General features: G+C 38.0%; 3 protein-coding genes across 6 annotated transcripts in view; 2 read left to right on the top strand and 1 right to left on the bottom strand.

The window, feature by feature from the left end:
• Positions 1-23,367: 23,367 nt before the first annotated feature.
• LOC145985050 (KICSTOR complex protein kaptin-like) lies at positions 23,368-90,374 on the top strand. The gene is made up of 10 exons (XM_083118571.1): positions 23,368-23,454; positions 38,108-38,346; positions 39,642-39,724; positions 42,134-42,313; positions 45,205-45,371; positions 48,280-48,470; positions 51,304-51,394; positions 69,859-69,994; positions 75,685-75,858; positions 85,681-90,374. The coding sequence occupies exons 2-10, from the start codon at positions 38,133-38,135 to the stop codon at positions 85,759-85,761; spliced, it is 1,317 nt and encodes a 438-aa protein (XP_082974697.1). The 5' UTR covers positions 23,368-23,454; positions 38,108-38,132; the 3' UTR covers positions 85,762-90,374.
• Positions 90,375-90,981: 607 nt separating this feature from the next.
• On the bottom strand, positions 90,982-238,639 carry Pli (E3 ubiquitin-protein ligase pellino). 3 transcript variants are annotated; one of them, XM_083118569.1, is made up of 10 exons: positions 238,372-238,639; positions 169,342-169,482; positions 144,933-145,062; positions 142,055-142,156; positions 140,618-140,812; positions 136,205-136,393; positions 135,032-135,130; positions 111,544-111,762; positions 108,000-108,115; positions 90,982-101,589 (listed from the first exon to the last, which is right to left on the bottom strand). In XM_083118569.1, the coding sequence occupies exons 1-10, from the start codon at positions 238,389-238,391 to the stop codon at positions 101,463-101,465; spliced, it is 1,338 nt and encodes a 445-aa protein (XP_082974695.1). In that variant the 5' UTR covers positions 238,392-238,639; the 3' UTR covers positions 90,982-101,462. The 3 variants fall into 3 exon arrangements, with proteins under 3 accessions (XP_082974695.1, XP_082974694.1, XP_082974696.1); XM_083118568.1 differs by lacking the exon at positions 238,372-238,639 and adding an exon at positions 218,609-218,827; XM_083118570.1 differs by lacking the exon at positions 238,372-238,639 and adding an exon at positions 207,087-207,452.
• An 8,614-nt stretch (positions 238,640-247,253) lies between these two features.
• PolI (DNA polymerase iota) overlaps positions 247,254-250,087 on the top strand; it is a 20,596-nt gene continuing 17,762 nt past the window's right edge. Inside the window, exon 1 of one of the 2 annotated variants that reach the window (XM_083119871.1) lies at positions 247,254-247,307. Coding sequence is in view for 1 of the 2 variants with exons in the window: in XM_083119870.1 (XP_082975996.1) it covers positions 247,466-247,526 (61 nt within the window). In the remaining variant the exon portion in view is untranslated. Of the gene's footprint in view, positions 247,527-250,087 lie in introns of both variants that reach the window. The other variant, XM_083119870.1, reaches the window with a different exon arrangement.

The following is a 250,087-nucleotide window of genomic DNA, read 5'->3' as shown; positions in this document are numbered from 1 at the left end:
CTGCTGAGTTGCGCATTCCTCACCAGAACCCCGTAGTTAGCACTACGGCGGTTCCTCCGGAATCAGCACCTCGGGCTAATCAAGACATGACTAATCAGCTGCAAGCCTTGCAAGCTGAATTGGACCTTGTCAAAAGACAACAAACGTCTCTCCCAACTTCAGAACCGTCCACTGTAGAAGCTTTGGCTAAGCAGGTTAGTAACCTAGCGTTAAAAGTCGAGGAAGTTATACAGTCACACGATCACGAAAATTTTCAAACTGTAGGCCAAAATTATCAAAGGGGTAATTTTAATCACAATCGTGGTTCAAACAACAGACGAGGCTTTCAGGGCAGGGGAAGTAGAGGCTACCGTTCAAACAACGGTCGGTTTCAGAATCGTTCCAATTTTCAGCGTGGCCGGGGGCGAGGTTCACCAGCCCCCCGCGGGCGTCCCGATCAAGGTGACCGGCGTGGCCCACAACTTTGTTATAAATGTGGTTTTCCTAATCACCACCAAGAATTTTGTCTTCAAAATCCAGAAGATTTAAACGCCAATTAACCGCAAGTAATGGAGACATACCTGCGGGCAGTAAAAAGATTTTAGTCTCTACTTTCCCGTCTGAAGGCCTCATTTATGTACATGCCAGTGTAAATGGGGAACGTCAAAGGTTTATTGTCGATTGTGGGAGCCAAATAAGTGTAACAAGTGATAAGGGTATTCCTGCCCATGCTAGGAGGTTTAAAATCAACACTCTAGTTAAAGGTGTCACGAATAATTGTTTAACAATTAAAGAAATTGTACTTTTAGATTTTTCTCTAAATGGATTTACATTTAGGCACCCCTTCAGGGTGATACAAGATTTTGGTCTTAATGCCATCCTTGGTAATGATTTTCTCAAAGCCCAAAATGCAACTTTAGATTTTGAAAGCAATAAATTGGCTTTGAGCAGATTTGGCACTCCCCCACGCAACCGCATTCGGTTTGAATCGAAGAAAGCTTTTGATGTTTCCGTTAAATTGGCAGGTTTGCTGGTACATACTGTTGAACCTGAATATGTGGCTTCTAAACGAATTGTTGTGAAACGAAGATCACATTTGTGCATCCCTTTAAAATTAGTCAATACAGCAAATCAGAATTTAATTTTACTTGAGCCGGATGCAAATTTTCAGGCTAAATCTGGCATAATGGTACCAAGGTCGATACTCAACCCTGCCACACAACTTGTTTGGGTATCCAACCCTTTGAATTATAGAATTGTAATTCGCAAAGGTACTCGGATCGGTGGCGCAGAATCTTGTGAGTTGGCAACGGTGGATCAGGAAAATAGTTCTGTAACAGTTAATTTAACAAAGGAAGAATCAGAAAACGACGATATCCCACAAGTGGATATATCCAAATTTGACATTAATCCTCAATTGGAGGAACATGAGAAAAATCAACTTTTAGAGCTTTTGTTAAAATACAAAAATATTTTCAGTTGGTCCGAGAATGACATGGGCCTTGCCACCAATTACAAACATAGGATAAAGCTTTCTGATCCTACGCCGTTCCATAAGCAGCAATATCCGATCCCGGTACATTTGCGAACAGAGATCAAGAAACAAATTGAGACTTTGAAAAAACAGGGAATAATCCGGGATAGTACAAGTCCTTATAACTCACCAGTTATTCTTGTGAAAAAGCGTGACGGAAGTTACCGTTTTATTCAAGACGGTCGCTTTTTAAATAAACGCTCTGTGTTCGATGCGATGGCCATGCCTTCCATTCAGTCTATCTTGCACGATATGGGGGGAAAGCAGTACTATTCTAGTGCCGACTTACGTTCAGGATTTTTTCAGATACCATTAACAGAAGACAGTAAACAGTACACAGCCTTCTCTATTCCCAACCTAGGTCATTTTGAATTTAATGTTTTAAGTCAGGGTCATATTACTTCTCCAGCAGCGATGAATCGAACACTTCAATTGGCTTGTAGCGGAATGCAAAGTGATAACTTCGCCTTTTATATGGATGATTTATTTACCTGGGGCCATACCTTTAATGAAATGTTGACAGCACTGGAAAAATTGTTTCAGTGTCTACAAAACACTGACTTGAAAATTTCTCCACACAAATGTAAATTTGGTTATTTTGAGATACTCGCCCTTGGACATTTGGTAGGGCGTTATGGCCTACGCTTGAGTGACCGTATTATTTCTTCTATTAAGACTTACCGCACCCCCTCCACCACAAAACAAGTTAAACGATTTTAGGTTTATGTTCATATGTCCGTAGATACGTCCCATCCTTTTCAGAGAAGGCCCAACCTCTCCAGTCCATTTTGGGCAAAGGCAAAAAATTTGTATGGGGGGGAGGACCAAGAAACAGCTTTTACAAACTTAAAACACGCTTTAATAACTGCCCCAGTTTTGCTATCCTATGACCCTTCTAAAGAAACACGCGTCTACTCTGATGCAAGTCTGAAAGGCCTTGGTGCTATTTTAACTCAGCCAAATGCAAATAATGATTTCCTTCCTGTAGCATATGCAAGTCGAACACTCAAAAAAGGGGAAGAAAAATTGTCCATCATGGAACTAGAACTATCAGCGGTTCTGTATGCCCTCAAAACCTTTAGGTTTTATTTAATTGGGAAACATTTCGAAATTGTAATAGATAATAAAGCAGTCAGTTATTTGCGTACCACCCGTAATTTGAGCTCGAAGCTCTCGAGGTGGAGTGCAGAGCTTGATTCATACGATTTCACGGTCGTTCATTGTAAATCTACACAAAATATTTCCGACGCTATTAGCAGGGAATCAACCAACCCCCCGGACGACGAATCGCCAGAATTGGGCGAATCTCGTATATTTCTCCTCCAGGATGAATCAATAGATGTGGGAAAACACCAGCGTGACGACTCATTTTTTTCAGAAATCATAAAAGTTTTGGAGGGGGCAGATGACGCCCAATCCCCCTTCGAAAGACAGGCTTTTTATTATGTGCTGGAAAATGGTCTTTTATACAGGAACCATAAGATGGGTGGGGGAAGTAAGAAATTACTTTGTATACCTAAGTCCTTACGTCATACTGTAATAGAACAATTACATTCTCACCCGTGTGGTGGTGGTCATTTAGGGTTTACTAAAACATATTACAATGCGCTCAATCGCATATATTTTCCCTATATGAAACGTTTTATACAGGACAAATGTCGCCAGTGCCTATCTTGTCAAACAAACAAGCGCCCTACAGGGTTGCCACAAGGTGAACTCCAGACCTTTCCAAGCTGTCGCCCTTTTGAACGCCTAGCTATAGATTTCGCGGGACCGTTCCCTCCCAGTGGCCCAAATAAATGTAAATATATTTTATCATGCATGGACTTTGGTACCCGATATATGATTGCTGCTCCTGTGGTCGATACCACTGCTCAAACGGCTGCTAACTTTTTATACGAGAACATAATATTAAGATATGGATGTCCAAAAATTATCAACAGTGACAGGGGTGGCTCATTTAATTCCTCTGTATTTAAAGAACTTAGTGGTAAACTCGGTATTCAGTTAAAATTTGTTACTGCGTATCACCATAATACTTCCGGTTTAGAGGAACGAGGTATCGGTATTTTGCAAAGTATAATTAAGCATTTTGTAACCCCGAAACATGATGACTGGATTACCTATCTACAACCAGCTGTGTGTACGTATAATGTTACACGCGGCGACTCAAGTCGTTTTAGTTCTTTTTACCTGATGAATGGGTTCGAAGCCCGTTTGCCCTGGGAAAGTATGCTTCACGCAGATCCCTGCGAAAATAGTGCGAACACAGACAAACTTGAAAGGCTAAACAAGGCACGAGACGCGGCTCATGAAAATTTACGTAAACGATTTGAGTCCCAAAAGAAGTATTATGACAGACGTCATCAAGCAACAAGTTACGCTCCTGGTGAATTGGTATTATTATATAACCCCACTCAGAAGGCAAAAACGGCTAAGTGCTTTTCAGGTGTTTATTTTGGGCCCGCGGTAATAGTAAGAAAGGAAAATAGCAATGTATATTTAGTGGAATATGAAAATAAACGCGGCAAGATTGTGTCCGATTTAGTGTCTGTACAAAGGTTAAAACGCTATCACCTCCCTTCAGGGGGTGAGGAAGAAACGAATATCGTATCTCTTCAAGAGGAAGATTTCGAACCAGTAACCGCCCATACGTAGCCTAAAGCACATGTCGTATTTGTTTACTTTCTGTGTGGACCTTATTTTTATAATTTTTATATTTTATTTTAATTTTATTTTTCGTTCCATTTCCCTAAAAGTATCAATACGTCAATTCGTTTTCTCGCCAAACGTATAAAACCTAATGTACGCACCATTGCTGTTTTCTCGTAGATGTAAAACTATTTTGTTAGGCAATTGCATGTTTTATATATGAAGTTATTTATAAACAAGCTCTGAAATATATGTGCATTTTTTCCATCCATGCATGAGTTATAAAAAGAATTAAATATGTTGTCAGTGAGCTCACTTAGTTAATTAAAGCAACGAAAGTGCGGCACGAGCGTTATCTAGTGTATATTTGTCTTTTCTATTGTGTATATTAAACCTACCGGTAGTGTGTGAAAAGACCCGTTATTATAGTTAATAACGTAAGAAATGTTAATGTCCCCGTGACATTTAGCCTTAAATAAAGAAAGAAGTCTGCGTAAGCCGACTAAAATGAAGCAGAGAACCAAGTTCTCATTTAGACCATGTAATTTGTGCTAATAATAAGCAAGGTGTGAAGTTTCATACGTTTGACGAGATATTTTTTTTATCTATTTTCAGTTAAAAATGTTCCTGGCCGACAGTTTGACTTTTATCTTCTTGACCCCTCCTTGAATAATTCCTATTTGCATTGCACTAATTGCGTTGTTTCTAAAAACGAACTAAAATACCCGAGAAAATTTTAAGTTAAATTTATTTTGTGTAAAAATATGTGATTTATCAAATTTATTGATTTGATACTTATTGGCCGAAAAGTAATTCATTTATTTTCAATAATAACTAAAAATAACAGTTGTGGTCATTTTAGCAAGTTTAGGTTCAATAATTGCTACATATTTCAACAAGATGCAGTTTTCCTATATTTATTAATTTTAATTGCATTTATCTCTCACGTCAATTCCCTGTCCTTCAAGGAAGTGGTCATAAGATCCTTCCAATACCCGTACATCATTTGTTCAGTAATTACGTTAACACTAGTTTTTATTAGTATGTTAATTATTGCCTTCATTTGTTGTCAGCGAAGATGTAAAAAGTTTAAAGTTTTGGAAAATAATTGCCCAAGGGAAATGGAACGAGTAAATATGTCTTCAAGTGTACAATTTTTAAATATATCCCAGTCGGATAGCGACTCTTGGCACAGTGGTCCCACCCAACCCGTTACATGTCGAAATCTTGCGTCAGTTTTTACCTTTTAAGACCCCTTTTATGACCAAGCAGGTACTCAAAACGAAATTTTCCCACTTGAAATTTCCCCCGTCCGTCTAGATACATTTAATGTTGCATGTAAAACTCTTAATCCATTAAAGTTAGATGATGTTAACACCTCATCTCGCTCTGTTCAAACTAATCGTGTTAAAGTAAAAAGAGTTAAAGGAGTTACGGTGAAAACACAAAACGTAGATGTGTCTCGAACCGACGACCCCCAGCCCCACTCTGAACCAATTGTCCCTTTCATTCAAAACATGTTTTATGACGACATATAATCAAGCTGCTTTTCCACGCACTCCCCTAGCCGTTATGCAACCGAGTTCGTACTAGCCTGGGGCGCCGAGCAAGCTTCTCCCCTTCTTTTTATTTCCCTCCGGTTCTGTCTCGAGGAAATCCAGGTACATCCAGAAACAAAAGTTCATGAAAGGTACTCTCTTCCTCTTCCTATTTGCCCCTTGGCACCGCCTCCCTCGTTACCAGTCCTAAGTTTCTATCGTCGTGTTCCTCGCAGAGGAAGAACACGTTCCTGTTATTGGTCATCACTCACGGGGGGCTCCGCCCATCCAGAACGGCCTCCATTACTTTTTCCCCTTTCCTTTTTCCCCCGACTCAGATCACACATCCAGCAGAGTTGAACGATGTCTTTAGCTAGACTCCTCGAGTTCCTGCTTTATGCTGAATTGCATTTCCCTCGCAGTTATCATCGTCGAGGCCACTTCGGTGCGCAGTTTCTACTCCAGATTCGAGTTAGCGGAAGAAACATATCCTATTTCAGTCTCGGAGAGAGAGAATTTGATGACACCTTTCTTTGTTGTAGATGAACTTTACACTCGGGTGGCTTCGACACTGAAATTCCTAGCCTCCCAACGAGGTGTGAATAAGACTCTCTTCAAGGGCGCTTATTTATGCGTTTCTCTCGTTCCTTCAGAATTTTCAAAGTTTCCCGAATGAAATTTAATTACTTCTTACAGATTAATTTCATGTTAATCTTCGTAAAGTAGGTAATAGCGAGTAATTGTGCTTATATTTTAATCTCCCACACGTCATAGACTTTAGTTGAAGTAATATCATACGAAATCCTATACTTTTCTCCCGGCCCGGCGTCATGATGTTCATTTACGGTTCCGTTTCAATTTTTTTCCTAAGGCGACCATAAAAAGTAGTTTTGTTTACCTTATTAGGCTAAAAACTCAAAAGAGTGGATTTAGACGCCTACAGTTGTCATGGGTCAAGTGTAATCTCTTACGCGACGAGCATTGATGCTAAGTGACGAAGAAAATACACGGCGGGCTATAGAATGACGTAGAGTAGTTTTTCCCTCTTTTCTGTTTAACGCAATGCTTTATATTTTTTTCCCTTTATTCTCAGAACCGTAAATTTACTTAACAGATAGCCAAGAAATGTTTTCTAAATCAATAACCCAGATTAGTTTCAGTTTTGAATTTACATTTTACCTAAGAGAGACAAATGTGCCCCCCCCCTATTTTGCCGACCGGTCAAGGCAACCTCCTAGGGTCACACCCGGGATGTTTATGGTTTGCTTTGAGCAATTTTAATTTGATTTTTTTTGTTAGAATTTTATACCGTTTTTTTTTTTCATTTTTCTCAGTTTATTTAGATTAATTTGTTCACGTCACAAACATTTTTTTTCTCTCCCTTCCAGATACCAAGAATGGCTGACATCGCGCAATTTTATTGGAGGTGTCTTTTTCTATTCCTGACAACCCTTCCCACCTATCAATATACAGTTGCAAATGAAAATGAGGATATTTTTGTAAGTGGGTTGGGTTTATTTTACGAACAACAAGGCCTTATGGTTCACAGTTATGATTACATATATACAACTGCCAATATTCATATTGATATTAACATTCGGACTGATAACCACTCAGGCTGTGTTAAGTGGTCAGCTATTCAAAATGATACCCATGATCGTATTCAGCAATACTTACGCGAAATTTTACTTTACCTCCCTTGTCGTTTTAAAACCAGCGATAGCCGGCCGAATTGCCATGGGGTGTGGAAAATTGTATCTGGGAGCACTCGAGGGAAAAGATCGATTTTCTTGAATTTAATGAATTTATTTTCGGCAGGCCTTTCAATTTATAACTCCTTTTCAATTCATCACCTTAGCTCCTCTGTTCAAGCTCTAAAACATAATCAAGATCAGATTCAGGCAGAATTACAGGAAATAAAGAAAGACGAAATCCAGACTTTCGGAGTTGTTAATAACATTTTGGTAATCTTCAAACGTTCTCTTATTGCTCTTAAAGCGGATTTAGTTTCGAAATTTTGTGACATCTATACGGAAGAAAAGCACCTAATGGCACTTTTGCACGCGTCAGGATTATTTGCCCGTATTGATTTTATGGTAACCGATCTATCGATGAATAAACTGTCTTATCATATGATTTCTCCTGATTGGCTCCGTGTTTTTCTGAGTCTTCATTCTGACACTAAGGACACCCTGTATATGACGGATCTTGGTCTCTTTTACGCTTTAACCAATGTATACCTTGTCAATTATGACTTATCCACTCATTCTTTTCATATTTTGTTAGAAACTCCAAATTTACCCCGTAATGCTATTTCTCCCGTTTATCGGACTATAAATGTTGGCACTTTTGTTGATAATAAATGGTTCCGGGTTAAGGTTCCCCAATTATCATATAAAATGGAACATAATGGTCAAACCCAAATCGTGGAAATTCTTGATAGTCATTGTAAATTTAATTCCTTTATTTACGTTTGTATTCATACGGAGCTTTCAATTCACAATAATATAAAATGCTTAACAAATATTCTATTTCATAATTCCACTATTTCCTGCTCCACAGAAATAAAATCCAACGTCGGGGGCCACCTCACGAAAGTTCGCACTCGAACAGGAGTGATAGTTTCCGGCACAGGAAAATTCCTCCAATCACAAACTTTAAACGGCAATTTAAATACACACAAAACAATAACAGTGTCTGAAGGAACATCCTTTTTCTGTAATTATAAGAATTTTGATCAATTGATTTTTGATGATGAAATCATCCACACTCGTAGAGTTTTAGATGCAGAAATAGCTATTCGAGCAATTTCTCCACTTTTTAATACCTCTGTAAATTTTTCAAATGTAATTCTTCCTGATTGGACTGGCTTTCGACTGGCCATGGAGAAATTAAATCAGTCAATCGCGAACGAACCAAAATTTCATGAAATATTTTTGTCCCATTTTCCCGTTACTGTTATCCTATTACTAATTTGGAACTTCATTTTAACTGTTTATTTATGCTATACGTCAGGCGTATGCAAGCGCAAACCAACCTTGACTAGTGAGCGTTAACAGTGCGTCACTATGTCGCCTTGATTTATTCATCCATTTTTATGTATCTTTCGTAATTAATGATCTTAACGTCATTGGAGCCATGTCATTTACTCTTTTATTATATCTTAGTGATCCCGAATTTACTTGTGGCTAGGTCCGTTTTAACAGTTGTGACGTTACCAAATTTTGGGTTAATTATTTTTTTTTCGTCAGTTCCTCATTTTTTACAACGCTTTGACATTTCTGACATGATATTAATGGATTTCGTCGGGTTACTTTTCTGATACCAGGGGATATATTTTATACCATCTGCATATTACTTTTATATATTTATCAATATTTAATCCTAGATATTTTCGTTTATTTTATTGATCATGTGGGAAAAAAAGGCATTTAGTGCCATGTCATAACTTTAGTTTTATATTGCACATTATTTTATATTATGGGAGAAGCCAGGGGCTATATATATAATTTAGTCAATATATACATATATTACTTTTGATGGTCATATTTTCATTTTAATGGTGTTCCAGTGTTAAGGCGTCAAATGACATTTTCCGCCTTTTATTTTATTTAGCCTTCATTCAAACTTTGTTTTATAATTTATATCACTTATTGGGCAGTTTATTTTATTTTAGTTTACTTATCTTTACTCAAGATTTTCACTTGCCTATAAAAGACGATTACTTTACAAATTTTTTTTATATATTTTAAATATTGACTGACTGCGAGCAATGTAGTCTTTCCAAACCTACCTGTTTCCTACCCTGTTCGGAAATTCCACGAGTTCAAGGAATTTCGAAAGTAGTCCAGCGATTTTTATTGAGGTCGGAAGAAGAACGCATTCCTGAAGGCTTTGGAGCTCACCAGCCTCCTTTGGATTTCAGCGGTGTATGTCACTGGTGTGAGAGCTGAAATCGCCAGGGATTTTCACCTCAAGACGCCCCTGCTGCTGTTATGCATCTTCGATAATCACAATCAGAACGACCTATCCCTTTTTGGTCGGCTCCGCCCCTGTTCCCATTATCTACCACCAATTGGGACCAGCGTAGCAGCACCGAAAATCCTATTCCAAGTGACATCCCAGGATCGGAACAGCGTCAGAAACATCAGAAGAAATGTCATCTTACAGAGCAACCCCCCCCCCCCCAAGACTCTAACCCCCTTAAGAAGAAGCATGAACATCTTACATGTACATCGTCCCCTTTTGCTCTGTAAGGCCAGGCAGTATACTTCACCACATATTGGAACTTTCCGGGTACAGTCAACGACCCAAATGTGTTGGGACCCACCCCTGTGGATCAGCAACCTACCAGGCCACCTGTGAACAGTTTCATCCTACCAGTGGCCATATTTACTGTTCCCCTTCTTGGAGTGATCGCAGCACGGTACACCTTCCGTTTTCGCATGCAACCAGCGTACGAAATGTGTCGCCATTCGATGTGTGCCGGAAATATGCAATGGCGTCTGCTGTGAACTTTCGGGGGCCTATCATAAATACCCCCCAGTGTTCGCCATTGGACAACGCATATTTTGGGGCTTGGAAACGGTACTTGGAGTGGCTTCCCATGGACTACCCTGTGTTCGCCCGCCCCACGGCCAACGTCTTTTCATCTGACCTTTGCTGAACAGTATTCCGGAACTTTCCACACCGGGATTCGAATCTGGTCCCCCAGTGCAATTGTGATCGGTCAAGGACCGTGTATATCCCGGAGCAGTGCTTCGTACCCCAGGACTCCGGGGTTTGAGTGTATTTGGATTGCCCTGCCTTCTGATTTCTCAGGTCATAGTGTGCACACATAGTGTGCTACGAACGTCAGTGGCAAGTGAAAACATAATCTTCAACTATTTTTTTAATCTTCGTGTGGTTGTGCGCAGTCCAGTGGAGATTGGTGTTTACCACGGTCTTTTTGCTCTCGCCTCGAACTGTCATCCTGATGAGGCGGAAGATTGCGAGCATGCGGCCTTAAGCTTTCTCACGGATTACGTTCGGTGCTTAGTTAGCACTTGTTCAGAAGCCATTCGCATGTCTCGCGTTACGATGCAGTGTGTTGAACTTTCCGCTGACTCCACGGACCTGCGAACAACACTTGCTATCGCATGTTGACCAAACGTCAGCATTGTTGATTACGAAAGACTCTTCCAGCGTGTGGCTAATGAAAACAAAATACTTTATTTCAGCAGTCAAGCCTGAGCTTAATTCTGTTCCATTTAATTTTCGATGAAGGGTCTCCGACATTTTTGTATTATTTTATTTTTATGTAACTTTTTTTTCATGTAATAAACAAAAACCTTTTAAATTTTGGTGAATGGCAGAAGGTTCAATTTAAACTTTTAATGATTACAATTTCAATTTTGGAAATTGTCTCGCAAGAGGGAGTGTCGTACCATGCCCTGTTCGATTAAGAAATATTGACCCTGGCAGACCTTGTCAGCTCCTGTTCAGAAATGTGTTGGGTAAGCCTTTCACAGGAAATGGTAAGAACACTGGCTTTTGGCAAGAGGTGACGAGAGGCCAAGCGAGGGTTTAAATAGGTGCGCATGAGAGCGACACGAGATCTTTTAATCTGGAATCATCGGAGAAGCAGGAGCTACTGGCCTTATTTCTAAACCGAACAGGGTAAGCTAGTCTACACCCTTATCTGCCATTCGCATTGCTCACTTCAGTCTAAAACGAATCATGAGTCTATTTTAATGAATAGTTAGATATTTGTACCTGCCCGTTCAGGGCTGTCTCTACCATCAACAAGTATTAATCGGGAGGGGCAAGTTACATCCCTATTTAAGATCCCCGCGTTCAGGTTGGAACGCTACGAAATGAGCATTTCAATATTACGCATTTAAATATAAATAAAGTTCAGGAACGTATAGTCTTAATAATTTCTTCTTGCCCACCCGATTCCAGAACATTTGTGCATCCCGAAGAAACTATTCGGGACACCAGGACAAATTATATCATTCCGGGATTGTCTCGGAAAATCCGGGACGTATAGCAGGAATGATCAGGCTATCAAAATCCAATCTATCAACTAGGCCATCCAACATTTTGACACGCTGATCCAATGAATGAGGAATAGCCATTTCAAATTTTTGGAATAAGTTGTTGCAATTTTGCAATGTGTTCACTGTGTTCAGAGAAACGTAAGTTCAATTCTACTACAAAATGGTTAAAAAATAAACGATATTGTTAACATTCTTTTGTGCTCTCAGCTGGTGCATTATTCCTCCTATTGACGGCTGGGAGTTCTAGGTCTCTTCATTTCTTCATCATAGCCTCTTTGTACTATCTCTGCTTTGGAATAAATTTCATAAAAGTTCTCAGAACTCTCTCTTAGTCTTTTTTTAATATATCTATTAGAATACTGACATGTTCACAGTACAGAACAGTCTACCTTTTGAGGTGCCCAATAATCTCGCACTGCATGAAAACAATTTGGTTAGAACAAATGGAGATATTTCAAACTCCCCACAGGTTACACACTGAAGAAACTGAAGAGCTTGCTGAAATATTTCTCTTCTACTAGTAAATTTTAAAGTCTATAAAGTTTCTACAATTAGTTAATACAATTCCGCAAGTCACGCTATTTAGTATTGATACTTTTCTGTCCATCTTGTATCAAACAACTTGAGGATGTTACGGTGTTTCCCTGGTTTTCCTGCACTGCGCTTTTTTAAAACAAAATTCCTTTAAGAAGACTCGAGGGGAAAAATATAACTGATTTGACAGTCCCAATGCAGTTTCTTATCGCAGAAAATCCGAAACTATCAAGAAATTGCAGACATTTGGTCTGCAGTGCCATCTGATGTGTTTACAGTCGTACCACATATAATTCTAAAAGTTGTGGACCTTCTCAACAATAAGTTCAGATGACGTAAAATCAGACGTATTTGACCGTAATAAGCAGTGATGTAGGCCTAAAATTTTCACAGGGTTTCGTGAAACTTTAGGTAGGGACCATGTTTCCATTAACTATATGGCTGAAATAATTTAACTTCTAGAAAACATGTCGATTGACCGATTTGGTTTATTCTGCTTCGCTTTTTCGGCCACTTTTGGCTAATCGCGAAGACAAGGATGAGTGATTATATGATGAAATTGACAGGAATTTTACAGAGAACACCCATGCCTTGGACATGATTCGAACCTAGCGTGCTCTGTTAACCACTCCACCACCAAGGCTGGCTAGAAAACATGACATTGATGGTAGAATGGTGGTGATGATGATGATTTACTCATACTTGCCATAAAAGAGGTTCAGTGAAGGTATTCTTAAAACAAAAAAAGAAAATAATATGAAACAAGTATTTTAATGATTGCATTTAAGCATAAGAGCTACAGTAATTGAAACTAGAAGGTATATGCATTCACGTAGAAAATATAGGTTAACCAGAGGATATAGCTACAGCGAATACTGCAGTATACCCTCGACTACAGCCCTGTATAATTGTAAATCACGAAATAATCTTGTGAGTTGAAGAAGATTGCATTAGCAATCGGGAAAGGGATAAGTGAGAGCCTATTTGTGGAAGAGTTCTGTGAGATTTATAAAGTGAAGAACTTCTTCTTTACAGTATGACATCGTTTTGGGGAAAGAGAGAAGAGGTGATGTATCTCAAGTGAAACGAAATTCCTTTCTTTTTGAAACACGGATATTAATCCATTATTTTAATGTACTTTCTATATTTTCTAATTTAGAAATCTTATTTTATTGTAACCAATTCTTACATCCTTTAGCTACAATATAAAAATGATTAGGATAATATATGCTGAGAGAGCAACTAGTAATAGATTGTTTGAAATGAAAGATGCAGTTTTTAAAGTACTTAAATAGTACGCCTAAAATGACATCGTAAGTGGTGGTAAAATGACATACTGTGTCGTTAACCCATTAAAAATAGTACATGAAATATTTTTCTTGACCTATATTTTACATATGTCACAAGGGAAATGATTTTGTCCTTTCCGAAGTCCAACACATTTTGTATGGCACCAATTTGCATTCATCTGCCATTGGATCCATGACTCAAGTGCTCTCGAATTGGAACAGAGTTCGTTGCAATAGATGGATGCACTGGTATCATCAGGTGCCACACAGATATCGTCTGTGATCGAAGGGTCTCTTGGTCGCATGTTGGCGGCTCGATTTCCTATGTTCAACAGTTGCTTTCTCTGCAGTTTTCTGCTTTTGTTCATTGATGGATTGACTTGCTGTGTTCCTCTATGTTTCTGTTTCCATGGCTCTCTATTCTGACCAGATACAGAAGGAATTGGAGAAACATCTTCCACTGAAACACTAACAAACGTAGGGATAGATGCTGGTTAGACAGGAGAATGAATTCTGATGCACAGGAACACTGTTAGTCATGGAAAGAGAAATCGTCAATATTAATTTTAATATCATAATATACTGCTGGACAAAAAAAACCGGACACTTGCATTTTTTGTGATAACGCAATGGGTCGATAAAAGCTCTGGTACAAGGGCTAACTAAATGTTGCAGAAACTGAATTAAGTACGAATGCATAAACAAAGTCCGAGCCTATGAATGGTGCATATGGTACTACATGATCTGCCGAACATTCTGTAATATACCTGCGAGCTGTTATTGCAATTCAGATGTCAAATATTAAAGTGTCCGGTTTTCATTGTCCAGCAGTATATAACAAAATAATATCAACATTATTGACGATTTGCAAAATATTTTGTAAAAACTTCCTCCTCCGCTGATAATAGTGAACAAGAAGTGAACATTTGCCTTCACCAAACAAAGAAGCCGATCCGACTACCACATGCAGAAAATCAGTTGTAATCTATCAATTATTTCTAATGACCGAGCGACCGAACCAACAAAATCAAGCGAAAGCAAGAGAATAATTTATATTTAAACAATAAAGCAATATAAACAAGAAAATAAAATACAATAACATGCTGTTAGAGTACTACTGTAACCTTTACGTATATTTAAATGCAATCATTATAATACGAGTTTCATTTTTTGTAGAAGTTATACGATTTCATCTATTTTTGAAATATATTCAAAAGTTAATAGAAACATAGTCTCCACTTAGATTCACGAAACTTAGCGTATACCCGTGAAAATTTTGGGACTACTGTACTGTTTTTATGATATATGTCATGAAATATAGGATGAAAGACGTCAATTTGTTTTTATTTTTCTCTTATCGCAAGTAGCCAAGTTGAGTTGTGAGATTTTTAAAATGCACTTTCAATTGTATGGCTATCAATGAATATGCTGATTTCCATTCATATGTCATTTATATTGCAATTCATTGACAACACAAAACATTTATTTATTTATTATGCTGCACACAACAAGACATCTCCCCTTTTACAGTTCATAGTAAATTTCATTTGGCGATTTATACACATAAAAATAATATTTATACATATTTTAGAATATAAAAAATACATATGGAAGTTTCATATCATCCTTATACATTACCGTGGATAAAAAATTAATCAAATTTTACACAATTACATTCATATATTTATGTGAATTGTATGTTTTTATTTTTTCTCTTATCGCAAGTAACCAAGTTTAGTTGTCAGATTTTTAAAATGCATGATAGGCACTTCCAACTTAAGTCAAATACTCCAGTTTTTTGCACTTGCTTTTGAGATATAAAATAAAGCGCATTTACATGTACCTGGTGGCCAGAATTAAAGTTAGCCAACTCAGAGCCCTCTGTATCGTAGAACTCTGACATTTGGTGAATCCACTATGCAGACCATGGAGAAGAGGATGGCGATAAAATAAAATGTTCAATTTTCCGCCACCAGGTTGAAATGTGGCGCTCTACTTCCATAACGAAGAGAATGGTGGGTAAACATGAGTGTTCTAAATGTACTGTAATATTAAAATTTTGGAACAAAATATTGTGACGAAAATAATTGTGATTCCAGAAAAGGCATTCTTGTAACAAATACTTGCTAGTCAGAACATAAGGCCGTGTCCGAAAGGTGCAAGACCGTAGGGTCAAGTGCACATAATTCGGATAGGTTCCTAATTTCGGATACCAAGAAATTTCCACCTTAGAACAGTAGCGCCGAAGTGCAGGTAATGCGAACTAACACGTTACTTTGTCCCCAGTTGCACCCTTGTGCTTGACCTTGAGCAATGTGTTTTTAGTGTGTGGCTGATATGTTTTACTTTTCCGGAGTTTTGATGTAATATTTCACCATCCATACTTACGGTCTACAACTAGAAGGTTAGTATTTACTCAATGCTGTCTAAATTTTATATAATCTTGAGAGATTCAGCAAATATTTTTACGTAGTTTCAGTCACGTAATTCCAGAGGGTGAATGCACAGAATCGCCATATTGAATATCCGAAATTGTGCACCCTTGCTAAATACTCATAGATGCCTGGGCGAAAAAGGTAAAACTGGTCCAAGAAACAATGAAAAATGCTATTGAAGCTGTGAAGAAAAAGAAATTGGATTTCTAAAAGAGGAGGTAATGTAAATCAAGAGAAAGTAGTATATGAAATTGAATCTCTTGCACATGTCTCGACTTTGGACCTTCGGCGTCCATCAACATTTCCTTGCTCCTCCACGATCAGTAGACACAGTGGCGTACGCAAGGGGGGGGTTACGGGGTTTAAACCCCCCCCCTTGAGCTTGTGAAATATTATGAAAAATGTTGAAAAAAATTAAATGGCCAATTTTTCACGTCAAAGATCTGGGACAATAATATTACTATTACTACTTCTAGTACTACTACTACTACTAGTACTACTACTACTAATAATAATAATAATAATTTGAATTATTATTTCCATGCAGCATGGAGAAAAACACAGCATTCCAAACACACGCGTCTTTCAAAGTGATGCCTTGAAAATAAACACGAGTTTATGAGGTTAGGTTAGGGTAACTATAATTTAAAAGAGAAAAAAGTTGTTTTCTATCTCAGTTGCAACAATGTTCAACACACTGGCGTACGCAGAATTATTTTTTCGGGAGGGCTGAAATAGTAAATGTGGATAGCAAATGGCTTCGATTTGGAGGGCAGGATGCATAACAAAATATTTCGTATTTTTGGAGCTTTTCAGTCTATTAAAATTGTATTCAAAGACAAAAATGGTAATCGGGATTCACTTTAAAAGAGGTTTCGCATTTACACATTTTGATTTTCTTAAAGTTCTTAACGGATTTTTATTTGAAAATTCTGATTTTATCAAAATTTCGGTAGGGGCTGGAACACCATCGGCCATCCCTCTACGTACGCCAGTGTTCAACGAACATGTATTTCTTTTGTGTGTGAACAATGAGAATTAACTAAATAAAGTTATTGGTACGTTGTAAGAGGCTAATGTATAGACAAAGGCTAGGCGGACAAGAACACAGTCACCAATTCGCCTTCCCATTGTATTGTTTACCGCAGCGCGTTTGAATGTCTCTCTTTAAAATGTCTCACCTTGTTGACTAGACAATTATTAAAACGACAATCAGCTTAACTATTGTAAAATGTTTTGTTGGTAAGAACAGCGAGATAATCCAGATGTGAATTATCGAGGACATTCATGCAGGGAAAAAGCCGGAAAAATTTCAACCAATTTCGGGAATCGAATCCGGATCTCCCGCGTGATTGTCACTTGTTAGACACTCTACCGACCAGACCACCGCATCTCCTTGGATGAGTTCCATACTTTGATTATTTCAATTTATTTTAATATATTTTCTTGTATTTATGGATCTTCTTCACCATTGAAATGTCTCACCGCGTTGACCAGACAATTATTTCGTAACAAAAAAACAAAACAATGCTCCCAGGATTTGATAAAAATCGAATGACTAGAAAGTAATTTCGTTCTATTGTTTTCATAAATACTATATTTATGTATATCTCTACTACTTAATAGTAGTAGTAGTGGTATTTGTAGTATTATTAGTATTAATTCAGCTAATTAATTAATTATAAGTATTATTAATTAATTGTGATTATTATTATTTAATTAAAGTATAATAAAACAATGGTAATGTGAATTTGGAAAAAAAGTTTTAGAAATAACACCCCCCTTGATGAAATCCTGCGTACGCTACTGAGTAGACAAGCTGGCAAAGCAGCTGTGATTACTGCACCTCCTTATCAGAAGGAACTAGTTGGATAAAAGGGGCAAATAAGCGAAACAAGCAGTAATAAGAAATTGAAATGCAAGAGAATAATTGCAGAGAAGAGAAAAATGCCGAAGGAAAGAGCAAGAAGAAACCAGCTCTCTCAAAAAGATCGAGAAGAAACAAGCCAAAATAGATTGATAAGGATTCATCCTCATATGAGGGAAGTGTCTCCGAAGAATCTATCCAGCTCGTTTCCACAGACGATGAAGACAGTGCAGATGAAGAATGTATCTATTGTTCCGTTTCCTAACGTGAAGATACATCTGGAGAAGATTGGATAAGATGTGTGCAGTGCCTCAGATGGGTCCACGAGATGTGTGCAGGAACAGACAAAAATGGATGGAAGACAGGAACGTATCTAGAAATATGTTTTTGGGGGGCCGAACCAAGTGTCTCAGGAATAATAATAATAATGTTTAAATTAAAATAATTATATTAAATCAAATTAATAATAATTACAATACATAAATTAATATTATATTACTATTACACGAATAGGTAAAAAGACTGTATAAGAATATAGATATAACAGCGCATATTCATTACGTAGCTTACCTGTAGTTAAAATCGGAATAATTTACATAAAAGCAAGTGACCTGGCAATGAATTAATGCCCAATAGATGAATAATTCAATATTTATCGAATATCAAAAATGATGTTACATGTAGTTGGAGAAAAGTAAGTTTCTGATTAACATTTTGTGCATATTATTTTGAGTAGTAGTGTACATAAATCATCTTTGTAATGTCATTCAAAGTCGTATGATCCCAATATAATCCTTGCCTTCTAAAAAGTTCAGAGGAAATTAATAACCATCGATTATGCAACAAATGCTAATATTTTCATTACATAATTTTAGTACTTGGTAAGTCCTTCGGAGGGTCCGGACCCCTGGACCGCCCTAAATACGTCCTTCCTGTCCTTCAAAGCCGTATGATCCCAATATAAATCCTTGTCTTCCAATAAGTTCAGAGGAAATTATACAACGAATGCTAAACGAGTATATTTTCGTTATTTCATTTTCGTACCTAATAAGCCTTTCGCGTAGGGGGAGGGGGGTCCGGACCCCCGAAATACGTCCTTCGTGTTCTTCAAAGCCGAATGATCCCAATATAATCCTTGTCTTACAATAAGTTCAGAGGAAATTATATAACAACGACTAAACGAATAATTTAATTTTATTACTTGATAAATCTTTCGGGGGGTCAGGACTCCCTGGACCCCCCTAAATACGTCCTTGATGGAAGACTTTCAAGTGTGAATACTGCCAGTGACAAAGAAAACTAAAAGTGATTTCATGATATTTTTTTCAATTTGTAAGAACATACACGTCCTTTCTATACAGCCTGTTGCTTTCAGTTTATAAGTTTAGCAAATATTTTGACTGTATTGTATTTTCCCTAACATATCTTACTTTCACACCAGGGATGGCCAAAAATATCAGGATTCCGGAAAATCTAAAAATCTCGATTCAAAAATTCTACTACCCGGATTTCGGAGAGAGAAGTTCAACAATTTTTCATTTTTTTTTTTTAAGAATAGATTTAGCCATCTCTACTTCACACGTCATCTACGAACACTGTTATCATCATTATCAATGTAGGAGTGCCCCCTCCCCCTTTCCCTTCCCGGGTTGAAAGATTGACCCTGACGTTTGGCAAGTCTTGCGATAACTACGTAAAAATGTCACGCTTCGCCACTGACCTAAATGCTCTCGTAGTTAGGTTCTGTTAGCATTAAAATAAATCGCTAAATGCTTTCTAAAAAAAAGTTTCTAAATTACCTGTACATTAATTCCCACCAGTCATAAACTTGCATTTTTCTCGTCTTCATCTGTTCTTAAGATTTATAACATCCTCTTAGCAGACGAATTACGTGGCAGGCAGGCACGTATCCAGAGGGGGGCTTAGGGAGCTCGAGCCTCCACCGAAAGTTTTAGGTTTACACTAGATAAAATGAGGTTTTTGGTATCTTGTGGTGTGAAATAAAATAATGTGACAATAATTTAAGGAGATAAATAATTACCGAGGCAAGACGGAGAATGTTCCGTAACCCTGTTATTGATAATAGTACGTATCCAAGATGGGGCACAGGGGGCTCGACCCTCTCCCCAGGAAATTTTTCAGTTTACGTTAGATAAAATTAAGTTTTTGCCTTCTTGAATAATGTGAAAATAATTTAAGGAGAGAAATAATTATCGAGGCAAGACTGAAAATGTTTTATACCCCTATTATTGTTAATAGCACGTATCCAAGGTGGGGATGAGGTGGATCGAGACCACCCCCTCAGGTAATTTTTCAATTTTCACTAGATAAAATTAGATATTTGGCGTCTTGAATAATGTGAAGATAATAAATTTATAAATCTGAGAGAAATAATTATCGAGACAAGACGGAGTGTTCTATAACCCTATTATTGTCAATAGCACGTATCCAAGGAGGGAATCAGGAGGCTCGAGCCCCCTTCAGGAAATGTTTCTGTTTACACTAGATAAAATTAGGATTTTGGCTTCTTGAATAATGTGATGATAATTTGTGAGAAATAATTATCGAGACAATACGGAGAATGTTCTATAACCCTGTTATTGTTAATAGCACGTATCCAAGGTGGGGTTGAGGTGGCTCGAGGCCCACCCAGGATTTTTTTTTATTTTTCACTAGATAAAATTAAGTTTTTGGCTTTTTGAATAATGTGACGATGATTTAAGAAGATAGACAATTATCGAGGCAAGACGGAGAATGTTCTATAACCCTGTTGTTGATAATATTGCACGTAAACTTTTCTTGCTCTTTCGTTGTTATCGCAGTGCACTTGAGCACTATGTAGAAACTTGTCAGCATTTGGAAGCTGCACAACAAAGGTAGCGCCCACAGGTAGGGCGATTCGTTGTAATTTCTAATCTCTGGAAGGCGGGAGAGGGTACGTTCTTGAATGAGAGAAGGAGTCAACTACTGGCCATATTAACGAATCGTTTTATCTGCGGAATGTTCTAGAATATAATGAGGATATAAATGCGTGGATTCAATTTTTCGGTTCATCTCTACAAAGAATCGGTTAATGAGATTTCAGAGGTAAGTGTGACAATTCATACAGTTGATTAGTGATCAGTCAGCGTCCTCTGGTTGCTTGATTCGAAAATGAAGACATTGACGACAGTAGGACTTCCAGGGCCTCGATGTAGTGCTAGTTCGGGTCGAGGGCTGAAGAGATCAAGGCCTGCCCCTCCCCCTCTCTCTCTCTCTAAAGTGAATATTTCAGCAGTACCGGATATTGGAGTGGTTTATTAAAACAGAAATAAGCTGCATAGATCAACTGAAAATCAAAGTTTTGAGTGATGATTTAGTTTTGCCAGAACTAAATTTCGTATATGCAGTCCGAGAATTTCCTGGTATAAAAAAATACTTTTGTTTAAGCCTACTGGGTTCAAAATACATTCAAAGAGACAGCCGAAAATTTTATGAATGTCGAGAAGAGAAAGCAACAAGATGTTCCATATGTAGACATTTTTATGCGGAAATTGCAGGCTCTACCAGGACCCGAATCAGGGTTCTACCAACTGAGGCACCTAGCCATCCTTGACCGATTTTTCGTTAAAATGTCTACATAGTATATGTCCTGCGTATATCAAATCGTAAGGTGTCGCTTGTATAGTGAAGAAGCACAGAAAATATAGGAGAGAAAAGAAAACTGAGGAGCATTCCCACCTGTTGAGGAGACATTTTTTCTTCTGTGGTCAACAAGAGCTACTACTTCGAAGTGACAATGACAGTGGTCTAATAAGGGAGATTTCACACCGTGTCGCCTGAGGATTTCACAAGTCGAAATTAGGTTTCTGCGGCCTTTTGTGTCGCTACGGTGTGAAACGTTGCTGTTGATTGGCCCATTCCAATCGACATGTATCGCGTGTCCCTTCGGTCTGAAACCTTCCTAAGTTTTGATAATCCAAGTCACAAGGATGGAAAATTATGGCCTTGTTAAGGTTGGGTGTGAAGGCAGGCAGACGACAGCACCCTAAAGGATCATATCCAAACCTGCAGGAAGAACGCATCTTACTTCAATTTCTAATACGGATTGATAAAAACTTCTGGTGAGTTGATTTTAAAAACTGTGTCCAAGATAAAGAGTGACGTGCCCAGGATTTTCGGAAGGGAGAGGGGTTATGCGCATACTATTTTTGGTGGTCAGTCCTGATTGTGCCATTTTTATCCTGTCTTTGACGTTCTTCTTTTTTTAAAAGAAAAGGAATACCGGGTCAAATGGGGTTATGACCTCACCAACCCTCCCTTGGGCACGTCACTGGAGATAAATGAATAAGCATTTGATCATACAGGGAGACGAAACATTATATGTGTTGGGAACGGAAGGGTTTTCATTGTGCATTAATTGTTTCGTGATCCAGCTATATTCGAGAAGACTTCCCTTGTTTCGTGCCGATATATGACAAGACTCTGGAAGCTGTGACAGACATTTGTGAACACTTGTGAGAGCTAAGGCCAGAATCTGAACAATTTGGTGGGTTTCGGCTTTTATAAGAGCTGCAAACATGGGAGGACAAGACACGTTAGTGGTGTTCAGGCTCGAATCAGAGATACATATTCGAGAGCTGTCTGCGTCCAGTTGGCAGCCCACAATTTGAATCTCGCGTTGTCGAGTGGATTGTCCATATCGTGCATGTCTAACAGCTTCGTAAAAACACTCGAAGACACCATAGATGTTTTTATGCCTGATGAGAAGAAATGGACAAACACACATTCTGAGATGGTTCCGGCACACAATGTTAATGCATGGAAACAGAGGAGTCGAGTGGTAAAAAATGTTCCGATTTCACGTTCTGATTAAAATGACAGCCTTACAGTGGCGACAATTTAGGGGATAGTTGCCCCCATTTTTTTTTGCCTCAACATTATGGCCTCTTAATGTTAAGCCTCGTCTACAAAGAGAAAGTAAACTTTCCTTGCGCCGCCCTCCGCCCCCCCCCCCACCTGATTTGGATCCAAATTGCCACCACTGGTTTTAAACATACAATTGTGAGGTTCTTACTATACCCCTTTAAAAAATGGTGTTGAGCCCCCCCCCCCGAAAGGAATTCCTGGATACGTGCCTGGTGGCAGGAGCAAATTTGACATTTATTCTTACTGCTGAGTGCTGACACACGCGTGCAATGTTGTTCCTGTTGTGTGCAAATAACCATCCCGCACATTGGAATGGGTCTCACTTATCGCACAACACTTGAGCAACCTTGCGTCACGGCAGGAAGCTATTTCATTTTAGGATAAATGTTAGGTTAGGCTAGTTATACTTAGTTCTCTTAGCCTAAATAATGTTTTTTCATTGTTTTAAGATAATGCTAATGGCAGGCCTAACCTAACCTCGTACGTACGTAGGCATTCCTAGTCTGACGTCAGAAAACAAGGTAGCAAGAGTGTTGTGCGATAGGGAACACGCCCATTGGGATACCGCCTCACAGATTATAAATCCCACCCGCAGAAATGGAATCCACTCCCCTCCTGCAGAGTTGTTTACTTGTAAAAGTGTGCAGACGGTTTGCGTGAACTTTTACTATTTCGGCGTAAGTGGAACATATGTTGACAATATTACATATTTTGTTAAAAAAAATAGTACATTAACAGCACATGTTATTTGTATGTCCCTTTTTGATTATATTTGTCCTGTTTTGGGAACGTGAGTTAACACATGGTGTCATGCTTCTGTCAGTTGTAATCACGCATGAGTTCATTAATTTTAAAAATGATTAAATTTTTGTACTGATCATTAAAAAAAGAAGATCGAGAAAACGGTGTGAGGCCCAAGTTCCTTTTGTTTTATTGAGATTTCATCATGCTACGAATGCAATTTTAACATATTTCGATTTACTTCTGTTAACACATAGGTACTGCGGAGTTTTAGCGATTACTTAAGATTTTGTTCAATATATGCTTTCGTAGTTCGGTTAGGTATGTTAGGTTCTCTTAGCATTAAAATACTCACTAAATGCATTCTACTAAGGTTCCGATTTACTTCTAGGTTAAAACACTCACTAAATGCATTCTACTAAGGTTACGATTTACTTCTACATTAATTCCCACTAGTCTACTATATTTACAGTGGGTTTTCAACGGAAAATACGTTGTCCATGGGAAGCTCGCATTCATTGCGTAAGGTAATTTGTAAGTGGGTTTTTTTCAACATAAATAACTTTTGGTAACCGTTCCGGTAAGACTCTAGTTTACGTCCTTTTCCTAAGGAATATTACGTGTCATATATCGTTGGAAAGCTTATTTTATAAGGAATTCAACAACGTAAATCCCAAAGCGAGGAAAAATTTCCTAAAGGAGTATATCGAGAAAGAACGATGTTGTCCGGATATGCATATTTGAACGTACTCAGGAATTTTTTCGATGATGAAGCACATATTTAGGGGTGAAATGAGTGCTAATGGAACCTAACCTAACCTCGAGGCATACCTCATCCCCGTGAATGGTTAGTGGGGCTATCGTGAATAGAAAGTGTAAAAAGAAAAAGGTACTTACCTGAAGAGATGCCGGCTGCCACACCACGAACGTGCACCGCGAATGCAAAGAAGAAATCACCATGCAGATAAGGACGTAAAGTAGAGTCTAGCCACGGTTCCGATTGTTTTTATGATTTCTCCTAGCACAAAGACTAATTATCGTAGAATTTTGGAAATCATTGTCACACGAAATTTGAACCTTCCTTAAAGTAATGAGCACTGTTTGGACTCGAAAATAAGTTATTTATGTTGAAAAAAAAAAATTGAAAATTACTTTACGCACTTCTCATGGACAAGATATTCTCCGTCGACAAGTGACAGTAAATATCGTAGAAGTGTGGGAATGAATGTAAAAGTAAATATTCGTAGCATGATGAAATCGCAATAAAACAAAAGGAACTTGGGCCATTATGTGTATTAGTGAGATGCGGAGACTGACTGTACTTCCTCGAAAATAACTTATTTATAAAATTTCTGGAAGGGCAGTACAGTGACTACTGAAGAAACAGGGGAGCAATTCCAGAAAATTGTCAACCTGGAGTGTGAAAATCAAAGTGCAACCAAGTAGCATGTATTATACCTTGTTGGAAAGGAAACTTCATGTAGATTAATGTAGTATAATTATCTCCTAATGTAACTGATTTTTGCAGCTGCAGTATAAAAAAAAATGATGGTACTGCTAGTCGAAGCTCGCATTGTATAAGTAATGGTTTTATTTCAACACCTATAAAATCATTCAGAAACTATCTACCTGAAAGTTAATTATATTACTAGAATGTGCATAAAAATATCATTATTTTGCACAGAAACTGTATACTAGAAATTTCATGTATGAAGAAGTAATGCATGCTAAACTTCGTTAAGCGGTAGTCTCAGTCCGTTACCAGAATATTTGAAAAAGGTTTTTTTTTATAAGAAAATCCAAAGTGACAATTTCATAAAACTTTATATCCTGTGTTAGGTTTAACCAAAAAAAAAATAATTTCACAGTTATATCTTAAGGCATTAGGGTATTATGGGTAGGTAACGGACTGACTTTGGTAACAGACTGACATTATAAGGAGAAGATATATAAAATATTAAGAAAGTTTCATACATGCTATCTGACAGTCCTGCTTGAACTTTTATTACTCAAAATGATTTTTATAAAGTTATAAAATAATGTTAGTTATATTATATAATAATTTTTATTGTAAAAATCATACTTAAATATATTTTAACAAATTATATTTTCTTTTGTTTCGAGATGTTAAGATTAAGCAATGCTGAGAAGCAGCGGAATTATAGACAGCGTACGAAATAAAAGGCTTGTTATGAAGAAGCAAAGAGAAAATATGCTGAAAGACAAAAAATAAAAAGAAGTGCACTTAGTGAGAGAGCTAAACGGCAGCTTAAGAAGAAAAACCGTGAATGCAAACGGAAGGAAAGACAGAGGAAAAGAGAAACTACTGCCGCTGTTCCTCCTGAAACACAAACATCATCTGTCATTGAAACACCGACAAAAGTGTATTCATCACGTCAATCATTTGGGGAAAAAAAAAAAACGTGCATCATCTGCCTTACCTGCTTCCCCCAGAAAGCGACGAGCTCTTATAGTTGATTTTGCAAGGAATGAAGGACTAAAAATTGATAATAGCTCTACAGCTCCCTCAAAAGCCCAATCAGAATCAGAAACTAGAAATGTTATAAAGAATTTTACTCCATGGATGAAATCTCTTAGCAAGCCCCTGGAGCAAGAGATTGTAACTGTGTGTGAAGGTGGAGTGAAAACAATATATAAGAAACGGTACTTACTTACAATCCTTCAGGAAGCATATGCAATATTTTGCTTGAAGCATGCTGAGATAAAAATAAGTTTTTCTACTTTTGCTGATTGCAGGCCCAAGTTTGTGTTTCTTTTATGAAGTATACCTCAAAATGTTTGTGTTTTCATGACACATGAAAACATTAAACTGTTATTAATCGCCCTCCATTCTTCAGGTATACATGTTTCTACAGAATTTTGGCCATGCCATTTATAGACCAGATAGTATGTAGTCAAGATAATGAACGTTGTATGACTGGCGAATGTAAAATATGTCCAGACTTAAATTCCATAACAGATAGTGATGAAAGTGAAACAGATCTTTCAGAGTTCTGTAAATGGTATGAGTGGGGAAATACTACTAACAGTGTTGAGAAAACTGAAAAGACTGGAAGTGTCCAAGATTGTTTTGAGTCTCGGTCAGGAAAAATTCCACACTTTCTGCATCATACTTTCAAAAATGTAAACAGCAGATGACTTTCCAGGGAAGGATTCAAAACTTTCATGAAGAAGAAGCTGGCTTACAAATTGACTTTTCTGAGAACTTTACATGCAAGGAACAGGATGAAATCCAATCTGCCCATTGGAGCAATAAACAAATTACCATTTTTACATCTGTAACTTGGTTTCACGATGGAACTACATCACAAGGGAAGTATTTTGCTATTATATCTGACTGCCTTAATCATGATAAATACAGTGTACATGTATATTTACAGTATATTTTAGATTGTCTCCAAAACAAACTTGAATTACCAATTTCCAGTCTTCATATTTTCTCAGATGGCGCAACTTCACAGTTTAAGCAAGGTACACTTTATGTAACATCACATATTTTTTTGCAGCAGGAACAAACAACAACGTTTTTTGTTTTTTTTCAACTTCCCATGGTAAATGGGCTGCAGATGCAATTGGGGAAGAAGTAAAGAGGATGGCGAGGGAAGCTGTAATGGCTGGGAAGACTTCAATTCACTGTGCACATGAATTTGTCACATTTCTTCAAGAAAAGAAGACAAAACTTGTAGTAGCAGAAATCCCAATTTTCACCATAGAAGACGTGAAAGGAACACTAGATGAATGCTGGGTTAATAAACAACAAATTCCAAACACACACAATATTCACCATTTCAAAGTCATCTCTCAAAATGTCACTGAATACTCCAACTATACAGGATCCACTGAGAAATTTGTTCATTCCTTCTTGAAAAATCAGTGTTCTGGAAGTTACGAAGTAGCTATTACAAAACAGTGCTTTGGAAGTTGAGAAATATTATGCAGTATTTTATGATCAAACATTTTATATTGGCAGAATATTAACCATGGACAATGATGAAATATCGTTAGTTAACAGCTTTTTCTGGCCACGACCTAATGATATAGAAACTGTAAACAAGAAGTTTTAATTTTATGGTCCAGTTGAATTGCAGGGTGCTGGTCCTTTTGAAATTCCACATTTAAGAGAAATACAAAAACAATTTAAAGAAGCAAGCAGTGTAACATTGTCATACAGTATTAGCACAGTTTATATACCTTATTTCCTTTGTACAGTGTTTAAATAGTTTGTGTTACTTATTGTTAGTAGTTTTAGTGTTACTTTAACTAATTTCAGTTATATAGTAAAGAAAAACATTTTTCATAGTAGGAATATGTTAGTCTGTCGAGTTTATGAATATATTACAGAAGGTGTCAGTACGTTACCATACATGTTAGTCCGTTACCAAGCTTATTTTATTTTTTTCTGAACCACTGAATAAAACTGAAGCATTCAGATTTTGCTGTCTTACTGTACCACACCTTCCACTATTAATCATTGAAAAAGAGAAGTACTAAAGTGTCCAACTTTCAAAGAATTTTGTCAAAACCTTCAGTAATTTGAAACAGTGGGTTGACACATGTGTCAGTCCGTTACCATGCAATTTTTTAATATTTTCTCCATAGTCAGACAAAGTTGTGGAAAGTTTGTTAGTGGATTAAAAAGGACTCTTTTTGTTATCTAACATGGTGATGTTTTGGAAATTTAATATTGCATATCTGCCTAATTAAAAATTTAAAAAGCTGAGGAAAATCTTCTAAAGTGTCAGTCCGTTACATCTGGAATCGCTCAGGGATATTACGTATATAAATTACATATCCCTCCCCCAACCAAATATTAGCAACCAACCTCAAAAAATACCACCCTTATTATGGTTACCAGATCGCTATAAGGGGAATGTAGGACATGTTGCCCCAAAATGTAGGACACAAAACATTCTCAATAAATAATACGGAGCGAACGTAGAATATAGAGAATATCTCCAGTTTCATTAATAGTTATACTAACTAAATTTGGCCTTCTAATCACGAATCTGTTGTTAAAATGCGGGGATCACGTCTGGAAATCGTGAAAAATGCTGGGTAAATGTCTGTTATAGCGGAGACACATTTCTTCATTTTTACAGAAGAAACTACTTACGGAAATGAGTTTCTGTAGCATTTTGAAAGTTCGTGGAGGTATTTTCTCACCGTAGAATGCTGCACAACAAGAAATAAGCACTTTTGATATAATGAACTTGCATTTTGTACAAAGCGACAACATGATGCCATTGTTTCCATTATGTACCTACAGATGGCGCGAGCGTCGAAAGTCACGCAGTCTCGCCAGTGTTTCCAAACGTGCCTGTTTTTTTAAGAGATTTTTTTTAAACTATGCTTACTTAACCTAACCTTGCCGGAAATGGTCTGTTGGGCTACCGTGAATAGTTTTGGGGGCTATACGTCAATGGTTCATGGGGCTGTCCATCATTGGTGTGTGGGGCTATCCATCAATAGTTCGTGGGGATATCGTGAATGATTTTTGGGGCTATCTGTCAATGGTTTGTGATGACATAATGAACACCAAAGTAGGTATTTTTCGATTATGAAGGTTGAAACCCTGCATACCCACTCCAAATCGACAAAACACAAGCACGACACGTGATAATCCACAGCTGTGCGTGCCATATTGTATGTTCCACAACTGAAGAAAGGACCCAAAAGAATTACTCGTAATGTGAAAAATCGAAGTTATTTTCGTGTAAAAAGCATAATGGCACCTTCAACTATGTTCCGCAATACACAATTGGGGCACAATTGCGAACCATTTGAAACTGAAAATATCCGATAGAAATGTGTCTCCGATATAACAGACATTTACCAAAAGCTGATGTAAGTTGAGCATTTTTTTTTTTTTAAGCTGTATGACTTTGTTTTACGAACAAAATTTTAACTAAGCTTGCCTAACCTAACCAAACCTTACCGGAAATGGTTCGTGGGATTATCTGTCAATGTTTTGTGGGGCTACCCGTTCATAATTTAGTGATCAGAAGGCGAAAATTAACTCTAGCACTAGCTTCCTCACTGCCCAAGATGCCATTTTTCTAGAAGAACGCTGTTTGCCAAACCTACCTCTAATCTAAGCCCGCATTCCACATGCTCTTCTACCTCATCGTTCTCACTGTTGACGCAAAAACTAATGCTCTGCAAGTAATGAAGGACCAGTGTGGCAACGCTGTAGACAGCCCAACGTATGCCGAACGTCACTTGTTCATATCATCAAACATGGTTGTTATGTTTATGTATGGAGAATGATTGTGGTAATGAAGAACGTAATTTTGCAACATATATAGACGTAAGTGTAAAAACAAATGAAAGTTAGAAACCTGACGTGTTGTGGATGAGTGGTGAAATTCGTACCGGGTGTGGAAGATTCAGTGGATTTTTTAATTTAATTGAACAATGATCGTGAAGGAAGCAAAGGAATGTCGAAAATGTGGCAGTGAATGTAAGCTACTCGTTAAAAGGAATGGTCTGTGGGTATATACCTAATATGACGTGTCGTGGATGCGTGGTGAAATTCAGGTAAATTTTCCGTATCCTGGAAACTGATTTCTTCAAATTTAAAAGTTTGGGGCTCATTTGGGGGCAGATGACTCCGGCCAATTTCTAACATGCCTTTAACAGGGACTCTATAGAGAGAGCCGGGTAGCCGGAGTGGAGGTGGGGCCATGGTAGCGGTAGGGGGTGGAAGGTAAATTACACCAGGCGGAGCCCGGAATCAGTGGGAAATTTGAACTCAAAAATTTCAAACTAAAATAATTTTTTACTTTAAATTTCCCACCGATTCCGGGACTGATAGCTCCACGAAACATTTCAATTTTCTTCGTAAAACAATGCGAAAAAGTTTAAGAAAAAAAAATGGATCAGATGAGCATTGTTCACGGGTATTTCTTGGGTTCCGAAGGTTGAAACACTGCATAACGAATGAAAATCGACAAAACACAAGCACAACGCATGATTATGTAGGAATGTATATGCGCCATATTGTGTCTCAGGCAAGCGAAATGACTACAAGAAAGAAGTACTCGTAGTGTGAAAAATTGCAATTACTTTGATCAAAAAAACGTCAATACACCTTAAGGAATGTTCCGCGAAGCAGATAGGTAAGTACGAATGTCAAAAATTGACGAGACGAAGAGATTATAGGTGTCTGACGGATAGTAAATTTTTATCAAATGGTGTTTGTGGTCCCGAAATTTGCCCTCCCTGCATATGTGAAATGACTTGTATCCAGGAGTAGTTTTAATGTTTATTTTTGTAAAATGCTGGTATTGTACATGCGCAAGTAAACCTAGCATGCCAAATCTATAAATCGTCCAATGTGAATGCAAATGTTCTATCTCCAAATTGTAAACAAATAAGAGATATTTCGGCTGTGGTCTATTTAGAATGCAATTGTTTCATCTCTGCTATTATCTGATGCCTCCATACAACCAATATTGATATATTGAGAGTCTTTCTGGACCATGTACAGAATTTGGAAGCAGCTACGAGAATGTAAACTTCAACAGCCAATGAAAGCTTATGACAATTTCCTCAACCAACAACAAGTACCATCAGAGTATGAGATAAACCACTTGCATTCAAACCTCAGTCACTTTTGGGAACTACTTAGAAATAGTAGTGATCTTCGGTTCTTACTTTTGTTGTTAACAGACAAAAATGTTGAATAATAGTAGAATCAAAGTTTGATTCTTTTGACTATTGATTTCCCAAAATATGAATTATTTATTTTACAATGAGAAATTTATAATGAAATTGTTTCATCTCCATCTCATTTCCAGAATGCATTGTTCTGTCTGAAATTTCAACAATTAAGGTACTTTAGTATTATATGGACTACTTCATTTGTCTACATTAAATTATATTCCCTCGCAAACATGAGTCATTTAGGTTATGTTAGGACAGAAAAGAGATGGCCTGAAATAAGGTAGTTTGTATAATACTAAAGCACCATAATTAATTACAGCACAAGTACCTATCGAAACAAATACTTCTTTTTCGAGACACTTCAATATATCAGCCTTTGCAATGATACAAACTTTCAGTGCAATGGTGATAAAGAAATATATCATTTCAAACTTTAAAGGGCTCTCCTGAAAAAATGAAAAATTCTACATAGAACATTTACATTCTCAGTGGACGAAATGTCAAATCACTATAACCCATGGCGAAACACACTGTGAGGGCCCGGGCCTACCTATTGACTGCTGGCCAGATCATCCAACCAGTTTCTGGGTGACGTGTGGTCAGCGACAAACTCCCAGTTGATATTGTAGGTTTCCATGACCGGGTTACACTACTCATTTGTAGCTCCTCAATTTCCTCATGATGGTGGGTGGCTAGCGGTCCCAAACACTGGCGGAAATCTCAGATGAAAGTTGTTACGCTTTCCCCAGGAGCCTTGGACCTACGAATGTCCCGTAGCCGGAGCCCAAATCATGCCCGTAGCCAGGAATTCTTAGTAGGGGGGGCGAAGCCAATCCTAGAGGGGGCAAACTTTCAATATATTGTGTTGCATCGACAGATATAGTAGGGTACAGAGGGGCACTTGCCTCCCTCCTCCAAAAGTGATAAGTAACAGTAAAGGGATGATATCTTGAAACTCCAACGAACAAAAAAAGTTCGAGCAACATCAAATAACAATATTTCAATAATAACCTTTCGGACTACCAAAGAATACAAATATAAAGTTTAACATAAATAGGCTAATCGGGACTCCAAATTTCATTCTAAGATTTATTTTCAGGTTAGTATAGCAAAAGAAAACTGTTCAGCTTTCGGAAAATTCTCACGTCTGTTTTCATGTGGGTCTATTTGAAGAATGGGCATAATTGCTGCAGAATCAATAACACCCGCCTTAATCCGGCCCTGATAACACACTACGGAGCCAGGGGTTCGAGCCTGGGCATGAGTGTTCTTTGTGAGCAGAGGCGAAACCACAAATTTTTATCTCGAGAGGGGGGGTGAAGTACCAGGACAAACGTGCCAATAATAATAATAGTATTACAGTGGTGGTAGTGGTAGTAATAATAGTAGCATTAAAATCCGTTATTATTGTCGTAAATCATGGAAAAGGGGGTAGAAGTCGGTGATAAAGCATTTGTGTTTGAACAAATGATTTGAAATATTTTTCCAACACGTTCAGTTTCATATTAGCTACAGCTAGTAATGGAAAACAAGCACACAAACTGTATTTTTGAAAGACAGAATATGCATGACGAACATTATTCTTTTTGTACATATGACACGTATAACTTTCATGTACAACATATATTTTACACATTTGCAACATGGAGCAACGTAAAATAAGAAAACACATGTTAATGCTAAATTGTGCACGTATTCAAAGTTTCTTTAATATAATATATATAACAGTTGGGCTGAAAAGTTCGTAGGCTAACATAGTAAAAAAAAATTTTTTGACAAAATTCGATTTTATTATTCAATATAGTTGCCTTCGAGGGCGATACAACGATTATAGCGGTCATACAATTTTTCGATGCCATTTTTATAGTACGATTTCTCTTTAGCCTCAAAATAGGCCTCAGTTTCGGCGATTACCTCTTCATCAGTGCTAAATTTCTTTCCAGCGAGCATTTTTTTAAGGTCTGCAAACAGGAAAAAGTCACTGGGGGCCAGATCTGGAGAATATGGTGGATGGGGAAGCAATTCGTAGTCTAATTCATATAATTTTGCCATCGTTTTCATTGATTTGTGACACGGTGAATTGTCGATTGTGACCACGCGCAGCACCCATTTTGCACACAGCTTTCGCATGTTCAAATATTCATGCACAATATGTCCAACACGTTCCTTTGATATTTTTAAAGTCTCAGCTTTCTCGATCAACTTCACTTTACGATCATTTAAAAGTATTTTGTGGACTTTTGTGATGTTTTCGTCGGTAACAGCCTCTTTGGGGCGTCCACTGCGTGCATCGTCTTCGATGCTCATTTCGCCTCGTTTAAATTTAGCAAACCACTTCTCAACGGTTGATTTTCCTGGTGCAGAGTCCGAAAAATGTTTATCAAGCCAAGCCTTGGCTTCAACAGTATTTTTTTTCGCCAAAAAGCAATGCTTTATTAACACACGAAATTCTTTTTTATTCATTTTTTTCACAATAACAAAAGCTGCTTCACTCACAATGCTATATCTCACGAACTAATTATCCGGCAGCTGTGAAATTTATACACGTATCTTTTGAAGGTTAGTACTAAGTAAAAATCACATGGATTTAATTCTAGTAACGCCATCTATGAGTCAGCCTACGAACTTTTCAGCCCAACTGTTATATATATATATATATATATATATATATATATAATTTATTATTTAAATACATTAAATGCTCAATTCCTCCGCCAAATTGTCTCTCAAATGTGTGTGCTCCTTTTTCTCAAAAGAATTGTTCATGCATTTAAGCAGCAACAACCTGAAGTATATATATCTGGCCTTACTTCTCTCTCGGGTAATTTAGAATGCATTACAGAAAAGAATCGTATTGGCATCGAAGCGAGCAGGAAAATCTTTAGATCCAAATATTTGCAAACTGAAAACAATATTTATTTAATAGGGTGCATATAATTTCACGGGGCACCATGGCATACTCTTTAACTTTTCTTTATCTCATTTAGATCGTTTTGGCTCCCATGGCTGACTCCCGCCGCCCCCTACCTATAGCTCTGAACTTGGACTGTAAGGATAGCAGACATTGTTACTGCGAGCAAGAAAATTTTACGAAATGTACTTTTATTTGTATAAAATTTGAAATCGAGGGTGCAATTGCCCCTCTGTGCCCCCTGCAAGTGCCCTTAGCCATCTGGAAAAAAAGTGCAAGAAACACTTGAAAATTAATTCCATTTGTCCTGCTATTCTTAGATTCTGCTAATCATGTTTCTTTACTTCAATGTTTACCCCCCCCCCCCCCCCTAGATTGGACTTCCATCCAAGATTGGAGGCACAATGCCCCTGCTCCCTGTGGTTGCAGCACTGTTTGTGAGTGTCTCTTCATCAATTTCACGTCATGGCGCATTGTCACGATTAGCTAGATGTGGCAGAAAAGCAACGCTAAGTAACAAAATTCAAATATCCACTCCCTCTCTATATCACATGAATCCCCAAAAGGTAGACTTGGGAAACAAAAAATTATGCAGTTCAAACTTCATAGCAACACATCCAAGAAAAACATCCAAATACATTAGGCACCTTTAATACAAGACTACTCAAAATGTCTGAATCTGGAAGGGAATTTTTCCCCACAATCCTGATACGACATTATACGGAATCCCCCACACCTTCATAAATCACAAAATCAATAAATGTCTTTGTTATGTTGCTAGAATAATACAGGATATAATTGTAAAGATTAGTGAGAATTCCAGGTAGGAATGTGTTTTGTATTTTTCACAGGGGGGGCAAGGCATTGTCTCAGGGGGGGCAACTGCCCTCCCTCTAGCTACGGGCCTGGCCCAAATCATGATGCCTTGCACCACAAGTCTGTGGTGCAGGACAATGTTGAATCACTAACACCATAAAACCTGCTAAGAACTTCATCCTCATTGTCACAGTTAACTCCAAGATGTAAATTTGTGGTATAAAATAATTAAAGCAATGACAAGGATAAAGTATTAACAACATTTAATGTAGCATCCGCAACATACTTCTTAAAACCTTCCTAGCAGCGAATGATTTAAGAGATTCAGGAAATAAACAAAGCCAGTCTGAGATAAGAAGCAAGAGCTGTTTGTTGGGAGGAAAAGGAAAATCTGATCAGGGACAAGGAATTTGGACTTGGCTGGTGATTGTGTACCAAAATATTGAGATACAGGTACGTAATAGCACCCTATTGCCCTTCCACCTAACTCTGGACCACTTGTAACTGTGCACTTCAATCTATGATGATTGACATTTGCTCTTGAAAGCTTGGAAGCCTATCAGGAACTTATCTAGCCAATATCTGATGAGAATCTCTTCAATGAATATGCCTAAGAACAACATATTAATTCTTTAAAAATATATAAAGAACTATAGATACATACCATCAGTTCATTCCTTTCATGCTACATGCTTGCAAGGTTAAGCGCATCAACTAGCACACTACAAACACACTGACACTAATATTCCACTTTCCGCACCCATCCTCATTTTTAACCAACTCTGTTTTAGGAATGATTTTATTATGTTTACATGAATTATTAATTCTCTTATCTCTGTTTTAATGTATTCTTCTCTCTCATCAAATTTGGATAAGCAAAAAGATAGTAAAAACTATAGAAATTAGTTTTGTAAAACCATAATTTTGGCACTAAATTAATCTTTTCACCCCTTCTCTCCAATGAAATATTCTGACTAAATGCCTGTTGTAATGTAATGTAAAGATTACAGCAAGAAACATTTTAGAATGCCAGAAATGCTGTGTTGATTGTGATAACCTTTACATTGCAATATTCATGAATAAAATAGTACAGACAATGAAGTATATCATGTACATCATTCAATAGAAATGTTTGTGGAATCATTTCAGTAAAGTACAAACTACAATTTAAATTCTACAATGATTATTCTGAATTTCATCTTAATACTGAAATATCAGCATAATATCAATTCCCAAGAAGAAGGAAGGGCCTTGCAAATTTACCCTAAGAAACTTGTTAACACTAGAACGAGGAAATAAACCATCTTAGTGCATCATTTTGAGCACCATAAGTTTTTAATGCAATTTTGAAATGAAAGCTACAACATGAAGAGAGAAAAACATTTTACTGTATTGTAGTACTTTATTTTTGCACACACTACACAGTCGACATGGCATCTGACTAGCATGCAAGAGACCCGGGTTCGATCCCTGGTGTGGGGGAACTGGAATTTTTTCCACCTGTTCAAACGGCTCCGACACCCACCCAGCTTCGTATAAAGTGAGTACCTGGAGGAAACTCTGGGGGGTAAAGGCTGCCAGAAGCATGGTGATGATCACATCACCCCCCCCCCCCCCCCCCACCTTCGGCTGTGAAGAAATTGTTGGTCCCTAACTCCAGACCACCTATACGCCTTCATGGTTTGGTACAAAGCACAGGGGAGCACTTGACTTACTCTCTACACACTCTCTACATTTTATTTTCTAAACTTCTGTCAGCAGTGCAAATTTGACGGTCTTTATTTAGTCTTTTCTTTCGAGACGTCTTTTCGTCGATACACAATTATCTGAATAGCTCCTTGAGGCGATCTCTTGACATTGTGTTTCGGAAGAATCTGACTGCCCAGCTTTGAGACTACATATTCTCAACTAATATTCACCTTGCACAGTGAAAGCCCCTCACATACATCAGAGAGATTGCAGCTTCTAGTTCCTTCAACGTTAGGGTACATTCGTTTGTTCCAAGCTGACGTGTGCCTGTTAGGGTACATTCGTTTGTTCCAAGCTGACGTGTGCCTCTAGTTCTGTACACGTCAGAACTATACGCAACATGGCTTCATCAAACAGTAGGCGAAAAACGCTTGAAACTTCCCCTTCACAAATACTTCTATTGGCGTAGCTTGTAGGATCACCTTGTACTTTCAGTACATTTATGGCAGCTTCTCTGCCAGCCACGGGATCATTACCTGTGACGATCTCCCAAACCGAAGTGTATTTTCCAAACTATGTCTTCCTTACACCAGCCTGTGCAACTCCTGCTTCTTCTTCGGTGTGTGAAGACATTCTTGCCGCTGTCTGAAGGACCATGGCGTCTTCTTAGTCACTCACCACTGCCTGCTCATTGGAAGATGATGGCAGAGGATGAGACAATATTTTTGGATCCGACCCTTCTGAATCTTCACTCAAAAACCCTCTTCTTCCTCAGATTGCTCGAGAAACTGCCCAATTACCCCCCGACATCCTATCAAGACGAGTACTGACTTGTGAATGAAAGTTCGAAGAACAAAGGAACATTGATAGCTCTAATCGCGACAATTTCATATTGAAAACAAAGCTGCGAGCAACAACCGTTGCATGCAATCAAACATGTTACAGAGAGAGAGCAGCTGTCGAAAATAACAATAACATGAGAGTGCAATGGCACTTTAACCAATGGATTTCTTATGCCATTCAAAATGACTGCTCGTTGTCGTTCTAGGGTAATGACCTCCCATTGCCCCCTAGTTTTAGAAAATTGTTAAAACTAATTACACTCGTCAAAAGAAGGTATGAAATAATAAAACGTCAAGTTCTTTCAGAATTTTTGCGTTGAACTTAAAAAAATGTGGGGGAAAGAGAATTGAAAGCAGTCAAAATAACCACTTCTAATGTTAATGGTCCTGAACGTAAAATACTTTTACAGGGTCATAAATTTGCCAAGTTTTCATGTCCCCCCCCCCCCAAATCTTTGTAGTCCAATAGCTTTAACTTATACTACTTAAGAAGTATAAGTGGTAATAATCATAAGTTGTAGTGTACATTCCACAAAGGAATGAGGTATAGCAGGTAGAAATATGGAAAAAATAGCATATTGCATTGTATATATTTTTTCAACTTTACACTGCATCAAGAGGGTTTCTCTGTATTGTATCTTGCAGGTTCCTAAAAAGCTAATGCAGCCACATGACAAATTTGCTCAATGTGATCGATGCCCACTACTTTGTGTTGCCATCTCAAGGAAATGTCTACTCTCTCACAAGGCTTTGCATGTCGGAAGGAATAAACAAAATCCTAGTGGCATCACTTAGGCGCAAAATCTTCTCGTTTGAGTTCATAGAAGATGCCGAAGGATTTCTGAAGCCAGCTGTGAAGGAAGTTCTTTTCACGTACATTCCTAGTATGTATTCATAATTTAATTTAGCATAGAGTCTACGTATGTAGTTGCATGATGATAGTTTATTTATGTTAAGAACATGCTAGATTGATTGATTTGGTTTACTTCAGTTTTCTGCCACTTTTTGACTAATTGCAAAGATGAAGATGAGTTATCGATATGATGAATTGATGACTACATGTAACACTCCCAGGCCGGTATTTGAACCCAGAACCACTGGCATCGTAGCATGCTGTGCTAATCACTCTGCCACGGAGGATGGCAAGAAAAATATGCTAGAAACTACGAACATTGGCTATTAAGAAAAAGTAAGGATATATAATGAATTCCAACAAGGATTGTGGCAATGGCTACCAAAATTAATAGAAAATTACTTAAAACAGCTTCGCGGAAAACTTGAGTACCTGTATTATCTATTACCTCGTCTCTCATTCCCATAGTACGAATATATTTATATATATATATATATATATATATATATATATATAAAATCATGTATATTGTCATTTGATGTACATATGATACACTACTTTTCACTACAGTTACCACCATTGTAGCACTTCTCAGCGTTGTTAATACCCCTGTCGTAGCAGGACACTAATTTTTGTATCCCTTCATCATAGAATGGTGTTGTCTGTGATGCAAACCATGTGCTGATTGCTTCTTTGATGTAGTTGTGATCTTGAACTTCAGGCCAGCAATAAAGATTTCAGATGCAGGAATGCATGAAAATCACCTGGCGTAAAGTCAAGAAGTCATCGTCTTGCTCACTGTATCGTATGGCCTTCCAGTTAGTTCACTTTGTGTTTACCCGTATAATACGCACATTGGCTTATGTGGTAATTTTATATTGATATCGCAAGACCTCTCAAGACCACCTGACTTAATTCAGAACCTTTTTTCAATGAATGTGCCAAACTGTTACGACATAGGATCAACCAGATTTCTAATCTGCAGTGTCTGATTTTATCTCTTTACCAGGAAAGCTTAAGTAGTCATAAAAATGTCACTATTATATGCTGTGGGTCTTCAACATTGTAACTAACCTAGAAAATAACTACAATACCTTGCGTTTGTTATCCTCTAAATTTTTGGACCAACGTTATTCCTTCTAAATGGCTGAATGGATTATTAACAAGACATGGTAAAAGATATGGAAGGATCAACTTTGATCTGAAAGTATTCAGAGGGTAACAAAAGGAAGGTGCTATGTTATAGCTTTGTCTGGATTAATGGTGGTAATAAGAATACATGTAGTATCTTTGTGTTGCCCTCTTACACTTTTTCTTTTTCTTTAGGTGGAGCTGAAATAATATCAATCGATGCATTTAATAAGTCTGATACCAGTAATGACTTTGTGATAGGAATTACAATTATTAAGGTTTGTACTTTCTATCAGCGTGTGTAAAATATGTATAAGTACATTGTCAATGTTAGTTTTATGTTAATGCTTTCTTACTATTTTTGAAAAAATTATATCAGTTATCCCTAGTAAATATATCAGGTTGGTAAGAAAATAGTGGCTCAAAAGATGCCCACATTCCACACCAGCAAGCTGAGAGAAGAGTGAAACCCAGGGCTGGTAATGCATGACTCATGCTGCATAGAATCGTGTGTTTTGGTTTGCGAAAACCGACCAAGACACTGGAATGCTTGCAGTGAGTTATACTGCTCTACGACTTAAAAAACAACACTCCTGCTGCAGAATGGTTTCAGATGTTGTGTATCATATTTGATGATGGTTGCAACTGTCCCCAGTGTGGAGCAATTTGTTGCAATATTTTAAATAAAATTAACTTTTCAAATGTTACTTATCACATTAGTATATTCACAATTTTTTACGGTCACTATAGTAACGAATAACAAACAAAATAACATCAAAATTGAACAGAGTAGCACAACAGAATTTTCTTCATTCTTTTCAGATTATGCTCAAAACTAAATAACAAAATATAATTGTAAAATGTCTTTGAATTAAAGAACTGTTGCATGGTGACATCTCTAAATGGACCTGGTACAGATAGTATGCAAAGTTTTAAACAGGTGATCATAATGTGGAAAATCAATGAATGTCCTGCAGAACTGGATCAGGAATACATAAAAGCACTTACAAGAAGATGGGGAACAATTCTCCCAGGTACCAATACAGGTACTTCAGGTGACACTCCACAGTGATTACTGGAGTACTGCATGTGACCACTTTCGCTTGCTCATACTCGATCGAATCCCACATGCTCAAGTGTGATACGCTCGAGTATATAGAATATCAAATATTATTACAATATGACAATAATCATACAGATATATATGTAGAAATCGTCCTCTTAGTTTCAGCCCATAATCATCTATTCATTTTCATATATTGCTATGTATTTGTAAGATAGACTAAAGTACATTTTAACATGAAGATGATGCCTTTGTTTCACTTCACGATCCATATTTGAAGCCCATCACTACAGACAAATTACGGTTTAGGGCTTTGAGTGTGTATCGATCATTTGCCTGTTCGACCATTATTCGCTTGAGTGAAGAAACTGTCAATTCCGTAAGCCATCTAACGTCGTCCATTCGAACTTTTAGACGATCAAGCAAAAAGGCCTCGATGCAGCACTTTAGTGCTTACACATCTGCACAAACTTACCTACATGTGTAAATTGGACAAATAGGTACCATGCTCCCTCTGCTCAGCAAAAACTCGACCCGAACAGGAAACTGCTCTGTATTTTGTAGTTGTGCAGGGGTGTCGAGCATTATGAGCTGCTGCCATTTAATCAAGTGGTTAGTTCTGCTATATTCTGCCAGTAACTATACCAGCAAAACACGCAGCTTTATGGAGAAGGGAACCACCATTGGTGAACTGGTGAGGTGTTATTCTGTACCAGGATCATACAAGACCCATTTGTCATTGCAAACCCAACAGAACTTCAGCTTGATTGGGAACATCTTGGGTCACCTTTCATAGTCAACATATTGTGTTGTTGCCCACTTCATTTATGTTCTATCTATTTCCTACCATGGCAGGACTAGTTGATTGATTTCCATTATTTACCGGAACAATAATAAATCCAACTCATTTCAATATTGATTGGAAGCATGATTCCATCAGACAAATGCATCTTCTGAAGTCTGACCACTTTCCTCTCTGGGAAAAACATTCACTAATGCACTCCTCGCCAACTTTCTTGTGGTCCTACCAGTAATGATGTGATGGCATCTGCAGACTTGCTGATCTTTGGGAGGATTATGTTTCATAACATGGTGAATTCTTAGGGTGTTTGTTGGTGGTGTATTTCCATGCTATTTTCCATTATTTCCTTACCACTCTGATAATAAAAAAATGATTCTTAATTATTCCTTTTTACAGTCCAGTCCTGTGACTTAAAAAATCAAATGGCAGAATGATAATTTAGAAAACTTTTGATGTCACTATGTTGTAATTATAAAACAACTTGTAAAATACAAATTTGTATTTTTATTAGTTCTATATCAATGCCAATGTATTGGAATATGCCAATATACCAGTGATATTAGTATTGAAAAGTTCAGTGATTATTTATTCACAGATACCAGTCAATACTTATCCAAGGTTCTACTGTATTAATCAATATTCCGGACAAGTTTTAACAGTTACAATTTTCAAGCATCTTGTATCTTTGAGAATGTGGAAGAGTTTCAGTATCTTTTTATAGATGTATCAGCGCATGCCTAATTATTTATAAATATTTTGAGGAAAATGTGAAACTTGAGAATTTAATAGAATGTATTGAAATGATTGTTATTTTGTTCGCAGTCAAGTGGGGACAATTCCCCAGAAACCTACCTCAATATTTATTCAGACTGGGAACCAAGTTCGGAATTTAATTTGGATAGTGTAGCACAAAACTGCCTCTCACTAGAGCTACATTTTGTTCCTTACCACTTGTATCACACAGAACTCCCAGTGGAAGCTAAAGATAATCCAAGCAGGGAGGTAAGTGAACATGTTTTAATGTACAACATTGAGCTGAAGCATACAAGGTCAAAGGATGTTTAGGCCATCCTTGTTTCTTCCTGCAGTTTTATTTTTTATTTGATTTTCCAAAAATTGAGAAGTGTATTTTTCTTGCACGTTTTGTCATGAAATTATGCAAAATAAAATCTTAAGCACGAAATTTTCACTAATTTTGCCAACAACACATTTCCTAAGTCTGGATTATACTTTGTTTTACCCAAAATCTGAGAACATTGTTTAGTTCTTTGGCAAAAATGTAAGATGAAAAATAGACTTCTTGAAGAAGAAAATATTCTACAGGGTGGTCCATATGTCTTGTTACCCCCATAATTTTACATAACTTGATAATTATACAACTTTATAATAATACAATATAATATAATGAAGTGTAAGGTAGCCATTCATTCCATATGTCGTGTGACACCAACAATTGTACATAATTTTATATTATGATAATAACAATATAACAATTTGTAAGACGTATGGATTCAGCGTCAACCAGGATGTTGTTCACGCATCCAAAAGGTCAGTATGACCACCATTATTTTCATGGCACAAAATGACACGGCGCCATGACCTATGTGAGATTTTACGAAGCAAATTTTTTGTGATTGTTGTCTGAAAGGCTGCCCTAATAGCGTCCTTTAATTGTTCTGTTGTTTGGTATCGTTCTTGTGATACCTTTCCTTAATAATGCCCCAGAGGGCATTGTCACAAGACGAGAGATCAGGGCTTCTGGGAGGCCAATCCAGAGGTGCCGGATGATGTACCGATCCGCGTCCTATCCACCTATTGGGAAACACTTCACTTAAATATTCCCTGACAGCGATGGCATAGTGGGGCGGTGCTCCATCCTGTTGAAACCAGGAACGTCCCAGGAGATTCATTCTTTGGAGCTGTGGAACAAAAAATCCCCGTAACATGGCGAGATAGGAGTGTTGATTGACTACGCCATCGAAGAAATAGGGACCTATCAAGTGTTTAGCGGACATAGCGACCCAGAGCATCACATGTGGGGGGTTGTTTTCCAGCTCTTCGTAATAATGCGGATTTTCCTTGGACCAGAAATACACATTCCTTGCATGTGCACTTCGATATATTGCGCATTCATCGGAGAAGAAAAGGTCAGCCCGCTGCGGGAGTGTCAGAAATACCTCCAACATTCTTCCACATGCTGCATGTCGTCTACGCATGTCATCATCACTGAGCTCGTTGACGCTTGCTGGTTTAAAGGATTTCAATCCAAGATCCTTCTTCATGTGTCGTAACATTGTTGTTTTCGGGATTCCAAGCTCAGCAGACCGTTTGCGCAGTGACTTCTGTGGTGACCGAAGCACAGATGCCTCCACTCCTGTACATGTGCTTTGTCTTTTGGTTGGTGCACCAGGCCTCGGGTTGTCTTTGATACATCCCAACATAAACAGTTTCTTTTCCCAACGCAGTATTCTCACTTTTGGTGGTGCATTTTTTTGGAATCGTCTTGTGAAATCTCGTCGCACATCCTCCATGGTCTTGCCGGTATGTGGACGTTCATGGGCCCAAACACTGACAACAAGGCGCTCTTCTACATTGTAGGAGCTTGTGTCAGCCATCTCTGCAAAAGAAACACTGAATTAGAGATAACAAGATATTGATTCGGGGGGGTAACAAGACATATGGACCACCCTGTATGACTTTCACATAAGTAACAGAAGGTAAAGATTATGAGTTGTATCCATTTTAGGATAGGGCCTCCCTGATGGAGCTGTGGTAGCGTTGTCACTTTGTAATCAAGGGGTCCTGGGTTTGATACCCGGTGGGGCACATATTGGTTCGGATCCCACTTTAAATTGTAGGTCCAGTCCCGATTAGTCTTACTGTGCATAAAATGGACTTAAAACACCCAACTCAATGGAAAAAAAAACATTTTTGGATGGAAAGTTTTTCATTTTGTGTAATAAGGTACAGAAGAACAGCATTTAACAGGTCCACATACCTCCCATTGATTTAGTAAACATTTTTTACTGATAGTATAATGAAATAAACATCTGAAAATTGGAGAAAGTTACATTAATGTCTCACACACAAGTGGATGTTTTGAATACAAAACCCATATTTAAGGAAGTTAAATGTAAAAATAATAATGTTCTGATTAATATGATTAATGAATGTAGATCAAGCCCATACTTACATCCAAATTATTTAGAGAGAAAACGTTATTGTACTATTTGAATTGTACCATCATTGGGCATCTGTAAGTTGAACCCCAGCCATTTTTTCTGTGTATATACAGTGGAACCTCAATTTTACTTTATTCATGGGACCCACATGGAAAAATGTGAAAAGCATGAAAATGTATAATGGGGGAAATTGTAAAATCGTGGTACCACTGTATATTTTGTATATTGTGGTCATGAATGATTATTCACAATTGGATGTTTATTTATGGATTTCAGATGCAGATCACAATCTATTTGCAGTGATTTCATGAAGAAGTGTATCACAATTTAGACCATGGTTGATACATTTAATTCCAGACAGGTTCATCCGATATTGTTTATGTTGATACAGTAGTGCAATGCTTTTAAGACCTTTTTTTCTCTCCATACTTTACTTTCTTTGAAATTCGATGCCTAACTTGATGGACTTGTCCTTGGTTTGTGCGTAGAGTTGGATTACTGTAGACAGTATCATAAAACGTTTAATAACTCATTGGGTTTTCTGCTATATTTGTGTAATAGTAATGTAGGCAATAATATGTTCTGATGTTTTGATATGTTGAGGGAGACATGAGTCTGGATCTTGTCTCTTGAGCTCTGTGGGGGAAAAAAGAATCATATATATAGAGTTTTTATCCTTATGTCTGTTCATTATACTACGCTCAATTTCAGATTGTGTGGTTGCTCTCTGGAAGTGATGAGGAAATCCACATGTTTAGAGAAGACAAGTTAAACCATTGTTATAGTCAGGTAGATGTAACCGAGTACTTTCCTGAATTTGTTGACATGCCGAGCATAGTTTTATGGATTGATGTTCATTATTGCAAGGAATACAACAGGTATGTGGTTCTTTTATGTTATTGTTGGCAGTTACAAATTTATAAACCTAGTTGCTAGTAATGATCATAACATAAATTGTATGCTTTCCTGTATATATGGTATAATTATCATGCTAGTGGCAATACTGTAGAGATCAGATGTAGCAGTGAACAAACAAAAAAAAAAAGGATTAAATTAATTTAGTGCTGCAGAAGAGGATTTTATTTTTAAATGAAAATAATGTAGTTTGAAATAAGCATTGCAACTTGTATTTCTGTGATGTGACGAAAATATTGCCTGAATTTAAATGTAATAAAACGAGTTGTAATACAAAATAAACAAGAATGTTCCTGTACTGAAGAGTGCCTCCTCAATGGCATAGTAGTAATGTCATCAATGTGTAATCATACGTTCCCAGGTTTGATACTACTTTAAACTGTAGGTCCAGTCCTGATTAGCCTACTTGTGCATAAAGTGGACAAAAGTCACTCCTGTAAATTAGATGTGGGGAACAAGGAAGAAAACTGAACATGTCAAATGGTGGTATAGTGTGGTTTACAGTGGAAGTCCGATTTTATGTTCCATGATTTAAAAATTTCCCCATTACACATTCATGATCTCAACATAGCAAAATGTTATAAAATTTTCCCCAATTTTACATTTTCCTGGATTTTTTCCATCTTGGGTCTCCTGAAAAACATAAAATCGAGGATCTACTGTATTAACTCATGTTAACGTGAGGACATATTAGTGTCTCATGGATAATCTCAGACTAAAAAATGAGGAATGCAGCTGTATGAAGTTCATGGTGAAGCTGCAAAAATTTATGATCTGAACTTTCCAGCATGTGACCAAAGATTACTGCAGTGTCTAGGATCTATTGATAATCAATATTCTACTGATCCAATAGAAAATTGTAAATGCTCCATGAAGAGTATGTATGGTTCCTTCATCTTCTTGATTAATGTTTTTCTCCAAGTTATTTCAATTTTTTTTTCTCTGAAAAGGAAACTTCATATTTACTAGGGGTGGGACAGATTAATTGGAACTCTATCGTTATTGGGCCGAAATAAGCATATCTGTGTATTGGTTTATTGGTAAAATTAGATTATTTTACCGATCGATATATCTATAAATATCCTTTCTATCATTTTGCCATAATTTTGGTGGATAATCTCCATGCCCTATTTTTTAATAAAGTAAATGTCTAAATATGCAACTTCTCTTGCACTGCAGTCACCTTGAAACACACATTTATTCAGGAGGTCAATGAACCATTCAGGTCTTCAAGGACCATTTGGAAATTTATATTGGTATCAGCCAAAATTACATATCCCTAATATTTAGACTGAAAAAATTATTGGCAATTATATTGGTAAACAAATACATGCCTATACGAGCTGATACTAGTAGAGTACTTAAGAATGCTGATGCATCCATCATAAATTTTTAAAAATAAAGCAATAGAGGACCAATATGCCCCTAGTATTTTTTATACTTTATGGTGTTCCTTCCAAGGTTCCTTTGTTCCTTTAAAAGCATGAAGATTAAAATCTAGAAACACTATAGTATGTACGAGGGTGATTCAAATGAAAACGTTAATTAATTATTTATTATGAGGCAAATTAGGAAATACAGAAAAATTATACATACATCATTTTTCGACTTAGTCCCCATGATGTGCAATGCATGTATTCCAGCACTTCGGAAGTGCATGGATACCTCGTGAGAAGAATTCTTTTGGTTGTGACTGTAGTCACTCATGCACCGTGGTTTTCACCTCATCGTTGTTTCGGAAATGCTTGCCTCCCATCGCCTCTTCAGCCATCCAAACACATGAAAGTATCTGGGGGCGAGGTCTGGTGAATAAGGTGGGTGTATGGGACATTCAAATTTCATATCCTGGATTGTCGCAACCGTTAAACGGGCAGTATGCAGTTGGGTTGTCATGCAGTAACAATACACCTGAAGTCAGAAGTCCTCATCGTTGACTCCTGATTGCAGGGCAAAGGTGATTTTGGAGCAGATCTGCATAAGAAGTGCTGGGCACTGTTACTCACTTTTCCATTTAATGTTCAAAAATTACACCATTTGCATCCCAGAAGAGAGTGAGCATGACTTTTCCTGCTGATGGTTGGGTGCAGAAGTTTTTGGGTTTTTGTGATGAGCTATGGTGCCATTCCTTGCTCGATCTTTTTGCCTCAGGTTGCTGATAGTGCACCCAGGTTTCATCTCCTGTAACAATTCTTTCCAGAAGTCCATTACGTTCGACCTGGAAACAATGCAAAATTTCCTCACAGTCATCGACGCGATGGTCTCTCTATTCAGCAGTCAACTGACGTGGCACCCATCTCGCCGACACTTTATTGAATCGCAGCACATCATGGACAATATTGTGTGCTGAACCACACATCCAAAATGGCAGCTATTTCTTTCACAGTAATATGCCTGTTTTCCTTCACAAGCTCTTCCACTGCAGCGATGTTTTCGTTCGTCACTATACGGTGTGCCTGTCCTGGTCGCGGGGTGTCCTCCAAAGAAGTTACGCCGCTTTCAAACTTTCTACACCACTCGTACACTTGTTGCAGTGACACACAGGAATCACCGTACAGCACTTTCATCCTGCGATGAATTTCAACTGGTTTAACACCTTCACTACTCAAAAATAACACGTCACAGGTCGCTTCTCTAATGCGTTGCATGTCGAAAATGGGGCAGCTTTGCACTGACGCTGCTTCCTTCTTCAGTGTTGCAGCATCATGTTGCCATCTGTTGGTCATTCTTTCAACCACAAGGATAACTCCTGCCAACTTACAAACCAATCGTACAACTTTTCGGAATTTTATTGCACTTTTAAGGTTTTCACTTGAATCACCCTCGTATTTCACATTGATAAAACAAGTTTCTTTTGTTTTCTCTTACCCATAGAAGACTGTCTGCTGTAGGCTGTGAGTGTGGCTATGTGAGGATTTCTGTTGTTGATGTACTGAAAAGAGAGCTGATATCTTCATGGTCTGCAGGGTATGAAGGACCTGTTTCTACAGTTCGCTTTTTCACTCTTGAGCCCCTTGTGAAGTGTCCGGAGTTCCTTTTCAACCACGGGAATCCACAGAGTGAAGGTACATTTTTAAAATTTTTTTTGCATCTTACAGTTTATAATAATTATAAGTTTATCAACTGATAATTGGATCACTTCTGTGTGATCATAACTTGTGAACACTAAACTTGAAACTACTAAATGACGAAGAACGTATCACAAGTAATATTTTTATTTCAATGGATAACATTAGTACATGGTTCATGTAAATTTCGAATCTTAAGATAATAGGACATATAACAGTGTTATACAGGGTGTACACGATGAACTTCCAGGATTTTGAAGTGATGGGAAATTAAAATGAACACACCTGCACATTTTTTGATAATTTTATTGCAAAGAGCAACTCAAAAAGTTTCTTACAAAAAATTACCACACTTCTATGTTAGCACCTTTAGTGCCATGAAGAATATCTAGCTGGTATTCCACTTCGTGCCACATCCTTAATGTACCCCCAGAGGAGTGACATCTGGGCTACGTGGTGGCCAGGGAATGGGGCCCTTTGCCCAATCCAACAATCTAGAAAAGTTTCATTTAACACACGGGGAACAGGTACACTCTAATGACGATAGGAACCATCTTGTTGAAACACAATATTTTGATGATGTGCAATTTGCATAAAGGCAACTGTTCCAACATGTCCAGATAATTGTTCAGAGCACAAAGTGTCTTCACGAAAGAAAAATGGGCCTACAATCTTGTTATGCATCAGTCCACACCAAAAGTACAGTTTCGGGCTGTCCCTGATGTGCTCCAGAACGAACATAGGGGTTCTCTGATCCCCATATGCGAACGTTGTGTTTGTTAATTTTGCCTGAAATGTGAAACGTTGCTTGATCTGAGAACATTATTATGTTCAGAAACTCGGGGTTATCATCAATGTGAGAAAGAACATCGTTTGCAAAGTCAGTCCTTTTGGACTTGTCATCCACTTTAATTTCTTGACAAATCTTTTGCAGTTCTTTTGCAGCTTGCCTGATCGACTTCCGTGGGTTGCGGATGAACAAATCGCAAACTTGCTCAACTGTCTCATCGGAGACACGTGGCATTCCTCCCCCTGGCTTCTTCAACACACTCCCCATTTCCAGAAAACTTCTGTACCATGCCCTGATGCTCTTGTCCATTGGTGGTGTTTTGTTAAAGATACGCTGAAACTTTTGCTGCACCGTAACAATTGATTTTGACTCCGCAAAGCATACTACAGTGTGTGCTTTCTCTTGAGAAGATGCCATTTTCACAAAAGTGATGACAGCACTGCCAAGCATGACGTGCGCAAACTAAAAAAAACATACACACACAAACTTGAGTGTACATGGGCATACCCAAAAAAAAACGAACTAATTTTGTGGTGGGCAGAGCTTTTGTAGTACCACATTTTGCCACTAGGAGCGCATAGAGCAAACCTCCCTGAGTCTGTAAGCAGAGTTCCGTCGCTGAAGCAGGTCAGGACACGTTTTGGCGTAGTTTAGAGTGACAGCTGTTTTGTGTGATCGTCGTTTTTGCAATGGCTGATTTTCGGGAACAGCATGCAGCTGTGAAATTCTGCTTTTTGCTCGGAAAGAGTGGAACAGAAACTCTTGAAATGTTAAAAATGGCATACAAGGACGATGCTATGGGGAAAACTCAAATGTTTGAGTGGTTTTCCCATTTCAAGAATTGTGAAATGTCAATTGATGACAAACCTCGTTCTGCTCATCCTTCCACGTCCCGAACACATGACAATGTTGAAAAAATTCGTGAAATCATCAACGAAGATCGACGACGGACCATTGAACAAATTGTGGAGCTGTCGGGAGTGACTTGGAGTTCAGTGCAGCGAATTTTGACAGACGATTTGGGAATGAAAAGGGTGGCTGCCAAATTCGTGCCATGACTGCTGACTGCTGGACAAAAACAAGGCCGCGTGGAAGCAGGCCGTGCTTTGAAAGAAGTCCCAAAGTGAGAAGTCGTCCATTCAGAGTTTGTTCCGCAGGGTCAGACAGTTAACCAGGCTTTCTACTTGGAAGTTTTGAAACAATTGCAAAACAGTGTGTTCCTCACCCCCCTTACTCACCCAACCTTGCCCCGTACGACTTTTTTTTGTTTCCTAGAATGAAAGGTGACATGAAAGGAAAGCATTTTGCTGATGTTGCTGAGGAGAGAAAAACGACGGAGGCTCTGTCACGCATCACAAAAGATGACTTTAAAAAATGTTTTGAAAAATGGAATCAAAGATTGGACAAGTGTCTCAATGCAAGTGGAGAGTACTTTGAAGGGGATTGAAGGTTTGTACTTAAATTGTGAATAAATAAGTTCACAAAAAAATTAGTTTGGTTTCTTTTGGGTATGCCCATGTATATGGCACCAAATACATAAGACGGGATTGTCGTAACTTTATTTTTTTATTTTTAACATTGCGTCGAAACCCCGGAGGTTCATCATGTACAACCTGTAGTTTTGTTTCTCGTAATTTACATCTACGTAGACAAAGTTTTTTTAGAGGGAAGTTAATATTATTTCTAAAAGAAGAAAAGAATTGTTAATAAACAGTTGAGGGGCCAACTTACAATTCTGTGCTTGAATGCTGACCAGCTGTTTGGTATTTCATTATTTTTTTTCATGGACTTCATCTAAGCATCACTCATCTTCCAAGACATGAGGAATGTCATTTTTCTTTATTTATTCATTTCTGTGTGTTTGTCATGTTACTAACTTAAAGACTTAGTGGGAAAAAAATAGGACACATAAGAACATGGATTATTGAAAAATTAACAGCAAAGAAAATAATAGCATTAAAAAATCAGGGTTCTGCATATGGGCAGGCATCTTTCTTAAGATCTACAAATGCAATCTTAATTTTCAACTTTTGATTTTAGGGTTAAGCAAGAAAGATGAAGAACGTAATATTGTGGACTTGGATATTCACTGCCTTGTGACAAATACTCTTCAGTCTTCAGTCGTATATATGTAAGTTCATTATGGGCATATTTATTCTTATTCTACATAATATTACACATCTTGTATATTCATATATGATTAGCATATAGTCAAAATTGGACACTATGTGTCAAAAGAGCATAGTTTTTATTTCTTGTGATATGGTGGGGATTGAACAAACCTTCAACAAATAATAACCAGTTGAGTTTGCTGCTTTCAGAATTTAATTGTTTGTAGATCGTCTGTATAGTCACATTCATAGTAGCACTAATGAAAATTATATTTTTGCCTTGTTGTGACAAAACTTTTTATTAATCAATGTTTTGACAATTTTACAAGCGTCTTTTTAGAGTTCCATAAATATTAGTACTGAGCCAATACTGATGCTGTATATCGGTATCAGCTGATATCAGTTAAAATGGTATCAGGAAGTAATGATTGGAATTTATTTACTGATACTGGCCAATACTTTTCTGGAAAACAAAAAAAAAAAAAATTGTGATTACATAACATGTATTTTAATATTCTGATGTAATTCTTGAATACTTTAAATTAAGGATGGGACAAATTGATCAGTACTCTATCGATATCGGCCGATATAAGCATATCGATTTATCTGTAGAATTACTGATTATTTTACCGATCTGATATATCTAAATATCTTATAATGTAGTGCAAAATTCTGCCAATTTTTTATAACTTCATGGATAATCTCCATGAGTTACTTTTTAAAAAGTAAATATTCAATGTCTTTTGCATTGCAGTCACCTGGAAACACATTTATTAAGGAGGTCAAGGAGCATATGGAATTTTATATCTGATCAGTGGAATATCAGCTATCGATATCGGTAAATTTTATATCCGTACTTTATCGGTATTGGATAAAATTGGCCCATCCTTACTTAAATTGATTCTTATAATTAGATACTTAAATCGATTCTTACAATTAGAATGGAATAAGTAGAGAGGCAGCACTTCATTCCTACGCGTCAGCAAAAATTCGATGCGACTGGTGTTATGTTACATCCGGTGTAGCGGGGTACGAGCTGCTTTATTGTTGAGTCAGCAGAACGTGTCTGATCACGTTGAAGACATCGGAAGCGGTGGGGGGAGGGGGTCAATGGATTTGTCACGTTGTTTCTTGATGTATGCTAACCTAACACGTGCATATGTTTGTGTGTGTGTGGAGGAAATGCGCGCGCAACCATTGCGTATGATTCAAAGACATGAAGAAATGATTTACAGATGGCGCCGAAGGTGCTTTACCCCGAAAGCTTAGCGGCTAAGGTTATTGCTCTGTAAAACAAGAGGCGTCGAGGGTTCGATTCCTGGTAGAGTCAATATTGATTGATTGATAGATTGAGTTAGTTTTTTTAAGTCCGTTTTATGCACGGCAAAACTAATCAGGATTGGAGCTACAGTTGAAAAGTGGTGATTCGGACCACTATGTGCCTCCACCGAGTATCGAACCTGGGACCCCTTGATTACAAGTCGACGATGTCAATATTGAATGGTCTCGATTAGCCTGTGTGTAAATAAAGCCAACAAAATGGTTGAGTTCGAAAATCGAGTTGGGTTAGTGGTTAATGTTGTCACTTGGCAATGAAGAGGTCGCGGGTTCGATTCTCTAGGTAGTTAAATTAGGCCAAATGTTTAATCCCGCCATTATAGGTTCCGATTAGTCCATCTGTGCATAAATAGTGATTGAATAAAATCAATATGGCGGCCTTGGGGTAGTGGTTAATGTTGTCGCCTGGTAATGAAGAGGTCACGGGTTCGATTCTCTAGGTAGTTAAATGATCCAATTGTTTTGTCCCGCCATTATAGGTCCCGATTAGTCCATCTGTGCATAAATAGTATTTGAATAAAATCAATATGGCGGCCGCGTTTTGTGTTTAGCGGCGGCGGCGACCGGGGTGCGGCGCGGCGCAGGACGGAGCGGGGCGGCGCGGGGGTGTTTTTTATTCCGCGAGATGTTTCAACCAAGTGGTTGAGGGTTCGATTCCCAATGTTGGTGAAAATTGGATATTCAATTGTATTTGTTTAAAAGTTCCGATTAGCTTTTTGTGCACAAAGAGAAAATGAACTAATTGGAAATAGGATGTTTATGCTGTAATGAAAAGGTCCCGGGTTCGATTCACAATGTCAAATTGGCTGATAATGATGTTGTTTTAAAAAAAAAAAAGAAGTGTGTTGAGTCCCCATTAGTATTTAGGCAGGAACAGATATTAAAAATCAAAACAAAATGCCTTTTGATTACAACGCAAAGACTTTACCGCTAATGTATAAAGATAAATTAGAATCTGTTGTTTTGCCGTGTGGGGCCCCAGTACCGATTAGCTTAAATGCATAAAGAGTAGGTAAAATAAGCAAGATGGCCGTCACTATTGTTTTGTGATCAAAGAGGAGTCACAGGTTCGATTCAATCAAAGGGGGCAACATTCTATGTTTCAATTTCATGTAAAAGTCTAAAGTTATGTTTCGATTAACCTCAATGCATAAAGAGGAATTAAACAAAAACAAGCAAAATGGCGACAGATGTGATAAAAGAAAAATTGAATTAGTTTTTTATAGTGACAAGAAAAAATAGCGAATCATTGTTAGAAATAGAATGAAAATAAAGATACTTGCCTTTGCGTGTCCAGCGCTGTGCAGAAAAGCTCTCATGCTTTATCTCCGACAAGTCCACAATACACATTTTTTTTTTTATTGTATAGTTAATTATTAATGTTGTTATTAACACAGATTCTTACCAGTGTGAAGAAAAGCTCTCATGCTTTATCTCCGACAAATCCACAATACACACTTTTTCATTATATAGTTAATTATTAATGTTGTTATTAACACCGAGTTTTACCAGTGTGAAGAAAAGCTCTCATGCTTTATCTTCGACAAGTCCACAATACACACTTTTTCATTATATAGTTAATTATTAATGTTGTTATTAACGATTGTTACCAGTAAAAATATAAACCATGAGGATTTTTTAAAGGGGTGATAAGTGAAAAAAAGCCAAGACATATATTTTATCCCTGTTTATTACCAATATTTACAAAATTCAAAAGAGCCGCACACACACACACACACACATACATATGTAAAATGTTTATATTGTGTCACCAGTTTATCAGCATGTTATTTAACAAGTTTTTATTCTTCAAGTTTGTTCACTCACCCACATAAGGAATTGTGTCACTATCATATCCATTTTCTGCTGCAACCACTGAATTAAAATGTTTCACTATTTTTTCCACAAGCATGTTCTCGCAAAAAACAAACACTTCTTTGGAAAGTCTTTTTCCGTCGATGTTTTGTATAGACAAAGGCTCAGGTTTTGTACATCCATGTAGATGGGAAAGCACAAACTTCTCCTTATTACATGCATGGACAGGGGAAATATCTGTGCAACCGAAACATTGTTCGCGAAGGTCGAGAATGCAAGATTCCACACAGTTTCCAAAATATGATTTCAGATACGGCGACACTGTTTCACACATAACTTTCGCATGCTCGATGCACACAAATATCTTAATAAAGTTCCGCCACGAACTTTCTGCGATGAACACTATCTCCAGGGAACCGTAAGCTGGTTTCTTCCTTATAATGATCTGACGGCGATTGTACAGTGTGGTTATCAGCAATTCATGTTGCTCACTTAGTGGGTAGGAAACACGAGGCTGCTCACCTGGAATAGCGATGTAATTGTCAATTACTGGAAACAATTCCTGAAGAGCGTGCCACTCCTGCAACTGTAGTTCAACACCGGCCGCCCCGCTTCTGTGTAGCCTGACCACAGGTTGGAAATCCAGATGAGAGGAAAGTCCGATTGAGATAACTTTTGTTTTCGAAGCATTCAAATAGTAGACGTGATCAAATAATATCGACTGGCGTATAAGACTAGTTACTTGTTTTTGTTCTTCAGGTAAATGCTGATCGCTCTCTTTCTGAAGAACCCCCTTGAAATTAGTGTACGGTTGAAATATTTTTTTCAGCGGCATCGAAATAGAGGATTCCATGACTAAGAACTGCGAGATACTGCATGTCGCAGCGTGCAGGTATACATTTGAAGAAATGCGTGGGTGTGTTTTTGAGACGCATGCGCGCGTAGCAAACCAAGCATGTGCTGGACAAAAAAGGTGGAGGGGGCGGGGCATTACAAAGATCAATGGTGAGAGAAAAATCAGCAGAATATCATAAACGTCATATTGAGGAAATTAATTTAATTAAAGCATCAACCGCATTGTCGATCTGAAATTATGTTTATAGACAGGGGGCAAAATGGAAAATATCGACGATGTTCTAGTATTGGATTGTTTCTGTATTTCCATCGGTATAATCCTCCACCACATTTGAAGCATACTGTTTTATCCTCTTTTTGAATGTAAAATAATCCTGCTTCGGACAGAGCTTCTACAAACGGGAATTCTTTTGATTGCCAGTTTCTGAAAGAGGACAATCTAGCATTGAAAGATCCCATCTCTGGATATTGCATCATTGTTCTGTAAAGACACAAAACAAGATAAATATTATAAGTAAGCTGTTGTAAACTGTAACGCTACAAAATTATTAATATACTATTAGGACTATATGTAACTTGTATAAAATTTCAAACAGTATTTACTGTCAATATTATCTAGTATACGTACCGAGTATTATAAATTTAATTTACGAGTCAGCAAATAAGTTGATATAATATTGTCGTTTTTTATCGGTACTGGGAATAAAATTTGAAATTTATGCATGGGTTTACCAGAGGCTCTATGGAATAAATACAGAAAACAGTAATGCCCACAGTACACAGACCCGTAACTTTGTATCTGATGAGTGTTGTACGTATAGAATTTAGAGTTATTTTCCAAAAATCGCAAATGGTTATGCACATGTGGAGGTTTTCCGTAACTATCAAAAAATTCCCCCCGGGAGTTACTGTCTATGTAAATTGCTACCCAGTGCTTCCCGGGGCTATCTTTGGGATCTGTATTTACAATCAACGCTGCTGGTAGTTCCACATGTACAGGTAATTCATTAGCTGCGAAAACCCCAACATGATGATTGTCAAAGGCTCTATTTGATATTAACCTGTGAAGCAAATTTAAAGTCGACAGCATTGCTGGACACTAAATAGTAATATTGTGCAACTCACCTTTTTATACTTCAAAGTAGACGGTACACGTCACAGTAGATTCCAGAACCAATTTGATCTGGGCCACCAAACTGTTTATCGTTGTTGAAACAATGGAGAGCTATCTAACACAACGCTGATGCTCGGAATATGTAGGCGGGGTTTACAAACGCGCATGCGTACAATGCTATCTGGCATTTGTTGTGCTGTTGTAAAATGAATTTTGTACTATAAGAAAATTGTCTGTATGTATGTGTGTGTGTGTGTATATATATATATATATATACAGATACACACGCATATTTATTTATTGATGAAGTGTGTGTGTGTGTGTGTGTGTGTGTGTGTGTGTGTATATATATATATATATATATAATACAATACAATATAATATATATATATGTAATTTGAAGATACAACATATCAGTAAAATCTAACAACTAGAAAAATATTCATAACATTCGACTTTTGTATTATATGTAATTTAAAACATTCTTCACAGTTTGAGAAATGGAGTGCTTGTGGAAACACCCGTTCTCTGCAATATTGGCTGGTCCATCAGGATGTGGAAAGACATATTTTGTGAAGCATTTTCTCCAGTGTTTACCCCAAATAGTAAATGTAAAATTCAACAATATTTTGGTGTGCTACGGGGAATGGCAATCTGCATACAATGATTTCCCTGGTTTTGTACAATTTCGGGAAGGAATGCCTAATATTGACCAATTTGTGCCAAATTCTGGACCTCATCTTATTATTATCGATGATCAGATGAGGGAATGCGATCAAAGAGTCACAGATTTATTTACAAAAGGGTGTCATCATCGTGATATTAGTCTTTTCTTTATCACTCAAAATCTATTCCATCAGGGAAAAGGGAATAGGGATATATCTTTAAATAGTCATTATATTGTATGCTTCAAAAATCCAAGAGACAGAGCCCAAATTAATTATTTATCTAGACAAGTATACCCGGAGAATCCAAATTTTATAAAAGATGCATATTACAATGCCACCGCTGAACCCCATGGATATTTGCTGTTTGATCTGAAGCAGAACACTCCGGAAGAAGTACGTTTTCGGTCGCGGATATTTCCCGACGATGATATCAATTATGTATATATTCCTACAAAAAAAGCAAGCATAATCACTAGTCGTTTATTCTGTCATCATGGCTCCAAGAGTGAAACACGCTAAAGTGCTCCAAGTTTTGTCGGATGCTAAACCAGCTCTTCGCACAGCTATATTACAAGCTGCTGATTCTTCCTTAGTTAATTCAATCTGTGAGTGTTGTTACAATGTTCTAAAAGGGAATGTTCCTCTTTCAACACCTCAGAAAACAAGATTGAGCCGGTACAAGAAGGTGATACGTAATCTCTCTGCCAAAGGACACTCTACAAAGCAGAAGAAAGAGATACTAGTGCAACACGGAGGATTTCTACCTGCGTTATTAGCCCCTTTAATAGGAGGTGTGTTATCAAGTTTATTTAAGTGAAAAAAAAATCTGAACATGGAGCATGCCAAAAAAATGGTTATAATACCTCAAGAATTTATGGATAACATGAGACATCCTGTTATGTCTGCACCGTCTACATCCTTATCGCAATTGGATCAGGATATGCAAGTAATTTTGAATCTCAAAGGTCTTTCGGATGATGAAAAATGGAATCGTTACAGTATTGTGCTCCAAAAATTTCTGTCTATTACTCGAAAACAAAGAGAACCTGTGTCGCTACCGATTACAGAATCTACTGAGAAGTTGACTGATATGAAAGAAGAAATTCTAGCTGCTACACCTAGCATGTATCGTAGAAAAGCCGAACTGTTGTATGAACGTCTTTTACATAATAGTAATATTGATTGGGATAAATATGGGGCAGTTTTTATTAACAATAATAAAATTGAAGGCTCAAATATTGTCGATCTAGTATTGGATATAATTCGACCACGAAAAACAAGCAATCCTGTTGGGTGGCAACTATTCAGTAGAGCTCTGGCGTTATCTAATATTCCTCAAGAATATATTGGAAACCCCCGGAGACAGGAGTTTATTCAACAGATTGTTTTTGGCAACCCCGGACGCCATGTTCCGCTGTCCCTAGCTAACCAAGAAGAGGCACAAGAATTAACAGAAGCAGAAGAAGAAGAAGAAGAAAAGGAACCAATTTCTTTTGTATCATCATTTCCAGGGCACAAACGTAAACGTACTGTTCCAGTTTGGTCAAGATACAAACCATGAGCGAAAAAATATTAGAGAATATCTGGTACAATCCATCTCATCCAGCATCCTATTCTAGAGCTTCAACACTATGGAAAGCTGTAAAAAAATCCATACCATTGTCAACAATCAAACATTGGTTGACAAAGCAAACTGCATACACTTTGCATAGACCTGTAAAGCGTCGATTTCCGAGAAACTTTTATTTTGTGCATAATATCGATGACCAATGGCAGGCTGACTTGAATGACGTGCAGAGTTTGCGGAATCACAACAAAGGGTACAGATATATACTCACAGTTATCGATATTTTTAGCAGGCATGCTTGGGCTGTCCCTGTAAAAAATAAAACTGGTGTATGTATAAAAAAGGCTTTCCAGTAAATTTTCAAACAAAGCAAAAGAAAACCTTTGAAATTACAAACTGACAAAGGCCGTGAGTTTACCAACAGTATTGTGCAGGAATATCTCAAAAAACAAAATGTAATTTATTTTACAACAAAGAATCCTGATATTAAAGCTAGTATTGTCGAAAGATTCAACAGAACTTTAAAGGAACGCATGTGGAAGTATTTTACTAAGCAAAGAACCAGCTGTTATGTTAATGTACTCCCAAAGCTTTTGAAAGCTTATAATCATAAAATTCACTCGAGTATTAAAATGGCACCAGCAGATGTTACTCCTGAGAAGGTTTTGAAAGTATGGCACAATATGTATGACAAAAAACTCAAATCTGATTCATCTCCACTATTGTCATTGAAGATGCCATTCAAAATAGGAGATACAGTGAGAATAACAAAAACCAAAAAACGCTTTGACAAAGGTTACATGGAAAATTGGACAAGAGAAATATTTGTGGTGGAACGTATTTTGAAAAGAAATCCTCAAGTGTATGACTTAAAAGATCTACAAGGACATAAAATTGATGGAACATTTTATACGGAAGAGTTGCAATTGGTCCGCTTACCGGATATGCATGAAATTGATAAAATCCTTGCGACCAAAGGTAAAGGAGCCAGTAAAAAGTTGTTAGTTCATTGGAAAGGTTACTCCAGATTATTTGACAGTTGGATTAGCGCATCGTTTTTGGAGTCAAAAAAAGAAAGAGAGAGAGGCATAAATTTTTGTAGGTATTCTCATCAGTGGTACAAATAACCTTCATAACACATCATGAGAAAAGCAAACGCTTTCTACCTTACTTTGCCTAGTAACAGTTCCATGAAATATTTCCCAAGTAATACTCTAACTAATTACACCACAAAGCTTCAGAACCGTGTGGAGTTGGACACCAACAAATAGGAGATGGCATTGGTAGAAGTGCATTATCCTTATTCAATACTAAACATTACAAGATTTAACAACTATATTCAATATAAATCTATGGATGATGTCAAATGGAACGAACTTCGAATATCCGAAGGCTATTACGCATCTATAAACAGCATTGTTGCAGAATCCAATAAATATTCTGAAACATTACATTTTAGTCTCCGAAATCATCCTGCGTACAAACATGTGACTGTTGATATATCTACCAAGCAGAGAAACATAATGTACGATTGTCACCTCAACTGGCACGGATATTAGGTTTTAAACCGACCGATGATCTATCAGAAGTAAAAATTGGACGCTCGCCTCCAAATGTTGTGAGAGAAATTCCTTCCCAGATGTATATTTACACAGATATTGCGGAATCACATATGGTGGGAGATGCTGTCGCCCCTCTATTACGTATTATAAACATTAATCCTATGGAACATACTTTTGGAAGTGATGGTGTGCAAATTTTCGATTCACCACATTACATCCCAGTGCAGAAACATAATTTCGAACAAATAGAAATTGACTTAAGGGATAGCACTGGTGCACACATCCCATTCTTCTTCGGACTAGTGTGTTTGAAACTTCATTTTAGACGTTGTGGTGAAAAGCTCTGATTATGAATGACCCATATTTTCAATACTACCATCAACAAGCTGGATCTGGTGTGGGTAACATATATTACGGTGCTGCCTATCAAAAAGGACATGGCATTGGAAGTTTTCTTGGAGGACTTTTTCGGTCAGCTTTGCCTCTTATCAAAAAAGGAGCGAAAGCTGTAGGGAAAGAAATGTTAAAAACAGGGGTAAATGTGTTAGGTGATGTTGTAGACAAAACACCCCTAAAACAGTCACTACAATCCAGAATTTCGGATGCCAGATCAAATCTTAAAAGAAAAGCTGAAACAAAGCTAAAGGAAATGATTGGTTCAGGTTATCAGGGGCATAAACATTTCAAAAGGAATCACTCTGCTTCGGGACAGCGAACTGGAAGGATCGCTCAGAGAAAGAAGAGATCCAGTGCCAATACAAACACCAAGAAAACAACCAAACGCAACCGTAAGAAAATTCAAATAACATCAGATATTTTTGATTAGATATGGCGCTAATTAGGGAGAAATCATGTGAGTGTTTTAAAAGTGAATTGGATATTTTCTCGGTAAAACCTACTCAGACAAGCATCTTAGAACACCACACCATCAGATACAAACCTGTTAGTTCTCTGGCAGATAATGCCCCCACCGAGTTTGTAATACCTGGACATGGTGATGATTATATGGATTTAGCACACACAATGTTGAATATAGATGCCAGAATTGTAAAAGCGAATGGTCAGTTATTGCTACCCACAGATAAAACAATTGGACCTGTCAATGATTTTCTCAATGCAATGTTCAGTGAAGTACAAATCTACTTAAATAACAAACTCATCTCGTTTCCATCTCACATGCACCCATACAGGTCTTATTTTGAAAAAGCACTGAACTATGACATATCTGCAAAATCATCTCATCTCCAAAGTGCATTGTGGTACAATGATACAGCAGGCACTTTTGATAACGTTTCGGAAGACAACAAAGGCTTTACAAAATGTAACCAACTAACAAAACAGAGTAAAACATTTGATATGTTTGGTTACTTGCATTCTGATATTTTCAATCAAGAGAAATTTTTGATCAATGGAGTGGAAATGCGAATAAAACTGATTCCTTCGAAAAACACTTTCTGCTTGATGGGATTAGATGACAGTGAAGGCAAAGTGGAAATTCTGGATACTACACTATATGTGAGAAAAGTATCGGTCAGTTCATCCATCAAACTTAGTCACAATCGCATATTGCAAAAACATACAGCAAAATACCCTCTAACAAAAGTACAACTTAAAGCTGTAACTATTCCAAAAGATATTGTTTCAAAAACAATTGACAATGTGATACTTGGACGTCTTCCGAAACGATTAGTTGTGGGGTTTGTTACCAACGATGCATTCAACGGCACTCTGTCTACAAACCCATTCAATTTTCAACATTTCAATTACAACTTCTTTACTTTATATGTTGATGGAGTCCAAATTCCCGGCAAACCACTTCAACCAGACTTTGAAAACAACAAGTACATAACAGCATATCACACATTATTCTCTGGAACAGGGATACACTATATGGATGAAGGAAACAATATATCGCGTGAGGAATACCCCCAGGGATACGCATTACTTGTTTTCGATATAACACCAGACGCAGCTGCAAGTGCCATATCCCACTGCAGTCTTCAACGGCAAGGGGCTGTTAGCTTGGAAGTCCACTTCAAATCGGCTTTGGAATCTACTGTGACTTGTGTTATCTACTCTGAATTTGACGCTCTCATGGAAATTAATAATCAAAGAGATATTCATCTGAATTAATTGTATAACAAGGTGAGTTGCACAATATTACTATTTAGTGTCCAGCAATGCTGTCGACTTTAAATTTGCTTCACGGGTTAATATCAAATAGAGCCTTTGACAATCATCATGTTGGGGTTTTCGCAGCTAATGAATTACCTGTACATGTGGAACTACCAGCAGCGTTGATTGTACAGACCCCAAAGATAGCCCCGGGAAGCACTGGGTAGCAATTTACATAGACAGTAACTCCCGGGGGGAATTTTTTGATAGTTACGGAAAACCTCCACATGTGCATAACCATTTGCAATTTTTGGAAAATAACTCTAAATTCTATACGTACAACACTCATCAGATACAAAGTTACGGGTCTGTGTACTGTGGGCATTACTGTTTTCTGTATTTATTCCATAGAGCCTCTGGTAAACCCATGCATAAATTTCAAATTTTATTCCCAGTACCGATAAAAAACGACAATATTATATCAACTTATTTGCTGACTCGTAAATTAAATTTATAATACTCGGTACGTATACTAGATAATATTGACAGTAAATACTGTTTGAAATTTTATACAAGTTACATATAGTCCTAATAGTATATTAATAATTTTGTAGCGTTACAGTTTACAACAGCTTACTTATAATATTTATCTTGTTTTGTGTCTTTACAGAACAATGATGCAATATCCAGAGATGGGATCTTTCAATGCTAGATTGTCCTCTTTCAGAAACTGGCAATCAAAAGAATTCCCGTTTGTAGAAGCTCTGTCCGAAGCAGGATTATTTTACATTCAAAAAGAGGATAAAACAGTATGCTTCAAATGTGGTGGAGGATTATACCGATGGAAATACAGAAACAATCCAATACTAGAACATCGTCGATATTTTCCATTTTGCCCCCTGTCTATAAACATAATTTCAGATCGACAATGCGGTTGATGCTTTAATTAAATTAATTTCCTCAATATGACGTTTATGATATTCTGCTGATTTTTCTCTCACCATTGATCTTTGTAATGCCCCGCCCCCTCCACCTTTTTTGTCCAGCACATGCTTGGTTTGCTACGCGCGCATGCGTCTCAAAAACACACCCACGCATTTCTTCAAATGTATACCTGCACGCTGCGACATGCAGTATCTCGCAGTTCTTAGTCATGGAATCCTCTATTTCGATGCCGCTGAAAAAAATATTTCAACCGTACACTAATTTCAAGGGGGTTCTTCAGAAAGAGAGCGATCAGCATTTACCTGAAGAACAAAAACAAGTAACTAGTCTTATACGCCAGTCGATATTATTTGATCACGTCTACTATTTGAATGCTTCGAAAACAAAAGTTATCTCAATCGGACTTTCCTCTCATCTGGATTTCCAACCTGTGGTCAGGCTACACAGAAGCGGGGCGGCCGGTGTTGAACTACAGTTGCAGGAGTGGCACGCTCTTCAGGAATTGTTTCCAGTAATTGACAATTACATCGCTATTCCAGGTGAGCAGCCTCGTGTTTCCTACCCACTAAGTGAGCAACATGAATTGCTGATAACCACACTGTACAATCGCCGTCAGATCATTATAAGGAAGAAACCAGCTTACGGTTCCCTGGAGATAGTGTTCATCGCAGAAAGTTCGTGGCGGAACTTTATTAAGATATTTGTGTGCATCGAGCATGCGAAAGTTATGTGTGAAACAGTGTCGCCGTATCTGAAATCATATTTTGGAAACTGTGTGGAATCTTGCATTCTCGACCTTCGCGAACAATGTTTCGGTTGCACAGATATTTCCCCTGTCCATGCATGTAATAAGGAGAAGTTTGTGCTTTCCCATCTACATGGATGTACAAAACCTGAGCCTTTGTCTATACAAAACATCGACGGAAAAAGACTTTCCAAAGAAGTGTTTGTTTTTTGCGAGAACATGCTTGTGGAAAAAATAGTGAAACATTTTAATTCAGTGGTTGCAGCAGAAAATGGATATGATAGTGACACAATTCCTTATGTGGGTGAGTGAACAAACTTGAAGAATAAAAACTTGTTAAATAACATGCTGATAAACTGGTGACACAATATAAACATTTTACATATGTATGTGTGTGTGTGTGTGTGTGCGGCTCTTTTGAATTTTGTAAATATTGGTAATAAACAGGGATAAAATATATGTCTTGGCTTTTTTTCACTTATCACCCCTTTAAAAAATCCTCATGGTTTATATTTTTACTGGTAACAATCGTTAATAACAACATTAATAATTAACTATATAATGAAAAAGTGTGTATTGTGGACTTGTCGAAGATAAAGCATGAGAGCTTTTCTTCACACTGGTAAAACTCGGTGTTAATAACAACATTAATAATTAACTATATAATGAAAAAGTGTGTATTGTGGATTTGTCGGAGATAAAGCATGAGAGCTTTTCTTCACACTGGTAAGAATCTGTGTTAATAACAACATTAATAATTAACTATACAATAAAAAAAAAAATGTGTATTGTGGACTTGTCGGAGATAAAGCATGAGAGCTTTTCTGCACAGCGCTGGACACGCAAAGGCAAGTATCTTTATTTTCATTCTATTTCTAACAATGATTCGCTATTTTTTCTTGTCACTATAAAAAACTAATTCAATTTTTCTTTTATCACATCTGTCGCCATTTTGCTTGTTTTTGTTTAATTCCTCTTTATGCATTGAGGTTAATCGAAACATAACTTTAGACTTTTACATGAAATTGAAACATAGAATGTTGCCCCCTTTGATTGAATCGAACCTGTGACTCCTCTTTGATCACAAAACAATAGTGACGGCCATCTTGCTTATTTTACCTACTCTTTATGCATTTAAGCTAATCGGTACTGGGGCCCCACACGGCAAAACAACAGATTCTAATTTATCTTTATACATTAGCGGTAAAGTCTTTGCGTTGTAATCAAAAGGCATTTTGTTTTGATTTTTAATATCTGTTCCTGCCTAAATACTAATGGGGACTCAACACACTTCTTTTTTTTTTTTAAAACAACATCATTATCAGCCAATTTGACATTGTGAATCGAACCCGGGACCTTTTCATTACAGCATAAACATCCTATTTCCAATTAGTTCATTTTCTCTTTGTGCACAAAAAGCTAATCGGAACTTTTAAACAAATACAATTGAATATCCAATTTTCACCAACATTGGGAATCGAACCCTCAACCACTTGGTTGAAACATCTCGCGGAATAAAAAACACCCCCGCGCCGCCCCGCTCCGTCCTGCGCCGCGCCGCACCCCGGTCGCCGCCGCCGCTAAACACAAAACGCGGCCGCCATATTGATTTTATTCAAATACTATTTATGCACAGATGGACTAATCGGGACCTATAATGGCGGGACAAAACAATTGGCCTCATTTAACTACCTAGAGAATCGAACCCGCGACCTCTTCATTACCAGGCGACAACATTAACCACTACCCCAAGGCCACCATATTGATTTTATTCAATCACTATTTATGCACAAATGGACTAATCGGAACCTATAATGGCGGGATTAAACAATTGGCCTAATTTAACTACCTAGAGAATCAAACCCGCGACCTCTTCATTGCCAGGTGACAACATTAACCACTAACCCAACTCGATTTTCGAACTCAACCATTTTGTTGGCTTTATTTACACACAGGCTAATCGAGACCATTCAATATTGACATCGTCGACTTGTAATCAAGGTGTCCCAGGTTCGATACTCTGTGGAGGCACATAGTGGTCCGAATCACCACTTTTCAACTGTAGCTCCAATCCTGATTAGTTTTGCCGTGCATAAAACGGACTTAAAAAAACTAACTCAATCTATCAATCAATCAATATTGACTCTACCAGGAATCGAACCCTCGACGCCTCTTGTTTTACAGAGCAATAACCTTAGCCGCTAAGCTTTCGGGGTAAAGCACCTTCGGCGCCATCTGTAAATCATTTCTTCATGTCTTTGAATCATACGCAATGGTTGCGCGCGCATTTCCTCCACACACACACAAACATACGCACGTGTTAGGTTAGCATACATCAAGAAACAACGTGACAAATCCATTGACCCCCTCCCCCCACCGCTTCCGATGTCTTCAACGTGATCAGACACGTTCTGCTGACTCAACAATAAAACAGCTCGTACCCCGCTACACCGGATGTAACATAACACCAGTCGCATCGAATTTTTGCTGACGCGTAGGAACGAAGTGCTGCCTCTCTACTGAATACTTATACACACTAATTTCAAGCAATATTTTGAAAAACTTCAATTGTAAAAAATGTGGGAATTGGAAAGAGAATTGATATTGCTGTGGGTATCAGTTCAAAGTAGTATCGGTTCAGCCCCAGTAAAAATTCTGTATACAATAATATTCTTCATATGTACAACTCTTAGGGCCTCCCCGATGGCGCAGTGGTAGCGTCTTCGCCTTGTAATTAAGGGTCCCGGGTTCGATTCCCGGTGGAAGCATATAGTGGTTCGGATCCCACTTTAAACTGTAGGTCCAGTCCCGATTAGCCTTACTGTGCATAAAGTGGACTTAAAACAACAAATCAATCAATCAGTCATATGTACAACTCTTGAAAAAAGACACATGTGAAATAGTGTTGAAGTTCAATTATAAAAAGGTTTACTCACTACAGAGAAATACTATAGTTTTACTTACTGTCAAGTTTTGAACCTAATAAATAAGTATTGCACTAACTTACTTTAGTCAAAAGAAGAATGTGTTTTGTTTTGCATTCTCCTCTGTTCCAGCAATCAATGCCACCATAAATGTTGTAATGCAGTTATGGTCTACGGTCAAGTTAGCCGTGGAATGGTAGCCAGCATGCCGGGTGGTGAGAGCGTGTCTGCTGGCATTTAGACCCACAGCTTTACGCTGACCTTGGCACTAGACACGTCAGTGCTTCACGATCCAGATAACTGCTGTCCAGTTTGCACGTGTTTTTGAAGTGTTAAGGTGTTAACAAGTGTTTTAGATTGTTTTGTTTTAGTTTACGTATAACTGGTTCTTTTCTGCAGTCTAATAATGCCACGCTATCCGTACAATTTAAAACAACGAATTTCTATGTACGACAATTAACATCATTACGAATTCTTGTAGGGAAGTTGGGACCTTCCCCGTTGGTCCAGTGGTAGCATCGTCGCTACCGGGTTCAATACCCGGTGGAGGCACATGGCACAGTGGTTCGGATCCCACTTTAAACTCTAAGTCCAGTCCCGATTAGCCTTTCTGTGCATAAAGTGGACTTAAAACAACAATGCAATCAATCAATTGTAAGGAAGTTAGAAGGCATTTTGCGGCAGAATTCCCAGATGTTCCCATTCACATAGAGAAAGTGTTCATAAACTTGTGAACAAATTTAGGGAAACAGGATCTGTTCTTGATAAGAAGCCAAGGGTGAAACTGCATGTGCTTACTGAAGAGAAATTAGACAACATTGAAGCACAATTGGAACATATTCCTCAAAAATACCTCGGGTGCCTTGCACAAGAAACAGGCAAGTTGTCTGGGTGGCAAGTTACCAAGCTTTTAAACCTGAAGCTATACAAGGTCACTATAGTCTTGAGTTGCTACCATGAGATCATGACTGCAATTTGATGCGGCAGTAGATAGAGTAATTGGTCCACATAACATCTTTTTTTCAGATGAAGCATGGTTCCATTTACATGACCATGTTTCCTCGCAGAATAACAGATATTGGAGCACAGATAAACCTGATTTTGTGTAGGAAGCTTCACTGATAAAATTGGAGTGTGATGGTGTGCACTGGTGTGTGTTAGTGAAAATTTCCTAAGTACAAGGCGTATCTGGAAAGAAAGTTTATAGTCTGTATAGGCCAAAAGGTGATATTTTACTGCATACCTTGGTAACACTGGCTTTGACCTTCATCCTTCTGCTTTCGTCTTGCAGCCGTTCGTCATTGTTACCTGGAGTGTGGTTCGAGTAACATGTACTGACAATGGCTGCGGTGGTTCAGAATCCCGCCAAATGTGAAGTCATACATCATAAGTTTCCTCCATGCAGAAGGTGAGTGCTTGAGTAGATTTGGAAACTTGATAACGGCACCCGGCACCACAATTAATGCTGCTGCATATTACCAATGTTGCAATGCCTTTGACGGGCCATTCAGAACAAACTCAGGGGAATGTTGACGAGAGGTGTCTGCCTGCTTCATGACAATGTTCGGGCTCTCACTACGAATGTTACCAAGGTGCTTCTCAAAGGATTCAAGTGGGAAGTTTTGGACCATCTGCCATATAGCTCGGACCTTGCACCCAGTGACTTCTTACAGGTCAACACTTCCAGGACGACGAATAGATCAAGAAAGAAGTTGAAATGTGGTTCCAACAGCAGGCGGCAGAATTCTATGACTGTGAAATACAGAAGCTAGTACCTAGACTTTACAAGTATTTGGACAATGCCGGAAATTATGTGGAAAAATAACTCTTGTAACACTAAATAATCTGTGGTAGACGTGTTGTCACATTTTTTTTATTATTTTTTTTTTAACGAATACTAGCTGTTGTAACCTTTCTTTCCGGACATGCCTCGTAGATGCCGTAAATGTGTGGATGCAGGAGGACAACGTTTCCAACACCTTTGTAACAAGGTACATGCTCATTTTAATTGTAACTGTCCATGTAATTGTACCAGCCTATTTCATTACATCGCTAGCGGTTCCAGTTTCGGGATGTTGCATCCAGTTTGCCGGCAGACGCACTCTTACTGCCTGGCATGCCAGCCACCACTCTACGGACAACTTGACCATGAGACCATATGAAATTGCTGGGTACATAGAATGAACAGTAATGGGAATTGTGAGGAGACTGGATGCTAGTCTAGTAGTATAGTAATGGCATGGTATGTCATAGTAATGAGTTTAATGCCACAAGCAAGCTATTTCAACATGAAATCATTTGTCGAATTTGAATTACATTTTTAACAATCACTTGTAGCCTTCTGAAGTAGCTTGGAAAAAGTTAAAATTTACATAAAGTTAAAAGAAATGTTGAAACACTTTGAAAGATTAAATGGAAAAGGTGAAGCAAATGCAGACCCTTTCCTCCTCCTCTACCTTTTAATTGTTTGAGCATTTTCACCTCACTTTATATATGCTTTTATCTTTTCTGAACTTACCAAGAAGACATAAGGTTATTGAAAATATAAAACTTCAACATATAGGTATGCATTTGTTTTCTCAGTACAATTTTATCATGTAGTTACTATAGAGCGACCACAAGGAAAAGAACCTTCGACGAAAAGTCTCCGCGCAGCTTTCCCTTCTGCTGTTCAGCTGGGCCATAAGGAAGCATACTCCACTCTGCCCCTCCCCTCCCCTTTGCACAGGAGTCACTGGTCATCAGAGGTTTTTTTGCTTGTGGTTCCACTATAGTTATAGTGTTATTGTGATGTAATTTTGCTCTTACTTCATAGTGAAGGACTTTATTTTAACAGGAATGTCGAGAAACATGGATTCAGTAATCCAGTAACCCTGAGCGATAGTGAAAAATATGATTGTTGTTTGTGCTCTGCTGTTGCTGATATTGACATGGATGGGGAACCAGAAATTCTACTTGGTACATATGGACAGGTAAGTTATGATGTTTATTAAAGATATTCAGTTTGTTAATTTAACGAGACTTTGACTTTGGATAGAGATTAATAAAATAATGTGAAATAGTTCCAAGATGGAAGCTACATCAGTATTGACTTATATCCTTATATGAAGTAAATGATTCATTTTAAATAAATGGTCCCTTCTTGATTGTGTAGTTATATAATTTATGGAAGTAACTTTTTATTTTATTGTATTTGGATTTTTCTTAGTTTATATTGATTTTTTTGCTGCTTTTGGCTAACTGTGACAATGAGATTGACGAATGGGACATAGCATGGCTAGATCAGAGCTCAAACCCAGAACCTTCAGTGACAAGACCATAAATTGACTACTACTACACATAGTCTCGGAATGTATAAAAACATTTGTGTTTTGTAATACAAATTTGAAAATATGCTCCATCTTTTTCTAAAGCAAAAGCAAACTTTGTCACATGACTATATTTATTAATTACATAGGTATTCAGGTTCTATACCCTGTCTCAGGTATCTCTGGAGCAAGGTTGTGCATAGCGGGAAATCGAGTGGGCAGTGAAACATTACACATTGTTGGGACGGCCCCGTCCTCCACGAGATCCTGTTCCTCTCACATGTTCATCGGTGGAGCCATTTCGGGTCACTACTTGCTCCAGAGATAATTGGGACAGAGTAGGGTTTTTTTGGAAAGAAAAAAGTATTCTTTTTTTGTTTTTTTCTTTGCAAAATTAGGTGTTACGAACATCTAAACTCACAACTCAACCTGCAAGTTAACCGCAGGTGGCAAAAAGCCAAAATTTCATATATATATTTTTTTTAATCCGGCATGTTAACGGGAAAAAATCATCCATTCAAAAAGCCAGCTTTTTTTTTGGAATCCACGACTTTTGCGACACTAGCATTTCTGCCGTCATATGCGACACTGTATGGAAAATATATTCCATGACAGTTGCGACACCGTCATCTGCGACACAAAGTGTAAATAGCTTCCCGTCACACTTTATCCAGGCTTAGGACTGGCAGCATCATGGAAGATGGTGTGTTTTTGAAAGCCTTGGTTAGTTTTCCTTCACACTGGCATCATGGAAGCTGGGTGTTTAAGTGCTGGAAGTATTTATCCTTTGTCAATGACGGATTTTTTAGATTCCTTGTCAGTATAGGAGCAGACTGCAATCCCTTGTCAATGTAGAATGCGTCGTTTCTCTTGTAGTTGAACCAACGTTTCACTATTTTCATTCTAATTTCTGAGCGTACGCCATTCTCCTCAAAAAGCGGTTAAGATCTCTATGCATTTCATAGTCAGCAAATGCTCTTTGTATTCTCTCATCTAATGTAATGTACTGACGTCGTCTATGTAGTATCCCTTTAAGATTCAAGGCCCTCCTCTCACATAAGTAGTCATCGTACACAGCTTCTAATCTTAAAGTCTTCACTAATTGGTACACGTTAGGACTTGACTTTTCTGTCAATACATTAACTGTATGGTTCCATCCCTCGACTGTATTGTTAGTCCTGTGCCGTTGTTGGAAGCAGTTCCACATGGAAATGTCGAAAAAAGAGTTGTTCATCCAGTGTTCAACAAAATAATCCAATTTTTTTCTCAATATGTCGTGGTTTGGCGCATCTTCCATCACACACGGCCATCCATCATCGACGTCAGCCACAGGAAGGTAAGCCAGAGCTGAACACATTCTTATACACAGCCACACGTCTGGATCTGTTTTGTAATTGTCTGTCAGTCCCAACTCCTGCACCTTTCGCCACAAACATTGGTTAAAGTGATGATTACAACCACTTACCTGAGCCGCGGGAAATACTTTCTTCAGAGACGCTATTGCTGCTGCATGTACACAAATGTCGCTCGCTAATTCTGGTAAACAAATTAGAAATCGTAGGGGAAAATCCAAGCAGTGTCGCTTATGACGGGTTTTTGCCTTAGTGTCGCAAATGACTGTGTCAGAAATGTCGGAACTCCTTTTTTTTTTTTTTTGCAACTCTGTAGGGGCATCCACATTCGATAAATTACAATACTAGTACTGTTTCAACTTTCGTTTGATTACATTTTTCATTAAAAGTCAATTTCATTTTACTGAAACCTCTTTCACACTCTTCATGTTTTTGTATTCTTTATACACTTTGAATTCCTTCATTGTTTTGCGAATGCAATCCCCGTCCATTTTAACTGTACCACATAACAGTGATTTTTGATCACCATACTACATACCTTCTGTTATGTTCTGTTTCGTTTTTTTGCCACACTTTATGGTTCAAAACAGATGCTTCTTCAAAAATTCCATGATCTTGAAATCTGTAATTGATGTTACCAGTAAGTCCCTGAAGAAAATACTTCCAAAAATGTGATTTTTTTCTCATCAGCTTCAGATGTTTCAATTAGAGAGGGGTACACCCATGCATTGTCTTGAGAAAACTAAAATTCTACATCTTTTATACTTTCTTCAGGGTGCTCTTTCATTGAAGTAAGTGATTGTATTACCACATCCAGTTTCTGCTGTGCAGTAATTATACTCTAAAATAAACGCCATGAAAACTGTCCAGTCAAGGTCGAAGCTTCCCCTTGCCTCCTCTACACCCCTGGCCCTCCAGGGTTGCCACACTTCTTCTAAGGTGCTCGGTCGACACTTTGCGCTCGGTACGTATGCGTCTTCGATGGTGTATTGTGTTCAGATTATTTGATTTTGCATTCATTATGAATGACATTGAGCAGCACCGTTGTACGTGCAGTACATACAATAGCAGGTGGAAGTGATGATACTGTACGTACCGGGCAAACGGACATTTAAAAACAAAGTAAGGTAATCATTCGAAATGTTTACAACTTTTTCAGAAATCTTGCATATAACGAAGAAGCAAAGAAGAACATCAACTTTGCACAAGTACAAAAATTGACGGCGGAAGCTTGTGGGGTTTCTGAAAATCTGTAGAACGTATCAGCAGTACTTGAACTTCAGTAGAGGCTCGAGGTGTGAACGTTGCCTTCGAGTCACCAACAAAGAGTTACAAACTGGAACGCAAAAGCACTGAAATGGACGATTTTAACATTTGCTTTGATGCAGTAGTGGCAGTCTCTACAAAGATCAGTGGCTGCTGTCTCTCTTTCATCTGCATTGTTGTTAAGAATTGTTTCCCCTTTTGTTTATTCAGTCGGCCTGTTTGTAGTTTTCAGTTTACATTTTATAACCACTTTCTTGAAGTGAAATGTAATATAGTATGCCATTGGCCTTCTTTGACCAAGCCTTGTTCATTTCAAATTACAAAACATGTGTTTGTTGGCTATTTTAAAATCTTGCAAGAATGAAACACCGCCTCGGTGACACAGTTCAATAAGCAGCCGAATTTTGCTCTCGCCACTGAAGTTCACTGGTTAGAGTCCCGGCCTTGTGTTCTTTGTAAGTGTCCATTCATCAATGTTATCCAATCCTTCATCCTCATCATCACGATTGGTCAAAGATGACAGAAAATCGGTGGTAAATTCCACAAATACACAACAATTAAGCCAATTGCTATGATAGAATTCACTTGCAATGGCATATTTTTATGGAAACCTTCTCAAAGATGATTGGTGTTAACATCCGTACATGTTTGTTTCATGTTGTGTTTATTTTCAAGATCGCAACCCCTTAATTTGATTCCACATTCCACCCAGCACCCCTAGATGATTAATCCTGATGCTGCCACTGCCATAGAGAGAGATAGTAATGATTCTTACTGTGGACGAAGTACAAATATGTGGACTTGCCGGAAATATTTTGTTCCCTCAGTAAGTAAATTTAGCCGGGCACACGTTACAGGCAGCGCTCAGAAGAGCGCAAAATCAATGCACTGCAAAATGCGTTCAAATAAAACATAAAATACAGTTGTTATGTCACTCTAAAGATGCTGTATTTCTTCTTAAAATTAAGTTCAATGTTTTATTACAAACTTTCTCGCTGAAAGTTTTTACGTGATCAAATAGAACGCGAGTTAGCCAGCGACAATATTTTACCTGAAAATTTTTGCGAATTTTTGAACATTTTACTTGATTACTTCACATGCTTACACATTTTGTGTATGAAATATATACTGCAGACATCTATGAACCTTAAGAATGCTTCGCTATTTTTTCCAACCCTCTTGTGTCACTGCTTCCATTATTTTTTACAGTTTGAAGTAAAAAAGTAATAATTTCCTCGTGATTTTCACGGAAACATGTTTTTATTTTTTTCTAAATGGCCAAGATAGTATTTCAGGGAAAAAAATACTTCATTATGTTCTTTACGTTAAGTACTATTTTCTAACATTTTTTTCGGAATTATTATCCAAAGTTGAAATTGTTGCTTATTGGCAACGCTATACGTGGATGGCGTGACCTTGACTGGACAGTTTTCGTGGCGTTTACTATAGCACTACTTCTTTGTAAAAGCAATGAAAACTGTCTGAGGAGATCTGATATGTCATGGGAAAGACAAAGTTCTACTACAAATGACCAAGTTTGCACCTTCTTTAGCATTCCTTTACACTTTACCCTTTCTTTGGAACTGATAACTGCATTGAGCTCACGACTTGAAAAGAATTGTACAAGGGGATGGATAATTCTTTATTACTGCTGACACAGACTGATAAGATACTCCCCAACGAATGTTATTTTGCTAATTTTCATCATTGTGGTTGCCAGTACTTGAGCACTCTCGAACAGATCCCTTTGATTTTTGCTGTTTTAACTGAACATACAATAAAGTACAATGACTATGCACAGTATCTTTGTTCACATCATGAGCTGCAAGCTTGAATTTATGACTCAGAGTGAATGTCTTTTATGCCATCCCAAAAAAATGATAGAACACACGTTGAGAAGGAAGATTTTATTTTCCTGGTTGGGAATGATAATATTAATGTAGAGCCTGGGATGAAAAAGTAGAAGGGGGAAAATTCCCTGGCATCCCCCCTCCCAATTAAATTCGAAGATTGTACGCGTATATATTGGATGAAACAGAAGGATGGTCACAAGGGCTAAATTACTAGTAAAAGAGGAAAAAATCAAATTTTCATGGCTGGAAGCTGCATCTTCAGGTGTAGAAACAAAGGGATAGTGTGTCCTGCAGGGTTTCCAAGTGAAAAAAGAAAACATGGTTCTCTAGCCAGGCTTCTCGAAGACTGTGAGTGGTGTGGATAGGATGTTGGGGCGGTGCGAAACATTGGGGGGGGGGTGGCAAAGGGTGATAGGGAGGTGAGGGTGGGGAACACTACTGGGTGGCATTGCTCAGGATAGGGGATGTGGTAGCACTCATGGGTAGGTCCTCCCCCATCTTTTACGTTATTGATGGATTTGGGTAAGAGGTGGATGATCACTACCTGGAAGCAGCCATTGAAGGGGATATTATGGTAGTTGGTATGCATGGCAACAGTGAAGTCCAGGTTTTGGGGTGGAGGAATGGTGGTTGGTACTTTGGAGGTTGAGGACTGTGGATGTTTCCCCTGGGTAGAAGCCATAAAAGATGTTGCTGGTAAGGTTGTACATGAACTTAGAGGTGTGGCAGATTCCTTTGGGGTAGAGGGTGAATTTGCCAATGGCAGTGTGGATCTGGAGGGTGTGGGTGTCTGGTGAGTATTTCCTCTTTTACTTGGTATATTGTTAATTTTCTGCAGGAAAAAAAATCGTGTTAGTTAACATGCATGTACCTCTGTCTGCAGGAAATGCTTGTGTATAAATATCATCCAGCATCTGAAGACCAGGAAGAGAAGTGGGAGCTTGCAGGACAAAGGAGTTTTGCCAATCCAATCCATTCGTTGATGTATCTTGATGTGACTGGAGATGGCGTTCAAGAACTCATTGTCTTAACTCTCAAAGGGATTCAGATTTTGCAGGTGAGGCAAAAAAGAGACTGGCCTATATAAAATAGCCGAACTAGCTTATGGCACACGGATACTTTACTGAAAAGTAACTTGGGTCTTTGACATTCTGCGCCAGCATTCTAACAAATGAACTATCAAACCAACATCTTTTCTCTTCACAACTTGTCCACTGTGAATATATTATAGCATCTAATTGCTGTTGGTTTGCTTTGAATGTGTGAACACCAGTGCTATCTCCCTGCCATGAACTGGCTACACAAGGGTTATCAGACACACTTTTTCCCAGCCATGTACATTTTGAGCATCACATAATTTGCATTAACAAAATGTCTCTCAGACAGACAAAGAAAAATCTGATGAGGAAATGTATTACTCTACGGTCTTGTACATGGAAGACATTGAAAAACACATTTCTTTTTACCAGGAAAAATATTGCAGTTGATGAGATAAAGTGATATGACCAGTTATGTAATTATTATAATCATTTTGAAAGAAAAAGTAAAATTTTCTGGTCCAGAGTGTCATGTGTCATCCAACGAAAACATGCTAGTAGGCCACAGGCTTGAAATGGCCATTGCAACATGAAGTTGGGTTAATTAAAGGGTATTCAGGAGTGGCCGTGAGTGGTCACAGGGTGGAAAATGGTCAGAAATAGTAATTTTACATTTCCAATATATTGCGCATAACAACTGCTTTTAATTATTATTAAGCCCTGCAGAGTGGAAGAAACAGAATGTATAAACTAGTATCAAATTCTGCTTTGTATTTTTCATATCTTTTTATCGGCAATCTCCATGGCAGAGTGATAGCACAGGGGGTCACAGGCTCAAATCCCACCGTTGACTTGGGTGTTCTTTGCGAGTGTTCCTTCATCGTATCATCACTCATTCTCATCATTGCAATTGGCCAAAAGTGGCAGAAAAGTGACGTAAAATAACCTAATTCAATCATATTTTTTCACCTCTCTGCTGCTTTTGAAAAATTGTGACAGTGAGGATAAATGATGATAGATGAAACTAATCAAGGAACATGCATGTCCAGGCTGAGACTCAATGTTCTATTTGCAATTTAAAAATCGATAAAAAAATCACTGATTTAAATCATTTTATAAAGAAATAATTTATAGAATAATGTACATAAAGAATTTGTAGATAGTATCAGAATCACTTTTGGTGAAAGTACACTTATCTCATAATCATTTAACCTTTTAAGTCCCGTGGCACTTATGCACTTTTTACCTCTGTCCCAGGCCATTTAAATGAGTTTTGTAAGGTTTAGCAAAAATCGTTATAGCTTCCTTCCTATGGCAGATAATTTAGTAAAACAAGAAACATTTTACTAAGAATAAAATGTACTTGACATAGAAAAGATGAAGTGTTGCCTATCTGTATGTATTTGTGGCTTCAAATGTGAAAAAGACAAAATTTTGCCCCCCCCCCCTTCCCTGTTGAGACATGGGACAGGAACAAATTCTACAGGGAGGTTATTTCAGTCGTTCACCGCCAGCGTGACGGCCGTTCCGCGGACTCTTCATGCAACAGGTCCCGGCAAATTGCGTTCAGGAAGTCCGTAACAGAAACCGCTTGTTTTGTAATGTTTCCACTTTTCACAATTACAGTTACAATTACAATTGAAATAAGCACGTACCTTGTCGCACGGATGCAGGAAAAGGTGTCCTCCCAAATACAAATATTTCCGGCACCTTATTTCTGACATCTAATCTTAGATTAGACATCGCTACTTTATCCTCAGTTGACAGAAAGGGAAGACAGCATCCCGGCGCATAAAGCAAACCGAAAGCGTAAAATGATATTTAAAAGTAATAATAATGATGATCACTAACCTCCTGTGTTATAAGAGATGTTGAAAATGACTTCCTTCAACAGCAATACAACACGTTTCTTAGGTTCAAGAGATCCTGTCTATCGTAATCCCTGACCACTTTTCTGCAAGAATTCGTTTTCACGTAATTATCATACATAAAAACTCTCTGTTCAAGACTATATTTGTTTAACGACATAAGTAATGAATGAATAACAATTAACACACAATAAAGCACTGGCCACGAGTAAGCACATTACAATAACACAGTATAAGCAACACGCGTACTGATAAATGAACAGAAGTGAACATGAACGTACACTGACGTCTGGTAGCCGACAGTGTTGCTAACCATTTTTCGGCAATGTCCCTACAGACGTAGTCAAAATGTCCCTACAACTGACCAAATGTCCCTACGCCAAGTAAAGTGACTAAAAAAAAAACACCTCATGAGCATGCAAACAGAAGATAAAATATACACATTTACTTACCAAATCTTTCTGCTCGGTGCTTCCACAATTAATGAAGGAGCGAATTTACAATACAGGACCTCTCCCCGATTTTTTGTAATATTTCGCATACTCACTAATTGAGGCCTCCTAATCACGAATTTGAAGTTAAAATTTGGGGGGTCACGTGTAGAAATTGCAAAATAAGTGACATTGAGTGGTCCGCGATTGGCACGATTGCTTATTATTTACCGGAAGATTTTGTGTTTCCAATACTTAAAAAACGAAATATACATTCCTGATATTACTACGACCCCAAATTTTAACTATGTTTGCCTATCCTAACCTAACCTAACCGTACCTGAATGGTTCGTGGGGCTATCCGTCAATGGTTTGTTGGGCTACCCGTGCATGTTTTTTTCGAGCCCAAATTTTAACTATGGTTGCCTTGCCTAACCTAACTTAACCTAACCTTACCGAGAATGGTCAGTGGGGCTATCCGTGAATGGTTTTGCGCTAATGGTGATTACGAACCGATAAAAAATCTTATTTTCGTAGCACTTTAACGGCAAACGTTCATCATCGAAGACGCCATTTTCGTATCCTGCAATTTTATGATTGATGTACTGTTGCCAAATTTACCTGTAATCAAATCAGTTCTTCTACATCGTGATTGTCGCTGTCACATGTAAGCACGTTCTTTGGGCAATATACTGAAATCTATAAGTTTATTAATTAGCCCACAGCCATCCTCCTGCACACTCCACCTAACAATCTGTACAACATTAACAACTTTTTTACTGTTCTCTTCCGCCATTCTTACACGATCCATGCTCTCCAAGTATGAAATCAACAGTGTGGCAACGCTGTAGACAGCGTAACTAATTTTAATTTGTTCATATCAACAAATATGGCTACCATACTTGTATACGGAGAATCATTGCGAGAATTGAAAAGCTTATTTTACAACTTCTACACGTTAATGAACATTTTTTCCCCCTCACCCCAACATGTTAACTTGAGATAAATAATCACGAATAATTATTTCGTGAGTATAAGACGTAGCATAGAAATTACAGAAGGGTCCGGTATTGTAAATTCTTGCCTTAATGAATAATAGGGGTGTGCTGGACAGAATTTTTTGGGTCGGGACGGGATCGGGACGGTAATTTTTTTAAATCCCGACATTCGGGACTGAAAAATTTGCAATTTCCCGACCAAGTCGGAAAATTTTCTGGACGGGAAATGTTCGAAATTTCCCGAAGCACTGGAAATCTCGAATTTTACAAGTCATTTTCACTTTAAGTGATTGTTTTTGCATTTCTAGAATAAAAACTTACAACTTTCGATAAGTTCCAGAAACTTACAAGGCAGAAAACGTCGAGAATTAACGACTTTTTAAAGTAAAGAATCCAGCACACCCCTAATGAATAACGTTGAGTCGTTTACTGTTGATTATGTTATTTGAAGTCATACATGCTGCTGCTGTGAAGAGATAGATGTTGGTTGGTGATGCTGTATTTCCTGCATTCTTTAACAATTTTGGTCCCATTTTATTTCCCTTTTTTGTTTTTGTATCACTTAACATTGAAAATATTCTTTCCGTTTCCGCGTTAGAATGCGGCAATGTTAGCACTATTTTCGCGAGAGTGGAAATGTTTTCAAAAAGGAACTTGCCTTGAAAGTTTTTGGTAACCGATAACATGTTCCAAAATTCTGATGGAGATCTGTTAGTTAGTTCTTTTTTCTCCTCCTCGCTAAAGTATCCAGATAAACTAATTCATAAAATGTAATTTACCAAGATTGAAAAAAGTACCTACGTTTTCCCTCATTTGGCAAAATCTGTCCCTACGTTCCTACGCGGGCGAAATTTAGTGAAAAGTCCCTATGCGTAGGGACATGTCCCTACGGTTGGCATCACTGCCGACACGTGCAGTATGAAGCGCCCTCTCGCGGCTGACAACTCACCCAACCCCCGATAAGCTGCAGGCGCTGTCGCGACAACTGAGAATAAAGTAGCGATGACTAATCTAAGATTAGATGTCAGAAATAAGGTGCCAGAAATATTTGTATTTGGGAGGGCACCTTTTCCAGCATCCTTGCGACAAGGTACGTGCTTATTTCAATTGTAATTGTAACTGTAATTGTGAAAAGTGGAAACATTACAAAACAAGCGGTTTCTGTTACGGACTTCCTGAATGCAATTTGCCGGGACCTGTTGCATGAAGAGTCCGCGGAACGGCCGTCACTCTGGCGGTGAACGACTGAAATAACCTCCCTGTATGTCCTATTTGCAACAACATGTCTACATTATAATTCAATATTTATGTTGTTTCTAATGCCTTTTGCCATCCGAAGAAAAATTGAAAGAAAACATGTGCATGAGTTATTTTCAACACACACAATTTTTTTTTTAAAAAAAAGACAGGAATTCAAATACACATACACGAAATTAGAAGTAAAAATAAAAACTTACTGAAGGCTGAAACTGAATGTGCACCATCTCTCCCCTGTCTCTGTATGTTGTCCTGATAAGTTTAAGTTGAGGTGCACCCGGTAACAGTGTCCTAGATGCATATGTTTGTTGCACCGAGGGCACCAAGTAGGTTTTCTTCTCCATTTTAGTGTTCTTGTAGCACACCACACAGCTCCTCCGAACTTTGTTCTTATCACTCATGAGTAGGGTTACCAGACATCCGGATTTTCCCGGACATGTCCTACATTTTAGCCTTATGTCCGGCATCCGGGAGGAATTTGAAAAATATCATAAATGGCCTACATTTTGAGCGTCACATAATATTAATTAGGAAAGTAGATAACCGAAAAAAAGTCATGCAAGTCACAAGTCTATGGACTGTGCTACCAAACTCAATGGTGAAATTTATTTTGATTCAGTCATTGCCCAAAAAGAAAAAAGTTTGTCCTGCTATTAAACAAACGGGAAAACGGACGCACTTAATGAACAAAGTTTTGGAACCACTTTCTCATAACGTAACTGTTCAATGCCTGAGCAGAATTTCTTGCCTTAGGGTTTATACTGATGGAACAAGGTGTTGCCCATTCTTATTCAATATTCAATATAATTTGATTGTAAAGCAGGGGTATAGAGAACAAAGTTATTCAGGGTGTCTACCAATCAAGAAAGTCATGGTAGTCAAGAAAAAGTAAAGAAATCAACAAATATGTCAAGTCAATACAAAGGCAATAAATTATTCTTGTGGTCAAGAATTTTTGCTATCATAATGACTGATTGGTTGATTTAGTTTATTTTACTTAACTTTTTTTCTTTCCTTTTGGCTAATCGCGAAGATGAAGATAAATGGTAGTAACATAAGATGGATTAAGGGACAGTCACAAACATATAGGGACAATCGACACAAGCCCCACATAAGATTATACTGGCAGTGAGTCCAGACACCAAAGCCTCGCTAGTCTGCCAAACACAGTTCAGGATGCATTAATACGAGAAAGGAGATCTAATTCTCTTCTTAAATTCAGCTTCAGTTTTCATCTTAACTAGCCCTTTGGTAGGGTTTTCTATAAATAAATATTTATTTTCTTAATTACTAATTTCCAATTTTACCTAAGTAGGGGTCGGATAAATAAACGTTAAGAAAGACGGGAAAAAGTCCAGAAAAAGTCAAGAATTCTGGATGTGTTATTTTGGTAGACACCCTGTTATTGAACTAAAGACTACCCAAGATGAAACTTCTCGAACTTTAAACTTCTCGAATTTTAAATAACTGTAATTGCTGAATATTTGTTTAACATTACAGGTCATAATTCAAATGTTCAGAGAATACTTTTATTACCATCAGCCCAACAGACTACCGAGAGAAATTATTTTTTCATAAAGTCTGTACAATGTCTGTTACTGGTCCCTATAATTTCAAAGAGTTTGACTGTACACTCTAACATAAATATAGTTTGACTAAACCTGAAATTTTGGTAAAAAAATGACTCCTCAGAGAAGTACCACTTAAATCATGTAGCAAGAGGTGCATTGATTAGTATTATTGCAAGTCTTGAAATTTTGCATTTAAAAATTCATTAAGAATTCATTTTTTTAAAACTGAAAAGTGTAATTTTTCAACTACTTTCTAACGTGCTCTATAGAAATCTGTATTATTTATGTTTTGTGTCCTACATTTTGACTTAATGTCCTACATTTTGGGACAGCATGTCCTACAATTCCCTTACAGCGATCTGGTAACCCTACTCATGTGAGGCCTTGAAGGACCAGGTAAGCTGAGTGAGGGTGGGGGCCTTGCGGGCCCGTGTGAAGTTGCCTGCCCTGCGGCTGCAAGATCCACAATCAGAGACCGGCGAAATGTGTAATGGTCCATCTGACGTGATTTTAGCAGCAAGAATTCATTCACGAGTTTATTTGTCCACTTCCGTGTCCATCTGCTGGTGGCATAGGTGTAAGCCATTCTGTCAGTCTTATCCACGTACCCCATATGCTTGTATGCTTGTTGAAATCAGCAATAATTTGTGGCTTTAGGGGATTACCATCTGCATCCACAAACTGTCCTTCAACAGGAGGGTTGTGTATGTTGGAAAGGACATATATACCTGTCTTTTGTCTGTCCAACATAGTGCTGTCAATTCCCCCCGCACCCGAACATGTAGGCCACCATGTCTGGGTCGAAGGTCAGTCTTGAGAAAGTGGTCAAGCATTCACCGTCGTCTTGGGTTGACAGTCCCACATCATCTTATTTGTCGCAAGGCAAGTTCGTCATACAATGCAGGAGAAGAGTAGTAGTTGTCCATAAAAAGCTTATGGCCAATTCCTTCTATTTTCCTGCACATTGCGACGACAAGTGCCTCACTCACAGTCATATTGTTTGTAATTAGGTCGCGATTCTTACAAAGATACACCTCCATATCAATAACATAACCAAGAGAATCAGCAATATTTATAGTTTTATGCCAAATCGCTTGTGTTTTTTGGGGATGTATTGATTGAAGATGACATGGCCTTTAAACAGCACAGAAAGATGCTCAGTTGGACTGTACAACTTACTATAGCGAGCATTGAGCATGTCGAACAACTTCCTAATTTCGTACAGTCGGTCATACTTAAGGTCAGTAGGGTTTTTGGCCTCATCATTGTTAGCAAAATGAAGGAAATGAAGAATATGGAAAAACCTGTTTTTGGACATTTGTGCCGGGTACCAATCATTTCTGTGGATGTCGTTCTGCTCCCAGTAATTTCTTAGTTTGTCTTTTTTGTTGGGCCCCATTGACAAACAAATTGCAAGGAAAACAAGCATATCTCCCGTGGAAATTTCCTGCTGACGGGTGACACCTGGGTTTGTTGATAAATATTGCTCATAATATCTGTTACTTTCAGATGTCAAACGTTCCATAATTTGTTCATCAAAATACAGTCTAAAAACATCCAGCGGAGTGGAGTTGGCTGAGATGTTACGAACTTCTGTCCTGGATTGCCTTGAAACTGTGGGACTGTAGGCCCCACACTGCCCACCCCTGGCCGCTGCCATGTCTCGGGAAGAAATTCTTCATCCTCTGAATCGCTTGATTGATTTCCACTCGAGTCACTAACACGTTCAACCCTATCGCGTACAATTTCCCGCAACGCCTCGTCGCTTTCCAATTCCCCCATTTCTGTCAAAACCGTCTAGTATATTGTTTACCTCCCGCTCCAAATCCTCTAGCTGTATAGTCAAACTCATATTCACAGATCACACACACACACACAAAAAGAGTAAAAAATACCTCTCACTACACTCCCATGATGATCAAAACATGAAAAAATATCTCACTCCACTCGCAAACATGCAATAACTATGCACACAACATTACTGCAACGCCTCTGTGAACTGAAATGAAGTGTCCTTTTAAAAATAAAAGGGACAGTCAGCTGGAAAAATTACACAATTTATTTTTAGCCCCGATCCTCTCTCTTACTCCCCTCCCCCTTTTTTCATTTTCTTTCCGAAAGAGGAGTGGTTGTCTCCTGAAGCAAGCATTGTGCAAAGTCTATTTCACCTGCTGAAAAGTTATGGCCGCAAACACTTTTGACAACAATGCCCCCTCCCCCTCCGACCATGAACTGCTTCGCCATGTTGAGAAGGAAAACATTAGACAAACGATTTCCTCTACGTCCCTTTCCTGCAAGGCATGAGATTGTAAACAACCATTGTAACCAAGCATTTACAACTGCGCCAACTCACTTCTGTGAGCTTTGTCATTCGATGCCTCTTTTACTGCACCGACAAAGAGGAGGTGTAAATTTAGCAGCTGCTGCTGACATCATTAGGGAGCTGAAGAGCACCAGCATCATTGTCGATGCATATTGAAACATGGTTTCAAGTTCCAGTCACTTGGAGATATGAGCATCGAAAGTGAACAGGGTTGCAAGGCGACGAAAAACTGTTCTGTTCCATCGGTCAGCATATGACCGATCGGGACTGTAAATGTTAATTGTGTTTATTAGGATTTAAGAATGGGAACAAAATAAATGTACTGATGGGGTGAAGCTTGTAATATGTAAACTATAAATATGCTTCAATTTATCTTCATTTTAAATTAAATTATTTTATTGGCAAAAATAGTAAAAGTTTTGTTTAGAATAATGTACAAAATAGTAATAATTTTAAACCATAAATAGTGTCATTATCATTAAGCTGTAAATAAACATGACCAAAAATTGCCAAAATTCAGCTACAAAGATTAAAAATTATTTAAGTTGCAATTATATAGTACATCCAGAATGCTTTATTTTCACTGCAAAAAAGTTACTGAAATTTAGTTTGATTAACACACTCAACAAACATTTCCGTAGTAGGTTCATATATACAGTACCAGAAGAATGTATATTCATACACATGTACCGTATTTGCTGGTGTATAAGATGCACTTTTTTCCTTTAAAAATAGGTCTGAAAAACAGGGTGCGTCTTACACGCTGATACTCAGATTTTGAGTACATTCATTTCTGAAAATTTTCTCTGTTTTGAGTTAGACGATTTTCTTGTGGTGTGTGAGAAAGTTGATTAAAATGTATTCTTTCCTAGTTAGATTAGGTAAGTTAAAAAAAAGTAGACCTACATATTAGTATATATTTGAAATACTGTAAATTAATTATAAATCCAGTGATAAAGATTTTCCATAAGAAATGTGTATGGAAAATGGGGTGCATCTTATATGCCGTCAAATACGGTTATTTACCATTAAAAGCTGCTATAAAAAAAATATATACCTGTATGTAGGTACGGTGCCAAAGAACATGAGCAATTTCAAGTGTTTTTCTTTTAATAAAAAAATCAATTTAAAAAAATAAAATCATGAAATATTATTTTTTAAATAGAAATCGTGATTTTTATCCACCCTGACTGTAGGGAATAAATGATTAGACATTTCCTTAAACTCTTGTCACACTGTTTTAAATACAATGTATTATAGAAGTTGCATACACAAAGTCCATAACAGAAGTGCCAGTAATAACTCAAAAAATGGAGCAATTAGTTAAACTGCTCCTACAAAATTTTAATGATTTGAGTACAGTAATATTTAACATTGTTTCTCTTGCATTTCAGCATGACCCAGATGAATTGCTCAATATTTTTGTTTCAAGAATGGAAAGGCTAGCAGAAACTCATTCTGCAGTTATTACGTAGCAAATAGTCATAGTTCGAGTTCTATTTGAATAGTGCCAAATGTATGTTTCATATTTTGTTAATTATCATGTGAAGAGGTAAAAAAAATACATCTCTGTGATACTTTTATTACATTTTAGAATTACATGTTAGAATCACAGGTATATAATTGTATATAATTACATCTGTAGTATACAAAACAATATTTATCAATGTATTTTTGCTTATGAAATGTTTTTATTATATGTTTTGTTTTGTTTGTTGATGTAATGAGACAGGAAGTAATTAATGTTACGTTAACTTTGTACTCATATTTGGAAGTCATTAATTTTTGTTATTCTATATTGTTTTTGGATGTGCTGATGATTTTTACACCTCTCAGCATGGGTATAATTTTTCAGTGAAATGTTATTGTAAGGGGTGAAGATATTATTTTTTTAAGATCTCATTATCAATTAGGGACACCAAATACTGTAACAATTTTCAGGTGACAAGGAATGAGTGTCACAGATTGCAATATAGTCCATTTTGTCTTTATATAACATGAACTTCATATATTTGTGCTTATCTGGTTCAGAAATGTACTGTAAGGTAAAGTTGTTCATGTCATGAAAGGGGAATGTGAAGGTAGGGCCATACATTCTGGATTTTGTATATTTTTTTTGGAGGTTATGTGATCAGCACCATGCCCCAACAAAAAAGCACTGTAATATAATATTTGTATGTTAACTGTAATGAGTAGAGCCCGGGACTTTATGTTATAACATATTTTACATTTGGCTTTAGATCTAATATTGGTGTGAGATCTTTACATATCTGACGAAAAGCAGCCGAAATAGACAAACTTCACAAAGCACAATTTGACATATTTCACCAATTTCGCGTTTTTACAACATATCGTCAATTTTGTTGTAATAAGACATATTTCTGTATAATTTTGTAATTCTCTTGCACATAATCGGTTATTTCATAATTTTTTCTTCGTAGCTTTAGCACAATGGATAGTTCATATTGTCGATGGCAGGATATGGAAATTGAGGTTGAAGAAAAGTGCCATCTTTTCTTAGTACAGAACAATAATACCCCACTTTTTTTTATCCCCCCCGACAATTGATAGCTATGCAAACATTATTGAGGAAAAATGTTCTCTCTCATTGTTGCACAGGAAGTAAAGAAATTTCGTTCTCATTTCTTTGACTGATTTTTGTGAAAAGCGAAAAAGGCAAACTTAAAAATAACATTCTGTAAATTACAGCCCCAACTCTACTCTATCGGGTATGGGAGAAATTTGAGAGTACTGTTGTGCATATTTTTGGTTTTACTGGGAATATTTCTGAATTTTTCTGACATATTTGTAATTTTTCATGACATATTTTCCAATTTATATGACATAATTACATACATATTTTACAGTTTTATAGGACAAAGTCCCGGGCACTAGTAATGAGGTATCCAACTTTGGAGTTATTTGATTCATATTTTAATCAGACTATTCTCAAATTCCACTGAAAAGTGTAGGGCAACAATAAACTTTTCTAAAAATATTAGCAAGACTTTTAAAAATAATACAATCATTGCATATATTAAAGTTAATAATATTTGAGATTATATTTCAGGTAAGTTAAGAGCAAAGGTTCTTTATATTTAAATTGTTGGTATGTCCAACACCATATTATAATTTCTTTCTGTAAGTCAAAAGCCATTGAAACCAGTCTTCAAAAGTTCTAAATATTAAGTGAGGGGGCTCTGGTGTAAAACATGGTAAGTGACAAAATGCACTCCCTTCGAGATATTGAAAGTTGATGTTTCAAAGAAATCTGAGTTATAAATTAAAATAAATTTCTAAACTATTTACAGCAAATGTGATTCACTTGTATGTTTACTATCATACAAACATTATATTTCATCCGATTAATTTTTTTTTTTTCTGTGGTGCTACATGCAATTTGTTTGAGGGTTGTTCAAGGAATTGTTATAGTTACCATGCTTTACACGCAACAAGTTTTTGTTTTCCTATGTCTATGACTGAAATAAACACCATTAGAAAAGTATATTTCTTTTTTTCCTATTACGTTAGTACTTAAACAAAAATAAGTTCTGAATGGTTGTGAATAATGAGCAGTTTTTCAGTTTCACATATCTACCTCACACACACACACACACAAGAGGCTTTACTTATTATCCCAGCATGTCAAGCAGAATGCGATTTACAAGCCTCTGTTGGAACAATGTGTTACATAGACTATCCAAATTGCATACAATGGCAATATTAGATTTTTGTGTGATTCAAGAAGCAATTTATGTACAAGGTTTTGATCTCTCATCTTCAAAACAACCATTGCCGGCCCTGTGGCGGAGTAGTTACCCAGGGGTCCCAGGTTCAAATCCTGGCCTGGGTGTTTGTGTGTCCATCAATTTCATCATATCATTACTCATCCCAATTTTTGCAAATTAGCTAAAAGTGGCAGAAAAAGTGAAGTAAAATGAAGCAAATCAATGAAGACAACAATTATATCCTTGTAGCTACATAGGGCTTATGTTATTAATAGTTTTCACTGAAATTTAGCTCTCATTGGTTAAAATAGTTATAATTTCGAACCAAGAATGCATATTTGCAATATCAACAATAAAATAATTTGCTTTCATCAATCACAAATATCATAAATATGAAAGTTAATTAAATTACAAATAGGTAATTATGTCCACCATAAATGTCAACTTTTAAAATGCGCATTACAGATTTATGAAAAATATTTCATAAGAAAACTAAACAGTTCATAATAATTGATGCAATTCAGATATCACATATTCCTCAAGTGTAAAGCATGGTATCTTAAAGTAGCCTTAAATGTGCATACCCAATTGAAAATCAAACTAATTTCTATGTGACTGTTATTTATATCTAGTAGAAGAAAAGTATATGATTCTCTAATAGATTGCAGTTCACATCCAGGTATGAGTAAATTTTTTTTCCGAAACTCCCATTATGAGCACTGCTGCATGTAAAGAATAGTATCTATAGTAGATTCCATGTTTTACATGAAATAGAATGTACGTGGCAATGCACAGTTTTACTCACATTTGCATTGGTAACCTCTTCATTCTCCTCATTCTTTTTCAGTGGTATATAATCTGGGTCTTTGTGTGAATCATTGACACTTTCTAATATGTTCTCATCTTCGCTGTGGCCTCAATACTCTGGAACTTTCTGAGACACATTGCATCTCAATAACTGCAGTTTCGCCGCAATCTTTGCTACTTACCATAACTTACAACACATCTAGCTCTGACATCTGTTGACAAAACGAAACACTGAGTACGATTCGCCTCCATTTACGATGGACTACACAATGCACTTTGTAACTAAAATGACCAAAATGCGACTTACCATGTTTTACACCCGATCCTTTATGAAATACTCCTCTCCTCTTTTACATATCACTCACAATGTAATAAATCTGTTTTTTGTAACGATATGCATTTGTTGAGCAACAGTTAAGAGTTTCAATTCTCATAAGTTAATGCTTGTTGTATCTATTCAAGTAGGTATACTGATATTTACTTCGTAGTCATGATTAGTCAAGAGTGGCATAAATAACTAAGAAGACTGGAACTGCATGTTTAGCCTTTAACAAACTATTCCTTTATCGGTAATTTTCAGATTTCTATGCAGAGATATGAGCCAGGCCAGTTATGATATCTTGAGACAATATCTCTTCATTATTTGCCACCAGGAAAGGTTCAAGAATTTTTTCCAACATGCCTATGTTTGATGACCTAAGCTTTCGGTCATTTTGGGGTGAGGATGTTGCATAATACATTAATATTTTACATATTTTTTCCGTACTATTGAGCACGTTTCACCTTAACACACAATTTTGTTATTTTGTATCTTAATATACATCTTAGTAGACCATAAACTTAACAAGTTTCTGCTGTCAAGCAGCAACATGAAAAATATACAGGGTGGCCCCAAAATACTGACAACTTAATACCTTTTTTTTCGGGCCACTCTGTACAAGGTATGCCTATACTGTGCGTCACTTGCTGATAATTTAGTATTAAGTACACTGTCAGTAATAGCATATACAGTGGAACCTCTATTTTACTTTCTGAATTGTACACTCGCTTGCATTATACATACAATATCCATGGTCTCAATGAAGTAAAATGTAAGTTTTTCACCTTGGTCACAATAAAAATGTAAAATAGCTTCCACTTCTAACAGTTTACAACAAAGTACCTGCACCATTCAGATAAATATTTGGCATTTCTCAGACAGAAATAGAGAGTACCTATAGCCACATCTACATTTCATTAAAATGTGTGTCTAGTTTCCCAAGTTTCATGTCAGTACAAATTATTGTGTCAGGCATACATTTTTGTTGTGCTTTTGAGTTGTTTCACCTGTTAGTGAATCATAGGATGATAGGGAAGAAAAATAATGGTAATGGTTTATTCATTTATGGTAATCTATTGGGATGTGCCATTTTCTCTCCATGTAGGTAATTAATAATTGTTATTAATAGATCCTTCAATTTGTAATGGTACAAGATTATTGATAACTGAAGTTATGGGAAAATATATTTTTAAAAATGCTCTACCATTGTTAATGTCTTGAATAAACATATCAGGAAAATCTAATAATTGGATGAAATTTTATTTTACTGTATTAAATCAACATGCACTTCTTTTTCTAACGTTTTAATTGTGCTGATTTAGACCCAGGTTGAAATGCGCTTCCTTTTTTCCCACTCATTTGTACCCACTACAGGATGTGTGCTTGTTCGAGTCTCCTGGGGGTAAGCATAACTTTTCTTCTGAAATTTCAGCCAGTTTATGGGATCGATGGGCACCCACCATTACGAGAAAATTGGGGAGCTGGTTCCCAGACTTAGTATGTGAAAGAAAGTTTTGTAAAATAAAAATTATATGAATGCCTTTGTATGTACACCCAGTATCTAGTTTAGCTTGTTTGGTAGGGGCAGTGAAGAACAAACTGGTCAGCTGGAGGGCATTACTGCATGATGCACTTCAACACCCCTCTCTCCTTTATGAATGAGAGTTCAGATAAAATTATCTCTGCAACTATCTGCAGCACATACACACACACACTGCCGATCATGATCACAATTCAAACCATGAGATGGATACATGATACAGATGCAAGTGTGGAGAACATAAAATGACCTAGGACTTTTCCTAACAATATAATAGACAAAACATGTGTAAAAACAAAGAAAAGGTAAAAAGCAGTGGTTTATTGAAATATGATCTCAATACATATATCCAACAAACATAACTTACAAAAATAATAATAATAAGATAAAAGTAAAATTGATTCATTGTCATATACAGGTATTATCATACATTTCTTTTTATGGCATATTTTCTTTCAAAGTCAGGGGGTGCAACCAAACTTTGAGCTGAATGGAATGAAACCTCTAATTGCTGCAGCACCATTTTTGCATCAGATACATTTTCTACACACACTAAAGGAAACACACAAAGGAACAAATTTTGGGTTAAAAGAAGAGAAGCAAAATGATAGTAACTAAATAAAAATGCTGCACTGAACACTGATCAATACAGAGCACTGGAACGATAAAACATTTAAAGGAAGACAAGAAACACCTCACATTTGCACCTTCTGTGTCTTTCGGTATCTGTGTTCTTGTAACAATGCACATTCATTTTTCTTGTTGGAATAATACGCACACAAAAAACAATTGCAACAGGTGAAACAAAATGCAGTAACCACATTCTGAAAGTACCATGTAAAGAAAAAAAAAGTTCCCAGTGTAAAATGCTTTTGGCAAAACTACACTATAAATATGTGCTCGTAAATCAAGCACATCTACGGCCTTGCTTCTTGCATGAAATATATACATGCCCCCCCCACACACACACACCATTACTTGCGCAATTTCTTGGTAATTGTTCATCAAGATGAACAAAGAATAAATACTGTATAGTACATTTCCACAATATTCTCTCCTTTACATAAAACTAACGTGCTTCACAAAATTTAGGGTATAGTAACTATTTTCTTACATTCTCTCTCTGCCCTTTGCCTGCTTTTCTCCAGGGAAAAAAATACCCTTGCTACTACTGAGTAAATTTTCAGTTGTGAAATTTTATTGAACTGGCAAATGGACAGTGGGTGCTACAAGATGACAAGGTCACAATGCAGCAAATTGAGCTGTACATATTTTAACTTCAGTTATTGGGGAAAAGTAATACAAGAAGCTCAGCCATTCAGCTGTTTGGTGGACGTTATGAGCAGTCTATGCATATCCTGTTTCAGTTTGTGAAGCACTGGTTAAGTTACCATTAAACCAGATTCACGTGGTTCTGACATTTTTACTTGGCCACTGGCTACACATCAATTATAATGTCTTGCATTCTATGTTGAGTTTATCTCTATATATGATACCCCTCTCCCTTTCTCTACAAAAAGCACTATAAAATAACATAAGTATGCTTTTTATGCAAATATGTAACGCAGTTCTTGATATGCAAACAATTTTTTCACAGCCTTAAATGTACATAATTGCAGATATCTTTAAATTTCAAGAATTTCTACACATTTCTTTCAAAAAAGCACTTTTTTCAAAATACTTCTACGTGCATTGGGTTAATTTTTTTTTCAATTCTACATTAATACAAAACTGCTTAAATCGTAACTATCAATTATCCCTTTCTAAATGTCAATACCCTGCTAACAGGAGCCTTTTATGAACTTAAGGTAATTTATATCCCACATATTGTACCTAATTATCCAAATAATTCTGTGCAGGCAACCTAAGTCTTGCTTTACGAAACTTTCAAAAGTAAATGTAATATTTGAAGCAAACACTAAGTAAAATAAGTCAGCTTTGCTGCAGGTATCCTGTGTACAATACTGTGAGAAATATATACAAATAAGTTAAGCAGAGAAAAGCACAGATAAATTATTATATTCTTGAATAAAATTTTAAATACTCTAACCAAATTTTCAAAATATTTTTCTATGGGGTTGGTGGTTAATGCTTCAGAAAATATGGATTTCCAATTAAGTCAATAAAAGGTCATGTAAATAAGTAAAAAAAAACTAATATTGCACAGTTAAATTATGCACTCGTGGGAACTTTTATATGGATGATATGACTTTTCAAATATTAGGAAAAGAAAGCAAAACAACCAGTCTTTGATTTATTGTGATCAGTAGGATCAGCGGGCAGGCTGGATCGAGCTTCTGTAGCAGGTTTTTGGCCATCTGGCTGGTTTCCAGTATTGCAGCATGCAGTTCAAATTAGTTGCCACATTAATATGGTACTAGGTTTTCAAATTTCCACGAGAGATGTTATGAAATTACCTTTTATATCACTCATATGTTGCAATGGAAAGCTTGGAATTTTTATCTAGCTATATGTGAAACCTATAACATGTTACTTTAATTTCATCACAATTAATCTTAATCATGACTCATAATGCAGCATTTCTTTTAGAAATATATTATTTTAACTTTACCTGTATCAATATAATGAAAATCTATCACTATCTATTGTATTTTCAAACATTTTAAATGTAGAAAGAGTTAATGCATAAAGATTTGGGCCAATTATACAGTTTGCTGTCAATAGTGCATTACAAACAAAACCATGGCACTATGAAAAGAAATGGTGCAAATCTTTTCATGAATAAAAACTACAGATTGTTGTGTTGTTGCACATGCTAAACACTAGTCACCATCCCAGCAATACAAAGAATTCAGGAGACAGACAAATAGAAATAAACGGTGTACATTTCATTATATGTCAAAAAACAAATGGTAAGTGGTAAATTTCCAGATTTCTTAATAATAAAACCTTCATAAGATCATTAATACTCTCATGGATAATGCTTAATAATTAGCTTAAACCATTATCGTTTATTTTTTACAATCTATTCCCACTTTTCCATGTAAACTGCTTCAATCCAATTATTTATGCATGTCTACGGGGTTCCTATGTATTTATGTGATAAGGGACTTTTTACACATAAGCAACAGATGGCATGTCGCTTGACATCAAACCAAACCTATGAAGCAATGCAACATTTTGTACTGGCATGACACAACATGCTACAGGAGTCGTGTGTCATTTGAACTGCACATTTATATAATTATTTTAGAAGAGAGGCCCAACTGACTGGTATTTTTCAATACTTTGAACCTCTTAATTTGATTTTATAATGAAGCATTTACCTGTGCAATGTTTCAGAATTTATTCATTTTTAAATTTTACTTCTGTTGGCACAGCTATTTGATTGAATTAATCTCCAGTATCATGTAAAGGGACAATGTTCTGTACATTTAGGGCATGACTGCTTGGCAAGGTAAACACAGTTAAAAGTGTTGTGTTGTGTATGTAAAACTTCATATTTTGGAGTTGCTGCTTTTGCTGTAATCTGATTAATTTCTAAGGACCACCGCCTTCAATAACACAGGTCGCAGTATGCAGAAAGTGTGTTCATGAAGCAACCTGTGTCATGTCAGTGAAGGGAGAGATCCTTTGAAATTAATGAGACAATCGGCAAAAACGTGGAAATGAAACTAGCTACAGAATGACTGTTTACATTTGAAAGAGTTACCACTTGAAAGCAGCATTAGAGCCTCTAGCGTGGAAGCTCCTTGCTTTATCCAAGTTGTTATTTATGACCTTGGTGTGTAACCTTCATGTTGCCTGCCACTTGTCACCTGTAACTTTGGTGTGAAATCTCCCTTAATGTGCCTCAAGATGAGAACAGCAATGGTGTCACATTTCCTTTCTTCAATGTCAATACATATCACACACTGTCAATATGCATAGTAAAAAGTGCAATTTCATTTTTAATATCAATATCAACTTTATATCCTTGCTGAGGCTTTCATTCGGACCCTGACATAAGAATACTAACTTTCAACCTGCACATTAGCCAAATAAACATTCATAAAAACTTGTCACGTATGCCCTGCAGTTATTTATCACATCTATTGTACACAATCCCTCAAACTTCATTACATATTCCAAGTTCCTAATGCACAATAATTTATACTATTCGCTTATATCAAAGAATGCTATTGTTTTTTTACAACCTTTTAAATGTTATCCCACAGAGAGAACGTGTTCTACTTCCCAACTGTATCATTTCATTTATCATGAACTCATATTTAAGATAGCTGCAACAAAAGTGAGATTAAATGTTTTCACATGCTAGGAAATTAAAATTAAGGCAAACAGGCAGAAAAAAATTAAGATAATCATTTTTGTGGGTGCATTAACTTGAGGTACAAAACCTATGCTGAAATAAACATACAACATTCATCACTCAGTCAGTGCTTAATTCTAAGCATTCAAATTTGCTAGTCCGTCTTCAACTTACTCTGATCAGCTCGACAAAATTCTTTGCAGTTTTACAATTTATAAATAGAATTTTCTTATTAAAGAACCAAAATGACTTCCTACAAGCAGGGGAAATCCATGTAGCTGTACCCCAGTGATAAAGACATATCCTACCATTGGGTTATGCAATAAAACATGGTTGTTTGAAAACCAATCGACTTATTTGTATGTTTTCTATCTCGTCATCAAAAAGTTACTACCGATTGTATGTAATATCATACATACACATTCCGATCATATCTTTATACATGCACCACACACAACTATTTATATTATATATACAGATATATATGTATATAAAAATCTGAAGGAAATAAAAATAATTTTAACCTCAAATAAAGGATTGCCAACTGTGAATGAGAATGGAAAAACAAAGTAAATAATGAGAACACTACTTACCAAATTCAGTACAGTACACAATTCCCAACATCCTCCTCCCCCTTTTTTTTTTTAAAAAAAAAAAAGGGTTATTCTATAGATTTTTAACAGAGGCACATCACATAAGACATGTGCAACATGACAAATTGCAGTTTATTGTTGAGACCTGTTTGGTAGCAAACAGAATTTTGCCATAATCACCTCGGTTACAATCGTCTCAGTCTGAACTTGTGCTAACGTAACACTACTATTGACTTTAGAATAAATATTTTTTTTTAATTATAATGGCTCTTTATACATAATAGTGTTTTTTTATTCTCTGTGCACTAGACAGACTTTTCAGATGCATCACTTTTTCAATGTTTCAGCACTGTATTACTGCAACCACTTAACACACAAAAACTATAAGGTACTTATAACTGTGCGAGTCCACATCGAAGACGGGGGGGACTAATTGTTTTAATTCAGACTTTTGCTCATGTAGTTTTGTATCAATCACTTAACCTCTTAAGTGTATAACCATTCACTTCAACCTTTTATATTGAAAGTTAAATATATTACTCCTGATTCACTTTTGCAAAAAAAAAAACACCTTTATCTTACACTATATTTCAGCTCCTCTCCATTATTAATCACACCTATTTATACTTAAATACAAAAGTTCAAGGAGAAAACTTCCTACTTTCCACAATGGTCAAAATTTCAGAGGTTGGGGGAGACAGAATTTTGAGGACCTTTGTCATCCATTTTCGGTGCTACTTTCATTTACACAGCATCAGTATAGTAATGACTAGTTTATGCTATCCCATATCTCACCTCCTTTTATACTGGTTCATTTCAGGCTTCCCAAATTCTAGGATTGATGCATTAGTTTAATATTTATTGGAACACTTGCTACCAACTGCTGTATTCTTGGGTTCATGTCATGAGGAGGGAGGTTCTGTAATTCTAAACAAAAGGAGCTGTAAAGTAGAAATGGTGAACCAGGATACCAATTCCCAATTGAGAAAACCTTGCATAGTATCTCAAGCAGTATAAAAAATATTGTTATGTTTTGATCAATGTTTCTTGCCTAAACTTGCCAAAAACCTTCTGCCTCATGGAAAAACTAACAGATATAGGCTGGAAAATTATTTTCTTTTTAATGTAACTTGGCTACAGTTAAAGTAGCATTGCTAGACAAGCTGTAACTCGTCAAATGTTTTGTATGCACAAACTACAAGAGGATTTTTTTGTTTTACTGATGACCATCTAAAATTTCTCAAGATCAGGCCTCTCGCACCACTACATTGCCACAAACCACTCCACATTCCTAGTTACCCCAATTGGCCCCCTCATGGAAAATATAATGAAACACATGCTATCATCCAGCAAAAACCAAAGCTAAACTTAGACAATGGACACACACACCCAACCTGGCACCCTGTATTTAAAAAAATCCCAGACGGCAAGAAAAAATGTGGTCCTCCTGTACAACCCAGTCCCTCCTGCCCAAGGAGCATGAACCACACTGCACTAAGCAACACAACGCAGCAGAAGACAGTCCAACCTGTCAATCACCACCCTACAATGCTTCCAGATGACGGAAACCAGAACTGCTAGCCAGCACACAGCACAGCAGATGATGAAAGACAAAAAAAAAACACCAGTGCTGCCAGATGAGAGAAAATTGAAATACAAACATCTAGAAATAAATAAAGCAGTGATGCACTACCATCTCCGTCCCAGTTGCCAAAATCTCTGTTCATGAACACACCGATTCTTTGAAAATAATAGGCAAAAATAATTCAATTAACAACACAGAAATTCAAAACATCACTTGTGCAATATCAAAACCATGTTTACCACACCCACCATGAAAAAACTAAACATGTTTAAATATGTAAACACTCCGTTTGTATCAAATGTAGGTCTATATATGAAGAATAACATTTTATGTTTTTCAAGGATCCAAAGTGAAACTTAAAATGAAGAAAAACATACAATTGAGGTTCCACTGTATTTATATATACATACATTTTCACAGACCATAAATTTGTTCATTACTCATGAAAAGCAACTGTTAGTTGTGTTGTATGAGGAAGACAAAATGGTGCATCTGATAATACATAAATCTGTCTCTCCCTTTGCATTGCATGTATCATGGTCAACTCTCAATGAACCTAATGTAAGATTTCACAATGTAGAAGAATGTGAATTCTGTTTACAAATATAGGAATTGAATCCTCCTATTACGATAAATCTCTACTATTTGATTTATGAAATGAATGTTTCATTCAGACAACTACATACCATAGATTGGAGTAATGTAGTATCCCATTTTGATAATAATACTTATAATGCAGATCCGTTCATATACGGATGGCAATATTTTCGAGTATAGTTAATTACATGTTAAAACTCTATTTGTAACCGATGGATATGTTACTGTAAGGAACAGAATTTGTAATTCTCCAACCTTCTCATGGCTAAAGTTTCATGCAATTTCAATATGTACTGAAGAAAGGCTCATGTTGTTAATTCATTCTTGTCAACAAAGAATTATTCACCCTAATATTTTACCTTTTACTAAGGTTCATCAGGATTTAACAGAAAACAAATGTTAAGAAGTGTGAACCAAACTACCAGGTAACGTTCCCATGCATATAGCACTATGCCATGAAGGCACATTTATGGGATGTGGGGGTAGGGCTCTACACATTCATGATCTTGCCCATTTTTGAGGTGATGTGATCCGTAGGAGGCAGATTTTTGCATATTTGCATGTTTTTCCCTTAAAGAAAATTCATATGCTCTCAACAGATTATCCATTTCACTTGATGTGGATTACTCTGGTAAAGTTTTATAGTGCATACAATGCATGTTTGGGATGTTAGTGCATATTTTAGCTTAACGTGCATATTTTGGCTTAACGTGCATATAATTTGCATACATTGGGAGTAATTTTCATGTAATTGTTAGTTTCAAGTTTGTCTGCTTCATTTTCCCATTCTTTGTGTCAACATTAAAAAAATAGCCTACTTCGTCTGCCCATGGGCACTAGTTGGGTCAAGGACATTTCAAAACTAATCTCATAGCGTTGCATCAACCAACGACCTTTCAGAGATGTGTGGGAACAAGGCCGGAAAAATTCCGACTTTAGATGACCCACCCCACTGCATGGCAATCATATGCCCTACCGACTAGACTACCACAGCTCCAAACTTAAGTATTGATATTGTTTATATGGGTCAATTCTATAATTTGCCATTGATAAGAGTGTGTAATTTCTAGGGAAAAGACATTGTTAGCCATTAAAGTCCCTACAGTGTCAAGTAACAGAACCATAAAAAGTTTTTCTGTTAACCAAATATACTTCAAGAAACTAAATTAAATTTGTAGCATTCAAGATACTGATGTGACTGTATCATATGATGAAGTGTTCAAAAGTTTACTCTCAGCAAAGTGTGAAGGACAGTTTATGTTTTATACATGCAAAGCATGGACCTCTGAACAATTTTGAGACACGTATTGTATAACTCAAGACACCGTCCCTGGAAAAGTTGCAGAAAAAGGACTAAGTCCCAACGTTGAGATATCCCTTTTCCTCTGTTCTCAAAACATGTACAAAAGATAAGCATTTTGTACTGTACAGAGAATAAGAATGGTCTAGACTTCCATAAGTTTAATGTTTCCACACAAGCATTTATTGGAAACTAAGCCAACTGCACAGTACGTATTGTGTGTAAAGACATGCAGTCAATTTTTAAGTTTAATTCCAATATGGAGTTACTCTGATCCACCTTGGATGTTCATGTTATATCAAATATAATGATAAGACTCACATTAAGAGTACCTTTCCTTGCATTTTGCCTGTTTATACAACAGCCAGTATTAGTCACTTCGTCCCTTTAGTGTGGACAAATGTTGGTAACAAAGACCAAAGAACACAATACCTGTGTAATAATAATGAATGCCACATTTGTATAAAAGGCGAAAAGTTTAAAATATCAATGTTTACATGGTTAATGTTGTTAACCTTACCTGTGAATATTATATGGGAGAGAGAGGCCATGCAGTAATAAATAAAAATAGACTTTTGCCTTAATCAGGACATAGATTATGAAATACCCACAACAGTAACTGATAGTTTCATTGGTCCAGATTACGTTTCTATTGACCAGATTGTTTAATAATGAACTGAATGTTGAACATGTCTAACTAATAATTTTGCAATTTTGCTAAAATTGCATTTGTACTATATGTTCAGTGATGAAATATGGCAAACAAGCTCGAGGTTCCACATAACTTTATCAATAAGCAATAGATTATGTTCAGCAATTTCTCCTTATGAAACATTTCCTACAGAGTGCATTTTTTACCTATATGCATGCTTTCACAGTTGATTACTAATGATGTCAGAACCATAGATGTATGATAGAACCAGTTTTACAAAGGAGTTAATTGTATGTACAGATTATTTGACCATTCCACACTATGAAATGTACACATGTAAAAACAACAGTGAAACCTCAATTCTATGTTTTTTTCAGGGGTGCAGCTAAAAACTTTATTGAACGTCACCTGAAGATTATGAAGGGCAGGCCTCGAGTTTCTGAATCATATGAGAACCAGGGGAAGCTCCAAAAATGCAGTTTTTGGTTTTGTTTAAATAAACTCCTCAAAAGGGCTCTGTTTGAAGTCAGATCGACGTATCTCCACTTCTAACCCTTAACAGTAAGGCAGAGTCACAACTCCAATTCACAGACCCTTTTTAAGTCAGACATATTCCTAAGAATACATCATTTCCTCTCTCCGTAAATTTGATAAATTGCAGTTACATCCCTCACACGATGAAATGTGACAGTGATGATGCAACTTTTATAAAGCTGTTTTCATGATACGAAAAATATCAGACCAATGTCAGCTTTGGAAAGCTTTATTTCCACAATTCCCTTTGATAACCTGAGAGAACCTCACTTAGTATACTTTTTAAAAAATAACAAGAGACTTGAAGTAGAGAAGTTTCCTTTCATGAAACTTACACAATGGAACTTAAGTTGGCTTTAATAAATCCACCATTCCTGTACACCCCTTACGAGAGTGTAAGCACACACAGAGGATGACTAAGGTCCATGAAAAGAAGACACCTATGAACAAGAATGAGTCAGGTGAAACATACATATATTCCGATCAAAATTGGATGCAAAGATGGAGAAGATATTTAGACACTATTCTATAGATTTTCAATCTAACTGCATAGAACTCCAACTTTGGAATGAGAAAATGTGGAATCAGAAGTTCCAGTGTTGACATCCAAGTGACTCATCAGTGAAAAGCAAGAACCACTGGTTCTAGATTATCAGGAGAGAAGAAAATGTAAATATGTAGATATTAATTTCAACTCCCATTTTTAAGGGGAGGAAGCACTATTTCTATTTTAAAATTTGATATGAATAAGTATGTTTTCATCAAAAATTAATACTAAAAGATGAAAATATTAACCTTTTTTCTTGTATACTTGTCACTTACTCAAAAGCGTGGATATTGAGAAACAAAAAAGTATTTCTGCCACTCGTCCAATTATACCACCAAATTCGTTGCACAAAAAACATTCCAGTCCACCATTGCTCAGTCTAAGAAGTAGAAGTGCACTTTGCTTGGTGGTATTTTTTAAAAAATTGATATTACATATAAAACAATGCATGCATGGAGGGAGAAACTATTGTTGACTCTTTATAAAGATAAGGAAAAAGGTTTTCGTGACCTTAAAAACTAACTCTGAATCTGTCTTTTTCATGAACACCCTCAGTATATAAATACTGGACTAAAACCAACTCGGTGCACGCACACACATACCAACACATATTCCACCACTTAAGAGGTTAACTGTTGCTTGCACTACGCATGTAATAAACACTCAAGGTCTGTGCTCTTGCACCACTTCCACACTCTGCCTTTTCAGTCTACATTATCTTGAAATATAAGGCGAACGTAGCCAGGATCACCACTGAGAGGTGTAGCACAAAATGGACATGTTGCATGAAAGCCATTAGTACCATGTGGAATAGGGACAACAGCCCAATACCTGGGGAAAAAAAACACATTATTATTCTCATTATTCAGATGGAACATCAATTACGAGAACCTATTTAATATGACTAAATTCGATGTAGATCATGAATCAGAAAACTGTTTGAAAGAACAAGAAAAAAGTTCATGTCAACATAGGAAGATAGCTTAACCTTGCAATGACAGACAAAAAACTAAACCCATATTTGCAGAATACATGCATAGGTCGAAAACAATCAAACGTACATGGGGAACAACATAACAGTACTACACAAGAACCAAATTGGAAACTGAGGAAATAAAAAAAAAGCTATTATAGCAATTACTCAAAACCCAGTGATTTACAAGACCACTGTTTCTCTTAAACTATGAAAACTTATGGTGGTAATATTATTTATATTAATTATTTTATTTATTAAATTTTTGTGTTCCGGTTCTCGGCATAAGCATTTATTAGTAACTTTATTAAGATTTGAATTTATTGTATTATCTTTATATTTATATATATATGTAACACATTGTTTTGTTAGAAATAGAAATACATAGTAGCATAAGTATAGAATTCTTGCGGTGCCGTGGAGTTGGTTAGCACACCGGATTTGTAGGTTCATAAAATACAAGAGAAGAGGCACTCTCTCGAAATGTAGTGTTAGAATAAGTATAGGTTAAAGCACTAGACAATGGATAATGACCTATTAAGCAAAAAGCAGTCCCATTGCTGCTTTCCCTAACTTTCTAGACTGGTGCTCATTTCAACATCAAAATTAAGAGCTCTGACTGGGAATCCACCCTACAATCAATCCCACCAAAGGCAAGAGTGTTATGTTAACCTTAAAGGAGGGGTTCTCAAACTGCAGAGCCCTTTTCACCCAAAGATGAGGCTGCAGAGCACCAACATTTTTTTCTGTCTAGGGAAAAAATTAATTATTTCATAACAGTGGCCTATTCTGAAAATTTGACCTGGTTTGCTGTAAGAATTCTTTTCACTGTATATATTTATTAACTATAAATTAGCTATAGTAGAAATAAAACACCAATACAGACATGCGGGTACAATAAAAACGGAAGTCTGACAACTTCAAATTTTGCAGATATCTCTATATACAGTGGAACCCCGATTTTACATTTTCCCGCATTATACATTCAATCTTAATGTTTCAATAAAGCAAAATGTTATACATTTTTGCCAGATTTCACATTTTCCCGCATATAAGTTTTTTTCAAGTTGGTCCCCTGAAAAACATATCGAAGTTGCAGTGTATATGTTTTTTTACACCACTGTTTCATAATATGGCCACGGAAAATATTCTTTTAACTGCACGTATTCGTAAGAAAAAGGTGTTTTAATAAATTACCTCAATGTGATGAGTGTGCTTGTTTCATTCATCATATTTACGTTTCTTAATAGCACAGTCAGGAGTTTTACTTCAAGCAGCATTTTCTTGCTCCTTCCCAGTGTACATACCACTCGCACATTCTTCTATCGTGGAGTTTTGAGCTTTCTCACCTTCTGGTTTTGAAGGGCCAGGCACTGGCTCCGAAACATCTACTGTGAATGGAGCTTCCTTTGGTAGGTGTTTTAATGTTTCAGTCATGAGCCACTGATCCATGGCAAATGTTCAACACCACCACAAACATGCAGGTTACGGCAACCTTAAGCTCTTGGCAGAGATACAATAGGTCGCACTTCCTTTTGCCAGCTAAATTGCAACAGGGAGCCAATATGTTCGAAACTAGCCACTTTGCAAGTATGAGGGAGCGATGAGGATTTTTTCATGGAAAGCATTGTGGAGCTCTAGGGCTTCGCGGATCACACTTTTGAGAATCATTGTCTTACAGAGGTGACTACTTGTGTTATTTCTCACTGTTCAAAGAGTCCTGTCAGGTAGTGGGACATCTAAAAGTCATGCAAGAGACTCGGATTCCATTCCCAGCCTGGATGGTTTCACGATGGCAGCAGCATTAACAATTTATCGGGTACAATTAATAGCATTTTAAACTAGATTGGAATATACTGCTAAAAATAGCAATGTGAGAGTTTCTTGAATATTCCAATGTATCTTTTACAAACATAATACTAACCAACTATACCTAAGACAAGTTTATCCTGGTATATAATTCCCACCGTTCAGTATTCAGTTGCCTGCCGGCAGACCTCGGCAGCTATCACGTAAGTGCTCCCATCAACTGACCGAAGCTTTGTTCTTTGCCAGCCTAACTCTCTGTACCGTATATGAGGGAAATTTGAATACTTGGTTCACACCTTCACAGTGAAGGGCCAATGGAAGCAGGTATTTCAAAAGTGCGAGAGGAAATGAATTTGACCTTTAAGTGTTGGAGTAACTCATTGACAGTATTTGTTTGCCTTTTTAAAGGATTCGTGCAACAGTACAGTTAGTTGTCATGTTTGCACCAGGCATACATGATATCAGGATAAACCTTCTAGCCTAATGCTGGTAACTAAAACTATAGTTCCACACATTTGACATACTTACAAGTTCCACACATTTGACATATTTACAATGTATTTTATGTAGCACTCCTTTATATAAAATAAGTGAAATATTGCAAATGTGTATGTCTTACTTACCACCTTAAAGTAGGTAAGTGAATAAATTACAATGAAAGATATTGTAGCAGGTATGAAATCCATTTCACCCCAGTGAATTGTAAGCCAATTCCATCTATAGTCTTCAAATAAATACAATTCACATTAAATGTAACATAAGGTACCTGAACCCAATATGACCTATTTGCTGTTTCCAAGTAGTTACAAGGTTAATTCAACAGATGACGTCAGTATCTCATTTAGACTGTCCAAATGACGTGATTGAACCTGTTGGCTGTGCCTATAGTGTAGTAACTTGAGGACAAAGAACCGAAATAGCTGAACCTCGTGATTGTGTTCTACGTGATCTAATATTGCATACAGTGACCCAAAAAAGTATTCAACTCACCACAGGCTTCACATGGAATCATCTACAACAAGCAGAAAAGGAACGAAGATGGAAGTACATGTGCACAGAAGTTTAGTGCATACTAAAGGGGTACAACCTACACAGAAAAGAAACAGCTTTAATAGTTGACAGAAGGAGTACAGAAAAACAAAAGATAAGATGCGTAATTGGAGCTCAAAAAACTATTCAACTGTAAATACTTGCTGCATAAAATATTAGGTGTGTGTGACATCCTTAATACCTGCTTGGACCCCCTTTCCTCTTGATGATTTCCTGCAACCGTTGTGGGACTGATTTCACCAAGGTATCTGTTGTTTGTTGGGTAATCTGTCCCCATTCGTCCAACAAAACGTGTTTGAGGTAATTATTGTTGATAATGTGGTGTTTCTGGATTCTTTCTTCGAAAATATGCCAGACATTCTCGATTGGATTAATGTCTTGCGATTGGGTAGCTGTTTGCATCCAGCGTGGTCATTGTCCTGGATGAGGGTGTTGTCACCAGTAAACCCAATAATGTTCAGTGAGTTGGGTAGGTGCACCTTCAAAATGTTCATGTAACGTGTGTGGTCCATTGTACCATTAATGAAACACAAATCCCCAACACCATTGGCACTCATACAGCCCACACCATTACCCATCCCTTGCCGTATTTTGTTGTAACTGCGAGATTTTCCTCTAGTTCACAGTTCTTCTATTGCCACACAATCATGTGCACATCTGATGCCCATAGGCTCAAATTTCATTACAATTTCATAACATTACAGGAAAGAATAACAAATGGGCATCAGATGGGCACTTGATTGCATCGCGATAAAAGAACTGTGAACTAGATGAGGGAAATCTCACTGTTACAACAAAATAAGGTGAGGGATGGGTAATGGTGAGGGGCTGAATGAGTGCAAATGGTGTTGGGGATTTGTGTTTCATTAATGGTACAATGGACCACACACGTTACATCAACATTTTGAAGGTGCACCTACCCAACTCACTGAACATTATGGGGCTTACTGGTGAATACAGCATCATCCATGATCCGAAACATTCAGCCCTCAACACCAAGCTCTGGTTATTGTACAACCCCACGCTGGATGCAAACAGCTCACCAATCGCAAGACATTAATCCTATCGAGAATGTCTGGCATATTTTCGAAGAAAGAATACAGAAACACCACATTATCAACAAAAATTACCTCAAACACGTTTTGTTGGATGAATGGGTGCAGATTACCCAACAAACAAGAGATACCTTGGTGAAATCAGTCCCACAACGGTTGCAGGAAATCATCAAGCGGAAAGGGGTCCAAGCAGGTATTAAGAATGTCACAAACACTTAATATTTTATGCCACAAGTATCACAGTTGCATACTTTCTTGAGCTGCAATTACGCATCTTGTCTTTTGTTTTTCTGTACTCCTTCTGTCAACAACTACTAAAGCTGTTTCTTTTCTGTGTAGTTTGTACCTCAATAGTATGCACTAAACTTCTGTGCACATGTACTTCCATCTTCGTTCCTTTTCTGCTTGTTGTAGATGTTTCCATGGGAGGCTTGAGGAGAGTTCAATACTTTTTTGAGTCACTGTAGGTAAGTTATTCTTCCAAGTGATAGGTGTTTATATCTCTAGTTCACATTATGGTAGCTCATAATTTGTACTTTATACCAATGTACTTAGTTTAGACTTTAATCTAAAGTCCTGTTTAGAATGACCAAAAACCGAACACTAAGGATGATGAAGGACCTTTCATTTACCCAGACTGTGATGTGTAATCCATGGCCTTCCGGTGACAAGTTACAACACGTCACATCCTTGTTTATTGGATTGTAAACGATGTTATTTCTTTATGTAATCTCATTATATTGTTATATAAATAAAATTTAAATGTATCAATACAAATTTACTTATAAAAATAACATTGTGACACTTTCTTTACAATTTCTGTTGCATTTTTTCATGTGAAAGAACAAAATATATTACTAGGCCATATTAGGTACATACAGGGGATGGACAAAAATATGGAAACACCTGGTAAACAGGTAGCCATTTCAAACAAGATATGCGTCTGAATGGTAGGTGGTGCTGTGGTCACTGGCACTTCCTGCGAGGTATACACCCTGGCCAACCTGACAAGAGTTTCAAAGAGCGCAAATTGTGGGCGTGCGTATTGTGCGAGCTTCCTTGACAAAAGTAGCGGAAATGTTTGGTGTATCAAGAGGCACAGTCTCGAAGATCATAACTGCCTACGAGACTTCCGGAAAAACTGCATCAGCAAAGCACCAGCGTGGACGCAAGTGTGTGTTGCGTGACAGAGACAGATGCACATTGGGTAGGATTGTGACAAGCAGAAGATCACCATGGCTCCAAAAGTCACTGCTGAGCTGAATAGAGTGCTTACAAACCCTGTTAGCATCAAAACAGTCAGAAGAGAACTCCACAAGCAGGGTATTCATGGCAGATCTGCAATTCCCAAACCACTCGTGACTGTTGACCATGCTGCTAGACTGAGACAGTGGTGCAACGCACATAAAAACTGGACAATGGAGCATCTGGTTGGATGAGTCATCCTTTACATTGTTTCCAACTGCTGCCCAAGTGTACGTGTGGAGAACGACAGCACAAGCGTACGATACAGACAGACTGTCTGTTACCGAGAGTGAAGCATGGCGGTGGTTCAGTGATGATTTGGGCAGCCATCTCCTGGTATTCTGCCGGACCTATCATCACCCTGCATGGACATGTCACTGCCAGAGACTACGTAACCATTTTTAGTGACCAGCTGCATCCCATGGTGCAAACTTTGTTCCCAGATGGTGATGCGGTGTTTCAAGATGACAGAGCCCTTGTTCATACAGCTCACATCGTCCAGGACTGGTTTGATGAGCACAAAGATGAAGTGTCACATCTGCCATGGCCTCCACAATCGACAGATCTCAATATTATTGAGCCCCTGTGGTCGGTTTTGGAGACCAAGGTGCGAGCCCGCTACCCACCACCATCGTCTCTACAATAACTTGCAGCTGCTTTGGAGGAAGAATGATACAACATCCCTTTTGACAACCATACGCGACCTGTATTTGTCCATTCCACGTCGACTGCAGGCAGTTCTGCGTGCCAAAGGTGGTCCTACTCAATATTAATAAAGGTAATGTGCATTTCTGCAGGTGATTCCATATTTTTGTCCCTCCCCTGTATGTACCCAATATGGCCTAAACGTTTCTTTTCAAGAAATTCTTCACTGCTCCCATGTTCTTATTTAGAACTGGTTCCAATTTTTAGTAAATGTACAGAAATGTTCCCTCTTTTGAATCTTGCCACTAGTTTTACCTTTCTGGCTTTGTACACAATTAGAAACAATCGCAAACCTTAGGTAAGCCATATTGGGTTCAGATTCACAGCTTTATGCAAAATTCAAATGTTAATTCGAAGGCCAATTCAATAATACATGAATAGTTAATTAGATAAAAACTACTTACTTGACAGTTTTTTCCGATGCCATATGACCGCAAGGATTGAAAGCAAATGTAGGTGGACCAGCATCTGTGTAGAAAGCAGGTTCAATCCCCATGCAAAGTTTCACTACAGGACCATCCTATAACAAACAAATTGATTGTCAAGTCTTACATAATTTGCCCACAACACTCAATATAAATTTTTCTTGCATGTACACATTGCTTGCATTGTAGAATTATATTTCTCTTGTAGTTTATGGCTTTTTTGTGACTGTTTTTATGCTTGTAACAACTGTCAACTACAAGAAAAATAATTTAATATAAATACTGCTACATATACCAACCAATCGAGATCAGCTCTTCGAATGCTCTTTTCTAGACTTACCAACTAATATAATAACTTTGCAACAATTGCATACATTTTCAGGATGTGCCTTTGCTCATTGTGTAAGACCGGTGTTTGACTGTATTTCATTTATTCTTGCTATTGGTGGTTTGATATTCAGTGAACACCTCCCTGAATACATTAATAAATAAATTTCGGATGGAGCAGAGTACCACTAGGAAACAAATTTCAACTCTTTTCAGTATACTAGATGAAATAACATGTTCATTACTAATTTTGGTGCGAGGAATTCAGAGAAAGTCTCAAAATTTGTGTATCACGTCACATTTCTGATATATACAGGGTGTCCAAAAAATCATGCAACCAAGACTGAACATACTTAAATTTTGAACAAAAATCAAGACATATAAACCTTGTATTAGTTTTATCTATATGGAAAATATTGTAAGGAAAGAAAAACATGGATAAAAACCAGATATGGAGTCCCTTGCAATACTTTATGATGGTGTGTCGATGATCTCAATCGTTATTTATTGAAATGATAAAAGAAAGATGCATTCTTATATTCTATGCATAAAGGTATATGCATAAAAGGCATTTTTGTGCATATAGCACCTTCGTGCCATGAAGGCACATTACGGGATGTGGGAGAAATTATTTTATTCTATGCATTACAGATGATTTATGGGGTTAATCATGCCATATTCATTTATTTTTTTTAATTACGAAGTGTACTGGTAACATTGGTTGTGTCAAGAGTGTAGTACCAAGTGCACCGATATCTGGCAATGTTATCCAATTAATTTCCAGATGAAATAAAAAATTTGAAATATATCATGCAAAAAAACTAACTTACCTATGTTTTTCTATGTTAACACTATCTTTTATATTTGTAAGATTGTTCCTGGTCACGAGAAATGTTCAATTCCATTGTGGTGGATAGTGATTTAGAAATTCGGAATCCCTCACAATGTGGTACCAACTTCAATGCGGAGGGCACATTGGCATATATATGCATATGCTATTATTCTTCGAGGAATAGCCACACATTACGGTGCGGTAAAAATAACAATCTGTCACGCGGTTCAAGCCACATCATAAACACATCAAAAGGCATTGGATTAATACCATTCAACCATTATCTTAGTGTTACAGCACAACTCTGACATGTACCATGTAAGGCTCATGCATGGTCTTGATCTCCCAGCAACAACCAAAGTACAGTCGGCACACTATCTTTACACTAAGCCTTGCATAATTGCCCACAACATAATTTTTTCTTTCATGTACACATTGCTTGCATTGTAGAATTATTTCTTGTAGTCTACGGTTATTACAAGCACAAAAACACATTTTTTGTTGTGATGTTTCAGGAGAACACAAGCTCCCTTCATCAGACATTTATTACTAGTTTGATTAAAGATACAGTTACAACAATGGTTACAAATGTTTAAAAAAGAATCAGTTATACAATGGATGTTGTCAATGTTATATTGTTGGAATGTACCAACTGTGAACCAAGCAGTCTGTTTTATTATTATTTAAGATGAAAATTTATCACATTTTTTAAAAATAAATCCCAAATATGATCAGGCAATTCAAAATCATCATCCCTTTTACAGAGATTCTTGATGTTTTCAGTTACATTGAATTTTAAAGATAGTGGCCAACTCCACTTGTGAAAAAGAAAACTCCACAGTGAGCCTATATTACCATTTTCATTATTTATTAAATTTATTCCAGTGTTCTTTCGCAATGAACAAAGCTTCCCAGACATTCAAATCTAGGTTTCCAGGCAATTCAAAATCATCATCCCTTTTACAGAGATTCTTGATGTTTTCAGTTACATTGAATTTTAAAGATAGTGGCCAACTCCACTTGTGAAAAAGAAAACTCCACAGTGAGCCTATATTACCATTTTCATTATTTATTAAATTTATTCCAGTGTTCTTTCGCAATGAACGAAGCTTCCCAGACATTCAAATCTAGGTTTCCAGTCATTCTTTTCAAAACCATCTCTCTTTAATCATATGCTTCTCCTCAATGACGTGAGCTGACAAACCCGTTTGTGCATTTAAATTTATAATGTCCAAATCATGTTCGTGCCATCTTCTTGATGTTTGTCCTACATAATCTTTTGAACACGAACAACTTATATTATATATTCATTGCATAACTGATTCTTTTTTAAAGACTTTAACCATCGTTATAATTGTATCTTTAATCAAACTAAAAATAAATGTCTGATGAAGAGAGTGTGTGTTCTCCTGAAATGTCACAATAAAAAACTGGATTTTTATGCTTGTAACAAACTTAGACTGCAAGAGAAACAATCTGTGACGTCTTTCATTGCAATTTTGGAGTGCATTGGTCAGAAATGTAACAGAATGTGTTAGGATGAGATACACAGTTAAGGGGTTCTTTCGGTTGATGTAGTTTATCAAAGCACAGTCAACTGTGTCATTGCAAAAATCAAACGCTGTAAACAGCATGTTTATTACAACATGTAGTAATATCCTTTATTGTAGCAAACAGTGTTACAATAAACCTCACATACCAACACAAGGGACAACTGAAGGTATGCATGATGAATTGGCATGTAAACAGTTTGCAGTGTTGGCCGATTACAAGAAAAGCAGAATTCAGTGGTGTATAAATTAGCCATAGTATACCATATATGATGTCACGTGTATCTCGAAAATGGTACGTGATGAGTGGCAATCCGAAATCAGTTAAGACCACATACTCGCTAACCGGATACAACATGGCTGTTCCCTAGAGTAATCAATACTCTATCAGGATGGGTCGATATAGGCATATCAGTCCACGAGTTTACAGGAAAACCTTATTAATGCGATGGTGTCTACAATTTCATAAAAACAAAATTCCCTAATTGGTCCAGACCTTCTATGGCAGGTACAAAAAATTTCCAGACATAACTGTTATGGCAATTAGTATACATAAACATTTCTGAAAGAAAATCACAATATTTTAGCTACACGCTCACACTTAGTATCTCGCTTAATTCAATTTTGGAATGTAATGGTAACAAGAAGAAGGGAAACTTAACAGTAATTGATTATTGGACAGGGTGAGGGGAAAAGTAAGCTGTGATGTACGTGATGATTGTCACACACAAATAGCAGGCATTTGCTATAGGTTAATGTACTTGTAACAATACAAAACAGAATCATCATATCCAAGAATAAAAAGGGTTTCTACCTTGAAACACATTGGACAACGTCGGTCCCCCGAGTCCTTATCTTGCCCCCAGTCGTGCAATCCCTGAACATGGCCACATATGAGGTATACGTATGGCTGCTGCTTCTCATTATTACTGAGGCTTGTTTTATGGGGTATGACGAGCGTGTTAAGACCCACAGGACACTGTGGCCTTCCAGCATTTAGTTCATCCACTAGTCTCTCCAGATGGTGCTTTGTCTGTACAAGAAGGGGAAAAGAGCAATTCAGTACAGTACTCCAATCGCAACTAGAGAATCAAAACAGACATTGAATATTAGATCAAACAACTATAAAAGACATGGAAATATGAATTAACACCCCACACTTCCGAATGCATTCATCCCGTTTTTCACACATGGAATTCCCTTTTACGAAATATGTCTCCTTGCACGCAAATAGTTTCAATTTCATGTGATATAACCAGTAAACCGCACTATAATTGAAAACTGCTTACAAGTTATATTAATGCAATACTTAATGTTTTTACTATTTTTTTTACTATCGTAAAGGCATAACTTTATAGGAAACAATATTTATCAAAAGAGCAAAGAAATACATAAACTATCACTCTCCTTACATAAAAAAAATAGTTATTCTTCATCCAATAATTAAATCGGATATCCTCATTTTTCACGAAGTACAAACAAATACAGTTGTGAGAAAATTGTCATCATCAAGGAATCATTAAAATACACTCTAAACATTCATACAATTTATATTCCTTTTTGACAGCCAAGCCAGGTGGCAGAAAAAAACGAGAGCCAATACCCAGTGCAATATTGGTTTTCAGGTTAGAGTGTAATTTGAAGGAAATTCAGTGTGTTTTACGATAACTCCCTGACAATGATAATTTACAGCAGACTACTGTACAAGGATATCAATGCAGAACAAGGAAGTAAATACAGCAGGACTCCAAATTTACATTTTTCAGAGGACTAAAATGAAAGAGTTCAAATGCAGGAAAATAAAAAATCTGAGAACATGTCAAATCTGGAAACATAAAAATCAGAGTACCAATGTATTTGGTTCCTCAATCCACACTCTCGCAAACCGAACGTGGTCAATACCAGTAATAAAGTATAAGCTGAAGTCTATCTACAATACAATGGCAAACATAAATTATGCAACAAAACAGACCATTTTTAAAAATATATTCTGCTAAATGTCACAAATAAATCAATGAATATTTCATGAACAAAAATTTATCGTGTAAAGTTGTGTTTTCCAGGAACCCATCACTGACTCCAGAAATACAATACTAGAAAACTGTTATGATCATTATGGAGGGAGGGACAAAAAAGAGTAAGTGGTAAAAGTACATGGGAGTTCTAATGAATGATCCAGTCAGCGGCAGTTACTGTTGTGTATCGGAGAAGGTTAATGTCATACTATCCTTTAGACATTTTTTGCTAATTATGTATTGTTCACTTTGAAGTGACTTGAGTTGCACCAAACTTAGTCTTATACTGCCTTTGTGTTGTGAGAAATCAACCAGGATTCCAATACACGAGAACCATAATCAAAAATGTTTCTACAGAAAAAAAAAAAATGTGATGCCTTTTTCTCCAAAGTTTGATTATTTTTACTAAACTTTTCTACCTCTTGGGTTAATAATAACAATGAGGATGAATAATGGGATAGACACAATAATACACCAATGCCTTAAAAAAAATCAAACTAATAACAACTGAAAAGAAAGTGCTGACCATTTCACAAAGACAAATTTCCCAATGTAATGTTCCCTTTCTGATTTCAAACAGAATTTCTACATTTTATTCTGAAGAATCATCAAGTATATTGATTATATAATGCTCTACACTGAAATGAGAGCCATGTACAATGTTGAAACATTCAGACACACAAAATATGACAATGTCTTTTAAGATATTTTCTTGAGAACAATATTCACAATAATGACTACATTGTGATTTTAGAGACTGAATTTTTTTACATATCCTCAATGTTTTTGACACATTACTTGCATTTTTTCTTCAACAGGAAAAATTATATACAGAAAAATTGGACAATCAAAATATTATTGTACATGTTAGTGTGTTCTTTTTACTATTTAAAAAAAAGTTTTAGCTCATTCCAATAATTAGTATTAATGAATATCTAACATTTCATTGAAAGTTACTGAATACTTTATGTATCTCTGGTGGAAATAACAGTCAGGTAAATATAGAAAACCCCAAAACTTGTCTTTCAAGTGTCGTGCCATGTATCTCTATGTAACAAAAATGGTACAAAAAACCATTAGTGCAGGATTTCCTGTAGTCCGGAAGGTCATTTTTGGTCCAATCTTAGAAACTTTAAATGATGCACCAGAGTCAACCTCCAAGTTACAAAACTATTTGATTTTCATGCACACTTTCTCTCCCTCAAAACATTCAGAAAATTAAATAATTCAGCCACTGATGAAACAAAAGATGTAACTAATTTGATTTTTAAGGTGAATGTAGCTGTACAGACTACTTGCAAAAATTTAAAAGTATACAGTGGAAGCTCAATTGTACGTTTTTCAGGAGACCAAGCTGATAAAAACAAAATGTGGGAAAATGTAAAAGTCAATGAAAATTTTATAACATTTTGGTATATTTGGAAATTTGGTATAATGCAGGAAAATGTAAAATCTGAGTCTGAAATCCTTTTAGTCATAATAAGGTCTGTCATGGATAACCAGGAGTGACGTAAGACGGGAACGTAAAATAGGGGTTCCACTGTACTTTGATACAAACATTTATTTAATTTATAACTGATACTTGAGTAACTTTGAATTTGAACAAAATTAAATTACAAGCACAAAGCACATGTATATGGGCAAGACCACCACTTCCATTAACTGCTTGTCTTGCAAATTAATTTCTAAAATTTAGTCCCAAATTTTGGAATTTTTAAAATCAATTTCTTTTGTTCTATATTGTATGCTTTACTGAGAATACATATTTTACCTGAAATGTATCTAAGAAGATAAAATACCTATGTATATAAAACTTATGTTTTATTATCCCGAGTTAACTCTGGCTACACACACATGCATGAAAAATGTTAATTTTCATGAACATAATGTAAAAACTTATTTCTACAAAAAGTTTATAATATACTGCCCCTAAATATTGTATATATGAAATGAAAGTTTAACAATTCAGTTCACTCACTTATAAACATTTTGTATATGAATATACATACGTATATGTAATAAACAAATTTTATTATCCTGGGTATACTAAAGTTCGGTGGTGGAAACATAATATCTTGTCTTCAAATGTTGTATACTGTATAGGTTTTTAAAACCCTACGAATAGCAGTTCTGATTCTGAAATTATTAGATAGGCACAGAATGGTGAATTCTGAAGCATGGAGCTACACATAAAGGGACTTTGCAATCTTGGCAGTAGTAACGTGATTCACTGTCAATCTTCTTGCCTTTGGTATCTCTCACTCTGCTACACATTCCAAGCATCAAGCTGAGTAAAGTGCTGCTGCTAAGTGGACATTTACTATACTTCGCGGCACAGATCCTCTCACGAGTTTGTATAGGATAAAAAAAATTTAAAGGGAAAAAGTAGTTTGGCCCGATTATAATCGGGATAATATAAAAAGTGCACCTAGTACCTACCCAAGTTTACTCAGGATAATAAGGCAAGCAGTTAAGCAGAAGACCACATAAGTTTAAGAAAAAGTATGTTGTTGGTTGACCACAGTGTCAAAGAACAGGTTTTTAAATATGTTCAATTAACAGTCTAAAACACCGACCATCAATTATTCTGATTAAATCTTTATTACAAGCAACTAAGATTGTGCAAAACCATGAAATGTATATTTTAGTTTAAAAATAAATACTCTGGACAAAATGTGCAATTTTCCACATAATGAAAATTTCAATGTTATAAACTGCTCACCATTAAAAATGCAACACCCAGAAGGAGTAATCGGAATCCGACGAAATGTGCACAGTGTGTAGAGGAGAGGTGCAGAGGGAAATGATTAGGTGTTCAAGGCCGTCATGCATCATGTGCGCCTGCCATGCCATCTGGTAAGTGGTACCTGTAGCAGGTCAGATAGGTGCAGAAGAGCAGTGAAAGTGCATGGTCGTGAGTGTAGTGTGTTAAAATCGGTCAGCAATGCTACGTCGTCGAATACGGCAGCGATTCCAGCAGGTTTCCAAGTTCGATCGCAGCTGAATTGTTGCATACCGTGAATGCAGATTATCCTACCGTGAGATCGGTGCCCGTGTAGGACGGAATGCATCCACAGTGATCCGTGTATGGAACCAGTGGGTCCAGGAAGGCACTGTAGAGCGACATAGAGGTTCACAACGTCCGCGTCGGACGACTGAACAAGAGGACAGACGTCTGATACGCATGGCCCTTACAGACAGAACGGCCACGTCAATGAGGATTGCACATGAAGTACGGGATGTTTTACAACATCCAGTGTCCCCACGAACTGTGCTTCGTCGTTTCGCGCACCGGGGAATTTTTTCCCAGCGCCCACTGTTGCGGATTCCTCTGACGCTAGAGCATAGGCGTTTGCGTCTGAGATGGTGCCAAGACCGTCGTGCATGGATGGCGGAGTAGAATGCTGTAGTGTTCTCTGATGAATCCTGCTTCTGTATACAACATCATGATGGACGTACACGCGTGTGGCGGCACCGTGGCACTAGGCTTCATGATGCCTGCATCATGCATCATCACACAGGGCCTTCATTGGGTATCATGGTATGGGGTGCCATCGCCATAGGTGTTCATTCGTGTCTCGTACGCATTCAAGGGACACTGAACAGCCAACGGTACATCACACAGGTTCTCACCGCTGTTGCTGTCCCATTAATCCATGCACTGCATAATGCCACTTTTCAACAGGATAACTCACGCCCCCATGTTGCAAGGAATGTCCTCGCATTTATGGAAGCTAACCACATTCCCCTGCTTCCTTGGCCAGCACGTTCGCCAGATATGTCGCCAATTGAACATGTCTGGTCCATGGTGGGTCACCGGCTGGCCCAACTCAGGTTTCCAGCACGTAATGTTGAAGACCTCTGGCACCGTGTGGAAGCTGCTTGGGACGCCATACCGCAAGCAGACGTCGATAGACTCATTCTGTCCATGCCTCGCCATGTTGCAGCAGTTATAGTCACACCACCGAGCTCTAACTGTAATCATTTTCTTATCTTATTATGAACTACATATTTGCCAAGTTTCGTGTTTCTTTCTCATTTCCTTCTGGGTGTTGCAATTTTAATGGCGAGCAGTGTATGTACAACCTTGAACTAGAGACCATGCACAACCTACACAGAGATAAAGAAGCGTTTAGATTTTTTAAATCCACAAATATGAATTTTACCAGTGATTTTGATTTTGTTTAAAAAAAAAGGCCTCAAAATCAACTGACACTGTGCAATATGTAATTACTGGAGCTGAGCAGATACAAGTATACTGAATTGGCCAGTCATCTTTACCCTAATAATTATTGTATATTATTCAAAATTTACTGTTCTTACTGAAGACTAATAGATTAACAAATAAAAATTGAAAAGAGAAACAAAATAAAAACAAAAATTTATGTTGCAACAAAGAATGTATGTGAACATTTTATAACTTTTATCACATTAAAAACACCCAGATAAAATAAATAAAAAAAAATATTGCTATCAGAAGACATTACGTGATCAAAACACAAACAACAAAGCATTATCACACATCTCAAGTAGGTACATTTTACAATAACATTATAAAAACTTCACTGATCCAGCTGCTGCCTCCATTGTCGATTTACGTGTCTTCCATTTTGAATCTAAGCTGAAAAGGAAGAAACATTAAGGATAGATTTTTTTTTAAGTGAATTTACCTTAAACTAAATTCAGCAAAGCAAATTACATTTATTTTCAGTTAACCAGTTAGTAAACTCTTTCCAACTGAGAAGCAACAACTTCCAAGATGTGAAAATAGGAATATCAATAATGGAGAAAACAAGATTCACCAACCTACATGTTTGAAGTAAGAGAGGTATACATTATTTCTTCACTTTGTTCATTTTTAACACATTTAACAAAAAGCAATGTATGTACATTTATCTTTATACTTTAAATTTGACAAAGATTTCTTCTATGCTAAAATTTTCATTGAGAACATACTTTCCCTGTGATTTTAAATTTGGATATTACTGTCATGAACTACTGTAAACAAGATACATTCTTACGAATAAATGGAAACTGAAACTTACCCAAAATAATAAATCCCAGTATTTAACACGATAGACTTCTTGCATCATTGTTCCTGGTCATTTTCCTCTAATGCACTCTGGCAACTTCTGTATAAATTTCACATACCCATTTGGTCCTCAGAATACAATAAATTGCCATGAACAAAATGTTTGTGCTCTGTTGACTATTTTGAACCAACTGATATTTTTAATACAAAATAGTATGTGTTGTGTTTTTAACAGAAAAAGAAATGTAATTGAAAAACTTAAAAGATGTGCATCTGCCCTGCATCTGTAAGATAAGATTCTCTAGTTAGAAGCTGAAGAACCATATACAGAATATTTCAGAAGTCGTGCAACCCTAACTTTGATCGAACATGACATTTACATGGAGATATTCACATTCAGTTTTATGGCATATTTTTAAATGCATTTGGTTACTAGTTCCCTCCATACAGGAAATTCTAGAACCTAATTAATGACAACTGTTACTTTTGGGGGAGTAAAAGCTTATAGAATAAGAAATTATCATAGGATCATAACTCTCATTGTTGATTGGCAACATGCTAATTTGTGATATATAGAGGTTTCATGCAATATTTGATGGGTTTGGAAATAAGTCATTCCATATCAAACCATCCAAGAGGGGTTGCACGACTATTTTAGAAAAGTAGTGTTTCTTTCAACATTGTGGGTTGCAGTTTTTGCTCATGTAAACTTACTACCGTATTTACTCATGTATAAAGTGCACTCTTTTCCAAAATTTTTGCACCCAAAAGCTGTGGTGCGTATTATGCTCGGAACAATTTTTTCATATTTGCGAAAGTCTATGATGTTATATATCGTTGTAAAGCTTGAATTCTGTAGTTTCTGAATATGGCAACAGTATTCCAATCAAAATGGGAATAGTAATGTGCAATGCAGTTGAAAAAAAGTCATCACAAAATGAAGGAACGTTCAGATTTTTGTGGTACTTTGGATGAAAGAAAAGATAAGGAGAAAGAAAATAATAATTAAAATGTATTACTGGCCAAATAATATAACATATATGGAGTGTGTCTAAATGCCTTAATGAAAGAAATCTTGTTCTGCTAACTGCTAGTTTGAGGGTCCTGAATGGGCCTCTTATAAATGTTACATGAGGCATGGAAAAAGTATACATTTTAAAGGTATTTTTAGAAAAAGTGAAGAGAAAATAAGCAAAACCACTCATAAATGTCTAAAGGCCATTTTCCACGGTTTTTCACTTTGTAATGTAATGTTCTACAACACAAGAAAAGCAGTGCTGTTCTGGCAGAATTCGAGCATGCACCTCCAATCACATGGGATGTGTATCAGTGGTATTTGTTGGGTGAGAAATAACTTCCTGAGTACTGCAAATCCATAACGTAATTTTGATCTCCCTTTCTATTATACAGGGTAAGTCAAAATGATGGACCCGATTTCAGACATTTATTCTGTGAAATATAATAAATAAATGTTATTGTGAAACATGTGCTAAGAAAGGTAAACTGTCAAAGTTTTTTAAACAAATCACAAGTGTTCTATGTGAGCACATCGCTCAACATGGCATACATCAAGCCGATAGTCATCTCCTGCCAAACCTTGTGTAGCATGTTGTGGTCAATATCAGCAATAGCTGCTGTGATGCGGACACGCAGCTCATCAAATGTTGTTGGAAGTGGTGGTACGTAAACATGATCCTTGACAGGGGCACCATCCAATTGGAGAATGAAATCTGCGCTATCCTCTGCAAGCTGTGGAAGGATCCATAGTTGCAGCATATCAAGGAAAACAAGTCCTGTCACAGTACGTTCATGGAAGAAAAAGGGTCCTGAATCTTTTCATGGGAAATGGCACAAAAGGCATTCACTTTGGGAGGATCGCGTTCATGTTCCACAAATTCATGGGGGTTAGCAGTTCCCCAAATCCTTACGTTGTGTCTATTCACTTTCCCTGAAAGGTGAAAAGTTGCTTCATCACTGTAAATTAACTTCTCAGAGAACCCATCCATTTCCATTAATGCGAGGAAATCAGCACAGAAGGACGTGCGCAAAGCATAATCAGTGTCTTTTAAGGCTTGAACTAGTTGCAAGCGGTAGGGTTTCATTTGAAAATATTTCCACAGAACCCGCCAGACAGTTTTCTGTGGAAGTTGAAGTTCTCTCGCTGCCCGGTAGGTGGACTTCTGTGGACATGTGTTCACTTGTTCCACTGTCTCTTCCCCAGTCGATGGATGGCCAGTCAATTTTCGTTTACAGATGCAGCCCGAATCTCTGAAATGTTCATACCACTTACGAATGACCTTCCCCGTACGTGGTTCTCTCCGATATTTGGTACGGAAATGTCGTTGCACACTAATCACAGAATTGTTCACATGATAATCAAGCACACAGAAAGATCTCTGTTCTCCAGTCAACGCCATTTTCCTGCTCGCTGCTGACTCCTAGTGGTAGAAAATGGAAACACTGCATGGAAACTAAACTTTGAAAGTTAACCTTTCGAAGCACATGTCTCACAATAACATATGTTTATTAGATTTCCCAGAATACATTTCTGTAATCGGGTTCATCATTTTGACTTACCCTGTAGAATAAATAAGGTGGTTAAAGAGTGGAAGCTTTGGGATGCTGAACACAGTGGAGGGAGACAGGGAAGGTGGCTTGGGTTGGTGACTTACTGTTTACACAAGAGGATATTCTCCTCTCGGTCCCCATAGCGACAGGTGACTGACTCATTGATTAGCATAGCAACAGCATTATGACCTACAACTAAGAAAGCCATTCTTGAACCTGGATTATACTGCGCTACAGTGCCTTGAATAACATAGTGTGGAAAACGGCACAGTTCTGCACACTCTGGCTGGTTCCACTCGAAAATGATCCGCTGGAGGCGCTGGTGTTGAACCCGGTGCTTGGTATTCGTCTGCTTATAATGGAAGTAAATGGAGTTTTCACTGCAACGTCTGATTCTTTTACATGAAGCATTTCTATGAATGTGATAATTGCTATGATATTTGGTACAGTGGTCGCAAAGATATTAACGAACATTCTAGACAGTCGACCACGTCCTGTTATCGTCATACTTTTGTTAATAATACGGGAGTAAAAATATGCGTGGAATGCTCTTGGCAACTAAATTTTTTTGTATGAATTAGGTTCATTATTATTATTGTCATCATCATTTCTTTTAAAGATATACACACTGAAGCATTTGTATTTTGGATATTTACTGTCTCTTTTCTTCCGCTTTAAACTAATAGCGGCGATGATGATAATGATGATTGCATGAAACGACAAGGGGAACCCCACAAAACTTTCTTAGTGCCATCGACATGAGTGTAAGGAAACTTTCAAACCAATGGGACAAGCGACACGGGATGTTCACACTGTCACACTAGTGACATACACTTCCAGACTGTAAAATAGCATTCATTGCACATGAGGGTCCAAACAGCAAACGACACATTCATATGGCGTATTCGCGTGCTACTTGTTACTTCGGTCGGAAAGCTTCTTAAAGGAAGGGCGCTCAGACTGAAGCGATGCACTACAGGGGGAGTTCCCAACTTAGTGACAAGCAACATGGTGCCTTCAGTCTATTGGCAAGCGTTCGCTGCTAATTGTGCGAACAACAGGTAGGCGACACGAAAAACCGCACATTACAACAACAGATCTAGGCGACACGATAAGTCACACGTGTCGCTTTGTCGCTTGTGCGTCGCTCAAACTGGGCAATTTCCTCAATAGCTTGCAACATGTTGCCATGGTTTGTTGTTTGCGCATATGCGATGCAATGAGTGTCTTGCTTTAGGGAGATTGCGCACCAAAGCGACAAGAAGCACGCGACACTTATCGCTTGAGGATTTCACCAACCGAACGCTGGCTTGTGCTTCCCGTCATGCCGCTACGATGTGAAATGTTGCTCTTGATTGACTCGTTTCCAAGCAACATGTGTCGCTTCGGTGTGAAAGTTGCCTTGGACCGAAGGACCCGTGTTGCTTTGGTGTGAAATCCTCGTATTGTTTGTCACGTGTCGCTTTGGTGTAAAATCTCCTTGAGGAAACGGTGCCGTCAGAGCATGTGTCCCTACGGTACGAAAGGCTGCATTGATTACAGACTGCTCGCTTCCAAGCGACACTTGTGGTTTGTCGCCTCGGTATGAAATATCTCTCAGGATACTATTTATATTCTAATAACATAGAAAAATAAAACTAGTACACAATCTAACACCTGACGTTTGGAATCACTTTGCGATGCTTCTTCTTGTGTTACGCATGCTATTTATTTATTAATTTTATTTTACTTTTCTTTCCAAATTAATGCCATTTCGTGACTGCAAATCACTCCACAAATATAACTGTTTCCATCAATTCATGTACCGCCTTTCAAGACAAAACAAATCTACATAATATATTCCAAAAACTAACAAAGCCGCATTACTTTCATAAGAAAATTAGCACCGACATTGATCACACTGCCATCTATGTTTCTCATCCGTCTGGGGAACCAGTTTCTTGGGTCGTTTTCCACACTACGTTATTCAAGGCACTTTAACTGCGCATTATACAAGAGATAAAATTTTTTGTCGCTTTTCCCCATCAAAAAACAGGATGCGTATTATACACGCGTAAATACGGTATCTCAGAAACTATTAAGAGCTGGAGACCTGAAATAAATTAATGTGGGAGCTAAAGAAGTGTACTTTCCAAGCTATTTGAGTAAGTCTTGATCAAAATTGCTTCTTTCTTTTTAAAATTTAAATAGTAATTTGGGTAACAATTGTTAAAAAAACTTGAGTTTCTAAGGAATTCTTTTTTGTAAGGAATTCTTTTTAATGAAGGGATTTAATCAAAGGCATGCTTTTTTTTTTTACATTCAGGCCTGTGTACAGGGTTATGTGCAAACAAGAAGTATTGCTTAAAAGTACAGCCCATAGAGTCATACATGGCTGTTTGTGGAATTTTGAGTTTTCAGGGTTAAATGTCTCAGATAAATGAGTTCTTACGAAAAATCTGAAATTTGACATAAAAGGAAGCACCACAGGCACCTAATTCACAGTAAAACAACTCGGCATTTAGACTGGTTTGGTCAGAATGCAGATTAAAAATGAGTAATTTTTTCCAGTGGCAAATCTGGTAAATATATGATTTTTATGTTGCATTTCGAGTTGATTATTAGAGTCCACTTCAAGCTCATTTAGGTTAATCAGGACTGGGCTCCACACTACTAGCCAATGTACCTACACCAGGCATTGAAGTTGGCGACTGAGTATTGAGTTTCCTTTCGAGTTTGGGTTTGATTTCAAGTTTGGGTTGATTTTGAGTGATTTTGAGTTTTGGTTATTTTTCGAGTTTGAGTTTGATTTCGAGTTATTGTTTTTAAGTCCACTTTATACTCAAAGGCTGGACACACAGTTTAAAGTGGCATACAAACAAGTATGTGCAAGGTATCAAACCCAGGATCCCCTGATTACAAACTTATGACACCACCCCTTTGCTATCGGGATGGCAGGGAACTCTCTGATTACAAGACGTTACACCAGTTTTATGAGTAAAAATGAATGTACTTTTCCCACTTATTATTGTCCATGGAAAGGTTTTTGTGTAATTAGATACGAGTCCAGCACAGCAGAGGATTCAGATATAGGATGTCCAACGTGTGATGTTCTTTTCCTCCCTGCTTACTTATCTTTCACATTACACATTCAAAATTAACCAATCAACCCTGGCACTTTCTCACAACTCAGTTCACATTCTTCCAGCACATCCACTTGGACACTGTTTCTTCTCTATTTGAATGAGGAAAGGCTGTTAGTCTTTCCACAATACAGAAGGAGGCAAAAATAAAATAAAGTCTTGTAATAAGTGGCCTGTCATCTACAATTGGTTGGGTGGTGACTGGAAGCTCCATAGGGTTTCTTGTAATGGTGGCCTGTCATCTACAATTGGCAGGGTGGTGTCTGGAAGTTCCAAATGGCATCTTGTAATGTTGACCTTGAAGCTCCACATGAGTTTAACTTGCATTCACACGGTTCATGAAAAATGGCCACAGACAATGACATAATGGAAGTAATCACGCTCTACACACTGAAGAACTTCTCTCGATCACTTCTTGTCTGCCCATGAGTACAATCAATATATTTCAAGTGCTTTCAGCATATCCAACTGAAAGACAAAATTGTTTTAATGAACCAAAACAAAAGTGAACACACAATTTTTAAACATTTAGGTTATACAGTGCACTCTCTTTAATTCAAACTTGGATAATTCGAACAAAACACATTCCCCTTGAAACCCCTATCTAAAAAAATGTTAAAAATGACTACTTAATTCGAATTTTGAAGGTTAAATTTGGATAATTCGAAGTCAGGTTTCCAATAGTTTAACATAAATCTTTCCAAGAAGACCAAAGTGGTTGCTACATAAGAAATTCCAACACATGACTCATCCCCCTTTTCTTCTTGAAAATGTTGTTTTTATGGTTAACAGATGTGCCGACGGCAGATAAGAGAGGGCAGTGGGAATCCCCAGAGCTCTTGTTTGTAGGAATGTGACCTTCACCCTCTCAGAAACAAGTTGAGGGGGGAGCAGATAGCCGGACAGAAGGGGTCATTTGTCTGTGTGTTTTAATGGAGTCACAATGTCGAAATGTGGTGCGTACAAAGAAAGTTGAAGTGCTTAGAGAGGTAGAAAGAGGAATGAAAAATGTACAACAATCACTTGATGCGAATATTCCAATAAGTGTACTGTTCCTGGATGGAGATATGGATAAAACATAGCAGTTGTAAGGTAAGGTGTACGTTTGCGTATTAATGCAGTTTTATGTTTAATACAGTGTGTTATTTCATTGGAGTGTTTTTTTATTATATTCTGGTTAATTCAAATCTCTTTCATAGCCTCTTGGGAGTTAGAATTAAACAGAGTCCACTGTATAATTTAATTCTAGAGTATGCTTTCATAGTATATTTCTTCCTAACCTTCCATCACATGTTTCAAAGTAGTATATAACAATTTACATGCTGGAACATTCATCCAAAATATTGATTTCTTTATTCCTATTATCACTATTTCTGTTTAATATTTTGAAGTAATAACATTTATATTTTCATTGTTATGGTTACTTTCTCAGTAATGTATATGAGAAAACTTAAAACACATAGCTACATGCTCATTTTCTTAGGGTACAATGTTTTTAGAAAATGTGTGAATGTACAATTTCTACTACTAGAAATTAGCATTATGATCAAAATGTACTATCTGGATTGGAGAGGGTTTTAATTTGTACTACAGATATAAAGCTGTGTATTTCAGTTTCAAAAAACATAATACAGTGAAACCTCAATTTTACGTTTTTCAGGGGACTAAACTAAAAAAACTTAAAATGCTGGAAAATGTGAAATTGAGAAAAATTTTGTAATATCTTGCTATGTTGGGATCATCATGATTGTACACTGCCCTCCAGAAATTAAGCAACAACAAGAAAATGTGAGGTAAAAGAGAAAACAGTTGGAGAAAAGAGAAGAACAGTGGTGGGCACGCTGAAAGAAAGCAACGAATGCGTTAGGGATCATACCCCTTATTAGTGTCAGACAACGGTCACTTTCGTTACAAATAAAATATGTACACCCTCCGGCCTTGTGTTTGATTCTATTGGATGATCACCATTTGTTGCTTAATTTATGGAGAGCAGTGTATAATGCGAAAAAATGTAAAAATCCAGATTCCACTGTAATTCCTACTAAAGGACATCCTAGTGAGGTCCTGCATTGAATGGTGAGTATGTGTGTCCATACATGTGTATGAGGAGGGAGAAGAGGGGGGGGGACAAAAATGAACTATCATCATTTCAATAAATTACAATTACAAAGTTCTCCCAAGTAACACATACCTATAACTATCATGCTCACAAAGCAGGTAGGAAATAGTAAGTAGCAAATGGTGACTTATTTCAGGTACGGTAAGTAGAGGCAGCTAAAAACCAAGCTGACCAAAAAGGTACAGTAATCTTGATTATATGTTTTCTCAGGAAACTGTGTGTAAATGAGTTATGAAGATAGGAAAATGTATAATATGAGAATGTAAAATCAAAGTTCCACTGAGCTGATAAACTACAGTTTCCCTGACAACTCTTTCTACCTTTTCTAATCAAAGCTTCTACCATGTCTCTGTAATAAAGTAAGTAGTATGAAACATTATAAAAGTTGTAAAAAACGATTTTTTCAAATGTAATTTCTCTGTAAAATAGTACCTATTTCTATATCTATTTAAGCTAATCTCCCACTAGCAGCACTAGCAGCCTGAGTGAGAACACCTGAATTAAAAATGTGTGTCCTTCTCCCCTCCTCTCTCTCTCTTGCACACACACCACTGAAGCACTGTAGGAGTAAATGTTCCTTGTTCGAATCTATTCTTGGCCTTTACATTCATGTAAAATGGAGTAAGTGCTCATTTTTGTTAATACCACCTGTTGACATGCAAACTCGTTGCAAAATAAGTAATGTTCATTTCTAATAATACGATCAGTTGACAGCCAAATTCAAAACACAGCTAGTGCATATGCTAACTTATATAAGTGGTCAGCTCAACATATTATAGCTACCACCACCAACCACAAATACTTGTTATGAACTGAAAAATCCTGTATCTTCAACTATATAAACAAATTCTCTTCCCAGATTTTAAATGAAGGATGTCGAAGTTCACTTTCACTGAAAACTGGCTATTTAAATTTCAAAGTGACACTTTACATTGAAATGGAATGCTTTGATTTTGGCAATAGTGAACGTGTGGATGGCATTTTAATCTATAGATTGGTGGAACCAACCAATTTCAAAATTCTGCAAAGTGGATATCAATCATTCCTTCTCAGAGCTCTTCATATATTTCTCACGGAAATAGAAAGGCCTTACAGCATTATTTCAATTAGAAACTGACAGTCTCTTCTATATGATAAATCTTCTATCATTATTTTGAACTATGGTGCTATATTCAAAATAATAATGGACCAGTACACTTACCTGAAGATGATCTGAAGCTGGTGAATGATTGATTTCTAAAAAGCACTTGCTTCTTGCACAGCAATATGTGGGTTCTCAAGCTGTAAATATGATCTCATCTTTTATTTTAATAAAATTTAGTAGAATTTCAATTCACTTGCAAACAAATGGTCGAATTTTAAAAATAAATAATAAAAAAATGAACTGAATAGATATCTTCGCTATCTGAAGCAGGAATAAGATTTTTGACTCTGCAGTTTTACTGTAACTTCGAAACTTTCAATTTCAAGAAGGTTAGAAAGATGCCAACTGCGTAAGTGTAGGATATTTTGCAATAGTCATGATTGCACATGCATTTTAATGTCTGTGCCCAAACTTAATTTGAACTCAAAACTTTCGGGGTGCAGATCATGAGTTCTACACTCAAGACTTGCATTAAAACACTAACTTATTTCAAGTATCATGCATTACAAAATATCAGGAACATGCATGACACAAACAATTAATTTAATGCACAATTAATAAAACATTTCAAGTAGATAAATTTAGAATGACAATGTGAAGAATGTTGTATCATCATAGCTAAAATTTATAAACTCATGAAATTGTATGCAGGGTGCCAGAACCAGGATAAGGTTAACGATAACAATTTATTTCGGTAAAGTGCACAGTTACACTGCATTTAAAGGGATCGTATGACTATTGCTCAAACATTACATTTGGTGATCATCACTACTAGAAATGTAGGATTTTTAAAAACTTCCAAAAAAAAGTACCCTTCCCATTCTCTCATGTTGGCACAACACACAACTGCAGATATCATTCACAGGTCATTCTCCAAATCCAGATTCTCACAATGGACCACCATCAGATGCTACAGCATAAGTCATCACTCCAGATAACACTTTGGATGTTTCCATGAATGCTTGGCCATCACAGGACTAATGTCTGACTTGTAAGCACCTGCACAGTCCCTCACCTTATGCTAAAAAAGGTTGCTGGTTGTACTTTGGAAATTCACGTGTGTTGGTAGCAATCAAAGTCTGGTCATTTTGACAAACTACTGGCTTTAACACTGCAAGTCAATGAGATTTCTTCAACTCTGTTTACCTAGTCAATGTACAACTGAGGAACAGTGTAGCACATGCACTTGAAGAACTGTACACTCACAACCATTCATGGTCCAATAGTTAAACGTATGAAGTACTGGAGGAGATTGCACAAATAATATTAAGTGTCAACCCCAGCTAACTCTGGCATGGTCGAGCTTTGGTCATCAAAAAAATATTCTCCAAGGCATTCTGTTTTCTACACTACAGTACAGTACAGTAGACTCATGATTAACCGAGTCCCGATTAACCGAGGCTCCGGGTTAACCGAGGGAGTGGTTGGAAAACATCGCACTACATAACGCACCCCCTGTTTGTTTATGGAGTCAAGTCACCGTCCGTGCTGCACGTGTTTGTTACATTGTCAGTGTGTCCGATTGTTACAGTGATGTTTAAGTCTGTGTAGGCCTCTTCTAAGCGGAAAAAGTAATCTTCTCATTTATGTTGTATAAATAATTACTATACAGTTTTAAGTGTTGTTTCATCATTTACGACCTATTAGCACATTATCTCTGTATTATCAGAGTTTTTCCATATCCGAAGTAATCTCGGTCCCAATTAGATCGGATAATCGCAAGTCTACTGTAATTTCATTTCCATTTGCCTTCCAATGTACACTTCGATCCATACCATCAAAGAACATCTGCTTGCCCAGATCACTAGACAGGGTGGGCCCATGGTTACCATTAAATAATCATCCCTGGCATTACCACTAAATTTGACTGCCTGCATATGGCCATATAACAAATACATTACCCTGTGGTTTAAAAGTCGAAACAATTCATCATGAATCAACCACCTCTTCATCATTCATTCTCTATGATGAAATTAACTTGGAAAAGGTAGAATAACATTAATACAATGGCACCTCAATTATATATTTTCTAGGGTATCATGTCTCAAGAACTTATAATGCAGGAAAATGTATAATCTGGGAACATAATATCACAGTTCCACTGTATATTACAGTGGCAGTGATGGATTTTTGTCTAAGAAAAAGAATCAGAAATATATTTACAAAACAGGGTTCATGAATTTTAACTCTGAATTCAAATAAACAACAACAAAATGCCACGAAGTAAAAGATGAACTATCAATATGCATTTTTAGAACATGTTATTAACTGACTGATAATTACCACATGTGAATTAACAAGTCCCAATCTAGAATACTGGTAATGGAAATTGAAGTACAGTATATCACAGCAACATTACGCATGCTGTCTAGTAAATCCTGTGAAAAGAATTTCATATGGCACATTTGCAGTCATTCTTGACACCCTTACACAAGTCCATTCTTGAGCTTCTTCACAAAGTATGTGCCTACGAAATTTATACTGACATCTTCACACAAAATTCAAAATTAAGAAAAAATGAAATTGTGTCCTGATTCTAAATTAATTTTTATATATACCCTTGCAAATGTTGGTCAGAAGTTGTTAATTATCTGTTACTTTTATACAAATATCTTGCAATGTTGAGAATGCAGGTTTTTAAGTTTAGTCTAACTTTTCCTTCAAATGTTCTTGAAAAAACTTGAAACACTAGAGGACTATTTAAATACTGCTCTTCTGAATGCCTATTAGTGTAGTTTAATTTGTAAAAAGAAAATGGGAAAAAATAAGAAAATTAAGCACAAGACAAAATACAGTAAAACCTCATTAATCCGGGCCCCGATAAGACAGATTTCGCTTAATCCAAACAGGTGAAAGGCATAAGGCAATAGGCAAAAAAAGAAAAGCAGAATGCAAGGTTTTAAATGTTGTCCGTCGGGCAGATCATCATAATATGGGTATCGCGTATGTACGTACTGCATTGTATTGCTTTACATTTTACTGTAGTTTTAATGCACTTTCTGCTGTTCTTTTAGGTTATTTCAGTTAATCCGGACTATTGTTAAAACCGGTCAAATTACCCTCCCCATTAGTCCACATTAACAAGGTTTTACTGTGTATATATACACAAGGCGTCATTTTAATGGCGCCCACGGACCACATATTCGTATAGAGGATATCAAAACAAACAACTTTTCTTAGTAACATTTTTCTCGTTGGTGCGTCGATTCGACGCTACAGCCTTTCAAAGAAGACCGTTTTGCCACCTGGATGCTGGCAACCCAACACAACATTTGATCATATCTGTGAAGTCATTTCCTGCGGCGAAACAGTGCACGGCAGTGTTGTAAGGAACACACAAATTTTGTGTAAATGATAAACTACCAACCACATTATTAGCTGTAAAACGAAGTGAGAAACGCATCCAGAAGACCGAATATCATAGCCTACCAGCCAGAAGATCAGCAGTCATCTCAGGTGAAGGGGGAAATAAACCAACAATATGAGAAATGGTAAAAACGTATTCAAAATGAAGTGCCACTATCGGATTTTATCTCAGCTTACATGTCAAATATCAACAACAATAAATTTTATTGGACTTACAGCTTACATGTGGTTGTTTACGCCCAACTACATGTCAAATAGTTGCAAATTTCGTTGCAAGGTTGATATCTACAGGTTTGTGTCCAGATGCCTTGTGATACCTTTGCGCTGATAATGGAAGTATCCGAGGTTCACGTTGTTACATTACGGCTAAAACAACTACAACCACAGTAACAATCTAATTATGAATCAGTAGCGAATATACTGTCCTGTTCTCAGTTGCAAACTATTACATGTGTATCTGGTGCATAGATAAACACAGTCGTCGGGGAGCTTGTATTACTACTACTTATATCCCTGTATTTTCAACCATTTTTGTCACTTGCTCATAATGTACTGAATATACATTATATTATGTGTTGCTTACCTTTGGAATTTTGAGTTCTTTAATTTCTATTTTGTCATCTGTTCATGTGTCAGAGACAACTAGTATCAGAAGGACGAAGTGGATAGACTAAATTGTAGATGTCAACTTGGTAACTAATCAAATATTTGACATGTGAGCCGAGGCAAAATTCGATATGACCACTTCCACTTCAATTCTATTTTCTTTTACAATTTTTCGTATCATTTGTTTATTTCCTGTTAGGTTATAGAACGTGTTTTCTCGTTTATGGTACATAATGTGGCTGATTGTAGCCATGTCATTTTTCCTGGCATGTTCCTGGCAACCGTGGAACACATCGCTTCGACGGGATATGATGCCACAAATGCAATCAAATGTTGTGTGTGGTTGCCAGAATTCAGGAAGCAAAACGGGCCTTTTTGAACGACTGTACCGCCGAAATGATGCACTAACGAGAAAAATGTTACCGAGAATAGTTGTTTGTTTTGATGTCCTCTATACGTTTCCGTGGTCCGTGGGCACCATTAATATGACACCCTGTATATATTAAAAACAGTGCAAGATATATGTAGTGAAATAAAGGATAACATCCAATGAAGATTGGATACTAGAGAAGGGATACATAAATGTAGAAGATGAACACACACACACGGCATTCTTGACTATTTCCACAACAGAAAACCTGTGTTCCGGAAAGATGTTTTATTCTATTTCAAGTAATAAATAATGCCATGTTAATTCCAAATAAAATATTTTACCAATTGCACACAAAACATTAATAAATCAATCAGTTTATTTGGAGCTAGGACAATATATTTTATCCTCCAATGTAGTTCCCATAGTTGTTGAAACACTTGTCTTAGCGGTAGATGAGCTTTTGTAGTCCCTCACCAAAGAAATCTGCCGCCAGGTCAGACAGCCAATCCGTCATGGTCTGTTTGGCTTAATCAACGGTGTTGAATCACTTTCCAATGAGGAAAGTGTTCAAGTGGAGAAAAGGTTATAATCGCTAGTTTCTTGAGAGAGTTGCAATACACGGTTGCATTAACTGTTTGTCCATTCGGCAGAAAGACTGTCAAACGGCGGTTGGCTCCTATCGCGTTCTCAACATCATGCACCAATGAGTCAGTTATGATTGAGGGGTGTCCTGATCGTGGTTCGTCATGAACATTCGTGCGACTGGCCTTAAACAGACGTATCCACTTACGCACCTTGCCTTCAATAATGACATTCTCACCATATACCTCACGTAACTGGCGATAAATGTCTGCCGCTTTCACATTTTTCGCGGTCAAAAACCTGATCACTGATCGTATCTCATACTCGATGGGATTTTCAATCACCTGCACCATTTCCATTGTCCACCACCGCAACCACACCAAGCATTTCACAACGTGCAAATGGCATCTGTTTACGTGCAAGGCATGTCGGTAACTAACGCACATCTGCAAAATGCCAAGCACGCAGTGTTGCCAATGTGAGCGCAAAACGGCCCCTAATTAAAAAATAAACCACCTATTTATCACAAGCAACATGGAATTAACACGAAGCTAGCTTGGTGGTTGTATGCAATAGAATAATTAATACAAGCAGCTCACTTGTTGTACTGCAATCGATTTGATGAAACTGTTAACAGGATTTTTAAAACCCGTGGAATAAGAAGTTGAGTAAAATAATATGATAAAGAAAGTGGTTTCTGTCGTAGTGAGGCTTCACTGCATTAAAGTAAGACTTGAAGCTTTCCTGGCGACGAATGATGAATAGGTTCTCTCGGACTATCCACCAGGTGAGTTGTGGAAAATATTCCAAGCTTTAGAGAGCTAACGTCACTCTCATCTTCTAGCTAGGGCAATATAATTTATCCTCCGGGCCATCTTCTAGCTAGGGCAATATAATTTATCCTCCGGGCATGTTCCAAAAGTATCACATGTTTTACTTATGACAGTTGGCTATTCCGTTAAGTCCTCGCATGAAGATTGTAAAATTCATTATAGTATTTCTCAAGTTACTCTCTAAAGCTTGGAATATTTTCCACAACTCACCTGGTCGATAGCCCGAGAGAATCTATTCTTCACTGCATTAGTTCCTCAGAACTTCTTGAAAGAAGTGTGAAGGAGTTCTGGGATCTTAACCAAACCATAGCTGTTTCATTTAGGGCTGAGCCGATACCACTTTGAACCGTAGACCTATAACAATGCAGATACTCTGTTGTGATCGATTGTGTTCTTTGTAAATAATGTGAATATTTCACATTTGTGATGGCACAGTGGTCTGTATGGGTACCCAATTTTTAACTGTAATGCTGCCAGATGTTGGGCACCATGGAACCTGTGGAGTGGTAGAATACAGTTTGTGTGAATGTCCATTGTAAGGTGCTAACTTCCTGGTGGAACATATTTCCCTGCTTCACGGGCCTGAGGATAAGCTGACATCATCATATTTCCCAAAGAAAAGGCAGTCACCCACTGATGAAATTCTGTTTCCCGTACACTTTGTACTGTACTGTACTGCATAGTGTAATTAGGCCTATGCCCTTTAAATACACCATAATAAACGTGTTTTGTTGCTATAAACTGAGTTTTAATCCACTTTCTACTGTTCTTTTAGGTTTGAGTTGGTATTTTAAGTCCACTTTTATGCACAGTAAGGCTAATCAAGACTGGACCTACGGTTTAACCTTTACTCCCCCAATGATACCATATGGTAAGGTCGTACTGTTCCGATGATACTATATGATATCATGGTGCTGATTACGAAATGAATGTGCTTTTTGGACCATCATACTCTTATGTTTGGGTGGAGCAAGTCTGGTCTGGAGCAAGCCTGGGAAATTCACATTGATGCCCAACCTCCCACCTCTCCCTCTGCAACATATCCATGCCACATTTCCGAACAGTGTTTAACATCTTGGCTCATTATTCAACTTGTATGGCATCCAGGAACATGAAACATGTTTCATTCTCTTTGGAAATGTCCATTCTTTGAAAAGAATACTAAAGTTCGAGCCTTCTCCCCAAAATAGCAGGAGAAGAGTGGGCAAACTCCAGATTTTTAGGTTGTTTTTTCCATTGAAATTCGGGTGTCGCACCTCCCAAACCCCTTCCTCTGTTCGGCGTTCTGAATTGTACACGGTTGCATGTTCTGATGTTTTACTGTACTTTTATATTCCAAGTTGTTGTGAGAGAAAATTTTCACCCGTAGTTTCTGAGCAATGTATATTTTTATATTACGAATCTGCTAAAATCATTGCAAAGCCAAAATAAAACAAGTATTCAGAGGCCAATCGTGGTTTGGTTTACTGCCAGACCAGCTACATGAATTGCACATAAAACCTCATAAATGTTGGTGCCCATAATCTACGCACTGTGGCACAAAGCCCAGACTTTGTCCCCAGCATATGGGCATCTTGGCAGTGAAAGTGATAAGTATCATTTTGGCAGCAGCAGTGCAAGGAGATATGGATTTTGTGATTAACAAGGCCCAGATTTTTATGTAACCAAAACATGCAACATTTGTACATAAATGCGAAGAAATAATCACTGAAATGAATAAAATATTTTTTTGTCATCTTCGGTCATTTTAAGCATTCACGTTCAATTTTTAGGTTCAAGTGGTTCTCTCGGAAATTCTGTATGAAACCACTGGGCTCTAGTGATAAAAGTGATTGGCTCCTGTAAAATTATGAATATTCGAAGCAAATTTCTGGTTATGCTTTGTGTTCCAATTTCAAAGTATAGCTTGTTCCAGCTCAGAAATTTGCTAAGAAACATAGTGTTGAAAATTCAGAAAACTTAAGTTTAGAGTTACGAGAAAAAAGTGGCGTTAAAATCAGCATTGCAAGCCTTGTGGCACTTGCTGGCAACTTGACTCGCCATTCACTTTCTGAGGATAAGGAGTAACATATAGCAATGTTGCAAGTGCCATGTTAAGTGTATGCCTATGGCATCTCCTTCTATTTGTAATCTCTTACTTTATGTCACCTTTCTGCAACTTCTAGCTTACCTTGACATCATGATTAAACGGACACTCACAAAAATCACCCATGTCCAGGCTGGGATTCAAACCTGGGAACTTCGGTAGCGAGATTGAAAGTCTATCACTTAGTGTACTTGGCCACCAAGATGGCCGGCAGATGTTTTAATCTGGTTTGCAGCACAATACCAAGCCTCTTCTCACTTTATGAATTACATCGAGAAGGATACCTCTTCCTATTCTCAAACGCAGCATTTACAAAACATGGAAAAAATGTTCTGTTATGGAATGAAGCAGTAATGGTCATAATAGATGACATGTGCGACATTCAAGTGTTAGGTTACGACAGATATTTTTCACAAAACAAAGATGTTCATGAAATTTCAAAATGTTTGCACTTACAGGTGATTTGGCAAGACCATCTGCTGACCGCCACAAAAGTGTAGCACCACACAAGTCAATTAATGTTCCATCCTGCAGAACATTAGTTTCCTCTTCCACCTGCAAAACATTTACACAATGAACCACAATTGTCCTCCATTGATATGAACAGGAGCATTGCATCTCTACCAAAATAGGCAACCAACACAAAAAAAGCAATTTTAAATATAAAGAAACAGGCCAGCCACAAGACATCATCATAACATAATAAAAGGTGATTGTGACACATTCATGTTCTCATTCTCTCTCTCTCCCATTATTTCCTCCTACTCACTTCTCTTATTCCTTTCATCTCTTCTCATTCCTCTATTATTCTTTCCACCTCTTCTACTCTTTCATTTTCCCTCTCCTATAAATCTTTTACTTTATTCGCTTTTCTCATTCCTTCTATTCACATTCTTCTCATTCTCTCAATACTCTCTGCTCGCTCCTCTCGTTTTTCCCTCTATGCACTCCCTAACATTTCTTGCCTCTACTCACTCATTCATTCTCACACACCTACCTACCCACCTACCTACCCCCTCCCCCCCTCTCTCTCTCTCATTTTTTCCTTCTCCATCCTCTCTCTTTCGCTCTCATTTCCAAAGCAATATCAACATATTACACATTAATCCTAAAGCATTCCTAAATATTAAAATTTTGACAATCAAATTTGCACAATAACACATGTTAATCCTGTTTTGCGTGAATACAGCATTGTAAAATGAGATTTCTATGAAATTTATTTCCCTATGGGTCCCACACCACCTTGCAATTGTAACACAAAAGATAATGCAGAATTCGAGAATAAACACCAACCAAAATTTTTTTTGTCATTACCAACACTGAACAGAACTGATTAGGGGGGGGGGGGGAATGGTGCCTTGTCAATGGTTAAAATTTGCTTTTGTGACAAATACAAGAATCTTGTTTCTAAAATTCATCAAACTGTGGGAAAGCAATACAATACAAAATTGTGATTACTAAGAATTATAAGTGCTTGCATTTTCAAAACCAAAAGAAAAATAAATCTTACAAAAAATAATAAAGCACATACATAGATAAAAATAAGAAAAAGAAAGAAAAAACCCATATGGGAGTTACATCATACATAAACATGGTTTGGCAGAAAAAAAGTACTAAATAAATTTTCACCTTCACTCCCTTTTCAGGTGCCGAGCGAGATACCCTGAGACCATAGACACCCCCTCCGACCGACACTTCACGCCATACACCTGTGTGGGCTTCTCCCCCACAGAATGACCCACGAGGATGAAGGATGAGGACACCATTAGTTGTGAGTCCATCTATTTCGTGGCAATTCCGCCACTTGGTGGCTTTCTCCTGCAGAGACAACACATGAAAAAATAATATCAACATATTCAACACAAGGACTTGCATGTTAAATACTGAATTTACAGTGGATAACACACACACTAAAGTTGGTAACCAAATTTATATATTACCTGTAGTACTAACATCTTTATTGCCAACTTATGCACAAATAGGAATCCCCAGGGAGAGAGACCTTCAAACTCATGCCTAGGTAGGGTAACCATATAAATCTTCTGAGAGACTATGCCGAATAGTATGCTTATCTTTGACACAATTAGTTTGGCTTCTGCAAGAATTGTAAATAAAAGTCATTGTTTTTTATTATTGTGTTTGATCAACATAATAATTACTGTAGAGGCTCACATATTTTTGGTAAATAAAAAAGCAAAATTTCAGTATAAAACAAGTCAATTTCGGGTTCAAAAGCAGTAAATAAAATAAAATTTCGGTGCCATAGCTGTGAAAAATTGGATCAAAAGTGGTACATAAAATGACATTTTGGTTCTAAAATTGTGGACATAATCCCAAATTTGATTTATAAACTGCACCTGATTACACATCTCTCTTCTAATAGTACATTTTGTTGTTACCAGGGTATTAAGTATATTCCCGTATAAAGGAGTCCACTTTTGCTACTCACATATTTACAACAGAATTTATCAATTTTCTGTGAATTGCATAACTCACAGGATAATTCAAACTTCAGAAAATGTTGCATCAGTAAATAAACTAAATTTCATGTTTAAGAGCCTATTTCGCATTTTGCAGTTCATTTAACATCATTTGTTGACAAAACATGGTACGAACATGCACCTCACACCTTTCAGAAACATGAAAAATTAACATTATAATGTGTTATTTTACATTTTGTGCTTTCGTCAAAAATGAAATATGCATGCCTCTATGCATCAGTTATTACATCATAAAATTGAAGTATATGCAAGCTTGTTAAATTTACGTCAGAAAATTTTATATGGTGTTAAAAAAAACATATTTCAAGTAGTGAAAAATTGATGGGTCTAGACTTTCTAAAATTATTATTTTACACAATACTGACAATAAAGTGCATCGTAACCATGTTCAAGCTGAGTATACTGTGCGTGCATAACATGATTCATGGGTAGGAACATGCAATTACATTTTACACATTTTATGAATTTCATTTTAGAAAGTGGGAACTGCATTTTAATACCATTTTTTTTTTGTTTGTTATGATGCAAAATAAACTCAAACAGAAAATTTGCAGTTTACTTACCGATAATAATTTTCCCCAATTCTAGATTATCCTATGAGTTACACAAATTCCCAGCATGTTGATTAATTCTGAGGCAAAATGTGGGGTGAAGAATATTTCCTCAAAACATAATCAATTTTGTATATATTCCATGCTTTTCACATACGTAGCAGGAGGGTGAAAATTATGAACATGTCTATTAGGATGGATTTGTTTATTTTATATTCAAGTAAATCTTATCTGTAACATTACATCAAAGAATAAAGAACCGGTAACTTATGTATGGGACAAAGTCCACCAAGCATCAACTTCCTCTAAATATTTTTGCACTCTATGAACTTCACGTGGCTTTTGTTCTGGCCATGCATGCATGTCTTACAAGTTTATGTACTACTCAGTTGAAGTCATGCTTCTTCCATCAGTAAACCATGTAATGTTCAAAATTTCAGGATGTTCTGAGATATGTTGACACTATAAAAAAAAATCCATCACTAATTTTACTCTTCCCTTTGAAAATTTACAGTAAGGGTGCTTGGATGATCAAGCAGGCCATTTTCACCATTTGCTTGTTTTGGACTTGTCTTGCAAGATATAAGGTAATAAGGTATGTGCATGTTAATTTTGTTCCAAAGGGATGATGCTTGCAGCCTCTGACAAGAGAACCATGCTGAACAATATGGTACCTGCATGCATATAAAACTGACCAGTGATCGGAACGCTACATTTTAAAAGTAGCTTCGCTACAGCTACAGCTACATTTAACAAAAAGTAGCTCACTACGCTACTATTGTTCGCTACTCACTATTTCACTACTTTTTGCGCTACTTAGAACTGCATAAAAAAATGAAAAAAACGATATGGGTATTAAAAAAATCCCCTACTACTGGTAAATAGATTCTGTTATTTATTATCATGATTCCAGTCATTCGATAATTTCGATAGCAATGTTACTTCAGTTACTTATTTTTACAATTGTTTTTGAGAATACCATACCTATGCAAGTGGCATATCAATTCAAATTTGATATATGAATATTGCAATTCGGGTGTTACCCAAATTAATTATTACAACTATACACAAATAAAATTTGGTAGGATTACGTATTTATGTTCACATCAACATATTTTTCTTCAGAATAAATATTTCATCTTTTATAGACTGATATGAAGTCAGAATTTTGAATGAAAAGTACCTGGAGCCCTTTGACTACAAAAGGGCCCCAGGTTCGATACCCAGCAGAGGCACATAGTGGTTAGGATCCAGTCTCGATCAGCTTATCTATGCTTAAAATGGACTCAAAACAAAAACTAGGAAAGATGCCAAGTTGGGAGGATGAGATCCTCCTGCTCCTCCATTCCCCACACTGCTGTGGAAGAATAGATGAGGAGGTAAACAGAAGAGGACAAATGAATGATGGTGGACTATATCAAAGTGTTCGAAGAATAATATGGAATAGGGATGTACCTATGAAATGCAAGAAGATAATATGTAACATACTATGTGCCAATAATTACGTATGGAGCAGAGAATTGGACAATGACATAGAGAGACAAAGAAAATATGCAGGCACTGGAGATTAAATTTCTAAGGAGTCTTTTGAGGAAGACTAGAAGGGATAGAATAAGAAATGGGGAGATCGGACAGACAGTGGGTGTGGTGAAGCTTCAGGAAAGGATAGATCAGGCACAGATGAGATGGTTCGGACACATGAAGAGGATGGATGCAGAAAGACTACCAGTAAGAGCTTACAATGCACAAGGAGTGGAAATAAGGCCAAGGGGAGACCAAGATGTCGGTGGAAAGAGCAGATAGTGGAGAGTGTTAGGAGAAGGACAAGATTGGAACACCTTGAAAAGAGAGGAGTGGTGAAAGACCAGGAAAAAATGGAGAGGCTTCACTTCTATGCCGACCCAGCCAGAGGCAGGAAACAGCGAAGGAGGAGGATGATGATGTCATGATTAACAAAAGTTACAGAAAAGTGACGCAAAAGTAGAAGAAATACATAAATTTGAAAACTATGTATATTAACTAAAAAAAAAATGTCGTTTCTGCAGGAAAGTCAATAACTCGAACATACTTTTTTGCAATATAATAAAATTATTGAGGAAAGTGTATAAACCTGAGTGTTTTAAACTTATTGTAATTTTAAAATTTGTGAACAAATATTATCGCGAAAATAATTGTAATTCCAGAAACTCTATGATTCTTGTAACAATAATTTCTTACTGGTGAGATCCTATATACTGACGATCAATGCTGTTAACGTACTGAGCCATTTATTGCTGGCACTATTCCCTTGTCAGTGCAGTGGATATTCCATTGCTCGTTTTGCACTGCAAGTTGTGTCTTTCACAGCAATTAATGACATTTTGGTGTCTCTTACACCATGAATATCCACAGGATTTGTTCTGGGGGTGACGCAAACGAGGCACTTTTTTCCAGTGGTGCAGCAAACGAGGCAAAATAGCGATGCAGCTAAAAAAACGTAGCTGTTAGCAGGAATATATTCATATATGTAAGTTAGTTATCTGGATATCTGAATTCTTCAGATACTAATTAAATAAATTACGCAGATATCTATAATCTACAATCTAGATAATCTGTATCTCCATGTAATAGACTGTCTTTATGACCCTCCTGCAAAATTAAGGGTTATTGTCGATTTTTTCTGACGCTGTTGCCACATTCAAAATTCACCTCAAAATGTCGAGAAAAAATGTAGCTGTAGCGAAACAACTACAGGAATTTTGTAGCTTCGCTACCGCTACAACTACAATTTTCAAAATGTAGCGTCGCTACAGCTACAGCTACAAATTTTGTAGCTAGCTACAGTAGCGACGCTACAAGTAGCTCGCTACTTCTGACCACTGAAACTGACTTACATTGATCAATGGATTTTCACTAAAACTATGATTATCTCTGCCTAGAAGTAATTTCACTGTGCTACCCATTGCTGACATGGTGCACACGTGGAACAAACAATCTATAATACTACTTACACCAAGGAAGATGTTCCTAGATGAATCAAAACCTGCTGCATAAATTCGGGCTACACGTGAATTCGAACGTTCAGCCAAAATACGGCAAGCAAACCGAGATATTGTACTTTGCAACACTTTCTGATCACTTGTTTTATCACCAGGAATTGTGTCCATGACTACAAAGTCTATTGGAGACTCTGAAGATCGCCCAATCTGTAAATAAAATTACAAGTGGTAACAAATACAAACTTTACATTCAATGTTCACAAACAGATCAACACATTCCCATACTTAACTATACACTGTAATCTGAATTAGCCAAATACTAAAGGCAAGAATGTACATATAAAATTTACTGGTAATGAAATTTTATTCATTTCCATACTTAACGTACATAACCAGGTGATTGCCCAAGTTTTGCTCTTTGAAAAAGAAAGTGTGTATTATATTTAAGTTACAAAACCAGAGTGGCTATACAAATCATACCTTTATGTTCATACAAATAGTAAAGAAATGGCAGAATCTTGCACTAAGTTACATGGTGTTTACAGAAATATCAGAGTGGCAAAATTATCAGCAATTGTACCAATAAACTGATCCACTGGCATGCCTACATCAGCCAATACAGATAGAGTATCAAGCAATCGGTCTCCTGCCAGCTAGAAATAATGACGTGACAAAGCAGAAAATTTACAATTTCTAATGATCAATAATTATTCATGTATATTTTTCTTTTTCTTATTTTTATGTTGTTTTTCTGCCACTTTTGGTTAATTATGATGATGAGGATGAATGATGATTAGATGAATTTGAGTCATGTATCCAGCAAATAGCAATAATTAAATAAATCACCATTCAGAAAACCAACAAATTAGACCAAGATTTCAAAATAAAAAAATTACTTTTGCTGACATTATTAACCATTTTCCACCCCTGATCCCTGTGGCATCATACACTTAAAAAAATGAAAGGAAGAAATAAAAGAAAAAGAAAACAGGGAATCTTTTTTTTGTGAAGGGGAAATTTTTTTGCCTTTACTTTTTCTTTTTGGCTCTTTTCGGAAAGTGGACAGGTTTCATTACAGGAGGGAAGTTTTGTGAAAAAGTGGGAAATTTTATTGAGGGAGAGAACTCTTGGGTGAATAAAGGGACCAGAAAGGAATATGTTTTTAAAAAAGGGGGAAAAAGGGAGTATGGACTGAAAAGGAAGGGGATGGGGGGAAACAACATAAGAATTTGAAATATAATAGTGCCTTTTCAAAACGAGGAATTTTCAACAAAAAAATATATATATATTTATTGGTGCAGGCCAAAGATCCAGTGTGGCCTTAAAGTTCATGTGCATCATACAATACTGAAGGTAATAATACAATCAATAATAGTAAATCTCAGGCGACACATAGAAAGCATATACTGAAAATATGTAAGCCCTATAAATATTAAAGTAGGAAAATACCTGAAACATGTCCGTTTCTTCATCAGGCATGTATTCCACTATGATTGCCTTGTTTCTGGATAGTGTGTATGATATTGAATGCTGCTGCGAATTCAAAATTGCCTAAAAAAAATAATGAATGAAATTAAAATTCACACACTTTTCATGTATAAGTTATATTACATACACCTTCATTTTCACTACAATCTTTCAATGCAATGAAATACATAACAGAAGATAAACAACCAATGCCCTTTGATGAAACTCATCCTACATTTACTTATTCATACTCATTCACTAATATACACATTCAAATTAAAGAACATTGAATGTTGTGAAGGCAAAATATGCTATGGAAATTTGCATTATATTGTCCTAATATATGATACAGATATGCTACATATTCCAAAATGATACAAAAACCTATTTTTTATAATGCTCCAGTGTATGGCATAGGTATGACTCATATTAAAAAACAAGGTAGAGGAACGTATCATTTAATTTGTTTCAAAATATAGTATATATATCTGCAACATATTAAAAAAAAAAAAGTGCATATACCTTTGCTTGGTTGGTTGAGTTGGTGTTTTAAAGACACTTTATAAACATTAAGGCTAATTGAGACTGGACCTACAGTTTAAAATGGGATCCAAACCACTATGTGCCTCCACCGAGTATCGAACCCGGGACCACTTTATTACAAGGTGGTGACACTACCACTGCACCATCGGGGAGGCCTTAGACATATACTTTTATCTGGAGCAGAAATTACAGAATGGCATTCCAGCATTCAGCTGTCAACTATCGCACCTTGGACTTTCTACTTAAATAGTGCTCGGCTGTTGGTTCATGTCCCATATTACACTGACGACAGTTACATCCACATGGTAGATGCACCTTTCAATACTAGATGCTGAACTCATTTCTATACATGTTTTGGAATGGAGGGAGTTTTAGAAAATATTTCTCTCATGCAATTGAATGGAAACATGTGAGACTTTCCACTCATATTATTGCATGGCCAGCTTTGAAATTTCTAACATCAATAACATTTTTCAATTTCATGTCACTTCAGCATGAAGAAAAGTACATGTTTGAAGAAATCATAGAAAAATGGCTGAACCAATATGGTGGAGCCTATTCAATTACGACTTTGAAGTTTGAGCTATGTAACCAATATCTAGGGTAACCAACCACCCATCCTGGAATATCACATTATTTAACTATTTTAATTCGTCGTCATGTTTTATTTGGTATGTGGTATTTTACAGTTAGTAAAGGGGATTAGATGTTCTGTTACTATGATGAATTTAATAGCAATAAATACATCAGTGCTATGAGTTCAGACAGATACTGAGCAGTTGACCAAAGTACAGACTTTAGGAGGGACGAAAAAATACAGCAGTTTTGAAAGATTAAAACACGAGGGAGCAACAAGGTTGCCTTACTCTCTAAATCTGACCCTGGATGCAAGAATAACACAATTTCAAAGGTTATCGCATGAAAAATATAGATGTACTGTACCCCTTCTGTGACAAATTTCTAGACAAGAGTTCACAAATTTAAGTGTACAGGTTGTTTCCGATCTATGGTGACGATTTCAAACTGTGCCTACCTTAAAAGAAACCATGTCGCCACCATCGAGAGTGCTCTATTTGGTGTCCCTGGATCTTGGCAATTGCCCAACAGCGAAGTTTTCACTGTAGGAGACTGGCACGAAGTGTAGTCATGTCCAGTCTCAACCACTCCTCCTGACAGGCTTCCCATAGCCCTTCAATGGTGCGGGGTCTCTCTGAGACAAGGCTTGTTTCAGTAGGCCGAAGGCACAAAAGTCCACCGGTGAGGCATCAGGTGACTTCACTGGAAAGTCTGTAAAAAGAATGGCACGAATTCCAGTTCTTTCTGCCATTTGTTGGAGGAAGAGGCAGGTTGAGTGAGATGTGTGACTTGACGCCTTGTCTTGATGCACACGGTTCTGGTCCCTCCCGTAGAGATGGGGAATGTCATGGCAATAAACGGGTGTCAGGACGTTAGCCTGATAATAATCGGAATTAACCTTTGCATTTTTGGCAACACAATGTATGGTCAGCTTGCCATTGTACGAGTATCCTGCAATGATCATGAAACCTGTGCCAAAAATTTCCTTACATTCAGTGAACTATCTCTGAAAGTCCCTCGCACCTGTCGATCGATACAAAATTGCACGTGGCTTGCGACAGTCATCAAGATAAACATATGCCTCGTCCAATGTAACAACAAACATCCACTTTTCACCTGACAGGTGCCGCTCATAAAGCTTTCGACTGTTGGTGCGACGGCCCCTTGCGTCGCTTATCCAAACCCAAATTGTGGTGAATGATGGTGTGCACCGTCTTCAGTGATGTTTGTAGCCAGTTGGCAATACTTCTCTGTATGGCTGGATTCTCCCTGGTGACCAGCACCCTGACTTCCTGAATTGTAGCTGGTGCGCGGCTAGTGGTAGGCCGGGGGTTGGCCTGTTTCTGCCCCACAGGAATCATCCCACGCCTCACCTTACCTGCCCATTTCAACACCCGTGATATGCCATTTTTGGACACAGTGAATCCACGCTCCTTGCACTGTTTTATAATGGCACTATAACTGTAGTTTATGTCGGAAAGTGCAGTTATGTAACCCTCCCAATATGCACGGATTTTCTGCAGCTTTCTTCCCGATACGCACTAACCACACCTATCACGCACAGTCAACGGTCCAAGGTGCCCACACGACTGGCAGCTTCACTCTCTTCCTGCTTGGTGGTGTAGCACAAGATATGCAATTTCGTCACCTTAGATCAGAAATAACCTCTGTATTTCTAGTTCAAGGAACAAAATTTACATCTATAGTTTTAAAAACAATCTTTAGGGAAAAAAAATCTCACCTGTGCATCACGTGGAGTTGGGACCTCATAGTCCACTGACCGTTTCACACCATTTGGTGCTTGTCGTTTATACAAAACAAATTTACTTCTTCGTCGACCTCTATCACCAGCTGGTAAAAAACCATTATACCTAGAATAAGGGGAAACATTAAAATGTTAATGCATACAAATGTATTTGCAAGAAAAACAGGAAATACAGGGTGGTGCAAAAGTCAGTTTACCCAAAAAGCACACTGATAATAGTATTACGATAGTGTATGTGCTTCTTGTGCTAAGTAATATTTTTTAGGTATACAGTTGGTAACATTGTCAACAGTGGACTTGTTATTCTTTTTGTCGACAGTTGAGTGTCTTGTTGTAGTGAGGTTGCTTGTTGTTAGATGACAGAGTGGACACCCTGGTACCATTGATTGGCCTGCGCGTTCTTGTGATTTGACGCCATGCGATTTTGCTTTGTGGGGAGTTGTTAAGGATATGGTATACTCATAATCAGCGGCAGTTTTGAATGCACTGAAAGACTCAATTATCAATGCATTTCATGTCAGCAACAATGATAAAAGTTTACTACATCGTATTTGCAATTCTGTTGTTGATCGTTGCACACAATGTGTTATAAACAATGGAGGACACTTTGAACAAAGCCACTGAAACTGGAATTTTGTGTATAAACTTGAATTTGTGTATGGGTATATGTGTATACCTCCTGGTATTTCAACAGCTTCAACTTACAAATGTTAATTCTAGTTATCAAACTAAATTCTCTCTCTCTCAATGAATCATGACTTCAGCCCAGGCATATTATGTAATTACATATTTTTTCCTTTGTATGTAGTCAAGCAAAAATAACAAACATCAGTGAATTATGATGTTAAAAACAATATACATACATTTTGTGTCACATACTTTTACATATTTTTAGGTATGTTACAAATTACATATTTTCCCATAAATTGAAACATTTCTCTCATTTTGATTGAGTACTGCAGATATTTAGGGTGTCCAAGAATTATCTCTACAACTTCAAGTTTCAATAACTCCAATTCTACGTCACATATTTACATGCTGTTTGTTATACAGTCATGGAAAAAATAATTCCCCATAGAGCCTTAATATGGGTGAAATATTTATTAAAAGTGGAGTTATTAATAAAACTTGGAAGTTGGAAAGATAATTCTTGGACACCCTGTATTTGTGTGACAAATATTCCAAATATTGGGTGATTTCCTTGCTAGAGGCCCCAAACTTTTGTCTATAAAACTGCCATTTACTTAAAATTTGTCTTGAAGTTGTGAATGCACAACCCCTCGCAATAGGTTAGGACTCTTCCAGTGACCTTGATTTGTTTTGTTCCATGACAATGCATCTCGGTAGTGTTGGCTGGAATGTGAAGGGAAAAGTATACAGAAATAAACCTCGCACAATCGCAGCTCTGAAAGAAGCTATACATCAAGAGATTGAAGCCATTACCGATGAAACTAAGAAAAGTATTCCAGAATTTGGAGTGTGTGTACAAGAGTGCTTGCATGTGGAAGGGGACCATTTTCAGCATCGGATATGAGCACATCCTGTTTTACATTGATGAAGGTATGTGCATACAAATTTTCAATGCAAACTTAAGTAAATGGCAGTTTTATAGACAAAAGTTTGGGGCCTCTAGCGAAAGAATCACCCTGTACAATTTATCTAACAAAATTAGTAATTTTCATTTGACAATAGCAGGCCCATTGACTTAGTTTCATGTAATTTTGTTTCAAGACCTGAAAATCACACAGGCTCTGTATGTATTTCACTATTGCCATATTTTGCAAAAATCCTTCCCGATTCCTAGAACTGTGACTGCAGCTCAGCAAATGAAAGAAATGATCGAAGACAACAAAAATACTAATGCTATATATATATCAGTGATTTTGAATGTATTATTACATAACATGTGGGCTTTAGTGATCAGTGAAGAAATCAAGGGTAAAGAATGAACACTGGTCATATCACATGTGGAGGTATGACAGTTTTATGAAGAAAAAAAACTGTAAATTGTCATGAAAATCAGTCATATCATGACCACTATTAAGACACTGACATGTGTTCCCCCACCTAGTTTCGAAACTAGGAAACTTAAATGCCACTGTGAGGAAATGATTCATGCTTGCTTGCTAGGTCATTATATTGAGTGGAAAACCTAATTTTGAAAAATAGAGTGTTACCGAGTTTCTATTCTCTGCTTGTTTGTATAGAACAGTGATTTATCCTTACACTGCCAAGTCTGTAAAATTTCCATAACTTAGCCCACTTTATGCTCAGATTGGCTAATCGGGACTGGACTTACAGTTTAAAATGGTATCCAAACCTCTGAACACTGTGCCTCCAACAGGAATATACCATGTGACCCCTTCATTAAAAGGCGATAGTGCTCTGATTTATGCTAACGGTGAGTCCCTGATCTCGGAGGACACTCTACAGTAACACATGACAGAAAAAACGTTACATTTTCTCTTTCATGTTTACAGTTGTCTGTCCGAATTTAAATTTCGATTTCATTCTCCAATGAAGACGACTTGAGTAAAGCTCCCTGACGGTATAGTGATGATGTCAGTGCCCACTGGAAAACTTTTATCACAACATAGTGCATGTCCTCATTGAGCACCATCCTGACCAGAGTTGGACACTGTGTGTTGCACCATGTGTGTCTTAGTTCGTGGGGGGTGGGGAGGTAGGGTTCCGCACATTCTCGATCATGCCATAGGGGATGTAATCAGCATCATGCTTCAACCACCCCAGGTACCCACTGATTGGGCTTGTGAGCTCCAGAGCAGCTATATCCAGCTTTCAAGCCAGCTTGTTTGGATCAATGAGCCTCTCCTTTGCATTATTGAACCCCACGCCACTGGTTGTTTTTTGTGGGTACAGATCAAATATACGGTTCATGGCCCTAAACTGGCAAGAATCAGTGAATTGAAAGGCAGTGTCCCAAAATAACATTTGTCTGTATTTTCAGCAGTTAAAACGATTGACGTTTAATAATAATAATATCCATGAAGGCAAATTAAAAGAGGCTGGTGCTTTCGAAAATATTTAAAATTGAACTCTATTATTGCTAAGAATTACAGATTTATTCCCTCAATTCCTTTTCATTTTCTCTCTCTGACAACGCCATGTCAAATTACGATGTCCTTGCCGGTCAGAAATATGCCAGGGCAGTTACCTAATTTTGGAGAGGAAATGCTTTTATTTCCTTAACAAGACGCACACATTAACGAAAATGTGCGAACTGCGAGAAATGAGTGTAAACATTGGAATTTCCTGGTGCAAGATCGTTTCAAGTCCTTCAACAGAGAAATCAAACTGTTTTCTCCGACCTTCACAATGGTGCAGGAAATGATACACGGAAAGCATTTTGCACGCTTTGCCACTCACACAGAACTGTTACATGCCGCATACCCATCACTAAAGTGCGGATTTTCAACATCTATATAACTTCTTTTTTTTTTACTTACTACTCTAGCAGCTGGATTTAAACATTTCTTGTCTAAATCTAAATTTGAATGGAGATTTATTTGCGCCGAATATAGTAAGATGTCATGCCTACAACAGCAAGATTCATTTTTAAAAAATGTTCAATATCTTTCAACTGAAATTTAGATTTGCTTTGTTATTCCTTGGAAGAAATAAATGGTCTTTAATGTTTTAAAATAGTTTCATGTTGTAAGAGTCTGATAGCGCATTTTCATAGTGCCTATAAATGTATATTTACAGGTTTAGTGTCTATTTAGTATAATTTGCTTCAAACTTCTTTTTTGAATTTCTACTTACTTCTGCTCGATTTCGCTCTCTATGCAAGTAGAAGGTAGTTTCTTGTTTCGTTAGTGTCCAGTGGCGGCGATTGGGAACCAAACCTGCGGGGGGGGGGGGCAAGGACAGCTTACTTTCCCTTGGTAGGTTTAGCATAGTGCCGTGGCCAAAAGTGTGTTTAGGGGAGGGGAACTCCCCCTAATCGCCGCCACCGTTAGTGTCCCTTCAGCAATTTCATGTAAGCACTATCGCGATTAGCCAAAAGTAACAGAAAACGACAAAAAATTCAAGTCCGTAAGTGTTCAACTAAGAAAGTTAGTAAGTTCATGTGTCCACGCATATTTTATTTTATATGGCTTTTTAAGTGCCCATTTCCATAAATGATGGTGCCTACTTACCTGACTATACCTGGCAGTGCCTATGTATCAAGAGGCTGGTCAGCAATGCAGGGTGCTTCACAAACCTAAGAATTTTTTTACCAAAACAATCGAAATTTCAGCCGACCTGATAGCCGAGCGAGTATAGAACATTTTTGAAGTCTGAACTTCGTTCTCATGTACGATACCACTCCATGAATTTCACCGTCGCGATTAGCCTAAGGAGGCTTACTTTGATGATTTAGAAAGCAGTAGTGATTCACTCTAGGGAGCTTTATTGTCACACGTGTGATTCGGGTTCAATTCTGGGGTGATTGATTTCGGGCGGATTTTTCCCCCCGTTGATATCATTGCATAAACTGCTCTAAGGGCTAACTTTGTATACCGTCGGCAATCAAGGCTGCACGTGTCTAGAATTCTAAGCGCCACCCCACCCCCTCCAATTGACAATGAGTCGACAAAAATCGCCGCAACTGATTGGCGGTTCATACTGGCTTCTCAGTTCATGGCTGGCGTGCAATTTTGGTTTTACGGAAACACCAATCCGGGGCTCGAACACAGAAGCTCTACAATTATGGTTAGCATTATAACACGGAGGTTGAAAAAATATATTATTCAAAAATGTTACTGAAATATGTGTTCACAATGTGGTTGCTCTGTACAATGTCGGGTTTACCAGCACGCTTTTAAACGATGCAAAGAATTCCCTCCCCAATTCTTCAGAATATTTCTCGTTATTAACAATATTTCTTGTTACTGTTAGAAACAAATGCTGGATTTTAACCAGCGAACCTAACTTTTTACTACCATTCGCATATTCACAGAGTAGCGTAGTGCGAAAATTGGAATGACAGACTCACTGTACGTAACGATAATTTGAAGTTCACGTTTGATTAGAATTGTATGACGTCATTTCCTCCTTTGCCGCATCTCTGGCATCCTTGGGCAGTAGGAAGTGAGAATTTCAAAACAAGAGATGTAAGAAATTGGTCTCGTTTGCTGGGAAACACAAAGTACGTCATGAGCATACGTTTTAATGTTATGAATGTCCCGTTGCAGCGGATTCTCGGCACAGCAATTTTTCACGTCCCACAACAAAATCAACGCAGAATATATGTTTGATTCCCGTACAGGAAAGAGTGGAGCGGTAAAGTGGTCAGTGTGCTACACAGCCTCGATTCCGGGCAAGGAATGGACGTTCTTTCATCAATAATGCAGCACACACAAGCGTTGTGCTTGAAGAAAGGGAGGGGGGAGGGTTCGGTCATAGACAGGAAACAAGTTATTCTTTTTTATCTGAAACATATGATGACATAACAGTGCACCTGAAAATACATTCTTGGCGCTTACACATGATTTTCTTTCACAAACGATGACAAAGTCGAAGAGACAAAGAACGCCGCAAGTTCATTGTTCTTTACCGAGAAGAAAAATGTTTCCAAAACAATGACGCAATGAAATACTAATATGCAAACTTCCTGCATAATCAGTGCTACTCATATTTATCACACCTACCTTGCCCAAAACAATGGATATGTTTATCTTTCCCTTTTTCAGCGCAGTGAACTCCCACGTGCAGTGACTGTATTACATAAACAAATACCCCTATACCTTCTGAATAAACGAACCTGATCCACGAAGGCAATTGTGACGTCACACGCCGTATCAGCATATCGATTCTCATTACTCAAGCGCCAGCCGCCAATAACGCAACGGGTGCATATTTCCAAAGTGACTATCACTGCTTAGCATCATTGTCTTTGAACCTTGTCACGGCGCGAGGTTGGTTACAGATCCAGATATCAAATTGAAATGATTTTGAAGACAAGATGCTAAAAATTGACTGTATCCTCTCTAGAGCATTTCTAAATTTTCAATTCAACGAAGTGCGGGAGGCACAAGGTTTGGTCTCCAACTAGGATGACGTACATTCAATGGCGAGTTTGCAAAACAAAAAATAAATTATACGCAAGAAATATCAGTTTCCATTCGAACAAACATGACCTTTTTTTAACACTTTTTACAAATTCTAATGTTTTCCATAAACATTAGGTTTTCTTCAAAAAATGATTTAAAATAAAGACTTCTCTTTTTTTTTAGATCCCTCACCATTGATTTGTTGCAATAAGCCACATATTTCTATTAACCTTTGTACACTGCAACTCCTTGATTGGTTTCATTGGTATCTATTAATAATGTATGCACAGAAATCAACAGGAGTCCCGGTGGTGGCGTAATTTCCATGCGGAAGACCCAGGTTCGATTCCCGGGAGGATCTCCAGGTGTTATTTTTTACACTGTCCATGCAAAAGGTGTCTCTGGAGTCACCAGTACCCTCTATCGGGGTGGTGGGAGTTAACCATCGGAGCGTGGTGCTGGCCACAAACTCCTCTATGGTCGATATTCAGAATGTGCGGAACCTATCTCCACACCCTCTATTATGCCTTTTTGTACAGAAGCCAGTTTCTAGTTACAATTCCCGCATGAGGAAAATTTGAACGTGATACAATCATAAAAAGGGGGGGGGGGATTTGCTATGATGGGGGCTGAATTTCGCTCTTATTGTGCACAAGGTTTTGTAGTCGCCAAGGTTAATCAGCTTTTAATTAGACATTTCATATCAATTTTGTCTTGCGGGGTCTGGTCGACTGAAGCTGCTGCTTAGGCCTGATTAATGCATGAGGCTTTGATTTATAAAAGAGCATCAAAATAAACAAAATGTGAGACTGGAATGCAAATCAAAAGATGAGGAACAGCTAGCCATCTTTGATTGATTGACTGAGTTGGTGTTTTAAGTCCACTTTATGCACAGCAAGGCTAATCGGGACTGGACCTACAGATTAAAGTGGGATCCGATTCCGAACCACTATGTGCCTCCACCGGCTATATCGAACCCGGGACACCTTGATTACAAGGTGACTACGCTATCAGTGCGCCATCGGGGGGGCCCCTCAGAACTAGTCATCTCTCGGTCATAACAAAGAACATACTGAAAATTCAGCAAGAAAAAGTTCGAAGCGTTTCATTCCTTTTGGTATCCACACAGATCAGAATTTACGCGAGACAGCGGTTTATCCAAACACACCTCCCAAAATTTTCTCAATACCCCAAACATTTTTACAAGGTCCAATTTATGGTCAATTTAGCTCTAAATGTACACTTACACTACCGCCCCCCCCCCAAAATATGAAGTTACACCCACCCAGATGGAAAATTCTGGAAAGCGTCTGAAGCGAAATGACGTAGATATGCAAGTAGGCTTTTGCTTGGCTTTTAATTGATGGCTCGTAAATATGTTATCTGGTATAACAATATTTATGGTCACTTCTATCGCTGTATTCACACAGCGGGAGGCCATTTGAACTGTTAACCCTCCGGGTCTCCAAATATATAAAACCTATACTAGGGATAGTATTGAGACGCGACGCGACTCAGGACAGTCTTCTCTCGTCTCGTGTGCGAGCAGGTTCAGTGTTTTCAACGGATATCGAACCCGGGACCCCTTGATTACAAAGTTTCAGTGTTACCACCACCGAGGAGGACAGTTCCAGGTCTTTTCTCGATGGCACGTTCTCGTCTCGGGGCTCGAAACAGGGTACACCATACAAACAGCATTTAGAGGTCATCACGGCAAACAACTTTATTCAGTAAGGTTTTTGATAGGCACTTCATTTCGACTCCGAAAGCTCAAGAAAAACAACATTTTTTTATCCTGAGCGTATGCAACCACGATGGAAATGTTTCCAATTAAAACAATTACGAGCAAGATATGTAAAAAACTGTAAATACTCTTCATAACTACAGTAGTGTGAAAATTACCAAAGTCATGGATAGTACAGTACGTCTTGGTCTCGTATGGATTTAAGATATGCATGTTTCGCATCGTCTCAAATTCTACAAGGCCCTTTTGGTCTCGCCTAGCAACATCCCTAGTAAATCTGGGTTTGTGGCCCCCTCCCCATCATCTACTCTGGCGTCATCGCTGAGCCAAGAGCACAAAACATACTCTCGTGAGAATGCTACAATATCCAACAACACTTGCATACGCAAATGTAAATCTCCGTGAGAATTTGCATGGACTTCTTAAGCTTCGTCCATCCTCCACTCCTTTCCACACACACACAGCAATTGCATAAGACTATTGCGTGTACCTTCTCTTGCGGAACGCTTTCCCTTCACGAAAGCGAGAAAAATAATAAAAGGTACGAAAGAATGCTCCAGCTATTCACTCTCAGTTCTATGTTATTCCATTGCGCAATATCATTATATTCACATGAACTTCAAACTAGGCCTACTTTCCGTGAGACTTCAAGTTGACGCTCACGACAATATTGTGCCCGATGCAAGAGTAAACAAGATGAGAGCTGCTGTTGCGGCACCAGCTGCGCTTGTCGGAAAACTGTTAAAGTCCATAGGAAACTACAACTATCCAAAAAATACTGTTGCCGATTGTTGATAAAAGGGTGGGATCGGTGACATCTACAAGAAGACCGAGAAGGGTAGTGGGTCTGCATCTCACTGTCGCCTCCCCACCTTCCTGGCGGCTCGAACGCACATGATAGAAAAAATTGTCAAATATATATATATATATATATATATATATATATATATATATATATATATATATATATATATATATATATATATAAACCTACATTACGAAATTCCAAGGCGTGCTACTAGGGGTAAGGAGCATAAAAAATTATTTGTGCGGGGAGGGCAGATACATTTAATATACCCTTAAAATCAGGTGCAAAATCGTTACTCGACACATCAACCGTTTGTTTGTTGGGTGGGGGTTGGTATGGGAGAAGCTTAAGATGTAGTCGGCCACGCCACCTTTATTCTGTCATCACCACTGAGAAGTATGTGTTGCCGATTATTTTCTTAGGGAATTTCATTTCAGTCACTAACATATACTCTTCACATTGAAACGGACAGAAATGGAGACTTCAATTCTGCATCTTGTTTCAGACAAATTTATCTTCAGAGGCTAATCGGAACCAGGTGTACAGTTTAATGTGTGATCCGAACCACCTGGACAATGTTCACTCACCTGGGATCGAACCCGGAACATCTTGATTGCATGGCGTTACCACTCAGCCATTGAACCATTCCCAACTGCCCAGCATGGACTTTTACATTATTTTTTTTTCCTACTTGCCGAATAATATCAATACATCGAAATATTTCAGTACAAACACCACCATTCTCTGTTAGAAGGGAAGAAAAGGGTGAATTTTGTGCCTCGGCATCTTTCAGTTCTTCCTGCAGAATTTTATTGGGAAAATGCAGAGGCAAATTATGAGTGCTGAACCTTCGGCACGGTCATAGTTTGAATATTGTGAATTCTGATCGGTTGCGACGTATTGATATCCCCACAAGTTCCACTGAATGTTACCATAAATCAGATCAAATTCAACCGTCGCACGACGGCGATTAGTGTCTGAATTGAAGACGAAAATGGCATTCCTCAACCTTTACGACTTTCCAAGAGCGGCTGCCATTATAGTAATCACTCAATCAGATAATGAGAGCATTCCAGATACGCTCAGAGCCACTCGCAACTAATCACATTCAGGTATTAAATCATACATTTCTCCTTCCATTAGAATCCATTTCTCCTTCCTGCACGGAACAACTAGTTCTTCGAAAGCTGAATCCACTAACCGCTGCGGCAATCAATGTGTTTCTACTTATACTGTAGAATAACTGCGAATTGTGCGATATCCATACCCAGACAGGAGTCGAATCCACGGCCTGCACTGCCTAGATTATCTGCATGTCAATGCCAAAAAGGACGAAGTTTGTGCACTGAAGGCACATAGGCGTTTGGAGGTATGGTCCCCCACACACTAAAGCACGGTCATACTAGAGGTGATGTGATCAGCACCCCGCTCCGGCCACCTTTATCTTTCACGATTGATCCAGGTACCACTGACAAGAGGCTGGGTGAGACTCTAGATCCGGCAGGGCCATTAATGAAAAAAACATCCATCTGACATTAACCACAACGGTAATCGAATCCGGTTCTTGCATAGGATTTCTTAACGAAGGGAAACATTCCAACATACATCAGTCGTACGACGTTAAGTCGCAGTATTTCTGAAAGAAAATAGCTTATTTTCAGCTACATTGCATCACTTTTCAAAGTTCTTAAAAGTTAATTAAAAATATATATATATATATTTCATGCTTTACTAGGGATTCAAACCCAGAAGCTTGGCTTCACAACGCGATATGCTTTCCCCTACTTAATGAAAACATCTCTGAAGCTACCCTCTCCGCTCGTTTGTGATGAAATGGCTTGCTCGAATTGCTTGAGCGCTTCCGCAACACTTCGCGTTCTCATGTTCAGGATTTCCAACGAGCCTGGCCTTGGTATCATAAAAGTAGAAATGGCTTTGCGCCTTGCAGAATCTTTATTGACTACTGGCTTTCCTAACTTTCCTGTGAAACCACAATCGGGAACATTTCCCTTGACCTGCATATAGGTTGCCAAACGGCGCGTTCAATTCTCTAGTTTCGCGACTTTTGAATGTCAGATTTTGCTTCTTTTCTGGCAACTCAAATTACCGATACAAACCATCTTTCGAGATACGTCGTTATCGTAAGGCACTGTGAAATTGCACAACTGTTTGGGAAGGCAGTGGGGATTAGATCTTTTTTCACATCCTTTCTAGATTGTGTGCTAGAAGTAAGTCTGCAAGATACCTTAAGAAATGCTCCAAAAGGCCTTTCGGCTCATCACAGTGTTCTTTGAGCTACGTACGATGGGTGATTGAAAAGTTAGTGCCCTTGGATGGAAGGAGCTAGGCACGTCTCCCATAGGGCCCATACATTATTTATGATTTGATTTTTGTTATTTCGCGTCGCATTTCTACCGTTTTGGCTAATCGCGACTGTGAGCATGGGTGGTGATATGATGAAATTGATGAAGGGACACTCACAAAGAATACTCATCCCAGGCCAGGATTCAAACCGAGGGCCCCTGGCGTTGTAGTGCACTGTGCTATGAGGGGCAGTCAAATGAAAACCGAACACCCACCATAAAACACATTCCTCGCAAAAGTTGGCAACACTGTTGTTACGTATCGATACTGCCATCTGTACTGTAGGAGAAATGCATAGTGAAAACGCACAAGTCCACACAGTTGCTTCGTCATTGCTCAGGAGGTGAGCGTAGTGAAAAGTGTGTTCGTCCAGCATTGGAAATTGAGGCAAGCAAAGAAGGCAGAGAGGTGTACTTCGTTTCTTGGTGACTGAGGGTGCTGGAACACGCGAAATTCATCGTCGCATGTCTGCAGTGTAAGGCGAACACTGCATGTCCCTGACAAGTGTGCACGAGTGGCAGAAGAGATTCCGCGAAAGACGCAGATAACTGCAAGACGATCTGCACCTGGGACAGGCCCATCAAGCCATTACGCCTGATGTGATTGCGAGGATCGATGATCTGATCCGGGAAGACCGACGAATCACAGAGGAAGAACTTGGCATTAGTCATGGCTCTGTGCATGCCATTATCAAAGATCACCTGCAGTTCCGAAAAATTTGCGCGCAGTGGGTTCCGCATCAACTGACGGAGGGACAAAAGATTGCCAGAATGGCTGCATGTCTGAGTCATTTGCAGCGGTATCACGAGGAAGAGTATGCTTTACTGTCACACGTATCGTCACAGGGGACGAAACGTGGTGCCACCATTTTGAGCCCGAGACCAAACGGCAAAGCCAAGAATGGAAACACATCGATTCTCCCCCGCCAAAGAAATCCAAGGCTGTCCATACGAGTTCCGGTAAGGTCATGTTGAGCTGCTTCTTCGACTGCAAGGGCCCTCTGCTACAGAGCGTGGAGCCACAATCAATGCGCAGCGCTATGCAGACACGTTGCAGAAACGCCATCAAGTCAAAACGCCCTGGCATGCTGTCGGACGGAATCATCCTTTTGCATGATAACGCCCGTCCCCATACTGCCAATCTGGTGAGGAATAAGCTTTAGACATTTGGCTGGGAAACGCTTGAACATCCTCCGTACAGCCCCGATATTTCCCCTTGTGACTTCCACATTTTTGGTGACCTGAAGAAAGACATTCGTGGACGTCGGTTTCATTCGGAAGAGGAAGTGTAACAGTGGGCGAGGTTGTGGATCCGTCAGCGACCTACCTCTTTCTACAAGACTGGAATTGATCGTCTCGTCTCCCAGTGGGATAAATGTCTTAACACTTGTGGCAATTACTTTTGAATAAAACAAACTCCATTGTCAATTTGTAGCGGGTGTTCGGTTTTCATTTTACTGCCCCTCATACCAACTCCGCCCGATATTGATCCCGTAGTTTGCATATAGTTTTACTTACTAAATATTTACACGGAAATAATGGAGGGATCACGAGAACATGTGACCACATGAGGGGAGGAGGATGTACTTCAGGTGGAATGATCAGAAAGTGGGCTGCAGAATTCAAACTTGTCAGGGATAGTCTGGAAGATTAGTTGTCACCGTGGCCATAGAGAAACCACGAGCAGGATCTATGACTTTATCATGGCAGACCGACATGTAACGGAGCTTTGGATATTCAGTGAACTAGGTCTTTCCCGGGAACGTGTTTCCTCTGTTGCTCACAAGAAACTATGGTCATGGTTACAGTGTGTGGTTTGCAAAACTTTTGGGACCTGATAACAAACCACGGCAAGTGCTTTTAATGTTTTAGCATCTCTTCCATTCGCGCTGTACTAACACAATGGCCGCCAAACCGACACAAACACGAAGTTTTTGTAAAGTTGCTGCGGGTGGCTAGAACTCGCTGGGTTAATTATTTTATGATTCGACCATGATATCCCAAGATTTTAAAATAAAAGTGAACAACCCTCGCAAGGGCCGCGAAAACAAACGGGCCACACAGAGAAAATACTCTTTCTCTCTTTTCCTGTCGCGGGATACCCAGAGAATCAGGAAAATGCCGCCACGTCAGTTCTTGCTGGCTTGCACACAGGGGTTAGTTTTATGGCTTCTACTTGGTATCTCTACGACTTTAGGTCCTTCCAATGTAGAGTTCGAAGTGGTCGGGGTAAAAACGGCTTGGGAGGGGGAGACACACGAGTTTTTCCGAGGCTTCTTTTCCCAAAGTTTTACAAATCGATGAATTCGTTGACAGCATTTTTATCGTTCGACAGCTTTCAACCCTCTAAGACACTAATTTCTAAATCTAAAATGTATCTTTCAACATGCAACTCGTAGACATAAGCAGTAGTTGCAAAAAAGCAGGCTCTTCCGAATGGACTTTTCTCTGAGTGTTATTTTCATATTCTAGTGGTCTCATTACACATATCTGCGTAGTGTATACACATTCAATGGTTAAATAGTTTTGAATGTGTTTCGCAAATAGAACAATATGAGCGGTCTGCTTGGTACGGAAGTAACAAGTGCACGAAGTAATTTCGATTTACATTGTACTTTAACAAGAGAATCTACAACCTGCGTGGCGGAGTGGTCGGCGTAACAAGCTACGAAACCAGAGGACCCAGATTCGAAACCCAATTAATGCATGGATGTGCCATTGTGTTTGTACCAGCATGCACTTGAGCAGTTCATTATTCCTCATAGTCACGATTGACCAAAGAGGTAGGAACAGCGATAAAAATCAACCGAAAGAGAAAGAAGGACAGAGATTAAGTACTCGGACACTGCAGTGGAGTCGCCGTACTAACCGGTGTGCAAGCACGGCGCAGAATTGTTATTTTGACAAAATCCTCTTTCCCTACTGGCTGCTTTGGGGAGGGGGAATTTTAACGTTGTCGGCTCTTGCAAAAGCGGTGGGCCTAATAGGATGTTTGACCGCGAGTTCCCCTTCACAGGTAAACGCGGCAACACAGGGTCACAGCCATAAAGGCCTTCTCCGGAACTGTAAGTCTCGGCCTTATCTCGATTTTACGGAGGTTGTCTCGTTATCGGCCTCGTGTCAACAAGTCTCCCAAGATCTGGGGTTGGTTTCATCTAGATTTTCAAAAGACAGTCTCCGTACCACCCCTAGTTACTGTGATTTGCTAGGGATGCTGCGAATAGAATTGAAAACAAAATTGAAATATATATTTTCTTTTTACCATCGAGGATCTATGAGGCAAGAGCATTTTATCATCCTGGGCCCCTCCTTTGAAACTTCTCTGGATCCGCCACTGAGCCACTGATGGTTTCCTTACTTCTTCTAGTGAACGGTGAACCATAATATCCCTATCGGTTCGGCTGGGCCATTGGCCGACGCCACCGCAGCCGTTTTTGGTGGCCGCGGTGGCTCAGTCGGTAACGCGTCTGACTACCATGCTAAAGGTCCCGGGTTCGATCCCCGGTCGGTTCAAATCCGGGAACTTTTCTAACGATGGAAGCGGCCCCGGCGCCCACCCAGCGTCGAATAACATGGGTACCTGGGGGAAACCCTGGGGGGTAAAGGCGGTCAGGGGCGTGATGCTGATCACATCACCCCCACTCACGACCGGATCAAGAAAGTGTGGGGCGTTACCCCCACACCCCCTATACGCCTTCATGGCGTGGTGCTAAGCACAGGGGAACACTTTACCTTTTTTTTTACCGCAACTTCGAAAAACCGCTAGACATTACAAAATCTGAAAAATTACATCTGCTTAGAATTCCTTGTGGAGCATTCGCCTGAATCTTCGTGTAGTTTTCGCTATTCACAATAGTCTAATAGGATTACGTAAGCATTAAAATCTTTGTGATAATCTCAAATATGCACACACACACAACGGTAAAATTAATCATTATGAATTCATGCAACTTGCCCCATGATCAAAGTAAATTGTCTATATTTCCCTTTGTAGCTTTGTGGTTTTTTCATTTCATTTTTAGATACTTATCTCGCAAACATCCTGTATAGATACCATTTCGATGTATCGATATTTCCACCAGCGCGTTGTTGACATTTTCATTTGGCTTGGAAGGCGTTTGGAATCCGAATTTTAAATATTCCTTTCCCGTAATCCTGGAATGAAAAGCCTCCACCAACACATTAGCATAGTCTTTTATGATTTTTTTTTCGAAAATCTGACACATCTCAAGAGTGTACATTTACATGTCCTACAATCCAGGATGGACGGACATCTGCCTGAAATGTAGAAGGTTCAGGTTTCACATTCACAAAGTCAAAACATTTCTTCATTAACTTTCCAATGCGTCTTTTTGCAATGCTTGCATACTTTTACATTCTCATGAACACCTGGGTTTACTATTGTCACACGCCTTACCATTGATTATATTTTATAATAATAATAATAATGATAGAACACGAGCTGGTTGACTTCCCGTGTTTGTGATTTAAGTTGAAGGAAAGGTTACGCAAGCAGGCACAAACACAACGGAAGTGTGTGTGTGTGCAAAAGTAAAAATACGTGACGAGTGCCTTTACAAAGACAAACAATGACGTCGAGTTAGTTTTTCTCTTGGGGGGCAAGAGGGGGCCTGCTCCAGGTGAGGAATATTGGGGAGGCAGAAAGCAAGTGACCCTTCCCACTAAGTCGGAGGTACTCATGAATGTCAATGTGTTAGAGTACATTGCAGAAAAGTCGAAGTTTGTTTTAAGCCCACATTATACTCAGATAGGCTAATCGAGACTGAACCTAAAGTTTAAAGTGCGGTCCGAACCACCATGCAATGCTTATTCATCGGAAACTGACTCCTTGATTAAAACACGACAGCCATCGGGGAGGTCAATCTGAAGTACATTACAATCGATTAAGTATGGAAATGTTTAATGTGCTAATGTTACGAGGTAAAGTAGGGTCTTTTTTTCATTGCACGGCAGAGAGAGGAGAGAACAGATTGTATACTGTGAAATATATGCGCGACTTGGTGGTGTTATAATAGCAATAGTATTTAAAAGGACAATTTAAATTTGACAATTCCACACAATTGTGGAAAAGGAGAGGGAGAGAGAAAGAAAGAAACATTCCATATTATTGATTAACAAATTAGATTATCTCCTTCCAACTCCTTAACAGGGAAAAGTTATCTAGTTTCGTCACCCCTGAGGATGCAATTTCTAACGGCCATCTGTAAAAATAACATTTTCGAACTCAACCTAATGTGTGTATGTATTCATAATACATTTCAATGTCAGTTTCTTCCATTTAATCCATCAGATTCTGCAGGTCCAATTTTTGAAAGTAATTAGAAATGTTTTAACTTTGAACCCCTTATGCAAACCAAATGTCCCACCATTATACCCTCCAATTCAGCTGAAAAAATGCTTTCAGAATCGATCTTCAAACCTTTCGTTATCCGCCGATGGCATTAATACCAGCGGTCTTAATGCCAAATATTGCTTCTATGATGGGCGATCAAGCCAAGCACACTAAACATTTGCAGACAGTTAGGCGACAGTGCGCCTCTCCAACCACAGGATAGAAAGTTCAGTTGCGCGGACATTACAAAGCCTTATCTTGGGATCCTACCACCTCACAAATGGAAATATTTTCTTTGGAACTTCCAAGCAATTTGAGAAATTCCATTCGTATTATTCGAGGCAAAAAATTTAGACAGTTGCACGATTCCTTTCCTTGTATCGAGGATAAGTCAGCTTTTGTATGCAATATTTTCCGTAAAGTGATTAAGATACATTATAATGTTTATGAATGAGTCAGCTGTAAGCTTTCATGTCTGTGAGTCAAGTTCATGCAGAATGGACATTACTTAAATTCCCTGTTGCAAAAATCCATGGAATTCAAGAATTTCCCCGTCAGTGAACAACCAAGTTCTGCATATGCACCACAGGTATCTACAGATCTTAAAACTGCGCGCCATAACGATACAAGTTTTTGGGCTTCTTAAGTGTTACATATTATTTTGTATAAGATCTCGTAAATCTTCAATACACTTTTGACGTAATGAAGCTTACTGCATTAAAAAATGTCTTAATTCAGGGGAGCGTATACCTTAAAGTTGAAATTCTTAATAACGGTCTTTTTGCAATAATGACACTGATTCATAGGTGTATTAAGGGGGAGAGTAGAGGGGGGGGGGCGATCATCTTCCCATGATACCTGAAACGAAGAATAAGTCACCCATCAATTGTATATGGCGGTCACTCTTTCTACCTTGACGTCTAACCCTATAGTCACAGTGGATCTGGTATACAGGCGTGCACGGCGGAAACGGCAGAACGACCAGCACCACGTAAATAGATATGGAAGGACACATTGTCGTCCAGCTAGTTTGGTGATATTTCATCGCCCACCGAATGGAAGTAAATCAAATCGAAGAGTAGAATGTTGCGCATTCTTTATGCTAGAAGACTTGTTGCGCTGGTTGGTTGGAAAATGAAAAATTTATGTATGTACAACCTTTGTCAGAAAAGTTCCAGGACTGATTTTTTTTTTAATTCTTTACCTGTGATATTCAAACACAAGAAATGGGTGTTATTCAGTCACCTGATGTGTGTTCTGAATAGACATGGCCTTGGAAGTGTTTTCATGTAAACTCACTAGGTGACAGGGAAGTGCTTAGGAACCCACTATTTCGCTTGTTGGTGCATTTAGTTGGAAGTTACACAAGTGACGTGATGGACGTGGATTTCGAGCAGAGAGTTAACATTAAGTTCTGCGTTAAGCTAGGGAAAACCTCTAGTGAAACATGAGATATCGAGTAGCCGTGTCTTTTGAATGGCACAAAAGATTTCTGGAGGGTAGAGATTAAGTTCAAGACAGTTCGAGACGATCCCAGAGTCGGTTGGCCGTCAACATCACATACCACTGCAAATGTGGCTTCATCATTTTTTATGCTGCAATTTTGTACACCATGAATATCTGCCTGAAACGTTTGCGTCAAGCAATTCGGAGGCGCCATCCTGATATGAGGTCATCTGGGCAGTTGTTCTTATGACAATGCAAGCCCCATACTGCTTTATTATTCCAGGAATATCTGGCCATGCATCGTATCCCTGCTCTACCACATCCCCCATATTCACCCTACCTGTCTCCGTGTGATTTTTTTCTTCCCCCATGTGAAAACGCAGCTGAAAGGGAAGCGTCATGAAGATATTGCAGCAATCCAAACAGCTGTGACAAATGTGCTGAGAGCATCCCTGCTTGCTTCCATGACCACCAGAAATGGTGGCAGCTGTGCATAGATATAGCTCGACCACAAGGAAAAAATCCTTCCGTCCAAAGCGTTCGCGCAACTTCCCTGCCGTTATCGGTGTTCGGGGCAGTGTTGCCAGGTCAGATTTGAAAAATTCGGGAGATTGTTCCTTGGAAACCAGAAGTTCTGCTACAAAATCCGATGATCTAATAGAAGCGGATGAAGGACGTTCTTGGGGGGGAAGGGCGGCATAGTTGTGCGCACGGGGGGGGTTGCAAGGGGGAGTGGCGCGCATTGTTTACGGTGTGAACGTCACAGATACTTTCGTAACAATAGTGCTAAACCCAGCACCCTGTGTTTGGCGAAAATATACCGAAGATCTCCATTTCAGGAGTGGACATGTTTCAAACAAAAGAAAGTAAACCGCCCGAGGGAACCGACCAACATCTTTCATCTCTTCCGCATTTTCCGGTTAGAGGGTGCGTGGAAAACACCCTCAAATTTGCCCTTTCTCAGCACCGACACAAGGGGTTTGCGATGCCTCTATTATCGCGAGGAATTTTTATGACAGGAAAGGGTAGAAAGTTGTGTTCACAGATGAAGCTAACGTGCCGCCTTTCGTTGTCAGCGATTTTCCACAATCTTTCAAGTCGAATGCTAACAATAACAAATCAATTTGCCTTCTGCTGGTGTTCGGTGTACAGCTATCGATAGGGGTGGGCACGCGTCCTGCACCATAATGAAAAAATGCATTACGTATGTGAAATATATTTGGTGAATTAGACAGCATGTCTTCCTCGATAATTCAAGATAGCAACGTTTATGATAGGGTGCCACCCATCCTCCCCATCTGCTAGAAATACACACACACACCCACAAACACATATATGTATAACATAATTTGCCCACGCTACGAAGTCAGTGTTTCTACCTAGTAAGGCAAGGACGTTTTTCACTGTGTCTGTGTCACTTCATCCATTTCATCAGTTTTTCATTCATCCATATTGTCGTACTTACCCGTAGAGGCACAAAAGCGACGTAAAACAACTAAAATAGAAATAGAGTTTATGATGGGATAAAATACAGCCATCTAAAAATAGTAATGTAGTAAAAGTAATAAAATAATGTCCTAGCACAATTGAGTAGCGTTTGACATAATTTCACAGTTCAAACAGCACTTTTCACGGCTGAGTGGAGTTCCACTCCACATCTCCCCTCCATGTTCAAGAAAGATGAGCAGGAAACGTGTTTTTGAGCTGGCCGTCGGAGGTGCCATAGCAATAGTTTATTATGGAATCCTACCGAGAAATCAATAGGTCTGGCAACACTGACGTTGGCGACTCTGAAGTCTCCTCTCTCCTGTCTTTTCCCCCCACCCGCCAGCGCGATGGGGTCTGCGCAGGTTTCTTTCCTTGTGGTTCCACTATAGCCGAGGGGACTATTTTGACAAGACCTAGGACCATTAGTTGGCAAGTTGAATAAATTAATTTTAGGAGCTCAGTCCTGGAACTTTTATGATTGAATTGATTAAATTATTGTTTTAAGTCCACTTTATGCACGAAAGGCTACTTGGGACTGGACCTACAGTTTAAAGTGGGATCCGAACCACTATGTGCCTCCACCGGGTAGGAACTTTTATGACAAAGGATGTATGGATGTATATGAACGTGGGAAAGTGAGAAACTTCCATCGGATTTAGTCCTGTACTGGATATGGGTGTTCCTTTGCGAGTGCCCCTTCATAAATTCATCATCCAACCTAACTGTTCCGATTAGCCAAAAGAATCACAGAAGCAACGTCGTTCCAGCAGGCTTAGAAACAGGATGTGATAACTCTCTCCTCACGCTTCTCCCTCTTCCAAAATCTCGCTAACCCATTCCATTACCCATCTCTAGGGAGACAACTTTATGGTAAATAAAAACTGAGAGCGGTAAATAAAATGTTACTTCAGCGGTATATACCAGCGGTGGGAAAAAAAAAATTGGCACACACTTTTTCATTATGAGAGGAAACAACACACAAAAGAGCTATAAATCTATAAACTACTTCATTTTTATATACTGTACACATACACAAGTACTTACCTGTCCAACCAAAAACAAAACATCAACACAAAATCACTTAATTTCTAAATTCCATATCTCAAGTGATTTATTCATTGTATGTATTTAAAGAATATCCTTGCTTTCCAACAAATAAAATAATCACTACTGCACATACACAAACACATGTTGAAAATCACATGACGATAAACAAAATGCATTCATGACTGAACACAAATGACACCATTGTTTCCCTTGATGTGCGGGAACAGACTAATCTTATCGCTGCTACAGCTAGCAAGTTCAATGAAACTGGAAGTTGAGTAGACATTCGGGGGAAGAAAGGAATGCAGCTTGACAGGGAGCGAAGTTTTCGAACTGAGATTATGTGCAAGGGAAATCCAAATTTGCAGCGTCTTCCTGATGTGATCGAAGATAAAACGTTCTTCAGCTGCAAGTGGTAGGAAACTTTAAGCAAACGTATCGTTACAAATCAACAGTTTGCGCGCACAACCTCGATTGCCGGTTTTTGCGTGTTTTCTACTTAATTTAATGATATTTCACGGTTATTTCGCGAAAAAGCGTTCATTTCGTGGAAAAGCACACATTTCCCATTACTTCGCTAATAAAACTCATGCATATTTCATCATTGGGGGTGTAGTTACGTGCAGTATGTTCAAAATTGCATCTTTTTTTCACATTTCGCGATTTCGCGCATCGCGAAAATTCAATGTCCCTACCCATCTCTAATAGTATTCTGAAAGTTTTCTTCAACAGTAGCATTTCGTAGGCCCTTCATACATTCTCACACCAAACTATCAGCACAATGACTATTTTCTTCATACACATGGTATACGACAACGGAAAGAAGGTTGTTAATCCGCTCCTGCATTATTTCATTCTGATAAAACACTAAGCCCTGCGTCAGGTCAACCTTGCAGCAGGTTTTAGCATATGTAGATCCAAACGTGCGCGCAAGAATATAGTTCCACTGAGACGGGTTCTATTCCGACACAACTGCATACTTGCAAGAAAACAGTTATTTAATTTGTAATATACAGACAAAATAATACATTGATTAGCAGGTATGGACTTAATTGGTTGCAATCACTGTGCAGACGAACTTAGAACCGCAGATTCGCCAACTCGAATCTGTAATGCGTTGAAGAGACATTGAAACTTTAGAGCGAGTCGAGCGAGACTGAATGCGTTGCAGAGCGCGTGAAATCGCTGGTACCAGTGTTGCACCTCCCACTATTTTAACCCTATGTTTATTGTAGAGCGGCGAGAATGGCTGAATCTCCTGTTCAGCGCGCGGTTTTACCCGAATGTTATTTTGGGCTTCATCCGAAAGGAAATGTTCTTCAAAGTCAAGCAAGTTGTTTTAAATGCATAATCCTCCTTGCGGCAACAAGATCAAAGTAAAACAGGGCGTGAGGTGATTTGCCGTCAATGTGCACACGAATTGTATCACGGGTGTTGAATGATTTGCGGTTTGAGTTTAGCAAGAGGAAACGATTGTTTGTTGTTTGACGACAAAAGAATCTCCGCGGTATTAAAATATATCGCAGTGAGAAGAAACATGTACACACATGCTCTCATGTTTAGAAGTTGTTTCGCTCTTATATTAATGACCCATTTATTAAATAATATATGCGCAGAAAGTACTTTTAAAATGTTATGTTTCAGGAGACAAAGAGAAGCAAAAATACAATCCACTTGACATGCATGCGGGTTTTGATGTGTTGTGCGGTTGGCAATACTGTAGATTTTCTCAGTGTCTCCGATGTAAGCAGCTCGGCGGTTGAGGAAAGACTGGCACGGAAGATTCTGAGCTCAGTTCTCGCGCGGATTGATACATAAAACCTGCTGCAAGGTTAACCTGACGCTTGGCTTAGTTCCTAAAATACCAATCCGTTCAAGCTTGAATTCCAGGATATGTAAAACACATCAAGGATGCTGTTACTACAAATCTGCATATATTCGTATAAATATGCAGGTAGCTGTCCGCCCAATCACTACTTTGAATTCGATTTCATTTGGTAAACAGCGTAAATTCATGGTAAAGTCATATTGATTTTGTCACAAATGGAAGATTTCTGATCAATATTACGTAATTATTTGAATAAAAGACTTTCACTGTACAGATGAAGATATGAGAAAAACCGAATGAGGTTTTACAGCATTTTCTGAAGAGCTGACAAGGGTTTAGAATATGCGGGTATTAAAAATGCACCTGCATATGCAATGCTGTGCATCCAAACAAAACTTTCTAATGTTTCTACAAAATACCACAATGCACATGTACTTACGGGTACTTTTGACCAAAGGGAAAATGATTGAGAATGACTGGACTCGTGCTCAAAACATTAAAAAATGACAGAAGAAAATCGTTGACAGAAAATCCAGATACGTTTTCTTGCAGGTTTTTAGATTCATAAATGAAATATTGTTTGTTTTACGCAAAATGCATATTTGTATATTCTCACAAGTATACAATTAAATCAGAGATCTAAATTTAATTTGTACTGCTCTCTATGACGTAGGTTTCTTATGTGTACTCAAGCGTTGCCTAATGAATTTTCAGCCAGACAAAAATCAAGAACGTTGGCCTTGGTAGTCATTAGAGCCTTACCAGAAAGCAGAAGAGTAACTCCTGACTGTACCGCTTCATATCATGTCTACACTGTACACAAATTAACATCGAATCTCGGAAGAAACTACAGAGCTTCATCATTCTGCGCCTGTCTGAACAGGTTCCTTGTTTTCCTGTTAGAACATGAACGCTAACAGGCACAAAACGCGTACGCTCCAACGAACGCAGCCAACGTACTTTGACCCATACAAAACATTTTCCTTCTCTTGCTGGTATAAGGATTAACGCAGGACTCCCTTACATTATTCACTGAAGCGTGAGATACAACTAGTTGAAAGAGCGATACGTTCCTTGGGTATTAACCAGAAACTATGTCGATAATATTGGCCAATGATTCTTGAACGATCTGGTCAATAAGAATAATATTCGTGGCGTGTCTGTAGTAGTTTTTGCCGTAATCTGTGTGTATCGATTGTTACATGTATCATGCAAACGTATAGACCAATAGACCTTATTTATACATATTGTTGGAATTAATACAGTCTTTAAATTCGTCAAATTTCACATTTGTATGAGTAGTTCCCGAAATATTGATAATAAATTTAAACTCCAATGGTTGTTGCCCAATCTGGTCTGTTGGGATGACTAGCCACGTGATGTCATTTGGCTCTCAAAGGCATTAGCTATTATTTGGTAGATCTATCAAATTTTTGCACCTGTAGCTCCAGCTCTTTGTGCGATGGACGGACAAGTGGATATGTTCGGAGCATAAGTTTGTCACGTTCATTTCCTCTCGCTCTCCTAAGGCCTGCCAGTCTCTGGTCACCGTGACATACCAAAGTTTTCTCTCACCTCTGCTGATCAGTGCAAGCATCATAATCTGTGGTCTGCAGCCTTTCAGCGGGCTCTGTGAAAGTTTGAAGAAATGTTGCGTGCTTTTACACTGTTACGAATGTTCCACGACTTGTTAGATCCTTACAACACAGAACTTCTTACTACGAAATCCACATTTCCACAACACCAACACGCCAAGTACAGTGCGTTTGGGTTAGTCTTCCCCTCCGACGAAAACACAATCAGGGCGCATCTCGGATGCGTAGTGATAATGTCGCTTGCTTGTAACCACAGGCTCACGGGTTCGATACCTGGTGGAGTTACATAAAGCGGACTTATAGACGCAAACACAGAGAACAACAAATAACTGAATGCAACGCATATAACGAAGACTTGTAAGTGAAATATAGCACCAGCCTTTTCACGAAAGTAATATATTAGGCCATCATTCACTATTATTACAATAAATATGTACGGAGTATTGCGATACACTGTACGGTTCAGAAGTAACGAAGAACCCCTGACGACCGACTTTAAATAAACAACAAAAGGGGGCGTGGCAAAGGAAAGATTAGGTTCTCTTTTGCTGCTCCTTTATTATATATAATAATACTATCACGGCAGAACTTCTTCCACGCATAACTAACAACACATAAATAAAATCGGTAGCGAAAGTACTTGGAGCATCAACTTACCCTAAAATGACCAGTTCTCCGTACTTTATGAGCTGCTTCTGCTTCTCGCCGTCGTGCTTTGGTGTTGCGGGCGCTGAATTCTGCTTCTCGGTAAGCACCTCTTGGTGATGATTATGACTTGGGGACTCTGTACCATCTGACCTGCAATAAGAGCAAAATTCCACCTTCAGTTTAAGAGCTTTCTACAAAGTGCATACTAAGAAAAAGACGCTTCCCTTCGAGTAAGGCATATCCTTGGACGACATCGTTTTCTTTACAGTACTCTGAAAAAAATATATATTCCTAACTGTGAATACAGTTAAGAATACTCAGAAGTTTTTAAAAGCAACAAAGAAATTGAACTAAGTGTATGCTTAGAGGACGAGATCAAGTGTTAGGTTGTAATCAAAACCTAATTGCATATATCAGTTTCTAAATTAAAGTACTGACGAGACGAGTAATATTAAAGGATCGGCTGAATCTTGGCCGACGCCAGCGAAGCTGTTTTCGAAATTTCCTCTCCTTTAGAAAAACAGCTAAGTTATTCCAAATCTGAAAATTTACATGTTTGAATTCGTTCTAGAGCGTTCGCGTGAATCTTCGTGTGGTTTGTTTTCGATGTTATGTAGAAATTCGCAATATCTTAATATATGTAACCAAGAAACTATATCGAATATCTAGACAACGGCGAATGTAAACCACACGAAGATTTACGCGAATGTTCTACAACGAATTTTACGCAGATGTAATTTTTCAATTTGGAATAACATCGTGGTTTTTCGAAAGGAGAGGCAATTTCGAAAACAGCTTCGCTGAGTCGGCCAAAGCTCCAGCCGTGCCTTAACAAATAAATACGATATTAAATGGGAAATTAAAAGTAGATCTAATTTCGGCAAGTACGTTACTTTTCTATTAATAAACTCATATCTCCACTCGTTTAATATCAAAGAATCAGTCATTTTTCTGTAGTTTTTAAAAAGATATGAAACAACAGGTACAGGGGAAGTTAAGTAATGGCCGGTCCACACGCTACGTCTTGGTTGCGCATGCACAAACTGTGCATGCAAGACGTAGCGTGTGGACCGGAAATTTATAACTGCGCACATGCGGAAATTGTCAACCAAAGACTGGGCCCAAGAGCATAGATGTCTGTGCGTGTGGACGCACCTCTCAGTCTTTTGTTCCTCAATTCCATTCTACCCTAGTGCTGAAACACTATTCATGGAATTCGAAAATGTTGCTCTCTTTTTTTTTTCTTGATAAATTCCGTTTTCGTACAACGATGAAAAATCTTCGTCAGTGTTCACGTGAAAGAAATTTCCGTGTTTGTACCGAGTAAAATCAAAGAACTAAGTGATCAGGACTAGAAGAATCAAGCGTATGAAAGCTAATTACAAAAATACAACGAGGTTGACGCTTCAAGGAACAGTACAGTAGTAAGGAAAATCAATTCCATGAGGACTGTTTACCGAAAAGTGTTGGCCAAAGTGAACAAACCAATCAGGTCGTTCTGGCGCTGGGGATCATGATGTTTACGTTATTTGGATTTTTGACTGATCCAAGAAACTACGAGATAGTACGAATTATTTTCTGCCTTTACAGGCTAATCGCAACGATAAGATTGAATGTTCATTTTATTGAACCGATGACACCATGGTAACTCTGTTGCCATGTAATCAAGGGGCCCCGAGTTCAATTATAGATCAAACCCGGATTAGCCTATATTAGTGTCCGTGGCGGAGTGTTTATCACATCGCGCTCTGACGCCAGAGGTCTCAGGTTTGAATCCCGACCTGGGCATGGGTGTTTGTGTGCCCATCATACATTACCCAGCCCCATCTTCGTAATTAGCCAAAAATAGCGGGAAAGCGAAGTAACCTAAGCCAAACCACAAATGGTAACAAGGTGGTACTTTTTCAACCCCGCAGGAAGTGTGTTTTAAAAACTTATCTTGCCTATCTCCATGCCAATACTGTCTGAGTAATGTTCTAGAAAGCCAAATATCCCAAGTTCGAACCATACTCGTGTGCGTGTATATCACTGTGTTTGTACCATCACCATTTAATCACTTCGTCATTCATTATCATGGTCCCGATTAATCCAATAGTTTAAAGAGCAACATGAAGTAATGAAAATATAATTAACTTGCTCATTGTAATTAGTTTGTTATTTATAATGGAAATATTTAAAGCAAGCTGAATTATAAATACATTTTTCATAAGAGAATCATCAAGAAAGGGTATTTATGTTAACTTTTTATTTTTGAACATTGTAAAGTATTCTATGGAATTAGGAAAACTAATCTTACTGAACTATTGGAATAGTCTTTTAGGTAGTGCTAATATAATATTAAACGTTTACAATGGAGGTTTATTTATTCACATATTTATAAGAGGACATGGTGATAAGTAAATAAGCACAAAGTTTCTCACCACGTAATTCACGAAGTAACGTCACGTGAGAAATTGGTGCATTTTCAGTAGCTAAATTTAATGCCTGTACCATCCTGAAAGCCTCGTGCTCTTAAAATGTTTAATTTGCTTTCTCCTTGGAAGACAAACTGCGAAAATTGACCAGAGTAGCACATCCTCCATGATGGACAGCACGGAAGTGAGTAGGAAAAATGTACAGCAAGACGTAGCGTGTGGACGCGCCAGAACTGCAACATATCTTCCTGTACAGTTTTGAACTGCGCAAGCAAAACGTAGCGTGTGGACCGCCCTTTAGACTGAACTGCTTCGCCAACCTCCTGACAGGGTGGTTAGCACAGCGCGCTACAACGCCAGGAGTCCCAGGTTCGAATCCCGGGCAAGGCATATATATGTGTTCTTTGCGAGTGTCCCTTCATCATTTTCATCGTCATATCACTCATCCTCATCTTCGCGATCAGCCAAAACTGGCAGAAAGGCGACGTAAACTAAACCAAATCAATCAAACACTGAACTGCATACTTCAATGGGCAGGCCATGGAGCACGTACGAAGATTAAAAGCACGATCTGTGGTGGTAAACTTAGGCCTAGCGCGCACTAGCGATTAGAAGTTGCTTTGGTTCAGCAACATTTCTATTTTTTAAATCCTATCAGCGGAATAGAACATAAGCGTTGATATGAGAATGCGCGCACTGGCAACGTCTAAATCACGCAGACGAAAAAGTTACCACATGCAAGTCACTGAACTGTTGTACTTAAAAATGGCACACACACACACAGGTTGGAACGTGTTAGCGCGCACTGTCGATTGTTTATTGCCCGATCACTGTTCGGCAAGGAAGGTTAGCGCGCACTGTCGATTGTTTATTGCCCGATCACTGTTGGGCAAGGAAGTCGCAGTGTTTCGGGAAGTACACTGTTGTGCTGGGCGAATATTCAATGTCGTTTGACCCATAACGGTTTATAATGAAAAATAAAGAGATGAGTTTGAGAAAGATAAGTTGTGGCTAGAATTTCGTGTGTGAGATATTCGTAGAAAAAGTGCGGTGAACTATAGCCTGCAGAAAAGATTTAAAAAGAAGAACAAATTCAGACATATTTTTAAAATGTTTGTCCATTTTTAGTTCCAAATACAATATAAGAACTGTGTTAGTGTCTGTCAATTAATATTTGCACAAATGAAAAAGTTCATACTCTCTCCCAATCAGTGGCGTAGTATGGGCATTTCGGGTGGGAACGCCAAGTCCGAAGGAAGGGTCGGTCCTTTTTTGCTTAATAATTTACTTATGGAATTAGTCGCCACAGGTATTGTTTATTTGCCTGAAGTCAGCTGGGTTTTCAATAAAACATCATCTATGCATGTTTTAGCTAGAAAATTAGATGCCTCACTATGCCACAAATGTTTTGAACTCTGGTGTTTTATACTTTTCGGTATGACGCAAGTCATTACAAAACCTACCTGAATCACAAGCGCCTCTGAACAACAGTAGACGTCATTGTTGTGGGTCATTCAACTACTGATTGATTTGGTTAATTTTACTTCGCTTTTCTACCACTTTTGGTTAATCGCGAATATGAATATGAGTGATGATATTGATGAAGTTGATGAAGGGACACTCATAAAGAACACATGTGCTAACGCCGGGATTCGAACTAGAGACCTCTGTCGTCTTGGCTCGCTGTGCAAAACACTCTGACACGGAGGTGGGTGGATGATCCAACTATCGTACACTCTACTGACGTAACAGTGCCGATTAGTAATTCAGACCACTATTTATTGCATCTTGGAATGGTTTGGTTTGAGTTGGTGTTTTAAGTCCACTTTATGCACAGTAAGGCTAATCGGGACTGGACCTACGGTTTAAAGTGGGATCCGAACCACTGTGCCATGTGCCTCCACCGGGGCATCTTGGAATGGTGATAAACATTTTAAAATAATTTTGTCCACAGACCAGTCGATGTTAAGAGTTTTCAAATGAATGCTAAACATTTCCATTGACACAATATTAAGCAGTTAGATACTAACGAAAAAATAATAATAATAAAAAATAATAGTTTTGCGGGTTAAGTGGTAGAGAAGCACAGGCTGAACTTCTACCACGAGCACTTCACCAACTTATTTGACAAAAACTATGTTGATCTTTTAGTTTTTAATACACATCGCTGTTCGTGCGATAAATTATACAATGCAATAGTCATTAAGAAATGGTATATTTGAGTTTGGAAAAGTTACGTCAGTCAATATTGCGTATTGTATCATCTCACAGCACGAGTGCGAAGAACCGGGTAGGAATTCTACCGCTGTCGTCTGCTTCAGAAGGCAGGAAGGGTCACATGAACCAATCACGTAGCCATCTGCTCCATACGCTGGCGTACGAGAGAGCATTTTGCGTCCAAGCTTTCCCTCCAGAAAGACAGCAAGGAATATAGAGTTTTTTACGCCGAACCTGCCCGCCGTCCAGGCAGGAAAGGCATTGAAAAAAAATTCTGGAACGAGTGTTGTTAGTGGAGCGTTGCAAGCGGATCGCGAAAAATAGCTATTATAATGCCATGAAGGTCAAACATATATGAAATTAGTCAAGATTTACTTTATATTTACAGCATTTACGTATTTTTGAAATTTTAAAACAGGGAACGCTGGGCGTACTATAACGCTACGCCACTGTTCCCAATCACGTGAACACCTGAAACTTTGTGGGAAAATATATAATGCATGATCTATACAGAACAGAAAATAGACAATTTTTCTTATTTTTTTTTATACAGGGTTTGAAAAACTGTTCATCTCAGCAGTGACATCAAAATGACCCTGACAATGAAACCAACGTTTAAGAAAAAGAACGGAAATGTATTTCATTGATTGTTTCAGATGTTTTCCAAGCTCCGACTTTATCCCGATATTCTAGTCGCAGTCGTAATGTATTGTTATTTAAAAGAAACACTTCCTCCACAACTAGTTTGAAACGAAAAGAAAAGCTATAAGAAACACAGACATTTACTAGTAAAGTCCCCCGCCACTATTTCATCGCTAGTGCGCACTCGACAAAAATAACAGCAACTCTTTTTTTATCCGTGATTAACAAATCACCCAACTTTTTAATCGTTAGTGTGTGCTAGGACTTAGTCAAGGTCTTGAAGAAAGGCCAAGTCGACAATTGAATGACAACATTTTTGACGAACCTGAAGGGAATGGGTAAGAACAGTCAAGAGTGTTATCTCGCATAAGAGCGGATGGATAGAAAGAAGACATGCATATTGCTGTAGCATTAAAACATCGGGTTTAGAAATACCTGAAAGTTAGCTCTAAATAACCACAGCTACATCATCACTCTGACCTCGCTAAATTCATTCACAATTATTTATCGGGGATACAGGTCCCTTCAGTGTCAGTTTTCTAAGAGTAAAACCAATCCATGAAATCAAGAAGCCCGGCTGGATGAATGACTACCATGACCAACACTTACAAGACCAATTCGCAACGTGTTTTGCAGACTAAAGAGGATCTGAGATCTGTAGGGTTTATGCTGTGTCGTCCATGTACGTCTGTAATTGCCCCTTTATCCATTTCATGTTATCACCAAATTCCAATTAGCCAAGAGTGACATGAGTAAAATGAAACACATCAAATAATTTGGAACGTTTCGAAGTTAGTATATCAAGCTTGCCACAAGAAAAGAGATTTACAAAAAAAAAAAAAAAAAAGTTGCTAAACTAAAGCAACTACGGAGCCAATATCCATTAATAATACTAAAACTGCAAGGATAAATTGCATAACTTTATGCTGTGCTAACCAAAAAATATTAGTACATGAACAGATAAAAACAATATTGTCTGCAATTTGCATTGCACGTGCCACAAACGCGCATAGTATGTAGGTAGAACTACAGTCGGTAGTGATTTCACCACCCCCTCGAAATTGATTCATTATCCACGTAGACAGTGGTTCAGATTCCACCATGACAGTCTCTGCAATACACAAACACCAACGACCAACCTAATCTTGTGTGTCATTTCCGACAGGAACAGGAATTTCCCAAATCGGTTTAAAGCGGGAAAACCCCGCTGATACTTTTAACTTCCGCGTATTCGTTATCTTGGACACCACATGGCGCCTTCACTCTTGCATGTTTACAGTCAATGTTCTCAGAGAGCAAGGGAAATAAGGCTGATGCTATCCTTACGCGAATTCTGCCGTCAAATGGCTTGTCTCAGTCAACAAGAAATATTTGCGTCCAAAGCACTAACTTATAGTTTACACCAGGTTTGGTCAACCCGCCGTATTTGTCAAAGAGCGCTGCCGTGTGGACTGCAGAGCAAGCAGCGGTACTGTAGGGTCGTAAGATGGGTGGAAAGGCAGGGGTGTGTGATGGAGGAGGCTTCGGCGATCGCGCTCGTGCAATAGGAAACCACGCATCATCTGATTCAGAAACAGATGCATTGCGATCATGGTAGAAGAAACGGATGGTAAGTATTTGAAAAGAAGACGTCTTCTCTGCAGTATTTTTAACTCTCGACGCAAGCAGCTCCCCCACTGTTGACCTGCTGCCTACTGACCTTGAGGAGCAGTGTGCAGGCGGGACCCTTGTTTAGCCTGTACAAGTACAAGCGAGTTACCCAAACCTGGTTTACATAGTGTAAAATGCAAAAATAAAAATATGGTATGATTTGAAGGACAAACGTTGTGAGATGCCTACATTACAAGCCGATCGACAGGGAGTCCGTTGCTACTGTATTCAATAATATCGCCTCGTACCTAGTAGAAAACAATCCTACTGAAACAAATATCCATTATGGAGAAAACTGAGCCAATAGTAGTTGTTGTTTTTTTAATCATAAATCAAGAGGATATTTCATATTACAGGAGATGATTGTCAGGTTGCATTCCAAACAACAAAGCTTAATGTTAATTCCTGCTTGAGAGGGTAACGAATATAACCAAGCGTAAACTTGTTCATGATGCGATACAAGCCTCGGTTCGTGCTTTCAAATGTCAACAATGGAATCTATGGCAACATATTGTGAAACTGACAGTACGTATCAGTTTATTACACGGAAATACTTTACAGCGGGTTTGCCAACTGTACGATGTAGACCTTGGACCATAAGCTAATTGTACGGTCAATATTGAAATTTGATAATGATAATGCTTTATTTGATGCGAAAACTAATTTTGCTATTGTGGGCAAGGCAAAAATAACAAATAACTTCAAAAAATGTATATAATAAGGACTTTGGAACACAACTTGAAAAGTGAACAGAAATATTTCTAATAGTAAAAAAAATTGCTAAATACTAAAATAATACTTCTTCAACAACTGGAAATGCTGACTGCAATTTGCATACATTACATTGTCTACGCGCAGCACAGTCTACATTCTGTACTAAAAAACTGCTTGCCAGTACTGGCCCAGGGGGGGTGCTCGTTCGGGGCGCAGATCGTATGCGCAGTCGTCCGTGGATGCATTACGTTATCGTCGAAACGCTCGGCACAGAAAAGGTTAGTTCCTTATGCAAATATTGAGATATTTGACAACGAATAATTTCTAAAATATAGTAGCAGGGCAAAAGTTACAACTTTTACTGTTAAGATTCATCCTTTCTAATCAATTTATCACAAAGTTGATTCAAAGCTGTGAAAACTATTATCAGAAAACTAACGGAAGAAATCTAAAATATCACAGTTTTCCAGTCGGTAATTGCTTAGTTAACGAAAAGACAAGATTGATATAAAAAATGCGGGATTGCCCATTTTTGTGAAAAAGGCATTGTGCGAGATTTAAAACCAGAACTTTTTAATATTGTATGTAAATAAACGTGACTGCTTCCCGAAAATTTTCACTGTAGGGGAAAGTGGGGCACTTTGCAACATGGACACGTTGCAACAGTGCTTTTTCTGTTATATAGGATGGCTCTACTGCGTTGCGCGTACTGTCGTTCCAACACACGTTGGTAGGTGTGTCTGATGAACCGTTCGTTACGCCAGTTTTTCAGATGTTGTCAGAGTGGAGGAAGAAAGAAGAATTTTGAGGACGGTGAGTAATTTTTAAGAATCTCTTACAATTTTTAATACGCAATTCCTATAAATGACCACAGCATGCGACATGTGGTCAATTGGAAGCATGTTTATTGAAGGTGTGGAAAGTGATATTGCTTTTTATGTTATGCAATTTTTGTGGAGGCAAGAATAGCTTTCGTAATCAAACATATCGGTGAGGCAAGTTGCAACAGATGTTGCAACTAACCCCACAATGTTGCAAACTGCGCCATGACAGACCAGCGCTTGAATAAGATATTGAATGTAATTGTTCACTGTCCCGAATGTGATAAATCGAAATACGGTTTATTGTTTACTAATTTTACAATATTTTCAAGTAAAAGAAAAATGTGATCGCATATATTTAGTTCTATATTCAGTAACCAACACACATTTTCAATTTTCACTTATTTATTCTTATACAAAATTACACGCATTATTATTTCTATTGTTTCAGGTAGCCTGAAATATGAGGAACTACAAGAGGAAGACCCAAAAGGGGACTACACCGCCTGATGTGATGGATAGAGCAGTAAATTTAGTCCTGGAACACGAAGATGACAAAAATGTCAGCTTAAGACAAGTGGCTGCAGAGTTCAACATTCATTATTCAACCCTCTCAAGATACATACAAAAGAAGAAATTACAAGAAAGTGGTCGTCGTGAGGGACAGAACATAAGTTGTGGTTATGCGAAACCGTGGAAAGTGTTTTCAGAGGAAGAAGAGAATATCTTCAAAATGTACTTGCAGCGTTCCAGTGAGATTATGTTTGGACTAACACCATAGGAAGTGCGAAAATTGGCTCATATCTGTGCAGTTAAGTTTGATATAAGTGCTCCTTCATCGTGGTCTGTAAACGGAATGGCTGGTATTGAATGGTTCAGGGGATTCCTACAGAGAAACAAAGATCTTTCGGTACGCTTTCCTGAATCAACTTCTTTAGCACGAATGTCCAGTTTCAACAAAGAAAATGTGCGCATGTTTTTTGACAAAGTTTCCAAAGTTCTGTCCAGAAACAATTATTCATCCTCAAGAATTTGGAACAAGAATGAAACTGGTGTCACAACCGTCATGAAACCAAATAAGGTTGTAGCTCGAAAAGGAACAAAACAGATTGGCATAGTGAGCAGTGCAGAAAGAGGTGAACTTGTGACAGTTGCAGTGGCAGTTAGTGCTCAAGGGACTTTTATACCTCCAATGCTAATATTTCCACGTAGGAACTTTCGGGACCATTTCATTCGAGATGGCCCAACAGACTGCATTGGAGCAGCTACTGGTTCAGGTTGGATGATTGAGGAAACGTTTGTCCAATTCATTCGACACTTCATTTCTCAGGTGAATCCTAACGAAAACTCCCGTGCTTCTTTTCATCGATAATCACTCTTCCCATCTCAGCCGTGAAGCTTTAGATGAATGCAAAAATAATAATATTACCCTTTTGTCATTTCCTCCACACTGTTCGCATCGACAACAACCGTTAGATGTCAGTGTTTTTGGTCCATTTAAGAAAGTGTGTGGCCGAGCAATTGATTCTTGGCATAAGAATCATCCAGGAAAAACTCTAACAGTCTACGACATACCACAGATAGTTAAAACAGCATTTTTTTAATACAGTTACCCCTACCAACATAACATCAGGTCTTGTTCAAACAGGAATATTTCCCTTCAATTCTGAGGTATTCCAAGAAAGCGACTTGGCGTCGTGTTTCGTTTCAGATCGACCAAATCCAGCAGGACAGGTAGATACTAGGCCTCCCGTATCTGATAGTGATGACATAGTCCAAACTGACAGGTGCGATGCACTGCCAACTAAATCATTTTCAGGTGATGTTCAAAATGAACATTCGTTCTCGCAAATTGAAATACCGGGTCCAAGTGGCACACAAATGTCTTCAGTAGTGAGTAGACCTAAAGTTTCCTTCTCTCCTGAAAATGTTCGTCCATACCCAAAGGCTGAACCCAGGAAAACGACGAATCGTAAACGTAAACGAAGTGCCATTCTAACAGACACACCTGAAAAAAAGGCTTTGGAAGATGCAAAAAAGAGTAGTGCAAAGGAAAAGGGCAAGAAGAAAATTATGTGCAAGAAAGTTCTTGCAAAGAATATCACTGTTTAGTGTGTGGAGAATCCTACAAAGAAGAAGAAGACTGGGTGCAGTGCAAGCAATGCAAAATGTGGTCCCATTGGCTGTGCGCTTAGAGAAATCCTTATTATGTGTGCATTGATTGCAAATAGTGTCATTCAGACAACGCATAATCCCTGTTGCAACGTACCCCAAACACTGTTGCAACTTACCCCATGCATGGGGCACATAGCAACACTCGGACCTGCTTTAAATTAACAGACTTTTCTCACTTGAGGTTCAAAATTAAAATTTCATATTTGTTTCTTAAGTAGCCAAAAGATGTACCATTTCATAGCATATAAGTAACTTGTTCCAACTGTAACAGTTTTTGAATAAAAAAAATTAAATTGAAAAGTGTTGCAAAGTCCCCACCTTCCACGTTTCTTTTGTCTTTTCTTTGGCGCCGTCAATAGCTTCAACACGTTGTTTTTCTTATATATATTTGTCACATATTTTAATTAATAGTATTCTGCTCGTTCGCCACCTGAACGCAGCAGCTAGGGCTCAAAGGGCAGTGCAGTTACACCGGAAGAAGGCTCGGAAATGGCAGGCTTCAGAAGTTAACTCATCCAAATTAAATTAAACAGGTATGTGTTCTCTATACATTTAAATCATAGTTCACAAATAATTTGATTAAAAGTTTTAAAAGTATATGTTTTATTTAATAACGTATTAATTGGTTCATTCTTCTCCAGCATAGCTATTGGCAGTGACCACACTACCGGGGGGGGGGAGGCAGCAACGCCCCCTATCTCGTTCGACAATTTCTCTCTCTCTCTCTCTCTTATCTGCCCCCGGTAAAATGACAAAAATAAATGAATGAATGCTCTTTTAGCCAAAATATGCATTTTTGTGTCGTATGTAACGGAATAATAAACACGATTTACCCCTCCATCTTTTCTATTGCGCCCTCACTAGCTACAACATATTTTGATTTCTATTGTTCCCACATATTTATTTTAATTTTAGTATTGTGAATCATATTCCACTGTTACCTCACGTAACCAACACACCCCCCTCACAGACTCACAGACACACATACACACACACACACACACACACACACACACACACACACACGTACGATTTCAGTTGTAAGTTTTAGACTAAGCTTGTCAAATGTCCACTTAGATCTTTGTATTCTTGGGCCATTTAAAAAAAATCATTTCGCCCCTTCTTCTGGACTATTTCATAGGAATGTTTTCTCACTGGAAGCCCCTTTCCAGATCGAGATCCGGGGCTATAGCCTTCCCAAGACACCGTCTCCTCCAAATACTGTCGTGGCCTCATGAAAAAAAACTAAATATTAATTTGACTTGGCAGTTTCTTTTCGAACAGGAATAAGTTTTAAATTTTAATAGCTTATAAATTTACACTAGCAATTTTGAGTAAAGGTTTTGCGTAACCCTAAAAGTACATTTAGAGACTGCAGGGTCAACTCTCGATATTTCAGATATATTAATAATTTTCATCACAACGTCTTGTAATAATTATTTGTTACTTCAATGACCACCTCGCAAATGTTTCTCACATATTAAAACATACATGCCATATGATTGTCATTTTCCGTTTATTTCCTTGTAATGCTGACCTCCGTGGCGAAGTGGTTAGCCCAACGCTTTACGATGCCAAGGACCCCCAGGTTCAAATCCCTTTTCATCAATGTCATCATATCATCACGCATCCTCATCTTTACGATTAGCCATATGTGACAGATAAGCGAAGTAAAATAAACTAAGTCTATTAATCAATTATTTTTTTAAACTCTTTAATTCTTCTTTAGCATGCCACGTTTTTCTTACAATTATATTACGATTTATAAAATGACAAAATTCTAAAGGAGAACACGCAACTTTCTTTGTAGCGCATCGGTCAGAAAGTTTCAGGAATATGGATTTTCAAAATACATTTTTTACATGTACTTTGCCCCCCTTTTAAAAGTAGCGCGTTTTCAATTATGTTACTAATCATTAAAAGGATGTCTCAATACCATCTTGGTGGATGACAATATTTTCCCCCTCCTAAAAGTAATAAATATACTTTCGCTCTGAATCTCCCATATAAATGCTAGGGGCCGTCTGCTTCAGCCGAGCTCACTGCCTCTCTGGTCACGTGTTCGTGCAAGATCGGCAATCTTCGGATGGCTTTACCTAATCTCTATGTACCTTGAGTACTGGCACGTATTATTTTTCTCCACAGACGTCATCTGTGGAAGGAAAAAAAATAAAGGAGGAAAAACTGGATGTAACTAGAAACAAATGATGACCAAAAAGAAACGGAGAAGACAAAGCGCTGAGGGTCTCGGACACAAATGCTTCAGAAGAAGATGCTGTACCAAAGTTTCTTCGTATTATTGTCCGATACCGTCAGCATTGCTTTTCTTTCGCTTATTTAGGAAGTGTTTTCTGCAAGGCTGTGATCTAAACATCTGTGCCGGAAAGTCGCATAACAGCAGATATTAGAGACTGGGCTCAGCTGCTACTTCAGGAGCAGGAACGCAAACCTCAGCCAACGCCGATGATACAGTTGTTCCCACACCCATGGGCGTCCGGAAGGGGGGGGGGGGGCAAGGAGGGGGACGATGAATGTGTACCTAAAAATTATATAATTCACACATAATTTCATTTCAATCACAGTAATTTATGTTAATTATTATAAATTCGTTGAAGAAACATGATAATTTCAGACAAACTGTTTTTTGAGGGGGCATCACTATTTTGGAGGAAAATACGTGTCCTTTGCCCCCCTGGAAAAAAATTACCTTGCTTGCCCCTCCCTGGAAAAAATCCTGCGGACGTCCATGCCCACACCATGACATGATAACAACCCCAGCGGTTAAGATTTGATCGAAAAAAATGGCCGGCTCCCTTCCCCAGCGGTCGTGCACGAAAAAGCTAAGCTGCTCGTCAAGTCAACCTTGCAGCAGGTTTTATGTATCAATCCGCGCGAGAACTGAGCTCAGAATCTTCCGTGCCAGTCTTTCCTCAACCGCCGAACTGCTTACATCGCAGACACTGAGAAAATCCACAGTATTGCCAACCGCACAACACATCAAAACCCGCATGCATGTCAAGTGGAATGTATTTTTGCTTCTCTTTGTCTCCTGAAACATAAAATTTTAAAAGTACTTTCTGCGCATAGATTATTTAATAAATGTGTCATTACTTAATATAAATGCGAAATATCTTCGAAACATGAGAGCGTGTGTGTATATTTCGAGCACGCAAAAATAAAAATGAACAAAGATAAAAGTAAACAACGATAGGCCCTCTTGAATTTAATGACAATTTTTTTTTTTTTTTTTTGGTTTAGAAAGAAATACATTTATGAAAAACGTGGTTGCTTCGTCCGCAATACATCCGTTCCTGTAAGACACACGCAATTCAAGTTATACCACCAAAAAAGCATCATTTGTTATTGGTGATATATACAATCAGGTGCATTGTCTGTCGCTATTACTCTGGTTTCAATTTATGAATCACTTCACTAAACCAGGATTCAAATCTTGGTCTGTCCATTTCTTGCGGATAATCACCCTTCCCTTTCTTTGCGCGGAACAGTAAATATGCACCTTCAACAAAGCTTTCATTGCCGCCAGTGGGTGAAACAATAAGCCTCCCCCTTCCCCTCATCGTTGGTTTCTTCAGCCCTGGCGTGGTTTTGCATGCTGGTATCCTTCCATGTTTTATTCCCCCTTCCCCCACCCACCGAGTTGAAGGACGTCTCGTCCAAATAATAAACATGTTTCTTCTCACTGCGATATCTTTTAATACCGCGGAGATTCTTTTGTCGTCAAAAAACAAACAATCGTTTCCTCTTGCTAAACTCAAACAGCAAATCATTCAACACCCGTGATACAATTCGTGCGCACATTGACGGCAAATCACCTCACGCCCTGTTTTACTTTGATCTTGTTGCCGCAAGGAGGATTATGCATTCAAAACAACTTGCTTGTCTTTGAAGAAAATTTCCCTTCGGACGAAGTCCAAAATAACATTCGGGTAAAACCGCGCGCTGAACAGTAGATTCAGCCATTCTCGCCGCTCTACAATAAACATAGGGTTAAAATAGTGGGATGTGCAACACTGGTATCGCCGATTTCACGCGTTCTGCAACGCATTCAGTCTCGCTCGACTCGCTCTAAAGTTTCAGTGTCTCTTCAACGCACTACACATTGCAGTTGGCGAATCTACGGTTCCAAGTTCGTCTGCACAGTGATTGCAACCAATTAAGTCCATACCTGCTAATGGATGTACTATTTTGTCTGTATATTACAAATTAAATAACTGTTTTCTTGCAAGTATGCAGTTGTGTCGGAATAGAACCCGTCTCAGTGGAACTATGTTCTTGCGCGCACGTTTGGAACTACATATGCGAAAACCTGCTGCAAGGTTGACTTGACGAGCAGCTTAGCCGAGTTTGTTTTTAAGTGTACTATCTTCAAAGAGGTTAATCTAGACCACACCTGCCGAACTCCGTGGCGGAATAGTTAGCACAGCGCGCCACGACGACAAGGGCCCCGGTTCGAATCCCGGATGGGACAAGGGTGTTATTTGCGAAGGTCACTTCATCAATTTCATCACACGATCATTTTCGTGATTAGCGAAAAGTGGCAGGAAAAAAACTAAATCAACCAATCAATCCACTATGCCAAACGTCATTTGACCTGCCGGGGTTGAAAGCAATTATCGGCGATCGGTTCAATTGCCTTCGGCTGTCATTGTTCACTTCAGTGTCCCAGACAATGTTGCCATGAAAGGAAATCCGGAGCAATTTTTAAGCGAATAAGGAAATTCGGTGAAATGAAATCTTCAGGGAAATTTGAAGATATGCTCAATATGTACAGATTATATTAGGTTCCGATATCGTATCCATATTATTTATACGAGGGATGATCAGAAAAAAAGAATACAAAGACTACTAATCCAATACGCATTTATTAGACGAATACATAAGAACTCACGTGAAAGGACACTTCATACGCTACTTCTCAACATAGTTTCTCCCCGGTTCAGGCATTTATCCCAGCGCTACACGAGGTTCATGATGACCGTCTCATAGAACTCGGGGTCCTGTTGTCGCCCAATCCTTAGGGTAAAAACACAGTGAAGCACATCGCTCATCGCCAGAAGCTCGCAGGGACAAGTTTCCGGTAATTCAAAACCATGGAGTCAAATGGGGAAAAACCTGGTGGAGCCCCGCTCATCGCAAGATGTTCCCAGGATCAAACACGGTTTTATCTTGGGTCCCTTGTTTCTAGTGGAAGGTTCTGTGATTGGTCCACTCAAGGTCACTTCTCCCCTTCGCGGAAGACACCCTCCGCTTTTCCCGCTAAACGGAAAGAATGGGGACCAGTTTGAGTGGGAGAGGCTTGTTCGAGGTGCCTGTCCGACATCTGGTTCATTCATTATATCCTGACATTTGTATGGCTTGACCGGGCTCCGTTCGATGAGCAGGGGTCCTTGTGTCGCACTGTGATTTTACCTTGACGTCCTGGCCTGGAGGGTTTTGTGTGGCATGTGCTCCATCATACAGCATACTTCACGGAGCTTGCACCGAGCGATTACCATCTCTTCGCTTCTTTGAAGAATCACTCTGATGATGTCAAGCATGAAGCAAGGGTCGGGCTCCGACAACAGGGCCCCGCGTTCTATGAGACAGGCATCATGAATCTCGTGTAGCGCTGGGATAAATGCCTGAACCGGGGAGGGACTATGTTGAGAAGTAGTGTATGAAGTGTCCTTTCACGTGAGTCCGTCTGTATTCGTCTAGTAAATACCTACTGGATTTGTAAGCTTTGTATTAATTTTTTTTATCATTCCTAGTATATTTATATTTTGTTTGTTGTAGTACCTACGTCACTAGATCTTCCGTTAATAGCGACGATGAGGATGAATGATGAACTTATGAAATGGGAGATGGAACAAACAACTATACATTCATACTTAACCAGGATTCGAACCTGAAACATATGGCACGGTAATCAGAAGTTGAGGTACTGTACCTGTTTGCAAAAAAATATTGAATTCATTTCAAATACAGGACTCTTTTAATTCTAACTTGGATCATTCGAATTACTCGGTAATTCAAACAGGTTTATTTCCCTTGATATCATCTTGAATGGTACATGTTTTTATTAATTCGAATTTTGGATAATTCAATTTTTTTTCGTGTCCCCTTGGAGTTCGAATTAAAGAGAGTTCAACGTACGTATTATTCAAATTTCAGCGAGTTTTTTTTTTTTTAAGTAGACAAAGAACCAAGAAACAAGTAGCTGGCGAGAAACTGCATACTTGTTTACATTTAGTACTTATATCTACGTGGTCAAATATCATCCCCTCCTTCCCCTAGAGCAGAACCTATCTTCATGCATTGACCACGATCAATGTTTGCGAGATGACTATGAAAAGGTGCATTAGACACTGTGCTATGAAAGTTATCGGTGTTGGCTTCAGCATTTAACAGATTAAGCTGACATCTTATCTTATCCTTATCATGGCTCTGAAAAACCATGCGTGCTGAAACCAAGACATCGTCATCAAACTTTCTGTAAACACCACCACGTGCAGGGGGAAAATGATGGACAATCCATACTTTTAAAATTAACTTAGTAAAACAACTCCCTACAATCACAAGCAACAACATGAGTAATATTTGTGATATTGGTCAAAGTACGCTACATTCTTGCATGCATGTTATGCCTAGTTTATTTGTTCCTGATAATTTTTCCCAATCACTTCAAAAATTATTAACGACCCTATCACACGGAACTGGATTTATAGTATGAATGCCCTAGATGGCGCTGAACTGACTTTCTAGGTAGAAATCATGGCCGCCTGGCTGACTGCTTAACAGGGGCGATTCCTCCATGTAGGATGTGAGAAACTTCCTACAGTTCATTTATACTTGGCTTCCATTTCTCTACTTTTTAGGCGTTTAATAAAATGCGCGTTATAAAATTATGAGCTCAATGTACGTACAATTGACTAGGTTAGCTACTGTCAAGAGTAGACTGGTGGCGATCCTTCCAGCCGCAGCCAAAATACGATGGACACACACGATTGCTGCCCTGCCTGAGGAACCTCGCTGGTATCACTACAAACAGATGGGTGAGGAGTGCAAAAGGGGCAGGGGGAAGGTTGCCGTCTTAAAGCATCCAGCGAGGAATCATCGAGGGGTTCCTACATCAGTGGTGTCAACCACATGAAAATGGTACTAAACGTTGCACAGTTTTATCTTCGTTGGCCCCAATCATCCTGCTTATGGCATAATGATCAAATCTAGTATAATCTGCAAACGACAGTCCCTGGGAGAGGGAAATCGAATTCAAAGGAATAGGTTTTCAGGAAATTGAAATAAAATTAAGTTCAAATCTTATTTATACTTCACCTGCGGACTTGTTTCAAATAAAAGGGAGTATGCACACACAACGACACGGTTCTTTTACAACCACGCGACGATCCATCATCCTCTATATTTTCTTTATCCTGTCGATTTTTTCCTGAGGAGATTTTACGCAGTAATACTATAGAAGGTTGGCGGTAAAGAAACCATTTTCTCAAACCGTTTCAAGTTCTATGCTTAACCCATCTCGTTTCTTGAGCCATTCTACACAATTTTCTGAAGTGAATAATAAGTAACGTAAGTTCAAAATTCGAAAAATATATGCATAATTGAACTTAAAACTGTATCATAAAAAGTAATTAATAATAAATCCTAGCACAATTTACAAGCATTTATAATAATTTCAGAGTTTAAGCAGCACTTTTTATTATCCTCAATCCACACGACAGGGAGATGGGAGAAAATCGAAATTCTTGCAAAATCTGAAATATCGTCATGTATTTTAGTTGTTTTTTTTTTATAGGTTCACATTAAAATTTCATAGTTCATTGCCCTACCTTGTGCGTTGGCCTGCAGGTAACATTCTAAATGCAATGGATAGTACGAGCGATTTGTGCGACTTTAATTGAACGCATTTTTCAAACCTTCTTCAGTTTACCATAACTTCTTCCTACACTTTAAAAAAGCCACGAGTCGCCACTGATGCTTGACTGGTTTTGAGGAATAGGACATGTTCTAATTGCTACTAGCTTTCCTCGACTGGATTCTGTGAAACAGCCAATCAGAGGAAAGTTTGGCCATGTGAAGATAAACTGTGAGTTTGCAAAGGAGCGTACTTTTGTCTGTGGAATCTGTGGTTTCCGTTTGTGTTACAGTTTCTCAGTTTCTCGATTAAAAAAGTAAAGAGATGATGTGCAGTGCATTCGTGTTCAGTTTATTAATATTTAGGTATTCATGCAAATCGATGAGATGTGTACGTGACAAATATGATTAGCTGAAAATGAAAATCCTTATTTTTATAAGTGTATTAATAAATGTTCGACTTTTTTTGTGAATGAATCCTGCGAATCTCATGTATGAATAATGCAAACCCGAGTTAAAAAGCTTGTTCGGTACGCATTGATTACCATTTTTTTTTGTGTGTGCCAAACTCTAGTTCCTACTTTTCCTTTTTTAATAAAAGCACAAAGCAGTAATTTTCCTACAACATTCTTCAAATTGCTCGACCACCTTTAAGCCGGCTTTAGACGAAGACATTTCCATTAACACCTTTGCTAGTATAAATGCTACGTAAATGCTTCCAAAAATCTTAACAGATAGTACTTCACAGTTTTACACATAAGCATTTCATGGATCATTTCGGTTAGCTGTTCCAATTACAATGTATAATAGCTACATACAGCACGAAAGGCACGTCGAATTACATCGTTCATGGTGAGTGCACGGTGTTTACAATTGAAAAAGCTAAAATATTCTTCCATACGTGTACAGTAAACGTACCATTTAATAAGAAGCGATATTCCTCTCGGTTGAATAGTTATCATATTTTAAACGTGTGAAGTGATACGTTGTTTACATCTCACGCGGCCGCCATTATGGGAACGAAAGACTATTGACAAGTACGGTGTAACTAGTAACTTGGTAGCCAGTCCAGTGTCAACTTGAGCAATCCTACTGGATATCCAGTTCCGTGTGATAGGGGCTTAACAATATACATACATGTACAAATTCAACACTGTATTTATGCAGTCGCCAAGCTCGTGTGGGACCCTTCCTGAACGCCGAAATATCGAAAGTAAATATGGGTATAGTAGAAAGATCTCTACATGCAGTAGAAGAAGCAATTTTGGCCATAGAAAGGGAAGGAAAGAAGGTGGGATTGGTGGTAAATGAAAGGAAGACTAAGTACATGGCAGCAGGTAAAGCACACGGATAAAATGCATCACCGACCATAACAATGGCTAATTATACCTTCGATAGTGAAGATTCCTTTATCTACCTGGGTTCTGTTGTGACATGAGAATGATTCACAGGAGGAAGTACAGGCACGACGTATAGCAGCGAATAGGGCCTATATTGAACTACATATACATTTTAAGAGCACAATATTATCCAGAACAACTTAACACTTTATAAGATACTGATAAGACCTGTATTGATCTACGCTGCCGAAACTTGAGACCAGTTCCAGGAAAGATGAACATCTGGTAGAAACCTTCCAAAAAAATATATTACGAAAAATATTGGGACTAGAATGTGAGAATAGAAAATGGGGAAAACGTTTTAATAAGGAACTCTACAACTTATATCAAGAACCAACCGTTATTGGTGTAATAATGGCGGCAAGGTTAAGATGAGCAGGTCATGTGATTCGCATGAGTGACTGGTGATAGTGACCCTGCAAAGAGAGTGATGTTGGATAGCTCAGGTGGAAAGAGGAAGCGAGGAAGGCCTAAATTAAGATGGGTGGATGGAGTGGATGAGGATCTTCGGAAGCTCCAGTACAGACATTGGAAAGATGTCGTAAAAATTATATATAAATGGAGAGAAATCACAGAGGAGGTCAAGGTTCGACAGTGGAATGTAGCGCCATAAGAAGAAGAAATATGGGTTTTGCTAGCAATGTACAGTCACCGGCAATAAAAATGAAACATCTAGGTCCTGACATGCTCGCTTCCCTGCAAGGCGCTGTGTGTCACCTAACTATCAGGACTTTAATAAGAAATTTTCAATGGCAACTTCTGCCGCTGCCGTAGAGTTAGGCAATACACACAACGCCTTGCAGGCAAGCGAATATTTCAGGATCAAGGTGTCATTTTTCTAGCCGGTGAGTGTACACATACAGAAAAACTGATGCCCGGATTAAGCGATATCGATGTATTGATGCTTGAGATAAGTCTCGATATCAATCAGCCAACTCACGATTTTCTTCGGCGTGTTCATCCGTACGAGAACTTAACTTAATTATCATTCCACCTCTTCGTTGCAATTAGCCTATGGATAGAAAAACGACGTGCAACAAGCAAAGTAGAAGAACTGCTACCAAAATTTCAACACTTATGAAGATTTTTTTTTCAGTCTGGATGAACATTTATCAAAGGAAATAATAAGTGTAAAATTTGTCACCAGGGGATGACCTTCTCTGTAGGCGCTCAAATATCAACCTCTCTTCCACAGCACATCCTGGGGTGCAATTTTGTGCTAATGAGGTTCTGGCGGCTGGTCCCACTGTCCGTATATAATCCCTGCGGGACTTGTGTTACGTCCATGTGTGTTTGTAACTGTCCCTTCATCTAATCACTACTCATCCTCATCGTCGCAATTAGCAATCAGTAGCAGAAAAGCGACAAATCAAATTGTTACCAGCATCAACGTACTGTGGTTATCTCATAGAAGCCATAAACACTACTTCCACGAAAAGATAAAAATAACTTTGATCTTTGAAAGAAACCCTTCCCCCCTCACAGTAACAAATTGGAGTGAAAAGGAAAGTTTATCTTGTAAGCAACACTACCTACTGCACATAGAACTATAAAGTCCTTACATTTTACATAACGCAATCTATTGTGAAATAAGGAAGACTTCCACACATAACATATGATATGCTTGTTACACCCGCCTATGGCTTCTCTTATTACATTCGACACAAAGTCGATCGCATATGTGCCAGTGAAACTGTGCAATTCCTTGCAATTCCTTAAAAATGCCCAAGTGATCATTAGTTACGGTTGCTCAACGCGTGCAGACCTTGAACAAATTATTTGTCGTAAAGACAGAGAAACCATGTTTTTCTTTTGCAAGGTTAATGAATCGCACGCAATTATAATTTTTCGTTACGGTGATTCGCATCGTTGGAACGAGGTCTAATGTGCAATGTTATGTTTATACTAATAACCAGCTGTCTTATCGTTCCCTTGATCTTATGCTACCATGTACACAGTGGTTTCTTTTTTATAATTCCGTAATATCAGTATAACTGCTACAACAATTTCGTTAGAGCCATTTTCTACTTTAAAATTATTTTTACAAATCATCTTCTAGACGATAGTGCAGCGGTAATTGTGATTTTGTTTAAGCATCACGATGACACTACATAGACTCACGTTTCCGCGTCACCACAAAATACACCAAAGTTATGACAAAGAAGTTTATTGTTTCCTATTTCGTAAGTTCTTGAAAAGGCATTATTATATCATCTTTCAAATTGTTTGCAAAGTGGAATACTTTACTTTATCTGATTAAGTTGAAATCACCTTTTAACTTACATTATCGTTCTTCTAGATTCCATGCTCAGTTCTAGCTTCGAGGACTCCGACGAAGGTGACAGCAGGGGTTTGTTGATTGAAATTAAAATGGAGGATGCTTCAGTCACATTATATGGGACCAAGCATTTTGCTTAAATCATACTAAAACCAACAGCCCTGCTTGAGGTCTAACATCTCTATAGCTATAATAAGAGTTACGATTGCAAAGGAGCACTCAGCACACACGACCCCACGTAGGATTATACTGACTGTGGGTGCAGACGCCAGAGCTTCGTTTGCTTGCAACAATGGAGTTATCGGGGTGTACTGTGGTGGAAGAAAGATTGACATTTGGGTGCCTTCCGAGACGATCATATTTTACACCCCAGCCACGCTTAGCTATATCGTCTAAGCTACATTTTATTAATGCACGTTGACAACTGACTATGGCTGTATGGGGCGGGTGGCCAACCACCATCGTGATGAAATTGGGAATCTACGAATGAGTAACGTAAGCCGGTCACGGAAACCTACAATAAAGACTGGGGGTTCGTCGTGCTGACCACACGTCAGCCCGTAATTGGATGGACGATCTCCCACACGCCAGCAGTTGGTGCGTAGGCCCTGACCCTCACGAGCTGTTACACCGCGGGTTATTATTATTATTTCATATTTCTGAAATGCAACCAATTTGTACATCGACTGCAACAAACATTACAAACGTCGAGTACATTATAATCTGTTTTTTTATATATAATTTCTACATCCAAGAACTGCTTCGCATTTGTGAAACATAACCCCGAGCAGATTATCGTGAATATATTGTCGGGAACGAGATACGGGCCCGATTGTATAAAGCAGTTGATCCTCGATTAGCCAGAAAAATTGATCTGCAGTCACGCTGAACTCTGATTTTATGTTGTATAAAAGTTGAACTGAGATTAAGTCCCTGCGATCTGCGGTCAAAGTTGACCCGCGATTTTTCGCCGATCAGCGGAGATTGACCATAGTTCAGCTGTTGTACCATGACTGAAGTAACGAATATTTGCTTATAAAATGTTTTGCAAGTGAACGTATGCGGAAAGACGGGAGAATCAATTCATAAAATCCTGTTTCCATAATAATAAAGAAGCAGCATGCACAACGAGGTGAACAATGATAAATATTTCTTCCATTTTTCTTTTTCCATATATCGTGTCTCATTGTTATTTACTGTTTGAAATACCATATATTTTTTCTTGAAATTTGCCTTAAATACCTGCAGGAGCATATTGTTTGAATTCACAATCAGAGAATCAGAGAATGGTAACTTGAGAACAATCAAGTGTTGATTGATACAAACAGAAAATATGACCCGCTTACGTTTTCTTGTTATGTCATTGTAAAACTTGCGTTGGGATAAAGAGGGTGCCAGGTTCACGGACGTCAAAAATATTTCGCTTTACTGCATCCAGCCAAGTGTCATTGCAATTCAATTTTGTCCGCAGAATGGAACAGAGCATGTAACTTGGCTGTAGTGTATATACTGCTTTATGAACCGAGCACGTTGCATTTTAGTTGGTAAAGCTTTCTCTCCTCCTGATATATAAATAACACATATCTTATTTTATTTCGAATATTATTTGTTTTGGGCATAATTTACATCCGAGAGGACAAACGCCATTGTTGTTTCAATATTTCTTTCCATTGTGAAAACTCAAAAATTTTAAATTTCACAAGTCACAACGTAGGTTATTCAATTGAGCGCAAGGGAAATTCCGTAGGTATACTACTTACAGGAACTAATGGTCCACCTGTAACACGTTATCGTGTAATCACAAAATAAATATAATAAACATCTCCTCACATGAACAATGGCTCCAAATCCGAGTATAAGCAGACTATTCTATGGTATAAGAAAGTTGTTATATCTATTTTTAGCATTATATAGAAATACAGATTTTTTTGAAAAAATCCATTTATGCAAGCATACTTTCTCCCCTTTGCAACCGAGAACCGATAGTTGCTTTCCTTGTCAATGACAAATCATCCACGTGGAACTCATGCAAGCAATAAATGACCATTTAGTATCTAATTTATGTGATTTTACTAAATTTGCAACATGTTCGAATATTTAGTACGTCCAGCACCTCAGATACATTCTTTATTCAAATATTAAATACATGGATTTTCCGAAACAGACTTTATCACATATTTCGAATTCACGATATCGAAAAACTAAAAGAACTTTTGGGTGAGGAAATTAATTATTATGAACATCTTGAATGAAGATTGAAATTCAGGTTCACTTGGGTTGATGACTTTTCTAGATGGATGCACAAGTGATGTCATTTATGAAAATTTAATTTGCGGTTCTGGTTTGGCGTACAAAAATAGTAAAAATAGCATTTAAGGGGCGTGAAAAGCCGCAAGAAAAACGTTAACAAAACTTTTTGCTTTTATGACATACAATGTTGTGGAACTCAGTCAAGTATCTTCGCAAGTAGTTGAATTTGAATTTGAAGTTAAAATTTTGGGAGCGTCAGCACTTAGGCTATTTTGCTCCCGTCACATTATACGGGGGCCAGCCCCTTATCATTACAAAATAACAACTCTAACGTTGAATAATTAAAAATCTTAAAATGTTCTGACTTCTGTTAAAAGCTGAGGCTGTAAATGGGCACTCAGCACACACAAGGACAAAAAACAGGACAACACACACAAAATTATACTGGCCAAAGTGCCAGTCGCCAGAGCCTCGTTAGTCTTTAGTCCAGGGTGCACTACGTGGAAGTGAGGTTGACTTTTGGGCGCCTACGTGGAAGGTCACCCCTTACACCCCTCTTCGCAAGTAGTGATGCGAGAGGGAATGGGATTGCATGAAGGGAAAAGCGACTAGTTACCAACCTTCGCAGCAGCGTGTACTGCTTCGCTCTGCCCACTCGATTTCCTTTCATTCTCTCACGCTATGCGCGGCCTTGCTCCAGATAGTTGGGATAGGGTATAGATTCACGTAAGCCTCTGCTGGGGCTCTGCAGGAGAGAACATTTTAACCCGTGAATCCGGGGCTTGGAACCTGAAGCCACAACCACAAATGCCGCAGGACACAACCAGGTGGCTAGTTTCTGTGATGCATATCCGGCCTTGGAAAGAAGAGCGGTATTATTTTTGCTTCGCCAGCGGGAGTTGTCTGAAAACAAGTCGCAGATGCTTAATAACCAGACTGCGTTGTCACATCCGCCATAGTGCATACGAACAAAGACCTCTCAATCCCCTTTTCATATGAACTGTAAATATAGCCTCTTGCCGTTTCCTATTTGCAAGGATCATGCAAACGACAACAAATACTAGTTCCGAGAATGGTCGACACAACCAAAGCGCATTATCTCGTATTCTCTGTCAATGCAAGAAATGCACGTGGCTTCTGCTTGTTCGAATGGAATAATATTGGGCATGGGAATATAATGCATGTAATAAAGTCATGCTCAGCGTATCTGCTATATTGAATTTCGAGACCTTATATTACGAGCCGTACAGCTACGACCAATGTGGAAAATAACGCCAGACTACATAAAAAGGAACAATTTCTCGCGTGAATTTCTTCACATCTTCGTTCTTTCAGTGAATAGGGACTAGGCACAAAGGAGATCCAACTAAATAGGAGATCCACCAAGAATACTGATGCCTCTTACAAAAAATTCTCGAGATGCCCATGAATGGTGAGTACCAAGTAAACAGATAATTTCCAAGCAAAGGGTTCAAAGACTGTATCCTGCTACAGACAAACGTTAAGGTATTTTTTCATCGGAATCTGGGAAGGTGAAAGCAGAGCACATGCTGCACTTCACTGGTCATGCGAGAGTTTTCGGCTCAACAGTTTTCTTGATCATCCGGATTTAGCACCTTAGCCGTTTATCTCTTTCTTAGAAGAATTTTCGTCAATAGACAAAAACCCCGAGCCAAGAAATGTGTACCTTTGCATCGTTGTTGTCTTCGAGGGTGGTACGATGTACAGCGTCCTAATGGCAATGGAGACGTGTGAATTTTAGACTGGTACCTCACCGAGAAAAGAATCTAATCCATTTTCGTATTTCAAGTCGCTTTTCTGTCTCCACAGGCTAATCACAACGATGAGGATGAATGATTAGATCAAATTGATGAAAGAAAACTACCAAGGGGCACGCCAAGATTCGAACACTAGACTGTAAGTAACGATATTGTGACTGAACCACCGAGGCATACATTTACTGTTTTATATATGCAGAGACGTCTGGATGTAGTGAACATTCGGCCATGTTGAATCAAAATCATCCGTCCCGACCCGAATACATTACAAAACTTCGTTTGCAGTGAAGCCTCCACTTCTGCTTCAGTGAACCTAAAAAAACTAAATATCCACGAAGGGGGTGGGGGAGTGTATTTGTGACAAATGTTACAAAACCGAGTAAACAGAATACCTTAAGCAACCACAGATACAGAGACCTTTTCAAGGTACAGTAAATTAATACAATAAAACCGATTTTATGTTCGATACTTTGCTGTGTTGAATATTTTTTCATTAATAGAATCTGTATCGATTAAGCTATCAGGCATTTTATTTTTCACTTACTTCACTTCAATTCGGGTTAAAGGAAGGTATTTCGTTTTAAGTTAACTTCGGATATAATAAACTAATTACATGGATCCGTAGAGGTTCATTATAAACGGAGTTGACAATGTGGTGCTTTCAAGAAGAATCTTGCTGGCATCCACGATCCAAAGATTACTGACTGCATCATTTTGCAAATAGAAGGCGAATGCGCAGTTGCGTCTACACAGAAGACACAAAAAAGGTGCCGAATTTTAATACTACGTTGAAAATTGTCATTTCGTGGCAGATAAGAATTATTTTTCTTCCATTTAATTATTGATATCGTAAACTCAAAGCTTAAGAATGTCGTGAAAAGATTTGCTTTGGAAAGCTTGCATGTACAAGTAAACATAAGTTGTTTTCTTTCGACTATGCATTTGCTGGTAAATTCGCCAGAGTAACAGAAAATGTGTCGAATTTCCCTTCTTACAGGCGATCTTTCACACACAACCTGTTCACAATGCATATGAACATTTAGGCCTATGTTTCTTAAACATGTTTGTATTGTATCTTTTACACTTTGTTGTCTGAGTTATTGGCAACAACTTGGTATTTCATACACTTAAACTGACGATAAAATGATAAATAAGTTATATGGCGAATTTCCCAGCATATGCGGGAATTTCGCCACTTTTTCTCATTTTAGTATTTTTAATATTACGTCATAAGTATAAGTAACACAGTATTTATGCTATATTCCTCATAATCCACAATGACTACTTTTTGTATCGTATAAATTTTGTCCTCCTCCTCCAATTCGTTTAGAAGGAAAAAAATGAAAAGCATTTTGGTGGCGAACTTCCCCTCCTTTACCCCCATATCATTATCATCAAAACCACTTTTGTTGAGGAGATGAACTGAACGATAAAATATGTGGCGGAAAGAGAAAACCCGAAACAAGAACCTGCTCGAAAAAGGCATCCTCCCTGTATAGTTTGATGGACAGGGACAGGACATTCGAGTGGCCACACATACTATTCTCCATCCACTGGAAGAACCAAGTTAATGTAAACAAAAACATGTGATTTAAGACAAATAATTCCTTTCCTGTGTGTTAATTCTTGCGATATTTTGACCACGAACATATTGGTCGTACTTCAATATAGCAGCTACGCTGAGTGGTATGGCTTTATCCCATGCACCATATTCCTCCGCGGAAGATTACTGCACAGCTGCCATTCGAACCACCAATAGAATTTCTCACACGCCACTTGCATCTGTTTACAATGACTGGGACTGAGAATAGGCCCGTTAAGTTTGGAGAGAGAACGCCCTCCCCTTGGATCCGTGTCTGTCCAATGGGCTCCTTTCCATGATCCATGATGTTCGCTAATTTACGACTGCCAGATGAAGGAAAAATTCCGAGAAGGGTTTTTAAAGGTTGAAGAATTGATTGAATGTGACTATTTACAGTAACCAGGACAATAAGCGCATACCCTCGAATGTATGCGGCCTTACTTCGCCCCCCCCCCCCCAAGTGACTATTCTTCTTCTGCAAGTTCCCTTATTATGTGCACGGGCAGTCAAACCTTAGCCTTCTGTGTCGACAATTTTCCATTCCTCCCATAACACTTTCGCAACCGGGTTGCTGGGCATCGGTGGGTGGTTACAATTGGGAATATTATTATACTTACAGCATAGAATAGTGGGAAGGACTATGGGCAAGCAAGTGGCGAAGACCTAAAATAGTTTGGCGTCTTCTTTTAGTAACGCTATCGTCTTGCAATGAAAGGTTCCCAGATTGGATTAATTGATAACATCAGTTTAGCAATATAATTTTCAATCTTAGGACCTGTAAATTTCGCGTCACAACGACCCTAAATTAAACCTTAAACTTAAGTAGAGCTTTTAGTAGCCGTATAAATCACTGGTTTTAACGGTTTGCAGTTATATGAGTGATTCGGATGAAAGTAGGGTAACTTAGAGTGAGTGAATCGGGTCACTTTTGAAATTCTCTCTCCTAACTCAAAACCAAACGAACTGAAGGAAATGTTTCGATCTGGTAGTGAAGTTTGGAACTTCTAGTATCTGTTGAACGTAGAAGCTACCAAGAAGTAGTGTATTTGGAGATGCCAAAAACTACAAATAATACTCGTGTTAAAGGTAGGTAGACGAGGAAAAGCTTGTTTTAAAAATGGCTCTTTGTATTTATTTCCGTTGTAATGTACTACATGAAATATTTTAAAGCCCATTTGTGCATAACATGGTATTTAGTTGTCGTAGAAGAGATTAAAGATTCACCGCCATCTTTGTCCTTGATAAAGTGTATCAAACTGATGAAAAGAAAATTGTTGCACGTTTGGGCGAATAGGGTCACGAAAAATCGGGTGATTAGGGTCACCACATGATATGCTGCCCATTTGCCATGAAAGAGGCTTCTAAATTAATCTCTGTCTCCTACAGATGGGAAAATATACAAGGTAGGAACCAACGAAATGCCGCAGAACTCTTCGGTGTTCCTTATTTCTATCTCCAAAGAAGAATACAGAGTGGGCAGGAAAAATTCCGTGGAACAGAAGGATGAGCTGGTATCGCAGGTACTCGAATTATATTCGTGTGGTTTTTGCGACGACCCCAGTCATGTGAGAAATGTTGCGTTTGAATTTGTCAAGTCGCTCGCACGCTCTCGTCGTCATGTTCAGAGTCGAAAAACGTCAGTGATGAAGGAAACAATACTGTTTGTGGATTATATTATGTTACGTAATAATACAACCACCCTATTTCTGTGAAATTCTTTGATTGGGTACAGTGGCATGAAAATCTAAAGATGGTTATCACAGGAAATGTGTGACTGCACAAGGGAGAATAACGTTTATTTGTGGAAAATGTGGGAGGAAAATATAAGGTCCTACACTCTGAAGATAAGGTTTGTAATGGAAATTAAATACTAATAATACATATTTCAACGTTAGGTAACTCACCCGATTCACCTGAACTCTTAAGGGCGAATAGGGTCATGCAGAGTTGAAGTTTAAATGCTACGGGCAAAATAATAAGAGAAGTTAACAAATTATTAATTACTGGAAATGATAGTTAAAGGATTGCTTTATTACCATATTCCCGATAATTTAAATTTGAATGAAACTATAAGAAATATTTACATTGTACGATTTTTTGCCCCGATTCACCCTACCACTGAACACGCATTTCAGATATTTTATCTTGATATCAACTTGGATATTGCATTCGTTCTCGGACTCAAGCCTAGACTTTGACCTCGTCCTTTGCCTCACAGTCTATGTTCCGAAAGGTGACGGCGAAGTCATTTCGTGAAAGACCTTCTCTGGCCACGATCTGGAATTTTTGTTATTTAGGGTAGTTTTTGCCACTTTTGGTCAATCGCGACGATATGATAAAGTTGATGAAGGGATTCTTGTTGGGAAACCTTATAGTAAGAGACCTGTACGAAGCCCAAGACGAAGATGGAGGAATAACGTTGAGATGGGCCTAAAGGAAATTGGCAAGGATGGAAAGATTGGATTAATCTTGCCCGTGATAGGGCCAGAAGCAAGGATTGTGTTGTTGAAGCCATAAAACTCCGGGCTTAAGAAGGCTATACCGTAGATCGACCACAAGGAAAAAACCTTGGGAGGAAAAGACCCCGCGCAGCTTTCCCTTCTTCCCTCCACCTCGGGCCATAGGATTATTACAGGGCGCTGCATCTGGCCATTAGGCTCTGCACAGCATTTGAACAAATGTTGAGTCCCAACTTCAAGCTCTTGTAATATTATATTTAAATTACACCGAATATATTTTACACAAATCTCCAATCCCTATTTTCAAACGACATAGCTACTCTTTTTTATTCCGCGGGTTTCTTGTGGCACATCGCCACTCCCTTCCTTGTTCATAGACTGTGAAGAACCACTACAATGAGAAACATCACGACACGGTCAGTTACCTTAGGTTGATCCGTTCAATACACTGTTTGTGCAGTGCCACTCCGATTTATATAGGAAAGTTAGAATCACAAGCGACAGAACGGTAAGAGGAACGTCGAGAAGAATTCGTGCTCGTCGGTAACGGTCCCCATGGCCTAGAGGAACTACGGGAAAACAAGACGGCCAGTGAGGGAACTAAAAGGTCACTCTCCATTTCTTTGTGCAGAGTAAGTTCCTTCCATTCTACGAAATTGAACCGCGTGCACCAGGGGAACAGGGTTTTCTCTGAACCGCAATTGTCTTCTAGCCACATTAACAGTTTGCTGTTACCAGGAGTCGCCATATGGGATCTTTCCCAAGTTTCCTCGGATAGCAAAAAAACTACCACCTAATATTCAAAAGCAAAGGCAGAGACACAGGGGTGAGGCACCAAGGGAGACACTACCATCAGAAATTAATTGGGTCAACCGACGAAAATGGCAGCATTTGAGCTTCCCTGTACATTTAAAAAAAACATGGACGCCGGGAGCAAGCTGGTTCGTCGACTCCCCCTGGAAATTTGCATCATTCGTTTCAAAATGAAAAAAGCACAATTTGTTATTGTTTTCTCTATTTTTATGGATAACAAAAACAAAGATCGGTTAATTAGATACATTCACTCGAGAATAATGCCATGAAAGTGCCAACTCTGTTGATAACAGGATGCCAAAAGTTCTCCCTTGCAGCACTAACCCTCCTCCCCACTATCACCCCTGGCACCACACTACGTTGTGTGAAAGTTTGAACACATCAAAGTATATTCCTAATAGTATACATAGTACAATTTCCATTCCATTCCTATTTTATTCCTCCACTAAGTTTTGTTAGTGTTTACAATTGAACCTAAGTATTTAAACGATTCAACATTATCAACCTTCATTGGATATAGGCATACTTAAATTGCTAACCTTTGTTTGGTTCACTACATTTCATCTTTTTCGTTAATTAATTAGACCATATCTTGTTGCTTCATTCTTCAGATTGATCACAGCCTGCTTTATTCTTGCTACTATCAATATGTCATCCACAGATAATTACTTAAGTCGGGAAGAGATGTTACCTCTTATTTCACCTATTACAATGCAGGATAAAAGTGCCGACAGATGGTCACAGTTTCACCCCTCCTGATTTCAAATTGCCAAATTTCCTCCTTGACTCTGGTGTTTTGCACAGTAATTTGTATTAGATACTATTAGTAATTGAGCAAGGAGAATGAATTAAGATGTCAGAAGAATTCAAAGAAATGAAAGCTGGACAAGAAAGACTCAAAGTGAAAAAAAATGAAACAATCTCAATTTATAAGATATACTCATACAGATTAACACATATGATGTATGTAGGTGGGAGGAGGAGATAAAAGTTGGAACTTTAATCTAAACAGTAAACAAGATTTTAAAATGTGACAATGCATATGACTTCAAAAGTTTCATCCAGATGCTAAAAACATTGCACCACATGGTACAATTCTTTCACAGAAATTTTGAAAGACTCATCAATGCTGGTTAGTCAGCTTCCTGACTCAACCCTAGACTACAAGCCTGGAACTAATTGCACCACACACTTTGACTCATATCTGATGTGTCTTGTCAGCAACATCCACTGTTCAGATCCTATGCAAACTAGATTATCAAAGCATCATTTCAAAATTGGAAGGGGAGTGATACTAATTTCCATCCCAAAAGTACTTTTAAAACGAACCTCTCTATAGGGTCTTACTCAGCAATAAAAATTACTTTAAAAATACCTTTCATTCATTCCTTCTATGGCGAGAAGTTGTTACAGACTTTCTACTCGACTTTAGCAAACTGGGATAGTGGCTATAGCTGTTTGGTGCTCTTTTGACAAAATGAACCAACCCATCAACGTTGTTGGCAATTAAAAAGTGTTTTTTTACATTGTTTGAGTGGTCTGTCCAGTTTTGAGTGAGTGAAAAATCGATGGAGGAGGACTAACTCCATCGAGTCTTGTCCTCCTTGGACAGCCTTTCTACCATCCTGACTGCTGGCTCCAGTACTCTCCCCACTTGTTTACATGAGGAGAGTACAGCTGGCAGCCGACGAGAAGAGCGCTGGCAGAAGAGGTGTGACGTACTGCCAGGCGACTCCACTCTTTCGCGTGGGGGAGGTGCTCTTCCGCCAGAACTCTTCTCGTCAGCTTGACAATGACCCGCCAAGAAGAAAACAAGACTTCCTTCTCCCCAACCACCCCTAAATTCTGCAAATGAACCTGACCCTCCCTTTCCCTCTGTGCCCCGTCTCCCTTCATTCAGCGATCTTCTCCTCGGCTGCCGGCTGTACTTTACTTTACATGCACCAGCTACTCTTCCCTCTACTCGACCAATGTAAACAATGCTTTACAGAAGTGTATTTGAAGGCATTTCAACACTATCCAGATGGTGACTGGGTATACCCAGAATTCTTAACATGAGGAGACATCCAGAATTCTTAACATGGGGGGTCCAATTTTTGCCCAAAATGCCCATTGATTAGGTATTTTGCAAAAATATTTTAGGGAAGTGAGGATGTAGGTGGTGTGGATAAATCACTGGATTATAATAATTTGGTAAAAATGTAACATATAACATAACAGTGATTACAATTTATGAATGTTATGGGATCAGGCTCTATTGTGCACATACTACAGGGTGATCAGTTTGAGATGTCAGAAAAGTAAACCTTTATACACAAGAGGTTAATTATACGTATCTGTGAGCAGCTTGTTGTAATATAAGCAGAAAGGATGTAAGTTTCGAATGAGTGGAGGTTTACAGACTTCAGTCACATGGCGGCGCTAATGTGCATTGTAACAAAGGTGGTGACCTTGGCACAACAGCACACACAGTATGTTGTATGGTATGCAAAATTTTCGAGTACTACATGCATGTTACTGGCACCACGCAGCTGACTTCAGTATACCTCCACTCATTCGAAACTTCCATCCTTTGTGCCAGGCCCGTAGCCAGACAGGGGCCAGGGGGGGGGGGGGTTCAGCCCCCCTGGAACTGCCATCAGCCCCCCCTGACACTGCCGCTGACATTAGGTAAAACTATTTTGTGTAATTAGTTTGCAGTGAAGAGTGAAAATGTAGATAGCAGATATTATTTTGCTCACAACTTTGGTGAAGTATAAATTCACAAAACATGAACAGCAGCTATTACATTATTTATCTGCACCTTCGTTACCCCTGTTGCAACCTCCCTTTTAGACAAAAATCTGTGACTTTGATGGCATCATGTAAATTCCCTCCGCATCTGTGTCAAAGGTCAACAGATTTTGGAACGAAGTGGAGTTTCATTGATTCAGCCAGGGGTGGAATGTACAGTAGGCACTATGATTGAATATCATAATTTTTTTTGTGTGTGATTATAAATATTTGTATCATCAAAAGTAGTATGGATTGTGTAGTAAGGGATGATTTCAATGGCAGTCAATTGACACTTCAAGTGATGTTTTTGTATATTTCTAAATTTTATGTAACTTATTGACCCCCCTCCCACACACACACACACATAATTTACCTTCATTTTACACTGTTAAACTTTTGAAAAATGGACTTTGTTTACAAAGCCCCCCTGGACATCAATTCTAGCTTTGCCTGCTTTGTGCTTATATTACAACAAACTGCCCACAGATATGTACATTAACCTCTTGTGTATAAAGATTTACATTTCTGACATTTCAAACGGATCACCCGGTATATTCAGTGAACTGAACACACAAGAAAATACTTGACTGTATTTGAGATTGCAAAGTCGAGGAGCATACTACAGTCAATGATTAAACAAGGATCACGTTAAGTCAATTACTAGTACAGTAAATAAGGCTTAAATAACCAGTTCCTACAAATACACCCATCAGACTCATTTCTCAAGTTCTCTATTACACAATCCCCGGTCTATTATCTATTATTTGTGGTTTCCGTGTCTTGAAAGAAATGTTATGTAAAACAATGAAATATGTCGATTAAATAAAAAGAGTAGAAATTTTCATGTGTGAACAGTAACTTACCAGCCCTCAAACTATCACTTCAATGTATTCGGTATTGTATTATTCTAATTTTACACCTCTGTATATGCCACTTTAGGGAATGACGTCGATAGTAAGGGCACCTATGGCCAGAACAAAATTCAAAGTCAGAATAATTGGTACCAATTCATCACTGAACATGTTTAACCACCAAATCATTTTCAATTTAAATGATCTCATATACAATGTCATTAAAATCATAATTATCTCTATAGTAGTGAACTAACAGTATAACATGCTGCAAGTATTGATCAGGGTGACAAGAATCACAAGAGAAAAGATTCACAGTTGGGTGTAGAAACGAGGTGCCACCAAATTCAGCTCAATTTGGGCCTGATTAAGGGTGATAAAAAATAAAAATACTGAACAACTGATCTATCTAACACTCCAAGTGTACGAAAATATACTGAATGATTGGTAATCTTTAACCTCACATGATTATAATGCATGCAAGTGGTTAATACATACGACTACAGAGGCAGACATACTACTAAGGTTCAATTTTTGCCTTAAGCATGTTATTTCATTGTGTTTGTCTATTTCATCAAATCGATATTCGTCCACAATGTCATACTGAACAAAAAAAGGTAGAAAAGTAACATACAATAACCGAAAATTCAACAAAAACACTGCTAAAGTACCATGCTTCGCATGTTTTCAATTATGTTTTGAAATCTACATATCTCTCACTTTTCAAGGGTAATATGCTTACACACAAGTCGCATACGTCTTGTACACACTCAGGATGTTTGAGGAAGTCTCGGAACACAACTTCATGTTCTGGTCAGTGTGAATCTATGCAAACAGAAAGGCCTAGGAGGATCATTCGATCCTAGACAAGGGTCCACCGTGTCCCAAGACATACCCACCACTGGATAATCCTCCTAGGCATTTCCACCCATGCACTACTGCTCCCAGAACACAAATGTGTATTCTGGAATATCCTTGAGCATTCTGTGCTGTGTAATTAAGTGCAAAGTAATACTTGATTGTACAGATAAAATAACCAACACCTAAAAAACGCAGTTTTAGTCTGGAAATCAAATATGTACAGAACAATTTTTAAGAGCACCTTGGGTCAGTTAAAATATTTAAGTTGTCATGTTAAAACAGTACAAGTCAATTCAACATTTGGAAGCCCCTTCAATGAAAGTAAAATGAAACTAGTCACAAGTAGGGTTACCAGATCGCTGTAAGGGAATTGTAGGACATGCTGTCCCAAAATGTAGGACATTAAGTCAAAATGTAGGACACAAAACATTCTCAATAAATAATACATATTTCTATAGAACACGTTAGAAAGTAGTTGAAAAATGACACTTTTCAGTTTTAAAAAATGGATTCTTAATGAATTTTTAAATGCAAAATTTCAAAACTTGCAATCACACTAATCAATGCACCTCTTACTACATGATTTAAGTGGTACTTCTCAGAGGAGACAATTTTTATCAAAATCTCAGGTTTAGTCAAATTATATTTATGTTAGAGTGGACAGTGAATTTGAAATTACGGACCAGTTCCAAACGAACATTTTACAGACTTTATGAAAAAGTAATTTCTCTCGCGAGTCTGTTGTGCTGATGGTAATGAAAGTACTCTCTCAACATTTGAATTATGACCTGTAATGGCAAACAAATATTCAGCAATTACCGTAATTTAAAATGGTTTGTGAAGTTTCATCTTGGGTAGTTTTTAGTTCAATAACGGTGTCTACCAAAATAACACATCCAGAATTCTTGACTTTTTCTGGACTCTTCTAGACCTTTTTTCCGTTTTTCTTAACGTTTATTTATTCAACCCCTACTTAGGTAATGTTGGAAATTAGTAATTAAGAAAATAAATATTTATTTAATGAAAACCCCTACCAAAGGACCAGGTAAGATGAAAACTGAAGCTGAATTTAAGAAGAGAATTAGATCTCCTTTCTCGTATTAATGCATCCTGAACTGTGTTTGGCAGACTAGCGAGGCTTTGGTGTCTGGACTCACTGCCAGTATAATCTTATGTGGGGCTTGTGTCGATTGTCCCTATATGTTTGTGACTGTCCCTTAATCCATCTTATGTTACTACCATTTATCTTCATCTTCGCGATTAGCCAAAAGGAAAGAAAAAAAGTGAAGTAAAATAAACTAAATCAACCTATCAGACATTATGATAGCAAAAATTCTTGACCACAAGAATAATTTATTGCCTTTTTATTGACTTACTTGTTGATTTCTTTACCTTTTCTTGACTGGCAGACACTCTGATATTATTTGTTCTATATATCTCTGCTTTACAATAAAATTATATTGAATAAGAATGGGCAACACCTTGTTCCATCAGTATAAACCCTAAGGCAAGAAATTCTGTTCAGGCATTGAACAGTGACGTTATCAGAAAGTGGTCCCAAAACTTTGTTCATTAAGTGCTTCCATTTTCACCGTTTTCCCCGTTTGTTGTAAAAGCAGGACAAACTTTTTTCTTTTTGTTCAATGACTGAATCAAAATAAATTTCACCATTGAGTTTGGAAGCGCAGTCCATAGACTTGTAACTTGCATGATTTTCTTCTGTTACCTATTTTCATAATTAATATTATGTAACGCTCAAAATGTAGGACATTTATGATATTTTTCAAATTCCTCCCGGACGCCGGACATAAGGCTATAATGTAGGACATGTCCGGGAAAATCCGGACGTCTGGTAACCCTAGTCACAAGTCTCATGATGTGTAAAATAATAAACACATGTAAAATATCAAGCTATATGCACTGCAAGTCAATGACAGTTTAAATAAGTGTATTAGTCAAATTATCAAAAATAAAAACTGAGGGAGAGGCCATACCATCTCTCAATTTACCCACATAAATTAAAACTGTACAGAGAAAACAACCAACAGTACACCACTAAATCATTGACCAATGTAACAGGATCTTCAAAAATTAAAGAAAGGGAATAACAAAACCAAAATACACAAATAAAGGCACAATAAGACTCCACTGATTGACCAACAAGGAAAAGGTAAATCATGATAAATTGATCATTCAACTTACCTGATCACCATTGTTAATGAACTTCACTGGTAAGATGACTTGTACATTCCAGGTTTAGAAAAATACCCTCTAATGACTTAGAACAGAACGCTGAAGGTTCACAAAAACATTGTTTCAAATCACTATCTAACCAGGACTTGGCCTAACGCGCGTGCCTTTTATAATTAACTAGTACGTATCTCACGTCATGCGTGACTCACAATAAACACTGCGCTTCTGGTGTAGTCTTCTATCCGATCAAAAAATTCACTATTAACGTGCTATAAAAACAATGCACACACACCAGCCAGCACCGATTGAACAACAGCGCCACACAAAGCTTTTCAGCTGCTACGAAAGATATTGAGTGGTGGAAAGGGTAAAACATACAAAAGCACGACCGACGCTCAACAAGAAACAAAACACATACTACTGCGCCATCTGTTGAGCTTCAGACCAACTGTGAGGAGGACATGTGCTTCCCTCTTGCGTAAAAAAGTTCGGCGCCATTTAAAATCAGTTATATTCCCGTGAAAATGTAATTTTCAAATTTTAGAAAATTCCAAACAATGCTGCTAATTATCTCATTGGCGGTATTGCAGGGGTAAAAATATACTTATGAAAATTTGATATAGGAACTACAATACTTGTTATTTGATTTTTCAGATAAAAACATTAGGTCCTCTGACTTAGCACGCAGCCCGTAGCCAGAATTATACAGGGTAATTCAAAATAAATATTGCAACTTTACACAGTAATTATGACGTTACTATTTATGATAGAAAATCAGACAAGGCATCAATATAAAGAAAAACTCTGGAAATTTTTTCCCCAAGCAGATGCTCCACCAGGCTCGTCAGTGTCGCGAAATGGCTAATGACCAGCAGAAGGCGTATTGTGTGTTGGAGCTATCCAGAACTGATTGAATCACAATGGTGCAAAGACATTTCCGCATGCGTTTCGATTAGGAGTGTGCGGCACAGAATTTTTTGGGGGATTTTTTTTTTTTTAAATCCCGACATTCGGGACGGGAAAGGTTCGAAATTCCTCGGTCTGAAAATCTCGAATTCTACGTCATTTCGCCTAAAATGATTATTTTTGCATTTCTAGTACATAGAAAGTACTGACCATAAGTATAATAATAAAGTTTGTTATAATGTCTATTCATTCACATATTCAGTCACGCAGTTGAAATAAAAAGGATAAAAAGGAACCAAAAAAAAATCCGAAATAGCGGAACATTTTCTCTAATACAGGCATTACCATTCAAAAGTGCTCTTTGCTCCCCCGGCACCGGGCGGATGACGTTTTCCTAACTGCTGCCAGCAACGTTCATTGAAGATTTATCCTTTAGTTTTAGATGTCCTTTCTATGGGAGATCGTTTATAATATTAGACGCCAAGATTGGCGATCGCATTTTTAGGCATCATATGCTATTGCTATTACTGCCTTTTAGACGCCTAAAGGGGTAATCATTATTTACTCTTCCGTTAACAGGCGACATTATATAGTTAATTTAAAAGTATTTCGCATGTTTTGTTATTTAGCGTAGCTTTTTTATTTATTTATTGAAAAATTCCAGATACAGCACAGGTGGCCACTTTACACTGAAATTGTCAACAATGAAAACGCAATAATAATAATAATAATAATCATTAAAAAGATATTAAAAAATAATAATTAAAAGTAACAAAATAACACGAAGAGAATAGCAAATTGACAAAAAAATAAGCAAAAGATGGCACTATTTGATATAATTTACCAACATTTCTTCTAATAGAAGACCGAAAGGCAAACTCGGAAGGAAAATACAGTAGGCTATATCGATTCTTGATGGGAGGTCACTGTATTGTGTGGCAAGTCTGTAAAATGAAAGAGGGATCTTCTTTGAATTTGTAGTCTAGGTTTCTTTGTATAAAATAATCTGGTGTTGCGAGTTGTGCGCATAGGTACTCCAAAGTTGAATTCCTCAAGGAGTGTGTTGCAGCGGATTTTACCATTCACAATTTTGTATAAATAACTGAAATCATTCTGCAAACGTCGCTGATAAGCAGTTTGTAGGTTTAGAAAAGACAAGAGATGCAGAGATGAAAAATTGCGTAATGAGGGAACCCTAAATCGAACTACAGCTAGGAAGAAGTGAAAAACTGAATCGATTCTAGAAAGTTGAGTGGAACACGCCATGGACCAGACAGGAGAGCAGTATTCTATTATTGGGGAAATGAATGATTTGAAATATAAGGTAAGGGCTGAGATGTCAGTAATTTCAGTGAAACGATACAGTAAACCTAAGAGAAGCATGGCCTTTTTTGTTGTTCCTGTTATATGTTCAAATGTGGTCGAAAACAATGCCTAGGTCTTTGTGAGAGGATACTGCTTGGGTGTTATTGCCAGACACTGAACAAGATGACTTTTAACAGGTTCTTCTTGAGAGAAATGGTGAGAGTAGTACACTTTTCAGGATGTAATGTAAGGTCCCATGTTAGACACCAAGAAGTAAATGTTGTTATGTCATTCTGAAGAAGATGAGTATCGTCGGAAGTGGAGATTTCTCTGAAAATTTTACAATCATCTGCGAAAAGAAGGTGATGAGATGGTCGGCAAGGTCGTCGACCAATAATATGATTGAGAGGTCCTAGGAAACTACTCTGTGGAACTCCAGAGGACAGGAAGAAAGTTACATACGGTTCCTGGAAGACCGACACGTTGTTGGCGATCGCTAAGGTAATCTGTGAGAAGGGTTAGAAACTTGCCATGAATGTTGAATCTATTGCATAATTTGTGAATCAGAGGATATTGGTTATCGCGACGATCAGAATGAAATTGAGAGTTCAAGCTTTTACTTTACGTCCACTTTACGCAAAGGTAGGTTAATCGGGACTGCAACTACAGTTTACAGTGGGATCAGAACCACTATGCGGGCCTCCCTGGTGGTGTAGTGAAAAAAGTCGTTGCAGTGTAATCGAGAGGTCAAGGGTTCGATACCCGGTGGAGGCATTGTTGATTTACGTATAATTTATTTAGATCTTATCGTAATTGTAGGTAAGAGTAATTGTAGGTAAGAGGAAGGGGCGGGTGCGCTAAATTTTACATTGACCTTTGGGGGGGGGGGGGGGCGACATTTAAAATACGACCCTGGACGACAGTAAACAAAGCGTACAAACACACAAAAAATATTTTAATTTAGTAATCCCCGATTAGCCTTTATGTACATAAAGTGGACTTAAAACTCACCTCCTCCGAACAACTATGTGCTTCCACCAGGTATTCAACCTGGGACTCCTTCATTACAAGATTACATTACTACTATGTTATCGGAGAAGCCAACGATGAAATTGATGAAGGGACAATCGTAAGCAACACTCATGCCCAGGTCCCGACTCGAACCAGGGAACTTTGGCAGAGAACCCACTTAAAGTGCACAGCCACTGAGCCGACGGTTTGTTTCAGACCGAAGCGACGAGGACACGGAGGTTTTGCACCGAAGCGACAAGAGATACGTTTATTTGTTTGTGTCCTGTCATGCCGCTATGGTGTGAAATGTTGCTGTTGATTGGCTCGTTCCCAAGCAACATATGTCGCGTGTCGCTTGGGTCTGAAATCTCTCTTAAAGAGAGATGAGTTCACAAACACCGAAGAAAGTGGGAAGGATTTGCCCAAGAATCTTCGAACCGAAAACTGCTTGATCCTAGTAAATGGCAACGCATTGACAACTGTGGTCTGTGTTGAGAAGAAGAATGCCAAATAGTCATTTCTAGGGATGTGACGAAGCTGAAAATTTACCGATGCCGATGTACTCGCCGATAATTTTTGGAACCGATACCGATGCCGATATTTAACCGATTCCGATACATAAGATTAAACAGAAATAGGACGTTATTTTCAGCATGACAAAAATAAATTTGCTATGTACATTTCTATCGCATATCATATGTATATACATATATATTCTCAAGAGATGCAAATGTACATTTGCATCTACAAAATGTTATGTGAACCTTTAAGAAGAACATTGATTCTCAAGAGATTAAACATTAGTACACAAGCAGTTCTTTGAAATGCAAAATGAATTCATGTTATGCCACATTCAACTTCAGAAACACAAGATTTGGAAGCACTTCAGGAAGTAACCTACTTCTTCTTTTATCACAAATCTGTTCAGCAACACTGAACACTCAATCACTGAATACTGATGCAGCAGGTATGTCCAAGTATTTTCTCAGGACTTGCTTCAGGTTTGAATATTCATTTTTGAATTTCCAATACAACAGCAGATCCTGGTTCAGCAATGTACTGTTTTATTTCCGATTTATAGTTAGGTTGATCCCCTGAATGAGTTTGCAATAATTTTATTACAAAAACTCTACAATAAGGACGAATCATAACCAAATTTTCAATAAATGTTACAAAACTAGAATATAAAACTTATTAGAAGGTAAAAACTCTAGTATAATCTGTACCGGTTTAAATATCGGATTTTTGCCGATTCCGATGCCGATGTGTCAATTTCGGCCGATTTTCATACATCTGTAATCGGCTTCGGCACATCCCTAGTCATTTCCCTGACATCTCTTCATTGCATTAGTCTTTCTAAGCAGAGATTAATTTAGCACCGACTCTTTTACCTCTGACTGCTCATGGACCCCGGAACCCACCTGGGGGTCCTGCCCCCCACCCCTCCCACGCTAGTTATGCATATGCTGCCAGCAGACAGCGACAACGATAAGAGGGTAGGTGGGGCGGGAGGCACTTCTGCATCTAATAATGCAGCATGTTCACAGAAAGAATTGTGGAGGGGCCACATTTTATATTGACCTGAGGGGACAACGTTTAAAATACGGCCCTGGATGAAATTGTTATTTTGATTTAGTAATTACGAGCTTTTCAGAGGGAGTCCAAACCCAACGGGCCTTTCTCTGACCTGAAGGCAATTTATAAGGCACTGAAAGTGGTTTTGTCCCTTGTATGAAGAAGGGATGGAGGAAATGCTATAATGGTGTGGCATCAAAATGACGAAGGGGGGTAAAATATATAATTTCTTGACGTCTATAATTACGAGATTTCCCCTCTTCACATCTACAACTGACCAACCTAGTTGGTCACAACTAAAAACAATCTTCCCTCAGGATGAAGTAGTTAACTCCCTACTACATGAAACTGGTTGAATGGTGATCAGTGTGCTTTAGGCAAATATTGACACGATTTTCTTCGTTCTTCCAATAACGAGCTTCTTTCGATCGCTTGTTTATTGGTTAACGATACACCATATACCAATATATGAGAAACACATACATTGTGTTGCGAGCGTTGTAAACACTTGGCGACGCTCAGCGAGGCGTAACGCACAGAACGGGAGTGGCCCGAATTCACATGTTCAGTTGGGCTCCCCGATATTTAGAGGTAAATTCCAATGAACACAAACTGCTGTATAGTTTTACAGTGGCGCCAACTTATATGGACCTGTGGGGCCCGAGTTTACCCAATAATTTGCTGTAATTGTTATTATTATATTTGTATCGTGATTCGTGGTGGATTGCTTATTGAAGTCAGATATTTAAAACAGATATTTAAAATATAAATAAGTAATAATGCAGTGTTGGTTTACATTAATATCATGATACATGGAAGGGAGGATTTATGATATTGTTTTTGTGAGCCCACCTAATAATTTTCAAAATCTGGCGCCCCTGTAATTTTATACCCGTCTGTTACAAAGCAAAAACAATATTGAATCAAAATCTCAGTTATCACACAAATATTTTCCAATTAAGCAAATGTATGACAATTTCCGAGAAGGGTTGGGAACTTTGCCCTTCAGTTTTTAAAAATGTCAGATACAAAACCTCTCTCCCCTCTCAGAAGAGGCAAGTGAGACGTATGCGAAACACTCTTGGACGACATTGTTTTACTTTTCATTCATCACTATTGATCAGTTCTCATTTTAAAACACTAGAACACTTCCGCTTTAGACGAAAGCATTCCCATTAAAATTTTTGGAAGCCTTCCAAAAACCTTGAAGAGTTTTACAGCAGTACTTTACACGAAAGCATCTCATGTACTATACCAGTTGTTCTCAACGTTCGTGAGATCGAGGCCCGGTAATTTTTTTTTTTTTAAAGTTGATGCCCCGATCGCAACACATTACTCGTAAATGCCTTTATATCTTTTAACCCTTATACACTATTCATTATGTACCACTGTAATAAATTATTAATAAATTCTGATGATCATAAAGACAAATAACTCCATTATGTCTAAGTTTGTTGAGAAATATAAAATCACATTCAAATTAGTTGTCAAGCATTGGATCTAATAAAATCTTGCAGTTTCCTCAGGCCAACATCATTAAATTAATTTGGTAGATTGTGATTGTCATTGACATGTTGCATTTCGAACACTGAAAATGTCTATTAATCAGAATATTTTTAAGACAGATTATCTGTTAATGAAAACTGCTGCACAAACTAAAATGACAAATTCAATTAATAATATCAGGGCCCGGTGGTATACCAATGAGCATTTACGATTGCTAAGCGTGCAGAAAACAATACAATTAGTACATGGGCGTAACTTGGGACCTAACTTGAGGGGGGGGGGGGCAGAGTCGAAAGTTTTTCATCCCATAAAAATAGTGACCAGGATTGCTTGCTAAATAACTGTTACATTTGCGACAAATATTAGCTATTATTTATTGCTTATCTCCTCAGGATGTTAACAAAAGTATCCTGAACTTGTAAATTTGAACAAACCTGAAAATTTTCTTATGAATTAATATATAGGCTACAGCACGAAAGGCACTCCAAGTTACACGGTTTTCATGTAATAACAAATAGATTCAAAGGACAAGAAAGTTACTTTAAGAGAGGAAATCGGTCATTTAGTTACCGAGATTTAGTGTAAGCAAACAGAAACTGAACTCTGAGCAATCGAAACATCAACTTGATCTGTGTATTGAGATTTGTCTAGTAATTACTTCCTCTTCGATATCATATTTACATTAATGTAATTGACACAAGGTTATAACTTCCAACTAACCCGCCATACGTGATGTGATCGCTTAGAAGATAATCAGAACATTGTCTACAATTTGGGCGGGATAATAAACGTGAATTGTTTTCTATGCTAGAACACTTTTTTATGATTGTTTCTTGTGTCAACACTTGGGCAACAAGCAATGGAACGATTTCTCCAAACTCAATCTGAGCCTACTATATGTCCAGATAGGTTAACCGGGATTCATGGTAGTGTGGTCACAGACTTCCCTTCTCATTTTAGCCTAAGGCCAAGATTTCTTTTGCAACTGAGGGGAAAAAAACCTCAATGCTACCACTTCAATCAACATAACCGCAGTAAATGTCGCGATATAAACATCAGCAACCAAGTGTCGACGCACTGATATATTACTCTTAGTAAATCATTACTGTGTTGACACGTACAGGAAAGTATAATTGGATTCTAATCGCCAGAAAAAGTAACAGAGTTAGAGTTATTCATTTCAAAAGACACATGTGTGTGTCACATTCTAACACCAATTTCGTTGAAGAGGTTGGCTTGTTTTAAATACACTTTATGCTCAGACCGGAACTGAACATGCAGTTGAAAGTGGGATCCGAACCACTGTGCAATGTGAAGACCCTTATTGTTTTCACACAATCGCCTGTTTGTTTATTTTGTTATTTAGCTTCGCTTCTCTGCTTTGGCTAATTGGCTAATTACGATAATAAGCACCAGTGGCGATTTGGTGAAATTGATAAAGGTACACTCCTGCTCAGATAAAGTGGTACACGCTTCAAATGTCCAAACTTAAAAAATGTGCCATTTTATTTGAACATGAGTGTACACTCACAAACAAGGGTGCCCGCAGATTAGCGCGAGGGTGAAATTCGAATGGTCAAACTGTATCGATATTCTATTACAAAATATATTGTTTTCTATGATTTACAAACTGTAAAGGGACAGAAATTAACTGAAATGCCCAGCAAAATAACGAACGACCGTTTTAACCAAGTCATTAAAACCATGTTGACTGTCTTAAACAGGGGCGTGCCGAACGGCGAGAAGACGGGAACGGTTCATCAACAAGTGGACTCAAATCTGAACTTATCAACAACGCTCAAGTATTTTCAAGTAACTTTTAATTTTATGATTTGGAAAATAATAGTTAAAGTAAAATACAAGTTTCTATGAATGAAGGTGAATATCGGTTGATTTTCTTTTACCCATACCATCCGATACCAAAGATTTTCAGTGGCTAGAAAAGCAAGCAAAGGCAACAGCTCGTCTCAACATTTGTCCTCTTTAAAAGTTCTCTTACCCTTCCTTGTGACAAGAGTGACAGACCAGCACAGGAAGTTCCATACATTTTCCTAGAAACACTGGATAAAACCCCACCCTCCTGGGAAGCATATGGCAAGATCAAAGAACGTGACCATGAAGGCAATGTAACTGCTTAGTTAACGCTGTGGGAAATAAACCACTCATTGCCAATTCTTGCTTGAAGCTCATGGTGGTAAGATAGGTGGATGTTTTTAGGTCCCCGCCGCACTAATGCCGAGTCTGCGGAGCTCTTGGAAAAGGGGGATGAAGGTCACTGTGAAATTAGCTTGTATTATCTAATTCAAGCGGAAAGGGGGCTCAGCAATTTATCCTCTTCACTTCTGTCTTTCGTGTGACTGCCGGTATCGGCCAATGATGGCTATTTATTTCTACCGAAAGCCGGCCCCCGTGGCGGAGTGGTTAGCACATCGCGCTACGACGCCAGGGATCGAATCCCGGCCTGGGCATGGATATTTGGGAGTGTCCATTCATCAATTTCATCACATCATCACTCATCCCCATCTTCACTTTACAAATTAGCCAAAAGTGGCACAAACAGCGAGGTAAAATACAGAAAATCAATCAATCAATAATTTCCGCCGAGATTAGATTGAGAACATACGGCTTTGAATGACAGCACTAAGAAAGATAAGCTAATCGGGACTGGACCTACATTTTAAAGTGGGACCCGAACAACTATGTGCCTCTACTGAATATCGAACCCGCGATCTATTGATTATACAAAGCGACGCCGACACCATCGGAGTGGCCCCTCTAAAGATTAATGTACACCACTAGTTACAATAATGTACATAAAATATTTATCAGGAACTTTACTTTTCATCAAGTGGACGTACCCATCCTTTTTGTTATTCAATAACTATTCAATTTTTTTACTTCCTTCACATTAATTCCCTTACCAGTTCAATTGTTTTTACACAAATTTTAGCGGTCCTAACTACACGTACGCTAGATGATGAATATTTGCTGTTTTATCTCTGATTTTATAGCGTCTCTTTACTACTTATGTAATAACAATATTTTAAAGTCAAGATAGAAAGAACAAAATAGTATTAACGTTGTCTTTCCTCCGTTTCTTAGTCTGTGGTTACATACAACAATACTTCATACGCATCAGAGAAATTAAGTACTAATTAATTAATTTTCATATTATTACAAATAATTATATTAACGTATTAAATAGAAACGATTTTATTATTATATTTCTCAGATACTTGGCTCGGACTGGATCCTCAAATTATATATTTCAAAATTAGTGCCTAGTGATGTGACGAGCTACTATGACTCGGTAAACTAGAATTTGTAATTTTGTACTAGAATTATACAAGTATGGGTATCGACATCGGTGGGTATCGGTATCGGCAAATGGTGATATCGGCTCAGCTCTAAAAAACGCCCATGCCCACTAGAGACTCAAACACAGAAACGCCACTGAAGTGCGCGGCCACTGGGAACAATCGTCTATTTGATCAATACGCCTTCCATCCTCATGGTTTCGATTAATGTACAAATGTCGTAATGCAACATAAAGTAGCCAAACTATAAATATGAATCGGCTCCGAGCAGAGGAGCTACCACGATTTTTTTTGTGGGGGGGGAATAACGTACCAATAATAATAATAATGTTAATAAAAAATGCAAATATTAATAATGTTATTATTATAATAATATTATTATTATAAATTTGCTTTATTTTACATCGCTTTTGTGCCACTTTTGGCTAATTGCGAAGATGGGGATGAGTGATATGATAAAATTGCATGGACACTCGGAAATATCAATGCCCAAACCGGGATTCGAACCGAGAACATTATTATTATTATTATTATTATTATTATTATTAGTAGTAGTAGTAGTAGTAGTAGTAGTAGTAGTAGTAAAGACGTTACTACCAGTGGCGTGCCAAAGATTTTTGAAAGGGAGGAGTTACGTATACGTTTTCTTGATAATCAGCCTTAATTTTGTCTTATTTTCCTACCTTTGACGTTCTTTTTTTTTAGGAATACTGGGCCAAAGGGAGGGGTTTTAACCCCACAAACCCCCCTTCGGCACGCCACTGGTTATTAACCTCTTAAATTATGCAAAAAGGAGGTAGAAGTTGGTGCTAAAGCATGTGTGTTCAAAGAAACACCAACAACTTGAATATTTTTTTCAACACATTCAATTTCACATTAAAACTGGAAAACAAGCACACAAACTATTTTTGAAAGACAAAAAATGCTTGATAAATGCATTCCAAATATAATTCTTTTTTACATTAACATGTATAACTTTTATGCACGATATATGTTTCACACATACGCAACATGGAGCGACGTGGACACTAAATTGTGTGCGTATTCAAAGTTTCCTTAATACATATTACAACATATATTATTTAAATACATTACAAAACCAATTCATCTCACAATAAACCAACAGCAAAAATTACATAAATTGTCTCTCAAATGTACACGCTCCCTGTCTGGGAATTCACAATTCATTACAAAGAAGAATGATACATTGCCAGAGAAGCGAGTAGAGAAAATTTTTGGAACATTTTTTTTCCAGGCACATGGCACAGTGGTTGGGGTCACACTTTAAACTGTAGGTCCACTCCCGATTAGACTTTCCGTGTGTAAAGCGGACTTAAAACCATAAATCAATCAATCAATTTTACAATTTATTTTCATTTAGATCATTTGGTGGCTAGGTACGACTCCCACCGCTCCCCTAATTACCCTTCTGAACTTCATAAAACGAAGAAAGGTTGTGAGCGAGGCGAGCAAGAAAATTTTACGAATAGTGTTCCTATTTGCATAAAATTTGAAGTTGTGGGCCCCTGCAGGTACACTTATAATTCTCATTTCGATCCAAGGTTAAGGGGGGGAATGCCTCCCCTGCCCACCCCTGTGGTTGAGCCACTGGGTTCGAGCCCGTCTGGATAAGAGCGCAAAATAACACTCCGCGCCAGTTGCGTGCCCACGGTCGGTCACGCAAGTATTTTTTATTTTTTTATTTTTAAGAACGTCAAAGGCAGGCAAGTAAAGATGGCAAAATTAGAACTGGCTAAAAAAATAATAATAATAAGAGTACGTTACCACACCTCCTTTTCGAAATTCCTGGACACGCCACTGGTCCGCACCGAGAATAATCATGATCGGAACTTGTACGCGGTGTACAAATGCGTCGTACATTAAATAAAATACAAAATAAGCTGTACTTACTTATACCATTCCCATGTGTGCTCCCAGTCGAGATCGATCGGGTGAACACGTTTCGGCATCGGCAAACACGTCAGGACACTGATCCCGAAAATTTGGAGAAAAGGCAAGGCCAGTCGAGACTGCTTTATTCAAACAGAGTGAAGAGGCAGGCTCGGGTCGGGTAGGTGGCGTTTGCACGAGTCACGCCTATCGCAGCAGATCGGAGTCCGCGAACAAGTTGGATCTTGCACTGGCTGGCTGACACACAACACAACACACGCGGGCTTGACGGAACGGAAATAACAGAACCTCCCAGGTCATCGAGGAAGCAACGTGTCGCGGCATGCTTTTCTGTGAATTGATTTCGGTTGTACCTGCAATACCTTATCCAGAGACAATCTGCATACCTGCTGCACTTGAAACGTTTATTTCTATAACGCTATTTACGGTACTGGCGTGGGAATTGGGAAAACTCCTTTCGAAAGTCAAGAAGGCAGGTTTTCGGTCTTTCGTAAAGGCGAATTACCGTGAAATTGGCCGTTTTGTCAGGCAGAATTGCACACACTGACACGAAATCTGGGGAGACCATTTTCTTGGCAAGTTTCCTAAAGTGCCAGAAACGTTGAATGTGACGGCGTCAGGTGGGAGCGATGGGGCGGACTTAGGTTCTGGTCTACCGTCCGCCCCCCCCCCCCCCAAACAAACAAGAAAACCTATATAAATGAGTTACCAAACGTCCTCCCTCCTTTACCCGGACATGTCATTTTCTTCGGATCCTAAAAATGGTCCAGACGGGTAAAAAAAAAAAAAAAAAAAAAAACGGGGGTGCAAAATTATGAGTAATGATGTTTTACTTAAATGTATGGCCAATATTTAGGCACATGTTGCTTGCGTCTGCTGACAAAATTTCGACCCGCTAGTGTTGCCAGATAAGGTGATATGCCACTAAAATGGCACTTTCCCACAATCGCCATCCAATGATGGAGATGACCAATATTGGTCGCAAATGACAAGTCTAATTATGACCCTTCGATAATTTCTTGTATATTTTCTTCACCGAAAAGTGGCATTCTGGAAAAATTTTAACGCTGCCTTCCGAGTTTTTAATTTATATATAATTTTCTGTATTCTGTAAACTGATAATGTTAAGCACTAAAAAGTACTCAATGAATGAGGCTTTATAGTGCAGTAAACCTTGTGTACTAAATATCGCTTACGGTTTTCATGATTTAAATTTCCAAAGTTTGGGTTGCGGGACTTTTGAAACACACTGTACTACCAGCATAATAAATAAATATTACAATATTCAGATATTTTGTCTACAATGAGGCCTATTTTTAGTTATACTGAAACAGTGTAAAATTATTTTACACTAGTAAACACAAAACTTGTGTACGAAGAGCTTCATCTTCGTTGAAAATTTGCAACTTTCTTGCAATTTAAAAATGTCCTCTTTTTAAAAGTTTGCAACCTGGTAACTCTATAAATAGACAAATGTATTTTGTGGCGAATGCGACTTCTCCCCCCCCCACACACACAAAACATTCCCATCTCTCTCTCTGCCTCTTCATTCATTTTAGTCTGGTGCCATCAAGGTTTGCTCGACTTTTTCCCAGAAATTAATAATATATTTATTCAATATAAAAATCTGTACGCCCAGAAATGCAACGTTTAAATTACGAAAATAAAATAGGTATTGTGCACTAAACCCCTAGAAATAACAACGAATTGATGATAAAATAACACATATTTTAAAGGGAAAATAAAACAAAAACTACATTTTCATTAGTCAGTTCAGTCGACACACAGAATCGGGGGAGCAACGGCCAATCATAGTTTCCAGCAAGCCATGAAATTAAATATGAAATTTTCGTAGCATTTAGGTAATTTAGAATGCTAGTCTTCTATTGACATTAAACAAAATCAGCAAAGGCGTTTCAATTATCGGGACTCACTGCACAGCGTAACAAAACTTGGAAAAGTTCACTTAACACCCGGAAGAGATATTTAACAATTGCATAGGGGACGACGCCCAATTTTGGCTAGAGCTATCTCCAGTTGCAAAAGTAACACAGATGTCATTTACATATGCTGAAGATTTGTAGGCGTACAGCTAATCCTGATTTTGACGTCATTAGCATTGCACAAGGGATGCATCATTGATGACTCATTTAAGACATGTTAAATGGAGTTCCTGCATGAAACATGGTACACATGACTTCATTATTATTAGTAGGCATACTACTTGAAAGAACCACCAACCCTTCCCCTCTCAGCATGTCATTGTTCTCTTTGGTTTTTGAGGAAGCCGCAGTGTAACCCTGATGGTCATGAAGCTATAACTGGATAGTACCTAATGTGTAAATTATACGACAGAAATTCTAATTAAATGTAAAACACGATTTTCGATTTTAAAGTAAACTAAATCAGGGATGTTCAAATTTTTTTGTATTCACGGCCGCCAACTTACTACTTCAGCATCTTTTGCGACACAATTACATTCTACTAACACTAAAGGTAGTGCCTCAAAACTATAGGCTTTATTAGTATGATGACGGGCAACATAAAGAACTTTGACGAATCGAATGTGGCCAGAGGACCCTGAATTAAATGTTAGCATGGAACACATTGGTTAAGCGTGTACGACAACGGCCAACGGCAAAGATCATACTAGGCAAATTGTCCATCAGTAATTTGTGTTAAGAAATGGAATTCTGTTCATACGAAGCAGATGTTGTCCTCTGCTTATTGACGTTTCTATTTCATTTTATGATCATCAGATTGTGGAAAAGAGACTGAATGAAAATGGTGATTGACAATTCGCCTACTGTTTCTTTGCCGTTGAGGATACATGCAAAGAAGAGTGCAAGTTTAATCAGGAAGCTGAGGAGGAGACGATGCAAAAACATTGAAATTTCTGTGACCTTTAGATTGCTGCTTCGTTTAGGCCGGCTAACGTAAAAAACGCACTTCGGAATGAAAAATACTATCTCTTCTGAGTGCCACATTTCTCGAAGGACACATTGAATTGGCCTTCTTCTTCTTTCGAGTAGGACAACTACTGACCGACCATAGAAACTGTTGCGCCAAATAATATTCCTTGACAGGCTACGCTACGGGAAATGCTAAGGAATTGGCCATAACGTTGAAGTGGGCAAAGGGATGTCTATAAAACTTTGGTCCACTATCATACGCTAATGAGTACTGGACCTCTAGTTTAAAAAAGGGTTGGAACTAGGGATGGACGATATTGGAAATTTGATATCGCGATATATCGTCAAGAAAATATCGTTACAGGCGATACGGTACGATATTTTCCTCCGTATCGTGATATCGGCGATATATCGTCTCCACGATATACAGTTATTCACAATGTTGTTCGTACAGGGCAAACGTATCGACAGAGTCGAATTTGCTAAAGAGCATTTACATAAGGATCAGAAGTTTTGGACAGCGTGATCTTGTCCGATTAAACCAAAATAAACCTGCACGGATCAGATGGTGTGACCAGAGCGTGAAGGAAGGCAAATACGCAGGACAATGTTGCCAATACAACGCATACGGTAAAACATGGTGGAGGATCCATTATGATCTGGGCCTGTATGTCGACTAAAGGAGTTGGAAAAATGGAAATCGTATCAGAAAAAAATACAGGGTAGGTATAGGTAACTGAAAGCCAGGAGCTGGAAGGAATGTATAGGTATATTAGACATTCATAAAAATATTTCACCTGACGTTATGATACTTTGACTGAACTACGAAGCTAGAAACAAAATTGACGGTACCTCTGGAAAATATCAGTTCTCAAACGAAAAACAATTCCAGATAAGGACACGTAAAATGTGTTTGGCAATCAGTAAAAAAAAATATTTACACAGTTTCACTAATATTTATTGCGCAAGCATTACTTATCTAGCGCACGTACGGCAATGCGTATCCATGACTAAACCAACTTGCACTGGTAACGCGTCTACAAACAAATGTGTTTCCTTCCTACTAAACCGTCCTTCCAATTTCAAAAACAATTGACAAACACTTGTATGCAGTTGCTTTGGCAATATAGCTAGAAAAGCTCTTTTATAATACATTATTATTTTGCACATGAATAAGATAAATAATCTTACACAGAGTACTTGGTCCGTTTGATTTCACTAACTAATAACACAAATATAAGCTTCCCTAACTAACGTAACTCTACTTGTAAATCATATCCTCCAAAATTCATCGATTCATGTTTTAAAATATGACCAATCAGCAGGTTGGCTAATTATATCCACCACTTACTGTATCACAGTTGAAATTTGTACGTAATTCGTATCCTTTGAACCTTTCTACAATCATTTCCTATTCAAAAGGCAAGCGATAGTTGCATTAACTGCAACTATTTAGATCAATTTAATGATTTCGACTTCAGTTACTATCTTGTACTTCAAAAATGGTGTCGAGAGAAGACCGCAACCACCATTCATAAATCGAGTCGAAAACGAGACCCAGGTCGAATCCCGACATGGGCATGCATGTCTGTGAGTGTCCATTCATCAATTTCATCATATCATCCATCACTCATCACCATCTTCGTAAATTATCCAAAAGTGGCACAAAAAGCAAATCAATCAATCAGTATACTCGAAGGTGATTACAACAAAATAACTTAAGTATTCGACTTTTTCAGACATAAAGGATTTCTGATAATGACAGTGAGAGCGTTCAGCAGCTGAAAAAACCTTTGAATGTCATTATCAGGAGAAATAAAGAAGCGAAATATTATAATGCCTATATTTTTCTATCTTCAAGAAAATGGGCAATATATAATATTGTTTTCAAGTCCAAACTGGGGAAGGATTATGACCAGCATAGCCTCCCTTCGGTGCGCCTATGATTCAATGTAACAACAAATTTTTTTGAGCATCTGACACATTCCAAGGAAGTTCTCATTTCAACCTGTGTATTTGTCATTTACAAGCTGTATTTCTTCGATCATTTTTACTCTGTTCACAAACTTATCATCACAGATTCGACACGCCATGATTCGGAACTGTAGACAAAACCGAGAAAGAAAGATGCTTTGTCAATAACGGTTTCCATCCAATGAAAGAACGAAGTCAGTATAAACAAAATCACGACGTGAGAACTAATTTCATTCGTTCATTCTGATTCGGCTAAACAGTAGATATATAAGTGCCGTAACTGCATTATAGTACCTTAAATAAAAGTAATGTGTGCAACATTTCTGCACAACAACTGCCATCGGAATGTACTACTTGTTTCCGATGATTACGTTACTGCAGTGGATGGAGAACGATTTGCGGTACTGTTATATTGTATAACGACCTTCTAGAAACTAAAAATAAGACGGGAGAAATTTTCTTTAAATTACCATTTGTGAATACCAACCCCCATGCGGAAGACCCACAGGAGCAAAACAGACGCTCAAGAATTCCGAGAAAAGCGAAGCCAAGTAGGGAAAATTTTCCGGAAAAGCTGGAATCCACTTTTGTTCCCTGCCCTCTTCCCCTAGGAATCACCACCAGCCGGCGTTGCTAGGAATAAACGGCCAAACAACAAAGGATACACTATAGACAACTTACTAACTCAGACATTGATAAAAGAGAGAAATAGCGTGTACCAGGAATATCCAAAAGCAGGGCCGTCGTTAGGAAACGCGAGGTCCTGTGCGAACTATAACCGCGAGGACCCTGTATAATGAAAATGGAAAATATCGATATCACCCTTTTTGGTAGGAAAGCAAACATGGTTATTAGTATTATGTAATTATTATCTATTGCTATACCCACGCGCGTGTTCGTCGTATCCCCTTTTACCACCAACGAAATTAAAATTTGACACCCTGTAAAGGAAGGTGTCATCAAGGTAAACAGCTTTTCTTAATGACTTTTGCTGATTGAGACCTCGTTTCTGCGCTATAAGCCCTATAAGCCCTAGAATAAATATCCTTTGTGTTTGCAGCCATGTGCAAATTTATTATTTAAAACCGACGGTCACTCACCTGAGTCTAGAAACAGAAGCATAACTTTTGAATTTGAATTTAAAATTTTGGGTGCGTCAGCACACGTCACATTATACGGGGGCCAGCCCCTTACCATTACTCTAACGTTGCATAACTAAAAATCTTAAAATATTCTGACTTCTGTTAAAAGCTGAGGCTGTAAACGGGCACTCAGCACACACAAGGACAAAAAACAGGACAACACATACAAAATTATACTGGCCATAGTGCCAGTCGCCAGAGCCTCATTCGTCTGCAAAATGCAGTCCAGGGTGTACTGCGTGGAAGGTACACCCCGCACAAGCAGAATTAATCTACCATCTGGTGCAGAAGATGAAATACACTCTTCATCGCAATTTGTTTCTACATTGCCATCTGGCTCACAGAAGAGTTAAATTTAAGATCACCAATGCCACTGGCACTCACGGCTGCGACTAATCACCAACAACAACGCTAACACTAAACCCCAGGATTTTGCCATTATTTCCGTTTATCCATAGCGGCGGAATTTGGAGCAAACGGTATTTACAGGTAGTAATATTTATTTCGAAGTCACCCTTCTGACTTTTTAAAAACGCTTCCCCCTTCTTTTCTCTTTTATAGCCTTTTGGAATCCTGATTAAAATTTACGAAATTTGTCTCGTTCCCAAGACATTTCATTTTCCACATTCGCGATTCTAAACACCCGCACGCACTATTTTCTCAAACAAGAATGACAAGGAAGGAAGAGAATGATTTCATTGACTTGAAACTTGTTGGGACTTAGGCATAGTTGTAGAATCTGGCAAAATCTGCAAACGCCGCTTCTCTGGGAGGGTTTGTCCGGAAATGAAAAAAAAATATCTCCAGATCTTTATTTCTATTCATCTACGGGGGAACATGCCGACCCACGGCCCGTTGACCTGCTCACCGCCTGCCTTGAAAGGTCTGTTTATAAAGCCTCCTTTTGGAAATGGACAGAGCTGTAAAGTCAGAGACGCAGAAAACATAGAACGTGCCTCCTTAAAAAGTGAAACAGGGAGGTAGCCAGGCAGAGGCCAGGGGGGCTCAGCCCCTTCTGAAATTTGGTAAAACTGCTTTATAAAATGTGTTTGCAGCGAAAATGTAGACAGCAGATATTATTTTGCTCAAGACTTGATCAAGGTTAAATTCACATAATAAAAATAAGAAATATCACTGTCTTTCATCTGATTTACGACCCGAAGTCAAAGTAGCGGGAGGTAATTAGAATATTCTATCGGTTTCAGCTACGAGTGGGAACAAGGGATGTGTGCAAGATATTGGAGAAAAAAAACGTATTCATTTGAATGATATTTCCACATTTTCTGTGTCCTCCATTAACTTAATAACCCCCCCCCCACCACCAAACACACACATATAGTACTGTTAAACGTTTGAAATGGACTTGCTTTACAAAGGTACCGCTGAAAACATGTGGACCCCCTGGAGATAAATTCTGGCTACGGGCCTGAAGTGAAATATTTATTTTTATTATTACACAAGGTGGGCGGAAAGTAACTCCCTATTTTTAATTTTGTATTTCTATTGAAGTTATGTACATATTGCAATGAAAGTTATCTAGTTTTATAAACTAAAGAATGCCATTTGTTGCATATTTTTTCCAGATCCTCTGAAGCCTTTGAAGTACCTCTGAAGTGCCCTTGAAAATAGAGATGGCAGTACGATTGAGCATTGAAGAGAGAGCAAAAATTGCTTCAAGATTTGAGGTGTGGCAATCTGTAATTCAGGTGCAACGGTGGTGGAGGGGTCAACATGAAAGGCAAGCTGTTCTGGATGCAAAAACAATTAAAAATTGCCACAGAAAATTAATGACTACCGGAAGTGTCGTTAACATTAAGAGATCACGTAGGCCCTCGACTTCAGTATCGGAGGCAAAGTGAGGGAGATGTTCGAGCGAAGCCCTTCAAAATCAACAAGGCACGCTGCAAGAGAAAATGGCCTTACACGCTATTCTGTGCGTGCAATTCTCCACAAAGAGTTACATTACAGACCATGGAAGCCTCATTATGTTCAAAAGTTTTATCCAGATGATTGCGATAGGCGTGTTGAATTTTGTGAAACGATGCTAGCATGAAGATCATCCACACCTGTTTTAAAACATTCTGTGAAGATGTGTTTCGTGTGGGGGGTTCGTTAATCGTCATAATAGCCATTATTGGTCGGAAATTGATCCCAAAGAGACAGTTGAGAAAATGCAGGGCAAGCCGAAAGTGACAGTGTGGTGTGGATTAACTTCTTCTCGCATTATTGGACCCTATCTGTTGAGAGACACCATGAAGGCTGAAAGATACCTGGAAATGTTACATAATTTTGTATGGCCTACAATTTCTGAATGTGATGAGGCACATAAACTGTTATTTATGCAAGATGGAGCCCCCTCCATTACGCCTTGACTGTTAGACAATGGCTTCATGAGCGCTTCACAGGACGCTGGAAAGGTCGCCGAAGACCCACAGAATGGCCAGCTCGAAATCCAGACCTCACACAGTTGGAAAAACTGCAATATTTCCTTGATTAACGCAATCAATCCAAAGTAATACTTTCTTATAAAATCCCTTCACTTTCTCACGGGCTTGAAAAATATTTTTGTCGAAGCCTTGGAGTTGAAGATTGAGATCGTTAAATTTGTTGAATATATCCGTCAAGTAAGCTAGTTGGCAAAGCCACTGTTCATTCTCAAAATACGTCACCAGATCGGAAAAGAAACATTTTACCTCATTTTTTTTCGCGATAACCACCGCACTTCGGTGTGCATAAACAGTTGAGTGTGTGCGGATCCCATCTACTCGCACATTTTTATGAAAATACGGGAGTTAAGTGCACGCGACTTGATTAAGTTGACTACTTTTACAGCAATGTTCAGCGTTTCATGTAAATCAGGAGTTATTTTTATCGCAAATAAATTTTCTCTGTGTACAATGCAATGTTTCCAAATTATTTGAGGGTTCAAATCAGAGTTAGAATCCTTTAGTCTGGTGGTCGGTGGGGAGAGTAACATGAAATCCTCAGTCGATCCCTTTTTATTTTTACGTTGAGGAAAATGTTGACAAAGAAATGTCTGTTTTCTTTGCTTCCCTTTATTACATTTTCAAGTTATCTCTGTCAGAAACAGTTTTCATTATTTATAATTATTATAAATTGTACGTATCCCCTAAAGTCTTCGCGTACCCCCAGGGGTACGAGTACTCCAGCTTGAATACCACTGCCCTAGATAACCTTTTCTTACAAACTTTGTGGGATGGAGATTTTTTATTAAAAAAAGGAAACTGAATGATAAGCACACAAATAAACTTGCGCCACAAGTAATGTAAACAGGTAGACAAAGTCATGTATGATTTACAACCAATGTATTAACCAATTTATCGTGTAGATGATGGCCTTGTCTCTTCCTCTACTCGACTATTACAAATGACGACAAGTTGTTAAAACTATATTCACAAAGTTTCGCGGGGAAACACTAATAGAACAAACGTAATTTCTGCCGTCATATGCGACACTGTATGGAAAATATATTCCATGACAGTTGCGACACCGTCATCTGCGACACAAAGTGTAAATAGTTTCCCTTCACACTTTATCCAGGCTTAGGACTGGCAACATCATGGAAGCTTGTGTGTTTCTTAAAACCTTTATTAGTTTTCCTTCACACTGGCATCATGGAAGCTGGGTGTTTAAAAGCTGGATGTATTTATTCTTTGTCAATGACGGATTGTTTAGATCCCAGCAGACTGCAATCCCTTGTCAATGTAGAAATGTAGAATGCGTCGTTTCTCTTGTAGTTGAACCAACATCTTACTATTTTCATTCTAATTTCTGAACGTACGCCATTCTCCTCAAAAAGCGCTTAAGATCTCTATGCATTTCATAGTCGGCAAACGCTCTTTGTATTCTCTCATCTAATGTAATGTACTGACGTCGTCTACGTTTCCCTTTAAGATTCAAGGCACTCCTCTCACATAAGTAGTCGTTGTACACAGCTTCTAATCTCAAAGTCTTCACTAATTGGTACACGTTAGGACTTGACTTTTCCGTCAATACATTAACTGTTGGGAGCAGTTCCGCATAGAAATGTCGAAAACAGAGTTGTTCATCCACTGTTCAACGAAATAATCCCAAAATTTTCTCAATATGTCATGGTTTGGCGCATCTTCCATCACACACAACCATCCGTCATCGACGTCAGCCACAGGGAGGTAAGCCAGAGCTGACCACATTCTTATACACAGCCGCACGTCTGGATCTGTTTTGTAATCGTTTGTCAGTCCCAACTCCTGCACCTTTCGCCACAAACATTGGTTAAAGTGATAATTGCAACCACTGATCTGAGCCTCGGGAAATACTTTCTTCAGAGACGCTATTGCTGCTGCACGTATGCAAATGTCCCTAATTCTGGTAAACAAATTAGAAATCGTAGGGGGAAATCCAAGCAGTGTCGCTTATGACGGAAAAAAACTAGTTTTTGCCTTAGTGTCGCAAATGACGGTGTCGGAAATGTCGGAACTCCTTAAATAACAGTGCATTATTAGCTATGATGCCTTAATTGCGCTTAGAATCTCTAAAATCAGATAAAATCAGAGCTGAGGAAAAAATCGATAACGTCAGTGAAGGAAATTTCCGTTTTTCAAACGTTAGTTTCATTGTCAGGATCATTTTCATATCAAACTCTGTATCAAGAAAAATTATAAAAAATGTCAACTTACTGTTCTGCATACGTCATACAAGGTACATTCAATAAATAACCGGAAATATTTTTTTTACAGAATCTATTATTCGAATGGAATACAACACATGATAATTATTCAACGTAGTCCCTCTCAGTTGAATTCACCTGCGCCAGCGCTCCACAAGCCTCCCAATTCCACTTGCAAAGAATTCTTTTTGGCATGTGCGTAACCAGTCATGCACTGCTGCCTGGACTTCCTCATCATCCTCGAACCTTGAACCACTAAGAGCGTCTTTAAGTGGGCCAAAAATGTGATAATCTGAAGGTGCCAGATCCGGGGAATATGGGGGGTCGCAAAAGATCCCCGCACACATCCATTCGCCTGTCTTTCACTTCATTTCCGGTGTCAAATGTTTTGGAACCCACCTCGCACACACTTTCTTGAATATCAGTACGTCATGAACAATATGGTGGGCTGATCCGACACTAATGTTCATCTTTGATGCAATCTCACTCACCGTAATACGCCTGTTTTCCTGTATCAACTCGTCAACTCTCGCAATGTTGTTCTCCGTGACTGCAGAGACACAGAATCCTGGACGTGGCGAATCTAGAAAACTTGTTACACCCTGTTTGAACTTCTCTGCCCACTCGTACACTTGTGTTCGACTCAAACAGCTTTCACCATATTGCACTGCCATCCGACGGTGAATTTCGATTGGTTTCAACCCTTCAGCTAACAGAAATCTAATGACACTTCACTGCTCCAAGTTGGTGCAAACCTGCAAGGGTGCCGCCATCTTCTTCACTGATTCCCAGCACCCTGTTCGCGAGGCAGGCGTGCAGGCCCATCTGTTAATAGTTCTAGGATGACACCACAAAATAACGAAGAAACACCAAATATGGTCATATTTTCGATTTTTTATTCAACTTTTCCGGTTATATATTGAATGTACCTTGTATATTTATATATTTTCCCCTTAAAGTTTCAGAGTGACATTTCTGGCTAGCTTGAGATTGAGGGGGTATCCAATTCTTGTATATCTATTGTCTAGACTGTTGCAAAAATTCTGACGACTGAAAATTACTTGTTTTGGAGGAGGCAACATCCACTCTTCAACATAAACAAAAGTCTAAAATTGGCACGGAAATTTTGGAGGGAGGATTGAGTATTAAATTTAAGGGGGGATATATGAAGCTCTTGATAAAGTGTTAAATCTTAAATTGTCAATGGATTTCTGTAGCGGAGGAGAGTTCGAATATTATATTTAGCGCTATGGTATCCACACGATTTTGGCGCCATACGTGTGAAAAGAGAAGCTGGAAAAGAGTAAATATTGCAGGGTCATACGAAAGTATTGAAATCACATTAAATTAATATTCTTGTAAGACTGCAAAGAAATGGTTGTAAAAATTTCCTTGCTCGTTTCGCTTGCAACATTGTGTTACGAAAACGCATGTTTCGCATTTTACTAAAATTTTATACTACACCTGCATTAGAAGCCATGAACTACATTGTCGATGTTGATTCATAACATCACTTCTTAAAATATAAAGCTTATAGTGCTAGTATTCTGCTTAATTTGAAGCAGGTGCATCATTTGGATGATGTACTTCTATTAGCAGTATTATTGTAGTATTGATTCCTTGTATGCTGTAATAATTATACTAAGTGTACTTCATACAGTAATATCTTGCAAGTTACCCAATAAACAGAAAAATAAATAATATCAGATTCCTTTGCATTTTTAACATCTTGTTGCAGGAGAATTTTATTTTAACAAGTGACAGTTGCACTGAAGATAAAATCCCTGTAATATTGCTATGGATTACTAGAATAATTATATTTACCTCAAGCAGAGGGGGCGAGTTCTTTGAAGGAGGAACCATATTAAATTCTCGCCACTAGCTTAGGAATTTCTAAGGTTCTGTAATGTCTCGTGAAACAATAATTGAATCGGTCACACTGCTGCAGCATGTTACTTGGTTTGCCCAGATTGTGTAACAATTTTTGTTGAATACTCAAATTGTGGGTTTTATAAATCATCTTATTCTCCATTTACAAAACACTTGTTTAAATGCATATTTATATAATTTAACTTATTACACTTAACAGTCAATGTTAACATTGTATTGTATTGAAATAAACATTAAAGGTTATTAGAAGTAGGTTGCGTTCCAGTTTGGGGGTTCGTGATTGTCAACTTTGCTTGTTTGAGAGTGACATTCTTGCACAAATTCTAAATAATGCAATACCTAATTGATAAATTCGCAAGGTCCAGTATTCAGAGACAAAAGCTTCTTCTAAGATCTTCATACTAAAGTTTGTTTTAGTATCAATGCTGTCTTGTAAATAAACATTAATTTGAAAACAGCACAAATGTTCTACTTCTGACATTCTTTTCCAGTGAGTTATGAAAAAGCAAAGCAAAAAGAGTAATATGGCTTTCCATTTACGTGATACTCTGAGAACTTAAGATTTCTTGTCATCAAAAAATGTACCGTGTAAACTGTGGTTCAATATATACGATTAATTGGTTTATTTCTACAAAATATTAAGTTTTTAGTTCTTACTAGGAAAACAATGTACATTTTGTTCATATACATATTTTAATAAATTAGCACAAGAAAAAATAGTAAAAAGTCACTACATGTGTCCACTTAAATTCATATAATTATAATTACCTATTGCATTTCCAAATATGCAGTATATTTTCTCTTAACAGAACTTGCACAATCTTATTAAATTTAAGCAGATTAAAAATGATAATGCATTTTATGACATTAAATATGTTAAGTTAGTTATACACACTCTCTCAAATCTCAACTAATTGCAATGAAGTCCATGAATTATTAAAATCTCTTTCATGTTCTAAAGCTAACGCTCCTAATGATATCCCTGGCATATTTCTACAACGATTAGCCCATATTCTATCCAAACCAATCAGCATAATCTTTAACAAATGTTTTTCCGAGGGTATATTTCCTCTTGCATGGAAGCAAGCAAATATAGTTCCTATACTCAAACACGGAAACAAAACTCAAGTTACTTCTTATCGTCCAATTTCCTTACTTCCTGCACTTGCACTACTAGCCGAAAAAATAATTTCCAATCGTATCGTTGAGCATGCTACTCCGTTCCTCTCTCCCACTCAACACGGTTTTCTTCCTCATGCTTCATGTGACACAAACCTTGCTTGTTTGCTCACCAACGCTGTTAACTGCCTGAGTGCCAAGCAAGACATGGATGTCGTTTACTTAGATTTTTCCAAAGCGTTTGACTCTGTCCCTCATACAAAACTCATCCATAAACTTTCAAATAGATTCAACATTCACGGACCTCTTCTTAAATTACTCTCATCTTACTTGGACAATAGAAAGCAAAGGGTTATCATATCTGGTTGCTCTTCATCATGGCTCCCTGTAGTTTCCGGTGTGCCTCAAGGAAGTTCTCTAGGGCCCCTGTGTTTCACTCTTTTCATGGACGATATTCATGAATATATTTCTCCAGAATGCTCAATTTTATTGTATGCTGATGACTGTAAGTTATTTAGAAACATCGCTTCAGTTGAAGACACTTGTTCCTTGCAAGACAATCTCACACACATTGAAATCTGGTGCCAAGACTGGAATCTGAAAATAAATCCCGAAAAATCCGTTTTTATGAGGTTTACCCTCAAATCCAATTTTACAGCACCATCCTATAGATTATGCAACAAAATCATCCCGTTCGTACAACAGCACAAAGATCTTGGAGTCATTTTCGACAGCAAACTCACTTTCATCCACCACATAGATTACATAACTTCGAGAGCCATGAAAACCCTTGGGCTAATTTACAGATATCACACATGTATCTGCCCTCAAAACCTACTTTACATCGTGCGTCGTACCTATTCTTGAATATGGTTCCTGTATTTGGTCAATGGCCTGAGATAGCAATATAAAGAGAACAAACAAAGTGGTAAATTTCTTTATCAGAATAGTCAAACATAGATGCCCAGCCCTTGCAAACTTTTCCAAACATGAAATTCTATCCACTCTTCAAATTCACGATCCGTCCCTTCGCCGTCAAGTTTCAGATCTAACATTTCTTTTCAAAATCATGAATGGACAACTTTTCACTAACGAACTCTTGCCACATCTTCACATCCGGATCCCACGTACCAACAGCAAATGCAACAACTTCTTTTACACAAAAGCCTCAAGGCTATCCCTAGAACAAAGGTCATTTCTCTATAGGCTACAAACAAGATACAATACACTAGTTGATCCTCCAGGCTTCCATCTATCTAAGCAGGCTTTCAGAAATGCGTGCATCAAGCAGCTGAAGAGAAATTAATATTTGTTATACCCTTGTTATTGTTTTATTATTATTGTTTAATTTTTATTATTTTTATTGTATTATTCTTGTCACATATGTGTGCATGCTTCTCATTTGTTAAGTTCTATTTTTCTCGCTGTTGATATCCTGATATAAAATGGATTTTCTCTGTATTCAGGATTTCTCAAATAAATAAATAAATATCCATACCATGTAGTTTGATGTGGCAATTCGTCTCTTATCCCCTCATTGATGGTAAATCTTGCTCATACTAGATGCCAAACAGATCATCAAGTATCCAGTTTGCACTACACAGTACTTGATGTAACAGTGACATGTTAGATGAAGAAAAGGAATAACTCAGGATAGGGACTATCAAGTGAACTGTTCATTAAAAAAACATCCTGAAATACTTTATGAGGATAATGATATGAACGGGGGGAGGGGGGTGCTTCATTGGCTTTTGGGGGGATCATGCAAGTGGCTGGGCACCCCTGCTCAGTAGTGCTCCAAAATACATTCCTAAAGTGCCCCCAAGATGTCACTGTAGATGCAGTGATAAGTTATGGTTAACAGTTCCATATATATATGGAAATCATTAAAATTGAATATTTTGTGTTTTGCATGGTTCGTACTTACCATTTGTGTATTGTGGAACATAGTTCAAGGTTCCATTATGCTTTTTACATGAAAAGAAACACAATTTCTCACATTCAGCGTGATTTCTTTTATTCCTTTCTTTGCTTCCTTAACACACAATATGGCGGCCACATCTTGACTCACGTTGTGGTTATGCAGTGTTTCCAATCCTCTTCACTGAAAAATACCTACTATCGTGTTCGTCACCGGTGGAAATTTTACATTATGCACAGGTAGCTGATGGATAGCCCCACGAACCATTATGCACGGTAGCTCACGGATAGCCCCAAGAACCATTCACAGATAGCCCCATGAACCATTTCCGATAAGGTTAAGTTACGTTTGGTTCAGCAAGCATAGTGAAAAAAAGGGGTTGGAAACATAACAGGGGCTTACGTCATCAAATGTACACAGCATGCAGTTCACGTAGCGAAAGCAATGGCAATTGTGCGTCGGTGAGTTATTTCTCTTGAAAAATACATTATTTTTTGGTCAAATATATTCCACGATGAAAGAAAATACATCGACGAACGTTGTAAAGCTTGCAGAAACTCATTTCCGTAAGTAGTTCCTTCTGTAAAAATGAAGAAATGTGTTTCTGATATACAGAACTGGGTAACAGTTTAGTACAGTAGAGCGTCGATTATCCGAACGTCGGTCAACCGAACGACCGCTTGACCGAACTGTGTACTCGCTCACTTTCAGATATCTGTAATGAAAAAAGTACGTGACTTAGCTGCTCGTAAGCGTGTAGGCTTGCTTAGACAGGCCAAAATAAAGGATTTTTTTAAACGTTAATTTTGTGTACTGTGTGTATTGTTCATGCAAAATGCGTATGTAATATGTACATATTTTTGTTTAATAAACTGTACCACATACTATATATTCCTACTAAAGTTGCCTTTGTACGTTACTTTGTAATACATACTTAAAGAGATGCCTGTTTTTATGAATAAATTTACTGTACAGTACTTCTTTTTGGCAAATAAACATGTACAGTTCGATTATCCGAACAAACCAGTTTTCTGAACACCAATGTCCCAAAATTACTTCGGATAATCGACGCTCTACTGTATATTGGAAACACATTAAAATCGGATATTTTGTGTTTCACATGGTTCGTACTTACCAATTGTGTATTTAGGAACACAGTTCAAGGTGCCATTATGCTTTTTACATGAAAGCAAACACAATTTTTCCCATACAGAGTGCTTTGATTCCATTCCTTGCTTCCATAACACACAATATGGGGGCCACATCTTGACTCACGTTGTGGGTATGCAGTGTTTCCAACCATCTTTACCGAAAAATACCTACTAACATGTTTGTCATTGGTGGAAATTGTACATTATGCACGGGTAGCTGACAGATAGCCCCACGAACCATTATACATGGTAGCTGATGGATAGTCCCACGAACTATTTCCGATAAGGTTAGGTTAGGTTAGGGGAACGAATTGACAATATAGAGAACGTCTCCAATTTTGTTAATTTTCGGTATACTAACTAATTTTGGCCTCCTAATCACGAATCTGTCGTAAAAAACCAGGGGTCACGTCTGGAAATTTGAAAAAAAAAAAGCCGATTGATTTTTTTTATACAGGGTGTCATTTTAATGGCGCCCACGGACCACAGAAATGTATAGAGGACATCAAAACAAACAACTTTTTTCAATAACATTTTTCTCGTTGGAGCGTCGTTTCGGCGCTACAGTCGTTCAAAAAAGCCCATTTTGCCGCCTGAATGCTGGCAACCACACACAACATTTGATTGCATTTGTGACGTCCTATCCCGTCATGAAGCGATGCGTTACAGGGTTGACAGGAACACACATATTCTGTGAAAAATGACATAGCTACAATCAGCCACATTATGTACCGTAAAACAAAACGAGAAAACACATTCTTTAACCTAACAGGAAGTAAACAAATGATACGAAAAATGATAGAAAGAAAATAGAATTCAAGTGGAAGTGGTCATATCGAATTTTGTATCAGCTTGCATGTCAAATAATTGCAAATCTAGTTACCAAGTTGGCATCTACAATTCAGTCTATCCACTTCGTCCTTCTGATACTAGTTGTCTGTGACACACTGAACAGATGACAAAATACAAGTAGAAATGCAAGAACTCAAAATTCCAAAGGTAAGCAACACATAATATAATGTATATTCAGGGCATTATGGGGCAAGTGACAAAAATGTTTGAAAATGCAGGGATATAAATAGTAGTAAAACAAACTCTCCGACGACTGTGTTTATCTACGGACCGGATACACATGTAATAGTTTGCAACTCTGAACAGGGCAGTATATTCGCTACTGATTCATCATTAGATTGTTACTGTGGTTGTATGTGTTTTAGTCGTCATGTAACAACGTGAACCTCAGATACTTCCGTTATCAGCACAAAGTACCACAAGGCATCTGGACACAAACCTGTAGATATCAACCTTGCAACGAGATTTGCAAATATAATTGACATGTAAACAGCCACATATAAGTTGTAAGTACAATAAAAGTTATTGTTGTTGATATTTGACATTAAGGCCGAGACAAAATCCGATATTGACTCTTCATTTTGAATATGTTTTTACCATTTCTCATATCGTTGGTTCACTTCCCCTTCCCCTGAGATGACTGCTGATCATCTGGCTCGTAGGCTATGATGTTCGGTCTACTGGACGCGTTTCTCGCTTCGTTTACAGCTAATAATGTGGTTGGTAGTTTGTCATTTTTCACAAAATTTGTGTGTTCCTTGCAACCCTACCATGCGCTGTTTCGCCGCAGGAAATGACGTCACAGATACGATCAAATGTTGTGTTGGGTTGCCAGCATCCAGGTGGCAAAACGGTCTTTTTTGAACGGCTGTAGCGGCGAAATGATGCACCAACGAGAAAAATGTTACTGAGAAAAGTTGTTTGTTTTGATGTCCTCTACACGAATCTGTGGTCCGTGGGTGCCATTAAAATAACACCCTGTATATATAGGTGCATATGCGTAGTTTTATGAATGAATATGTAATCTCCTATCATTATTTCCAACCACGCCGTTGTTTTACAAGAAAATGATTTATGATGTTCAATTTTAGTACGACCCCTATTTTTTCGATGAATTTTGGGGTGAAATGAGTGCTAATGGAACGTAACCTAACAGGCCTAACCTAACCTCGTGTGAATGGTTTGTGGGGCTACCCGTGGATGGTTTTTGGGGCTAACGTGAATGGTTTGTGGGGCTACCCGTGGATGGTTTTTGGGGCTAACGTCAATGCTTTGTGGGGCTACCCATGGATGGCTTTTGGGGCTAACGAACAATGTTTCATAAAAATGTACAATTTCAAGACGTGATCCCCGCTTTTTTACAACAGATTCGTGATTAGGAGGCCAAAATTAGTTAGTATACCCAAAATTAACAAAATTGGAGACTTTCTCTATATTGTCAATTGTTACCAGGTTGGGCAAGCATAGTGAAAAAAAGGGGTTGGAAACAATGACAGGGGGTTACGTCATGAAATGTACGCTGCATCCGGTTTAGGGATGGGAGGCAAATGAAAACAATGGCAATTGTGCGTCGGTGAGATATTTCTCTTGAAAAATACATGATTTCCCAATCAAATATACTATTCCACGATGAAAGAAAATACTACGACGAACGTTGTAAACCTTCGACAAACTCATTTCCGTAAAAATGAAGAAATGTATTTCCGATATACTAAACTGTTACCAAGTTATGTAAGCATCTATTTACTGAGAAAAATTCAGTGCATTGGTGCTGAGATAGCTGAACATAAAACCAAAGGACAAAACAATATTATCCAATAAAAAAAATACATGCTGCTCCATAATTTTATTTTTCAGCTCTTGCTGTAGCATTATCAATGGGTGGGATATGTATCTTCTAAAATCATTGTGGAATTCCAAAAGTGCCTACCATGTAAAATACACGTATTATTAATATATTCATTACAGTCCTGGAGCAATGAAAATATATGTATCGAGAGAAAAATAACCATTTAACACGACTCAATTTCGAATTTACTTTTTACAAAGATAGTTTGAAGCTGAAACAGAAAATATTATATTTAGGTGTAAAACTGAAAGAAGAACTTGACTTTACACTTATGAACTACTTACAATTTTTGTAGTAATGGCATTCTTCACAATATTTCGGATAATCCTTCCATGTTCAGAAAAAAACGACGAGTTAGTATAGACGTAACAGATAAAATTTGGAGATTCACCAATGAGGAAATTATAGGTACTTTAAAGTTCACTTCACTTAAATTCGGTACAAACAAATAATACGGAAATAATACCCTTTAATTCAAGACACGCACAATAATTCTGCAAAAATAGAATATTTTCCTTCTATTACAGATGTCGCCATTGAACATAAACAAACAATCCAACATCGCCATATCATGGACGTGCTTGAAATCATGCATTGTGTGTGCCAAAGATGTCAGCCATGTTGTATCCTTCTATTAATGTTCAAAAAAGATGCTTTATACAGTTTATTCTAGGCTCTCCGTGCACTTTCTATTTATTTATGTAAACTGTCTCTTCGTGTTAGGATGATATTTTGCTCAGAGAATACACATGGATAGTACCATATGATAGTACACCATTACGCTGTATATAGTATCCAATTGTACCTTTGGATATTTTTTTTGTTTATTTGGATGAAGGAGGGAAAGTAGACTGTGTTTGATTCTTTGTGGGTGTTGAAAAAATGGCGTTGAGCTTGTGTTCGGCTACGAGGTTTTTCGGATCGTGATTGTGTTATCCGGTTTTTATTTCGTAGTTATTACGTGTTTGACTATAAAATACCTCTTGTGAGGAATTCGAAGTGAAAATTAATTTGGATTTATTAACTTAGTGTGTGTATTTGTGTAAATAAGAGTATAGTAGTGGTAACGATAAACTGACTCACCTGAACGCTATTAATCAGTGTAATGGGGGAAGAAGCAACCCTATGTGCTGCTGATACCCTATTAGCATTAAGCGGTGGTGAAACTCCCGTATTTCTACAGACTAATATATCAAGAGTGAATGACGAGGATGCTATCATGAAAGGGGAGGAAGAAAAACAAGAACATCGTGCAAAAAAGAGATCGGCGGATTCAGAATCAACTGCCCAACCAGATAAAATCATCCGATCGAACGAGAATGAAAATTCTCCATCACGACAGTACACATATGACAATGCACAAGCAGGTCCATATATAGTACTGTTAGAGGGAACAGGAAAAAATATAGGAAAACTGTCCGGTGGCAGTTTAGGGAATAAATTTCGAAAGGCAGGACTAGACATAGAATTGATCGAACAGTGTGGTAAAAATAGAGTCCGTGTGACTTTTCCAAATGCAAAAGCTGCAAATGCTTTCACACAAAACGAAATGTATCATAAAGATTTACAGGTTCGAGCTAGAATTCCTCAAGCTCTTGTACAGCGAGACGGTCTTATTTTCGGAGTTGGCATAGATGTCAGTGTACAAGACATTATGGATGGAGTGCAATCGGCGATCCCAGTCATCAGCGCGAGGCGTATGCAGAAGAAAGTATGGAATAATATGGGTTCTTTCGATCTGAGAGACACAAAATTAATATGCCTAACCTTTCAGGGTAATGTCTTACCAGAAAGAATACTAGTAAACAGTGAAATTTTCGAGGTCCGACCTAGAACGAGGTCTGTCTTACAATGTCAAAACTGTTTCCGTTATGCGCATCAAACTAAGAACTGCCGTTCAAAAGCAATCTGCATCAACTGTGGAAAAGAAAAACATGGAGATTCCTGCACAGAAGTTCCTATTTGTGTCATATGTCGAGGTAATCATAGAGCTACATCCCCAGATTGCCCTCAACGACAAATAGAACAGCAAATACAGACGCGGTTGGCGGAGGAAAACTTATCTTATTTTGAAGCTAAGGCAAAAATATTGGGGACATATAAACCACTTCTAACCAGAAGAGACATTTTGGCACCTCCATTAACTGCTAAACAATTTCCACCGCTCCCCTCTCACGCTGAGGTCATCCAATGTACAATGGCAAGTCCATTAATATCTGTGACAACTAGAGAGTCAATAACTCCTAAAATAGTTACATCCTCGCAACCCTCAATGCGAAAACAGAAAAATCACACGAGTGTGAGCAAAGATGGGCTGCACTCACGTAGAAGTAATATATGGACACGAGAAACTCCAAAACCACCTAAAGAGCTATTTTATGAATCTTCATCACTTGACAGTTTATCCGAAGACGAGGAGAATACGCCATCACCCCCAATTGGACGAAATGCGCAACCCCAGTCTGGATCCAATCACATTGAGCAACATCCACATGAGCAGAGATCATCAAATAGACAGATCATTTCAAATCCTCCAGCGGAAAATCTTCAGGCACTGTATAAATCGTTAATGCAAACTTTGCCAGAGCTGTGGTCGGCACTAATAAATATATCAGAACTTAGAAGACAACAACCACTACTTAAACATATTCATGAGCTAACAGGGAATCTCTTGACTGTTTTACAAAACCTAATTTCATAAACCCAGGAATCAAAGGGGAAAAAATTAATAGTATATTGTAGGGAATGGAATTTTTAATTCAGTGGAATATAAATAGTTTTTCCGCACGTAAAATCGAATTAAATAAACTAATTGAGGAATACCATCCTTTAATTCTCTGTTTACAAGAGACTAAAGGAAAGCAATACGAGAATTACAATCTAAAATATTATAATACTATAGGTCCGCCATTTCAACACAATGAAAGAGGTGTGAGCATACACATTCATGAGAGTGTGGCCCACCAAACTCTTTTTTTATACCCAAAAATTAATATAGTAAACAGATATCATGTAGAAATCATAGCAGTGCGCATAAAAATACAAAACTTTTATTTAAGTATTATTAATTTTTACATACCTTCGAATTCGTTATCACAAAAAATACAACTACAAGATTTTCAAGGTATTCTGGACAATATTCCAGGCCCTTATATTTGTGTAGGAGATTTTAACGGGCTTCATCCAATGTGGGGCGGTTCACGATCAGATCATTTAGGCCAGATTTTAGTGGACTGGATAGAACATAATAATTTTATCATACTTAATGATGGTTCCATAACACATATTCCTCGATCCGGAAATAATCCTTCTGTGATAGATCTAACCATAGCGTCTGATGAAATTTTCCCCCAACTTACCTGGTTTGTGGATGAGGATATGCGTGGAAGTGATCACTTACCCATACACGTTCAAGGAAGATTTATGTATAATGTACAGATCCCGCGAAATACACCTCTCCTTAGACGCTGGAAAACTAACCTTATTGATTGGTCATTGTATTCCACAACAATTGACTCCTTGATATTATCAGAAAATTTACGATCTAATACTGATATCTCGTATTCTCAATTTATACAACTAATTACAAAAACTCTGGATATCTTAGGTGTACGTTCAAAAGGGCAAGATACACATAGATTCCCACAATTATATTGGTGGACACCAGAATGCGAGACTGCTAAACAGAACCGTAAACGTGATGAGAAAACATTTGCTAGCAGACCCACAATTACCCACAAAATTGCCTGGAAGAGAAGTCAGGCTCTTGCTAAAAAAGCTTTCAAAAAAGCCAAAAAAATAGCCTGGATAAATTATTGTAACTCTTTAAGAAATGCTGAACCCATAAAACTCGTCTGGAAAAAATTTAATTCTTTAAGACACCCGAAACTAAGCAGGAAACAGACAATTGATGTAACCTGGCAAAATGAATTTCTCTCCATGATTGCGCCTCCTTCAGTAAATATAGAATATCAACCTCCTCTCGTTCCACAACAAATTTTTACAAGAGAGTTTCCAGCTGTGACTGTCATAGAATTACATAATATACTACATAGAGTTAAAAATTCAGCACCAGGAATGGATGGAATTCCATACCAAGCTATAAAGAGCTTACCTAAAAGGGGATTTGATATTTTAGTCGCTATATACCAGGGTTGGCATGTTTAAAACAAAAGTGTTTAAAACACTTTGTTTTAAACGTTTAAAACACACGGCTTTGTTTTTTTTACAAATGTTTTAAACGTTTAAAACAATGTGTTTTAAACATGTTTTTTTTTACAAGTGTTTAAAACACATTTTGGTGGTAGATATTTTCTAGTCTGTGATATTTTTTTGTTTGGCAACCCTATTTTTCATTTAATCTGTGTCAATTAATCCGTACTTTGCAGGTCTCACTTATCGCACAACACTTGAGCAACCTTTTGTTTTGAAGTCACGGGAGAAAGCTTTTTAATTTTAGGCTAAATGCCTATGTTGTTAGGTTAAGCAGGCTAGCTATGCATGCACAAGGTAGACTCATTGGTCTGTATAACTGAATGAAGCGCAGATGCTTACTTTTGGTAACATAATTTTGTACTTTGAAAGATAAATTCATCTGGAGAATCTATTATGACACTGCAGGTTGTTTTCTGCTATATAAACTGTTCAGATTGATTGATTGATTTGTTGTTTTAAGTCCACTTTATGCACAGTAAGGCTAATCGGGACTGGACCTACAGTTTAAAGTGGGATCCGAACCACTTGTGCCTCCACCGGGTATCGAACCCGGGACCCCTTGATTACAAGGCGACGACGCTACCACTGCGCCATCGGGGAGGCCTATAAACTGTTCAGGCAGCAGGAAATATTTCACCGTGATTTTTTTAGGACGAGGATAGTAATTCTATAATATTTAGTTTCTTGAAATTTAGATGAATATAAATCCTAACGTACTTCAGTAGTGGCGAAAAAGGGGGCCTATTACCCACAACTTTTGTCCCTGCAGACACGGGCGCCGACTTGTCAAAATTATTGGGGGGGCTCTGATCACTGAAATAAATTAATGAATGACTCACTCTCTCCCTTTTTTAAGTTTTGGCCTCAGTGTTCGGAATCTCATAAAAGCTAGGGGTGTGCGGGATCCCGAAAAGTCAGGACCGGGATCGGGAAAAAAAATTCCGTTCCGATCCGGACCTCGGGAAATGATTTCCCGAATTTTCGGGATCCCGTGCAGTCGGGAAATACCGAATGTTCATTTGAAAATGTCGTTATTTCTCGACGTTTTCTGCATTGTGAATTTCTGGAACTTACCGTAAATGGTTAGTTTTTAATCCAGAAATCACTTAAAGTGAAAATGACGTGTATAATTCGAGATTTTCAGAGCTTCGGGAAATTTTGAACATTTCCCGACTCAGTAGGGAAATTGAAAATTTTTCCCGTCCCGATCCCGTCCCGCACACCCTTAGCCCATGAATTCCTCAAAAATATCATTTTTTTATTCACAGTTCGAATGCAGAATATTAATTGTCCACGGATGGATATGTCACAAGTTTCGTCAACCGTCAACCATAATAGCAAAATATTCCCGACTTTTATTATCTGCTACCACGGAGCGCAAAACAGATCTCCCTAATATATCAATAATCTCGTTCTGAATGTCATGCGAGAGCCATTTGCAGCCCGAACGTCCCATTTACTACCCTAGTTCATGCACATCGTCTTTTGAAACTCTTTTTTAGTAAAAATTTTAACAATACTCATAATTACATACTTAGTATATACTAGTAATAAATCATGCGTTTTGCTGTCTCTGGTCATAGCCTCCCCAAAGTTGATGGTTTAGCGGTTTCAGCCCCCAAAGATGATGGTCTACAAAATTTTAAATGTGTATTAAAAGTTAAGTTCATGTGGTACAATTCAAGGTAAACTTTACAAGAGAAGCAAAATAATACATTAGATCCTCTTAAGCAAAATTATTTGGGGGGATCTGCCCCCACATTGTTAATATTGGGGGGCTAGAGCCCCCAAGCCCCATGGAGTCGGCGCCTCTGCCTGCAGTAGAGGTGTGCGGGATCCCGAAAAGTCGGGACCGGGAAAGGGAAAGAAAATTTCCGTCCCGATCCCGACTTCCGGAAATGACTTCCCTACTTTTTGGGATCCCAAGCAGTCTGGAAATTCCGAATGGTCATTTTCAAACGGCGTCAATTGTAGACGTTGTGTGCATTGTGGTTTTGTACCAGAAGTGTAAAAACAAGCACTTAAGATGGAAATTACGGGTAGAATTCGAGATTTCAAGAGCTTTGGGAAATTTCTAACACATCCCGTCCCGAATATTTTCCGACTTTTTCGGGAAATTGAGAATTTTCCCCGTCCCGAATGTCGAGATTTAAAGAATTTCCCGTCTCGACCCAAAAAATTCTGTCCCGCACACCCCTTCCCTGCAGTATGGTAAACCTCTTCTCCAAAGGTAAATAAACTGTCCTTGTCGCCATTGTACTCATAAAAATGAGTACTTTTTCTCTTTAACGACTTTAAGTATAATTTACTGGGAAAAGGTTGAATTTGTTTTGTTTAAAACATGTTTAAAACATGTTTTTTTAAACTCATGTTTAAAACTATGTTTAAAACAAAAAAAACATGTTTTAAACAAAAAAAACAGTTTGTTTTGTTCTTTTTAAAAAAAACACAAATTTTGCCAACCCTGCTATATACAATAAAACATATACCGGGGGTAGTATACCTTCAGAATGGAAAACACATGTAGTAATTCCTATATTAAAGTCGAATAAACCACCATCAAATGCCCGTTCCTACAGACCAATAGTTCTAATTTCAGTATTGGAAAAATTATTCGAACGCACGCTACAAAAACGTCTTATGTGGACTTTAGAAAAACAACGATTCTTTCCCCCTACGCAAATTGGTTTCAGATTACAACATAGTAGTCAAGATGCCATTGCAATTCTCAACGCTGTAATTCAAAATAACATTGTTATGAATTCCTATTGTTATAGTTTATTTATCGATGTGGAAAAAGCCTATGATGCTGTACCACTGATGCAACTTTGTCAATTACTAGAAAGAATATATATATCTCCTATGATTCCCAGATTAATTTGGAATTTATATGCTGATCGAAAATTTTTTACCTGGTTTCAAACTTCTATCCAGGGGCCTAGATTCACAACTACAGGAATTCCACAAGGAGCTCCACTCAGTCCTATACTATTTAATATATACACACAGTCTCTACACAATGAACAATTGGAGGATTTTGAACTTATTCAGTATGCAGATGATTTCTGTTTTTACAGAATTACTCCACAAGCAACACAGGGATTAATAGACATGACACGTTTAATACATAAACTTCAAGCATGGTTTTATGAAGTAGGTTTATCTTTCAACCTTAATAAATCTCAAGTTATGATTTTTAATTCTCGTAGCCAAAATGTATTTCCTAATAATATTAATCATATTTCTGACATCCCAGTGGTATCTACATGTAAATATTTAGGAATTCATTTCGATCGTAAAAATAATTGGAAACTGCATATAGATTATTTAATAAATAGAGGGAAATCTGTCCTAAACATTCTTCGTGGATTGGCAACTACTAAGTGGGGCAGTCAACCCACAATTATGTTACTATTTTACAGAAACTGCTTTCGTTCCTTATTTGAGTATGCGGCTTTCAGTTACGGTGGTGCGTCCTCAAAACAGTTACAAAAAATTGATGTACTACAACGCAAAGCATTACGAATTTGCTCTGGATTGATGAATTCTAGTCCAAACGTAAGTGTTTATATGGAAAATAGAGAGATGGCTCTATCTCATCGGCGCAAACAATTAACAAATAAATTTCTTTTTCAAACCTGGGAGAATCATAATCATCCATTTAATTTGCTATTTGAAACACAAAAACAGTGGGCAATTATGAATGTTATAGATCCGATCAACCCGAAATTTTATTTTCTTCATTGTTATTGTATGGATCCTGACGCGTACCAAAATTCTTTCACATATCATTCACCTCCAGTATATAAATTAGATTTGCCTCTCTATGCTCAGGCTAACGTCCAATTTTTAGATCATGGTCAGCACGCTCGGTATAGAGAAATATGGCCAGATTTAATTTTCATATATATGGCTCCAAAAAATTTCAGGATGTAGGTTGTGCGTTTTATATTCCTGAAATGAATCAACACCAAATATTTAGGTTACCAGCAGACACTACAATTTTTACAGCAGAATGCTATGCTATTTACCGTGCATTAACTTATTCCATACAAAATAACTATAAAAAAATACTCATTCTAACAGATGCGTTAAGTGTCTTACAGGCACTAACATCATCATATCCTCAACTATGTCGTCAATCTATTTTCATTATATTGATTATACAATTAACTCAACAAGCACAATCCAAAAATATTACTGTTCAGTTTACATATGTCAAGGCACATCACATTAACCAGAGTAATAATATGGCAGATATGTACGAGAGCAAGGGATTTACCTCAAATATCTTTCATCAGACTCCCTTATACAGATCTATTACCTAGAGTTAAAATTAAAATAAAAAATCACTGGAAAATTTGGTGCAAGGAACAATTGACGATGGTAGGTCATACATATAGATGGCTGGCGGAATTTGATGCAAGTCAACCATGGTTCCACAGATGTCCTCTTCCAAGACAGGTTATAGTTTTTATTAATAGATTGCGAACTGGTCATGTACGTACACCAGCACATTTAGCGAAAATAGGTATTATACATCAACAAAATTGTATATGTGGTAAAGATAATCCAGATGCCCAACATTTATTTTTGGAATGTGATCAATTCTCTCACCAACGAAACATATTATATAAAAATCGGATAAGATTAAAAATTCCATTTCCTATATCTTTACTTTCTCTTTTATCTGATTTATCAATACCAATTATTTGGATTTTATATGGATACGCTCGAAAATGTCAAATTGAATTATAAACAGAACATAGAATGTAAAAGTGTAAAAATTGAAGATTGTTTGGTGTTATCTGTTGCGTATTGTAAGGAAAAGTTGTGTAACAGAAATCCCATACCACAGACTAATGATGTCCCATAGTATAAATACAGAAACATTGGCCAAAGTCGACAGTGTTTTGTCTGACAGGGTCAGAAGAAGAAGAAGAAGAAGAAGACAAACTGTGTTTACTATTTCTAATCTGTGCTGTGTTTACATATGCAGTTCAAGGTGAAGGGACACACTGAGTAAAATTTTTCGTTAGCATAGAAAATATGTAGCCTTTTTGTGACTGTCTAGCTTTTCTTCTCCCGTACTATACAATATCAGGAAACGTAGACATTCTTGTGTAATCTGCAGATATAGAGAAGAGGAGCCGTAGTTTGTGCATGAAGTACCATTTTCGGAAATTCTGTACTTACGGGCTAATATTCGAAAAACTGCAGAAAGGTAACCTTGATTTTAGAAAAAAAATGTGTATGTATACAGTCTTACCCTATTTAGTAATTATATCTAAATTAAGCGCAGTAACTCTATGCACATAAAGGCTGATCGGGACTGGACCTACAGTTCAATGTGGCATCCGAACCATTATGTTGCTCCACCTGGTGTCGAACCAGGGAACCCTTGATTACAAGGCGATGACATTACCATTACGCCATCGGAGAGACCCTAAGTACGAAGCGTATTGTTTAAGTAAGTACCGTTCTGATATGTACAAAAAAACAAGTAAACTTTTTGTAACAATTTTATTGTTACATGAAAGTCCACACTTTTATCTACTTTTCCACATAGGCCTAATTGCCACCAATATTAAGGCACTTATCATATCGAACAACAAGCTTTTGTATTCCGTTGTCATAGAAGTTTGGGTAACAGTTTCATAGATCGGAGACACATTCAAATCGCATATTTTGTGTTTCGCATGGTTCGTACTTACTAATTGTATTGCTGAACATAGTTCAAGGTGCGATTGTTTTTTACACGAAAACAAACGCAATTTTTCACATTCAGAGTGCTTTTTTTATTTGTTTCTTCGCTTCCAGAACACAGTATGGCGGGCACATCTTGACTCACATTGTGGTTATGCAGTGTTTCAACCTTCTTCACTGAAAAATACCTACTATCATGTTCGTCACCAGTGGAAATTATACATTATGCACGGGTAGCTGACGGATAGCCCCACTAACCATACACGTATAGCCCCAGAAAAAATTTCCGATAAGGTTAGGTTAGGTTTGGTTGGGTTAGGCAAGCATAGTAAAACAAAAAAGGGGGTTGAAACACTGACAGGGGCTGACGTCATCAAACATACGCAGCATCCAGTTGTCGTAGGGCAAGCAAATGAAAGCAACGGGAATTGTGCGTCGCTGAGATAGTTCTCTTGAAAAATACATGATTTCCCGGTCAAATATATTCCAGATGAAAGAAAATACCTCGACAAACGTTGTAAACATTGAAAAAAACTCATTTCCGTAAGTAGTTTCTTGTGTAAAATTGAAGAAATGTGTCTCCGATGTATGAAACTGTTACCGAAGTTTGCCGCCTGAGTTGACAGCCACTGCAACATGGCCATTTTGAGGCTATCGTTGTCATCGTGGCACTGACCTCCGAGATGCTTCTTCAGTTGCAGAAACACGTGGTAGTCACTGGGTGCTAGATCTGGGCTGTATGGAGGATGATCAAATTGTTCCCAGTGATGCGATGAGATCTTGACAAGAGAAGTCAAGGTGCTACCTAAACGTTTGCTTTTGTGCGCCTCAGTTAACATTTTTGGTACCCATTGTGAGCACAATTTTTGATAGTGTAGCATTCGGTAACAATATCGTAGATAACACTTCTTGAAACTTCAGGGAACTCCTCTGATAACGAAGAAATCGTGAAGCGTCTGTTCTCTTTAACTTTTTCGTCGACTTTCTGCACCAAATCGACAATGATCACTGAAGGTCACCCACTCCGTTCCTCGTCATGAACATTCTTTCAGCCATCTTTGAAAGCTCTTACCCATTTGCATACCATTCCATCACTCATAATGTTTTGTCCGTATACTTCACAAATCTGATGGTGAATTTCAACTGCTTTCACGCCTTTAGCACTAAAAAAACGAATAACAGTCGGCGGGATTCTCAATCGGCGGAGGCATTTTAAGTACGCAAAAGCAAATGTATACACGATCGATTGTTGCCGCAGTGGCGTATGTGGCTTGCCAACAGATGTAGGAACACAGTGCGCATGCACGGGACACCGACTGCAGCGCTGCAGCGGCGGAATTTCAAAACGGTACGTACTTTAAAAATACGCCTCCTACATTTTGATTTCCTTTCTGTATCAAATATAGACACTAGTATAATTAAGGCCTAATTAATCGTGGATATGACAGAGCAATAATCTTACTAAAGGACTGCTCACATTATTCTGGTAGAGAAGGATGTCACATAATCGAATTTCCTCTCCTAAAATGACAAGTTCTGTTATGTAGCCTTAGTATTTACTCTTGTGGCATCCAGTATGCAACATTTTTCAAAATACCGACATATATCATTTCTTTAAGTAAAGGAAGTGACATAGCTATAGACGTGCTGGTATTAAATTGTATAACAAACTACGTCAAGAGATTAGGCCACCGACTCTTAAATAGCTTTAGTAAATGCATAAAGAATAATTAAGTAGTGTAATTGATGATACAACCAGGACCACTTACAAGTGTAGAAAAGGAGAGGCTATTTGATTGAATAATCCGATTTGCTTACACTTAAAACAATGCCAAGAGGGGCCTATACCCCAATTCTTCCAGTGTGATATGCTCTTAATTTTAAGAATTTTGAATTCTAGTGTAGAAAGGGTGAAGCCCCTCAGACAGATTTGCTTATACTTAAAACTATGCCAAGTTCCCATATGATCTTATTGCTTATAATGTGTTTTTCTGTCAAAATCCCAGGAATTGAATTCTAGTGTAGAAATGGTGATCCCCCCCCCCTCAGATTGATTCTGCCATGTATATTAATATAAAG

The sequence above is a fragment of the Lepisma saccharinum genome, chromosome 3 (genome assembly GCF_977018435.1).
Source record: "Lepisma saccharinum chromosome 3, izLepSacc3.1, whole genome shotgun sequence".
Lineage (NCBI taxonomy): Eukaryota > Metazoa > Arthropoda > Insecta > Zygentoma > Lepismatidae > Lepisma > Lepisma saccharinum.
This window is presented reverse-complemented; position numbering and strand designations above follow the sequence as displayed.

Coding starts and splice junctions, on each gene's coding strand:
- LOC145985050 (XM_083118571.1), top strand. CDS start 38,133: ATGACAAATTTGCTCAATGTGATCGATGCCCACTACTTTGTGTTGCCA. Junction 39,725..42,133: donor TAGGAATTACAATTATTAAG/GTTTGTACTTTC, acceptor TTTTGTTCGCAG/TCAAGTGGGGACAATTCCCC. Junction 75,859..85,680: donor AAGGGATTCAGATTTTGCAG/GTGAGGCAAAAA, acceptor CTTGCATTTCAG/CATGACCCAGATGAATTGCT.
- Pli (XM_083118568.1), bottom strand. CDS start 218,667: ATGCCGAAACGTGTTCACCCGATCGATCTCGACTGGGAGCACACATGG. Junction 142,157..144,932: donor CAACTCCACGTGATGCACAG/GTGAGATTTTTT, acceptor TATTTTTTTTAG/GCAATTTTGAATTCGCAGCA. Junction 108,116..111,543: donor GTTGTCCAATGTGTTTCAAG/GTAGAAACCCTT, acceptor TGTTTGTTATAG/GATGGTCCTGTAGTGAAACT.